We start from the raw sequence: 283,980 nt of genomic DNA, 5'->3' as shown, positions 1-283,980 counted from the left end.
GCCATTTTCATTGCTATTCTTTGTTAAATTTATGTGGGATATAAAACCTATGAATCTTGAATCTTGGAAAGTAAATCCCAGGTTATAAAAGTCAATTAGGTCGTAGAGTGGATAGGATTGTACAGTATAAACTCACCCGCCTGTGACTTGCTGATCCCAGTCCTGCCTAATGGACTGACGCAATGGCTTCCCCTTGTGGTAAATTGTGGTATTCTTTGGACTCAGACTTCTTTGTGAAATCGGATTTAATCAGAAAGAGGCAATGATGCTTTTCACCCAACATTCAATATATCGATCAGGGTGTAACGAGGATTTTAAGCTGAAAAAGATCAACATCGTAGCTTTAGTCTTTTATTCATCTTTTATAATTAAGCTCTCTGAGTCGTTTGAAGCCTTTTTTCCTTTATTCAGGCCCTGTTGATGAGGGGCAGAGAGATAACTCTGCATTGTGAATTCTGAAGTTTCATAATTAATGAGATGAGTGCACAGGTGGTCTGAATCGTCCTCATTGACAGCTTTAACCCTGTGGCCTTAGGTATGAATGCCGCCTGAAGTGGTTTTCATCACAGTACTTCAAAGGGTCGTCAGTGCTGCTCATCTTTCTCACACGTCTACGAGAGTCTCATCGTCCAGTGATTACAAGAGCAGCAGTGGGAGAAGTGCCTCTCTAGAAAGATGATGAGCCATTAAGTCTCAAATATTTCCACCCTTCAGGAGCAACATTAACCTCTGATCAGGATATCGCCTCTTTGCCTCTGCTATTATCAGCAAGATAACATCAAAGATTATTGACTGATTTGTATGGGATTCTAAAACATTATTGTTATTGCATAGAAAACCATTCAGTCTGCTCGTCCTGTGTTAAATACAAGCAAAGCAATGATGCACACACGCTGCTGATGCACCATTTCAGATTGTGTTTGTGAGTTTGTCCAGGTTGACTTCCTAAACGTTATGGTGTGAACACAAGTCCAATCCAAAATCCAAAAAAGGATGGTTTGTTAGTCCTTGAATCGGAATAAAGCAAATGAACTACAGGTCTGAATACAGCCTTTCTCTGCAAACTAACTGATACACAGGTAAAGAATATGAACATGGCCTTCCCATACTCTGCTGACTGACAACGATAGTTCCCGTAATTGAACACTTGATTGAATTGTCTGTTGACACCTCTTGGACTTACTTCAGTGCACATGAAACAGCGTCTATATGCAGCAACACAAAGAGCATGTGGGATTTGCATCGCTAATCTCAAGTGACAGGTGATTTACATGCTGTGACAAGACAATAGCAACTGCCTTCACCTTCTCACGGCCCAACAACTCTATTCTCAGCCTGGTGAAAGAGTCATTTGTGTACACTGGTGCCGTCTCTTCTGTTTCACTGTGAGCTGGACTAACAAAGAAAAGAACCGCAAATAGCTTGTCCATCAGCCAGTGGAGAACCTCCAGACATCCCGTAATTATTCTCAAGTTGTCACGAGGCTAATAATAAAGTGCCCAGTGCCCCGTGGGGAGCCAATTGAAAAGCTGCACTCGAGGGATGTGGAGAGAATCCCAGCATGCGGAGCCAGTCGGTGGTGTCAGTGACTCTATGTCGCTGCAGTGAGGTTTACATATGGGCCATTTGAAATAAGTCAAATGGAAACATTTTGGAAAAACCATCAAAAGTTGGTGGTAAAATGGAGGAGGAGGCGTTTGTGTCCAGATGATGTAATTCGTAAAAGTGTACTGGAAGCCGTGCGTGTCTTCAAATGTGTTATTTGTCTGAATGCTCTTAATAGGACATGATGTCATCGTAAATCTGCCTGGTGGACATCTTCTCTTATTATAACCCACAAGCATTAGTTTGTCAGTCCAGTCCCGTTTAGTCCAGTGCCGTTTAGTCCAGTCCAGTTTAATCCAGTCCGGGTTGTGACTTGATTAGAATTGAGGATGTAACTATAAGGAATTAGTCATGGCTAACTAAATTATGTAAAATCCACTCCATGTTTACTTTTGATCTTAATATTGTGGGATGTGAAAAGCCAGGCAATACTCTAAACATACGCCTTCAGTCAATGTTTTAGATTTGAACATTAAATCAGATGTCGATCGCAGCCTTTTCAAGATGATATCTTGTTGCATCTTATACCAGATCTTACTCAGAGGTAAGGCTTAGTTTCCATTTACACTCTACTTTACATCCATATTGCAAAAAAGTCATCGATAAAATGCAAATTGGCTTCTGTTCACATGCAAATGAGGCGGTGTGACACAGATTACATGATTAAAAAAAGCGTTTGGCATTTCAGCTGCTGCAATTTATACTAATGAATAAATGTGTCTCCTTTGTCCACACACAGCAACATGTACACAGACTCATCCAGTGGATCCACACACTAAACATAAGAATTCTTTCACAAAAACCGTAAATGCTGTAATATGGGAAAAGAGGGAAATCTGAAAAACTGTGTTGTTGTTCACTAAAATGTTTATTTCTCAGTAAAAACAGGAGCAGATCTGTTTTATGTAAAGATGTTCCTGATATTCTGTCCACCCCTGTGTGAGTGTGTGTGTGTGTGTAACTACCATCATCAGCATCATCAGAGTAGATGAAGATGAATTTGAGCTGAGGAGACTGCTGCTGTTTATAATGCAGGTGAGATGATGTGATTTTGTGATTTGATCTTGACATTTACTAAACTTTAATGTTTTATTTTGGTCGACTCGGAGTGGAAGAGCTGAGTAATTCTGTGTGAGGCTCCTGGGCTAATAAAATGAGCGGGATGACTAAGGAGTGTAATATTAACAACAGAGCCAGTAATGGAGGAGGCCGTCGCTTCACCCAGGGACGAGCACAGCCTTATTTCCATCATAAAGTCTCTCTAAAGCAGCTTGTACGTTTGTTTATACACACTTTCCTCAGCTCGACCATATAAAAGGTTTATTGTATAGAGTTAATGCCTCAATACGGACAAATTACTACAAACTAGAGGGTCACTCAGAGAATTCACACCTCCGCCAAGGCCCAATAGTGCTCAAATAGAGGCTTTGGTTTTCAATGAACACACACACACCAACACACAGACACCGACACAGACACAGACACTGACACACTGACAAACCGACACACACACACACGCACACACACACACACACACGCACACACACACACACACACACACAGACAGGTGAGAAACACAGGTGACAAAGGGACTGACATGTGCAGACATGGACGCAGTGGGAGGACATGAGATGTTTGAAGTTTGAACAGTAGGCTGGTGTCCGGTCAGCTGGTGTCTGGATGTGAAAGCCGCCGGCTAAACGCTGTGTCTGGATCACAGCTTGACGCCGGGTTGCATTTCTTTATCTGTGAGTGACATTTACGCCTTCAAACAGCAGGTGAAGATGAAATCAGAGGCGTTTAAGACGAGAGGAAAGGGACGATTACAGGACACATGTAAGTTTGTAAGAATGTGCATGGTCTGACAAACATCATGAGTCATTTTACAGCTTAAAGTGCCATAATGAGACAAACTGGAGACTTGGCATTGGAAAAGCAACACTGGCTCTCCAGATGTTCACCTTCACCTCCCTGACCTCCTGACCTCCTCCTCCTCCTCCGCTCTCGCCTCTTTCTGTAACAGAGAGAGGCGAGAGCGCCCCCCCCCCCCCCCCCCCCCCCCCCCCCCCCCCCCCCCACACACACACACACACATTCATATTGAACTGTAACGAAGATATCCTCCTCTTCAAAATGACTCCCTGATGTTGTTGTTGACTTGTTGGACGGTTATGCAGATTGGGAGAGAGACAGAACGAGTGAGAGCGAGAGAGAGAGAGAGAGAGCGAGAGAGAGAGAGAGAGAGAGAGAGAGAGAGAGAGAGAGAGAGAGAGAGAGAGAGAGAGAGAGAGAGAGAGAGAGACATCTGTTGGATTTGTCCTCTGCAGGTACGGCGCAGGGAAACCTAGCAACAGGCTCCTGCAGGCTCACATCAAGGCACACACAGATACACATTTATAAATGCGCACACACACACGCACGCACGCACGCACGCACGCACGCACGCACGCACACACGCACGCACACACACACACATACACACATGCAGGCATTCATCACTTGCACGTCTCGGCAGGGGAGACAGGACACACTGTGCTGTGCAAACCTCATCTTACTCTGCTCTGACCTGAACACATTCCACGACGAGCACGAGCACAAACAGGTGACAGTCACGTGTGTGTGTGTGCGCTTGTGTGGTGTAATAACTTTGTTCCGTTTGCTCAAAGAAAGTGAAAGCGTTTATGTCTCCATGTTGTCTCCTCACCTCTTGTTTCATCACACAACATCATCTCTTTGGCTTTACTCTGCGTTTACATTAATTCCATCATAAGCGTATGAATATGCAGGCTTATCTAACGTTCTATGAACACATAAAAGCACTACTAAATGAATTATTCACACACTGAGGAATGCAAAAGAATCACACAGCGGAAGGAGGAGTTATGATGCCTAGAAAGAACATTGTGTCAATACAACTGCAGAAAAGAACACTCAGAGGGTGCTGATGTTTTTGAACGACTTTGAAAGCTGACAGTTCTTACATGAAAGTGAAACATCACTTTGGGGGGGAGACGTCCTGGTTTGCACCGTCATGCCCGACTCATTCGTATTTGGTGTACGGTGTCGCATGTGAAGGGTTTGGACGCCATTCTGGACCGGACGTGCTGTTGCCGCCAGCGCTAGAAGGGCTGTAGGATTTAGTGAAACATTAATAAAAGTGAACAATAATCACACATAAGAGGTTCGGTTCCTCATTGTGAAGGAAATTGTTAGAATTGTTAAATATTGATTAGTTCCTGCATCTTCACCAAATGATTAAATTTGGCTAAAAGGCGTTGGATGTGATGTAATGAGAGCAAATTTAGGTGGAAAAGAACATTCCAGCTCAAAGAGGACAAAACACTTAATAACTCAATCTGAAGACGCTAGAAGGATTTCATTACAGATGAGTGTGTGTGTGTGTGTGTGTGTGGAGTGGACTTTTATCTGGCTTATTCAATTAGCTGCGGCCTAATTGGTATGAGTGTGTGCAGTGATACCCCCCCCACCAATCAGCTCGTCCTCTCTCTCCCCCGCCAGCTGATGAAATGTGGCGCGTTTCTATCATAAATGTAATTATGTTTATATTGAGCTGCCACTCTGCTGTCTGAGTATTGGGGATCACATTACGCCCTCAGCTCTGGAGGATCTGCTCTCCTTCAAGACAACCTAGATGTTAGATTCATTAGTTTAAAGAGGACGTTGACGTTGGGAGAAATCTGTCGTTCCCAAAGCTGACGGTGATTCTATTTAAAAGTTACGACAGAAAACAAACTTCAGACATCTGATCTGCTTGATAACTCCTATTGAATGTGAGTCTATGGCACGTTTCCAAACATGTCGTCTGCATTACATTAGTGATAGTGAGCTACATTTAACGACTTGCAGGGAAATGACGTCCCAACGAGGTCACTGGGTTTGTAAGTTGAAACTTGTGCCTCAAAAACACACACTTCTACCTTTGCTACAGTGTGCACACTGAGTGAAAACAACCCCCCTTCCCAGAACACCTTGCTCTGCTGCCTTAGAGCCTATCCCAAAAGCTGGCACAACACTCACAGGCCTTGTAATGTGAGTATGTGTGTGTTACTGTGTGTAGGCAGGTCACATGTTGACGTACTGGTGTGATTCTGTGTTTTCATGGAGTCAAACCCCCGCTGTTCTGTTTGTGTCACACTCTCAACTCTTTCCAATGAAACTGTGAAATGTTGCGTTTGCGGTCACAAGATGAGGATGAAGCTTCTCCATGAGGCGTTAACAACTCTGAGGAACACAGCCAACAAGAAACACAACACACATACAGATGTACTGGTTGATTAAGAATATTCCAATATTGAAACATGAATCAAAGCTATTTTATGGCCATTATTGTCTTTATTTCACATTCAGAGGGAAGATGAGTGGATTTGTGCCATTGCTGCTGCTGAAAAACAGATGATAGAATTTTGATTTAGTCCTTCTGACTCTGAAAGGGCTCAGTTTGAATACGTGGTGTTAAAGTGAGACATTAAACAATTAAAGGGATTAAAATAGTGGGCGTGGGCGAGCTCCTGCGGTACTAATCCTCTTCCAAACCTCCCGTTTGTCACCGAGACTGCAGGATGAAGCCGCGTATACAGTACGACAATGCCTCTGCTTCCTGGTGTGACAACATTACATCATTTCTACAGGGACACAGAGCTGATATTGGCTCCCTTCAGTCGCTACACAAACAATAATGTCACAGCTGATTAGTAGCTTCAGTCAACAAACCAATCTATTTAAAACTCATTCTTACAACTAATAACTAATGGAAGAAATACGTTTGTACATCCTGGATAAAGAGTTCAGTCTTTGTGTGGCTCACCGAGCTGCAGGGGGGCGTGTCTACGTGATCTACTGTGATGAAGAAACTGTGAATGTGCTGCGTTGCTAACAGGAGGAGACAGCAGCTCTGTCTCCACGTCACAACTCAACAGGTGCGAGACAAAATATGAGTGTTAGAATCATCACGGGACAGACAAACACACTCCCCACCTGACAAACAGCAAAGGAAGGACGCACATTTCAGACTATTGATTCCATAATCTCACTGTCAAAGATCAATATCTATACATTTCTGATATACGAATGACCTTATAAAGTTGATAAGACAACGTTTGCCCTCTATAAACCCCATTCATGTTTAGATAAACATACAGCGTGAGCTGCTTATGCTTTCTGCGGCGGTAAACAGGTTCTGTTTTGTGACTGCTTAGCTCGTCTTACGTCAGGCAAGAAACAAACAAGGAGCCTCGGAAATACACAGGAGCAGCGGTCAGCGCGGAAAGGTCAGCGCTCGTCTAGACGGCTCGCTGCTGCTCCAGTAAACCTGATATCTGCTGCTGGTTTATGGGATTTAAAGTCATCCGCTGCTGAAAAAGAAGGTTGATAATCTTACCAAAGTTTGGTAAGAAAATGGAGTGTATTGCTTTAAATCCTTCTCCACAGGGCTGAGGAGGTAATCTGTCCCTGTGTGCTATTAGTACCTGATTGTTGGAGAGGTAAATGGCCGCCCGTTGCCTTTTGCAGACACAAATGATTTCTCCTCCCTTTTATATTAAAAGTGTTAAGTCATTTTCTCTGCTCTAGATTTGCATGGAGGCTGTACAGAGTGAGGCAGAACAAAAGGCTCCAGCGACTCAAACAGCAACTTGAAAGGTTTATTGAAACTGCCAACCCCACTGAGGACAAATGGCCTTCAGGTGTTTTCTCTCACTACCTCTCTGCTCTTAATCCGAGGACACTCAGCAGACGATTTAAAATTTCAGCTGTATGCTTAATTTTCTGACCTGTGACGCATGACCTCAGCTACACACCCAGCCAGAACACACACAGACTCACGGCCCCTTTCTTCTTTTGTAGTTGTGTCTCTTGTGTGAGATCGTGTTTTGTCCTTCATGGTTTTCTTACTTGTGACTTCAGAGCCGTATTTCATAACCATTTTAATCAGCCTCCATTTTTGCAACACCAGTACCACCAAAGGGACAGATTGCGAAACCAAAGCATTATGTTTGGCTCTGAGTTCATCATTACCACACACACACTCTCGTCATTATTAGACAGAAGAGAACCCAGTGAGAGGTTTTGTGTTCTGTAGGATCTGAGGAGGAACCGTCTCAACGTTCTGCGCTGGTGCATTAATATGTCTAATCTGCCTGTATGCACCATAATCCAGGACATAAATACAGCCGTACATCTCATCTAAGCCATATCTGAGATGTGTCAACACGGATCAGTACGCGCCGCTTCGCTTAATAGGATTCTGCCCCAGTCGCGCATGTACACGGTCACTTCTTCACTTGCTCGCAATTAGCCCTTAACCTCCCTAATGTAATCATGTCCCGGGCCTCCCTGGCAGGTGGTAATCTGCTGAGCTGCTACATTAACAACTGCAACAGTCACGTACAAGCGGGAAAAAGGCCTTTTTGATTGTCTACCAACATTGATATCGGCGAGAAAGAAGGGCACACGGAGAGAGAGAGGTTAAACCGGACAGGGACGCAAAGAAGACAGGCATCCATCATCGTATTGGCAACATGCTGTTATCAAACATGTTTTTTTCCACTAATCTGTTGTTTGAAAAAGATTTAATCAGTCATTTACACTGAAGAAATGGAAGCGAAAGCCCTCAAACTATTGTTTTAACTTGTGCACGGGAAAAAATACCACTTTCTTATATACAGTAACTGAGCTCATTCTGACGGTGAGCATCGCGTATAATACCTCCCTTTTTCACCCCAGAGACCCAGCAGGACTGAAAACAAAACTGGTTATTTTGTCCTTTCGATCTTTATTGGTGCTGTTCCAGTTCTACAATTTCCCTTTTATTCTGTCTTTAGCTATGAAATGTAAACACAACTCCACTGGCGGCACAATGGAGCAGCGTCCAGAAGCCGTTTCATCTGTCAAACTAACTAGACTGAATTGATCAAAAGCCTTATTTCTTTAAAAAGAGCTTCGACACAGAATACAGCCTGAAAATCATTTGATGCTAAAAGAGAGAACTTTGACGTGGTGGAATAAACAGCAGAAGAAGAGTGAGGATAAGTCTAGACAGAGGAACGTGATGGCGCTCTGCTGGAGGGTTACAGAGGGACGCTGTCTGTCCACAGGTTAAAGACTTTGTACCAGCCGTGTTCTGGTTCAAAAGGGTATTCAAAGGTTGGGGACACAGCTGGGGGGCCGACGGGGCTCATCTCGGCGCCGAGACAACAACGCCACCGTCTGAGGTTCAAATCAGGAAATAAACACAAATGTAGCATTGGTGCTACCTGTTTGCGTTCGAGTGTGACAGGGGACTGGTTCCACGTCCACACAGCAGTAATAAAGACGCTCAGGAGTCCTTCATGATGCCAGAGCGTCTGCAGAGCACCAAGGCAGGGGGGCAGCAGACACAGAGCAACTCAAACAGTAGAATATTACACTTGCGCATGATTTCACTGGAAATTCCCTGAAACAAATGTGAAGCTGATTTGCCGAATACATTTCCAGACTTTCCCAGTACTTGTAAGTCAGATAAAAACCTTCACATAAAAACCATATAAAACACCATCAGATAAAAACCTTCTATCCTTGTTTTCTGCTTGGACTTGTAAGTCCCCCCTCTTGGAAGAGCTAACCACTTCACTTACATTACTAACATCAACACTCAGGCCCTGTTTCCGCCATAGCCTCTAGCTTGATTGAACATGATTACCATCACAAGACTTTTCAGTTCACCATTTTCCAGAACATTTTCATTTCACACCAACCCGAAGAAAAGACCTTTGTAGTTTGTAGCACCGTGAACTTTCCATATTCCAATTAAATTGTGGTTTGCCTGTAATCTGTCATCTAAATGAACACATTCCATCCTTAATGGACAATCATAAAGGCCTTAATATTAATATTTATGCCCATACATTAATGATTAATGATCCTAATGACTTCATTTAAGGTTTGTTTCTGCATTCTGTCCCCTAATTTTACAAGTTAAGCAGGATTTTGTGGCATTAGGTTAAGAGTTACATTTTCTGAGAATATCTATTTTTAATATAATACATTTCTGTAGATTATGGGATGATTAAGGCCTTTTAGAGGATTTGAAAGGACATTTATCTGCAAGTGGTAAGTGTTTTTCTGTGTATGGTGCGAGGAGGAATAGACCGAACCTGATTACTGATCAGAACACAAGCAGAGATAAGAGATATATTTCAACAAGAAAGAAAGAAAGAATGAAAGCAACAGAATACATTTAGAAAGCTTGGGAGGACTAAAGGGAATATGATTTGCCAGGATTCAGCAGCATGAACTTGGGAAGTAAACAAACAACCAAGCACTCTGGCTCTTATAACAGAAATAATGAGTGTGGTTCTGTAGAAATGAAGCCTGATCCATTAGCAGCAGAACAGGCGGTACCAACTGAATAACTGCTGCTCATTTCACCGCACAAGCCCAACTAATGACGGAACATAAACATATCAGATTTGCATAGAGCGGCACATCGGCACAGCTCTGACCTTTACACGCCGGCAGACACTTTTTGAATTAAATATGAAGACAGAGTCAGAGACAGAGTCATGTTCTCATTCATCCACTGGCTCCATTCATGCTGGACCACAGGGACCGGCTGGCAAACAACTTCACCTTCTGACAAAATACACGATTCTAGGATTCTGATCTGTCTAATGATTTCAATCAATAGCAGAGGTCCTGGTTGCCATAGAAACATCCCCTAAAGGCATGCCAGGGTGAAGTTACACATGATCAGCTGGTGACAGGGTGTCAGAGACGCGGCCACATTCCAGGCACGAGGACAATCGTTATTACGCAACAGTAATCCCTAAAGCGTGATCATCATAACAATAACAACGCCATCACCTTGTTATCGTCTCGGGTCACATGACGACAGGACCATTCGGGCACAAAAGAGAATTTTCTGTGCCCAGGAGCTTCAAATTCACACTTTCCTTTATCTCCAATAGCTATTCCATAGTGTCGTTTTATAGAATTTGCTCATTTTTTAGTGTAATTTATTAGGGAAACAGCTGCACAGAGACAATATTCTGTCCCCCTTGTCTTAAAATGTCTTAATATCTGTGTGTACGCTGGTGCTGCAGCAGAGGAGTGTAGCAGTGGTTTAAGGTAACTATTTTGCACATTAAAACCATTACAAAGGATTAAAATAGAGCCATAATTCAAAATAGGAAGATGGAAATCTGAGTTTACCGCCTTCATATCCACACAAAACTGTCAATGTCAAGTAGAACTCATATGATGAAAGACCTGCAGCTTGTTTTTTTATAAATCTGGGGTTTTAATCACTCCAAGCGCACATAAACAGCCACTGCTATGATCATCACCATCACCTAGTTTACTCACAAAGCCATTTAGAAAAATGATTTACTGCTTCACAGTCATGGAAAACTCACATAAAATAATATGTCACTGATGGTGGAGGGAAGAGGAAGACAAAGCCATACCAGTAAATGTCAGCGCTTCTTGCTTAAGCTGCCATTCTGCACCAATGTTCCAAAAATCTAATACAAAAGGTTCAGGTAATATGAAGACCTGAAATACACTAGAGTAAATGTGGCATTCAATCTTCCAGCTTTTCCCTTCAACACTTCAACATTCCCACCGGTAAACGGATGGAACCACACCAAGCACAGACATCCTCAAACATCTCGGGTGTACTTGTCCTCCTCTTAATCGATACCACCATTACTCTCAAAGTGATTACACGCTGGGCAGGAATGAGAGAATTAATTAATGAATTTGTGTTTTTGAAGCAGAGAGTTGGAACAACAGCCTCAGTTAATTTGGTTGATTTGCGGGGGGGGGGGGGGGGGGGGGGGGGGGGGGAGTTCATTTGATTGGGAGAAAAAAACACCCAATCAAGTCAGAAATGTGATGTTGTGACTTGGCTCCCGTATTCTGTAAATAAATGACAGCCCCAGTCAACCATCACCATATCTTCCATCCTGCCCCAATGCATCCTTTTGAATTACATCTGAATCCATAACAACCTTCTGCCGGTCTGAACCTTCATGTCTGACAGCTCCTCTTGTCTCTCTGCACGAGCAACAAAAGCCTGCAGACAATGGTCGCCAAATGACGACTGCAAATATGTCACATTGACGCATTTGTAGAGGGAACGATGAAGAAGACGCCCTGATCTCTGGTTCACCGTATAGCTGAACACAATTGTGTAGGTGAGTTGGTCTGGAGTTTGTTTCTGGCTGTTCTGCGTCTCCAGGACATGTTCAGGAGCTCGTTTCAGGACATTTGGAGACGATTCGTGCAGCTTTTGTGAGAACATTTTCCCACCTTACACTGTATAGAGGATGTGGCTTCGGGTTAGGCGTTTGTTTCTCTCTGCCTCCGTACTTGAATTCCTCTGTCGGCTTATTGAAACTTCTTCAGTAGACGTGCCTCCTTTCCACCACTGGTCACTGGCCTGAGCTACCCAGACTCAGCTACGCTCAGACTCAGCTATACTCAGACTCAGCTACTCTGTAAACGTGTGACTGCAAAACCCAAACAGTGAGCCCAAAGGTTAGAGTCTCCTCCTCTCTGCGTGCTCCTCGCTACTTGTGACCTTTACACATGACCCAAGTCTTTCAATTCTGTGCTAAAAAGACAAAAATGGTTCATTCCTCAGTTGCAGAGTGAAAATGTGAATGACTGAGACAGAAACCAGAGTGAAATCACGGCACGCCGCCACCAACTGGGACGTTCCTGTCAGTTCGCGTTGTGGTGAGGATTTGAGGGATTTCCTCTGTCGATGTGGGACAATCACACCGTGCAGATCCATCCGGCCATTTTCTGATGGAATGTTTTCCCCCCTGGTGTGCGGTCGGCCCCCACTCTGCCCCCCCGTCACTACCCATGGGCTTGTACTCACAATAACCTCGTTCACGCCTGTCGTTGCCTTTAGCTGTGGCATGCTGCTTATGTAACGGAACATACAATGTGCTGCGAGGAATCGATTTACCCTGTCGCTTCTCTCAGCTTCTTCTGTACTTCTTTCTTTTTGAGTTAGTGTTTGTGTGTGTGTTTGCCACCTCTCTGCGTTACCAGCAAGGGTCTGATAGAGTCCATTGGCTGCTGACTGGTGTGGCTACGGACCGGAACACACACCGGCCCCAGTTTGAGGGATATTGTGTATGAAAGGTGGCGCTAGGAGATGAAAGCGTCCTGAAGCAGCTGGAGAGTCTTGAGCCCGGAGACATTTAACCCCTGACACACACCAGCAAAATATTATGTAATCTTGTGAAATTCTCTAACATGGCAAATGGCTTCAGGTTTCTGTTGAAGGTTTGAATTACAGTTAGACTCGCAATCTATCGCCGATGTTACGATTATGCCTTAGTTTCTGCGTTGTGGTGTTCAGCCGCCCCTCAGGTCGTTTGAGGGAAATCAAATCAAATTCTTCGACAATAATCTTCCAAAAAGGTCATCAACTGTTTACAGGTCAACCATGGAGAAATGGCATCGTCCCCATCAGCCGTCCATTTCCCGCTATTCACGTCTTGCGTTGCGTGTGCCCGCTGCCGTGCACATGCAACACGGGCGTCAGGTCCCATCCTGCCTGGGGATGGGAGGGGGGGATCCATTAACCTTTACGCCAGGAGAAGAGAAGCACCCAGCTAGCCTGGAGGGAAGCGAATGCATCTGTATTTAAAGGTTAGGAGAGATGTGGAGTAATGAAGCACAGACATGTAGGTGTGTGCATGTAAGTGTGTGTGTGTGTGTGTGTGTGTGTGTGTGTGTGTGTGTGTGTGTGTGTGTGTGTGTGTGTGTGTATGTGAGGTGGTATCTCGCAGCATAAACACCAAGCAGATATGCAATGATTTAAGCAAATTCTTGCACATAACATCTCCATGTCGCCGAGTCATTAGGTCCAGGCCCAAACCCCGACAATACACACACACACACACACACACACACACACACACACACACACACACACACACACACACACACACACACACACACACACACGAAGCTTTAGGGAAACAGACAAAGCCCAGTGTGAGCTTGAGGCCAACACAGAGCAGCTCTGTCAGGTCACGGCCAGGGTCACATCAGGTCGGAGCGGAGAAGAGCGGTGCCTGGAAGGACGGACGGATGGACAGATGGATGGATGGATGGATGGATGGACGAGGGAGACAAACGCAGCAGCAGCAACAGTGGCTGAGACGGATGTCTGAGTAAACTTCATCGCTTCATCAAATTAAATCAGGGCCGCTGCGACAAAACGGTCAACCGATACAGGAGGAGGAAGACGCCGATCAGAACGTTCAATACTGTCCTCCTCCAGATGATGGAACGATGCTGTACGTGTGATTGAGTGAAGGAAATCAAGCTGTAAAGATCCATCTATAGGAAGAATGCGTAGGAATATGGTGATGAAGGTTATTCCTGGAAGCCAGAGAGTGAACTCAGTCACTTTGAATGGTTAATGAGGCCGATTACATGTCTAGATTCTCTATGAAGCTCTGCCAGAGGACACATTATAGCGGTTTAATGAGGTTTTTAATGGATAAGCCTGCAGACATACGTGGACCATAAAACGGCGAGACTGTGCGGTTTTATGGCGCGCTATGTATATATGTGTGTAGCTATGGTCGTCATTGTTTTGCTTCATGCCACACAGACTCGGACTGTTTGGAACACGGAAAAGCTTAGAAGCCACTTTAGCGAACGAGACAGGAGCTTTGAGTGACAGACGGGAAGAGCGCGGAACAGAGACGCTCTAGCTTATCAACCTGGCCGTGTTCTCACTGCGCTAAACATCCATTATCTCCACGTTAAATTTAACATCTGTGTGCCTTCGTGTCTTTCCTCCAACACAGCTCATCCTGGCAGGCAGCGTCACATATGGTACATCGTTTTCTTCCGAAGACTTAGAAGTAAAAAACAAATCTGATTCAGTACTTCAGTCTTTGATTTAGCAGCAACAACTGAGACATAAGTTCACACAAGAAAGTTTACTTCGGGTGTTTTGTGTTTTCATATAAAAGTTTGTGCAAATCTAACATTTATTGGTAAGTTATCGTAACGTCTCAGCCGCCTCGTCCAGAGTGAGGCCGAACCTGGAAGTCCCCTTAATCCCCCCTTTCATTTTTCTATTTCAGTTTCCATCAGATCTTAAAAGCAGCTCGGCCTTGGCTTCAGAGTTGAATTTCAATATTGAGTTATTTAAGTTTTGCGTTTGAATGCAGATGCCAGCTTCTCTTGACTTTATTGCTTTTAGCGCTTCAGCAACGTTCAAGAGGCCACTTAATGGAAATCTCAGGGCCTCCAGTCTGAGGCAGGAAATCTGCAGCCTGTGAAGCCTCTTCAGATGTGTTACTAATAGAAAATCTGGAGCGCTCCTCCTCCTCTCACCAGGAGGCCCCGGGGGCCCCGTAGGAGTCCACAGCAGAGAGACCAACTGCAGTTTGAATGTGACTCAAAAATGACATCACATCCTGCAAAGATTCACACTCAGAGCTCCATTTCCTGTCTATGTACCGAAAAGAGGAGAATGAAGGTTTGGGATTGTTTATCTCCACAGTGACGCTCCTATCAAGTGTGCACTTAGGGACTCGGGGGCCCAGGGCCCACCCAGGTGTCAGGCCCCGTTCTCACCTCCTCCTCACTGCAGATGCCGTTGGTATTCAGGATCAAATCTGTGATCTGGATGTGAACAAAATGGGCTTTTTCAGGCTTCCAGCTGTTGAGGGTTTTATATCTATTATATTTAAAGGGAATTGTAGTTTTATAGCTATTGGGGGCTCCGGTATCTATAAAATCAACCATCAGGGACGTGTTTCCTTCTAAGCACCTCAGTCACCTTTTCTTTCTCCATGTCTCAAAATAAAGGACCTTGACACCGGAACACCGTTGCTCCCCAAACCATTAACCCCCCCAGCGCCTGATCACCCGGCCTGATACGGAGCAGATGGACCTGGACCTGTTGGCTGTGATTGCAGAGTGTTGTTATCTCGGCTATTGTCCCAGCTGACGTGGCCATGAGGCTCGTCTCCCTGCCGGCGTTCCAGGCGTTCCTATCTGTGCGGCCTGATAGGATTGTCGTCCCGGTCTGAGCCGCAAGACCCCCGAAGTGAGACGGTGCGCCAGGTTTTTATTATTGCGTCCCTGCTGTCGGACTCGATCTACAGATGACACGTAAACATGAACCCAAGTATCTAAACCTTCAAACAAACCAAACAGGAAGTGAAACATCTTATTTGCCTCATTGACTGAGCTAAATACACAAACAAACGTTAAAGCAGCAGGACATTGAACACCTCTGGAGCGTGTTGTCTCAATCCCTCACAGCATCCCTCACAGCAGGTGCCACGATTTACACAACAGGTGTTACATAACTTCTCCCACTCTTATGTAACCGCCAACTAGCACCACAGCAAACTGCCACCTGGGGGATTGATCTCACAGCCTCCCTGTAATAACCTTGTATTATACGACAACGTGGACGGAGTGAGAACAACCTCCAGCTCGATATCGGTTCGGTTGAATTCTGTCAAACATTCTAATAAAGAGGATAAGGTGCAGGGACTTTGTAGGGGATTAGGTGTCCTCGCCTTGTCTCCTCTCATGAGATTCTCCTCCACCATTCACACACGTTTGTGCTTACAGAGTGAACGAGCCGCCATCACTCGATCTCCACGATGGATCTCTAAGGTTGAAATTCATCTTTAGCAATGTGACTCAAGACAAAAACATCATATTCACATTCACCTTTTAATCTGACTCATTTTGTCACTCACTGTCTGAAACACAAAGCAATGTTTAAACATTCATGCCCTGCTGATTAACAGTCCAGTGGTGAAACATAATAAAAATGTGCAAAGCAAAAACTGGGAGGTGCAGAAGATCGATTATTTTCAGGTAATTTACCATTTATCGAGGAGGCCATTTTGTTCTGAGCCTTAAACGTGAAAAGGTTGCGTCACTTGTAAATTCGCCTCTGAATTTCACAAATTTAGCATTTCCTGATTCCTGGCACCACACAAACACAGCGTTAGTTTAAACACTGTTACCATCTTGATTTCAGATTCTCCACCACATGATGCAGGAGTCGCTCGTACCAGCAGATGAGGCAAACATTTCATTATCGCCAACGCAAACGCTGCAGGACGTCCTGCTTAATTCCCCTAAAAAAATAAGCCTACAATTAATCACGCTGTTGTTTTGGCTGATGTGTGATAATGTTCCTGTTCGTACTTGACAGCCGTCAGCCGCTTCTACGGAGGATCGCAGACGCTTTGGCGGCTTCCTGACACACGGGTTGCTCTCTTACAACCTGCTGTTATATCCACAACGGCAGTGTTGGTGGTGTGTTTGGCTGTAAAATTGTATTTAATTATAGCTCTGTGAGAGAAAGCGGGGAGAGTCCAGGCCCTTGCCTGTCCAACACACAGGTAACCATGACAACAGCTCAATCAAGATAAACGCCACCGAACTGTGGAGCAATTTTATAAACATATCGGCACAAATACACACATATTTGTAGCATCAACAAGTATAATCACGTTACTAAGCTCTGTACATTATTCATATATGTTGCGTAATATTCAAATGAGGCTCTTGTGGTTCTTCTCAGTCAGGAGTAACAGTTAGAGAGCCGGGAAGTGACATGGGAACACTGCAGCATCAATTACAAGCATAACCAACGCCCCCGTCTGCTCCGTCCTGAGGGAGCCAGAGCGCCGGTTACCACTTATTGATCAGTGACTGTGAGGGAGAACAGATTAGGTGGCGAGAGCTCCTCAATCTGAGCTGTGATGCTTTTATTACTGTGGACGGGAAACAAAGGGAAGCGGATGTGTTTCAACGTAAAGTTAAGAGCTGATTTCAATGAAACACAAGGCTGATATGATGTCATCATTTGAGGGCAAACACACATATGGAAAGACATGGAAGTGTGGCTCACTTAACAATCCTCATGCTGCCATGACGACAACAGTGCAGACCTGAGGTGTGTCCAGGAGAAAGAGAGGCATGATGGAGGTCAAAGCAATGCAGCTGTAATTACAAACAGTTCAGCCATGAAGTGAAATCAATGCTGTAATTTGTAACGTTCTTCATCTGAATAAGTGTCAGACGAGAAAACAAATGAGTCTGTTGGATTTGATAAACGCCTTTGGATTAGAAATTCTTGTCACTTATATATGCTGTTAAAACCTCCATCAAGCGTTCTGATTAGTTTTCTGATACTATCTTAAGCAAAGTGGATGAAAGAGCAATGTAATCATACACACATCAAGAAACACTGCAAGAATACACAGAAGAGATGTTGACACCTAAAGAGATGTTGATCGATAAATTCTGAGCTTGGGACTGAACGTTCCCTCATCCAGGTTGAACAAATGAATCGAGCATCAAGTGCGTCAGACTATGAGACTCCAGTATGGATTATTGATCTTGATTTGACTTTCAGTTGAAGCTGATTAGAAACAAGGCCGTGCTTACTTAAAGATGTGTAAACTGAGTCATGCATGATCCAAAGTAACCCTAAAAAAGTTATAATATATAAACTGCTGAAATCTGCTTCCAGATTCTAGAGTGGATTCCAGAGTGGATGAATATGCAAACTTGATCCTGCCCAGGATCCCACCTGCGGCTCTGTGACATTCACACAAAACTTCCTGTATCTACACCTGCTGGAGGTCTTGAGGTGTGATTGGTGTGAGGCTGTGTTGTGATGTCACACTGAGTTGTCTTTCTCCAGGCATGTCCTCTAAGTTAAATGTTAAGGACGAATAGTTCTTCAGATGGACATTGGGATGTTTGGTCATCAGGCTCTACATCAGTTAAGGATTCATTTTATATTACACATTATAATATCGCCATTAGTGAATTCCTGCTATTTGTAATATCTGTCTTCTTTTATTATTTATTTTAGTTATTTTTCGATTAAACATTCTTAAATCACAGCTCACCTAAGCTGCCGCGGCTTCACTGTGATTACCTGAGCGCCCGGCCTGTCTGTGTATAACCTGAGTCGCGCGTTCAGGCGTCACTGGTGGTCCGAGTCCAGCGTTAATGTGAATTAATGGTGATTGTGGTGAGCAGCCTCTGGCTGAGATAATGACTTCACCTGAGGGGTCCTGAGTGGCAGCCAGGCAGAGGCAATTGTTCTGAACATCCCAGTGAGGAGCTCTCAGCGTGATCAGTCGCTGTTCAGCCGCGTGCGTGCAGGAGCACAGGAGCACAGGCGTGCAGTGTGAATGAGAATGGAGCTTTACTGTAATTCACGGCCCTGATGGAGATCTTGAAATATCAACACGCTCAAGACGCTGAGAGGAAACACTTACAGATTTATGTTAATATGAGTCTCAAGCTTTAATCACCTACAACTAGAGCCAACGCATGCAATTCAAAAATATAAATATACACAGCAAAAGAAAACACTGCTGATAAAGAGGGACTTCCGGTAGATACTGTCCTTACCCAGAGATATAAAAAATATTTGATTATGTACTTTTATTCCTATTTTATGCAGCTTTGTACTTCTACTTTAATTCCTCTGCACCTGACATTGGATGAAGATACAGACAAATTGTTGCTGTTGTCAGTTCAAGCTCCCGTTTCCAAATTTTTATATGCATGAATTGTCACTTTAAACGCCATCTGTGATTTTGCAGTAAACAGCATCAACGACTGTGGCTGGTAACCGTGATTACAATGTCGACAGAAAAACAAAACCTATTGTTCTGTCTTCAATGTTGCCAGATGAATTAGCTTGTGCTAATTTCTTGTTTAATTTCTGACTCGATTTAGGATTTGGAACGTGTCCGTGAGGTTTTCTGATCAAATGGAGTCGCTGAGGCAAATGATTCACTCCGAGCTCTGCGTCTCCCTTAACAATTCCACACGTCCTTCCCCTTATTTCACAGACACGCGTTCGCACAGAAGCAGAGTCAGATGGTTAATGAATAATCAAATAATTAAAAAAAGGAAAAAGGTTGTTTTTCTCTTCACTTTCAAACAGAAATGTGCTTCCATTTAATCACATTGGAGCACTTGGCGACACCAGACTAACAGAACGCGTGCAGTAGCTTGAAGTAAGCTGTGCGGCCCGGGTGCATGTGCCTGCGTTCTAGAGGGGATTCGAACACGTATCCATCTCTTCTGCAAACACACGTGGTGCTTGGACTGATGTGGTGGTTTGTGAGAGATGCCTGACCGCTGTGGAAGTGGGCGCAGACATGGCAGTTAACCTTTAAATGGCCTAATTAAACCACAGAGCCATTAGGTAACCTGTGATTAAATCAGACCTGCTCCACCAGAGGAGTGAAAGATCCTTTTTACTGCTAACCACACATTTTACACTTTACTGTTGAGTATGTAATGGATTATTAACATCTTTCTTTGCTTCTTGTTTGGAGGAAAACAACCCTCTGAGGTGCGTAAACAGAAGCAGATAATCCTCAACGTGTTGTCTTTGAAATCTGCCAAATGGCACCAAAACCCACACGGCCTCTATGGCTTCAAGTGTTCTCTGAATAATTAAGTCTAAATACAGAGGACACAAACTGCTTGCGTTCCTTGGCTGGGATTGGTCCACGTTTCAGTTTGAGTCAGGGGCAGCCAGCATCACGCGAAGCAACATGAGAGGCAACAGAGGACGGCACTATGATTTCCTGTCTTAGCTTTAGGTTTACAGTCTTAGATGAATATGAATGAAGATGTATTGAGTGAACATAAATCCACGCTTTCAATATGGTTACACTGCAATCTGACGTGTAAGAAAGATTTATAACCATGTCACATAAACATCTTCTTCTCCTCCTTCTCCTTCATTGTCCTCTCTCAGCTACTCACAGTGCTTTCCAATAAAGTTATGATCGAAAAACTGAATCGGAGGCAAGAGGGTCCAAGAAAACAAGAGAAGAAAGAGAAGCAACATGCTCCTATTAACCAGGTTCAATCAGTCTGTCATCTGTTGACACATGGGTGAACGCCGTGTTATCAAGTCCTCTGGCTTTTCACTGATGAGTTGTTTTCCTCACAGGTCGTGTTGTGCCGGTACATTCATATTTGTGATGATGCTCCCACTCTCTACAGAAATCATCAATTACGCTGGTAATTTCTGCCTCACTCAGGCAGTTTGCTTAAAAGTTGCTGCGTTATCGCTCATAAAAGTTAAAGATTAAATCATTTCTCATTCACGGCTACACTGACTGTCTGCCAGTGTGACAGAACAGGTTATGAAGCGGAGCACAACATATCTGCCCTTACATGAACTTCATGTGCTGCCATGACATCACAGCACGCAGGATGACGAGGACGTTTACAGTATTGTCACGATGCTCTAAAACTAAGTAACTGCCAGGAAAACTGCTGGTGTTGGAAGAACTACAAGTCAGTTTCCTCAGACATTTTGTAATGGGCCCATATTGCTCTAAGGAGGAGATGATGTGAAGTGATAATGAAACGATAAAAACCATCTGGATGCTGCAGGATCATCATCTTTGAGAAAATAATTGTTGCAACAAGCGGATTGGAGTGAAATCTTGCCTCACGTTTAACCAATCTCAACCATAACTCGCTGTGGTCTGCAAGGGACCGTTTGAAAGTCACACACATACTGTCATGTTGTTTCTAAGCGCTCAGTACATAACGAACCCACAACCCTTTATGTTTATGTCTCGTCCTACAACCAGCAGTGAGGAAACTCCTGCCAGTTTGATGGAATGTGGACTCAAATCACTGCCAGTGTCACTTTGAGACGGTCCCTTGGAGACAGCAGCACCAGTCTGATTTGGAAGCTGACACAGTAGATAGATAGTAGAGGTTTATCTGTGACATCACCATTGCTGCTCTGCCTTGGTGGAGGCATAAGCTCTCTCTCTTTTAATTACAAATCCCTACCAACTCCCTCAGCTTGTCAGCCATCACATCTCCCCTTAAAATGAGAACAAGCACCATTTCCCTTGTGACATATGCAACAATCCGTCCTTGTCAAAATGTTTTATTGTCATGGAAATGGCTGCTGATTGGATAACTGCAGACTCACTCCTCCAAATTGCTCAATTGGTGTGTTAAAGTTGCTGCTTCATTGTTTGCCGGTTCAACTAAAAATGTGGGAGTCTGACGAAAAAAGGCAACACAATGTAGGCAGTGATTACTTTTGTGTTTACGTGATAGCATTTACATAATCGTGCACTAACCTCTCATCCTCTCATCAGCCAGCAATTAGAAACCTATAACTGCTATTATATTCGCATTGTTAAGTGTTGTTGATGTTCCTCCAGTGTTCCCCCCCACACACACACACACACACACACACACACACACACACACGCCACAGTAGCTCTGAGGACAATCTCTCTCAAAACCTACAGGCAATACATGTGCAGTAGCATATGTGTGTATTCAAATCCTGCTAGTCAACAGATTTGATCCTGGGAATAAAAAGACACTCTGGTTTTCACTCCAGTGTTTGGCAGAGGGGAGTCTGTCATCTTTGGCGTGGAGCCTGGCGCTGGAACTGAAGTCACACACGGCTGGGAAATGTCACTGGAGGCTCGCGAGCAGATGAGCAACCTTTAATTATCCTTGTGAATCCAAATGAGGATTGTCCAACAGAGTGATTTCATTATGGACTGTGTCGCCGACACAGACGGGTCGTTGGCTGCATGGACGTGTGTTTCATATTGATTGCATCGTTCTGAATGGGCCAAACCCAATCCAGTTTGGCAGAGCGTACCCGTCTCCACCCTCGGTCGGGATTTGAAGGTCTGCCAAGCAGCTTTGGGCTTTGGCTCCACAACTGGAGGCAGCATCGGGCTTGAGTGGCTTTCCACTCAAAAGTTTGATACATTGCTTTTTAGTTGTTGTGCTGTGGGCTGAGCCAGATGGAGAAGCTCTCAGTTTAACAGGTGACCTCTGTTCCAACCCTCATCTGTCTAAGTGAGCTCCGGGTTGTGACCAGAAGCATGTGGCCAGAATGAGTTTCCTCTGTAGGATGTCAGGAGCTCAGACATGGGGAGGAGCTCGGGGAAGTATAGCTCCTGGAGTTGTTAAAGGCAGATCTATCTGGGAGGAAAACACCGGGCCGACCCAGAGCATGCAGATGATAGACTTCATCAGGCCTCCCAACACCTTGGGATCACTCCATGAGCAACAATTGACATGAAAGCACACAGCACATTCAGCTCATTCTTATGGTTACACGTGTCTTTATGTGTGCCTTTATTATTAGTAAGACTTAAAATCCTCTAATCAGAAACAAACTGCACTCAGACCATGACTACAGAACACGCTCCTTTCTAGCGTTCATTTCTAAATGCCTCACACGTTTAACTGTAAATTGCTGCACAAGGGGTATCAAACAGCATGTAACCATAGCAACCATGCGCCTGTTTAGTTCTGCCTGATGGACACCAGACACCATCAGCCTGAAGGGAGACTGAAAAATAACACGGTTGAGTTGGAAATTTCCTCGAAAATCATTTGTGTTCACTGTGAATTGAAACGAATGTGTAAGGTAATGTGTGTGGAGCAGGTTCACGGGAGGCGAAAGACAAGCTGCAACATTTTAAACATGGATAGGAAAATCAAAATACTCTCATGGAAATATTGGCGCTCCTTTCCTCTCACTCACAGATGCAAAAACCTGTAGGTTGTAGTAAATTGAGGTCTTGCACTTTGCTGGAGTTCATGCCGGCTGTACATTTGATGTATAGAACTCAATTTGGCAGATTTATGCAAAGAGATGGAAACATCAGTGGAGATTTGTGTGTATATCTGATTGAATTGTTAATATGAGAACATGTGAAGGGTTTCCATTCACATTGTGCTGGTTCTTTCTTCTTTCCTTTGGGAAGAGGCGGCATAACCGTGGCAACCACATCCTGAATCCCCCTCGGCTGGATACACCACCTTTTCTTTCAGTCTCTTATTCCTCCCCCTGGTCTTTGTCGCCGCAGATGCCAGCTACCCTTGGTTAGGTGCCCCCCGCTGGCATGGAGTGTAAGGTGAATAATAAAATAGGCTCTGGAGGAGGTTTGTGCTCAGGTGACAGAAGGAAAAATGTCTCTGCAGTAACAATGAAGAAGAATCCTTGTAGGTGTGTGTATACTTTAGGTGGTCCGCTGTGTTCACTTTCTATGCAGACACACGGTGACCTCAGTACTATAAGACTCTATCTGCCCCCAGACCCCTATAGAGCTACAGAGGTTTAAAGTTTTATGACTTCAATGTGAACACTGGCAACTTTTGGCCTCTTTAACAATATTAAACCCATAACTTAGGAAAAAGTGCAAAAGAAACACCCCATGAGAACATTAAGCAGCGTTCACTGACTGCTTCTTTAACATGCCACACAGAACCTTATAATACTCAACTTAAACAGAAATGTGTCCCGTTTAGATTTTAGGTCAAAAACTGATAAATCAAGAGATAATGCAAAACCCAAAGGAGACGATCCATTAGTAAATAGCAGGCGCATTTGCTGTATGAAGGTATGTTGGTGGATATACTTGTTTCTGTGGTGAAATTATGCAAAAATAACGGTAATTATTGAAGATAAAGATGGTTTAAAGCAGAAGAAATTCACATTTTTGATGCTAACATTGAATTAAATGATGAAAGTTCAGTTATAGAATCAAATCCTCAGCATGTTACCAGCCAAATCTTTGTTTCTATGGAGATTTGATGCACTTTGGTGTCATTGTTTTTGCATTTTGCAATGAGCACATTCACTCTTTTCTCTCAGATGTTGCTGCAGCACAAAACGGAGCCAAAACGAGGATGAATACCAGTTTCATTCATCATGTGGGGGTAAATATGCTCCCTGGGGTTTGGGCATATGGTTACAATTTTGCTGCAGGAAAACATGAAATGCTAATTGCACTCAATGGTTTTTTAGAAATATCTTATTTCTGAGATTTCCCACCCCCTAGTGGCCAACGTAATACATTAATGACACTTTAAATCCAGAGACACATTTCACACAATGTGGAAAAATGTTAACTAACTGCTTTGATAGTGACAATCATGATATATAAGGATAAATGTATTATTTTCACTATTTCACCAGAACAGGTAAAGACATATAAGCTGTAGATGATTTAGAGGTTTATATGCCTGTAGTTTGATTCAAAATCGATGTGTGTGTGTGTTAAGTCCACACAGTGAAGGTATCGATCCTGTCAGGCTTAATGATGTGTGAGTATTGACAACGAGTATTGTCTTTAACCACGTGACCTGATGAATTCGGTCGACTAATATCTGATAAATAAATCCACAGTCTGAAAAGAGAAAGGTAAGAATAACTAATGAGGGCAAATAAGATGAATTCCTCTGCGTAAACGCTCCTCTTCCTCGCTGGGGGTCATAGGCGCAGAGGGAGGTTGGGTTGGGCGCGTCTCCAGTCTCGCCGCGTTACTTGGCAAAGTATCGTTACTGCGCCCAGCCAGCAGCGCCCACTCCGTCCTCCACACCGCTATTGGCCGGGGCGGGGGCTGGGCTCCATCCTGCATCCCAGGGGCTGGGCTCCAGCATCCCGGGGGCTGGGCTCCGGCATCACGCCGCCTGTAAACGGAGAGCACGGAGACGCGCCCGGCCACTCTGCGTTCACTGCGCGCTGATATGGACCGGGACGCCGCAGCGCGCAACTCTGCCGTGTGCCGCGGACACGCTGCGCTCGGTGGCGCATAGACGGGCGCACAGATGGACAGCCGTCCCCCCGGATCCCCCGGCGTACAATGGCTTAACCGGAGAGACATGGGAGTGCGCACGGAGGACGGGCTCACCCTGTGCCAACGGGCTCTCCAGATAGTTACAGAACTTTGCCTGGCGGGGCACGCAGACCGGGAGAAATGCTCGGACATATTCCCGCTGGAGAGCAGCTTACCAGGTAAAGGACATGCAGGTAAATGGAACGAAGTCCTTATTCTCTCCGTGTTCGAGTCCACAGCGCCGCGGACACTCTGTTTGATCTGAACTTGAGCTCTGATTCGGTTACACTCCGTGTGTGTGCGTGTGCGTGTGCGTGTGTGTGTGTGTGTGTGTGTGTGTGTGTGTGTGTGTGTGTGTGTGTGTGTGTGTGTGTGTGTGTGTGTGTGTGTGTGTGTGTGTGTGTACCGAGCGCAGATGTGCGTAGATCCGTTCAAACGCATTTGTGCGTCTGTGCTGCAGCCTGAGGAGACATGCAGCAACAGGTGGACTCACTGAGCCAGAGGAGCAAACTGATGAGTGACCTCCTTCTCCTTCCACTTCTCACCTCAAAATCTCCTTAATTCAATGGAAGTTTCTTAGTTTTGTTGGTTCTGAAGCTGTTTTTAAGGACTGGTGTCTCAGTAAGATCAGACCTGAGCATCAGACCGCGTTTATCTCCTTCACTCCTCCGAGCATGTGAGTCTGTGGATGTTGTGGCGCCTGAAGAGAAGATGTGGCCACTTGAAACTGTATTTTCCTGCTTTATCAAACAGCTGCCCCCTCTTTCTTACAGCTTGCTTTTCTCCTTTTTCTCTTTCTCCCTTGCATGTTTGTCTGTCCTATTTGTTATTGTCTCTTCTGCTTGGTCTGCCTGTCCTCTCATCTGTGTCTCCATCCCTCCTTGTCCTCTGTGGTTTCCTCCTTGGTTACCTGTAGACATCTCTATTAGTCTCCTTGCTGTGGTCGTGGGTTTCTGTGGCCTCGCCCTGTTGGTAGTCTCTCTCTTTGTGTTTTGGAAGCTGTGCTGGCCCATCTGGAGGAGCAAGGCTCTGTCTGGCCATGCAGAAAACGGCCTCCGCGTGGGCTTCCCCGAGGCGCCACCTGCCAGCTCCCCACCCACGGCTGACCCTAATGCGGCGGATGTGGAGAAGAAGAAGCCGGCGCCTGAGGTGAAGGCGGCGGGGCGGAGCTCCGTCAAGCTCCTGGAGGCCGCCATGAAGATCAGCCAGACATCGCCGGATATCCCCGCCGAGGTGCAGACGGCCCTGAGGGAGAAGCTCAGCAAGCAGGCCAAGATCCAGAGGCAGATCACCGAGCCCACATCCTCCTCCAGGTACACTAGCGTGACTCCTCCCACTGGGGCAAAGTACTGCAGTGTATCTGTTTGTGTTTGGCTCTGCTTCTACTGCAGTGCATTCACCTGACACCTGTGGAATCTGAGGAAAACCTTTCACCATTTTTTACCTTCAGCGGACCTGAAAGCATGAAAATTGAATCAGACAAGAGATTTGAAGGTTATGTGTGACTTATTTTTATATTTTATATTTGGCTCATAACTCTAATATCACCAAATCAGGGGGAATTTCATTCAAAACTGCTTAAGAAATACTTCTAAAAACTTCCATTATATGGACCACAGTGTGTTGAGGCAGACAGGGACCCTCCATTACTATGAAGACTACTTACATAAGCATTAGAGTACTTCCTCATCTACTCTCTGTCCCTTTTACATACATTAATACCTACTACATATTTCTCTGTACTGTTTGTTTTCTCTGCTTCTTTTCATTTGTGACACATAATATGTACGGCTCACAGACTACAAATGCGGTGCTGACAGTTCGTGACAGTGTGTGTGTGTGTGTGTGTGTGTGTCCTGGAGGTGGCTTGGCACTTGCCATCAGGCATCAGGCCGGCGACCTTGAAACCCTCACACACGTTGATTCTTGTGAATTCTACACGTCGCCTCAAAGAAACGTCTCCTTCCGTGCCGTCTCTCCCGCTCCGGTTTTTGAAACCCGTAATCAGTCAACGGCGAGCTTTGCACCGAGGCCACATGTGAGTGATGCTGCCATGGCAACGCCAGGAAGCAACCCCAGTAATTAAACAATCAGCTGTGGCTTCTCTTTGTTTTCCAGGTCGGTGTTTAAAGGAGAATGTCCATAATTAGCATTGCTGTGGGGAGGGAGCTGTCAGTGGTGAAGGTTGCAGCTCTCGTCACACACGCCAGGCAGCTGTGCTTTATTTCTCAGTGGGAGCCGTTATTGACACTCGCCTTAGTATTTCATTAGGCTCATTAATTCAATTATATGGAGCAGCAGTCCTTCATGCTCTGCACCCCCACCAGTGGCTGAGAAAGGCCATGATTCGACTTCTGACACCCACATTCCTCCCATTCTTCCTCCCACTCCACGGACCCTGATTACTTTTCCGATCATTCAGAATGAAAGAGACGCAGACGCCTCATATAAAACCTGCCTGACCCTCGGACTTTCACACTAACAGCACTGCCTCAGTACCAGAGAGCTGCACAGGGATGACATTCCACCCAGCTTTGTCACAGTACAGCTGAAAACATAAACATTTATGTCCATTTGAGTGAATTGCTTCCTCTGTAAATCTCAAATTTAGCAAGAAACTCTTCTATTTGACCAGAAAAGACAAGCTTGGTATGGATCTCTACAGACGGCTTATTGTTACATACACCGACTGTTTTCGACGACGAATGTCTTTGATAAGGTCAGAAGCTTGCAACTCGACTTGCCAGATACACAAAGTAATCACTGATTCAAATAGAACCCACACTTATTAGGGTTTTATCTGGGGTGTTAGTGGTGGGTTTAGGGTAAATCCCTGTGAGATCAGTGACTATGTTGTTTGCTTAATGGAGGATTACAAGGCAAGGAAACATGGGGGCCAAATGGCAACCAAACGCAGATTTGTAATACTTGTAAATAGTGTCTGTTGTCAGTCTGACAGAAATCACAGAGTTCTTGGTAGTTTATAAAATATTTCACAGTTCTATTTAGAGAAGATTGGCTGTGATCGGATCTGAGGTATCTGCCATGTTGCTCAACAGTGGCGTTCGTTAACGCAGCTGTCAGGTCAGTGTGGTCGTCTGACACATGAGGAGGGCCTGTTGCTAGGTGACAACATTAAGTGGATCAAACGCAGCCAAGGTTTGCTCAAAAAAAGGTATTTCATCAATCCGATCACAAACATGAGCTGTCTGCCTCCAGAAGGAACCAACATGGATACACACCAGTCAATATACAAGAACCACCACATCTGCATTTAACCCATCTGAGCTATTAGGAGCAGGCGTAGTGCCTGGCTCAGGGGCAACGGCAGGAGTAATCAACCTAACTCGCTAACCTGCACCTTCACAGGTTTTTTCCTCTTTTTGCTCTTAGACATGATGTCTTTGTGTGTTTCCCCACTGCAAAAATTGACGTTTGCTAACTTCAACATGCCAATGCCCCTCAGCAAGGCACAAGGCTGTGGACCTGGAGTTGGTCCCTGTGCGTTGCACTTGTCACAATTACGAAGTTTTCTTCTTCTTCGTCGTCGGTGACATAGTGTGGATGCGCTTTTCCTGAATGTTCTCAAATCGTGGGGTGAAGATAGCGATCGTTCACAAGTTTCAACCTCTCAGAAATGCACCAACTTCAGCTCAATTCTCTGCAAAAGCTTAAATCTTAGTGCTAAAGATGTATTTCATTGTTCACAATCATGCTTACTGGAGCAGGAAGCTACCATCAGTCAAAGAAATGTGACATTTCCGGAGAACAGCACATTCTCACCGTATCTGCTTATATGTCAAACCATATTCCTCCTTTTTCTCACGGATGCTTCATGTTTCTTTTTAAACCCTAAAAAGGCAGAGCAGCATGACCCCGACACCTCAGACATTTACCGTGTCCCCTCTACCCTTTTCAAACAGGCACAATTCGTTCCGTCGCCACCTGCCGCGTCAGATGAATGTCACCAGCGTGGACTTCAGCATGGACACGGTGCCTCTCCGGCAGTCGTCCACTGTCAGCATTGGCAGAATCAAACCCGAACTCTACAAGCAGAAGTCTGTGGACTCGGAGGATGGGGCCAAAGAGCCGGTGGAGACGTGCGGGAAGCTGAGTTTCTCTCTGCGCTACAACTACGAGGAGCAGGCTCTGGTGGTGACCATCCTCAAGGCGTTGGAGCTGCCCGCCAAAGACTTCACCGGCACCTCTGACCCCTACGTAAAGATCTACCTGCTGCCGGAGAGGAAGAAGAAGTTCCAGACGCGGGTCCACCGCAAGAACCTGAACCCCACGTTCGAGGAGACCTTCTGCTTCCCCGTGGTGTACGACGAGATCTGCAACCGCAAGCTGCACTTCAGCGTCTACGACTTCGACCGCTTCACCAGCCACGACATGATCGGCGAGGTGGTGGTGGACAACCTCTTTGAGCTCTCCGACCTCTCCAGGGAGGCGGTGGTGTGGAAGGACATTCACGCCGCGACCATGGTGAGGACGTTTATCTTAAGGTTGTGGGAGACGTGGCGCCATCTTGTGGTCAATTATACTTACTACTTAGTTACGTTTTAGCCTCTTACTCTCGAATGACAAGACAAAGGTCCTGGATGTAACGCAGCATTTCCATTCAAACTGATTTCCCACCATTTTGAATCACCAGCCAAGCATTACTTTTACATATTTTGTTCGCTTTAATATTCCCAGACGAGATTAGAAGTATTCTCCAGAAATCACGGCCACCATCAGAGCAATCAACATGAGTGTCTTTAATCAATTGTATTTTGATGCAAATCAGGATCAAGACACTGATTCAAATCTATTTCATATTAATAATGTCACTAATTTAGCATTTTGTGAATCTCTGAGTGTTTTCCAGTTCTAATTTGTTTAATGAAATACTGCACAGAAATCCCATTAAGTCTAAATTAATCAATATACTTCCTCAAAAGTGGTTGGTAGAAGGTGTTTTGGGAAAGGCGCACACACACACACACACACACACACACACACACACACACACACACACACACATGCACTAAAAAGGATCTGTATTCTGAGGATGAGCAGCTAAAAAAAGCAACAGAGAGTAAAACTGGGCCACCATGACACCAACGCTTTGTTTTACATTCTCCAACACATCCAGAGATTAAACTCCACGTCTTCTCTTGTGCCAGAAAGCCTTTCACGCTCATCACAGTTTACTAAACAGCTCCGCTTTGCTCATGCATGTTTCAACGGGGGCGTTCCTCACCTGCTGTGTGCTGCAACAACAACAACAAGAGCAACACGCGTTTAGAAGATGAGCGTCTGTCACTCTTTGGTTCCAAATGGTGACAACAGACGTTAATGCTCCCCTGAGGATGAACCCAGACTTCCCTCTGGTGTCTGAATTCATTTTGTTTTCTGGTTTGTATCGAGCATTACAGCCTGGTGGCGTAGAGGCCAGAGTTCAGTCGAGGAGGACGACGTCTGAGCCCTCAAAGGTCAAGAACCTCCTGCTTTAATCGTTAGTAAAAGACATGCTGCTCTAGCTTGACCTTTTGGGGAGGTCAAGGAATCTAAGGGAATGGAACACAGCATGCATGTGGAGGTGTAATAAAGGTGTGAAAGAAGGTTAGATTACAGTGGAATATCCAGGAGCAGGCTGGCAACATCTGAAAGCAGTCGATTTGAAGCAGAGGTGTATGGCGCAAAAAGTGGATAAACACATCTTAACATGTGGTTGCGTCTCACTCGTTGTACAATTGAAAGGTCACAGGCGTCAGATAGGTCAAAGCTGCGTGTGTTTGAGCATTGAGCAAAGCGGCAGAGTGGAGGATCGGAGGTCGGGAGAGTGGCGCTCGTCGCGTGAGAGCGTGTCAGGCGGCATTTGGACCGGCGTTCTGCTGAGAATGTGAGCAATGTTGGGATGAACTCAGCAGATGAGCTCCAAGGGCAGAAAGGACTGAATCTACCATGTTTGTGCTGCCAAACTCAAACATCACATGAGTATAAAGTCTTTGCCTTGGTTAAAAAGGAAGGAGTCATCACATTCTGCACTTTCATCGTTGATTATGGAAGATGAATTCTGCATACATTTTAATTCCCTAACTGCTGCTGTTCTATGTTGAATTTTAACGAGAGCTTTTATCAAAATGCTGCTAAGTAAGAATGATGCAGAGAAGTGATCTTGTAACAACCTTAGCTGTGATCTTCCTCTTTCTTTCAAACACATTTTGAATTGCTGTGCTGGATTTTGTTGCCATCTGTTATCATCAAAGCGCCGGCCGGTGGATTAAACAACAACAGCGGTGACTAATCAATATCTGCCTGTACGGAACAACAAAAACATCGACCCACTGGGAGAGACAAATATGATGATGATTTAGCAAGTGATGAAGAGGTCTGATGAGGGTCCTGTCACACCAGGCTCTACGGCGCCACCTGTGTAGTCTGTGTAATCACCTATGTTCTTAATTGTTCTTTTCTGGTCCTCCAGGAGAGCGTGGACCTGGGGGAGATCATGTACTCGCTGTGCTACCTGCCCACCGCAGGCAGAATGACTCTGACCGTTATCAAATGCAGAAACCTCAAAGCCATGGACATAACAGGCTCGTCAGGTAAGCAGATGCCCGACACGACAGCTCACACTCGCACAGCAGGACGCCACTTATGTACACTGCTGAGAGCGTCACATACACAACCAGGAAAAGAACATGAACCTTTGCAACTATGATGTACAAAGACTTTCTGTTCTATGGAGTAAAACCTCTCGGACATTTTAACCCCAATTTCAGCGTTCGTTCATGTGACTCCTTCTTTTTAACGGCGACCATCTTGCGTCTCTCAGACCCCTATGTGAAGGTTTACCTCATATGCGACGGGCGGCGACTGAAGAAGCGGAAAACGACCACCAAGAAGTGCACGCTGAACCCCGTCTACAACGAGGCCATCATCTTTGACATCCCCCCGGAGAACGTGGAGCAGGTCAGCCTGTCCATCATGGTGATGGACTACGACCGGTGAGTGAAGCAGTTTGTCTTTCCAGTTTAAAAGTCTTTATTGTTTTTATTGTGCTCACTAAAATCCTTCATATTTTATTTGTAACACTCACATATAAGCTGAACATTCAACATGAGATTTATTAGACTGAGCTTAAAGAATCTAACTATTTTAGTGACTTGGTTGAACTTCATGTAGAAGCTTCATCACTACATGATATGTGTGTGTGTCTGTGTGTGTGTGCGCGTTACACTAACAGGGTCGGACACAATGAGGTGATCGGTGTGTGTCGCACGGGGCCAGAAGCTGAAGGACTTGGACGAGACCACTGGAACGAAATGTTGGCTTACCCGCGGAAACCCATCACACACTGGCATGCTCTGGGCGAGGTTTAAACACACACACACACACACACACACACACACACACACACACACACACACACACTCACTCATCTATTACCCACAATCCATTCAGAGCTTTCTGGAAGCTCCAGAATGTCACAATGAAAGAGGGGATTTTATGCACGTCGGTGCTGCATCCAATCTACTTAAAGGGCAACAACGTACCTGTGAAAAGACCATAATCAGCATCAGTCTGATCAAATGAAGACGTTTGTGATAGCTTCCCTGTCTGCAACGTAGAACCAAAAAAAATTGTAAAAACCCATCAAACCCATCAAATTGTGCGACTTTTGGGTATGAACTTCAGAAAACCCGGGCACATGTGAGCCTCCTGCAACAGGCAACCAACTTCCCAATATTTGAGGGTTTTCACCGATTTTCCAACTTCAAATTGAGCAAAACCAATCAAACACAACTATAAAATATGTACAGTAGAACAGAATTTGTAGCGAAACTAACTGTGTGTGTTGTGTATGTTTTGACTTGCAGGGGCCAGGACAAGCTGCTAGTTTTGAGAGTCAAGCTTCGTGTCCGTCGCCCAAACCTCCCCAGACGCCCTGAAGGGGGCGCCACATCCGCCGTCTACTTAGATTAACCTGTTAGGCGTATCAAAGGGAATTGTTTAATTTAACTGATGTTCCTCCAGCACTCTACAGCTCTATGCACAGCAGCTTCCATCAGTCAAATGGCTCTTTTCTTTTCTTTTTATTTGCCCACGGCTGCATCGACCTTTCCCACATTTCAAGCAACTTTTTCTGGCCTGTACAGGGCTCGGGGGCAACGCTGCTAAACGCCATGAAAACATTTGCTCGACAAAAAACAGTCAGTAACCCAGCAAGTGGAGATGCAGGGTTTGGCTGAGGTCAAAAAGGTCAGAGGTCAGTGGTCATGGGTCAGCCACTAACCCACCATCCACACATGTAGTCAAACCTTCAGCAACTGTAGCGACACATGTAGCAAACTCACGTATGTCAAGTCCATATGCGAAAATGTGCTGGAGATCTGAAACTGAGCTGAACCTCTCTGACCTTTGTAGGGGACATAGTGTGTACGTGCTGCAGTGCACACTGAGTGAACACGGGCCCTTTTAGCTATACTAACACATGAGTTGATCAACGGTGGCCTCATTTACATGCAACTATGCTCAGATTTGTAGGAAGATAAATAGCAGACAACAAAAAGTCTAACATACAGAATATTAAGCGAGAATAAATAGCTTGCCAAATATACGTAATGCCTCGAGTGTTAGTGTGTATGTAAATGTACTGACTCAGCTGTGACCCGAATACGTCTGTGTGTCCAACCAGGCGTATAAGAGCGTAAAGTCAGACTAAAGGAACTAAAAAAGTTATTAAACTGTAGACATTAGGCAAAATAACACAAAAACACAATATGTCCCCTTTAAAATCAATAATGTTGCAATTGTTCATGCTCAGTAGCTCAGCTTCACTCATGTTATTGAACATTAAGGACAAGAAGGAAATTAGTCTAATTTGTGTCTTATTACTGCCGATTAGATTTGTGGCTCATGTTGGAATTAAATGTGTAATAAGGCTGATTAACTGAGATTAACAGAGATTAAACGGCACTAAAAGGTAAATAATATCAACTGAGTCATTACAATATCATATGTGCCGATAACTTACATCCACACCAGCTTATCAATTAAAATATCATTAAAATTAATGATAATATATACAAATCCAAGAAAAAAGATAGTTAACTATATTGGATCCAAACAGAAAAACGTCTACTCACAAGTACCTTCAGGGAGTTAAAATATACTACACTTTTTCAGTTTTCATTAGCTGTCTCCAGTATTGAACATTTACATACATGAAGCCATATGAAGTTAAGTTGAATGCATCGCTGACTCAGCGTTTCTTTACATGTGAGTAATATGAACCTAACATAGCAAATAGACAAAGGCTATGAACTGTTAACTTACTTGCACATGCATATAATGATGCTTTCCCCAGAATATTGAATAGGTATTTTTATTGTAGCATGGCTGTCCCCACTTTGAAACACTCCAAGGGAAGAGGATATGAGGGAAACATATATAGTATATTATTAAAGTTTCTATCTTTGTGTTTACATTTGTACATATCGCCGTTAATGTTTGTATATAATCAGAGTGACATTTAAAAACGCTGTCGTAAATTATAGAAACATGGCGACGTCTTTCTATCGTTTGGTGATTAACTTGTACAGCTCAGACTTGTGATGGAGTGAGTTTATCTATTTGTTCTGTAATAGTTGTGAACAATTAAAAATCAACTCAAAGCTTCGAGTGATTCCACGTTCAAGAGTTTCCAGTTGTCATCGTTTGCATATTTATCTGTAATCGACGAGAAACAACGAGAAACAACTGCAACCGCTGTCCTGATGTGTACAGTTTGTGATAACTTTTGTAACAATTTACAGTACACATTTGGAATATAATTTATTGTATATGTTTCGTATGTATTTTAACAAAATAAAGAACAACAAGAGTTACGGGAATAAAGTCTGTTTTGTTTACTCTATCTGTCCAAAGTGCTTTTGCTTGTGACACGTTTATGTTCAGAGACGTTGCAGTCCAGATCCTGGTCCAGGACAAATAACTTCATTGATTTATTATTGATTATATACTGATGCCGCACAAGTAAAATCCATTAAAATGTAATTATGACTGTATTAGAGGGGGGAAGCTGGTTCAGACCTCATGCTGGAGTGGATTTGGTGGTTTTAGCAATGATCTGTGATCACTTTCAAGACTTTTACAGCCACGAATGTTGTCATACAGCCGTGTTTGGATGAGAAAGAAATGGGTAGAACCATTGTAATGTGGTAGAATCCTCCTATAAGTCATAATTTGTCACAGCGACTCCTGTCTAGGATCTGCGTGACATCACCTCAGCTGTGAAGGAGATTCAGGCAGCAGAGAAAAGTGTGTAGTGAGCTCAGGACTTATCAATCATTCCGCTTGCAATTCAGCGCTGACAGCTACGGTCGTGTCATCTGCGCCCTAAATCAAAACCCTGTCGTCCGCATGTCTGGGAGGCTGAAGGAATATGGAACATCACGCTCACTGTCTGACGGGCAAAGACGATTTCAGACAGGATGAAGCTGTGAAGCCAGTTTGCCATCTGCGCCAGGGGCTCCCAATACTTTATCATCTCGAGAGCTCAACATTAATATGCAGGCAGAATATGTGTGTATTATGCTGCTCCCTTCTTAATCCCTTGACTGATCTTAATTCTCACACAGGACAGATTGATGGAAATAGGACTACCTTTCTTCGCGAAAGCTTGTAATTTGTAATAAATTTATTTCTATTTTCTGTTCTGTATGAAATTAGTTATTTCCCTGGTAATTGGTTGTATAATAAGTGGGATAATGTTGTGTGTGTGTCTGATTATTGTGGAGTGAAGCCCTGATGCACCCTCACTCCCTTGCTCCCTCGCTCCCTCCCATCACTCGGCTAGTCAGGAGGGACCTTCCCAGCATCCCTCTCTCTTTACCTAACGATGGTGCACCAATGGCCTCGGCTGAGCGAGAGCGCCGTGTGATAATGGCTCTGCCAAGGTCCGTTGCGGCTGAGAACGGGCCTTTTAGAGGGTTAATTAAAGCTGTGACCTGCAGGGGCATCAAAGCCCATTTAACAGGTCAGACACTCAGACATTCGTCACTGTTTAACCTGGTTTAAACGTTAATTGTATGTAGTGTCTGTTTGTGCTGAGTGTCCAGGTGAACGTTTGTCTTTTTTACGCCGGGTTTTTAATGACGCAGGCTTGGTTTTCCAGGACAATCACAGCTGTTATGTGGTTCTTACGGGAGGTGTTGGTGTGTTCGGGTTCTATCAACTGACTCAATATTCCTCCAACCTAAGAAATGGTTTGAATAGAGGCTAGGCTCAGAAGTAGGACAAAAACACACGTGTGCTACAAAACAAAGTGATTCAGTCTAAAGGAGCAGAACATTAACATTAAACCCTGGCTGTGAGAGCTTTCTTCAGGCTCCATTAACTCGGCATTTGTCTGATTAAAGACACAAATCATGCAGGTTTTCATCATGTCAGCGTCAAACGGGCTGGAAGCAGGAAAGAACGAAGGCCTGCAGGTTCTTGGCTGAATGGTGGCTTCAGTAAGCCTGAATGTTCCCTTGCACTCTGAACGTTTTAAATCAGCGTTTCACCAATTGCCACTTCAATGCTTAGACCCCATCAGGCTCCATCAACATGCTACAAGATACAAAAACAATGGCAGAGGCTGACTCCGGACAGGCGTGCAGTGCATTCTGGTCACGTCGGACAAAACTCTGGCCCCTTAGTCCCGCTGTGAGAGCCTGATAATAGTGGGAGTGGAACATCTAAGTGAGCGACACAAAGTAAATCACCAGGCTGGACTGCTAATGCTCGAGTCTAGAAGTCAATGATCCGACACAAACGCATAGACGCACACCATCCATACGCCTCCTGTCACTTTAATTGGCGTTCTGTCGCACCGCGTTGTGAAAGCCCCCCCCCACCGTGCCTGATGCAACCTGTAAACATGTCCGCTTCAGCTGCGATGTTATAATTGCAGAAAAGCTCCGTCGTAATGGAGAATGTGACGGGGGAACACAAAGGAACCGCCCGGGGAGCGTTGCTTTCTAAAGAACAATGGTCGTAAAATGCCAACAGCAACACAAGGACCGATTTGTTGCTGCTCTTTCCCCCCAAGGCTGTGCGGCAATGTGCAAAGTGCTACTTCCACGAACCACAGCTGGAGAATACATGCTCCACTCTGCAATGCTGCCAGTCCGCGCTTTTTGGACCTAAGTTAAAGAGCTTGTTTGTGGAGTTACATCTGTTTGATGGTGAAACACAAACATGATTTTGCTCTCTGGTGCAGTGTGAGAGACACAACGTCCTATTGATCCACCGTATTAGAAACAAATAGAGCGAAGAGGGAGCTGCATTAGTTTCCTTGGTAATAAAAGCTGCCCGCTCTCTCTGAGTGCTCAGCCCATATTTAGAGCCCTGTTGTAGCTCCAGCTAGCAAGGGACTAATGGCTGCAGGCTGAGACGCATGTAATTAAAGCTTTGTCATTTCCTGAATGCTTATTTGTGCCTGGTGTTTAACGCCACGGCTCCATAAAGACCGAGGAGGAGATTGGACCGGTCCCAAGGCCCGCGTCAGCAAAGCACCTGCAGGACCGGCCAGTACCAGGGGAGTGATCTGCCCCAATATCAGCGCACACAACACAGTCAGCGTGGCTTTCAAAATAACACACTTTGATGTTCAGCACATTAACCTTTAACCTTTAACAGCTTCAGCGTCAGCGGAAAATGTAAAAAAACGTATACATTAAGTAGGGGGACTTCCAGGTGTGCCACTGGGCGAATAGAAGAAATAAGAAAGAAGCTTGTTATCCAGAAATGGCTGAGAAAAAAACGAGTGTTGGATGGAGCCTCGGCTCATTGATTGAGGAGGGTCAAAGGTCATCTCACTAATGTGTGGGAGCAGGGCTGCTTCTATTCTCAGAAAAATTACAGCTGAGAGGATGGACAGTTATGTAAGAGCGTTGGCCATTAGGTCTTATGGCTTCCCTCCATCAGAACCTTCACATGTACAGTGTCTGGCACTGCAGCCTTTAACCCTTTGCGATCCACAGTGAACTTTGATTATCTACACGTTCCTAGCAAAGTTATTGCAAATTCGATTTTTTTTGTGTTAAAAATGAGAAAGAAAGAATGTTTTTCTATCGTGATTGTCATTTGGGGCATTTTTTATTAGATTTTTTATTCTTGTTTCCCATCTATTATTTTGAAGTAAAAGTGAGCTCTAAAGGGTTAAGTTACAGATAACCATATTTATTGATCACAGATTTCACTCTGATCCAGTCTTATTGAGTTCTTCATTGTATCGTAGATCATCAACGTCCACTGCAGAAACAGTGAATTATTGTATCAAAGAGATGCTTCCACAGCCGCCACATCCCATTGAGCCGCGCTGAGGGTGATGGATGACATGATGCTGATGGGTCGTCAACACGCAGTGAATACAAACCCGACACGCCCCAAAACATCTGCTCGGTGTCAGGGCCAGCGAGGCAGCGACTCCGCCGCATCGATTCCACATCAGCAGGCGGCTGGTGTGTTGGCACGCCGGGCAACCAGCTGGGTGAGGGCGAGAGGCCACGTTTAGAAATCTGAAGCTGAAACCTCTTTAATCTGCCATTTAGGGATATTTGGCTGCTGCGATCATCAGCTTCTTATTTGTGCCAGTTGATCAGCCCATTATTGACTTCAAACTATCTGTAGACTATGACACACCAGCCACATTTCAATGTGCACAAATATAAATGGTAAATCTTGCATTTCTATGCTGCTTCACTGCTGTGCACACTGAGCACAAGCCTCTTCAGTCTCACTGCCCCAAACAAAGCGTGATCTTGTTCGGATCTCGGCTCCATGCTGGTTTCCTATCATCATCATCATATCAAATATCCTTATCTTCATCGCATAAATGTTTGAAAGTGTTTCAAGCAAACACAGCTAGCTTTAGTGTGTTGCTGGTTGGGGTGACAGGAGAAGGAAGCTTGTGAAGGTTCCTTTAGAAGGCGGCGACACTGACGGGAACATATTGATGCAAAAGGCTAAAAATAGCGTTTCCCCCCCACAGCTAAGTGCAGAGGAATCCTCTCTCATTACTCGCAAACACGCCACTGATTCATCTTGACAGAACAATCCAACTCATAAATAACCACCACGTGTCCATACGCCCTTACGTCTCTGAGCCCACGGTGCTTATTTGTTTGGCTATTTCACAGTGCAAAGTGATAATATTTGGAGTTGAAAACCTCACAGACTCTTCAGCTGTGTTACTGCAGTTTTATTTACATTTCCTATTATGGATTATTTGCACCTATGGAAGAAGGACAGAATGCTCTCAGAATGCTTAATTCACACTGACAGCATGACATCATTATGTAAGAGACTCCGCCTCCTGTCCACGCGATGCAAAATGTCAAAGTCTCACCATCTCCTTTCAAAACAAGGTTACTTAAGAATTCTTCAGTCACTATTAGTCCGGAAAGTCCTATTGCCTTAAAACAAACCAACTTGCTTTAAGAATCTTCCAGAAATCTGAAACAAGTGGGTTTTTTATTTGGCATTTAAGACTCAAAAATAGAAACATAAGCAGAGGAACATGGGCTGAGTGTGTGTGTGTGTGTGTGTGTGTGTGTGTGTTCTCCTTCTAAGGTCACACAGTGTTTGTTTGGACTGATGATGATGATTTATTTAATTTCTTTTTACATAAAATTGATATCAGAAAATGACACATCAGGCACATTGAATACATTGAACGTATTTCTCGCGAGCATTTCTCAGCAGTGTGACGTTCTTTGCCTCAGATCTTCTCTGACTCACGTTTATATAAAGCCTGACGCCTGAATCACACTGGGAACTGTAATTAAGAGCCTTCATGTGGGCGGCAACAGGTGTGAAAGAGGCTCTGCACCGCCGGTGGATGGGAAGCGCACTGATAACAGACGGGGGGAAGGGGGCAGAGGTTTGACTCTGCTGCTCTGCCGGGTAGATTCCCGTGGCGAACAGAGGTGGAGGAACAATCTGACCTGTGGCGGCAGGTGCAGAGCTCGACCCAAACAACAGGCCCACAGAACCACTTATGCCTTTGCATTTGCATTTTCATGACTCAGCGGCTCAAACTTGAGTCACACACGTAGGTTACGCTTTAAACGCTTTATATTTATAGCATCTCTCCACATTCTCCACTCGGCATGACTCACTGGACCTTCAGCAGAGGAAGAGGAAGAACACCCCTTTATTGATCCCAGGATTGAGAAATTACCTTTTTCAGGCACATGCATTTTACACACAATCCAATCCACACACATCTGAAATTGCTCCACCATATCCGGCAGGCAGCCGGCAGCCAGCGCCCGTGGAGCAGGTTGGGGTTGAGGTCAGCTTGACTTAATGGCATTTACTGCAAATATAGGAAGTCAAAAATCTCACGCAGCATCTGTCCTCCTCATGGTTAAACTTCTCCAGACGAGGAAGTTGCTCAGCATGTTTATCATGCAGAGCAGATGGAGTGAAAGCAGACAACAATCTGTCACAAGAAAGTAAGATTGGACACGATGTTCCTCCAGGTCAGACTGAGACGAAGGATTCATAACAACCTGATGTCTGTTCAATCTGATGACAAAGAAGAGAATAATGGTGCGTTCAGGTGCTCAGCAGGAGGCGGAGAATACTGATTGTAATGTTGTTATTGTGAAAATGTATTATTATCACGGATTTAAGATAAAACTCCTCCTCCGAATTCTTCTTTACTTTAAAGCTTTGTTCTGATTGGTCCTTGGTGACATCATCATGTAACACCGCAACAGCAGGCTAGCAAACATTGAAGACACTGAAACCTAAAGAGTTTGTTTTCACTCAGAGTGCACAGTGGAGGAGCATGGGCGTAGATATCTCATTCATGGTTTCTGCTACTTGCAGCGTTCTGCCATGACTCTGTCTTTGACATCAGTGACTAGCAGACAAATCAGGAAACGCCAATACCGACTTTCCTGCAACGAGTCACTGACGGGCCGCGCGGCGACATCAAATCTTTACACACCCGCGGGGACGAGGGGGGTTTGCTAACTCGGAGCATGCCATGGAGGTTGTGGAGATAAATGTTTTGTCTCTGAGGCTAAATCTACTTTATACCTCTGGCCGCTATCAAGTCCCTCCTCAATTTAGAGCAGCCTGGAGATGAGCCCGGTCGGCTGCGTCTCCAGGGCCGGCTAATTTATCCACAGGCTAAAAGCATCCAGAGAGCCGCCGTCTCCCTCAGATGGCTTCCCTCAGGCGCGCGCATGTAAGTGTGTGTACGTGTGTGAGTGTGTGCGTGTGATCACAACACAACAGCAGACTGAAATGATTTGTTCTAAGGAAAAGAACAAGGAAGCACCAGGAGAGACTGATGTGATTGCACGTTTTGCTTTCTGTTTAATTATAGTAATTTTTCATTATTTAATTAAGTCATTATTTAATCATCATCATCTTCATCATAAAAAATACATCACATTTTGATCTCTATCCCCGCCCTAAACATGATTCTATTGTCTAAAACCATTTTTTCATCATAAATTGCAACTGAAAGATAATAATAATCTCTAACTTCTCTTGGTTAAAAACAAATACAAATTTACATCACGATTATATTTATATTTGTTTATATTGAGGGCCGTTGGTTCAAAACGCTCATGTTGATTTGTTACATTTTCACATGGAATTATGGGAGAGCAAAGGATTTATCACTTGTTACGTTTGAGCAGGTTTGTAATTCCGTCACGGAGGTTCAGTCTGTTTACATGGTGGGTGAGTGTGTCGGCCTTGAACAATTAAAACTTTACATATAATAATGTCAGTAAAGATAAAAACGTTGGACACTATTTCACCTTCCATGAGACAAACAGCTCCATATTGTTGTTGATGTGAAGCTGCTGAGAGATTTGCTGTCTTTGTTTTTAATTAATTTGTCCGTCTGTATGACTGACTGACAAAAACTCTGACGTGTAATCAGCATCTCTCCACCTGCAACGCAAATATCATATGGAAATCCAATTAAATGATCATTTTCTAATTTAGAGTGCGGCCGAGAAGGAAGCACGGGAACAGGCCGCCATGCCGCGCTGCCATTATCCTGGAATCTCTGCTGGGTGCTAATGAGCAAGCAACGCCCCCCTGATGACCCTGCAGCTGCTGCCTGAGCACACACACACACACACACACACGCACACGCACACGCACACGCACGCACGCACACACACGCACGCACACACACACACACACACACACACACACACACACACACACACACACACACACCTTTTTGATATGATTAGATGCATTTACTTCCATGTGCATCATTAAATGTCTGCAGCCTGAATGTGATGTGGAGCAGTTTAGCAGGATGCCTCCACAGCAGGTCTGGGATCAGGTCGTCCCCTCGCTGAGGACATGAAATCAGCCCAAATGTCCTGATCGTGGGAATCTAGGGGCAATTTTCTTACAGTGCCGTCAATAGCTGAGATGACAGTGTGTGCAAATGTGTTGAAAGTAGAGGGTGCAGAGACCTGACAGCGGAGACGGCCTCTCCCGGTCTCTATGGTAACCTGTTGGCATACAGCGATGTCTGTGGGGCTTTAATGGCTCGTCTCTGCCGTGAGCAAACACCATCGACAGTCTGTACCTGAGTGACAAGCAGGACCTGCGGGGAGAGAAACGTCCCCCTGCTTCACTCTGACAGCGTGTCAACTCCACTGACTGACCCACTGAAACAAGCATCCATCCTGAGCTCTGCTGATCAGAACGGAAATGTATGCAGCAAATTAAAGTCTTTATCCACTCGTCTGCTGGAGATGTTGTGGGTGTAATAATGAGAGCTATATTGAGTGAAAGCTTTAAAGTACATATGTGCATCAAATTGTGGAATCCGTCCCGTAATTAAATGATATAACTTCAATAATTTAACATACGTTTCACACGTTCACCTTTTCCAGCCTCAATGTAAACTGCTGTTGTAGTGACACCCAGCGGAATATACCAGTACTGCATGTTCTGACCATTTGGCCTGAATCAGAGACATAAACTGCATGATGTTTAATGTTATTCATATGATGGAATATTCTGAATTCTTAAAAGGAGCAGAGGATCAGGTGAAACGCTGGACTACACGGATGATGTCACCGCAGTCATTTTATATCTTTATCATTCTCTATTCTAATCCATTCGTCACTTTATAACCACGTTTTGAATATTCAGTACTTGAGGGCAAGTCTAATGAAATAGAAATTAAATGTTTGCATTGAAATGAGAAATTCTACTTTATTACTTTGACGCTTTTCAGTGACAATCTGTGTGCAGATCTGTAAATAACAGGCGGATTGTGCTTTCTCATCTTGTTTACATGACATTTGGGATAAATGTATGTATTGGAACATTGTTTGTCAGATGGTGAATTAAATCTATAATCACGATCGTCTCAGAGCCACCAGATGGATCAGATTACAGATTGTTTAGAAAAGGGTTTAGAAAAATGTGATCTGTCGCTGTAACAGATATCAGACAGCCTCTGTGCAGGATTCTTTGACCCCTCGACCCACAGCTGAGCCTTTTTGTCCCCAAACAGAGGCTCCACGCTGACCAGGCTGAGTCTGACTGACCAAATTAGCTCATTCAAAGATCAGCTGCAGCACACCTGTTAGGCTCAGACACATCAGTGTCTTACATAATCACCCACATTCTGCTCCAGCTGACAATAAAGAGGCAAGTTCTGCTGGTTTATAGAGACAACTTCCAAACCAAACACACGCATGCCAATGCTTCTAGGTTGCCAAAGGGCAAAAGAGAAGGAGGAGGAGGAAGAATGGAGTTAGTGTGTAAGTTGGACAAAAGATCAAATAAGCACAAAGCAGAGGGTGGAAGAGTAAACGCATCACCAATCAGGTTTAATAAAGTCTGCAAACACAGGATGTGAACAGGATGAACAGAATCAAAGCAATTTGTCAAATTTCATCTGAAAATTACAAACACCATGACAGCAGCTGGTTTAAGATGTCACAGCCTGATTTACTTTAAAGTCTTTATGAGGAATAAAACATGATCACGATCCCAGGGCAAATCACACTCATCAAGTTTCTTTTGTCTTTCGTCCAGAACCTAAAACGCCTTTGTCAAGTTTTGACGTAAGAGAAAATAGACTTGGTGAATTTGCATCTGGCTGTGTGGTCAAAGTGGGAAATAGTCCAGGAGCTCGTTGTTTAACGGCGGTTGACCTTTGACCTCACTTCCAGGAGCCGGCCTTGCCTTTGGCCCCGCGTGAGCTCTTGGAGGCCTTGGAGCCCCTCTGGTGATCATTGACGCGGTTCCGCAGCACGTAGATGTCGTACTTCTGCCTCTTGAGCTTCTCCGCCAGCTCGAACTTCTCGGCGTGCAGCTGGTGGAGCCACTCCCACAGGTCATGAGCCTTCTCTGCCAGTTTCTCCTGGTTGAGGTGGTCGATGTTGAGGGGCTTGCGGCGCTCCATCAGCGCCTTCTTCTTCTCCTCACGAGCCGTCAGCTTCTTGCCCTTCTTCTGGTCCACCTTCTGCAGGTAGCCGCCAAACGACTTGTTGGTGAAGATCTTCTTCTTCTTGGCCTCCTCCTCGGCGCGCAGCTTGGCCGCCTCCTCCTCCCGCCTCGTCCGCTCCTCCACCAGCCGCGTCTGGCGCTCGCGCTCCTCCTCGGCGCGAACCCGCTGCTGCTCGGCACGGTCGGCACGTCGCCGCTCGATGCGAGTCCTCAGAGCGACAAGCTCCTCCTCCTCCTTCTGACGGCTGGAGAAGTGCACCTCGATCAGCGACTGCAGGTCATTGAAGTCCTTCTCCACCCTCTTGCGGTGGAGGTCATCAAAGTCCACTTTCTCTCCATCGGGGAGCTTCGGAGGACTGATGTTTGGCACGTATGTGGTCTTGTGCCGCGGTTTAGACTCTTCCTCGCCATGCCCGTTCTCCTCCTCTTTCTTTGGCTCATCCTTCTGCTCCTGCTCCTCCTCCTCTTCCACTTCTTCTTCTTCCTCCTCCTCCTCTTCCTCCTCCTGCTCGTACTCCTCCACTACTTCCTCGCTGTCTGACATGATGGACACTGTGTGTGGAGTCTTCCTCGCTCCTCAGACGAGTGAGGTCTCCGGCGTGCAGCTCGGGGCTTTTAAGTGTTCTGGATGACCATGTGACTCCTGCCTGCTGGGATTTGGAGACAGATGGAAAAGTCTATTTTCTCCTTGACCAAGACGCCCCCGCTCATCCCCACAGAGCCAGGCTCTCCACAGCCACCCTGCAGGCCCACGCCCTGCTCGCCATTCCTTTGTAAGGGCAAGATGAGCAACTATTTCAGATACACAACAGATGCACACACACACACTTGTGCTTTCCAGGCTCATAAAGCGATGAGCATTCCACACACACACACACACACCAGGCTGTTGTTCTCCATGGTGGAGGAAAAAGTTTAACAGCTGAGGCCACCATGGAAAAATACTGCAAATTCTCCTACAAGTATTGTTATTAGAACGTACACAAGAAGTTAATGATACCCAAAGCTCCTCTACATGAAGCTAGAAGTTTAGTTAGATACTTGTAAGTTGACCTCTGACCTTTGACCCTGAACCCTCTGTATGTTGTCATGGATCTCTATCTTATAGTCACTATGACCTTTGACCCCTAACCCTCTGTATGTTGCCATGGATCTCTATCCTGTAGTAAGTATGACCTCTGACCCTGAACCCTATGTATGTTGCCATGGATCTCTATCCTGTAGTAACTATGACCTTTGACCCCGAACCCTCTGTATCTTGCCATGGATCTCTATCCTGTAGTAACTATGACCTTTGACCCCGAACCCTCTGTATCTTGCCATGGATCTCTATCCTGAAGTAACTATGACCTTTGACCCTGAACCCTCTGTATGTTGCCCTGGATCTCTATCCTATAGTAGCTTCCAGTTGCCTTCTCTCATGAGTTCGCAGTCTGCACGACATCGTCCCATAGCGTAAAGTAGCTGAGCAGCTTGGATCCATACACTCCATCCAAAGGCCTCCAGAATGCTACAACTTGAAGTGCCACACTACACGTCACTGAATATATACTGAAGTACAGTTTATAGGTTTTCCATTCACAAACATAAAAGCAGCAGGGCTTTGTTTATGAGATCAAATCTGGCTGGACACTCGTTAATCCTTCGGGATATTTTAAAAGCTGGCGTGACGAAGCACAAAGCGATCTGCGCGGCTTAGGAGCGTCCATTATCTGAGCTAATTTCAATCTCTTAAGCGCGTCGTGAGCCCGCAAGGATCGCAAGCGACGGCCACAGCTGTTGCGCTCGACAAAATGAACAGTGGCGCAGAATGACGTGGATGACGAACAGGAAACAGTAGGAAACAGTAAACATGCTGTGATTGCGAGCGTGGCTGTAGGTTGCTGGTTTCTCCTGCTCGTGGCAGGACGGCTTAAACTGTCACTCAGGTGCTTAAATGTTGTTTTTAGTCGACAAACTGTAGACAAACTGTCAGAGAAAGACAGACATAAATATTTGATGGTGCCTGTGATGGCGCAGGACGAGCGGCCTCGCCTCCACTTTGGAATGTAATTAAAACATTCTTGCTCTTAGAGACTCTAGCTGTCAGCAGCGAGCGGATTAAATGTTGATTACTTGTGCTCCGTTTGCTCCTCAGCTCCGACGCCGACATTTTGAGCGCAGACGCAGAGACTCCCTCTGCCCCAAAGTCTTGAGTTATGGCAGCAGAAAAGGACAAAGGTGGTTTTAGAGGATGGGATAAGTGACGGAGGGAGACAGGTGCCGTGTTGCGTCTGACAATGACAATTAAACCTTTGAATTTGTCCAGCGCGCCTCCTTAGAACACAGACGCTAATGTCACTCTGCTTAACGTGACAATCTATACATCCGGGGGTCTTATTCCTATAACCTTCAGGGTAATTGTGACCGGAGATGATCTCAAAACAAGCCTGAGAATGTCTCTAAAGTGGACTGAGCTCCAGGACAGCAGGTGGCTCCTGTACTATCAGGCTCCCATTGGCCGCCAGTGGCAAGGGACAAATGTGTCCATCAGCAGAGGAAAGACCACAAATGAGCCAGCCTATAAATACCAAACCCCTCAGAGTCCACGCTGTGTGTGTGTGTGTGTGTGTGTGTGTGTGTGTGTGTGTGTGTGTTCTGAAACCACCCAGTCTTCAAATGTTTTGTCTTTTTCCTTGAAATATCTCGATTTTACTCTTTAAATCTCATCATATCTCATCATTTTTATTTTCTTTCATCGGTAGCCTTCAAAAACTTATATTCCAGGGAAAAACGTGGACGAAATCTTCCTTCTTTGACACAGAGCCCAAACAGTAGATTAAGGTGTAGCAGTGATCACTGAGAAAATTATCCAACATATCCATGTTATTATTGTCCTTTATATTGCTCCAAAGTCACCGAGGGAGTTCGATCCCGACTGTTAACGAGTTGACAGTCGGGAGGCAGTGGCTCAGTGGGTAGTGCTTCCGCTTGGGAACAGGAGGGTCGCTGGTTCGAGCCCCTGCCGAAGTGCCCCTGAGCAAGGCACCGAACCCTCAATTGCTCCCCCCTCTGCGAAGGGTGGTAATGTAATGTAAGTCGCTTTGGATAAAAGCGTCTGCCAAATGATCGTAATGTTGACGAACTAGAGCGTGTAAGAGCGCCTTTTGTGGTACAAAGTGGTACTGCAGGTTATGTTGAGAAATTGTGCTTCTTTCTACTGTGGAGGAACAGCGCCTTTGTGTGGTCAAACTAGTAAAGTACAGTGTACACACAAAATTGGTTACTTATTCGTTTGACTTGGGAGAAATATATTGTTTATTGTTCTGATTAGTACTTTGACTTATGATTCTATAGAAAATATGTGTTTATTTTATATTTAAGTAGCATTTGTATATGAGTAACAATGAGTAACAATGAGTAACCACTGTTACTCAGTGGTGGGACTCATTTCAAACAACAATGAAACCCACTACTGTGAGGAAATAGACAAGCTGGCAGACTGGTGCATGGACAACAACCTCACACTGAACATTTAAAAGACAAAAGAACTCATCATTGACTTCAGGAGACACCATGAGGACCACAGTCCTCTTGTCATCAGGGGAGAGGAGGTGGAGAGGGTTCACTGCTTCAAGTTCCTGGGGACTTACATTAGTGAAGACCTCAACTGGACTGTGAACACCTCCGGCCCTTGTCAAAAAGGCGCAGTAGCGACTCTATTTCCTCCGCACACTGAAGAAGAGCTGCTCAGGGCCTTCTGCCAATGCTGTATAGAAGGCGTCCTAACATACTGTCTGACAGCTTGGTATGCAAACTGCACTGAGGCAGATCGCCAAAAACTCAAAAGGACCGTTAAAACAGCAGGAAAAATAATTGGGCTTCCCCTGCCCTCTCTGGAGGACATTTTTAAGACTTGTTGTCTCCACAGGGCCAACACCATCCTGAAAGATGCATCCCACCCTTGTAACTCCCTGTTCTGTCCGTTACCCTCTGGAAGGCGATACAGATCACTACACACGCGCACCACCAGACTGAAGAATAGCTTCTTTGTAAGGGCCATACGTGAGCTAAGCCAAGTCAAACATTAGACAAGTTAGTACCCCAAAAGTCAATTGCAATATTGGGACATATTAGGACATATTAGGACATATTGGGCATCTTGAGCCATGGTCATCTTCAGCTATGATATCATGTGATGTCATATGGAGTGTCATGTGATGTGATGTCATGGTGTCATGATGTCATGTGGGATGTTGTGATGTCATATGATGTCATGATGTCATATGGTGATGTTGAGACATGTCATATGAGACATCTTGAGCTATTGGGACCACTTATGTTTTAATGTATGAATGGAATTGTGTGTTGTTTATTTATTGTTATTTAGTATTTATTTATAGTTGTTTATTTATAGTTTATTGCTGTTTATTTATCACTGTTAAAAGATTTAGGCACAGCACGAATGCATTTTGTTGTATTATCATGTACAATGACAATAAACGCTATTCTATTCTATTCTATTTGGAATGCAATCTTGACACCAATATATTTTATTAAGTGTTTAAGTATCCTTTCCTCGTAGTTATATTGCCTGACAGTACCGGCAAGCATTCTAATGTGCTCACAGGATTATACTAAATGTTTATCTCCCTTATTTAACCACATTTAGCTTTACTTGTCTCTCTCCTTACCTGTTGTTGAGTCACTTGCTGGTTCTCATGTTGGTTGGTTGTCATGTTTATGGTGAAAAATTAACACAGGACCTACAAAATTAAGGCATATCACTAATTTCATATCCTTTAGCAAGTATGGTACACAATGGTTATTGTAAAATCAATATATGTATTGGTTTTATTTGATTATGTATTTCAGCCTGCCCAGGGGCTTCAGATGAAACCAGTCCAAATGCTCACTGTCCCACAAATGTCCACAAATAGTTCAAAGCTGTACCTGGAAGTTATTTGAAACGAAAGCAAAGTCTTTGTTTGTATGGTAAATGTATTGTTTTGGCTTCTTTCATGTACCTGGTGCTGCTTTCAAGTCCTCTGTTCTGAGGTTAGAAGCCATTGTAGCCATGATAATAATAATTTAACATGACATGTATTTTTAGAGGAAAAAAACACCTGTGATTAATTAAGGTTACGCTCCATCCATGGCTCACGTACTGGACTGACGACACGCTTACACCACCTAGCGTTTGGGAGTAAAAATGCAGAGAAGGAACTGGTGGGGAAGGAAGGAAAACGGCTCTGACAAAGGTAGGCAGCATTTTCACCCCGAGTCAATGATAATTCCGACGGACAGTGAAGGCAGCAGACCCGTGAGGCGTTCACGTCCCCTCGCTTTTGTTCGTTGACTCCGCCCACCTTGCTATGAAAGTGCATGGTGGGGGAGTGTCCGCGGGCAGATCTACGACGGCAGCAGCGAGAATTGAAAGCTTCAGCAGTGTTTATGCTCGGAAACTGGTAAAATTAAATTGTTATTACTATTGTTTCTTAAACAAACTCACGTCTTTTGTGCGTTTCCTTTCGTTTCTTCTTTAACGCGCATCATTTTCTGTCATGTACTTGTGTGTAGTTCACTGGCGTATTACAACCTCCAGCTCAGAACATAGTACATCACATGTACAGAACGCAGTGTTCCAACTCCTGCAGCACCAGAACAAATACGGTACATGAGTTCGAACACACATCTATGAATACGCACGGATCATTCTCACGTGTGCGTTAACACCATTTTGATCTCATTATATATTTATGTTGATGTATTTTGCGCATTTAAAGCGTCTCGTGCTTTTTAACGGAATAAACGATATTGCACTAATATATTAACAGATTACAGACTACAACCATGACTACAATCATGACAGGATCTTATATTTGACATTATATTGACATTCAGTGAAGTTAGTAAGTTTTCTGGAGGTCATTTGTTTAAAGTTTGTTTGGTACATGTTCTCCATAATCTCCTAATTATGACTGAGTATCAATGACCCCGATAACGAATCTACAGAGGTCAAACCGTGCCGGTCAGAACTGAAGAGGAGGAATGTCTTCAAATCCACTTGCCTGAGAATCAGCTTTCCTTTTACTTTTCTGTTTTCAACTGATTAATAAGAGGTTGCATTCAAGGTGTTTAATCTTTAAACTGTGTGTGTGTGTGTGTGTGTGTGTGTAAATGTGTACTCACCACATGTACCCAGTATAACAGAAATATGTATTGTGTCTCCATGCAGATCCACTGCACACGTCAGCCATGTTTCGTGCCACCACCGCCTCCCTGTGTTCCTACTGTCACAGGATGAGGCTCCTTGTGCCGTCTGCTCCTGCGACCTCCACACTGGCATCACCCAACAGGAAGCTTGAAAACCAGCAGACGGTGGAATCACTCTATGAGCTGTCAGTGGACATCCGAAAGCTTCGCAAATTCAAAGGTTGGGTCCTGTCGGAGACGCCCTCCTACGTGTCTGAGACTGCCGATGTGCTGAGGGACATGGGTGCAGACACCACGGCCATCGCTAGTATCTTTGAGTCTCACCCTGAGGCAATCCTGTGTCAGCCTGAGGACATGGCTGCCCAGAGGGAGCTGTGGGAGTCTGTGTGCCCCAATAAGTGTGAGATGATGATCATCATTGAGAAGTTCCCAGCATCCTTCTTCTCGCTGACCAACCGCGACAACCAACACGCCAACATCAGGTACCTCCAGAGCCTGTGGATCAACAAGCGAATCATCAGCAAGCTGATGGCCTGCGCCCCGCAGAGCTTCTGCCGGCCCGTGGAGCGAAACCAGGAGGTCATCCACACGCTGAGGGAGACCTACCTGGATCTGGGTGGGAATGAGAGCAACCTCTGCATCTGGCTGCAGAAGCTCCTCCTCCAGAACCCGCACATCCTGCTGCAGCCCGCCGAGGCCTGGAGGGACAGCTTGGGCTTTCTGAGGGAGCAGGGTTTCACCACAGAGGAGCTCCTCAGCCTGGTCTCCAGCCTCAGGGCCTCCATCTCAGAGCTGAAGCCGCAGTACATGCGGCACGCTATAGCCTACATAGAAGACGCTCTCATGTGCTCCAAGGAAGAGCTCAAAGAAACCATCATCCAGTGTCCCGCCATTTTGTACTACACCTTACCAACACTGGTGGGACGTTTCCAGGGCTTGATGGATGTGGGCCTGAGCGTGGAGCAGGTGAAGGAATCCCCCAGCGTGCTGGAGCTGACCACGCAGATCGTGCTGTACCGCATCCACAAGCTGGCCTCCTATGGATACGACGTGCGCTGCGGGAGCCTGGACGTTATCGTGGGAACCAAAAAGGACTTTGAGTTGATGTATGGCCAGCTGCACCTCAGACAGCAGAGGCCGCTCTAAAACCCTGTCGCTCCGCTCCAAATATCAGAGGAGTGAGCATCCACATCCGTTTGTATGTATGAACATGTGGGATAGTTGATTTCACTGTAAAGTGGCTGGATGCGGACATTAGGTGGCGTTGTTTCTTACATGCCAAGGGAGCAATATGGGACTGGCATGTGAACATGTTAGTTGGACCTCTGCTTGTATTTCCTTCACAGGCAAATGTTCCTCACACTCCATTATATTATGCAATGTGTATATTGTCTTTGTATTTTCTGCAGAATACTGTTATCATCCACTTTTACATTTTACTTGAATTCTTGCCTTAATCGCAGCAGCAGCACATAAATCGGAGTATTTACAAATGAAGTGGTTGATTCTATGCAGAGCCGCCTTATGATCATGAAAGACACTTGACCATCTTCCAGGAATCATGATCAATCACTGAGCTCAAGAGCATAAAAGGAGGAAAGACATTTAGGCTTCCAGCTACTCAAAGGAATTCTGGGACTGAGACATCAGAAGCAGAGCCATCTAGTGTCCCATCGGCAGAGTTTAGTACAAACACTGAAGTTGTTTTTCTGATGTGAACAACGATTCCTGTAAAATATGCAACTGTTTTAAAACACGTTTGTAAATAAAGAGCTTGTGTTAACCTGTAAAGGAGAATAAATGCAACATGGATGTGACCTTAACAAGAAACTGGAGTGTGAATCTAACACACACATTCATGCGTTTAGTGTATCAATGTGACTGTTGGATTATGGGCTGACAGGGTTCTATGTTATATGTATTTACCTTATCATGGATAAATAAATATATACAGTATATATATACTTAAACATTTAAGTTTCAAAGTTTTAATATTTTTTTTAAAAGTGCTGTACGAAAATGTGAGTACACACAACTAAACAACATCAATCGACCTGATGTTGGCATCACCATGACAACGGCAGCCACATTTTGTTTTGCACTGTGGTTTGTGATTAAAGAACAGTCTGAAGGCATGTTTAAGCTTATTTTTAATTTTAGACAAGCACGTGAAGAGACAAGACGGACGCCAGTGACGCCGTTCATTTACTGGTGAGTACACGGGGGAGGGAGGGAGGGAGGGAGGGTGTTTGTGTGTGATATGAAGTCACCCTTTCCTCAAAAACCACCGACAGGGACGATAACGTATTAGTAACACAGCGACGTCGCCGCTAAGGTGGTGAAGGAACAAGGCGCCGTTTGAGATACAGGAAACGACCAAAACAACGGACAGAGTGAAGAGGGAGAGAGAGAGCGGGCGAGAAAACCTGGAGGGAGTCAAAGTGAGAAGCTTTCTCGTCATCTTCAATAGAGACAGTCAATAAAGGGTTTCATCGAAACGATTTCTTATATCAAAAATATATCAATGTCTATGGCTACACAAAGAGGAGACGCACATACAATATCAAATATGTACAAGTTGTATGTGAGCTGAAATTAGCGAATTCTTTATATACACACAAGGACTTCTGTCGAAGGCCTCTTCAGGCGCCGCCAGTGTCGGCGCTTGTCGGGCCCCCCGGGGTCCACATGGAGATTTACAGTCTGACTGGAGAAAAGTCTGAAAGTGCTGGACGGATGCTCTGTGCGTCCGCCGCCAGAGAAAATGAAAAGTCTCAGCGTCCACGTAGTGCGTGTGTGGGCTGTGCAGCTTTAAGCCTTAAAGATGCTCCATCTTCCATCTGTAGCAGGGAAGAACACACACACACATTGTTTTCCATTTTATAGAGCACATGTGAGACTTGACTTTCCATTTGAGCCTTGAGTGTCCGCCTCACCTTTCTAATGGCTGCTCTGTCTCTGGAGCTTGGACCCAGTGCTGTTCCCAGAGTCCTCGCTAGGACGCTTGGAGCTGGTCTGTGTGATGGAGTAGTGTCCAGGCCCTGAGCACGCACACAGACACACACACACACACAGGGTTTAGATCTTGAAAGTGAAATCACCTTAAGCATGAAGGATCAGTGGATATCAATGGATTTCAGGCGAATCTTGATTAAGTCGTCGCTGATGTCGTGATTTCTCCAGTACTGGTCAGCATCGGGGTTACAGACATTTCAGGCCTGATTCTAGTTCTAATGTATATAAAATGTATGGAACTGTGGACGCAATGACAACAGAGCGACAGTGAGGCTCTGGAACTCCATCAGCACTCACCTTTCTGTGCTGCTGGGCCATGAATCTGCTGAGTGTAACACACCATACCACCGCTGCCGCCTGTGTAACCTGGAAAGGCATCCAAGGGTTAGCAGAGAAGTTTTAGTGATGAAGTCAAAGTGAGAGAGTTAAAGAGAGTAAAGAGAGGTATAGTGAAGCGTCTGAGGCTCCTCACCTGTCTGCTGCTGTGTGATAATGCTGCTTTGCTGATCAGCATGAGGATAAACCATGACGCTGCTCTGCCACTCGCCCTGGGAGTGCACCGGCATCTGATAGCCTGTAGGGGAACAAACAAGCACACACACCCTTATAAGTTCATTTACTTGTACACACATTTACTTATACACACACAGAAATTGAGATGTAGAAGAAGGTCGTTAGCTGAACCTACCAGATGAAGTTGTGGCGTTGTGCAAAGCCTCTGCAGGGAATCCCATCATGCCTGACGATGCCTCGCCGTTGGCGTTGGAGTTGGATGGAACTGTGGCCAAAAGGCCTGAGGACAGAGACGAGAGAAGGATACATTTAACATCAAGATTCCATTGATTACTTTTAGGGTGTGGTTCTAACTCAAATCAAATCACTCAAATCACTGCAGAGCTAATGTTTGCTTGTTCTTCTCTTGTCAGATATCTGATTCTGGATTATTTACATTTTTTTAGTAGACTCAAATATTTTTTTCTATCAAGCAGAAAATATGGGTGTAAAGGAAAAATGTGAGTGTGAGGAGAGCAGGAGTGAGCTGATGCAGTGTGGTCCTCACCCAGGCCCCTGTAGCAGGAGAGCTGCTGGTAGATCTGCTTCATGCGCTCGATGTTAAGCCTGCTGGACTCAGCGTGGTTCACCATGGGTTTGGGGTAATGGACGCCGATGACACACTTGGCCGCCTTCTGCACGGCGGCTGGAGCATTCCAGGGATCATAAATATATTTAGCTGGGAATCCCCTCAGAATGGGCAGGTAGCGCCTGAGTCGAGACACAAGGGGAGCAAAGTCAGTGAGCTCAGAATGACCTCAGGTTGGACCCCATTCTGGCATTCAGGCTTTCGGTCATTCTGACCTAAAGCATGAGCGGAGGTCAACGTACCGTATGTAATCGCCGTTGGGGTCGGTGCGTCGTCCGAAACCCACGGGGCAATAGCAGTGGAAGAACTGCTGGAAGAAGGAGCTGCAGGAGAGCCACATCCAGCTACCAGCGTTCACACTCCAGTCAGCGTCCAGCAGCAGCTCTTCAAACACCTTCACACACACAACGAGATAGAACGTTCACAGGCCTGCACACCACCGGCTCCACTGGAAACAAGACAACCAGTCAAACCTCTCCCTACCTTCATGCCCTCCTCCCAGCTGATCCACAAGTCTCCTCGGGTCAAGAAGCAGGCCACGGCGTGCCTGGCCAGGTGGTGGATCCAGCCCTCCTGCCTTAGTTGGGTCATGATAGCGTCGATCCAGGGGAAGCCCGTGCGGCCCTCCGCCCACTTGGCCAGCGCCTCAGGGTTGCGGTCCCAGGGGATCTGGACGCAAATGGGGTTGCTCTCCATCTTGTCGAAGCACGGGTTGTTGGTGGCTGCCGTGTAGAAGAACTCGCGCCACAGCAGCTGGCCGTAAAGCGAGAGAGGAGGGGAGCTGTTCTTCTTCACCTGGTGGGTGGTCAGAGGAAGAGGTCGATGAGCTCATTTTACAAATAAAAAAAAAAGGGGCGATGTGGGAAGGTGTTATCACCACAAAGGGGCTTCAGACTTACCTTCTTGTAGAGGTCAGTGAGCTTGAAGTAGAAGAGACGGCAGGAGAGGCAGCCAAAGCGGAGGTACGGGCTGAGGCCGGTGGGGCTCGCCAGCAGGGAGTTAGCGTTCATCCGAGGACGCTCGAAGTTGGCGACCCACGCCTGAGGGCGAGACAGAGACCAAGAGGTTAGTGTGGGGCGTTACAATGTGACAGGGATTGAAATAATGAATGAATATAATAAAATAATATAGTAATAATAATGCTGGCAGTAAATGCAAAACATTTAAAGACATAGACTTTACAAAAAAACATAGAATACAAACTATCTTATCCAAAAAAGTGGCCAAAAACTCTAAAATGAATTCTTTAAATGCTTCGATGAGGAGGGTGAGGCTGACCTTTCTCTCCAGGTGCCTCTCCAGGCGGGTCAGAGCCTCTGTTTCTCCTCCCGGCCACACAGCCGTGGACAAACCTTCAGTGTCAAACCCTGGAGGACAGAAAATACAAAATTAGGAATGGCTGACAAATGAATCCACATCTTCTCCTCCCCTTAGTTTTTGCTCGCCCGTCTCCGGCCTCACTCACCCAGTTCCTCCAACGATGGGACACCAAACTTGTCGTCGTGGTCGTCTGAGAGCGGCGTGGTGCAGCTCCCCATGACCTCGGCCGTGATGGACTCGGCCGGCACCTCCACGGCGTCCATGCGACTGATGAGGGTCTGGAACCGCTTGTAGGTGAGGGGAGACTGACCCCCATTTAACTCGATAATCCTTCAGGGGGGAGGGGCAATGAAGAAACATGTCAATTAACAATCGTGTCAGTTGACTAGTCGCTTCCGCACGAAACGGGTCAAGGAGCAAGGACGTACTTTTCCAGGTCGTAGAGTGTGTGGGAGATGCGCACCGCCACCTCTACGCCAGACTCAGACGCCAGCTTCTTGATGGCTGCATCTCGCTCCTTCCCGAACGGCTCAGAATCATACTCATAAGACAGACGAGTTATCTTCCACTCCTGAGAACCACAACAGACAGAAACTAGGTGAAGTTCAAATTTAAGCCAAAGTATCAATAATAAAGATTTATAAACCGAGATTGGTTCGGCGTTGGAACTTGGGTCGACGTGTCACCTTGAAGAGTCGGGGAAAGACATCGGTGGGTTGACCTCGGATCACAAACAGACGGGAGTTGATCTTGCGGAGACTGGCGTCCAAATCCTCAAGACTCTGCAGTAAGAACCTGAGGGACGACGGAGAAAGAGAGTGTCAACAACTTGATTTACAGATAGATAAGTACATAATTAGCTGGATATACACATACATAGGACTATAAAAGGGTCCTATTAGCATAATTGTGAATTTTTTTATCCTTGGTTTGGGGAATGTGGAGGCTTGGCCAGCGTCATCTCATTAGCCATCACAAGCGTCACACACTGTGGTTAATCATTGCTGTGTGTGTGTGTGTGTGTGTGTGTGTGTGTGTGTGTGTGTGTGTGTGTGTATGTGTGTGTGTTTGAGGTCAGTGAAGAATAGAACAGATTCCAGGTCTTCAGTTTACACTTTGTTGCTCGCTGTGTGACATTGTCTGTCCCCAGAATAAGATGTTCTAGTTCCAGCTGTAAATGTGGGCCAGTGTGCCGAGAACACACACACACACACACACATTAATGCACACACCCACAGACAGAGAGGCAGGCAGCGGAATTAATACGGCACTTCCCTTGCCGTTGCTATCGATACCAAAGTTTGCGGCTGGAAATATCCTGAATCATTCACTTTTCCACACGACAAACGGCTCCATTAGGGAATCATGATGTCACACTCACTCGACTGTGCCTCTCTGTCTCTCACACACACGCACCTACGAACATGAAGACATTACCTTCATCACTTCATTCCTTTTTGCTCAGTATAGGGTTAATAGTTAAGTTAATACGTTGAGCTCAGATTAGCTGCTACCACCCCCTCCCACCGACATACTGCATACATTACAAACAACTCCTCTACAGAGAGAACAAGACCAAAGAACTAAATGATAACCAGAATGAATCAGAGCAAAGCCAGCAGGGTGTGTGTGCCTGCACGCACGCTCTGCGTCACTGCAGGCTGGGGTTACATAAGTGTGGAAACACAACATGGATGCTCTGTAAAGGGGAACGCCTTTCACCAACTGCATCGCACTGGCGGGAGAGCAAAAGCTTACAGCGGTGTGAAGAGGAAGAGGAGATGGTTTGCATCTTTACCATTGGAACTCAGTCTTCTTCACAGTTGTTCCAGAAATCTGCAAACACTTGTCTGTGTTCCAAATGGGACGCCTCCGGCCAGACAAAACCATCCATCCTAAATTGACCTGGAATCTTTGTTTACAACTGGAACACGATGACGTCTCACAGCCAGCCAACCGGATGAGAGGAGGGGGGCCTTTTGTGATGGGGTTCAATATGGCCTGATATGTATTCCAGCAAGGGAGCGCAGAAGTAGAACAAGGCCTAAACATGACAAACCGTAGCAGGGGAATATGTTCTTCTTAAAGCAGGCTGATGTAAATCCCAATATATGTCACAATTTCCCCCAAACTACTCAGTGTGAACAAGATGCTGTGTGTTTGATCAGACCTGGTCAGATCTTTGACAAGGCTTACACATGATAGCTGATTGAATATGTGAAGGAGACAAAGTCTGATAGGTCCCTAGTTAATATCTGTCACTTGAGCCGACTGTCACCAGGCTCAAACAGCCTCTTCTCGCGCACGCACTTACTGATGGCCTGGAATTTGGTAAATGGGAACGGGCTGCACTTCAAGTACAGTTATAGGCCCACATGTCCTCACCGCTGAAATATGAGAATACAGGTCCAACTCCCACGTGTCAGCCGAGGACACAAGAAACCACAACATGTTTAGCATCCGCGTACTGTTTGGAGACTTTGATAGAACACAACCTTACAAATGAGCTATGCTCCATTTTGGGTGGAGCTGGAGACCAAAACATTCTGCGATTTCACTTGTAAGGAATGTCTGAATGTCTGAGTACGTAGATGAAGGCCCTGTGTAGCTCGCGGGTCTCAAATCCCTTTGGAGGGAATGAACAACAGGCGTTTACTCTGGCAGAACAGCACCGCAAACCACACTGAGGGTCTGTAATCTAAACTTGAATGACACACTGATCCAAGTACAGAGTTAGGAGAAGAGCTGCTGTAGGCGGGACATATGATAAGTCATTATTTACAAACACGCCTAAATACTAGAACATAGCCTGCAAGCAGAACGGACAGAGGCTCATATTTATTCTGTTGATAGCTCTTTTATCAACAGGTAACTCCATTAAGAGTAAATGCTGAAAATGTGTGACTATAGTGGGACCTGTGATCAAAATGATGTCTTTGTAGTGGTGTGATACCAATACTGCTAATTTAAGCTGTTTCAATGTCACAATTACTTGCCAACTTTTGATGATTACAGCTAATTAAATAACTTTTTCTGTCCTTCTTCCATGTTTTGCAGAACGCTTTCGGGAATCCACTATGTTTTTAATGATGATGCACACAACAGTAACTTGCACTTATTTCCTCCAGAAACGACTTAAGCTATTTTTACATGGTTTATTTCATATTATTAACTCCTTCACCAAACTATCTTCAGTTCGAACGTGTCTTCCGCACAGCAATGCATTGTAAAATTATAGGTATGTATACAATGCATGCAGCTTCTATAGCATGTATGTTCTGCTCTTTCTATGATCATGTCAATGACAGCCCTGCTGCATTGTGTAGCATCGGGCTGCACACATGCTTTCCGTGCATAGTGTCTGTGCTGCTGTCATGTTTGTGTCGCTCACCTCCACCTGTTGATCCCAACGTTGGAAGATCCAGCAAACCAGGGGTCGAGGATGTAGACGCAGCGGACGGTATCCGCTCCAAGCAGAGATTCCTTGAGTGACGGGTTGTCGTGGAGCCGCAAGCCCTTCCTGAACCAGTGTATCGTATTAACGACCATTACTCAACTGGACGACTTCTTTAAAATCCTTTTTTTTATTCTTCCGCAGTCTCTGTGTTCACTCCGCGTTACGTTCACAATCCACCGATGGTGCTTCAAAAACGGGGGTAACAGAGTATCTGGGTGATCTGATGTACGGAGAGGCGGTGAACTTTAACCCTGCTCTAACAGCATCTTTTCCATAATGTAGAATGATGTACACACTAACGACGGATGAACCATTTGGGCACGAGACAGCGCGGCCTCTACGGCAGTGCAGAGTAAACCGGCGGGCTCTAAGACTCGGATCTCTGGAGAGCGCAACCTGACTTGTTGTATAAGTTGTTTTTCTGAATGGCTAAAAAAATGCGTCTTTAATAGCGTTAGCTAAAAAACGTTACCTTCACTGCATTTATCAAAACAATGATATCAAAACAATCCGCCCGCCTGTACTTCAAAGAAATCGCTGTTGCTAACGACCACCGGTCACTGTGGCACGCAATACCGGCTGCTCACTTTCGCGAACACGGGGAAAGCTGGTTAAATGTAAATACGTTTTTTCGCTAAAATATCAAAATCCGTCGTCCAAATGCCGCTTGGGAGAATACTTAGCTGTTAATAAATCGTTAACACTCCGTCAATGATCAGTGTCTCCGTTGTGGAACAGACTTGTAGAGGTTGTCTCGAATATGTCCCGGTGGCCACGTAAAGCTGCACGAGCGACTCGCCGCACCTACAACTCTGACTCCGCCCACTGCAGGACGCACGCAATTCCGACGCTTCCTATTGGTTCGGAGTGCTGCGTGTGTCACAGCGTGGTCACGTTTCTGCAGCGTGCTTCCAAGAACAAGAGCGAGTTCACAGACGATCCAGGTTGCGTAGTTGCGGTGTTGTGTTTGGTTCTACACCGCACATGTTTGGCTGCATGTCAGGATCAGATGTAGACACAACATTTAGCGCCATGAAGAAAATGAATTCACTTATTTTATTTTAGTCGTTTAATCGTTTCTGTTTTGCCCCAGTAATCTGTACTTTACTTGTACTGTGTCTATAAACAAATCGTATCTCTCCATAACGACCAATGCCAACCCTGTGGTAGCTTAATGGAACAGAATCATCTGGCTGTGCCTTTGCAACCATTGGTTACCACGAAAGAACCCGGATAAGCACATGTAGGCAGGCATGAGCAGATGGTGTGCGCGCTTATGCGTGCGTGCGCGTGTGTATCCGTGCGCGCGTGCTTTGTGATTTGACGATTAATTTGTCTGTGTACTGTGTAATGAAATTATTGTGCAAATCGCTGTTGTTGCATGTTGTAAACGCACGTACAAGAGCACGTGTTATTATTTTTTAACATCATTATGATTCGTAGTAATAGTAGTACTGTAGTAGTAGTAGTACATTTACCACATAAACTTTATTTAGTGCGTAATTTACAATGATTATATATTTATTATTGATCGCGCGATGGATAAAGTATATTTATCTATGTGATGGTAATAGCACAACATCTATACAATGATATACTATATACTAAATACAGTGTATTGCATCGACCGGTCGATCGCGAAGGCAATGTGGGTCGATCGCATGGCATTCCAAAAAAAAGTATTTATTTATTTTTTTAATTTTTAATTTATTTATTTTTTTAGCCGACACCGGCAAGTACGCCGTTGCACACTCGGCCGAGTCGGCACCCTCATCTAATGGTCTATGAGAATAAACTAGAGGAGTGCACAAGACAGTGTTGTTATAGATCAGAACTCAAATGCCCCACCCACCCCTGCTCTCATTTCTACAAGCTGCACTTCCGGGCCCTGTGTCTCCTGATGGTTTCATTCGTTTCACGTGTCCCAGATTAGTTTCCCCGCCTGTAAACTGCTTGAACTTTCATGTGGCCTGCATGAGTCTTTAATCCTTGCACTATTTTAGTTAGGAGTAACAGACTCACATTTGTAATTGATACAATGAGCTTTGAAGTGAAACTGAAGGTTGAATATGAACACACTTTTCATTAAAAGACAGTGGCTCATTTCTGGGCTCAAAGTGTTTTCCTCTTGCTGCCTTTTATGATTTTTGATTAACAGCCGTTAATGTACATCGAAGCATAGGATGAATATGCAGTTGAGGTGACGTTCTTTGGCCACACGGTGGCAGTATAATACCGTGTAACCACAATAGGATGGCCAATCTACTTATTTTTGTGTTTAATCAAACAATTCGATTGTTGCATTTCCACAAAAATGACATAATCTAGGTTTGTGCTCTTTAGGTCATTCTGTTATGGGAGACATCAGCACAATTTCAAAGAGATGTTAGTTGTAACTGTATTAATGTAGTCAAGCAAAATGCAGAATTTAACACAAGTAATAGAATAAGAAATGGCGCAGTAAACAAATGCAGTTTAAAGCAACAAACAACATTCTTCATGTGTGTATTATGACGCAACGGCAAAACCACGAACAGCTGACTGAACAGAGCACTGAATAAGAAATGTGACTGTACAGAATGACGAAGGAGGCACAGTCATATGACCCACTCAGTCTGCTGGCTAAATACTAACAATCTATCATCTTGGCCGGGAAATCATGATCATTTTGCTGTTACTAGGCAACCAAGGCTTAACAAGTGAGGACAAGCTTTGGAAGACCAGGGAGCACGTAGGGAAGCAGCTGACGGCTGCATGCCCACCTTCAGCACACTCACCTGAGTTAGTCAGCAAGATCTGCTGCATTGCATCAAGCCTGAGGCACAGACCGGAGAGGAAGCACAACCACGGTCACATCTGAATACCTGAATAGACCTAAACATTATGGTGTCATCGACGATCAAATCCGCCCCTGAATTGCTGATTGATATCAACACTTTAAATCTAAAATGTACCATACACCAGTCTGGTCATAGTTTATCTTTTTAGAGGCATTTTGCATTCTACATTCACCCCTTGACACTCATTCTGCAAGAGAAGGCATCACACTCCCCATCACCGTGACTTCAGTGCAGTTTGTGGTAAGTTTGGAATGCCGCAGTGTCACGCACAGTGAATATGAGGGGCCTCTGGCGTGGCAGGCAGTGCAGACAGATGGTCGCTCCAAACGCAGACGCACAAGGAGAAAACCCCCAGCAGAAGGATGAATCATCACTCCGCCAAATGTTCCTCTCAGCAGCAGCAGAGGCTCCTCCTCAGGATTCAGCTCGCTGTTTGTTTTTAAAGGCACCACGAACATGTTGTATTTGGGTGATAAAACATGCAGTGTTGCTGTGCCGCAGCTCGGGCCCGGACCGAGAGGCTGAACGATCACTGGATTTGGGAACGGTTGCATTTGTGATGCGAAAACCCTCCAGGCTCCACGATTCAGACAGTGAAATATTTATAGGGATGTGGCATAAAAGCTCCTGGTGTTCATGGCAAAAATCTACCTTAGCGCCTCAAACCCACTGTCTCTTCATCACAACTCGACATGTCAGGTTTCAGATGTAAGAAATGAGGCCGGCTGCCTAAAATAGTATTTCATTCCTCTGACATTCTTGAAAACTAATTCTGCGGTGTGACTTTCTTACTTTGAAGAAATGTCTTTAATGTCAAATCTAATTAAAGAGAGAATGTGAAGACTGTATCAACCTGAACTCTCTTAATAAGAGAAGATGATTTGGGGGGGAAATGACAATCACAACGTCACCTTTAATTAAAAGCCCTGAAGATGAAGAGTGAAGTAGATGTGGTATATTTTTCACCTAAATCAGACTCAATTTCATGCTTAGCTGGCCCTCCTTGTCTTCATATTTGGTTTATAATCATATATTCACTGATGCACCTGTAAATATAAAGGCTATGCCATGGGACTTCTATAGTATCTATATAACTAAAATCATTTTACCTTCAATGTTGCGCCAATGTCTTTGTGTATAAACATCCCCACCATGTTCGGTCTCAGTGGGAACCAAACCGCTAATCCGAGCAGCACCAGAGCTGCTCTTTTATAATAATTATTTAGCTCGCAGCAAAGGAAGCGCTGAAGTAAACACACAAAATACTACAATAATCCCAGGGTGCAGTAAAACAAACCAGCTCATGGCATTAAAGAGTGAAGAAAGTATCAAAAGTAAAGGTCCTCACAGGGTGTGTGTGTGTGTGTGTGTGTGTGTGTGTGTGTGTGTGTGTGTGTGTGTGTGTGTGTGTGTGTGTGCGTGTGTGTGTGTGTGTGTGTGTTCCTGTCAGTCTATTTACAGCTATCTGGTTCATAATAATGCATCAATACTGGAAACCTTCCAAATTGACCGTGCAAGGTTTCTCACCATACAACGTTAACAACCTCCAATCTCCCTTTTTAGTAGCTTGAGAAATCAGCTGGTGTAAGTGGTAAACAAGCACTTTCTCTGCTTTGCAGTGATGCCTCCACTAGGTCAGGTGAAGGTCGAGTACTTGCACAAGAGGAAATACTGAGCACTTTTCCTGTGTCAAGCTGTTTAAAGGTGTCGCCTTAAGTGCGTTTGTTGGGCAGGCTCAGGTGCAGACGTCACCTGGCAACAGTGATGTTTATGGGCTGTTTTGAAATGTGTAATTCAAAGCGCTGCAGTCGCTTAAGTCATCATTTTAAAAATGCAGCGGCATGACTGAAAAAGTACACAATTTCCCTTCAGGTACAAAATCATAATGACTTGGGTTAAGTATATGTGCTTTTGAGTTGCAGTTCTGCAATGGAGTTAAGCAGCAGGTAGTCTTTACTCAAAGATACAGAGGGTGTGTGTCAGTCAAAACTGGCGGAGACGCTGATTGGCTCGTTGCAGCCAGGAGCTCGTTGGCCCCGCCCCTCTGCCGGAGTCACGCTGCGCTTGTTGCAGCACGAGCCGCTGGAGCTGTTTGCGCGCTCGGCTTTACGCGCGTCAAGTCGTGGAGCGGAGCTAAGACACCCGGAGGAGACACCCAGAGGAGACACCCAGGAAGGATACCCAGACAGGACACCCTAAGGAGACATCCGGAGGACAGCAGAGTGAGGAAACTCTCGCGTTCATGTTTTGAGTTGAATGGACACCGTGAAGTCCGCGAGCAGAGGCTGAGAAACGTACGGAACCAGTTTGTGGCTTTGACCAGAGGACCCAGCATACCGAACAGTATGCGGTGCAGTTATGGCAGGCAACGGTAAGACAGTCGTGAGGACGCTGGAGGATTTAACGCTTGATTCTGGTTATGGTGGAGCCGCGGACTCGGTCAGGTCGTCCAGCGTGTCGTTGTGCTGCTCTGACACGCATCAGTCCAACACGCATGGGGGCAACTGCTGGCATCTGACGGAATCCATGCACAGCAGACAGAACAGCCTGGACACGGTCAACACCGTCCTGGCGGAGGACGCGGAGATCCTGGACTGCTCGGGTCAGTGCGCCAAGCTGCCCGAGCTGGAGGACGTGCCATGGAGCCTGGGCGAGGTGGAGGGCGCACTGAGGAAAGACCAGGAGCTGATGGTGGGCAACCCGCCGCCCGAGGTGCTGGCCCGGCTGTCGGCTCTCATCAGCCGCGCGTTGGTGCGGGTGGCCAGGGAGGCGCAGCGGCTCAGCCTGCGCTACGCCAAGTGCACCAAGTACGAGATCCAGAGCGCCGTCAAGGTGGTGCTGTCGTGGACCATCTCGGTCAACTGCATCACGGAGGCTCTCAGCGCGCTGTCGCTCTACAACATGAGCACCGGGGACAAGTTCAGCCGGGGCAAGTCGGTGCGCTGCGGACTGGTGTTCTGCGTGGGGAAGTTCTTCAGGTGGATGGCGGATAGTCGGGTGGCCTTGCGGATCCACGAGCACGCTGCCATCTACCTCACCGCCTGCATGGAGAGCCTGTTCAGGGAGGTGTTCGGCCGCGTCCTGCGCAGCGCGCTGGTGGAGAGGGACAACGGGATCCCCAAGTTTACCCTCGAGTCTCTGGAGCAGGCGATCAACAACGACTCGGAGGTGTGGGGTCTGCTGCAGCCCTACCAGCACCTCATATGTGGCAAGAATTCAAGTGGTAAGAAAAGCGAACCCAAACACGGTCATATGATCATTTGACACCTTGGAGGTCCCTGCTGGAGGTGGGCTCATGTGTGTTTTGTGTCACTGTGCATCGATTGCAAACCCAAATATAAGTCAGGTGGCCACATTCACTCTGGAATCTCTGCTGAAAGAGGTAAATGAGGCTGTTTTATTTCCAGTGTCTATCCCTCTACAGGCTGTATGAGGCAGAATGGGGTTAATGAGGGTTAACCATGGTTATCAAGGGTTAATTCAATGAACGTGTCTACCTTAATCCTAATATTTCATCACACAGATGCTCCTTGTAGGATACAAAGTGATATTCCCCCGTAAACTGCTCGGCGTTTTCCTTGCCCAGGGGACAGTGATATGATGGGATAATCATGTTGGGGAAGAACCTCTGCTTATCTACCTGCTGTAATTACACACCCTGACAAAAGAGCCTGACAGTTTCTTGAATATTTATCACCCTTTTACTGAGACCTCAAGGTCCTCCTCAGTAACAAGAACTGTCTATCTTGGTTATCAAAGCTCCCCAGAGCAATACCAGCCCAAATAGATATTTATGGCTGAGGAAGATCAAACAAGTCCCAACTTCTCCTTCTTTGAAGCTATTGTGTGCTCAGATTTACAGGGCAGGCAAGAATGTTAACTCCCTGTTTTTGATTCATTAGGTCATACAATCCAACACACACTCTTGTGTTTCATTTAAGCGAACTGTAAGTGAAGCGTGTGGGTGATGTGTGTGTGTGTGTGCAGTGATCGTGCAGGAGAATCAGGAGTCTCTGTGTGTGTGGTGTTGTATGTTGGCTTTGTTGTTGCTGCATCGCTCCAGAAGGTGTTTGATGTCAGTGTGGGCTGGACCCTCATCCAAAGCACTCAATGAGTTGGCTGAAGGTGTAAAGCAGGAGGGAGTTGAAATGCTTCTCATATGAGCCAGAGCCAAACAGGGCTGACTAACAATCACACCGCAGCCCCTGCGTGATTGCTTTTTCTTTCTGCACTCGTGAGACAAAGAACTGACTGGAGCTGAGTTGGCTCGGTCTGATGCGGAGTGGAGGAATTTTGCAGACACAAACTCACCTATAGCTTTGACGTTTCTCAGAGAAGATTGCAGCAGCAGCATTCTGGATGTTCCCTGTGTGTGTTCCATACTGGATCTGGGGGTGATACCAAAATTAAATTGAAACAAAAGTATCAAAATAAATGATATATTGTAATGTAGCTAATATAACACATGCCCTTTTCCCAATATAATCTAAATCTAAGTTTCCCATGTACACGTTAAACCAAAACAGACCAAAATATGAGGAAAAAGTAAAGAAAAATAACCAAACGGTCTAATAACAAACTAGATTCTCTCCCCACCCTACTTTTTCTGAAACCTTCTACTTGGACAAAGTTTATCTATTGATGTGACAGTGCATCACAACCACACAGCTTTCCCTGCACAGTTCAGCAGCAGCGGGTGCAGAGGCACTCCGGAGTGTGCGCCCCTCCCTCTCCACTCCCACCCTCGGAACGTGTTGTCGTATTCCTGATGGTGCAGGGTGACTTACATGGCCATGAGGGGGAAACATGAGGATGCAAAAAATGTGTGTTTGCTGCAACCCATGCTGCGTTTGTGATTGAACCCAGACTACACTCAAAGAGGAAACGCACAAGTGTGTTTCAGATGCACAATTAGGCCCAGAAATCTTACCTGAGAGACATAATCCAGACAGAATCACAATGGCTGAATCCACGTTGCTATGCACTCCCACAGATAATGAGTAACGAGCAAGCGTAGCTGGAATCTTTTGTTCACTTCTGTCATTTTTACTGATGCATGCTGCTTAAAAAACATGGCCAGGACTTAATATAGGTCTTTATCAGAGCCTTTAATGGAAAAAATTTTGCTGCCGAGAAATAACAGAAGAGCAGAGGAGAAGACTAGACAAGCTTTGTCTTCTGTCTTTGCCTGCTAAGTCAGGACATTACTGGACAATCGTCAGTGTGAGCGTTTCAGATGAAAAACCTGACCTGAGCTCCTCCTCGCCTGCCCGTAAAGACCCGGCAGAGCTTTGTTTTGTGTCTGAATCCCACTGGACTCTTTGTTGTTTCTTATTGCGGCTGTCATCTGCAGTGACCTTCCCTGAGGATCTGATCGGGCCTCAGCGGGACAGATGACACAACATAATGGAATTGCACAACCTGCTATAGTCAGTTTATTAAATTAGCAGTGGGGTTTCTCCTCCTCCCTCCCTCCCTCCCTCCTCCTCTCTGCCATGTTTTATTGGGAGGCCGGCTGGTTTAGTGTTTGTATATTTACTTCCCTCTGTGGTTTAATAAGCTGGACTCATAACAGCACGATTCTGGCAGACCCTTTGTAGTCCGTTCTGTCGTTATTTTCCTCCCGTCCTCGCCGTCCTCAGGCTGGACGCGCAGACAAGTTGACAGCTTGCGTTGCCCTGGCGGAGAGATGAAAGCAAAGTGAGCCGGTGGTGATGTATTTTTATGTCGTGGCAATTTCATAACATTGCGGGGGGAAAAGCAGCAGCGATTCAGACTGTGGGGATTGTAAAATTTTGCAAAGTTGCTCTCAAGGCCCAGATGTCTTTTATGAGCTGCATCCATTTGTAGTCGATGTTAATGGCTTGGGATAATACGGAGTTTTATTTTCATATGCCACTCATTGATTTCCGACTGGTAGGCAGTGGCGGAGGATACACTCAAATATACCACCACTGAACAAGTACAAGAACGTGACCCCCCCTGTGAGTTCATGCTGCGGAAGTGAACCTGAATAAGTATTAGAGGGAATATGTAGGCAGTAAAAGAATTTATGGCTGTATGTAATTCGGGATTATAATCTTGGAAATCAATAAGGTGGATAATTGACAGCCACATTTTAGCTCATATAGTGATAGAAAAAGTACTCAAATCCCATATGTAAGATAAAAACATTAGTACCACAACAGAAATTCCATTGAAGTAAACTGAAACGAGCAGATGCAGGAGTCAAGAAAAGTCTCAAGTCTTTTATATTTGCAGATAAATTTAGACAGTCAAACAAGTGTAATTTGAGGTACAGGCATTAACAGTTAAAATACCCAAAGATTAGAATTTTGACTGTGTGAAAAACTCAAAGAGCTTTTCTGGAGTTTGAGATAGTTGGGAAAAGTAGTCAGCAGCTCCCTGTCAGATGAATGTAGTGGAGTAAAATGTAGAATATTTCAGTCCTAAGTGAAGTACAAGTAGCTACCACCAAATTTGGAAATACTCAAATAAAGTGCAAGTCTGTCAAAAACGTAATTGTCTGGAGCTACTTTCCACCTCTGCTGGTCGTGAGTCCAAAAATACCCGAGCTTCTGCCTTGGGGCCTCTGAGCCTGGAACGCTGCGGTTTATTACACTGTGTCACTGCGGCGTGGATCCCATTTCCACTTTCAGTGGCGGGAGTGATAGAAAAGCGCCGGTTTAAGGGGGAGATAACGAGAAGAGGCGGAGGGCGAGAAACCGGTGGTAGAGGGGGTGGCAGCGAGGCTTAGTGCCGGTCCCTCAGAGATATAATTACCATGCAGCTCTCATTAATTAACACTCATGCTTATCTGCTAGTCATTAAGATTAGGAATTAGCGACTGGAAACATCAGGGAGCTGCAGAGAACAAAGATCTAATTCCTCTCATTCAGTTAGACTCCCTGCTGTGCAGGGATCCGACGGCTCTGCGTAGCATAGACCGCGTTCACCTGCACCATTACGTCACGACACCCTGGGCAGATCGCTGTGTGTCCTCTGTGGTTGCTATGGCATTTAGGTTGGGTTGGGTTTGGGTTGTTAGGGCATTAGGGTGTTAGGGTTTGTGTGTGTGTGTGTGTGTGTTTGTGGGGCATGTTGTGATCAAACTGAAGGAAATGAACCAAGGAGGGAAATGAACCAAAACAGCTGAACAGCCATATTCATTCATCATTCAGCATTCTGTGTGTGTGTGTGTGTGTGTGTGTGTGTGTGTGTGTGTGTGTGTGTGTGTGTGTGTGTGTGTGTGTGTGTGTGTGTGTACCTTCAGCCCTGTCACTGGTCCTTTACACTTCCATCTCTGTTGTCTTCACACACCATGCTGAAAGCAAACACAGAAGACAAGCTGATGCTGTAATCGCCTCCATCTGTTGACCTTTGACCTGTGCTATGTGCCAGCGTGATGTCGCTACAACAGGTGGCTGATGGGTAACGGAGTTGACGAGCCTTGTCCCACACCTCAGCCAGTGCGAACGCAATCAATGGGGACGGCGTAGCAATGTCGAGATGACCTAGTTGTCCTTAGCAGCGATAACACACACACACACACACACACACACATAATCAACAGGCACTGGTTGATGAGACTGGCTTTGTGTGACAACAGTTAAAAAATGTCAATATACAGCAAAAATCACAAAATCAAATCATCCAACATTTCAGAAGATGTAAACAGACAATGCTTGGGTTTTTTTGCTTGATGACTTCATCTTCAGCTCTAAGACATGTAACACCAAGCTGAAGTTTCATAATCACACAGACTGAGATGGTTTGTGGTGTAAATCACATGTTCTGTTGTCAGGAGGATGTTGTTTTCACAGCACATGATGATGATGATGATGATGCTGTGGTTGGATTTCCAACAATGCTACTGCATCAAACCTGAAACCCAGACAAGCTTTGAAGGCTTCACTTGTGATTGCTCCTTTATGTCTGTAGCACAATGGTGTCATCATTTAACACAATTGTACACATTTCTGTCTAGAGCATGTACAGACAAGTAGCAACAGTGGCCCAGTAATGTAAAGTAGTTGAAGCGGTAGTGATGTTTATTCAATGATATTTCACTCCTCTGGATGTACCGAGTGACAATTGAGTCGGCATTGACTTGACACGCCTACGTCCCAGGTTAGACACACAAATAGCTTTTAGCTGCAGTAGGACGTTGTTACGGTAACCTCACCCCCTTATAACTATACTAGTAATCCTGCTGACAAACCAAACATTGTGACAGGCGTCTGCGCCTGTCGGGAGCTTTCAGTTTCAGGATTACTGCGGTGCGGCTGCTATGAGTAAAGCTCCTGACCGGTTTGGAGGCTGAGGCGTCGCTGCATGACTTAGGCTGTTTGACGTTGTGACATGTTTGAATCGTTTCCAGTAACTCGGATGTCATTTTGGGCAGAATGAGGATGTTGGTCTAAATAAACTCACATCACACACGGATCACATCCCCTGGTACTCACAGATTGAGTCATATAGTGTGTGTTCTTTCTGGGGCTTTTTATTATTGCTTTGAAACCAGTATGGCTTCAAGTGTAAAGTCACCAGCCACCAAAAACCTGCACAAAGGAATTTTAGCTTGTGAAAACCTTGACCAAACTTTTTCCAAATTTGACAAAATACTAATAAGTCTTAACTGTGAAATGAACACATTTATTCCTCTATATTCCGATATCCTGTCAAACCCGGCTGATGTCAAACTGCTCTAGATCTTTCATAAACATCGAGATTTTTGCGTAAATATGAAGCCTTTCCTCATCTAGTCAAGGATTGTGGTGGTCGCAGTGATGAGTGATAAGGAGATTTGGCTGCAGTAAACATTTACATCTGCTGAGTGATTGCCCCTCTTGAGTTTAATGCGGGATGAAACCAATTGTTGTGTGGGCTGCAGGAGAAATGATGTGCACTCGTATCTCCGAGCGGCGGCGTGTTTGTTTTTAACTGACTTGAGGAGGTTTTCTGCAGGGGGCTGATGACCTCTATTGTTCTCCTATGAGCTGAAATGTTTTTCTTAAAGCAGCGGGCATCAATCAGACCCCCCACCCCCTCCCACAGCCCAGCACCCCCCTGCCTCTGCTCCTGCTTAACACACCTGCTGGAGACTGATGGAGTCCAGCTTGTGTGTGTGTGTGTGTGTGGAATACATGCATTAGACGCTCTGTGCATTAATGTCTCAAACATCTGTTGCGAGAAGACAAGACGGCTTTGATCGCTCGTTTGTCCCTTGATATTGACAGGCTTGACAGAAATGACACGGCTTTCACATGTTAAGACTAAATCAAGAGCTGAATCATGGAGTATGGAGAACCTGACTTGAATTTGTGTGATTTGTGTTTGACTTAAAGTGTAGCTGCTGATATAAAGGCAAACAGCTTTAAATGATTCATTCTTTCACATTTGGATGCCCTCACACTGAGTGACACATCTTCTCCTCCGTCTGTCTCGTCTCCTCCCTCCATCCTCTCCTCCTCACCTCCTCCTACATCCCTTTCATCTTGCTGAGCAGACGCATCTTCTTCTTCTTTGCAGCCAGTGGGACTTGTTTCCCGTAAACCTGTCTGAGAACTTCCTGCGCAAACAGGAAGTGTTTCATGTGTGGCTTTCGCGCCTCTCCTTTGTCTTCCACTGGCGGTGCCTCAGAATGTCCCCGGCTTGTTTGTGCCTTTGAGTCAGCGGTGAACTGGCGGCGGGTCGTTTGTTTGATCAAAGTGAAGGGTTATATCTGCCTTCTCCCAGCAGCCCTGGCGCACTTTAATCCAGAATAAAACATGATTACTGAGCCTGCACTACTCCTGGTTTCATGTTGGAGCAAGTGTGATTAAAGTCTTGGTCAGAATTGGCACAGAAGCTTTTTCATATTGCTTTTTCTCACATTGGAAGTGACCCAGAGAAGTACAGCACTTTCTATTCCATTGGTCCCGAAATGCTATTTTTTAGGACTATTGTTTCCCAGAGACAGAAAACCAATTGAACCAAAGGGTTTGTTTACTTGAGTTTGGCTGTAATTGAAGTGTGAAGTTAGATGCAGTGCATTAGCTTTAATCTCTTAACCCTGAAAGAAAATATACTATAGGACTAAAATTTTAACCTGTCGAAATAACTCTGGTTCAACTGAGCTCGTTCTGGCACTCAGCGTCGGATATAATACTTTGCTTTTATACACAGACGCCTCAGCTTGGTCCCCACACAAAGTTACCTATAGGTACTTTTGTGCTTTTGTGTCATTTTTTGAGCAAATCTAACCTTTACTGGTTGAGTTCTAGTCGTTTCTAGACAGCATGGTCCAGAGTAGAGCAGACCTCCAGCTGTGTTTACCATTCTTCTTCTCTGCTCCTGCAAGCTGTGATGGGTTGTTTCGTTCTAGGGGTCGATCAGCTCCATTTATCTCCGTCTCCATTTTGTAGCGTTGTCGTCATATGGCTTTAATCACAACTCAGAAACTGTTTTATGGATTACTCCTCGTGAAATCTCTGCCCTGTTCTGTTGAGTGTGTTCCAAACAAACAAACATGCTCATCCATTAACCTTCAGCCGGTTCCAGGCAGCTCCTTATTATGTTTTATTGTGCCGACACGCTCTGCAAGTCTTTATAAAGTGAACTGTGACAGGAGAGGAAGGATGGCGGGAGGGGGACGAACACAGTGAGGCGCATGACAGTAAAGTGGACACGGCTAAACACAGCTTCCCCTGCACAGTGTGTGTGTGTGTGTGTGTGTGTGTTGGTCTGGTTTTCCCACAGAAAGGCGCGAGTTTGTTGCGTTTCATCTAGCAACTGCAGGCCGTTACAGCGGTGGAGTGCAGGAAATTGGACGATTTGCTGCCAAGGTGATACCCACTAGGCCAGTAATCGGGATTCTTTGCATTGTGGGTAATGGAGTCAAGGGTAAACAATGACCCGCAGTTCTACTGACATGCTGCTCTTTCCCTACCCCCCCTATGTTTGCCTCCGTTGACAGCTGGCTGACATACAGAGCGACCACCTATGCATTTTGATACTTTTTTTATAGCTGGCGGGGTTGTTTGCACTTTGCGTGAAGACATTTCTGTTCCTTGAAAAGAAGATAAGGTCAGAGCTGAAGTAGCTGTTTTGTTAAGTGCCTGCAGGTAGGCAGGAACATCGCCTCCCACTGACACCAAGCATTTCATCACCTTCACCAGGCAAACCTCAAGCCGAACACGACAAATACTTCTCAGCACAATCACCACCTCTTCCTCATCCACTCATCGGGTCCCCTTGGCAACTGTTTCTGTTGAAGCTGTCGGCGGGCTCAGGACCTCTCAATCTCGTCTTCACACTGTGTAATTAGACTTTTGATGCTTCCAGCCCTCTATCTCTTTGCTTCTCTGCCACTTATTGCAAGAACCTTCAGAGTTTGGTATGAAATGCTTCAGTTTTAATTGTGTTTTGGTTTCTTGAGACAATTTTTCAATCAGTTGAAGACAACAGGCAGGCTGGCAGCTGCTCCATCTGTAATGAAAAGGTCACTGTGTTTGGTGGAAGAAAATATGTGTATATACTGTATATACAGCAAGCGGGAAGTGAAAGTGAGCCAGTATGTGAAATAGTAATTTAAGCTATATTTAATCAATCAATCAGATCCCCTTGTGCTTCCTCAGTGATCCCGAGACGTTCCCAGACCAGATGGGACATAAGGTATAACCCCCCCAGTATATTCTGGGTCAGCTCCATGGTCTCCTCCCTACTGTGTGAGCCCCAGAATACCTTCAAAGGGAGGCGTTCAGGAGGCATCTTCATCTGATGTAATTTCAGTCAAAGAGCAGTGGTTCTCCTGGTCACAACCCGGAGGTCATGAACTAAAACTAGTCGGAATTCTGTGACTTCCGCATCGTGTTTGGTGGCAGGAAGGCAGCTGGCATCCTCTCCTGACTGAGGAAATGAGAGCTCTGAGGCTGAGTGGATGACATGTTAATTGACACGTTGCTAAGTTTGGCGGTTGTGTGGGTGCCTCATCCCCTGGTGGCTCAGATGTTCCCTGAATATAGAGGCTGCTGCTGAACACGACTGCATTGGATGAGCCTGCGCCTCCTTTGACATGTACCTGCACGGCATTCGCTACGCTGGGCCAATTATATCTGCATGTTATTTATAAGTGTGAATGTGCTCTAACATTTTATTCCTTAAACCTCTAGTATCATTTTGGCAGTGTTTTTGTGTGCCTGTGTCTGTGTATGTGTGTGTGTGTGTAAGTCTTAATAAAAAATGGATCAAGCTTTGTCATCAATTTTGTTTGGGAGCGAGAGAGAGAGAGAGAGAGAGGGAGAGAGAGAGAGAGAGAGAGAGAGCTGTCACTCCCCCCATTTCCAGTTCCTGTGTTTACATCTCTTCTCTCCTGTCAGATTAACTCTGATATTGCGTCGTCACGAACTGTGATCGTCCTCTGTGTCGTGTTTGTTTTAATTGCCACTCCTCTGGTTTTACTGGATTTGTGCTGTGACCCCGACAAACAAGCGCAAGGACGCAGAGGTGCAGCAGACGAATTGCATCATAGCCCCCGATTACCACATCCTGACTCATCCTGTCGGTAACTTTACTGCACACGTGCAGATCAACACACCTGCGGTCACACAGACAAGTTTGTGTTATTGTACTATGGAACCCTTACATTGTAGTTTAATCATGCGTCACACACACACACACACACACACACACACACACACACACACACACACACACACACACACACACACACACACACACACACACACACACACACACACACACACACACACACTTGTATGGCCAAAGTTCATGATATGATGGCTTTGGTCCATTGCCACAATACGCTGTCCCCCTTTCTTTATGGTTATGACGTCACATAGCAACACAAGTCGACGATGTGATTCAATTCAAATCATTTAAAGCCGCAGAGTCACAATGCAAATGTCAGCAGTTACACACTAAACATGTGTTTACCAGATGTGTAAATGGTCAATACCATGCTATGGAACAGATCAACGCGCTCAAATGTGTCCTCAGAGAGAGCAGACGTCACAGAGAGCAGCCAAGGTGTTCATGCACATCCAATGCTGCCAAGTTTGCTCACCACAGAACTCCTTTACCTATGCTAATGCACACCTACTCAGGCTGCTTGATACCAGGCAGATCATCCTCACTGCAGCAGACGGCAAACTACCCACAATCCTCTGTAACATCCCAGAGGCGGCCTGGCCTGCGAAAATCACACAGGCCAATACATAACCGGCTATAGCTACCAGAGGATACATTATATGCATTGACACACAGAACAAGATTTTACTTCAGTTTGTGTGGGCGTGTGATTGTATGTGTGTGTGCGTGTGTGCGTCCAAGGGTCCATGGAACATTGTGGTAGATTTTGAGGTGGTTTCGGATGAAGCTAATCTCATAGACAACCATTCCGACTTCTGGTGCTGTTTTAACACCAGGTGACCAGTAGATGGTAGCAGAGGCTAAAGACGGTACAGACAGCTTGTAAAACAGAACAATTGCTACCATTAGGATCCTGGTCTGGTGGTCAGAAAGTCATCTTCAGATAAGAGCTCTATGTATCCAGGCACAGCTACAAATATGCAACTAGCCCCGTCATCTATCGATGGAGCTGATTCAGTAAGTTACAGAGCTACAGAGCTCCATCCAGCATCTCCTAAACTAAAGACAAAGACATTAATTGAGTTACTTTGAGGAGGTTTTCAAGGTTGAGGGGTCAAATGTTCTCTTTGTTTCTTAGCTCTTCAACAAGTGACGTCCATCCTGTTTCCTGCCTCCACCTGTCTGCTGGAGGCTGAGAGCTGTGAAATTGCCCAAGAAACATCAATCACGTCTTCATTCCCCAGCTCCCCTCATCCCCCCTCTCCCAACCCACTGTCTTTCCCAGCCCTCGGTCAGCTCATTTACAGGGAGGTTACAGCGTACTGGTGCTTTCTCCAATAGCATAAATACCGGGAAAAGAGAGCGAGGCTGTGATGAAGCGCTGCTCTATACGCTCTCTTATAGGGCTCATCCACGTTTCAGTGCAACATCCCTCATACATTTATGTGTTTAGAATCCTCATACCAGAGCTGAGCCGGCGTGACGGAGGAGGGAGAGATGGATGGGATGGAGCCTGCCAGGTTATTCCGCCGCCCCGTTTGTGTTCCTCCCACCACTCGTGGAATAGATTGAGACGCTGTTATCGGCCTCTCTGAGATTACTCACTCAGGACTCTGCGGCGATAAGGACGCGGGGTGACCGGCGTTTACGGGCGGCTGTCAGAGGAGGTGGTCCCGGCCAGTAAACTGATGCGTCAGAGTAAATTGAATGCAGAGACACTTTGCTGTGTAATGAGAACATGGGAAATGACGGCACCCCTAGCTGAGAAATAAACGTGCCGGAGTTCCTCCTGTGTCATTTCACATTTGAGCCACTTCCTGTGTGTCTGCTCTAGAGACTAGAGCTCATGCCTCCACCAAGGCCTCTCATAGCCCTCTGACATGTTAACAGTCATTACACTGAAACCACCTGCATCATATCAGCATCAAAAGTGTGATCTATGCTGCGTTCAGGTGCTGTGGGAAACTTTTGGCAACAACCTGGCACTTTTCTGTTCAAGCAGTATTCTGATCCTCTGCACCTCCTTGTTTATACGTCCGTGTTCTGGACATTTCTTCTTATGAGCGCCTGAACGGCACATCAAGACCCCCCCAAGATATGATTATATAATGTATAAATTAGTGTGAGTAGTGCTGTAAAATGTTGAAATGATGAAAGCGATAATGCAGCTGCTTAATGTGTCAGTAAAACTGAACAAACAAACCTGAAACTTAATGAAAAGACAGGGTCAACGCATTGCTGCTTGCAGCTATAATAAGACTTTGTTTGTGTACTTTTGTCGTCAGAGAGTGTGTGTGTTTGTGTGTGTGTGTGTATGTGTGTGCAAGTGGGACACGACATCTTTAGCATGACAATAAGACTATTGGAGCAGATGTACTCGTCGTGCAGTTTCTCCCTCCATTGTCACCTGGTCCCTGGTGTCGGCCGCTCTTTGTGCTTGTCATTGTGCGTATTCATCTCTGCCGCACAGATACTGCTCCGTCAGACATACTGCTCCATCAGACATACTGCTCCATCAGACATCCTGCTCCGTCAGACATACTGCGCCCCGCATCATTTATCATTGCCACACACCCACGTAAACACAATCGTACGGGTGCGCTTGCAGGAAAAGGGTGCACCATGGGAAATAAACAAGGTCCCCTCAGCGGTGAAAATGACAAAAGAGTTTCTGTCCCACAAACACACACACACACACACACACACACACACACACACACACACACACACACACACACACACACATTCGTGCTGCTTTGATCTCCTTTATTGTGATGAGCGAGCGCTGAGTCCAGATGTTTCGCCACTTTGCTCTCTCTGCTTTGACCCGGAAACATATTTTACGTGGAGTTATGACTTTGGTTTGAGGCGGTAGATGATTGTAATTAATGCATAGTGTTGTGTGGGTGTGTATGTGTGCTTTGACATCTTGGTTGTTATCTCTGCATCATCACAACAAAAACAACCACAATCAACAGAATTTGAGGACATGGGCTCAGCCGCTACCAATCTACCAAATGTACCAAAATCAACTTACAGTTTTGCAAGAATTATGTCATATATAATGTATACAGATGACCAAAGGTTTGTGTGTGAGTGTTCATCCACGTCTGAAAACATGCAGGTCCAGTGATTCAGACATGTAAAATGGCATCTTTGTTGTGAGTTTGTGCCCATCAGGTGCATGCTGGGATAATCTCCAGTTCCCCTCTGATGAAAGCGCAGAAGAGTTCAGACAAAACACCAATTTTGTCATCTGCAATTCCCACAAATACACTGGGGACCCAAACTAGATGGAAATGCGGCCCGTTAGCACCTCTTCACATCTCTATTCACTTTATTAAGCCTCTTGCTGGATATGTGGAGTGTTGTGTGTAATAACAATGCCCGGCAGTCCCAAAAACAAATACATAAATTGACAGAACTCCTCAAAATCGGCGCCTCTCTGCTCAGCGACCTAATTTGTCGGCGTGCCCGTGAGTCGGCGTTGTGCAGAGCGGTAATTGGGACTAGGCTGTGAGCGAAGAGGCCATTCAGAGGTCGAGTTAAGCTGCGTGTGTGACAGTTTGTTGTCTTTCAGTGCATCAAAAGTATAATTCTGTGGATCTTGTAAAACTTAATAAACTTGGGAGTAGAGAGAGACGAGTGAGACGGAGAGTTAGGAGTTTTTGAGGATTATGCTGAGAGAGTCTGGCAACAAACGACATCTTTGGCTGACTTTGTTTAGATGCTGTGAAGTATTAAAAGATGAAATATGATTTGACAGCGAGTTTCAGTATCTTAGTGGATATGAGATATTAGCATCAGGAGAAGAACAATAACCTGATTCTCCTTTTCACCAAATTGAATTTATAAACCACAGGAGCTTTATTCCTCTTAAAGTAGTGCAAAATACCAACCGCTCTACATTATCCAGCGCATTAAATTACAAAAGTGAGAGATTCCATTATGAATCTACCCTTAATCTTTCATCGTTAGAAAGTACAGAGCAACAATCAATAGTAGCGTACAATTCTCTGATATTTGATCCAAATCCGTAAGTGAATGAGTTGTTGCCGTGACAGTGATTGTAATCCATACCATGATATGATACAGTATATGGTTCAAATCCTACTACATGATTCTATGATACAAATATGATATGAATAATTGCTATACTTCACCAATATGACACCAGCACGATTTAATACAATATACTTTAAGTTATATAGATGGAGCAGTTAATAAAGGGGAGTGAGTGAGATCTATCCGGTATAACAGAGATCAATAAGAGGTAATGGCTCTTACAGTAACTCAAACCCTCAGATGAACAGAGCGAGAGAGTGAGTGAGCTGTCTGTTTCAGGGTCCATGCTGCGGCATCTACAGATATAGAGCAGTATGGACATCACCAGGGAACGTCTCCCCAAATGTCTCTTTGTAAGCTTCAGGGTGGATAACGTGAACATCCCCAAACGTCCGTCTGTCAGGCGCAGACCACAGCGCTGGGCCGGGCCAAATGACTGTGTGGGTCTCAAATGTCACCTGGTCGTCCCCGTTTGCTGAGTACTAAATAGAAAGACGTCCCCACGGAGCATCCAGCAAATGTCATTTTGTAGCTTTCCCGTTATATTATTTTGCACCTGCTCCAGACAGGAAGCATTTGTGTGTCTGTGTGACCCCTGAACGCCGACCATGAGACTAATGAAGAGCTGATGGGTCAAATTTTAAGATCTATTATATATGGAGGGTCCACACCAGATAATAAACACAATCATCAATCAGCACCACACACACAAACGCACACATAATACACAGACATGTTTTTCAGTGTCACAGCTGCAGATGTAATATGAATATGACATTAACTTAATTTAGCCGCAGAGGAGCTGAACTGCATGAAAGCAAAACAATCAGCATGTTCTGATCCTTTTCTGTGTGCCTGCATGCACATGGAGGCATTGGAAACAATAACAGAGCTGAGGAGCACCGAGTTTTGCTGTCACACACCCACTCACACTCCCTCATCGAGAGAGAGAGAGAGAGAGAGAGAGAGAGAGAGAGAGAGAGAGAGAGAGAGAGCTCTGATAAGAATGATGAAAATAATTGTGCCCACATGGTTCTGACTCATTCTCCTGCTCCTCCAAATTGTATTTGCAGACGGTAATTTAATGCGCCGGTGCACGTTGGGCCGCAGAGGCTCAGATGACCGTGCTCACTTGTCTGTGCTGTGTTAGAGAGGCTTGTCACAGATGATGGGGGCCGTGACTTCAAGGTCCTCTACACACACAGGAGGACACGCTCCCGATGATGAGGTTCTCCGTGGGTCTTCCCGACCTCAGGATGTGGCGCTGGCGGCGGCCGGCAGGAGGGGGAGGGGGGCGAAGGAGGGGCCAGACGAGTCCAGCCAGCGCGTTGTGTTGACTGGGCTTTAAAGTAGGCCAGCGTGTGCCTGCAAGCGACTCTGCAGAAAGAGACGCTGTGGCTGCTGCTGCTGTGTGTGGAGGCGTTTCTGGAGCAGCCTCCAGGGAGCTGGAGCTGTCAAGACTCAAGGAAGCTCTAAATACAGCAGAGAGGAAACTCGCTCCAGCGGCTCCCGTTTGTCTTGCAGGAGGTCGTATGTTTACTCCACATCTTCATGTGTCATAGGTGGTTATAAAAACGTCTGCTGGTCAGTGTAACTGATAATAATTGGTTATCAGTTAATCACTGCCATGCCTACTAAGAATTAAAGGATCAGAAGCTCATTAATCATAAGTCTACTCTTAATAGTTCCACAAATTTATAGAAAAAGATAACTTTTGCTGTTGGACTCCTGAGATTGGTCGGACGTGTTCTCCATCAGGTCCTCTCTGCTTTCACATAAATAAGGGATTTTCTCTCGCACTCGCAGTTGGACTTTGCCTCCACACTTATTTAACTGTCAAACCCCACGATCGCCACGTAACAGTTTCTGTGATGAAACGGCAATAGCTGTTAAATAGTCAGGGAATCCCAAGCTGCCAGAGCATAAAACTCATTTAATGAACGTCTCATCTCGGCTCTTGAGAGACTCCCGTGTTCCCTCAGCCTGCGGGGACTCACAAAGACTAACGGCATAATCATGTTCACACACACACACACACACACACACACGCACAGCACGCGTGGTGATCCGTGCGGCGTGGGAGAGAGAGAGAGGGAGGAGAACGCTGATGGCTGACAAGCTCAGGAAGGAAAGGGGCGAGTGTAATAAAGGAACAGGGGAAGGCGAAGGAATACAGGAAGACAGAGGAGAGGTGAGAAAGAGGAGGAGGAGGATGAAGATGAGGATGAGGAGGGGGCGGTGAAGGCCCGAGCAGCAGGGGCTCGTTCCCACCGAGCAGGCCGGGATAATCAGAGCAGGGAAATGAGCCGAGTCCCACGCAGTCCTCGCCAGCCGCCCGGAGCGACCAATGACAAGCCTGATGGATGACGGCGCACGGCAAGCGCGCTCCTCCGTGAGCGAGGGAGGAAGACCGAGGAGTGGGAGGAATGTGACGAGGCAGAGGAGGGAGCTGCAGGTGGCTAGAGAGGAAGCCCGGCACCTGGAGATGACAGGAATATTCAGGATTTTAAATATACAGTGTAGAAGAGGGAATTATGTGTTTGTAAACGAGCACCGGGAACAGCTGTGTCCTGCCTCCCAGGTAAACAAGCCGCAAGAGACAAAATAAAATAAATACAAATAAACATCTAACTTAATTAGATAACCAGGGCCGAGTCTGAGAGGTGGGAGCTTTCCATGGAGGGCCACCTGAGTCCCAACTGAAACCCAGATGACATCTCCCAGATGACATCTCCTCGACATCTCCTCCATTTGGAGAGTTTCCCCTGTACAACCTGAGCCTGAGCCTAAGCCTGAGCCTGAGCCTGAGCCTGAGCCTGAGCCTGAGCCTGAGCCTGAGTCTGAGCCTGAAAAAAACAGTCAAATATTATGAGATTGAAGTCAGAATGTCTCCAGAGCAGACGAATAACTGTAGAAACCCATTTGTGGCCTATGTTCATCACATGACGGCTCAACGTGTGTGTGTTTGTGTGTGTGGGTGTGTGGGTGTGCGATGACGTTACATGCAGCTCACGTCGGGGTGTGAAAGCGTGTTAACTCATTAGAGAGCGGCATGCTGGCTGCAGATGGTCGGGACCTGCCGACTGCGTGAACATTTCACACTCCGCTCGTTGATGTCAGAGATGAAGGTGTCAGAGCTGATGAGAAGTGACGGACGAGCGTACCGGCATCCAATTTGAATCAAGATGTAGATGAATAAAGCCATGAAGTGTTTCAGCTGGAGCAGAGAGGTACATCAGCCCCTCCCCCCTGTCAAGAATAAAGAAAGGTGATGCTCTGGGGGAGTGTGTGTTCTCTGTTCTCCCTGTGTTCTACTGCGAAAGCTTTATTTGTAAATCGCAAAGAAACAAGAATGCTTGCGTGGCAATTTTGTGTTCCAGTGTGAGAGCTTTGCAAATAAACGAGCAAATCGACCAACTGCATATAGAATAATATACTGTATGTGGCGCTATTTGTTTATTTTGGTCTCATTCTCGATTGATCACTTCAAAGAGCAGCAAATCATGTAGGAACACATTTAAACAGCTTTGAGTGTTACAGCTATAACTTATACTCCTGCAAAAATGGGCCGACATGGGTGGGGACGCCGTGCGATGCGTGCAGATGACTTCCTTTACCTGACCCCAAAGGTGCCTGATGTGATCCAGCTGGTGTTTGGCATTCTGTTTGCAGAACCCTCTGCCTCCAGCTCGCTCTAACCTCTGATGCAGAGGATGTGTGGCTGCAGGTATGACGTCCTTTTGTTTATGTGTGTGTGTGTGTGGGTGTGTGTGTGTGTGTGTGTGTGTGTGTGTGTGTGACCTTTCATGTAGTTTTTGTTCCCTTTTCCAAAAACAAAACGTTTCTTTCACTTTGACTTTTCCCAGGTCTCATGGTGACACAGAGTCATTAGCTTTAGTGGCTGCTGGCGTGTCACGGCGCTGACATAAATCAGAGCCTAACGAGCCGCTCTGTATGCTGCAGGTGTCGTCTGTGAGGCTCTGGGCACGCCGGTGCAACAGTAAGAGACTTTCTGACAGGTAAAAAAAAGGTCATTTATTAGGTCATTCTGCAGAGCGGCGGGGGCTCGTCCCTCAAGCATGTGATTAGACCCCTCATTTTAGATTCAGAGCAACCACACAGGCCCACTTACAGAGCTTCACAAGCAGGCACCGCGGCGTCTGTTGAAGGGCCTCCACCCGCCGTGAGAAGTACAAGCAAAGTGTGTAAGGCTGAGTGAGCTCGGGTCTGAAACATAAATGATTGCTAATAACAGGAAACAAATAGAAATCTGATGATAAAGGGGGCTTCCTCTCACCAAGACTGTCCACTGAGTGGCGACGTAGCAAATGGGAGGGATGGGAAGGAAGAGGTTGCCCAAAGCTTTCCATAGCGCAGATGCATCAAGTTATGCTTACGTGTTCGTGTGGTTAAAGTACGTTTGGGCTCATGAGCGATACCCTATCATGTTCTATGGGTGTAAGCACGACTGAGTTGGTGTTCTTCCCATTGTTCCTTTGCTGTGAGACACATTTGGACTCTTTCCAGTTTCCTTGACGACTCCTCCTTAGTATTGGTGCTGGAGAGAAAGATGAGGGAACACACGAAGAGGAAAAACACCCCAAAGACCGCAGCACGAAAGAGGAAATATGTGTCATATTTACAATGCAGCATCATAAATTCTGCTTGAGGACGACCTGGGGAGTGTAAACTGGGTTTGAAGCCAAAGATATATCAAAGTAGGAATTTATCATAGAGTCTTATTTTCAGCACAACGGATGGAGGTAATTTTTCAGGATTCTGCTGCTGTGACCTTCACGCCTCTCACGCTTATGAAACATGTTGAAATCATGTCAACACCAGGGCAGATTGTTTCCCTTGTTTCAATCAACTCAGGCTTTTACCACTTCATAATTGGTAATAGGATTTCATGTAGTTTCATTGGCTGAACGGCTGATAGACACTTTATAAACTAAGTGCTTTTCTTTACATGACCATGAAGATCTTTAACTTTAAGGACTGTAACAAATACGCAATAGGAGGATATTTCCACAACCTTGCTCACCATCCCTGGAGAAACTTGTCTCGGGGAGGGAATGAGATAATGAGAGTCCTGCACGCTGCTTCCTTCCCTCAGATGCGTGAAACAGAAACAATGTGCCGCTCCATCCTTCATCCTCCATCCTCCCAGGAGTCCCCGGGGCACTTCCATGGGGCTTGACGTCGGCATGTAGGAACGCTGTCGGGCTGGTGTGCGGCGATAGGCGCTGCGATGCTGCTTGGACTCTCAAGAGATAAGAAGAGGTGAAAGAAAGCAGGGAGGAAGCGGGTGAGCGGCGGAGTCTAGCGCGCTGCAGGGGTCAGCGCCTCCATTATCTGCCCCCTCTGAGGCCCTCCATTGTTACACAGAGCCCATCCTATCTCCAGGCGCTGGATCTCTGACACAAATGAATGATCGGTCCCCTTATCGGCACGTGGGCTCGCTTCCTCCCCGGAGATGCCGTGCTGCATGGGAACAGGCCTTGTGTCTGCTGCGGCAGAGTATGAACGTGTGTGTCGGTGTGTGAATGGAATTGCACGAAGGAGCTTTCAGTGGCTCGACGAGAAGGATGAGCCATGGGTGGATATTTGTGGAGGTAATGGTAATGACCTTGGTGCCCTGAGGGTCCCTCAGTGTGGCTCTCCTGCTGGCCCCTTATTGACTAGCTGCCATTGAGTCCTGCAGCCTTAAACGACCAACATCTGTCACATATCTCATCGCCGAGTTCCTATTGTACGGCACTAAGCTGCAAGTGAGTCATCTACAGTCACTAAAGTCACATTAGGTGTATTGTCTTGCTGCGCAGGAGCTCAGTTCCCCTCATAAATATCTCTCCTAGTTTAACTTCAATGGGAGTAACTGTGTTTACTTCGATTGCTGCACTTGGCGCGTCGTCTGACATCACTAACACGGAGAGAGAAGAAGGATGTAAGAGCGCTTTAACCTCAACCTCCACTTAACCCTTTAAGGTCGCCATGGACTAGATTATCCTACAAAGCAGCGCAGAACGTCAACGGCAAAGTGACTCACGTTTGAAGAAGTTCATTAAAATAGCAGATGAGTTGCTGGGTTGCTCAGATGATTTATAAATGTAAACGACAGCATCTGCGTGGCGCTGCTGACGCCTTGTTTGTCTCTGAGAGGACGACTGATGATAAGCGAGTATGTTAATAAGTCTGTGAATTAACATTTTAGAGTCATTTGCTGTCTTACTTACTAAAATTTCCACATCTTACTTCATTAGAAAAACATCTGTACATAGTAGTAAGTACCTGCATATTCTACATATACATATACTACATTATTAAAATTGGTACTACATGGTATCGGTGTGTAGTATAGATTTTAGGACACAAATGCAAAAAAAATGAAAATGAAAGGACGATGTTGCGAAAATTGGACAAACTGTACGATTAAACCTTTGATTTGTACAAAAATGGATACCTGAGCTCAAAACAGACATCATTTTGTGGTTGTTTTTTTTGTTGTTGCCCGACCAAATCCAGCAGTCACACAACCCCACATTCATACAACATATATTTTATTATTTTTATTTTATCAAATAAAATGAAAAAAGTATTTGGTGTTCAGGTTTTCAGTCATTGGTCTGGCATAGCCTGTAGATCTGTGAAGTAAGAGAGAAATGGTTGCCATCTCTGATAGAACTTATCAGAACTTTCCCCTCATAGTGTACTTGATTTTCTCGAGTTTAAGAAAAAACATCCTACCCTCAGCCATTGTGAATTAGAGGAAGGAGTGAGGGATTTCCAATGCAGAAGCAGGCGGTGTCTAGCAAGCAGAGAGGTGAACATAACAATTTCCTTTTGCACTGTGTTAAATATGCGTGAGTGAAATCGGGTGCAGGAGAAGGTTGAACTTGTGTTCCCAATATGGTAGACCGTGTGTTGAAGTAAGCAGACCAGTAATTGTGCAGCCTGGGGCAGAGAAAAACATGTGGCTTAGGTCACAGAGAGGGTTCAAACATCTATTACATTATTTTTGTGTTTGAAAAATTTCACACAGTTAGAATTTACTGTACAAGATACAAGGATAAGGATTTCTTTTTACTATATTTTGCATGTTTGTCTTTCACAACATAACTGTGACTGAAATGCACTAGACTGAACTTGAGATTGAATATTACTTTGTGTTTGACCCTGAGTAAGAGAGGAACAAGTGTCAGCAGCTCCAGTGGAGCCCAGAGTGTCGACCTCCAGGCCTGTGGGTCAATCACAGTCTGCCCGCCCATAAATGAGGTGGGATCAATGCCACGGAGTGTTCGTACTGCTAAGATTGTGATCTGGTCCTCACATAATTGCTTGTAGTGATTCTGGCAGAGTCACGCAGCCTCCTCGCGGGGCCTCAGGGAGACAAATATGCTGTCTGTGATATTGAGAACCCTTCAGCGAGGAGCACGCTATCCTCCATCAAACAGTGTCGATGGAGGAAAAACATGTTTTTTTTCGCCTCCATCCATAAAAAAACGAGGAAGGCACTTAGAAGATGAAAGCAGAATACTGAGAGGAGGAGGTACAAATTAGGAAGAGGCACGGGGGGGGGGGGGGGGGCATCTGAGGCTCGACTGACAAATGGAGCGACGCAAGGGAGTCGCAGCACCTCGTCCAATGAGCCTGCAGAGGTGTGGAATGGATTCTGCCATAATGAAACTATTACCTTCACAAAGGACCTGCAGTGGTGAAGAGGCAAAGCAATTATGTTGACAAGGAAAAGGTCAATTTGGCCTCATATCACTGACGAAGACGCCTAACGATAACACCTGCTCAGGCACAACGCGGCCACACTTGCTGCTTGGTGACGACAATCAAGGCTGGTAGAAGTGGTTAACCCATGTAAACCAATGTAGAGATGAAACAAGGATTGATTAGCGTTTCCATTTTCTCCATTGGACCGTTGGGTGATGTTTGTTGGGCTTTCCATTGAGCCTATTACACCAAAGCGCTGATGCCTCTCGGTGTGTTCGGGCTTCGTCAAGACAAAATAACGCTGGAGAACTGCAGCACGTCTGAAATGAGGCAAGGCGCTATCAAAACGCTGCAGCAACATGGAGTAATGATACGTTTTCCTCCGTTTCCATCCGTCCGTACATTTTTCCACCTGGTTCCATCTGGAGTTTGGCTATTCAGGCCTTGAAGTGAAGAAATCCAATCTATACTCCAACAATCCTGTTTGGATGTGTTGGTCCTGACTGGATGCTTGAAGAACCTTTCAGCGTGAAGGAGCAGCGCTCCTGTTCAATTCTACTATTCCCCTCTTTTCTCTTTCTAAATGAGCTCTATTGGCTCCGTGGCCTCGTTTGGCAATCAGGAGAAGAGCAATCGATTAAATGAAAGTTTAATGAATTTGGAACAAGGTAACTTGTTTTTAAGAAGGTTTAAAGAGCTGTTACGTCGAACTTTAACTCATCAGCTGCCACAGACGGTAGAACTCATTGTCTGCTGAGCCTTGCCTTCAACTGCTACCTCCAGGTTCTAGGAGCAACTTGGAATGAGTCTGTAGCCAATACGGAAAAATCACGTCGCCTACATATGGACCAACAGGCTTTGATCTGAAATCTACAGGAAGGGTATAAACCTCAACATCTCCGTGCTTCAAATCAGGAAGTCATTGGTCAACCGTGACACAAGCGTGCTGCTGTGGCGCGTGTTGACTCACACATCACCATCAGGCCCCGTGGACCATTTCCTCACTAACCGCCTCTGGTTCCACGTGTGAGCTGCTGCTGTCAGATTCGGTTCCATCACGTTTTGCCCTCACACTATAGAAACTGTAAATCTCACACAGTAGCATGTTAGCAGCAGGTGATTCTTTGTGAATACTGTCCGGAAACAATTGACAGGATCAAACCACACACACACACACACACACACTGACCCCTGGGGGCCTTTACTGCAGTGGTGTATTGTTTATTTACTTTATGTTTGTATGGCGTCCTGTTGGAAATCAATGGCAACCGCTGTGGAAAAATCTATCTAATGGCAATGATTGGCTATAGTCCCCTCATCTACAATGCAGCGAAATGCTCTGAAAGGGAAACACTGCCAGAACTTGCACGGTTGACTGTAATCGCGTTGCCATGGGGACCCAACCAGCGATAAGATTCAGAACAATTATGGGAGCATTACCCTCATTACGGTCTGGGGGGAGCAGTCACTCTGTTGGCTTTGTGAGGTTATGAAACTGCCACTTACTTCATATAAACAGGGGTTTTGCTACATAGGCTCATAGATCCCCTGATATGATAGATAGTCGGTGTCACATCAAACTGTGAACTCATTTTCATCCAAATTTTCACTTTTCTGCGTAAGACCCATATCCTGGCGTCCTGAGAGCGATGCGCAGCAGCAATCTTGACCCGGGCGACTCGCTGAAATGGCACCGAAATGCTTTTACGACTCCCAAGAAGATGAAAGTGTGCTAGTAACCTTGTTTTCCTGTCTCTTTTTCTTACCATTCTCAGCAAATTCCCCTCAGATTTACGGCTCTATTACAGCCCCCCCTTCATTCCAGCCTGGGCCGGGTCCTTCCAGCCCTTGGAGGCAATTACGGCTCACAGGTGACATCAGAGAAGTATCACGGCCGCGGTGGAGACTTCCGAGCGTCAGCATCATGGCCGAGCTGGCCGAGTTTTTCTCTCTCCCTCTGCAGTCATATCCATCTCAGGACAGCGAGGGAGAGTTATTACTTTTTAAGGGGGAGGCAAACAACTTTCCAATTAGCAATTACAGATCGGAATGAAAAAAATCGAAAGTCTGACTAATAATTCTCAGCGTGGAGGCAAATAAATGATTTCAGGCTGTTCTTTTGTCTTGGAAGTAGATTACAACACATTTTAATAAAAAAAACGTGGGTTTCTTGCAAAACACTTTGATAAGTACGAGCTTTGTTTTGTTCCGTAGGACTAAATGTGAGTGTTTATCTGTCTTTTGTATCGTATCATACCCAGGAACATCAGGAGTCTAGTACAGGTCTGATCCTGGCCAGCAAATTGGGGATTTAACTAACTAACTCTTTCCTCTCACAGCCCACACACACATACAGACACACACACACACACACACACACACACACACACACACACACACACACACACACACACACACACACACACACACACACACACACACACACAATATTACAGCATAAAACTAAGGCTGAGCATAAGAACTTTGTCTGGGCTCATGTCCAAACTGGGTATTACTCAAAATTGATCTAGCCCCTCCCTCGACCTCATGCAGGCATAGAAACAACCCTGTAGATTTGGCGATTAATGTTGCAGAATGGACATAGCCGACTTGTAACACACACACACACACACACACACACACACACACACACACACATGTACATGCGGAGCAGATAGAGCTCCATCTTACACACCAGCTCAGCGCTCACCATCAAATGAATCGCAGCCTTTGATGAATTACTGGTAATTATCATGATAGCGAGGCCCAGCCTCGAACACTTATTTCTCAACGCTGTTTCTGAAAATGAATTGTTTTGTTCATAAATCAGAGTTAGCTGGTGTGCAGGTGAAGGTCTCATTAAGTTGGAGTGAATCTGGAGGTGCAGCAGCTCAAACGCAGGAGGAATCTAATTGCTGGAGTTAAACTTTAATGAGATGAAGAGATGTACAAATCACATTTTCATTGGCTGGTGAGGGATCAGGTGTCGTCAGTGGGTGATTATGGTGGGATAAACCTGGACGGGGCGACCGGCACACTCAGGCCCTTATTATAAAGCTATTTACCAAATAATGTCATACGTTATAATCGTTTAAAATGAATTTATAGCAAATTATAAGATTCTACTCAGAAAAATAGTCCTATCGCTGGGAGTCTGGAGCAGGAAGGGGTGTTGGCAACTCAGCGTAGTGATACGAAGTCGCTAGGCTTTGTGAAACAGCGACAAACACTGTGGCTATATGGCTATACAAGCAAGAGTTACTGTAGTTTCCAGATAGTCCATCACTTTTAATTTGCTGTGAGTTAACTTTAAAGAATGTTAACGGGGCAGTTTAGGTGAGAGATGATGAGGGAGGCAGCAGAGTGACGCGCCTGTCCTGGTTGTACCTGATGGCCGCATCAGCTGGTGGGTCGCAGTGCTCTGATAGGAGCACCCAGCTGAAGGGCCGGTGTCTCCTGTGATTGACAGCTTGTCAGCAGGTGTCACTGATTGTCACAAATAAAACACCAGATCTTTGACTTGAAATCAGCAACTCACAGCTAAAACCACAGGAGTGAGTGTGGACGTGTCGCTGCAGGTGGAGGAGGTGAAGAATGAACCAGTAAGCCCAGTCTGAAGGCTTATCATGGTGCTTTATACTCCTCCAGGGCAGGATTGTGCTCTGGTTAGTTCCCACGGCTGCAGTAATCATCTCCTCTGTTCTCTGGAGAGCAGTAGTATCAGGTAGATGTACAAGTACATGGATAACCTCTTCTAGCTGCCGGCTATGCTTCCATGCTGCTCATACTACAGAATACCATATATATCTTTGTGGAAGAAGCCAGTTTCTCACACTTCACTAATTCAATATAATCTTAGAAATGTTTGTATTTCTATGTTTGCCAGCATACTATTTACGTGCCACGTGTTTGTGCCATTTCTTTATTTCTTATTATAACATGTATCCTGTCAGGCTACATCATCTAAACTGGTCTGAATTGTATCGTGTTGTGTTGTTGGTTTCTTAAAATGCCTCATGTTGTTGATAATGTGTGTGAGGGAGATACACACCCCTGATGTAAAAGTGCACTTGGTATTTTGAGAGATGGGTGATGTCAACGTCTCATTATTACAATTTTGTAACAGGAGTTTCCCAAACTTCTCTGAGTTTGACAGACGGATCAGCGTGTGGGAGAAATTCTGTGCTGAGATTGCAAAGGATGCCGTGAAGTTATTTGGTTGCCGAGGACAACAGGCTACAAACTTACTATCACAGCACAGCACAGTTTGTAAATCCAAAACACAACGGTCACAAACGCAATAAGATAAAACCAGCCAATGTGCTTTTTTATTTCAAGTCCTGTCTTTGATATTGTAACGCCGCCTGTGTGATCTGGGGCCTTCAGACAGACGCGGTTTGTCGTTTTCCGAGCGTTCCCAGGCTCATTCCCCTCACGATCACATTTGCCAGCCAAATCCAATTCCTGCCGCCCTGAGATTCGTGCTCAGATACGCAGCTGCATTGTTATGCGGCAAGACGGCACTGACAAACAAAACAGCACAAGGACGGTGTGTCTGGAAGACGGTGGAAGGCACCCACGGGGATGTCTCCTTGGCCGGTTTTGTCCTATTAAGATGGCTGGCTGAGCGCGCAGACCTCCGTTGGGAAGAGGAGGTGGAGCTTGTGGGCGTCTCAGGTCATGATGAGCCACTTCAGTGTCCTAGGGAGGGTTTGTGTGGAGATCAGCCGGGGTCAATGCCAGCATATTGTGTGCACTTCCTCATGTGCAGTCAGCTGGCAGTGACGTACGCTTTTTGCTAAATGACTTTCCATTTTTGGTGGGACTTGAGAGGGAACAAAGGGAGGATGGAAGGATGCTTTTGAGGATAAGTGGTGAAGAATTGGTCAGCAGTGTGTTTGAAGGCCTGAGCTGCTTTGGCCACACACACGTTTGTTGCATTTCCCTCTTTTTATCTGGCAAAGGATCTGGGAATTGGAGGGCACCAGGGATTCGACCCTCCTTATCGCTTTCTGGCCATTTGTTGCCTCTTTATGCTCTTAATCTTCTCTGGCCTTTGAAGACTTGCTTTTTGTTCTTATCGGCGACATTGTTATTTTCTCCCCCCTCAGTTTTCGTTTCCTTCCCCTGCTCAGTCGCTGTGTGCTGTTAATTGAATTTCACTCCCATGCAACCGATCCATGCGTGACTGGGAATGGGATGAAGGAATATCAATACAGCCCGTCAATCAGCGCTTTGACTTCAAAGGCAGCGATCTGTGATTTACAATAGCGTTGTTCGCAGTTTGAAGCTACAGACTGAACTGACCTTAAAAAACTGACTTGTCATACATTTCATTCTGTCTAAGTGTGAGACACTTTGGGAAAAATATCACAGAAAGGTTTTCTCTCGCTTGAGGTGGATTTTATGACAAGTTGATGAGGGTTTGGGTAAATGATTGAAACTGCTGCCTTGAACATAAAGCATTAAACATGTAGGTTGGTATGAATTCCCTTCACCATGGATACAGTAAAGGTCCGTCTCTGTTGCATGGCTGTGCTGAAGCTAAAGGCTCATGTCGATAAACTGATAATAGAACATCTGGATGAAATAATGGCCGACGTGCTACTGATCAGTGTTTCCCCTGGAGGCTTTAGTTTCTGTGGACGGCGTCATCGACCCCGTGAGCGTCGGTGCTCATGCTGTTCAGGATCGATGCCCCATGTGAGTGATGGTGACATTACTACCTCTGGGCCTGTGGCAGACCGAGCACGTGTCCACTGCAGAGCTGACGGTGCTCATGGTCGCTCACACACAGGTCAGAGCTGGAGCCTATAGAGGAGGGGCTGTTATGATCGTTGAGATGGTGTTACAGAGAGATGGAAGGATGGATCTGTAGTGGAAAGCTGGAATGAACCATGTCTAAATAAGCAAACCATCTCAGCGTAAAGCCCTTAACCTCCTAAAGCCTTTTAAGACATTGTTAATAATGTGTGTAATGACTTAAGTTGCAGCTTTGCAGGAAATCTTAATTATTAAATCAAACAAGGTTCAGACCTTAAATCCATCTTAAATCTTGTGTCCATTTAACCTCTTTGCAAATTTAATGTCTCTGTATATTTGTTAGTACAGTGATGTCTTTTGATAGATATAATATAGAAGAGAGGACCCCCAAATGGGAAACTGGGCTAAAGAAATCAGCCAATTAAAGGTTATTTTTTTCCTCAGATGTATTTATTAATTTTTTGCACATTAATAAAACAAACCCTAGAGAGTCGGGGATCAGGCATGTTATTATTATGCCAAGAATTGTGTAGTGTGTGTGGGTTGGAACGGTGTGTGAAATGCATTTTGTAACATATCTTTTTTCAAATATTCTTATGTGTATTTCTAGTAGTTGTGATAGTGAGAAAGTCAAAGTTGTGATATTTCTTTACAGGTTTGGCCTTGATAGAATGAATTTAGCATTGTATCAATCTTTGCCTGAGGGCCCTTTGCACCAACTCCAGCATATTCTCTTCTCGTATGAAAACATTCTGGAGTGTAGCAGGATGGAAAAAAAATCTTCAAACTTGGAAAAGGAAAAAAAAAGTTATTAAAAAAAACTAAAGCCAGAGCTTCTTGTCTTTGAAGCTTCAGCCTGAGTTCCTGTGTGGAGTCTCTCTGCGCTGCTGTCAAACTGCAAACTCACAGTCAGACACAGCGAAGTGAGACCAGTTCAAAGGGGAGGCGCTCTGCTTGAAGCTCATTGGGCCTCAGCTGGACGTGGGCTGGACGTGGCCTCGTCTCCGGTGAGCTCCAGCTAACAAGCTCGGGTTGCTCTGCCAGTTTGGCCTCAGGTCCGATTAGCCTGCGGTTCTCCCGGTGGCACCAGATAGTTTGAGTTCCTAAAACAAAGTGCACCTGTCAACAAATAATAAATCAAATACTAATACAACATCTACCAGAAACTGTTGATGGTTAAAATCACAATCACAATATGCTTGATCACGTCTCCAATAGAATGAAGAGAAAAAAAGGAATGATCCAGTGAGAATCCTGTGTTTTCCCTGTGTTTATTTTTACATCACCATGGACACTGGATTCAAACTGAAAGCTGTTGTCCTTGTCGCTGTTTCAGACAGCTCAAGGCTAAAGATGAGAGGTTGTCTGAAGGTGTTTATACAGCCAGGAAAACACTCAGATATAAATCAGCTCATACATATAGAAAATTCAGAGCTTTGATGTCATCAGTCTCAAAAAATATACATCCAAGTATACTTTCTTAGGCAGCCACAGAGGCTGATGATGAAGGTCATGTTTGGTTATGTGGGGCTGGGTTAGATTGAGAAGTATTTCAGTCTTAAACCAATAGATTAAACGACCGAATTGTCCCCACGTTTCACTGTTCGCACTGAATTATAGATCAAATCCTGTGTGGTCTTGCACAGATCAGGTCAACTCCTCCAACCAGGAGACTATTTTTACTTCTGTTCCATCGATCCTGGAGAGAATATTTCTTGGTTAAACTTCTCCTTCAGTTTCCTCTCACCTCCCACATGTCTTTATTCGTATCCGCCTGAGCGTTAAACCTCCCATTCTTGCGATTTGAGAACATCACCTTTTAATTTCAATACGATTTGTCACGGAAAGCGGCTTGAAATCATCAAAGAAGATGGTGATATCCTCAACACTGCCCTTCCTCTTCCGCTTCCTCTTCACTTCAGTTACAATTATGCGGAAGAGCGGCCGGGATTTCAACCCTCATTGCCTCCATTGAGATAAGCGAGATGAGACCTGCAGCTCCACTTGGGTGCAGCTCAGCTCCCAGACCCCGTCCTCGTCTGTGGACACGGGGACCTTGCTGACCGATCTTCCTACAAACCAATCCTTTGAGATCCTCCTAATTTATTAAGGCGCTGGCTCAGTGTTTCCATCTGTATTCCAGCCTCCTCCCCAGCTTGTCTCCTCGGGTACTTTCTGTACCCGCTGGGAGGAAGTATATGTCATCTTATTCCCTCCCTGAGATAATTGGACGCAGGAACACAGCGGGAGGGATTCTTCTACGCTCTTCACTCTAACAGCCTGACATGCAGGTTAACGGCGGCTCACGTTGGTGCTCCTGCACCGGGGAATTCTGACACGTCTGTCTAACATGTCTCGGCTCCTCCACCTTCCCGGGCGATGTTCTCTCTTTCACCTTTTCAGTCAAATTACATATTAAAACCCAGAGCTGATGAATAATACAGAGCTGAGGTGATAAACTCGTCTCTGAGACGCCATGAACCGCTGTGCCAACCAAGCTGTTCAATTGTGTTTGAGACGCTTTTTCTTATTCGCAGTTGTCGATCAGTTCCCAATTTTCAAATTTTCCCTCCTGTTGTGCTTTTGTGTGTGAGATATGTTGCCATGATGTTATTGCGGCACCTCTTGCAATAATTGGGTAACTGTCCATTTGGAACATGAGCGAGTTGTAAGTTGCCTCATATTGCTGTGAAAGCAGAAGAAGAATGCTTGTTGGACGTCCGTATGATCTGACACATGCTGCTGATTGTTGTCAAATCCCGTTCGTATCCACTTTTCTAAGAACCTCCAATAAGGAGGTCACGTTGTATTTTAGTGTGTGACAGATGTTTATGAAATTTTGTGTAGAAATTAGGTCCTGGGCCAGAGAACATTATGGTAGAATTTGGTCAAAGTCTTCTATTCTATCTCTTAATCTACTAACATTACTTTAAGTCCCTAGACAACCTTCTAATCTTCAGGCCCAATTAAATGCCCTCAATTCAGAACAAACCGAACCACCTCTGGATGGTTAATGAACCTTGGGGCATGTTCTTCCTCTCCTCCCCCTCATCATCATCATCGTCATCAGACCGTTCCAATGACAGACAGCCGGGCTTTCTTTCATATGAGTGGGTGGTGAGTTACATAAGGTGAAGAAGTGATGAAGACGGAGGGAGGATTCTGTGCTGTAGCCCTGAAGCCTCGCGTGTCTGGGGGCGACATTTAATGCATTTCGCCCACCAGTCCAACTTGCTCGGGGATTTGTATTTAAAAGTGTCAAGGTCATTCCCCAGAGTCAGTGTCGGTCCACTCATGTCAAATGTCCCCTTCCTGGCGTTGGCGTCGTCATCTGCCTCATTTAGGATAATGGCGCCGCCTGTGAATGTACCGACACGAGTGAACGGAACACAATGAAAAGTAATCTGCAGGAGCCGAGAGGAGGCTAAATGAATTGTCAAGTTTTGCCTTTTTCTGTGGCGTGCGATGACATCGTCAATTTGGCAGATAGTCGAGCTAACGGTGTGTGCCGAATACGGAATCTCATTGGATTCTCCTTCACACACTCCTGGCTCGAGAAATCATTAGAGCCGGAATTAGAAAAGTGGAATAATTCATAGCTTTGCTCTGCGTTTCTTTGTTCAGATGGTGAGCAGTAATAGTTTCCTCAGGGGGCCATCAGACCCTCAGCTCATCAGAGCAGTGACTGACTTCTGGGCCGTTTGCCCTCCAACTCAGTTCATATGTGTTGAATTAAAGAGATACACATATAGTAACTGAATATATTTTCTTACTCTTGAGTACAACTTCAAGGTACTTTCCACATCTGCTCCGCTACAATTCATTGGCCAGCACAGGTCTGACACTGCTGGCTTTTCAGGGCTTTTTTGGTACCGTTTTTCCATTCAGTGTGCGCTGCAGTGTATTAAAGGTTGGCAAACAGTTTTGAAATAGATCCTAAATAAAGCTTGTTACACCAATTAGGTTATACAGTTAAACAGGATATAGTCATCACTGATTCTGCTTATTGATCTGTAATGTGGATTGTGATGCACGTAATCCTGACTAACTCTCCCTCTCTCTCTCTCTTTCTTTCCATGTTCGCTGACTGGCCGCCCCCGCTATCCACTGCAGGTAAGTGTCTTTGTGTTGTCAGGACGTGGGTCTTCGCGCTCCGCTCACAATGTAATAGCTCAGGCTGCTCGCCAACCATGAAAACAATTTACCACAGTCTAACAAGTTGTGAAATTGGAATCTGTACATTGTCCAAGTGTATTAGAGCCAGTGGATGTGCTGGCTTCATTTCACTGCTCCCGAGTTGGCAGCACAAAAGCAAACATGTTGTTTAGCTGTAGTGTTGTGTTGGAGATAAGGGGAGGAGGAGATTAAATCCTCCTCACTTCTTAATGATTCACTATGTGGAAGCTCATTACAAGGCTGCTGCTGCTGCCGGCTGATTATTCTCTTATTATGTTTGGTTCTTTAGAGCGTTTAGAAACTATGATGTCTTATTAACTGTAAATGTTGCTGCTATTAGGTGTTGTGCTTAACTCTCCTGAGACTGACATCTTCCAGATATTGTGATTGTTTATTTTTTACCAGGATTTAAAAAAAATATTTTTTGGAATACTTTTGTTTCTTGTTTAAAAAATAAGTAAGAGTTTAGTTTTTCCAGATTTTCAGACATTTTTAGAGATTTTTATTTATAGTTTAATGCTACACTACTTTTAGTTTCTTTCTTAAATGTAATATTATCAAAGCAAACCTCTGGGGCGATTAAGATGAGGCTGCAGAGGGTTAACAGACTTCTATCTCCATGAAATGTGCCTGCGGTTTATGAACAGTTTCAATATTTTATTTATTTTCAACTCCGAACAGAACACAGTCTGCTCTGGGCAAAAACACAGAACACCTGTGCGCCTTAAATCACAGAGGTTTAACTGTGCTGCAATCAGTGCAGCACACCGGGAGAAAATAACAGATGTTACCAAGTTATGAAGAGGTTCCCTTTGCCGCAGAATAGCTTCAACCTTATTGTGTTTCGTGTTCTATAGATGCTTTTTCATGACGGTTAAGGTGGTTGTTGAACTTGATCACAGAGCTGGAGGTAATAACTGGGTTGCTGTTGATATGAACGACTAATCTCTTCCATTATGGCCCCATAATTCAGGCCCTGCACCCAGTTGGACCAATCAGTAATCCTCCTAGACTCTAGTCCACTGTTCTCCTTGCAGAAAGCTGAACCTTATATATACTGTATATAATGTTGTTTGTCACCGTGGTTGGACTTCCTTTCGGCTGTTTTGGCTCGTATTCGTTACACAGTGAATCTCTTTTTTGGCTGCGTTGTTGCTGTAACGTGTCTTTGGGCCGCGATTTGAAGCTTTGATCCTGCAGCTCCTCTGAGCTCCGGTCAGTGTTCCAAATTGTTGCTCGCCAAGCGCCAGAAGCGGGTAAAAATTAGCCGTGGTGGAAGAAATAAAAGAGGGTCAGCAGCCAGACTGGTGGTCATTTATTTTTAGAAATGGAGTCTACATCAAGGATTGAATTGAGAGTATGTAGAAATGAGAATATGATGCTTATTGTCCCGCCAAATGGCTGCGACAGGAGTTGGAAACAAATCAAATCAGATTCAGTATTAAACATGTTTTCGTTCACTTGGGATTAATTTTTGTACTTTCTTTAGAAGATGAGCTTCATGTTGTCAACACACAAATTGGTGCAGGAATGTGATGCAATTGTTCATCTATGAATGGAGCTAACGAGGGAAGAACAAGAAGTAACTGAGGAGGATTACAACATCACACTCTTTGAACTTCACATTTCACCAAAGAAAGCCTTTACACAACTTAAAAGTAATTGCAAAACAGCAAGAAGTTAAAATGATGCTTCCAAATCTTTGTGTTTCATCACTTTCAATTGACAAAATCTGAATTTATAGTGCTGTTGTTGTTATTCACCTTCAGTAAAGTCTAGCAAGGACTCTCGATCGCCCCCCTGCAGGCAAGACTGAGTAATGGCCACATCCCAGCACCAGCAATGAATCTGGTTTGACAACAGTAGTGGAGTGAAATAATAATAGTAAAAGTGATTTTGTAATTAAGTATACATTTATAGTACAGATTGACTGTATACATAATTAAATACTGGATTTCATCACTTACACTACGGCCTAATGTTGGTAATCTTGATAAGTAAGATTAGAGCCATGAAGATATTTTTCATTTCCTGTATATCCGCATTATGTTATGGTGTAAGGAAGCGAGCTTGTGACGGCTGCTGTGAGACGTGTGTGTGTGACGGCTGATAAGATGTGGTGCCAGATGTGAGATATGGACAGATGAGAATCCTCTTTGTGTAGGATCTTTACCTCAGTTTGGCTCCAGAAGTCACAGAGCGCTGTGGTGTTTTTGTCATGATGCTGTTCCTGTTCCGCTTACCTGACGCGACCAGATGGGCCAAAAAATAAATGTTGGCCCTTGACTCCGGCCGCTGGGCGCCATCGGCTGTGTGAGGAACGCCAGCATCTGCCGGCCGAAATGAAGGTGATAAATGTGATGATGAATGTGGCAGAGTTATTCATCAAAGCAAGAGGCTCTTTGTCACACTCTGATGAGCAATCTGCCTCAGCCAACACAAAGCTGCAGATATGAGCTGGAAACACAAAGTCACACGCACACGCACACGCACACGCACACACACACACACGCACACACACACACACACACACACACACACACTCCAGCCAGGCACATACCTGTGTGAACACAGAGCTATACGTGGTGGATATGCTGTCATGGAGACGCATTTGTTGTTCTTTCATGAGACTTTGGCTCAGATATTTTTCATTAAATCGTAGACAATACACAGAGAATATAGTGCTTATCATCAGTAAGTCTGTGTGTGTGTGTGTGTGATATAGTTTGCTGATTTCTGTTCTTGTTTTTCAGCAAAGATGGAAATTGTAGCGTTATTTTAAAGATATAAAAATTCATCACAAATTTATCCTTAAAGCTTGAAACACCACCTTGCTGTGTGTTACCTTCTCTGAGGAGGTCTGGTTCATCACCGGCAGCTTGTTTGCTCTTTGTCTCCCTCTTCACTTCCTTGTATTCATCTAACCGACTAGCTGCTCTGTAATTCGTTTATCCTAAAAAGCTGGAGGAATTTTTTGGTAAAGACAGAAAATAATGAGCTTTTCTCTTTTGTGTTTCTGCTCAATATTTGCCTTAAATTACATTCAAATGGCAATAATGAAAGTGAAAGAACTGCAAAGCTAAATATGAACCTGACAAGAATCCTTAAAAGAAACATCAATAAACCTTCAGGTCCTCCCTGTCCTGACGCCTGCTTGGCCTCGGGACAGATAGAAGCAGATAGAAGCAGCTGAAGAGAAGATTCATTCAGATCAGACACACACACACTGGCTTGTTTGAGTGACTAAGAAGGGACGTGGGGAGTGTGTTGTCCCTGTACGTAGGCATGGGGTGGGGACAGAGACAGTTTATTGTCCCCATGCAGCTCTCCTCATGCGACCCTGAAGATAAAACTGCGATGGCATTCCAAAGCCTTTTGACCTCGACGGATTGGAATAATGGCTGAAATGCTGCAGCTCCTCTTCGCCAAATTACAGTGCGGTGTTCCGGTGAAAGTGATTCATTGTCCGCCCTGCAGGAAGAGAAGGAAGTGAATGTTTTTGTGAGATGTGATACGGCGGAGGCACGTTAATCTCTTGTTTGATATTTTCATTGACTCTGAAACCTTTCCAGGTGATCAAATATAAACAGGAGATTTAGTTAATAGAACAGGCGGCCGCTCTGGCTCCCTCGCCTCCTCACTGGATGCTCCATCTTGGCTGTTAGTATTCATTTGGTGGCTGCCCTCTGACTTCTGCATTTGTCATTTAAATGGATATTATTAGCAAATGGAGTGTGTCTGCATCAGGTCAGTTAGTATGAGGCAGTTTGGAGTCAAAGCAATCAAACTGATCCTCAGTTCCTCCTAGGCTGAGTCTGATTTAACTGGATGGGTGTTGGCTGCTGCTGCTCTTAAAGAGCTGCGGGGATAAACCCACGCCAGAGCAGCAAAACGCTGGAAATGAGACACGAAGGCTCCGGACCTTTAGTTCACATTTATACTAATATGTTTTAGACGTGCAGATCCAAAATCACCTCTACTTTTTGGTTTGAGGAACATTCCAGAAAAATTTCCTGAAGGTGGCAGGAATTTTACCCTGACATGGTGAAGTTCACAGTGGTTTTCCCTAGAATGTTTGATTATGGTTGGATCAAAATCAGATCGTTTTATGGTTCTTGAAGAATGTCACATATTTTTCAAGAAATCACGATTTCTGTTCATGTTCTGAGGTTCTGTTAAGCTTTTATATATAGAATCAAGACTGGAACCCATTCAGGAATGTTTTGTTCTTGGAACCAACAACGTATTCTGGATATGTCCCGCAATGTTCTTTAATCTCATAAATGTAGAACCCTTGGGGAACGTTCCATTAGCTGATTACACAGATCCTCCAGTGCAGCAGGGACCAGAATGCTCTGCAGGCATAAACAAACTTACATAACACGTCAGAGAGGAACAGAACGAAGCAGAATATTTAAAAAGCCTCCCAGTCTCTGAAACATAAACTTTATCAAATAACTGAGGGCTTTCACCATGGAGACGCCTCATCTGATGAGCTTACGATGTCCGCGGTGGTGTTTTTGCACGATGGATTTTGCAGAGGAACGCGGCGTCTGGATGTTGTTTGATGGTCGACTTCTGAGGGTCAGCGGTCAAAGTCATGAAACAGACTGAGAGATGAAACCCAGTGGAGCATGTAGGAAAAAACTGTTTGCTGAATATATTTGGTTTAACACACACACACGCGCACACACACACACACACACACACACACAAACACACACACACACACACACACACACACACACACACACACACTCACACAGATAGATAGAGAAGGTATTTGTTAAATTCACAATTCAATAAGGCCACAATAGGTCATTAACTTCCTTGGTAAGAAGTCGTATAATAATTGTCAGTGGATGTAGTGAAAGAGGTATTCATCTTTGCAAATACCCCTCCTGCAAGTTGTACTTCACTAAAAGTAATTAAGCACTGGTGGTAAAATGATGTAGAGTTTGCAGAGTAAAGTACTCAAAGTGAAGAAGACAGATTCAGTATAGGAAAGTAAAAGGAGGAAGTTAGATAGGGAAGGATGGAGAAATAAGGAAGGCAGAAGAATGGAAAGATGAAAAGAATGGAGGAAAATACATAATGTGGAGTACATGGACCTGAGTGCAGTACAGCAGTAAATGTACTTTACTGGTGTTGTTGTGTATTCAGATCTGGTTCATTGTGTCAGTCACAAATTTCAGTGTCCAGACAGATGCCCAGGACTCAGCTGAGCTCAGAAAGAGGCCGGCACTTTCCCAGCATGCCCCGGTGGCCTCGTCATGGCCCTGAGCAGGGCCGACCTGTCGTCTTCCCTCACATCAGCGGCGTGCGGACACGGCGGGACACGGTGCCACACTGCGCGTCTCAGCGGGAAAGAGGATGAGGGCTGTGTGTGTGTGTGTGTGTGTGTGTGTGTGTGTGTGTGTGTGTGTGTGTGTGTGTGTGTGTGTGTGTGTGTGTGTGTGTGTGTGTGTGAACAACGTCAAACAGAAACCACTTGCAGCCTATAGAACATCGAAATAGAAAATATCCTAACATAAATTGACTGATTTATTGATTCTGAACATTTTGGATGGCAGTCAAAAGTCAAAATCAAGCCAAAAGCCAAAAATAATCTAGAAAGATTGTAGCAAAGTGTCAATTTGCTTCAAAAAGTGAGTCGATCGCATGAACAACAATTAACAACAGATGAGGCAGAAGCTCAGTGGGTAGAGCTTCCGCTTGGGAGCCGGAGGGTCGCCGGTTCGAGTCCCTGCCGAGGTGCCCCCGAGCAAGGCACCGAACCTTCAATTGCTCCCCCTTCTGCGAAGTGTGGTAAATGTAATGTAAGTTGCTTTGGATAGAAGCGTCTGCCAAATGAACGTAATGTAATGAGGCAAGAAAGGTCACAAGTTTCACCTTCCAAAGTTAATTATTTTAGTTTTTCTGGATTAGTGTGTTGGTTGATCATCTTTCCGCCTCTTCCCAGTCAGCGCCTCTCAGCGTTCCCTGTTTCCGGTGCCTTATTTCTGTTTAGGTTCCTATAAATTCCTTGACTTGCTTTTGCAGACAGATTACAATCTGGCTGCTCTGTCAGGTTTTGTCTCATGAGTGGCTGCAGAGGGATTATTCCTTTAGTGCTTCACTTCAAACAGGCTGAGTTCTCTCTGAAGGCTGCTGGAAGATGCCTTCACTGACACGCAACATAAATCAAGATGGAAACTGATCCCTCCACATAGATTAAGATTTTCAACATTAACAGTTATTTGTGGCCTGAGAAGACCCCCCTTCCCCTCCCCTTCCCCTCCCCCTCCCCCTCCCCCTCCCCCTCCCCCTCCCTCACCCCCGGCCGCTGACACAAGCCCCCCCTGCTTCAGGAAGAAGAAATTCTTCAGACAAGTCATCCAACGGCGGCCTGAGATCGATGAGAGTGAACCGCTGCTGCAAGAATCTGTCGCAGTCCCCCCTCGCCTCGACTTCATGGCGGATCATCTGAGACAGATACCTTCTCAGAGAGAGCATGAGAGAGAGGGAGAGAGAGAGAGAGAGGGAGAGGGTAATGAAAGAAAAAATGGACAGACAATCAAGTGTGAGGAGAGGGCGAGAGCCTCATTTCCTCTCCTCCGAGCCAGACGTGGCCCATATGTTCCCTCCTCAGGGCGAGTCAGGCGTAGCTCTGTATACATTAGCCTGGCAGTAAATTAGGAGGCCGCCGCGCGTCCAGATGAGGAATTAATCAGGCATCTCTGCCTGCTCGGCGACGGCAAGTCGGGATTGACTTGCCCTGAAGGGGATCAATCGAATCAGCTGTGGCTCAGCAGGTGGCACATTGCAGAGATCAGGGAGTCCTTGTAGCTCCACTGGTCAGGGATGAAAGGACAAGTCGGAGATTTACACAAGTTAATGATTTTCAAGACCCAAACCAGGTGACTTTTTTGCAAGATGGAGATATTTGACTTTCACTCAGCAGGTCTCTATTCCCATAGGATGGGCCCTTATGCCTTATACCTTCTAGGAAATAGTAGAGGGATCCATAAGTGTCTGTTCAAAGGGATACGGAGCTGCTGAGTGAGCAGCAAGGAGCTCCAAAAAAATCATTAAACTGAGTAAAATTGCTTACGTGTGATGGAGCAGTGTAGGAGTGACTGGAGCGATTGCTGGAGAAAGTTGAGGGAGTTGGGTTTTGCAGGCTGATTGTGATGATGTTACCTCATATTGATCATCTTCAGGAGGAGGGGTGGGGCTGTTTTGCAGATGACAGTGATCAATGGTGTTTTCTGAAGGTAATCACAGCGCTGCTTCATCCTCCATCCGGCCCTGCTTGACCTTATCGACGACTAAACAGCAGAGAGAGCAGGTTTTATCCAATAGGTCTCTTGGCCCAACGCGTCCCAGGTAGTGTTTCAAACCCAAAGCATCATGGGTAACAGAGCCCAGGAGATGGACCCACTGTGGATTCAGTGTTTCCAGCTCGACCATATGTCCAATCAGGGCATCGGACCCAATGGTGGCAATTTCCAGGGACAGACTGCAGGGGAAAATAGCAACACTCTGTACTAAATGTGGCTGAGGCTTGTTCCCACTGAATGTGACTGTGGCTCTACCCTCAACTAAATATTGACACTGAAATTAATCACCGCTTTGCAAATTAGGCGAGTATGAATGCAAATATTCTCCCTCACTTTGCCTTCCAGCGGGTAATTAACCCGTGTGCGACCCTGCCGGCTCACTGCAGTGTCCTGATAATCAACAAGGGGAAAAACTCTCAGCAGGTGCCACCGTGACGAGGAGCGATTATTGATCTATGGGGAGGGGGGGCATCCAGCAGAGTGGATGCAGCCTGTAGGCAAACACGCATCGATCACGCATCGATCACGCAGCGCTGCACTAACACGACGCACCAAACATCCCTCCTCCTTTGCATTTAACAGTGATTGTTTACAGGCTGTATTTGCTCACGGCCTGTTTTAAGTTGATTGTATCAACCTAAAACTGATGTGTTGTTATGTTTCACCGTGGCAGCCTGTAATTTGAGTGGGTCTGAAATGATTTGATAAGCGGTGTTATTAGCCGGCAGAGTAAAGACAGAGGACGGCTCTTTGATAACATTTCGGAGATCATTCTCAATATATGCATAAATATATATGAAACCAAAGCTTGAACCAGAACAAGAGCATCGTTTTAATTCGTTTAACTCGTTTTAATCAGGCGATACATTATTCCTGGAGTTATTCCTGAAACTTATCCTTTGTTTTAATGAGTATCAGTATCAAAATAATTAAGATTCCAGTGAGGGTGCAGCCCTGCCAGAGGTCTGCACTGACTGAATGATTTTTGGTTAGTTTGGGTCTTGGCGGGGTGGAGTTTTAACATCCTGTATTGCTTTTTTACAGCCGATCGATCAGCTAAAAGAGTTTCTGATGTATCTCCTGAGCAGCGGGAGAAGGGGAAGCGTGATCCTGGTAATCCTCAGTGGGCTCCTGTCAGGCAGAGTTATGGGCCGGGGGCACCCATGGGCCCTGCTCTCCTCCGGCGGCGTCTTTATGAGCCTGTCTCTCCCCTGTCTGCATCCCTTAACCTCACAGCAGCTATTAACCGCCAGGATTTTGGCTCCAGAACTGCATGACAACAATGCTGTGGCAGCGTGCCGCTGTTGTTTCGGAGGAATGACGCACGGTTGGCCAAGGAGATACGGTCACTTTGCCGTCTGATTATGGCTTTTGTTGTGTAATGACAAACACACTCAGACTGTGCACTTTGTCCCAACATTGCTGATGTTATAGTGCGTTTTAGCCTCCAACTAAACACAGACGCCTCCTTTCCTGCTCCGCTTCAATCCAGTGATGGTGCCTAGAAAAACATCAATTTGATGTTATTTGTGTTTTCTTTTCATGCAGGATGAAGGATAGCATCGTTCTGAGTTAACAGCATCTGTTGCGTTATTTCCCTCTCGGTCAAAATGTTACTTTCTTCCATGAGTCACAATAAACAGAACCCACACTCGCAAATGTCAAAACAATTTCCACCCACGTGTAATTAAATATTTGGCTGAACTCTGAGTGTGTGTGGTCAGTGTGTCTTTATGGCACATCGGCATGATGGAAGCTCTCATAATCATAATGGGACTTTTACACCACGGTGTGTTTCAGGAGGCAGAGCTTGGTAATTAGCAGAGTTCTGATACAGACACGCTGCAGTTTCCTCTTTTTTGCTTCAGCTGTTTGGGGTCTGAAGTGCTTTTTTTCCAAGTTTACCATTACTTTAATTAGGCTTTGATTTGACACCTAAGAGGCTACACATGAAAACGTTACATTATTATTAATTATATTATTATATTTTCTACAGATTAGTATATCTATCAAGTTGTTTTAATTGTTTAAGAATTGCATGCAAATAAATAAATAGTACAATAAAAAATTCATCAAATAAAATAAAATAAAGTGTCAGTATATTGATCAGTTTTTAAGGGTCAAGCTACTCAAATGTAGATTTTTTTTAGACTTTTTCTCTCATTTATACACAAACATATCTTGAAATATTGGGATTTCAGTTCAGTGTAAATAAATGAGACAGCTGGTAAGTAAATGAGCCAGTCAGAGAAACAGAAGCAGGTCACACTGGTGTATTCTCGGTGTGTGTGCAAGTGTGCTGTGTGTGCATGTGTGTGTGTGTGTGTGTGTGTGTGTGTGTGTCTGTTTGTGTGGCTGCTGGGTAATCTAGAAACCTGCTGTCATCGGGACATGAACCGATGTGTTCTTCATTTAACACATTCTGGAGTTAAAACCCAGAAATCAGCAGGAAGTGGCAGCTGCGGCGCTTCCTGTGGGGCCGTCATCTCGTTATTCTGCTGCCTGCCTAATTATTCACATCTAATAACCACCTGCACAGTCTTAATTTTGGACTTGACATTTCATTAGCTTATATCAGACAATGAAATTTGGTTTGTAGGATTCAGGATATTAAGTTTGCAGAGATTAGCTCACTCCTAAAAAATGATGAACATTGCACGTGGTGAACCGTGTCGTACTTCCAGACGCTGCTCGGTGTGTTCCTGCCTCCCTCCTCTTATAACCCATGACGATGATGGTTGTCGGTCCTTAGACAAACTGGAGGAGGACAAACAGGAATACTGAGGCGTCTTTCATTTCTTTCTGATCCAGGCGTTGGCGTCATTGTAGGAATTTATGACAATAAAGTCCAAGCTTTAAACAAACACACACATGGCCACTTTGGTTCATTTTACTGACGCGATGGTGTGACATGACACACACGCTGTTATCTGCCAATGTGCCATGTGTTAACTGTGTGAATGAGGTATCATTGAATCCTCTCTCTCTCTCTCTCGCTCGCTCTCTCTCTCTCTCTCTCTCTCTCTCTCTCTCTCTCTCTCCAGCTGAACAAACACGATAATGGATCAATCTGGTCTTCCTGTGCTGCACGAGACCTTTGCGTTACAGTGTAGCTGATCTGTGTGTGTGTGTGTGTGTGCGTGTGTGTGTGTGTATATGTGTCTGTGTGTGCGTGTGTGTGTTCCCAGTCATCCATCCACTTCTTTAAGAGCCTGAGAGCAGAAAGAAAATGGAAGCTCGTCTCTGATTAAAGTAAATCTCCCTCTGAGTTGTGACCCAGCCCAACAGTGGCAGAGCTCCAAATCTGCTGATGAGGACGCCCTTCTAACCCCCCTCTCCCCCTCTCTCTCTTTCGCTCTCTCTCCCCCTCTTTCTCTACATCCCTCTCTCTCTCTCTCCCCTCTCTCCCTCTCTCTCTACCTCTCTCTCCCTCTCTTCTCCCCCCATGGAGGTTTTTGGTCTATAAACATTTTCCCCGTCAAGCGTCGGCCTCTAATTCACCCTTGCAGCACACTCAGCATTTCACATCTGAGTGTTTTTTTCTGTAAAAACAAAGGCAGCCACCCAGCGCTCACATGTATGGGAAAGAGACGGGAGGAGGGCAAACGGCGTGTGACTTTGCTTAGATGAGGGAAATATTTCAATTAATTAGGTAACAAATTAATACATGATTGAAGATGGACTTTGACCTGTAATGTAATAACACGCATCACTTCCTGCCCATGAATCCACCTGGACTCACTCAGATCTGCACGCTGCTTTGGGAGGAAACGAGATTTTTCCCTATTTTGCGGCAAAAACAGGATTAAAGTTTGAAAGATGGGATGACCTGTCAGCTCTGAGTGCCGTCTGATCCGTAACTGAAGAGGGTATTTAGAGAACTGAATCCCGATCTGTCACTTTAGGTTAACTGGGAAAATGTAAACACAGATAATCACAAAAGCAACACAGTCAGAGTTTATTAGAATAGAACTAGATTAGAAACAGATGGCGCTGTTGAGCAGCTTGTGATCTCATAACTGACATCTGAACGCAGTGAGCGGGGTTTGGATGTAGTTGATGTGTTCGCTGACATTCCTGCGTCAGTGCTGATGGCTGTTGGGATCGGCTCTTATGTGTTTGGTCGTGACTCTTCCTGGGAGACGGAGCCGGGCAGCCATCAGGCACCAGACTTATCTGGCCAGTTTAACGCTCGCTGATGGAGCGAAACAAAGCTCGGCACACTGAGCTCTGGCCTCGGGTTTGTGTGCAGACCCCTCACGGGCTCCTTTCACACTCACACACGACGGCTTTGATCTATGTCGTCTGCGTCACGCTTCGCTCGTGTGTCTACCACCATCCCCAGAGGGGATCTCAATAAACAAGCGCTCCTGATCTGCGAGGAACCAATTATGGGCTTGAATGTCAGCGTAAACCCATTAAACTGTAGTCCTGGTCTGAAAGTGGCGCTGTAACTCTTCTGTAAGTCGATTCTATTGTATTTTGTTGTTCTTCCTACAATTTCAGTTTGGGCTATTTCTTACCGTTTGGGGGATGTGGCTCATTCTGAACATAGTTATTGAGTTTTAACTGGAGGACAACTCTGTCTAACTGATGAAGATGAGTTGCGATACTTGTGATTGGCGTCTTCCTGCGTCATCTTAATGTGTTCACCATATGGACCTGCATATGGGCCGTCCTGTCTATCAGCGCTGAAGTCGCATTAAAAAAGCACCTGGGAACAGAATTCTGTCAAAAATTCTTGAAATCTTGATTGAATATTTATTTTCTAAAGCCGACAGAGGACAAAGTTTATTTCTTCATCGCTTCCTGACAGGCGTGATGATGATGAACATGCCACATCAGCTGGCGAACACTTAACGACACCATTCCTCAACGTCTTCTTCTGTTAAGTTTTATCGCCACGTTTCCGTCTCGCTGATGGGGAAGAGAAGGGTGCTGGCGTCGTGTGTGTGTGTGTGTGTGTGTGTGTGTGTGTGTGTGTGTGTGGGATCCTCATTCTTCACCTTACACGAGAACAGAATGAGGTCATCGTTTTTCCTCTTCTACTCCTCTCTCCCTCGACTCCTCTGATGGAGGAGGGAGGCGACTTAATTACTCGCCGGACGTTTTAATCAACCACGTGCTAATCTGGATTGATTTGGACCCTTTCACTCTATTCGGTCCTCAGAGGTGTAACTGTTTTTCCTCTGCTCGTCTTTCGGCTTTACTCACTTAACTTTGCAAATCAGGACTTTAGATTGAACACGACAGGGCTGCTTTGTGTTCTTGTAGTTTCTCCATAGCACAAAGCTTTTTTTAAGATTTGAGAGAAGAAGAAGAGATGTCTGAACATTTCATCATTGTGAGAGGAGAAATGTGGCCTTTCAACTGACGAGAGAGGAATGAAAAGGTTTTTCAGATGAGCTTCTTCATATTTCTATTTTTTGGGGAAGAAAACAGCATTGTACAGTTTGTTCCATTTATGAGATTTGTTCTTCTTCCAATTTATGAAATCTGATTCGAGGTTGTTCACGATCGCTGTGTCTCACTCCAATGATAACACTTATTATGTGCACGAGTAAATCCATTTAGATTTCAGTTAGATTAGGATGTTGTAGACCAATCAAGTTAGAAATGTGTTGATGACAGAACTGAAGATAAACTTACGCAGATAAAGATCAATCAAACAATCACTACATGTTTAGAGATGAGCTGCGATAAACTCTCCGATACGCGACGCAAAGAGCCTGCGGGAAGTACAATAGGTTATTTTAAATATAGAGCAACAAAGGCAGACATGCAGCACCGCGGGGGTCTTCATTCATGCAGGCTGAGGCTGCTGTAACGCAGCATGTCAGATAATTGGATTAGCGGAGCATTAACGGAATTAAAGCGAATTCTGTGGAAAATTGATCGGGATGAAGTCGGATACGGTGTTCTTCCTTTCATCTGTGCCCTCAGATCCACTGCGCCCCTGCAGGATGGGATCTGTATCTGAATATCATGTTTCCTCTGAGCTGATAACTAGAGTGTGGATGGATTATTCTGAGACGCACAGTTGGATTTGACTGGTGGGAATGACGAGGGAACGCTTTGACATCCAGTCTCTGAATACACACACACACTTGTTTTTAGCCCAGACAACATGACCCGGGTTATTTGAGTGATTTGTGCTATTCCAGCAGTTCTGCGGCTCGAGTGTCGGCGTTATGTAAAAGCCTCCACCCATCCGGGGTATGCGGGGTCAGATCAGTAATAGCCTGAGAGCGGACCACATCCTCAGAAAAACCACAGCCAAGACGGACAAACTTTCATATTTATGCTCCTGCGCCAGGAAAACTAACAGCCTTACGGCTCTTGTTTACATTCTCTCCCTTCTCCATATGTGTCCGCCTTCATTTCAAACAGTTCTGGACGGCTCCTGACTGCAGCTGCGTGTTAGACAGAAGGTGACGGTGATGCATTAACGTTAAAATGTGCGTAAGCGTCCATACAGAGAACATATCCTGCGCTCAGAGATCGAACGTACAGTACCTCTGCTCATTCGTGTCTACATGTATCTGCATCCCTCATTTGACTCTCATGAACCTTTTTGTGAATAATGAGTCCAGAAGCTTTTTTCTCACTGAATCTCCAGTCTCAACGAGAAAACCCTCTTTAAAAGCCCGAGCAGGCCTGTGCATCATCAGAGTCCACACAAAGAAGGTTTATTCTCTCTCCACTTTATTATTTATAAGTTATTTTTATCTATCTAATGTAGCTCCTGTTTCACCTTTTGAGCAGCGAATGTGTTTGATTAAATTAGTCGCCGACTCAACCTTCTTCAAGGAAATTACCCTTTTATTCAGGATGTGGCAGGTACAGTCGCTCCCCTCATGTGAAAAATAATCTTGCCTTTGTTCCTTTGAGCAACACTCGGACTGTTCATCTTGTGATTACCGTCGGCTGCCTCGGGCTCTGGCGCTAGACATTAGCATTTCTGCTTCTATCAGTGGCGTTAGCTTGACAGAGCTCACTTTCGCTCGGCTTTGGCTCGCCGTGATGTGACCCACTTTCGATTTCTTGCATCTCCCACTGTGTTTTGGAGACATTTTGGAGATAAGCGGGCGTGACAGCGAGGCCGTCATTGCTCAACCAACCAAAGCTCAGCAGCTAATTGGATGTGAAACTCCTTGGTGAGTACGCGGAGTTGATGGGTGGGGAAGTGATGAGGTCCAACCCTCTCTGCCTGTCAAGCCCTCTGATAGATGTTGTGTTTGATCTTAGGATATCAAAATGTGACACCAAAGTGCCAGTTGAGTCACTTGCAAACTTTCATACCAAGGAATCATGTGAAATACTCAATATTCCCTTTGGGAATCCTTCTCCCTCTCCAAAACCCACTTCCTCCGTGTATTTATGGACCTGCTGTGTACGTTTGCTGCTGACCTGATGAGGGCAGCCAGGCGTTTGGCGGCGACGGGCCCGCCCTTCGTCCTCTGTGGCTAGAAATGAGTTTCGCCGCCTCTGTGAGTGATGGATGCCTAGCTCCTCCAGATGACCCCACTCCTCAGACGGGCGCTGTTACATATGCTAGACTCTCCAGGCGAAACTTCAAGAAAGAGAGAGAAGTGTGTGAGTGGGTGTGTGTGGGTGTGCATCTTTAACTGCACTTCAGTTGGGGAGTGAGTTGCTGTCTGATGGAAATCAGTATCAAGTAAATCAAGTATCTCGGGGTCTTGATCACAACCGTGTCACGGTGCGTGCATGTGTGTGTGTGTGTGTGTGTGCTGTAATAGACTGTCATGATGAAGAGCGATGGATGGATGGATGGACTAAATGTGTGATGTGTCTGAAGGATGAAGGCTGAAGTTGAGCCGCATCGTGCTGGAGTTTCAGGACCCATTTCTATGTTGTTATTTAACACTGAAAACATTCTCATAACTCTGTGTAGAAGTGTGTCTTTATTGCTCCCAAGTGCCAATTTCAACCATCGAATAAGCAATCAAACTAAATGACATTTTAAAGTTAACAACACAGATTACCTGCCATTGTTGTTTATAAAAGCACCTGCGGGTACGAGCGTTCTTCTGTATGCTGATTAGAAACAAAGGGAAAGCTTATCTGTGACCATCTACTGCTACAGTTCATATGTTTGAGGTGATGTAAGGCAGTTATGGTGTTTGTGGAGAGGGCAGCTGTGGGCCGAATAACATTAGAGTCAATACTGCAATGGATCTGGATCATAGTTTTAAAGTTATAACATTTTTTAAACATTATTTTTGGGTCATAGACAACCATTCAGACTGCTTCTCCTGTGTAAACAGCAGGTTACCAGTAGATGACAGCAGAGAGGTACGGTCAGCATTCACACCACAGACCATATACACACACATGCACATTTTGGGTAAAATGCAACAACGATAGGGAAAACCGTTGAGAAGAAGCTGATGGAGTGAACTGCTGTTCTCCATGAGTGTGGAATCCCCTCCATCGGGCAAAACCAGAAGACTTTTTCAAGACGTTCCAGTGCTGATGGAGGGTCTTACATTGCCCTCTAGTGGAAATTACGATTCAGTCCTGGAGGCTGATTCCTCTGCATGTGTCTGCGTGGTAGAACATCACAGATTTTGTTGTTTTGGTCATTGTTGTCCAAAGATTTTGTCACAGCCGGTTGAGTCAAAGTGAACAATTAGCGCTTCATTTTCAGCTTCAAGCCTGATTGTATCTTCACTTTAATTGGCAGCAGTAATTCCCCCGGTGGGCAGCCAGCATCTTCCTCCTCCTCCTCTGTCTGCTTCTCCTCCTCCTCTTCCTCCTCCTCCTTCTCCTCCTTCTCCTCCTCCTTTTCCTCCTCCTCCTCCTCCTCCTCCTCCTTCTCCACCTCCTCTCCAGCTCTTCAGAGGAGTCCATAGATGTCTTCCAGTGCTGCACTGATGTTTCTCCGTGTCTTCTCCGCCTTGAAGCTCAGTTCATTAGTTTCACAGAGATCCTCCGGCTCTTCTCTGTTTAATTGAATAGGAAGTCATCAGAAGAGGCTGGTTTATTACTATTAACCATCACGCGCTAATTTTAAGATGAAATTCATGTTTTGTGGGCTGGAAAGTGCCTTGTGTTTAGCATAAAGTAGTTAAAAGTGTTTAAAGTATAATGGCTCTATTTAACATTTTGAGTTTTTACTTTATTTGTGGCTGTTTATTCGCAGTTTCACTGCTTTTTTCTCCCGTGCGCACATCTGCTTTCGCCCGTGCCTATAAAACAGCAGCAGTCGTCCTCCCTCGCTGTGATTTATGGCTCTCGCCCCAATTGAGGAGCAGGTTGTTTTACACGGACCTCACAACCTCAGAAGTATTCGCCGGGATATGGAGCCAAAAAACATAAAAGCTCCAAGATGTCCTGGAAGCGATCCATGTAATCATCTGTTTGAGATCTGACGCTTCCTCCATTTGATCCTGCAGAGTCATCCAGCAGAGGTCCCTAAAACATCTGACTGCCGGCTGCAAATGACAACAGACTGCACTTATTATGATTATTTGCCTTTGAAGTGGCGCTTTGAAAATGAAATGCTTTGGGAAGTTTGGACCACGGTGCAGGGGTTTAAGGAATAAAAGCTTTCAGGATTGTGCCTTTGAGACTAAACGCTCTGTTGTGGAGCTGCAGAGGATGATGATGATGATTGTGCTCCATGGGTGTTAAGTTCCTCCTTCAGTGAGTTTTGAAGAATATTTCTATGCTGCGTCTTTTTAAGGATATTCTGAGGTTTTATAAACAATCTGATCTTCGCCGCAGGAACAGCGACTCCTACTGGTCAGTCACTTGCACACAGACTGGCAGAATCCCCGGGTGATAGTTAACTGTTTATATACTCATATAAATATTATAAGAGGAGACAAGAAGTGATTGGTTAAAATTTTGCAGCATAAATAAAGTTTGAGTGTTTATTTTGAAACGAGTCAGAGTTTAGTTGAGATGTTTAGACTTTGAAGAGTTCTACTGGGAGAAGTTTAAGCTGCAGTCAGTCAGCTTCTGCTTGTCAATAAGAGGTCAGAGGGTTGAGAACACGCAGCTTCTGCACACAGAGTAAAGATCGATAGTCGGTTGAGATTGTTGGCACCTCAGATAACCTGGGACAATGCAGCGAGAAAGTTGCTGGGTGGTCATGAAGGTTGTGATGATGAAGAGGATGAAGAGAGGAAGAGAATATATCTGGATTTATTTTCTCCTCTGGATTTGCAGGGTGAATAGGAAGCTAAACGGTAACAAAGGGGAAGTTGGTGCATGAGGGATGCGCCGCTCGTCCTCGTTTGTCTCTGCAGCTTCACTGTCACACGCCGGCCGTGGAAACGATCTCGACGGGAGGCCCGATGTCTGAAGTCGCCACATGAAAGGCAGAGTATTGTTTAGTCTGGTGGTGATAAACGCGCAAGTTCACTGCTGCCCCGCCTGCTGCCTGGCAGGCACAGAACTCTCAAAGCTCCTCTGGGCTCGTTTATTACGGCCACACTCATGGAATTATGGCGTTTGCCGAAACAGCTCATCAATTTCCATGCCAAGAGAATTCCTTTTATCTCAGGCCCACCAGGAGTAACAAGAATGGAAGGTGGTTAAGTGCTGCAGAGGCGACTGCCAAGGGGAGACTTGAGTCCCAAACAATATATGTCAACATATCCTTTAGTGTTTTACATGGAAAGTACCTTGATGGGATCCATGAGATGAGAACCCCCTTGTTGCTATATGACCTCATGCAGACTGTAAATACATGGATGCTGCTTGTTGTTGTAGCTGTTCTGCAGTATGTAGTCCAAGTCATGATATTACTCCTTTTAGCAATAGTGCTGGTTTATTGATCCCTTTGTCCTTAACCAGCTGTCCATAGTTACCATCTTCATACTACTTCACAGTTATCGTGGAGGATCCAGAAGACACACGGTGCCGTTTATTGTGTTGTAAAAAGCAGCGTAACGTTTCCTCCCGATCTCTCGACTTGAGTAGCTGGAGGGTCATTAGACGCGTAATAACCGTGGAGGAGACGGCTTTCGCTCACTCGGCCGCTCGCTCTGTACCTGCTCACGCTAACAACAATGAATATTAATAGTGCTCATTACTTTCATACGTAGTGATTGAGTGACTCCATTAGATCCAAACCCTGACAGATTGAAGCCAGAATGAAACTTCATGAGAACAAAGTTTTGTGTTTACGAGAATTTGAACAAAGATCGAGACGAAATTGTTTACGTTCATGTAAATGGCCCTAATTTCTTACAAACTCCCACATTAGACCCACATGGAGTCTTTGGTTTCAGAGGAACGTCAGCGTCAATCTGTTCAGTTTCTCCAAAGATTTGCAGAAGTTCAAATGGAGTTTTCAGCCTACAGGAGCTCTTTAGAGAGGCAAAGTGTTAGTGAGACTCATTTTACATACACGCACTCTGCCTCCCTGTAGCATCATTATTAATTGGCCACTGTTTATTTTCGTGCTTCGTCAGTTCAGTCGCTCCTGACGCTCCAAACGCAGGAAACAGTTCCGGGGTTTTAATTCAAAGCAGCAAGACGTTTTTGACAGCTTGTTTACCCCCACGGTGCTCTGTCCTCCAAACCAATTGGGCTTTCAGTATCTGCTCCTGATCGAAACGATGAAGAAAACTAGTGTCACACACACACACACGCCTATTAGGACTCAAATGCAGCAGAGTGAAAACTAAAACCCGCTGAGATGCCGGATCAGTTAATGTGACCGAAATAACATGAAATCCTGCACTTTTCACACAATTCTGTGGAAAAAAATCAAAGCTGGACACAGGTCCGTCCCCCGGTGGTCGCTCTCCGCCTGTCACCATGGGAGGCGGATTGGTGGCCGTGACAACCCACAATGCTTTGCTGTACTGTCTGCAGAGCCAGGTAACCAGGCAACAGCCATGCCAGTTGACGGGGGTGTAGCTGTGCGGGGGAGGGGGGGTGGGGTAATTTCAGAGTTTTTGAGCTCTTAATATGGTCGTCCTCAGAGCCTCAGAGTCAGGGAGGAATTCCCTCTCGCTCTTCCTCTGTCAGTGATCCACACGTTCCCGAGGAGGTGCTGTGTTTCTCGACTCTCCCCAAACTCTCCCACCTCCACTCCCACGGCTTGCGGCTGCTCGCCATATGGTGCGGGACGTGGCTAAATAGGAGCCTGCTGGTGTGTGTGTGTGTGTGTGTGTGTGTGTGTGTGTGTGTGTGTGTGTGTGCGCGTGCGTGTGTGTGTGTGTGTGTGTGAAGAAGTGGGTCACTAAGATGGCTGGCTGGTGATGAGGGAACTGACGACGGAGCGTGATCTCGCCTCACCTCCTCTTGGTTTCTCCACATCCCCTGTAGGAGTTCGCCCACATTTTGAAGACGATGTGGCTCACAGATGAGTTAGATTCATGAGGCTGGAGCACGAAACACAGAGCAGAGAGACGATAGTGAGAAACAAGTGAGGATGTACCGTAATGTGAAGAATGTAAAGAATGTGATGCTCTGATAGGATTTTTGATATACATTTGTTTATCTCCTCACTCGTGGAATTTGTAACGGTTCGTCTCATCTCCTTGCCGATGAGATGGAGGCGTAACTCATAATGTAGACTGCAGGTCACAGGCGACAAATGTTTCGCATTGAGTCACGTCGCCCCCACCCCTCTACACGGTGGAAGTCTGAGTGAACAGTGAAATCTGAAGCGCTGTACTTGCCCTCCCATACGTCCTCGCATCAACGCCGCCCGGAGCCTCGCGGTGAATGTTTCACCTCCTCACCAAAGGCAGTTTGCTTACTGGAGGATCTCTAAATGGATCTGCATAGTGACCCTGGGGGAGGTCTGGGTGGGAGGGGGGCTGCGTCACGTGTGGGGGCGGGCTGACGTGTATCTCCTTCCAGCTGTCGGCGTGTTCTCGGCTTGTGTTTCCTCCCTCATGTGTGTGTTTGTGTCTCTGAAGGCGTGAAAGAGTTCCTGGAATTGTCTGCATGTTTAATTCATGCAGCAGCTCGTGTATAAACCACACAGACTGACTCTCCCTCTTTTCCTCTCTCCCCGCCTCATGACACTGCAGTGATGCCCCCCTCCAGCTTGTTAGCATTTACGTTCAGCCCTGACTGTCAACCACTACTGTCTCTGATGAGGGGAAATGACAACGGCTCAGACGTGTTTACTGTATCTATTTACACAGCCTGTACAGCTGAAGGACAGCGAGGGCCTGCTGGAGCCCCTCGACCCTGACGTGAACTCGCCGCCACATCAACGTTGCCCCGGCGTCGTGCATAATGGGCCTCATAGAGCTGCACGTGGGATGAGGATGGCAGGCAAAACATTTACAAACGTAATCTGAGTAAATATTGATCATGGTTGGACATTTTCAGATGAGAAACAGACACAGAACAGCACGTAGATATGGAATGTTTTTGACATTGTTGTTCTTGTGAAATGTTGTGTTGAGACCAAACAGCCTCGATTCAGACACGCAGGTGAAGACTAATGATGTCACGCCGACTCTTGATTGTTTCCTCTCTGTCAATTTGGAGATTCTACGCTCGGCAGCCGACGCACCTGCTCGCCACTCTGTCACAATCGGCCCATTCTGCACTGTAATCGCCTCATTGTGCCGCGATGCCGCCCAGTGAATCTGAGCTGGACGCCAGCACACACACACACACACACACACACAAACACCAACAGTGATCTGTCACATTTTGGTCTTTTTTTTATACCTGCCGCCTCCATTAAAAGGTGACAGCAGAGGTCAAAGGTGACACATCTGCTTATCTCCGGGCTGACGTCCTGCCCCGTCACCCATAATCCCTGTGGGGCACACGGCGGTGACAAGTGAGTGACAGACAGAGAAGGTGCCCCCGACACAACGCCTTCTGCAGCTCTGACCCGAGTTCTCAGACCGCTCGTCACCATCGGGTTGACAATGGACTGTCTTCAAGGGACCGTCTGAAAAGTGCTGTCACAGTGGGAACTGAGAGTTTGACAAAGAGTCCTTCAGCATCCTGAAGGTTTTATCACTTGGTATTTTACCAAGGATGAGGACACAAATTGCTCCTGGCTCCGTCGTATGACTCCTTACAGCTCCTGCAGTTTGGGTTCCACTGAGGTTCTGGTGAGGATTTAATCAAGCGTGGGAACATTCTGCCAAATACGACATGAATCAGTGTGTCCATCATGCAAATAAGAGTGTGTGATGATTGGATTTCGGAATGAAGAGCATCATTAACTCCAGAACATGCCACATTTTCATTACTGCTTTCCGACGTTCATTTTAATGACGGAATTTGAATTTGTTTTGGTGGCGATTTTAACAGCTGCCAGAGAGAGAGAGAGAGAGAGAGAGAGAGAGAGAGAGAGAGAGAGAGAGAGAGAGAGAGAAGAAGAAGACAGAGGGGAGGTGGAATTATAAAAAAACTGAGAACAATGAAGAAATATGCAATAAATGTTAGCAGAAGTGAGTTTTCTTGTCAGATTGGGGCCTTGGGAAAGTTCAGGTGACCTCTGGTGACTTCACTCTTCCTCCTTTGTGTTCACGAGAAGCTGCCAACACTGAGCTCCTCATCACTTCTTCTTCTTCTTCTTCTTCTACTCTGCCACACATCCAGGATTTATCTCCTTTCAAACAGACCACAAGCCGCGCGTCGGCACTGCAAAGTCACGCAAGGGCGGCAGAGGATGGAGGGAGGGAGGAGGAGGAGAAGGAGAGAGTTGGGGCCTGTTTCAGCTGCTGTTTCAGCTACATCTTCAGATTACCACCGACACTCACCTGAAATCCTGCTGATGCAGAATGCAGGAGAAACAAACCTGCTGCAGCAACTGGAGCCCCCTGCTGAGCAGAAAAACAGAGAAGAAGAAGAAGCAGAAATGTGGCGTGAGGAAGTGGAGAAGTTTCAGGAAGTGGAAACGATGAAACCGCAACTTGAGTCCCAGAAGAGACATCAGCCAGAACAGTGTAATGGTGTGTGTGTGTGTGTGTGTGTGTGTGTGCGTGTGTGCGTGCGTGTGTGTGTGCGTGTGTGCGTGTGTGAGTGCGCGTGCGTGTGCGTGTGTGTGTGGCCTGCGGTTTCCTGGGTTGCCCGGCTGTAAACCCACAGATGGGGTGTATCTCTGCTGCACTTTGTGTTTACACAGGCACAGGAAATAACTGAAATAGCGCACGAAGGAGAATGCAGGACTCCTGAAGCAATCGACCCTGAGGTTGAGACGGGACCTGCTGCAGGACTCTTCATCATGGGGAAGGGGGGCTCAGTGTCTCCTCTTCCTCTGTTGGAGCCAGTGTCACCCAGACAGTAACTGCACTTAATGAAGCCGTCTCATATTATTGGTGTACTCACTGTGTTTTTGAAGGGGGTTCAGATATCAGCTGTTGTGTGTTTGATGATGTCGCTCTTTGAGTCTGGAGCCTGAAACCTTCTGCTGCGTTCGCTCGTATGGTATTTGCTCGTAACATCAGATGCCGCTGCCTCAGTTCTGCTCTGGCAGAAGAACACCAGAGGGGCTTGTGGGTAAACACATCGGCACACTGGGGAAATGGCACATTCCTCGCCTGTGTCTGCGCCGGTGTGTCGGCAGCTCATCGGACGCCACGTGCGGACATATGGCGACCATCTGGGCCTGTCAGGACGCCGCGATGGGGCGATGTTCACGAGGCGGTATAGGTCGAGGTAACCTGCTCAGCGCCTAGTGAGGACGAGAAGACAGGCAGTGGAGGGTGAAGACAGTCTTATTGATCAGTCTTTGGATGTGGTTCATATGAATAGTCATCATAGCATCGTACGATTTTTCCCCTAAATGTTCGATTGATTGAAGTGACGGATTTCATTCAGACATTCATGGACTCGCTCTGTCTGCAGAAACAATTGGATTTTTGAGGACAAATGTTTCCGCGAAGTTCTCAGGTTGTGTATCTGTGTAACAATAACAGCTCTTATCCCCACAGAGCAGAGGTCACTTTGTCGTCTTCATCTGTTTCCTTCTGTCCAGGCCCTTAAACGTCCTTCACAGATGGAGGTGAAGTGTCCCTTCCTGTCTCGCCCTTTTCCTGTCTTCTCCTCTCAGCCGCGCCTCCTCATCTCAATCATCCTTGTTCTCGTTCTTTATCGTTTCTCTTGCCTTCCTTCCTTCATTTCAGTCCATCTCCATTGTTCTTTCATCTTCTTTTCATCCCCCCTCCCTCTTTGTTACACGCTCTCTTCTTCGTGTCGCTCGGCTTTGTGTAATTGCTGGCGTCCGTCCCACGGCCTCGGCCCGTCACAGCTGCGTAACCTCAGACACTTCACAACAGAGCCTGACGGGCCACCGCCTGTGGCTCAGTGACCTGTGAACACGCTGCCCCGCCACGTCGGACACGTGACCTCGCCGCAGAGACCCCGCTGCCACATTTCACCTTCAGATTCAGGGCTGCCGGCCCAAATCTGAACGAGCTTGTGAGTCCACGTCACAAGCTGCATCACAGCTTTTGTTACCATCCAGTTTGTTACTGTCTCTGTCTTGAGTTTTGGCTTTTCAATCTTGACTTAGTCCTGACCTGTCACTTGCCTATTGACTTGAAACTTGTCTATTGACATGCCGGTCTTGATTTGACTCGGATTTATCAGAGCATCGGCCATATCTGTCTTGATTTAGGACTTGCGGGTGACATTTTCGTATTGACTTGGACGTGGGACTTGTGACATACTGTTCTTAACTTGGGACCTGATGTAGGACTTCCCTGTCCTAAAATGGGACCTGATGTTTGACTTGCACGTCTTAACTTGGGACTTGTGTTGTGACTTGTGACCTGTAAAACATAGACTTTTGGTCCATCACAGTTTTGCTGCTGCTTTCATCATTCAGTTATCAGACTGATCTTTTCTTTTCATATGAAGCAGAATTAATTTAACACATTTTGTTTCCCATTTGAACTCTGTTATTTGACAACTTGAAATGAGAAGCAAGTGTGCCGATGTTTCATCATCTTTGTATCGGCGTGTGAAAGCTGCCGTTCTTCTCTCTGTTCTGCGTCACAGCGAGTCAGCAGCAGATGAGCACAGATACACACAATTCTTGCCTTTCATTACAAACAAAAACAAACTAACTAACTCTCCTGACACGTCCTGATGGAAGTTCAGTGTTTGAGCGTGCGTTTCGCTCAAAGGTCGCAGTCCACATGGGTTTGCTGCGTCGAGTATCTGCCAGTTTGGATTCTCTGAGTCATTCTGGTTACAAATGTTGAGTTTGTTCCTTTCACCAACAATTGTCGCTGTTTGTCGGAATTGCGTGCTGACGTGGGCACCTCTGGGCCCTCTTGTGCACCTCTGGGCCCTCTTGTGCACCTCTGGGCCCTATTGTGCACCTCTGGGCCCTCTTGTGCACCTCTGGGCCCTCTTGTGCACCTCTGGGCCCTATTGTGCACCTCTGGGCCCTATTGTGCACCTCTGGGCCCTCTTGTGCACCTCTGGGCCCTATTGTGCACCTCTGGGCCCTATTGTGCACCTCTGGGCCCTATTGTGCACATTGCTGCCCTCTGGTGAACTATGCTTCTGTTTTCCCTCGTTAAAAAACATAAAAACATTTTTGATTAGATGTTTTGTTGTACGGGTTTACTATCTTAGGGTCAGACTCTATGGTTTGGTCTCTGTTGGGCAGTGACCTCAGTGACCTCAGTGACCTCACTGACCTCACTGACCTCTGCTCCATGCTTCCACTCTCACTCCAGTGGCATTTTGGAACAATTATTCAAATCTGTGCAGCCACATTTCTGTTTGAGTTAACACCGGCCTGATGCAGTGAATGAGAGCATCCTGCCGAATAGTGAGTGGATCAGCAGCATCCTAATGTGAGGCCGGAGTTCTTCCCGCGGGGCCAAAGATCCAAATGTCAAGGCCGGCCGCCGCCAAATTAGAAACGTGTTCCGTTTGAGCAGCCGTGGCATGGAGGAAGTGAGCGGCGGCCATCCAGTTTGGAGCTCCTGTGGTCCGTGCAGAGCGTGCTCAGTGTGACATCGTCCAAATGAGGCGATAAACCAGGCTGGGGGCTGAATGCAGGACCGAGCAGGGAAGCCCAAGAGGAAGGTGTGTTTGTGTGTGTGTGTGTGTGTGTGTGTGTGTGTGTGTGTGTGTGTGTGTGTGTGTGTGTGTGTGTGTGCTTGTTGCTTTGTAATCGACCACTAAATCAATTTACAGTAGATGCCATAAAGTGTTCAGCTGTAATTTATTATGACCTTTACTTTGGTTTATATCACAGGCTGCAAAAGCTGAAGGTTCATTCATCCTCATCTGCATAACGTATAAGTTGCAGAACCCTCGTTTTATAGTCTGATGGTAGAATTACACAAACGTTATAACCTGGTGACATCAACATGCACCTCTGATCCCTGGGGAGCCTCCTGAAAATGTTTCCGTGTCCATATTTCATGCCGCCGTTTAATGTGCTGGGATGATGGAGGTGCAGTGATGCTAAAGAGGGTCAGAGGTCAGACAATGACTCAAACACACACATTTACATGCTGATATTACTCATGGATGCATACGTAAACACCCATTAAAGTGGGCGTCCATGTTGAACATCATTTACACTTATAATGCATCCATTAGGACAAACACACACATCCTGAGCCGTCCCTAATGTACTCTCTGCCTGTTTTCACTCAGTGGGCGAAGCAAGTCTCAAAAAAGAGCAGCTGAGTAACTTGTGACGCTCGTTGTCTCGACTTCTCATTAGGATTCTGCTGCAGTATAGCAGCTGATCCCGTCTCTGAATCATCCTGTGTAATGTAAAGAATAATCCCTTCAAAATGCAGCGATATCGATCCAAATGGTCTTTGCAGTGAGAGTGGAATCACCGGCTGTGTTCTTCCTCTGCTGGAGAGTCCTGCCCACCCGGGGGCTCTTTCCACTTAAGGTGTATCTCCCTGCGTGGTTTCAAGTCCATGACGCATAAAGAGAAGCCAACAGACTGACGTAGGTAAAGCTTCATTAAAGGGGCTCATATCTCTCTTCTTAAACATTGTGTCTCACCGTGCTGCACCACAAACAAGCAATCCACGGCAACGCACGCACAGAGATCCTCTGCAGTCCGGTCCTGGGACTTTGTTGTTTTTTGTTATGATGCAATGTTGGAGGGCAGAGACCAGCACCTTCAGCTTCATCCGGGCTGTGGTCGGCCGCAGCAGAGACGTCTAGGCGTGATATGAGATGATCCTCGTACGCAGCCAGGCCCTGCGGTCGCTCAACACAAACTCTCGCTCTCAGTTTCTTGTAAGGTCAAACCAAAAGAAGCGAGATCCTGAACCAAGTCGAGCTCCAGGGTCTGAACGCTGCCAAGAGCTGTTGCACCGACAATAAGTGTTTGCTCATCGCTCCGGGTGATTATTGTATCAAAATGGAATAAAAATTAAATGAATTCATACTTTGGGTTTGAAAGTTTGAAATCATAGTCACATTTCCAGAGGTCACGTGTGAGCTTTCAAGGTCAAGGCCTTTACAATGTGACAGCTCTTCTTCTTTGTGTCACATTTTAAGCAGGACACAGTCAGACGGGCGAGTCGGATGTGTCTGTCTCAGGAGGCCACCTGCTGTGATTGAACCTTGAACGTTATCTGGCCGCTGGAAGCAAAAGCGGCAGAGATCTATTTGAGTTCATGCAAACGGTGTAGATTAGTGTGTAGGGACTTCTAACTATGTATGAATTGAGAATGTTTAAGATGCTGCATCAAGTACGGAGCACATTCTGGCAATATTCTGATCATTTGTAGCTTGAATGTGGTGTGAAAAGTCTCACTGTGCTGTCAAGTGAAGCTAATTTCATATACAGTTTGGGAACTTTCACAGGAAGTCTTATTCAGGAAAAGTTGCAGTGCTTGAGACAGTCGACCAAGGGCACACACGCACACACACACACACACACACACACACACACACACGCACACATTAAGGGCAAGACTGCAGCACTGCTTCTCAGGATATGCAAATATGATGGAGGAGAGAGATAGAGAGAGAGGGAGAGAGAGAGAGAGAGAGAGGGAGAGAGAGAGAGAGTGCATACGTGCAGAGGGGTCGGGGGAAGGTAAGGGGAAGTTTTCAGACAAACAGCTTCTCAGCATGCGTACGCTGCAAAATCACACCACACACACGCAGGCGTTGGCATGCGGTTGCATTACAGTACTGCTACATTTGCTTTGTGTGATTCATGTATGTGGACGACTCGCAGGTGTCACACCGGAGGAGGAGAACCAAGTGTGGTCACTGTTCACGTATACCTTTCCTTTAAAGCATCTTAACCATATTTGCCATTTCCATCCAACACATTCTAAATGACGTCTAGTTCACATAATCGTACTTGGAATGAATTGGGTTCGCTGAGCTACGTTTCAGGTTTTACAAACGTGTCTCCAAGCTGAAGCAGCTGAAGCTCAGATGTAGAAACGTTCCCTTGTGACGCCTGGATGTCATTTGGTTGAGCCGAGTGAATCTAGTGAATCTTTAGAAGCTTCTCTGTTACACCGCCGACGGCTGATTTTGACTTTTTAACTCAAAGACTTGCATTTGGCTTTGATCTTTCGGTGAGTTGTGTGTTAGAGCAGCTGCAGGTCCTCCCTGTCGCCCTGTTTCAGGCGCAGGAGGCAATGATGAACATATTTATATAACTAAATGTATAAGTTTGGTTAGAGGCTTTAACACACACTCCATAGCTCCATAGCTCCATTCTACAAACCACTCTGTCCTCTGTAGAAAAGACGAAAGCAGAGACTACATTAAAGAATAATGATGTCTAATTACGTCCATACATTAGTGCCCTGAATGCGTCACGAGGCCATATAGAATCCATCCATAGTAAGATCTGCCTTTGCTGTTTCTGCTGGGGGTTGACATTTACGCTCAGCCAATGGGGCACCTCTTCAAATCAGGGCTACCATTTCATTGCTAATGCGGTTCAGGCCCCAAGTACGTTTATCCATTAATGATGAGGTCATAAATGTCCGTGTGGTATAGATGGAGCAATTTCCCAACTAAATCATCACCTGTGATTAGATGTTTGCTGGACATCCTCTGATCATGCGTGCGTACAAGGCTCAGGGGATCCAAACTGGCTGGTAGCTTGCTCTCTTGTGTTTCCTCTGCTCTCTTACAGTGACAAAAAAGAGAAAAACTCTAATCACAAGGCTGTTAGGCAGAACTCGACTGTTGCCATGGCAACTACCTGTTAATATTCCGGGTGGGTTTTTCTCACCGACGCGGGGAGAGCGCCACTTTCTCGCCACAAAAAGAAATCGATTGGACATTCCTGCAGAGAAATTAGGGGTGGAGTCACATGGCCGTGCAGGAAAGCTGCCCGTGCCCGCACGTGCCCCAGCCGCTGACGCACGGCTGGAGAGTGACCCCAGCGAGATGGAGACTCAGAGTGATCCGAGCGTGCGCTATAAATCAAAATGTCATCCTGTCACCATGGCTGTGTGATATGGGGGTTGATATGAGCTCCAGGTTTGGGCAGCGATTTTCCTCTAAGTGATTTTCTTTCAGAGATTTGTTCTGAGAGATTCTGCTCAAAGGTCGGGCATTAAGGAGTTGAACCTTCTCTTCTGGTGAGCGGCAATGGAGAGAGGAGAGAGACCATTAGCTGTCAAATAAAGTAGGAGCATTGATCACGGACATTACATTACGATCATTTGGCAGACGCTTTTATCCAAAGCGACTTACATTACATTACCATCCTTCGCAGAGGGGGGAGCAATTGAGGGTTCGGTGCCTTGCTCAGGGGCACCTCGTCAGGGGCTTGAACCGGCAACCCTCCGGTTCCTGAGCGGAGGGTTGCCGGAAGCACTACCCACTGAGCCACTGCCTCCAGACAGACGGACCCCATTATGTTTGGATCTCAGACGGAGCAGACAGGCCCGTCGCTCTGCTGCAGAGAGCTGATGGACACACGGCCTCGCTGCTGCAGGACGACACATCCAGCTGCATCATGGAGCCCCACATCTGTCTTCAGATTTTATCAGCTGTTTATTTATTTTATATCAGTTTGCAGTGATTATTTCTGGATGTTGCATGCATCAAACAATGTAGTAGAGTGCTGGGCTGTTTAGTCTTGCAGATGGTTTTCTTCTGCCCTCACTCTGTTGAGGCACAGCTGAGTCTCATTGATCCTCTGAGAGTTCGTTCAAGCCTCGAACCTGCTGACTCCATGGCTTCACGTCGGGGTCGCAGGGGTCTTGTGGAAGGCGGTCCCAGTCAAAACCTGTGACCAGTGTGCATCTCTACCGACACTCACATGATCCCATGTGACCCAACGAGTCACGTGACCTGAGGCATGAACTTCACACCTGAAACATCCAACAACCTGGATAACAGAGAAGTTTTTGCTTTCTTGCCAAACATAAAAATAAAGGAAGGCTTCTGAGGAGACGCGGGACTTTTCTTCTTCTGTCTCGTTAAATATACTTCATAAAGGTAACATTTTTTAAACTTATGGAACGGAGACAGAAGATGTTTGTTTGGATTAATCGGTTTTATGGTTCTCTCGGGAAATTTTTGTTGAAGAAAAAACAACTGCAATTCAAAATGTCAAGGTGGTGCCATTAAAAACACAGCAGAGAAAAACACATTGTTCTGCCAGTGTGCAGCACTTTTTCAGTTGAAATCAGGACTTCATATTCCTCTCTCTCTCTCTCTTCCTGGCTCATCCCCCTGAAGTAGAAAGCACAGCTGAGATGTATTTTAAGTGCTGGCAGGCTGTTAAAGTGTGATGAAAAGCCCCAAATTGAAGAATTTGCCAGTGGTGATTTGGTTATTCTCATGCAATGGCTGCAGCTGAAGGAGCGTGTGGAGCCTCTGCAGGTTGAGAAAGCTCCAGCCTCTAAGCAGCTACGCTTTTATTTAGCCACGACTCAGGGGAGATTGATGATGTCATCTCGCCCTGACCCCGTCTACCTGACAGCCGATCGGTGTATTTGGGATTAGAGCGCTGTTTGAAGATGCGGTCGTCATGACACAGGATGTCGGGTAAACGGCGTGTGTGATGTGCGACGTGCTCTAATCAGACATTCCAGTCTTCCATTCGACGCATTACTGCAGGTTTGTCATCTTGTCTCCAAGGGGCCAGGCTGCCTTCTTTCTCACCTCTGATGTTTATTACACAAACATCACCGAGGATCAAGTATCCCTGCTTTTTTTTTTCTCTATCCGGAGACGCCAAGTGTTAGCGAGAGATAACATGTTAAAGGGAGTGGGAGGTGTGGGGAGATAAAGGGAGAGAGGGAGGGAGAGAGAGAGAGAGAGACATAGAGACATAGAGACAGAGAGACAGAGAGACAGAGAGAGATAGAGAGGGATAGAGGGAGAGGGAGAGGGAGAGAGAGAGCGAGCGAGCTGCTGACTTGATTTTTTTCTGCGTCTTGATGTGACGGGATGAATAATTCAGCTGGAGCTCAGGAGGACCTCTGGATCACATTAGAAGAGCAGTGGCAGCGACGCCCGTGTTGGTGTGAGATAGGAGAGGCCGGGGCCAAGAGGAGATGGGAGGCGGCGATTAGCGTGGAACGCTGGGAATTATTCAAATACATTTCCCCCCCAGAACTGCACGAGTGGAAAAGCTCCAGCAGAGGAAGTGGAGAGAAGCCAATCTGGTTTGGGTGATTAGATGAAGAAGTTCATGAGTTGGAGAATAACAGCTTGGTGCCATCAGGCGTCTCTGAGCTGCTTCACACTTTAAACTCGGCACAATGCTTTTTTTATTTTTAACTGTTCCGGCCCGGCTGTGTGGTTGCCGCGGCGATGCCAGACTGTAATCCTCTCTACCCCGTGACCTTTTGCTAATGGAAATGTGCATTCACCCTCAGTTTAGTCAAATCAACTCATTCAATTGTTTGTATTCGTGTTTGTGGGACCAATTTAATTTCCCTTTCACACAGATGTATGTACTTATACTATAGTTTAGTCTATTTTATCAATATCTATCTAATGTAATATGCATTACACTGACATTTGATGGAAAGTGAGGCCACAGGCGAAGAAAGAAATGAATTAAATTGATATTAGGTTTTGGTATCAGCAAACCTTTCTACTGTTGTCTATCTTGAGTGCATAGAGCCGCACCTCACCACACCCAGTCAGAGGCAGGACATGATGGTCCCTAAATGCATCATTCATCCACACGTCTTCATTTACCAGCTGTCGGGTGGGCGTCTTGCTGTATTTGAACACATGTGCGTTTCCTCCTCAGTAGTGCTTCCTGTTTGTTAGTCGGCTAACACGTGGAGGGAGTGTTTGTGATTTAGTTTATCAAACTGGGCGAGTGCGATGGTGGCGTCAGCGTGGGAGCACACAGGCTTCACAGGGGGCCAGACATTAAAGAAGCATGCAGCTATAGGAGAGTTTGGCATCGCCGCTGGTGCTGTGTTCACAGGCTCACAGATAAAGTCGCAACTCTGTTTGTGTTTGGTGAGTCAGATTTAAAAGCAGAGGAAAGTGTTTGTCCTGGTTTGCTCCTCCAATTCAGATTCAGACTTCATAGTAAGAAGCAATCTATTAACACAGGTTTACATATTCTCGGCAGGTAGTTTTGCTTCTATGTGCTGATTCATGTGGGTGGTGAGGCAGAGGCATGAAGGTGAAAGAAGCTGAATTGATGTTCCACATCACAGCAGGTAAAATCCCCAATCCAGATTAACAACTTCTACATTTCTTCAGTTAGAATTAAGATGTAAACAAACTCATTCATGCAACAATGGAATCACTGAGGAGAATCAGCCAGCAAAGCATCGTTCTCTACCTTAGAAATGCAACAATACTGCACAGCCTTTGACCATCTGTGACACGCCTGACAGCAGCAGCTCCATCAGTGCTGGTCAGTGGTCAAAGAGCAGCACAACAGGCTGTTATATAAATTATTGGAGATTCTAAATAAAGCCGGCCTGCAGGAAAAGGCTGTGGGAAGATGAGGGAGCAGGACCCTGACTGGGGAACTGTGGAATTTTTGGGTTGGATGTTGTGGGAAGAGCAGGATGGAAGGAATCTGGAGAAGCCTGACCTCCCTGCACTCCCTGCACTCCCTGCTCTCCCTGCACTCCCTGTACTCCCCACTCTCCCTACTCTCCCGTCACGATCCTGCTGCATTGTGTCTTTTGTCTCGGGTGCCAGCTTTACACGCAGTCGGACTGACCAACTGGCTTGTAATTACTGTTTGTTGAGAGAGTGTGTATCCCTAGGTGCTGTGTCGTTGGGATTAGCACTCGGCAGGGTGTTGCTTTCCATTCCACCGCAGCAAAACTCAATATCCAATCTGTCACAAGCCATATTCTGTGGCCAAACAAAGGCTGGAGACGGGAACAACACCCAATTGGATTAACCCTCTCTAGGAAACACAGTCTAGTGTGACCCGTCTGCAGGAATACACAGCACCGACCTGTGAACAAGAGAACTGGGGCTAGGCATGTCCGATAACAATTATATGCTGCGGATAAAGATATGTCAACTGCTGTTTGACCCCTCACAGGCCTTGATTCAGGCCTTCATTCTGTCCTTGACCTTGTCATTGACCTTGTATGTGTCCTTGACCTTGACCTTGACCTCTCTCTCTCTCTCTCTCCCCAGGTGTGCTGAGCCTGCCGGAGAGTTTGAACCTGCAGCGCTCAGGGAGGGGCGGTGAGGGGCCCGGCTACACACAGGCAGAGCTTCGTACGCTAGAGCAGTCACTGCTGGCGACGCGGGTCGGCAGCATCGCAGAGCTGAGTGAGTGACAACATCCCAACAGTATACAATCAGCGGTGGATTAACTAGATTCAAAACCATTACTCAAAAAATGCATTTTTAACCAAATTGTTCCTTTAAAAAAAGGGGTTTGATTTAACAACAACAACAACAAAATCAAACAGTGATGGAAACAAATCACTAGTTGCAGCCCAGCATCAAACATTAGCAGCTCAGATAGATAATGTCTGCACTCAAACGCTCTTATTATCTGAGTTTGACTTTGCATAAACCATTACAGTTGATAAACACGTGACAGTAATTGTTATGCGTGTGTGTGGACCAAACTGCTGCTGGATTCATCTCCACCACTATTTGCCAAATGGTCCCATTACACTGTAGCAACACACACTCCCTTTCCCCCCCGGGCTGTCACGCTGCTCTGAGGCCAACCTACCGCTGTTTTGCTGTCCCTGTGCCCCCCCTCACCAACACACACACACACACACACGCACTCCATCCATCTCCCTCTCTGCCTCAGCCAGGAACATTTCTATTACAGCTGTTCTAACACCTGTTTACACGTCCTGCCTGCAGGGCTTTAGATCCAAGGTCGAGCCTCCGAGGCTTCTCACCTTAACCTGAGCAGGAGATCGCCACCTATAACTCTGTCACCCCCGTCACACACACACACACACACACACACAAACACACACACACACACACACACTGTCCTTGTCCTGTACACATTTGCCTATTACGTCATCTTGTCCCCTCCAGATCTTCCGGCTGTGTTTTTCTGCACATGTCTCTGCGTATTTAGATGGAGGAATTTGTTTGTATGCGGCGCAACAACATTACCAAGCAGCAATCTGTCATCAGCATTATCAATTAATTAACATTTCCTCATTATAAATCTGGAACACTCACAGATTGTTCAGTACCTTTTGATTTATTGCGCAAAAACAAACTAAAACTGCAGTAAACAACAGGTATTTGCAAAACATTCACTTTAAACTTCTCAGCTTAAAAAGTTACATTTCCGAACACATTTATTCACAAAGTTGAAGTCATTTCCAGACACAACATACAGTTGGGGTGAGGACATGTTTCCCTGGGAGCTGCACCCCCGGGCTTTGTGGTGCTTTCAGACCCTCTGGGGGGGTTTACGCCTGGGGACGCCTGAATTCCGTGGGTTAAGGAGGAGAGTAGTGGGCGGGGGGGTGATTTGCCTTCGGCGGAGGCGGCGTGGGGTTGTCAGCTGCTTGTGATGAGGAGAGTGAGGGCAGGGGGGGAAACAGGCAGCTCCAACTGGCGTCAGGCAAGGCAGATATGACCAGCAGGAGAAAAACTCTGTGTATGTGTATATGGTGTGTATGATAAAATAATGCTGCATAGTGATTTGGGCTCATTAGCGTATATGTCGGCTCTGACAGCGTTGGTGGAGCATTCTACACGCACTTCTTTTAAGCTCTAAAAATATACATCGGTAACGCATACATTTACTCTGCATCAAAGGATAAAAGCAAATATATGAGTTCTTCTCATCTAACTGCTGAGGAACTTTAGGCATTTCAAATCTCCTCCTTCACTTCCTCCTCCTCCTCCTCCTCCTCCTTTATTTCCGTTTCATCAATGGCGTTCCGCTCAGTGGATCAGATGCAGCGGCTGACGTCTGATGGTCGAGCTTCCCGGGGCCTCAGGGGGCGGTGAGCCAGAGGTGGACATGTGGCCTGTCAGAACGCGCTCTCCTCGTGAGCAGACTGTGTTTATGAAGCGCATGCCGCACAAGTCACCCAGTAACATGAGTGTGAGTCATCTTAACAAGTGTGTGATGCGGTTGCGACTTCTAGCATGTTCCACCATCTGCCTTTATGAGCGGAGCCAGATTCACACGCCATGTCTCGCTTCATTACTTGCAGGTTGCGCGCCTGCGGTCATGCGTGATATTTACCTGTGCACCTGTTAATCATTTCTTTAGTTTAGTCTAAATTTCAGAAGATTTAGAGTTTACAAATGTTTGATTAAAAACTTTATGAAGAGATAACAACAATATTTACTCTAAATGATAAAAGGTTGTTAATTCAAGTCTCAAAATCAATGTTTGAGGCTCTTATTTTGAAATTGAGGAGGAGAGAGAGAGAGCTCAGTCTGGCTCCGCCTCCTACTGTGCTTTGTGTATTATTATAAATCTTTTAATTTGTTTGTATTGTGACCTTTGTTGTCTCTTTTGCAGCTGGTTCAGCGGCTCATTCTGTGACACAGCACACAATACACTCTACTCAATGTCGGCTGGATCATTAAATCCAGCTTTTAGATTAATTCCTCTCATGAATTTGAACCTTTTGCAGAATCCCAGGTGACGCTGGGTTAGAACAATCGCCCACATGGGGTCGACCCCCGTGTGGGTGCTGTTGTGCGTGTGGGTGTGAAGCCGGTGGAGAGATTCAGTCCCTGTCGCTCTATCCACAGCTCCTAGTGTCCTCCTGGCTCCCGTAGGTGATAGAGGGAGACATCCCAGACAGAGGGGGCCAACCGTCATTGGTGAAGCTCTTGTGGTCTCTAGCAGACCCCCTGCTCTGTTTACAGCTCTGCCTCAATGTTCCTGTGGGCTCTGAAGCTCTATTTTTGGGCGAGGGCCACTTCATATGCTTCATTACAGAGCTTAACCTCCACCAGGGGGCGACGGCTTTCATGCCATGCCATAACTACACCATATGACATAACTGCCATAACTACAACCCCCCCTTCATATCACACTCAGCTGCTTACAGTGTTACAGTGTTACAGGGGGGGACCGTCTGGCTTATGGTATCCATTTCTGAGCGGTTGGCGCATCTATTTCTCTTTCTTGGGGCTTTGGTTCCCTTTAAACATCTGACCTGGGCTGCTGTGACTCATTCAGAAATGGTTCAGCGTCACCTGACTGACAGACTGAGAGTAAACACACAGTAAAGAACCTGTCAGTCATCTCACTGCAGCAGTGACTCTAATTCACGTTAATTAATGTTCATTATCATCAGTAATGCGGTAATGGCAGGTTAATGTTACAGCATTCGTCATGATCACAGCTGGGAACTGAAGGTTGATTGATGCAGAGCACGACGCTCAGGACAGAGCGACACTTAGGGCAGAGCGATACGACCCGAAGCCTGTTTGGCATCTGAAAGCAATCTCCAACGAACAGCTCCATAACTGAATACCAAACAAGAGGAACGCAAACAGAGTCTCAGGGCGCCGATCATGAGGGCAATTTCACACTTGGCTTATTCGATAATTCATGGATCATAAATGTGTGTGATGGAGCAGCATTCATCACTGTATGCATAATCACATTCGCTTAAGGTGGAGAAGCAGCTCCAATGTTTCTGAGGTCAGACGGAGGAAGAGCAGACTGCAGTCCTGGAGGCTGGAGGGGGGATTTGGTCAGAGACAGAGACGATTACATTACATTACATTACGATCATTTGGCAGACGCTTTTATCCAAAGCGACTTCCATTACATGATATTACCACCCTTCGCAGAGGGGGGAGCAATTGAGGGTTCGGTGCCTTGCTCAGGGGCACCTCGGCAGGGACTCGTACCGGCAACCCTCCGGTTCTTAAGCGGAAGCTCTACCCACTCGACTACTGCCTCCCATTCATACAATAGTACATAAACTAGCATTTAAAGAGAACACAATGTCAATATATAAGCCTTTAACACGTGTCCGCCTGTCCGTCTATCTGTCTGTCTGTAAACAGGCGATCTTCCTCTGAGGAATAGGAGGGAACATTTCTTACACACTCACACTCTTCACAATCTCACATTTCCCAAATTCAACAGGATTACATTAATATCCTCGTTTCTTTAAAGCTCTGGCTCAGACCTGCGATCCCATCATCTCTGCTCCATTATCCCATCATCTCTGCTCCATTATCCCACCGCTCAGACACGCAGGATCAGGAGGAGGAGGTGTAACATTTCATCTCAGGAACGTCCAAAGCTCTCATCTCTCAATATATTAGAGTTAAAATACTTTCCCCCCTCTTCACCGTGCGTCACCTCTCAGCCTCACTCCTACTCTCCCTGCAGCTCAGGACCTATGATGGAGGCTCCGGAAACTAAGATGAATGAGTCGGTCGTGCTGATGTTCTCTCACTTGTAAGCTGATCAAATCTGGGTGCACTCCTGCGGTCGATGATGTCACCCTCATGTCCTTTTTCACGCTGTCTCCAATGAACACGTCTCTGTTGATGTGCCGGTAAAGGTTCCTCCTGTCACTCTCGTCTTTCTTCACTTCGCCTTTGTCATTCCCCTCAAGGTCCATGACGGCATGCGTGGCCTCGCGTCTTCGTGTTGGGACAAAAAAACCTTGACTGGATTCGGCTGAGGGCGGCGCGGCACATTCAGTCAGTGGAACGGGGTGCTGCCATGTTCCTTATCTGTCTTCAAACACCTTTAGGGGAACGGCGAGGGCATGCTGACACAAACATGCCTCTCCACGATCCTCCACACACACACAGGCCGCCTCTTCATCATGCACAAAGACACACACTGGAGAATCTGGTAGGCTGTAGCTGCACGCTGCAGTGATTACACAAGGCTGGACGTGTTGTTATCTGCTCCCTGAACGCTCACAGCCTGCAGAGCCACCGTAGCAATACAGAGACACTGGAGGAGGAAAACACCTGCAGAGGTTTCCAGCAGGACAATGTGAGGCCGCGCGGGCAGGCAGAAGCCCGGTGGAGACGCTCTCAAACTGCATCTCAGACTGCATTCATGATTTGTCTGATGGAACGTTTGACAGCTGAAGGAGGATTTTTAAAGAAAGGAGCCACATCTTTGAAAAGGAGCAGATGTGTTTTTTCTACTGGATTGTTTTTCTCTCACCACTGATCGAAAAAAACACTTCAACTCTGAAAGTTGAGGACTTGTAAAAGGGGAGAAAATGGAGGGAAAATACAAACAAGTTTTAATTATGAGCCACAGCGTCAGACGTGCGAGGTCGATTAATGCAGCCGACGCGTCACCGCCAAGTCCAAGGGATTCTAATTAGAGTGTGTGGAGCGTACCAAGGCAGTGAAAGTGTGTATGTGTGCGTGAGTGTGTGCCTGTGTGTTTGTGGGTTTGTGTGCACGTTGAAGTGCACAGCGTCTCCAGAGAGGTGCAGCGCCCACAGGCAGATGCTTTTCATTAATAATTATAATCCATTAGCCCGATATGTGAAAACTAACTTAGTCTCTTCAGTACTACTCATGTACTCATGTATAATCTTGAGGTACTAGAGTATCTCTGGGTATTCATTAGAAATGCATCAACCATAAATAAACCAGCAACAAATTAGCACAAGGACGCAGATACTGTACATATTTTTACTTTTACTCTTCTTACTTGACTACATTAGGCTAATAGTGACAGTAATATTCTCATCCTAACACAGGATGTTGACTTGTATCCTTCCTGGTGTTACTTCAAGGATTTCAGCACTTTGGTCACTGTTTCTGAACACTCACTTGGATGGATCTCTTGCTGCAGTGCGGGTCTGCTCAAAGATGACACACACACACTCACTCACTCACACACTCTCATTAATTGAGTGTTGTGGAGGAAGCCCAGGAGGCAGAATGTGAGTTTTGGGGGTAATAAGGCGATGAAGTGAACAGGCTGCTCTCAGTTCTCACCTCACTGTTTTCCATTGCAGCTGTTTGCAGACAAACACCGGCAGCTGCTGATGACAATTGAGCTCCTAATGGCTCTTTGATTGAACTGTGTTATTCTCTGACTTGAATACAGACAGATTATCGTTCACACTCACACCTCCATCGTCTGTGGTGAAGGTGTTATATGAGCCAAGTGAAGGTGGCAGATTTCATCCATCCTAACATTCTTCCATCCTTCCTTTCCCGTCGCCTCCTTATCATTTACACTTCTCTTTTGGAACCTTGAGTGTGAATCACTTCTACTCTCGCTTTCTGCTTTGTGCGCTGAGTGAAAACAGGCAGCTTCAGTTACCATTCAAAATGCTTTCAGGCCTGAAGCACTCGTCTGAGTTTAAAGCGTTGGAGTGACATCGTGGACTTTAATGTAACTCTGTCTGAGCTTTTTTCCTTTGACTGCAGCGTGTCTCGCTTGTTCTTTTGTTCTTTCCTGTCTGATGATGCTTCTCTTTGTCTTCCTCTCCACCCGTCCATCCTCCCTTTCCCCCTATCCTCCCATCATCCTCTCCAAACGCTGGAACATGGCGTGACGCAATAGGCCTAAATGATGCATTAAATCTCACACCACTTCAGTCCGTCGTCCTCCAATTTTGACGAGGCTTGGGTGGAGACAAGCCCCCCTCCCCCCCCCCCCCCACCCACAAGCCCAACCTCCTCGCTCCTTCACCTTTGACACTGGATAATGAAAACCATGCAGAACAGAAGAGACATTACAAAATCCATTAGACAGCTTAAAGTGTTGCATTCATTTAGAAAAGCCCCCCACCCACTCGTGACTCACAGGAAGGAGGATGACAATGGAAGAGCCGAGACTTTGCGCATAATCTGCTGCTCAGTTTCTACACTCGAAATAGGTGGAAAAATCTGAGACACAATGAAGCCATGGTTGAGAAATCTGCTCAGATACAGAGGAGGTTCCTCTCCGTAGCTGCTAATGAACACAGACCATCATCAGTCAGCAGGAAGATGGTTAATACAAGACTCACACAGACACACACACACACACACACACACACACACACACACACACACACACACTCACTCACTCGGGGCCTCTCAGCAGTGGTTTTTGTATGTTTACAGCTCCTTGCGTCATGGGCCCTTCATACCTCATTGTCAATCTAAATAAGGGAGGACAGGATGAGAGACGCAGGCCGACCTGTCAGAGATGACCCACAAAACCACACATGCAGCCATGTGTGTGTGTCTGTGTGTGTGTGTGTGTGTGTGTGTGTGTGTGTGTGTGTGTGTGTGTGTGTAGAGTGGAGAGGCTGATGCTGCATTTCAATTTCAAACGGATTAATCAACATGAACGTGGCTTCATGATGCAATTTGTTCTTAATGATCCATTAAATGTTTGTAAGACACCCGCCGTGTCTCTGTAGCGCCTCCTACTGATAGAATCTGACAAACACCATTCATCACAAGGGAAGTCAGTTCATTTGTGTGTGTGTGTGTGTGTGTGTGTGTGTGTGTGTGTGTGTGTGTGTGTGTGTGTGTGTGTGTGTGTGTGTGTGGTGCTTCTTGGTTCCTGTTTCTCATTGACCTTCCCTCACTGTCTCACTTGTGTGTCCTGTATCGACTGTGTGTACCAGTGATTAATCTGTCGTTTAGCAGCAGTGCTAAAGTGTCTCTGCCGCTCCTCTGTTGATGTCTCATAATTGACTCTGATTAATTGTTGCCACAGAATTGCTAATGTGCCCCGTGGCAAAGCTCCGAGTCGGGTCGTATCACTGAGCGATGATTAAATGTCATCAGCTGGGCCCCCAGGGACCTGCGGTGCCGCCGCCTGTCAGAGGACAGCAGAGCCACATTCCGTCTCAGCCCTCCATCAGGGATCGCGACAGTTGTGTTTTCTCCATCATTATCTTCATTGACTTGTGACTTGACTTCTTGGTCTGCCTGCTTGGATCAGAGTGTGTCCTCCTCACACCCGCTGTGCTAGGTGCTCAGGGAATGTCCATAAAAGGCAAATCGATGCGTCTCCATCAGGCAGTAATCAGCAAAGAAGAGGGAGCGACAATTAGATTCGAAATTTGTATTGATCGTCTCATCTGTGTCCAGACTGTGCACCACGGGGGACAGAGTGCTCAGAGCAGCTGCTGTAATCTCACCTGCTCCTCCCTTTGTGCCTGTAGATCCCTCCTTATAACTCATCCCACCATAGATCATCCTCATCCTGCTTCCAGCCTCCATTTTCCGTCTGTCCTCTTTCGTGGTTCGGTTCATACATTCATGCACAGTGTCCTGGGTTATTATTATAATTTAATTCTTGCCACATTCAAGACACCAAATCCCACCTGTCAGCATTCTTCTTCTAACCCTTTTAGCAGACCCTGTGTTTATGCAATATTTGCATCAGATAAACAAAGTCCACATTTCTCTCATATTTGCTGAACAGATCCCACGGATTTTCTCTCCCCTGATACAATTTCAGTTTGATTGAGCGAGTTTAGAGATAAAACGCTGCTGTGCATCTCATCCATCTAATTATCCTCCATGAGTTTGCTGTGGTGATGGATGAGCACTGGCTCTCCACGCTGGCACGCAGACCAGACTCTGGAATTTACATCAGAAATGCTATCAAAATACTCATTAACTTCTACTGGCATCCTCAGGATTTAATGTTGATTCATATTAAACACTGCATATCCATCCATCCATCATCCATACATCATCCATCCACTTCTGGGCCTCAGAAGCAGCAGGTGAAGCATAGTAGACCAGTTCTGCTCTCTAGCCCCTGTCTCCGTCTCCTCCTTGGCCAGATGAGAGACCAGATGTTCTCCGGGCCGCTCCTATTGTCTCGACCCAGTTTGACGTGTCCAGGTAGACGTCCTGGAGACGTCCTGAATAGCCCAAGATGTCCTCCATGAACACAAAGGTGTAGCAGTAGCAGTACTAAGCAGACGCTTAGTACGAAAGCAGCCAACATGTATCTCACCACCTGCCCAGCTGGAGCTCTGCTGCATACCAATACTCATATTGGTATTCATGTGCAGGCCACACAGACACATTTGCACATTTAATTATCCTACATAGAACATTATCAGAATGATAATTAGTATGAAAAGACCTTTGAGGTTTGTCCTCGTGCTGCAGGAGGAACATGTCACAGCTAAATTAGTTTCAATGAAAGTAAACACAGAGTAGTAGAGAAATATCAGATCCAAGTGGCTCCCCTGTTGTTTCTCATAGAGAGCATCATGGTGTCGTATCGTTGCTCGATTGTTCTTGTGTCTGAGAGCACCTGCTCAGGCAGTGAGGAGCACTTCATACCCCGTGCTGTTGGTTAGAGAAGCGATCACAGATGCGGTGCCTTAATGGAGCCACAACGGGCAGAGTACGGAGTATTACATTTAGCTCAAAGTGCTCCAGTGACTGAGGCGATGAAGAGGAAGGTATAGTGCAGGTGAAACTAGTCCTCCGTATCTGTCCTCCACACTCCCTTGTTACGAGAATAACCACATGAAGAAACATTTGACCTTCAGCTAATGCACATATTGTCTTACTTATGTAGCTGTAATGTATTCGCTGAGATGAGCCATAAGGCAAAGACGAGGGAATTACTGAATTGGTAACAGCTGCGTCGACAGAATTTAAAGCGGTGACATTTTATTACAGCGGCGAGGGTTATGCTCGCTGCTGTCTCACCGTTTTTTCTTGGGGAATAGGGGAACGAGGCTCGGCACCGTAATGAGTCCTTCCAGAAGGAAAGGGACCGAGTGGCGAGGAAGGGAAGGAGCTAAGTCGTCCCCCAGCGATTCATTCAGGCGAGATGAGACGGCGAGACCACGGGAGGGTTGCTTAGGTAATGACAGCAAAGGAGACGAGCGCCAGTGTTGTGCTGCTGACAGAACCAAAGTCACAGGAAGGATTAATAGAGGGAGGAGAGGGTTGATTATCGGCTCCTCACACAGGCCAGAGAGGAAGAGGAGGAGGAGGCGTGAACCTTTAAGCTTTTACTTGCAACCTCATGCCCATAGACACCTTGACCCCGTGACCTATAGCATTATAAGCCTCTGTAAGCCTCCGGACACTTTTTCAGACACAGAGTTTGAAGGCTTTGCTGACCTTTTCACATTGACTCTTTGAAATATAAAACCCATAAAATTGAAAAACACAATAATAACAACAGCAACACACAAAGCATCACTCACTAAGTTTGTGTGCTTCCATCACATTCATCTGGAGCCAAACCACCACATGTCACCGCAAACCTGGCACCCGGGCGTTTATGGCTCCTTTTCACTTTATTATTAGTTTTTCCTTATTCAATATCTGCCCGTCCAGCTCCCCAGAGTTGGAGTGCAAACTGCGCTGCCAGCTGCGTGTTCTGTTAACGTCTGACCGGCGGTGAACTCTGTCAGCGGCCTTCAGTCTGACATATGGGGAACCCGGGGCGTCCACCGGCCGTGTCGTCCAGTGGAAGGAACCGGCCCTGAAACCGGCCAACTTCTCCTCCGCCTGCAGATCTGAGGCCCAAACAGTGGCAGGGGAGCGGGGCGGTGCTGTGCTGCGACGCGTTCACTGGCACTACGGCTCTATTCATGTTTGTGTGATTATGCATGCGTGTGTCAGGCTCAGCGTGCGTGTTCTCCTGCTTCCGGAGGCGCCGGCGTCGCCAGTAAACAGAGTAAATAATGAGATCTATCGGGGTTTTATGTTTTCTGAGCAGTCGCCCTGTTCTCCCTCTTAGAGCTGGGCCATTATTCTTAAATGCATCACTAATGACCTAATCCATAAAGTCTTGTGAAGGTGCCAAAACTCCAGATTAAAGACTTACGACTTCACAAGTGGGAGGCCGAGCTCATGTTCCTCCTTTAGCCGCACAAAGAATGAGAATCGTGGAAAGATTCCTGCGACTTTCATTTGTCCCTGTTTTCCTGCTGCACCTTCGGAAAAATAAAAGCTCGGTATGCAATTACTCTCTTAAGTGAAGTACCAACAGATGCCTGATGTGCTTCATATCTGGTCTTGGTGCAGCCACGAGCTTTGAGTGGGCAGAGTGAGTACGCTTGTGTGTGTGTGTGTGTGTGTGTGTGTGTGTGTGTGTGTGTGTGTGTGTGTGTGGAGGAAGAAGTGGTGCAGAGAATGGATTTGTGAGAGTAAAAGCGTAGGAATGAAGACTCTCCTCTCCGTACTACACTATGTTATTATTTAAGTCTATAAAATCTGTTGAGTGGAGAGGAAACTTGTGTTCTCACGATAACGAGCGGATTATGTCGTCCTGCTTGTATACGTGACAGGACGAGGGTCTCTTTACTACACGCTGCTTCGCTTTGATCCTTTGTTGCACTTTGGGTTTTGATGAATCAATTACACAATGTTCTCTTCATTGTGCCTCTGGGGGAAAGTTGCGATTGATTTCTCCCTCCAGTTCGATGATTATTTCTAAGTAAATAAACTGGACAAGCTTGACAAATGTACAACTGAGGTGTAACTGCAGAAACACAGAGTCCAGTGTGTTAAGTCTGATGTGTTTCCTATCGATAAAGGCCTAATTATCTCGTTCTGCTAACTTCTGCCCTGCAGGTGATCTGGTGTCCCGGGCAATGCATCACCTCCAGCCGCTGCACATCAAGAGCGGCACCAACGGGACCCCGGTGCACCAGAAGAGCAGCGGGCCGGTGCACTGGGAGCCCGAGGCGCTCTACACGCTCTGCTACTTCATGCACTGCCCGCAGATGGAGTGGGAGAACCCCAACGTGGAGCCGTCCAAAGTCACCTTACAGACAGAGAGGTGAGTCATCAAAAGGCAAAACATCTGCGCCCGGAGGAATGTGGCCAAACCGTTTCCTGTCTGTCTGTCTGTCTGTCTGTCTGTCTGTCTGTCTGTCTGTCTGTCTGTCTGTCTGTCTGTCACCTCTGTGCCGCTCTGCTCTTTGTCAGCTTGGCTGATTTGGTAACTCTGTGTTTGGCCCGGAGCCATCAGGGTGTAATAAATCAAACCAGAGAAATATTTTGGACTCTGAGAAATGTCCAAATCCAATCTCCTCAGTCGTCTATCACCTGCTGCTCTGGCACGCTTCACACTCCACACTCGCTCCCTCTGACAGCTCGTGGATTCCCAACGCGTCTGTCTTCATACTGCGTCCACTCACGTCCTCTCAATCACGCAGACGCACTGGATGATTTGATCCGTCCGAAGGTGAGTGCAGACATTCCCTAACTTCCTGGCGAGCCGCTGGGTGAGGTTGCTGCTGGGCGGGCCGGCCTGCGCTGACGCCTCCCGAGGTGTCCAGCAGATTGATGGGAACCAGGGGGGCTTTGGGTTGGACAGATGGAAAGAAGGACAGACGGATGGACAGATTCAAACATCTCTCCTCCGCCGTGGAGAGATAAAACTCCACCCTGGCGGCCCGAGGGAGAGAGAGGAACGTCAGGTGGAGTGACATGTCAGCAGGCTCTGCGTCCCCGGAGAGGAAATGTTCTATTTAGCATTCTGCTGAAAGGATGAAGAAGAGAGCACAGAGCAGCTGAATAATACAGAGCGACAGGAGAGAGAGAGAGAGAGAGAGAGAGAGAGAGAGAGAGAGAGAGAGAGAGAGAGAGAGAAAGAGAGAGAGAGAGAGAGAGAGAGAGAGAGAAAGAGAGAGAGAGAGAGAGAGAGTGAGAGAGCGGCAAGAACACCAGCACAGTTGCTTCAGATAAGCAAAATGACACAACAAGTGAGGAAATTAGTATTCAGAGCTGGCAAAGTAAATAAGAAGCTTGAGTATTTCACATATTTTGGGAAACTTTCTGCCGTAACTCGAACATGTTTCAGGTAAAATCATGTTGAGGTATGCAGGTAAAAGTTCCATTCCTCTCTCCCTCATTCTGCACTTCTTCCCTATATCCTTCCCTCTTTATTAATCTCTTCTCTCTCTCCTCCATTCCCTCTTCACGTCCTCCTCCCTCCTTATTTTATGACCTTTATCAGCTCATCTGAACAGTCCAACAGTGTAAATAACTTCTACTCTCTTCACAGTACCTTCACTCATACTCATACTTGTTAACTTTTACTTGGTTTCTTGTCCAAACTTTGAACTCTGTATGAAGGTGTTTACTCCTGCATGGTATTTTCACTCTGGCAGCTCTGTGGGGCAGCCTGCCGCTCTGTTTCGACAGGATAACGTTACCGGCTGTGTTTTCATTCCGGGCCTCCCCCTCCTTTCTTTCTCATGGCTGGAATGGTAAATAGGTCTTTGGAGCAGCTGACATCAGTTACAAATCAGTTCTGAAGAAAAGGCGGGGAGGTGGTCCGAGCCGTCGCATCAGTCAGCCGACCGTAGAGCAGCCGGGGGGGTGGCGGGGGGCTGAAGACGTGGGCAGAGTCCTCAAACAGTGTTTCCACGACAAAATGCTTTGTTTGCTGTTGTGCTAACGGAGCATTTACGCACATGCAGCACCCAGCGGCTCCACATTAACATAAACGTGATCTTAGAAGACCCCGACCCCACCCCCATCCTCTTCTTCGTGCTGCTGCCAGAGGGACATAAGAGACAGAAGCCTTTACTGATGGATTTCTAATATGACAATTACATGAAATTATCGCATGTAATTCAATGATTTCAAATGTTGTAATGCACTTCTGTGCTAGTTTATGGTTAAAGGAAATCAATCTGTTTACGTTCTGATTGAGTGAGTCACAAGTCTTCATTCCATACTTTTTTTCACCTTCCCTGCAGAGTGCCGTACATCTGCAGTACATTTGTTGAGTGTTTGAGTTCATAAAAGGGGCAAAGTGAAGACGACAAAGTCAAATCACTTCGAATATCTCCTCTAATGAGAACCTTCTGGAGGCAGCGTCTCCGCCTGTGTCCCATCCGTCCCCGCACAGCTTTGAGGGACGGGCCAGGCCGGGTGCTGAGCTCATATCATCATGTCCCAAGGTTCCCCGCTCTGCCATTAGCCTGCTAATATACAGCAAAGGATCATTTATATCAGCCGGGGGAGGAAATCATTATAGATGAGTAGGATTTTCTGAAGGCGCAGCACCGCCTTGCCGACTTAATCATTTTCATCTACAAACTTAATCCAGGAGAACATCTCTGTCATTCTGCTCTGACCTTATGACCATGGGTGCCACTTACAGTCGGTTGTGGGCCCAATAAAATGTCAATATTAGATTATTTTCACATTTAGAACAGCAAGATAGAAATGTAGCAGCTGGTGTGAAAAGCAGAAGCCGGAGTTCGTTCTCAGTCCCCTAGTGGCCCAAGAAAGAAATCCATGAATGCAGCTTAAAACGCCTGTGTTAAGTCCATTTCTCACACACAGAAGACTCAGTGACAATCGTGTCAGCTCCTGCCTGGATTCTGCAGCAAGGCTTTAAATCAGCTCCCCCTCTCGGGCTCAAACAGCAGAGTGATGTGGTCTTACATTGGGACATTATAGACTGAACAGGATTCTGAATAGGATTGGAGGAGGTATTGCATTTTTATTCTGCCCAGGATTCCTTCCCGGCCACAGAATGAGTTTTTCATCATGGTGGAGTGAAGCGGCTGTGAATAAATGGATACCTGAGTGGATTTACGACGCACAACAACATCCTGCGGAGATATTTCACCAAACACTTCAACTTTATTCCCAACTTTTTACAGAATAAAACAGCCACATTTTCCCTTAAATACCTGAATTAGAGTGTTAGTGGGCTAATGGATCTGAGTCATGCAGGGGCTTTCTGTTCTATTCTCTTCTGTCCTCTGAGGGGTGAATAAGCTGTCGCACGGCTCAGCCCAGTGGGAAATCACAAGACAGGTTTCAGTGTGGCTGAGGCTGAAAGAGTCCCTCTGTGTCTTCTCTGCATCAATACATAACAATTTTCATTGTTGTTTCATTGTTATGTTGTGTTACATAATCCGCCTGTAAGGAATGACTCTTTAAAATCAGCCCCTTTAAATTACTTCAGATACTTGAGCCCTAAGATTAATACAATAATGTCCTCAGTGTGGATAGAGAGAGAGAGAGGGGGGAAGTAAGGAAGGGGGAGAGAGATTAGGTTACAGGATGTGGAATAAACGATGGAATACAAACACTTCGATCAGAGGCGACCCATTACTGAATTAGATCAAAGAAGCTAATAACAGTTTTTAAGTAGCATCTCTCTCCCTCCGTCTCTCTCTCTCTCTCTCTCTCTCTCTCTACCTCACTCTACCTCTGTCTCTCCCTCCCTCTCTCTGTCCCTCTCTCTCTCTCTCTCTCTCTCTCTCTCCCCCTCTCTCTGTCTCTCTCTCTCTCTCTCCCTCTCTCTCTCCCTCTCTCTCTTCTAGGCCATCTGAAGCATCAATTATGAATATGGATTTGATGGAACACTCAGTTATCGCTGAGGGCATCTTTAATTAGAAAGTTTGTGGCAACATCAATACTGGGCTCCAGTTTTTATGAAAAGATTTATTTGAAAGGGCAAACGCAGTAAAGCATGTTGAGATTATGTGATGAAATCATTACAACGTAGAAAGAAAAAAAAGATATTGTATTGTAAAAATTGTAATACAATATCTGTTGCACAATCTGAAAGTATTACTTAAATGTATGTTTTTGTCATATTGCCTCATTCTTTTTTGCAACAACACATCTCTTATAATATATCTCTTACTATGTCTACATTTCTTGTTATCCTGTTTAATTGGAACAATTTACAAGAGTCCACAAATCTGTGTTTCCCCTGCAGGCCGTTCCTGGTACTGCCCCCGCTGATGGAGTGGATCCGGGTGGCGGTCGCCCACACTGAGCACCGGCGGAGCTTCTCGGTGGACAGCGACGATGTGAGACAGGCGGCCAGGCTCCTCCTCCCCGGCGTGGACTGTGAACCGCGCCAACTCAAGTACGACTATGACGTCTCTTTGTCCCTTTCTGACGTACGGGCAGTAACTCGGCGCACTTCAGCGTTTTTTGTGGATGTCAGTTTGTTAAGAAAATCTTCATACACGTAAAAGAAGCTCTGAGAGGCCAGAGGGCAGATGTGCACAAACAGGAACATCCATTGTGTCACCAAGGTCCTGCTGTGACCTCCAGGACACGTAAACATGTTCAGAGGCTTTACAGGAAACGAGAAGGACTCAGTATGAGTCAGCCTACCATCAGTAAATGAATAAAAAATCTACTGTGGGAGATGAGAAAAGCAACAAATAAGCAATGACAATTTGACATACTGTCTGCAAACCTCAGCGTCAGGGTTTTGCAATCAAATGCAGCAGGTTTTACATAAACACGCCAAAAGTTCCCTTGAGGTGTTTGGAGATTCCATGATTTGTGTAAATTCAGCCTTTCCTCACAAAGCTAGAGTCCAACGTCAAGCCAGAAAAGTGGATTAAATGGATTAAAATGAGCCATTAAGTTGTTTCGAGGTAAGCTCACTAGGTATCTTTAAATTAAATCGTCTTTAAACATTCAATCTATAGCTCTCCACTTTCCGCTAGATCCACGTTTTCTTACCTGTTGAGGATTTTGAAAAGAGCATAGGAGATAGGTTACTGTGTTGCTGGTGACCTTTAAGCAGTAAATAAGTAGCTTAGAGGCTGAAATGGAAAGATCAAGCAGTATGTGTGTATCCCTCTGTGCTGTGGATGATCTCTGAGATCAGCTCCCGTCTCTTTCCTGTCTCCAGGGCGGAGGATTGCTTCTGTGCCACCAGGAAGCAGGACGCGGCGTCCACCGAGGCCAAGTTCCTGCAGGACCTGGGCTTCAGGATGCTGAACTGCGGCCGGACGGACCTGGTGAAGCAGGCGGTGAACCTGCTGGGGCCCGACGGCATCAACAGCATGAGCGAACAGGTCAGACGCCGCCACGTTTACACAACCTGGCATTTACGTCACAAGCGTCCCACACCACACTTATTAATTGGCAACTGATCCCACTTCACACACATGCTGCTCCCTGTGAGTCATGCGCTCTATTTATAGGCCCTGATTGTTATTGCTGCAACACCTTTGCTGGAGCCAGAACCTCCGGGTCAGTATGCATCCAAGTGTTCATGTCACGTGGGATTGTTGGAGCTCTGACACCAAGTTGCACATTCTGAGTGTTCAGCGTTGTTGGCAGGTGGATTCATAACAGATTTAGTCACAATTATAATTAGAGTGATGGGGAGAGAGAACAGAGGACAAGTTGTTATTGATTGGCGCCTCCCGTTTGCGTTGTCTCCGTGTTTGGTTGAGCGGTGTTGCTAAGATACTGCTGTTACTCGTGAGGCCAATCTTCCGCTGTGAAGGGGTAAGGACAGTGACTACCCCACTTTCTGGTCCCCTCCAATTGCTCAGTGCTTCAGTGCCACCCAGTGGACCATCTTAGTTATGCCCCCCTAACTGAGAGAACCTGGAATTCCCCTTTAAGTTTGCAATGTTATTGATCCAAATTGTGGTTGTAAATGGTTCTGCATGCGGCCAAGTATTGTTATTGTTCTGTTCTTCCTCTTCAAAGTACACAGCCAACACGCCCAATGAATGCTGGAGCCGCATGGCCGCCATCTGCCGTTAGTGTGGCGTGTTACGGCGCTCTTGGCTTCAGCACCAATGTAAATAAGAATGGTGTTGTCATACTGGGTTTTATCTCCTTATTAAAGCAGCAAAATGCTTTGCGACGGAACAGGCAGGAGTAATAAAGTAAAAGCTGTGGCGTTTCATTACGGCTGAGAGTCACTTGAATGCGTCGTCTATTCTCCTTTGACTGCTGATTAAGTCAATCGGCGTCCAGGAAATATTTAAGAGCGAATGGCAGCGAAGGGGAATCAGTCATCAGCGTAAAGTGCTTCTGGCGCCATAAAAGGTCCTTGTTGTCGTCCGTAACAGCTCAGATTGGACAAGTCTGCATGACTATGGAAACATGTCCATGTGCGAGTCTACAATTTAGTCTCATGTTCCTGTTCCTATCTCTCTCTCCTAAAGTTGCGATGCCTAACCCCGCAGCCTGCAGTATAATGTGTGTGGGCGTTCATGCGTGCGTACGGTGGCGTTTTGCGGCTTCACGCATCCAGCTGCTGCTCTCTGGGGAAAAATGCGTCTATTTTCAGCAACAATAATTACGTCTGAAAAATGTGAATCCGTGCGTAATTAGCCAGCGCTTGTTTGATTGACCAGTGTATTTACGGCAGAGATCTCCTTGCACGGTTGCGTCGGCATGGGAACGGCACTTCAGAGGGTCTTCGTGATGATGAATTGAACATGATTTAAAGAAAGTACCCAGGCCGCAGCTTTGTTCCACTCCAATCAGATCCCAGCGTGTTTTCAGTAAGCAATGTTCCCAGCACACATCAATCTGGGACAAATGACCAATAGCTCTTTTAATACAGCCGGACGATAACTAAATCGAAGCTGTTTACGTCTTCTGTTGGAGTTTTACATCAGGATCACAATCGATACACTTATTATCTATTAACACGACCTCTGAAACAAGTCACCACCCAGTCACAGTCTTAAACAACTGATTCCTAACCCTCCCCCTCCCCCCCCTTCTCTTCCAGGGAATGACCCCACTCATGTACGCCTGCGTCCGTGGTGACGAGGCCATGGTCCAGATGCTGCTCGACGCCGGAGCTGACATCAACAGCGAGGTCAGTGCTTTGGGTTTGCTTTGGAGGAGACCCTGCCACCGGACACGTCTGTCGAATGTATCCACGTCACGTCAAAGTCGCTGCTCTTGTCCCAGATGTTTATTTGCATTCACTGGTGTTTGTCTGTGATAAGAAAAAACCCTCATTGTGTTTCTCTCTCCCTCTCTGTCCTCTCGCTCTCTGCATGCCTTCTGTTGTGCTGCTGCTTCTTAACAATAAGTGTGACTGTGTGTGTGTGTGTGTGTGTGTGTGTGTGTGTGTGTGTGTGTGTAGACTACATGTGTAGCATGAAGTTATGTTTGTGTTGAAAGTGTGAGGACATTAGCAGTGACAGTAGAAAAGTGTCTTGGGCTGTTCATTACAAAGGTGACCCCATTGTTAAGTGTTGTGTTTCCACAGTGTGTTTGTGTGTCTGTGTGTGTGTGTGTGTGTGTGTGTGTGTGTTAACTCAAAAGCAAAGCACTGCCGGTACACCTCAACCAGCAGTTTAATTAATCAGATTTATAAATGTTAAAGTTATATAAGAAAATTCTAGGCAGTTTTCTTCAAGGGGACATATTGTGCTTGTCATTAAATAGACAGCAACTCAAACAACATGTTCTCCCTCAGCGTGCACGTTGATGTCGCTGTAAAGAGATAGTAGAGGTGGATTGGTTTGTTTTTGCTCATTAAAATTAATAATAGAAAGAAAATGAAATGAAAAGAGTGTTTGTGTAACGCGACCCTGTTAATGTTTCACTGCAGCCATTTACGTCTCAGTCAAGCTGCATTAACTCAACTCTGTCAACAAACACAAAACACAAATACTCCCACTGTTTAATCATCAGTGCTTAAATGAAAGAGAGACTTGTTATTGGACTTTTAGTTTGATCCGCTCTGCAAATCATGAAGCTGCATCGGGCTGTTTGTTCTCCTCAGCTTTGGTTTACAATAGTACTGTGTCCTCTTCTGGTTTCATTCTGTAGATCAATGAAATCATGTAAAGCCAAGTAGCAGGTAGCAGGTAGCAGGTAGCAGGTCACCAGGTCACTTGTTCAGGTCACTAGGTCACGTGTCCAGGGCAGAGACCGGGCTTGAGTCCAACCTCTCAGGAGGAAGAGCTCTGCCATCTTGCCCTCCTTTTGCTTCCACTTCTCCTGCACCTTGCTTTTCCGCCCTACCCCCATCTTGCCCCCCTCCTGTGAATGTTAATGGATGTATCTATACATATACGTAAATATATATATATATATTTCTCTCCCTCCACTTCACCTATGACTTCCCAGGTGCCAAGCACAGTACACAAGCACCCCTCAGTTTATCCTGAAACGCGCCAGGGGACGCCTCTCACTTTCGCCGTGTTGCACGGACACGTCCCTGTCGTGCAGGTAGTGACCTTTATGACCTGTAACCTTTCACCTGTGGCCCTCGCCCAGATAAGGATAATGATGATGATGATGATTATGATGATGATGATGATTATGATGATGATTCTATTTGTCCTCCTTGATCCTGTATGCCCTGTGCTTATCTCAGCCACGTGCAGAGGTTTTGGCTTTGCTGTATCCAGTCCAGGCTCTCCCAGATTACTATTAGTATTTATTAGTATTTGGCCTGAAGACGTGCACATCAGTCGCTCGTCTCCTTAAGTGCCATGGATTTCTGATTCTGAAGCAAAAATTGGGGGGGGGGGGGGGGGGGGGAAATATGTAGATCAGTTTCATCAAAAATGCCATTCAGATTAGGTTCAGCATGTGACACAATGTTCGGTGTCATGTGTTTGACTCTCGTATGGAGGTTTGCGATAAGTGGGGCTTTCTTTGTGTCTGCTGTGGTCTTGTTTCCATGGCAGACTGCAGGTGAGGTTGCATCACCACTTGCAAACAAGCAAACTTTCACTTTTTTTCCTGAGCTTCATTTTATTTTCTGGACACAACAGCACAATCCCAGAGGACACGCATACTCAATTATTTCTGAGGTCGGCAATTAAAATTTTTCGATTTTTGTTTGAGAATCAGAAACTCCGCGAACATTACTGTTCTGTTAATTTTAAAAGTATAAACAGTTTATTGTCAGTGACCAGAGACACTGATGAACGTTGTTTTCATGTCATATTAACATGCAAAACAAGTAGCATTTCTATCCTCAGCACAGGAGCTTTTCTCTGAGCTCAGCATGCTACATTAAGCCCCTTCAGATGGACCCCCCGCACCTAATGAGCAAGTGTGTAGGAGTGTGTGTAGTGGCCAGAGATGGGCCTGCCTCTACATAGAGCGGTCAGGGCTATGATAGTGAGTGCGGTTTGCCAGAGTGGAGAGCCCGGTTTGTTTGTCCTGCTAGTAACACACACTCTCCCTCGCCTGTTTCCTTCATTTCTGACCCCCTCCATCCACGTTCCGACACAGTTGCTGCTGGATCACAGAGCCAACGTGGAGGGCGCCCTGCAGGATGGGGCGGAGAACTACACCGAGACCCCGCTGCAGCTGGCCGCTGCCGCAGGTAACCAGGCAGGCGCACGCGTTTGCAATCTGCACGTTCATGCTTTGAGACATAACTCAAACTTTATGCAAGTCTACAGTGCTGCTCTGCCACGCTGACACATCTCCCTGTGTTGCCATGGTAATGGATGGCTAGAACAGTGCAGTTGTGGGGAAAGATTATAATAAAAATCCAATTATTAACTCGTAAATTATGAATCCTGGAATAAATGTCTTTTTTTTTGTAGTCTCCTGATTGTTTATTATGACATTAACACTGCCGGAACATAAAACCTTTAATAAGCACTGTTCGTATCCATGGCGACACTATCCTGATTTACATGTAGGTGTAGGTTTATGCTGTGTATAAATAGGTATAGGGGCTTAGACAGCTGGCGACAGGAAGTACCCAGTTGTGGAGTTTGCTGAGATGAAACAGAGGTTTTGTCGCTCTTGGATTTCTTCCCCTTTTAACCAGAGCGTGTTCCTCAGGACACGTTGCGACACATTTTGTGGCGCGTGCAGCCGAGGCCAACGCACATTAATTGGGAAGTGTTAGCGCGTGTGTGATAGTACTGAGGCTCTGGTTTCTGTTATTCTAACCGGCAGCACTATTCAGCAGGGATTAGTTAGGACTTCTTTTGTTCTCAGGCGACTGCTTCACTGCTTTACTCATCCAGTTTAATTTAATCTACTATGTGAATTTCAGAAATTCACAAGATGAATGCTTTTTTCTGTTGCCCACAGCTCACATAAAGCAGTAAAGAGCTTTTCTGCACCTCAAGCACTTCACATTTTCAGCAAACCACAACCAGCTGAAGCATCAGTTTGTAGGTGTTTGCTTAGATTAAAGTGTTATCATGTTTTATTGATGGGCTGCTGCTCCTCTCAGGGAACTTTGAGCTGGTGAGTTTGCTGCTGGAAAGGGGGGCGGACCCCATGATCGGGACCATGTGTCGAAACGGCATCTCCTCCGCACCCCTGGGGGACATGAACTCGTACAGCCTGGCAGCAGCACATGGCCACAGGTAACACAGACCTACACACACATAAACACACACACAGCTCCATTACAGCACTATCGATCCGTTTACACACACTGCCCGCGTCCATCTGCCTCCCACAAAACTCCAGCAGAACACCAGTGTCAGATATCTGGGTTTCCCTGCTGGGCAGAAGGCTACAACTCATCCTCCAGTTTCAGCAGCATTTCCCTGTATCTGAGCGAGATGGAGCCCATTAACACGACGGCGAGCTGTCAGGGCCGGGGGGAGTGGAGGGGCGGTGACACCATGCAGCATTATGAACACCGTCAATTAGGCCGCGCTCACACCGCAGTGACGCATGAGCCCCAAATCAAAAGAGCTGCCTTGCACGACCACGCGTTTCATGCTAAAAAATCCTCTTTGGTGATCCTATATCCTGTCATTTTCTTTTCATAGCTTAGCCTGGAGTATGTCTCCTGAATGCCACTTGTCACAATGTCATTGCCCTAGGTTACATTAACATTTCAAACTGAACTCTGAAGGCCCCAGCAGCTGATGCGATCATGCACGTCAAAGCTGCCATATTGATGTACACGTCACCATTTGAAACCCTTCTTTTCAAAGATGCATTGATGTGTTGATGTCGTGTAGGGCGAAGGGCAACGCGTCAAGCTCTCTCTGCCTTCAATGCCTGATCCCAGCTTGAGAATTCTGTGCGAGGATGTTACAGTGTTGCTGTTTTTGGCTCTTTATTGACTCTTTCTACAGGTTTCAGATGAGTCTTAGATGCCAGTGACCTTCTTGTTTTTTGACGTGACAGTACAGAACTGTTCTTGACAGCCATCAGGGCCGTGAAGCTGCTTAAAGTGAAGTTAAATGAAAAGTTCTGACCTCAGGCGTTGCTTCATACCTTATCACCTCCCTTCCCTTACTGCAGCTTCCTTCACATTGTTACCATTGTCCTGCCCTCATCAACAACTGACAACGTCTTATCGCCTTTCTTCGCCTAGATCTCTGCCCGAGTCATTATCTTCTCCCTCTTCCCGTCCAGGAATGTGTTCCGGAGGCTCCTGTCACAGTCGGAGAAGGACAAAGGCGACGTGCTGTCCCTGGAGGAGATCCTGGCCGAGGGCTCGGAAGCCGTAGAGAAGCGATCGGCTCCGCAGGCCAATGGCGGAGGGACCCTGCGAACAGGAAAGGCCAAACTGAGGGCCCTGAGAGAGGCCATGTACCATAGCGCAGAGCATGGCCATGTGGACATCACCATAGACATCCGCAGCTTAGGTCAGAGTTACTAATACATGCTTCACTGGCACACATGCCCCAGTCTCTGGTGCGTCCTGCTGTCCTGGAGATGTGCTCATGCTGTGCCTGTCCTGTCCTGTCCTATCCTGTCCTGTCCTGTCCTGTCCTGTCCTCTCCATACACAATCACCAATCAGCTCTAGTCATCCATGCGTGCAGCAATTTCACAAGTAGGACTTTTTATATCTGAGGGGCGATAAGAGCTCGGGTCAAAGGTGTGAACATGACAGCGACACCGCGGTCCAGCAGCCAATCATCAGCCTCCATTCTGATATGGTACAGTCCACTGAGCACAACCCAGTGACAGCGAAGTGTCCCACTGTCTGCTGGCCAGTCTGTTAGTGAGCTCTAAGAGTCCTCAAACACATCTGACGCTTTATCTTTAGCCTGTTCAATGCAAATCAGCGGACCAAACCCAGAAACGCCTTGATGCATTTCATCCACCAAATGACAAAGAGATGTTAGTATTTTATCCACAGAAATGTTCTGACAGGACAGCAGTTTGTCTCGTAGACTGAAATGACAACACAATCTGCTCCCTTTCACAACATGATGTCATCCACCAAAGTACCGCCATGTCCTGCCACATGTTCCCAAATAAATTGTTCCTTTTCATTTTTCAGACACAATCAGAAAGTTCTCTGTTCAAATGGCTCTCAGCCGTCCTGAATGAAATGCTAAATTTAAAAAAAGACTAATAACAGTGCGACCGGTTTGGCGTCTGTCTGCACCTCCCTTTGGCAGACAGCAGGGGGCCAAAGAGTGAGAAGGCCAAATGGGAGAGAAAGGGGGAGACTGTGTTTGTGAAATTGTAGAAACCACACACACGCTGCACCATATGCACCCAATACAGACCCAAGCTGGTCAGAGCTGTATTAGAACCTACAACCTCCTCCCTCTGCCCTGGAAGTTAATGATTGGATTCTATGGAAATGAATCCACTCCATGGTTTGCTGTTAAAATCACAGATCCGCTTTTCCTAAAATGTGGATCTGTATTGAAATCAGGTTGAAAATATGACTTTTAAAGCTCAATAACAGACAGGGATGTGACCTCATGTCATACTGTAGGTGTTTGCAAATAATCGTTCATGACTTCTTTCCATCTTTAGAGGCAATATTAAACATTACTATCGATTTCTTGCTGTCAGTGCCACATTTTCTTTCTCTCTCTCTTCAAACTGTAATTGCCTTGAGAAGAACCTCTGGCTTTGCACTAATCCATCACTCCAGCTCTCCATTGCCCCTCGCCTCACTCAGCACCACCCAGTGATGGAAACATGGTCTGTTCTGTCGCGTCTACACGTCTCTGACAGTGAACCCTGCTGTGCTCTGCTGTGCTCTGCTCCACTCTCTCCCTCTCTCTGTATTCACTGTGCTCGTGCTGGTGTTCCCAGGCGTTCCTTGGACGCTGCATACCTGGCTCGAGTCGCTGCGCACCTGCTTCATGCAGCACCGCCGGCCGCTGATCCAGGGCCTCCTCAAAGACTTCACCTGCATCCAGGAGGAGGAGTACACGGAGGAGCTCATCACGCACGGCCTGCCGCTTATGTTCCAGATCCTCCGATCCAGCAAGGTAATTGAGGCTCTTTTTGTGCTTGTTAAAGGAATAGCCCTGCTTTGCTGGGAAAGCAAAACGTGACATTAACGGTCATATTTAGCTGGAGATGTTTCATACGAGATAGATAGATATTATTATATATTTGCATTGCGTTTGTCTGTGCTGACATGTGTGGCTGTGTGTTCTGCAGAACGAGGTGATCAGCCAGCAGCTGTCAGTGATTTTCACGCAGTGCTACGGACCGTTCCCCATCCCCAAACTGACTGAGCTCAAGAGGAAACAGACCTCGCGCTTAGGTGAGATTTAAATAGCCACTTTGCCCTGCTGCTCTGCATTTAATGAAGCAGAGTGACGCAGGAGTGACAGTCTGACGGGTATCACGTCTTCATCATCGCAATGCCCTGGATTATCTGTCAAGCTGTGATCCATGGCGGCATCTGTTCACTAGCTCCTGTAGGTGGCGCTGTATTGTTTGTGTGATCTCTTATTTAACACTGATGTACTAAACAGAGCAAAGTCATAATTTCATGAAATTATCTTGTTTTGAATGATATGTTTTCATTTGAATTAGTTTTTTCAAGGCTGAGTCGTCCCCTCAGACTTCATGTCTCGTATCTGTCCCATAGTTTCACTTAATGTGGCTAATGATGCGATTTTGGAGCTAAACGCTGCTTTGAAGCCAGCACAGAGACTCCCACTCGTTTTGAACTTTCACATCATTTCAGAGGCTGCGTGTAATTAGAATACAGACACACAATGCTGCAGCGCCACCTAGTGCCCACTCAGCTCAGGGGTTAGAAGGCGATGATGAATGGCTTGTTATTGTGTGTGTTAAGTGAAGTAATGCTTTAAAACTCCTCGGACCTTTGACAGCTCATTAACGTATCAGGCCTCTGAAGACTGAATATCACATTAAAGTGGCCGTCTTTTAGAATCGTAACGAAATGGCAATTGTTGCATTTTGATCATGCCGGGCTGATAGCTGAGTGATGGATGGGCCCGGGGAAAGCAACGACCGCATTAGCTTAATCTGCAGCAGCTCTGAGTAATGACACAACACTTTGGCTGTTTTGGCTGGAATCTCGATGTCATCTTGTTGCAGATCCACACTTCCTCAACAACAAAGAGATGTCTGATGTGACCTTCCTGGTGGAGGGGAAACCGTTTTATGCACATAAAGTTCTGCTGTTTACTGCATCAGCCAGGTATTATGTGCAGAAATGCAGGAATGGAGGATTCTGTACTTCATGTACTTTTACTTGCTGTATCATGATACCCTCCCCTCATGGAGTGTCTTCTGTCTTTGTCATCCAGGTTCAAGTTACTGCTCCAAAACCGACCAGCAGCGGAGAACACCTGCATTGAGATCAGTCATGTCAAGTATAATATATTCCATGTAAGAGGAACTTCATTAAGTCACACATAATGCACCAGAATCATCACAACATGGCTACTCGAAAGGACTTTTTAACACAATGGCCAATTGATGCTTATTTGTCATTTTCCATTCATTCAAGGGTTAAATTTATAAGTTTTGAGCCTTATATAAACTGAGGTGAGCACTGGCTGACATATTCTTGTGGATGCAGAAAGATTCCTGAGGTGTTTTGGAACAAGGAATGCATTAGTTTGAGCAGAGCGACTGGATATGACAACATCCAGAGGTACACAAGTGCTTCAAATGACGATGACATTATCAGTTGTAGAGGAATTGTTTTGGGTGACAACCAGGAAAAGGGTTTTGTTGGCAAAGTTGTGTCAAGTTGGAGTTGGACGAGTGTGCATGAGTTCCATTGGGCTCAAAACTTATCAATCAGCCCCATTCGTACTTCCTGTTTCTGAAGATCCTGACAGATGTGCTCCTGTGTGTTGCAGTTGGTGATGCAGTATCTGTACTACGGAGGCACCGAGGCGCTGCACATACGGAATACTGAGGTGATGGAGGTAAGACTTGTCCTCTGCATGGATGTTGTAGCGTCCTGTTCTGTGCTCTGATTGGCTGTCGTCGTGTCCCCCCACAGCTCCTGTCCGCAGCCAAATTCTTCCAGCTCGAGGCCCTTCAGAGACACTGTGAGATCATTTGCTCCAAGAACATCACCACGGAAACCTGCGTGGACCTCTACAAACACGCCAAGGTGGGAATATAGACACGCTACATGTACAGTTACTGTAATATTTCTGTTTTATAAGTTTTCAATTTATCATGTGAGAGTTGATATTTTCCCATGGCATGTTATTTTATTTTTTACTCACATTAAAAGCTTACATTTACCTCACATTACTTTGAGTACACGGTGGTCCTGAGTAATGTGAAATTCCATGGTTTGTGTTTCCTGTCTCTCAGTTCCTCGGTGCCACGGAGCTCACCGCCTTCATCGAGGGCTACTTCCTGAAGAACATGGTGCTGCTGATCGAGCTGGAGACCTTCAAGCAACTCCTGTATGAGCCTGCCCCCGCCGAGAGCCCCGCGTCCAGCCCCGCCAGCTGCTCCGACATCCTCCACGACCTGGAGAAGACGCTGGCCACGCGCATCCACTCCATCCACCTCTCCACCTCCAAGGGCTCCGTGGTGTGACGCCGCCCACCCACCTGGCGGCCCTCTGACATGCCTGCAGCATCCATGTAACGTCACTCCAACATCCAGAATCCTACCACACTGTCCTGGCCTCGCTGTCGCAGAGGAGCCATGGGATGTAACGCCAGGGATTCCCTTTAATCCTGCCTGTCATGGCCACCAGGGGGCGCTGACGTCACAGAATTGCGCAAAACGAACATTGCTGCCTTGTGCGAGGCTCCTGATCATGTCACACGTCACAGTAACTCCAGCTGTAAAGACCCAACAGTAACGCTTACGATCAATTGTATCTCTTGTAGGATACGTGCATGACATACATATGTTACGCCTTTTTGCTTCAAAAGGTAGCTTAGAATTCCAAAACTGTCAATATAGCCCGTCTTTAAAGTCAATAAAACACCAATACGAGTGACTAGTAGCAACACCAACATGGACCTGAACTTACATCTCACCCTGTCGTTTCTGTGTTGGACACTGTACGTTTCACTGTGTCGAGGCCAAACTGATCACGGGAACTTCCACCACGACCGACACTGCAGCGCCTGCCAGTCAGACGTTACACTCCAGGTTACCGACGTCAGACCGCCGATCGACTCACACCAGAGCTGGTGACTTTTTGCATGAGCTGAGCTGCCCCTCAGATTGCTTTTTATGCAGAACTTGATTCACGGACGACTTCTTTCACAGGGGGGGGAGTGGAGGGAAACGCTGCTTAATTTCTATCGACTCCACACCAGGCCGAGCAGGGGTTCGAGTGGGTTTTGATGGCGGTGTAAATACATCCTGTAGGTCATCGTGCTGGTGGTTCTTTTTTGTAAACTAATGTACAGTATTCTCCTACACTCGCTTGGCTGATGATGCCGATCTCGTTGAATGTGCCCCCACCCCCCATTTATGCAAAGCTGCATGTTGACTCTGTTTGTATGAACCCTCTGTTGGGCTTTCTGTGTGCTTTCTGTGTACACTGGTAGCACTGAGTAGGATTAGTGTTCAGCAACGCGTCTTTCTCCTACATTCCACATCAACAGGGTCGATGGTTCCACTGGAAAGTCACTTTTGTTTTTACCTCCTATTGAGTGTCATCTTACTCACATAAGTGTTAATCCAAGGACCAAATACAGCCACAGACAATATGATTCATCTTGCAGATTCTAGGTGTTGATTTAGATTTTATGTGCCAAAAACACACTCAGCTGGTTTTCATGCACATTAAACTTGTTTATTACAAAGCAGTCAAGCATAAAGTATTCATGGAGGTAATTATTACCATTCCGTGTTTTGCCGAATGTACTCGTGATGTTTAATTGGGGTATGAGAGAGAGCGTCTGTGGGTTTAATCCAAAGATGATGTTAAGATGGCAGAGTGAAGCGATTTACAATCACCTAATCTATGTTTGACTCAATAATGATGGTGTGTGGAGAAATCGATTTATTACCTTAATTAGAGCATCATTCGGGCGACGACGAATCTGACTATAATTGGAAGTTCGAACAATCGGGCAAACTTCTATTGCAGTGCACACTGAGTGAAAACAGTCCTCCAGACAGGCTAGTCTGTTCTGATTGGTCGATTGCATCAGGCCTCAGCTTTCAAGGCAGTTCTGGACCCACTTACTTTAGTATAGTAGCTATTTGTAAGTTGCTACCACATAACTTTAACTGTAACATGTGTACTCTTGAGTATTCCTGGGCTTTGTTCACTTCAAGGTTTTGAAATCTGTAGGACAAGGTTTTGTCCTACAGATTTCTCGACTGCCCATCTGGTTGTTGGATCACAGGTTAGAGATAAATGTGTTCTGGACCAATCTGGACGCATTTCTGTAGACGTGAACAAGCTTAGCAAGTTTCACAAAGTTCAACGCTAACTCCCCATAAAGGCGAATATGTCTTATTTAAGAACAGAGACTAAACTTAAGTCAGTTAGAGCAGATCTAAGCACTTATTTACTGAATGTAACAATGCAACCAAACATGAATGATTCTTTAATGTGACGTTACAGTGGCTCACAGTGTAATGCCTCCTCAGTCATATGGGACATTGATCAGATTCAAAGTTGTAGCACATTAAACAGTCACTTAGGGCCAAAATCCCAGAGTCAGATAAAAGTTCATAAATTCTGTAAAGTTACAGAAAGTGAAATAAATTATCCTACAACTTTATTTTCTTACCTACACGCATAGCGCTATATATTTAATTTTTACATTCCACAGCTATTTTGTTTTACAAAAGTCAGAAAAAAGATTATATAAATATATTAAATATAAGACGCTCTGAAGTTTCAAGCAAAGCAATATTTCTAAAGGATTGTATTACTCTGAATAGTACAACAAATACCACGCCGGAGGATACTAAGGTATAAATGTGAATGAGAAGACGCAGAATAGAATTACAGAGTGACTGAATATGATATTTCTGTTTATCTTCTATATCAAAGACATCCCATGGTATGTTTCTCCTCCTGCCCATCTGTTTCAGTTATTCAGAACTTTATGATGTTATGCTGAATCACTCAACATTCCCACATTTCAGTGGAAGCAACTTGCTCTTTATTGAAACAAACATGACCAGCTAGATTCATGATGATGTCATGCACAGTTTGTGCTCGTGTAACTATGACCTTGTGTCCAATCCAAAGCATCGCTACAGTAACAGCAAGCTCACGTTTGGTCTCAGCAGCTGATTATGACTTGAATTATTATTATTACATTTATTTATTCATCTTCATGTCATGTCAGGCTGGACTTGAGCTTGTTACCGTAGTGACACTTTGGGTTCCACAGTGGGTCAAGCGTGTAGAGTAAATGTGGGTCAGTATGGCTCTTCTTCTTGTTTAATGTTGTCAGGAATGTGCTCTGTACACCAGCGATGTCCAACATGAACTTGCCCTTTATTTGTTTGTTTGCCTGCTTGTTTGTTCCTGGTAATAAACAATAATTTCTCCTTATAGATGCAGTGAAAACATGCATGGGATATTTACTAGATTTGGGGGAACTTTTGTTATTTTTTTGTTTTATGAGAACATGTATATTGTACAAATGATAAATATATATGAAATATAAATTATACATGGTGTTAATAGCAGGGATGTGGTTGAGTTTAACAACAAAAGGGAATGTTACACTCGTGCTACAGTTGTGTCGTTCCATGACATGCTTTTGTGTACAGCTAATAAATGACCACAGTTTAACCTGTATGGAGATGATTTGTGCTTGACGCCGTCTCAGACTGTGCTCATGTCCACTGGACACCATCACAACTCAAGCCCCCAACCCTCATAGAGCACAAGGACACTGCAGCATCCATGGGATAAAAATGTGACAAATCTGGCCACAGCCCAGCACAGAGATGTTTTATTGATCCCTTTACCCCCGATGAGCAAATGATTCAAGGTACTAAAAGTCTTGACAGCTCCCTCACAAAGCCAGCACACCGTCTGCAGCCAGACGGATGGAGAAATACAAGGTCATAAAAGAGCGGGGGAAGGATTTGGCCTGGATTCAGGCTGGGGGATCCCTTCTCTCCTCCACAGGAATGCTCTGTAATCCCTCTCCGTTGCTGTACATTGGCTCACCGGGGGAGCAGCTTCCAGCCCACTGTGCAGGTGCTCTCAGCCGCATGGAAGTCAACATCACAGCAAGAATCCATGTCACAAGCAGCTGCAGCGTGACACAAGAGGAGAGTGAGCTGAAGGACAATTAACTATTGATGCTACTGCTTTAGGAACTGTTGCTGGTGTTTGCTCAGGTGGTTGCTTTGGTGTTTGGGTTGGATGCTACTGCAGTTGCTATGGTGTTCTTACGTTACTAGGTTGTACTTTGTGGAAGTACAGCCTCATGAATCATTCTGATTACATTTGGCTTTGATAATAGGAAATCCATAGTATATAACTAAAGCCCTCATTCCTCTAGGATTCCTCTGTGATAAAAAAACAAACAAACCTTTTTTGGAAGATTTAAACAAATGGAATCTGATCTTTTAAATTGAGCTCTGTTGATGCATCACATCTTGTGGTATCAAGTTGTCCTTGTGCTGTATCTTTTAACCTCTCGTATGTGAGCTGCACCAGAGATTCCAGTAATCCTTCAAACTGGCAGAGCACACAGCCGCAGCGCTGAAAGTGAACATGCACATGGCAGATCCAAGTGTCTGTAAAACCCAACACATTCTGCTCAGGCCAGCAGGGTTCAAGTACTGTGAGCAGGCTGCTGGTAGCAGAATCCCCTCAGTGGAGGAGGAACCGTGATCTGTTGTCCATCTTTGTTACTTCACACTGTCACATGCCTACTGAGTACAATCAGCTAGAAACCACATGTGCAATAATTTCTGTGGTTGCCTCCCTTCAGCTGTTTTCCTCAGCCAAACCACAGCTCCCTGGAGGTACAGGTTCAGCCTTCTGGAGCTCTGGCTGCAACATGAGGAAGACTCAATGAAGTCACCCGTGGATGACACGACAAACCCTGAGAGACACAAACTATACTTACAACAGAAGAGAGTGAAAAGAGACAAAACATTACCGAAACGGAGAAAAACAAGTCATTGCTTCCTGCTGGTTGCATTTGCGTACATCACCTTTTTGTCACGTTGCACAGTTTTGTGGGTTTTATTGTGTACGCAACATTATGCAACGGGACAAAGGCCAAATACATACAGGAGGAACTCAGAGAACAGCAATTACTGAGCAACACAGAGAATCACAAATACAAAGGCAACAACAAAGAAGGACCATTTGAATACAAGTTAGCAGCATGAGTCAGTGTGTCAGTGTCAATGGAACAGAGAGCGAGAGAGAGAGAGAGAGAGAGAGAGAGAGAGAGAGAGAGAGAGAGAGAGAGAGAGAGACTCAGGCTGTGAATACTGTACATCATACACCATCTAGTGGGCAAAATGTGAAATTGAGGGAGCTGTCCTGTCCAAATGTCCAATATCAGATTTACATTCAATCCACCCAAGTAAACAACATATTATATTCACCACTATAAAAGAAATGAATCTTTATCTACCATGTTTATGTCTGAAGAAATTAATTTACAGAGTAAGTACATTTGAGTCCACAATTTGGACTCTAGACTAGAGCATTGAAAATATTATTGTAGATAATAGATATGCATAAGGTATAGCCTCTACAGCAATATAGATAAATGTTGCAACTTTTACATTATGATGTTTAATTATATAATATCACTTTGTCATTTCACTGCATTGCTGGTATATTGTTTATTTGTATTGTTATTTAATGTTAAATGGCCTCTAGGGGCAGTAATTACCAAAATGATTTAATGTAAAGGTGAAATGTTTGAGGCGAAGAAGAACATGTTCTTTTGCAGACAGTTTGAAGTTGTTTCATTGTGCACTTGTGGTCTGTTATTGTGCCTTGTTGGTGTAATATGACTTGACACGTTTCACTTCACACTTCACGCAGCCACACACTGAAACTACAGAAACTGCTTGTTACAGACTACATCCGGTTCCATGAACGTCTCACGCCGCCTGCGCACTCGCATCTGCATATCGAGCCGCCCTTCCTCCTCTCTGCCAGCTTGCACCGCAGGGTCGGGCGGACGAGCAGTCACAACGACCCCGAGTACATTTCTCTGGCACATTTTAGACTTCTGGAAGCACAATGGAGATTCCAACCCGCGCACCAAACGGTAAGGCAGCGAGATTTAAGACAACACCTCCAACACGGCGAGTTATCAAGTTTCCTTTAGGATTGTGTGCGCCCGTTTTCCAACATGGCGTACCCCGCTCTGAGATGGCGGTGGCTTCGTGGACGGCGCGAAAGAGCTCGTGTACCACCGTAAAGTAAACATGGCTTGCTTTCCTGACATTTTATGAACGTAAAAACTTAAAATGTACTCGTCTTGTTTGAAACGATGCAGTTGGGCTGTTTACTATAGTTCCCCAGGTTTAGCGACTCAGGTTTAGCGAGCCGTTGAAGCTAACGAAGTTCACATCGCTGCACTCATGTGACACAAATACACGGCAGCGCACAGCTAAAAGTGAACCAAACGTTCAGAAAGAGACACGAACAACAACGCACACATTAAGTTAAACAACAAACGGAGACGTACAACTACACAAAAGTACTGCGCCGCCTTATAAAGACCCACAACCATATGTATGGCACTGGGCTGTGAAACTCATAATTACGACACTTGGTCTATTACGTGAAGGTAACATAGGCTGTCTGGAGCTGCTGGTGCTGAAACGTTTTAATCTGTAAAACAAATAAGAATAATAATGAGATTCACATATCATTTATTTATATGCTACCGTATAAATGTGGTTTAGTTTTAAATGTAACACAGTGCGTTATGTTTCTTATAAATACACAGTAACATACTCACATTTCATTGCTGTCAAAGTATGAAAAGCACGTGTGTGTGTGTGTGTGTGACTGATAATAATAACAACAATAATAACAATTCATATATTACTGAATGGCTTTGTTCATTTTTTTATACAACAACAACCATAATACCAAAATGGAATGCAGCCGTTATGTATTAGTTCATTAGTTTCATCAGCATTCACAGGGACCAAAATTATTATTATTATTATTATTATTATTCTCTTTTGACATGTTCTTGCTTTACTTCTCTTTCCATATTTTCTGAAATCATTGATACTATTGTATAATGCTCAGGTAAAGGCCCTGAATAAGCTACTCTGGGCAAATAAAAGATGAATATTATCCAGTGTTGCTGTTGTAGTGTTGCAGTTGACGCATGTTTCCCTGTGTTCTCCAGAGGCTCCACTCATGCTGGCGTCTCTGCGCCTCTTCATCCCTCCTGTGCGGCTGGTGTCAGCGGCCATGTGGCAGGTGGTGCAGCGTGGCGAAGTGCAGGACTACGGCGGGGTAGAGCAGTTCATCAGCACCGTCACGGAGATCGTCCCTGAACTCCTGAACGCCGACCAGAAGGCTCAGCTCCTGTTGGGACTTCGAGCTCGTGTAAGACCGGACAGCCGACTGCATCATCGTCTCGGCCTGTGAAACGGACCAGAGAACCTCATTTACATTTGCTACAGACAACGTTTGAACCTGGTGTATCTATGTGTGTGTGTGTTACAGGTGGTTCTTGAGTTGTGCCGGGCTGAGCAGATCGCGGACATGGACGTTATTGAGCTGCACTTGGAGAGGATCAAGGACTTGGTGTCTACCTGGGCAGCACAGGTTTGTTTCTTTACATTCTGACATTGGATTGATGTTGACCTGAAAACAGGAAATTGATCATTTCTCTCTGATTGAGCTGAAATTTGATGTTTTTTTTCTCAGCCCTGTTTTGCAGACATCGATTTTCCCGAGTCGAACTTTGTGGATCAGGTGGAGCTGCTGCTGAAGGAGCCAGAGGAGAGGAAGAAGTTTTTCCAGGTTTGTGCGTCGTGGATGAATGAATTCTCTTGGTGTTTTGAAACATCCACCTTCATCATCACTACTCCAGCAGTTGCAAGCGTGGTACATAATTCAAACGTGGATGATTTGTTTCAGGATGTTTTTCCAACCGATTTCGGGCCCGACTATGACGGCGCCCTGCAGGTGCTAATGCTGGACTTCCTGTCCCGGCTGGAGAGGCTGCTTCCTGTGCCGGACATTCAGCAGGTACTGTGACGGGGAAGCATCATGAGGTCATCGTCACCTGTCCAGGTCTGGAGAGTTTCTGACCCGATAATTCAATCTGTCTCATTTTCTCTCTTGACCCTAGATCGTGTCCATGCTGGTGGCCGTCCCTTCGGCCCTGGATGAGTGTGTGCAGTCTGTCCCTGACCTCCAGCAGCTGAGGACCGTCCTCACGTATCACTCCACGCTCGGACATCTGGATCTAACCGGTGAGGCCCCCAGAGTTTGAGCCCTCGCTGTGTCTCAGTTGATTTAGCTGCAGATCCTGATGGTAACGGCTTCATGTGTTGCCCCACAGATGAATCTCAGGCTCTCCCCTCTTCCTTTGGGAACTGCATCCTCTCTTCCTTGTCACTACCTCAGTTGGAGAAAGTGGTAATTGACGCCGACCAAATCCAGTTGGACCCTCCGTCAGAGCAGCTGCCCGGCTGCGTGACCGTGCAGGTGGAGGGAGAAACGGTGGCTCTGCTGGACTACATACAGATTGAAGAGCCGGCGGGTTTGTCTGAAGAGCAGGACTCTGTTAGTTTTGACGGCACGGATGAAAACAATTTGGGTGATAAAGAGGATGAGGTCGACATAGGGGATCAGGGAGCAAACGACACCCTCAAACCAGCAGCCTTTCAGCCGCTGAAGCAAAGCAAGAGGCTCCAGCTAAAGAGGAATGCTTTAAAAGACACTGACACCTCGTCGTCAGACTCCAAGAGAACCAGGAAGAAATACCCCAACAACAAGACGTGTCCCATCTGCAGTAAGACCTTCCTGCGGGCCACGGCCATGAGGCGGCACCAGGAAATCCATTCGGAAAATCGCGACCTGAAGTACAAATGTCCAGTCTGCGATAAAAGATTCAGGGATCTGTACGACATGAACCGCCACCAGATGCGTGTCCACGAGCGAGAGGAGAGCGACAAGACGGAGGAGCTGGAAGACCCGAGCACCTCGGACATGATGGAAAACAAAAACTGCTCTCTCTGCGGGAAGTTCTTCGCTCGCAGAGTCGACATGGAGCGGCACGTGAAGTCGCACTCGGAGGATCGCCCGTACCAGTGCCCCTACTGCGACAAGAAGTTTAAGAATCCCTACGTGCTGAAGAGACACCAGGCTGAGATCTGCAAGAGCAAAGACCTGAAAAGACGCGTCTCGTCCAGTAGCAGGTCAGAGACGCCGCAGATGAACTCGCAGGCGCCTGCAGACGGCTCGGCGCCGGTCAAGATCTGTCCCATATGCAACAAGACTCTGCCGTGCACCGCCGACATCACCAAGCACCTGCGATCCCACACAGAGGAGCGACCCTTCATCTGCGTCACCTGTGAGAAGGGCTTCAAGTACAAGGACACGCTGAAGAAGCACCAGATCATCCACGGGCACGAGGGGATCCGAGAGGAGGAGAGCAAGACGGTGGAGCAGATCCTGGCCGACGCCGACGCGCAAAACAGCTGCGACGGCCTCGATAAGAACGAGGATCATTTAGACGCGGCGGAAGCAGAAACGGCGTTCGTCGCTCAGCCGAGGGCCGCCAGGAAAGTCGCCAAGGCGTGCCCGGTCTGCTCGCGGGTGTTCGACAGCGTGAAGACGATGAAGAGGCACATGCAGTGTCACACGGAGGATCGGCCGTACCACTGCATCCACTGCAAGAAGCGCTTCAAACACATGCACGGCCTGAAGAGACACCAGATCTACGCCATCTGCCACAAGATGGTGCGCTTCTCCTGGAAGAAGGAGCCCAAAGCGTCGGCCGGCCACGACGGCGTAGGCGGCGACGGCCAGTCGGGCGGCGCCATGAGAGTGCCCGTGTGGTGCTCCAACTGCGGCAAGCAGTTTGAGTACCCGTCTGCCCTAAAGGAGCACCAGGAGAACAGCTGCAAAGTGGAGGTGAAGGACATCATGACCTGCAACGACTGCGGCAAGGAGTTCAAGAGCATGACCATGCTGAAGGTGCACCAGAGGATCCACGACCCGCTCTACTGCAAAGAGTGTGGGCAGATCCTGGCCAACGAGCCGGCCTTCGAGCGGCACAAGCTGATGCACCGGCCCATGCAGTGCTCCATGTGCGACAAGACCTTCACTCTGCTGCGGCGGCTGAGGGAACATTACGAGAAGCAGCACAGCTTCACCGGGCCGTACCCCTGCCTGCGCTGCGACAAGACCTTCTTCCAGCTCTCCTACCTCGCCATCCACGAGAGAATCCACAACGGCGAGTTCCCGTACGCCTGCAACAAGTGCCCGGAGAAGTTCAGGTCCTCCAACTGCCTGACGGTGCACCTGAGGAAGCACACGGGGGAGAAGCCCTTCCTGTGCTGGCAGTGCGGGAAGCGTTACCGCTCTGCGTCTGAGCTGACGGTGCACATGGGGACGCACTCGGAGGAGAAGCCCTGGGCCTGCACGCAGTGCAACATGGCGTACCGCACCAAGCTGCAGCTCACCAACCACGTGGAGCAGGTCCACATCGGCGTGCGGTATCCCTGCAGCAACTGCGGGAAGCAGTTCATGAAGGAGACCTCACTCAAGAGGCATCAGCTCATCCACACGGGCGAGAGGCCGCACCAGTGCACCGTCTGCGGCAAGACCTTCCTCACCGCCAACGAGCTCAGGCTCCACAACCGCTACCACACCGGGGAGCGGCCGTACAAGTGCGAGTTCTGCGGGAAGGGCTTCATCCAGTCAGGATACCTGAAGTCGCACATGCGCATCCACACGGGCGAGAAGCCGTTCAAATGCGACATATGTGACAAAGGCTTCAGGCTGTCCTATCACATGAAGAAGCACCGGCGGACGCACACAGGGAAGCCAAAGAGCCACGTGTGTGAGGAGTGCGGCCTGGGCTTCACCCACAAGAAGTCTCTGACTGAGCACTCGCTCACGCACGAGGTCAAGCTGGACGAGTTCACGCACGAGGTCAACATCCGGCTGGCGTAGGAGCAGATGGTTCTCTGTGGAACGTCTGCCTGAACCAATGAGATCACAGAAAAAGAGACATGAATTATTTTGAGTGACTTTTGATGTTTTCTGCATTACAGAGTTACTGGAATGTGATCTAAGAGGAAATGTTCTGTATATATGGAAAAGTTATTTTGCTTACGTGGCTTTTGAATTAAATCGGCCCTGAATGTGAGGATGTGTGTGTTCCTTTGATGTGTGAGGTAAATGAATGTATGTCAGTTAATTGTTCTTAATCAACACAGACTACTAACATCAGTCACTTTGCCTTGAGTTAGAATATTTGAAGATGAAGGTGATGTACTTCCTGTATTGTCCCAGTTGGCCTCATGTTGTCTCTGCAGTTGCCTCAGTCCTCCAGTAGATGTCAGTGTAGTAGCGATGAAGACGCAGCAGCTGTGTCACATGCAGGCAGAAGCTGTGAGCATTTGCCCCCTGCTGTCCTGGATTGTGTTGGAGCCTTTCTTGCCTCTGTGAGCTTTCCAAAACATAAATAATAGAGTGTGTCCCGCGTGGTGAGTAAGCACATCTCGCTTATCTCAAACATGAAACGCCAGAGGGGAAAGAATAACATCTCCGCGCCGCCATATGCATCCAACATTAACTTTCCCCCAACAGTTGTTTAGACGGCCTCATTGACTGTCTGGTCAATATTTACTTTCTGCTCTTCCTCAAATCCGAAACGGCGAGCCACGTCACATTCCATGTCACCTGACTGTTTACTCAGACTGAGTAACCGCTGGAGCCGCGGCGCAGCAGCGAGGGCGAGAGCCGCGTCTCAGTCCAATTCCGGGGGGGGGAAAAATCGTTCCCATCATCTCTGAGAGGAATCAAAGGGTTCGGGGCTGAGTCAGAGCCTCTCCAGAGTGTTGGGAGCAGATCACTTTTTAAACCCAAAGCATATTGATTTATATGGGGCTGTAATTGCTTCAGTGTGTCCTGGATTATTCCCCCCGTAATTGAGGCCTGGCAGAGGCCTCTTTCCTAGACATAGGCTGCCCCCGTGCCAGGCGGTGGGCAGAGGAGCAGCGCCGCGCCCACTCACTCTCTGTCTCTCTCTCCCCCGCGAGCCAGAGACCTAGGCCCCCCCCCCCCCCCCCCCCCCCCCCACACACACACACACACACACACACACACACACACACACACACACACACACACAAATGCACCCCCCACCCCACAGCTAGGTGAGCAGCTCAAACGGGAAGCACCTCAGCGGGACGGCGTCCAGCTGTAATTACAGTGCGAGTGGAACTGGATGGAGGTCGGACGGGCGGCCCGCTGTGATATCACCCACACACAGAGAAAGTCACGAATCTCCATTTCTTGACGTCTGGCTTGCGTCTGGGGTTTTCTCTCCAGCATTAGTTATGTTTACTGAAACCTCATATTAAGGCTGTAATTACCGCACATGCTATTGTTCAACTATTTGTTTAGCGTGTTTTGGTTCCTGACTCAGTGGAACATTGCTGAAACTTTGGAGGAGGCGGAACGCTCGCAGGCTCACGAGCTACGCTGGCTGTCGCACATGCAAAATCAAGCAAATGCTGCTGCCAAGGTGCTTTGAGTCACATTTAGTCAGTATAGGACATGTAAGGGAATGTTTACAATCAATAATATCAAACCAATCCAATCAAACAATACCTCCATCAAATCAATATGTCAAATTCAGATGCAGATGTTCCATGTTGACCTGAGAATGAGAACACATCTATATGCAAACATGACTTATCTTTATTCATTCATGAGCAATGAATAGTAACAGATATTGAAACGTAGCTACAGGATGTGTCAGAGCAGCATGTTATTTGTATGCATGATCAATGAAGCAGAGCAGCTTTATATTACAAACTATAATCCCCACTTCATCCTGATCCATACATTGAGCTCAGTAGCGCCTCCTATTGATGCCATCATTTAGTGAAACCTTTGACCCCGTCACAATGCCACAAGGCCTCACAGACCCCAACGCTTCCTGATTATCCATTATATTGTTTCGACGCGGTGCTATTTGTGGTTAACCCCGTGTTAGTCTGTCTCCCTGCATACGTTGCCATAGTTACAAAGTGATATGTACTGGCATCGTGTAGATGAAAGTGTAGCAGAGTAAATAACAACCAGCACGTGTAACTGGGCGTCCACGGGGAGTTCAGTCTCTGTTTCCTGCACCACAGCGCTCCACTGTCCCAGAGACGATATGAAAAAGTTTGATCATCAACAGGCACCGTGGAATTTCCTTTGCTTTTGGCCAAAACACTGCGACCCCCGACGTGTTGCCAAGGAGACGGCGTATCAAAACAAGCGGGCCCTCCCCTCACTTCGCTCCATGACGCACCTTTATTCCTTCCATATGGAGGCCGTGGCACAGCCCAGCGTCTGATAGCAACGCTGCACCAAACGCACCAGGAGCCCCTTTTACCACCAAACTAAGGAACGCCAAAGCAGGCCACAACGAACAATCCCTCGCTATTTGCTGCCCTGCCTCCATTGTTTTGGTTTTAGTCAGTGGATAAAGAATGAAGTGTGACGGGCAAATCGCTGGACTGGAAAAACCCTCAAACTAATCAAGGGAACAGAGAAGGATCGCTCTGCTAATCAACTGTGTGTATGTACGCACTCCTGTGTGTGTGTGTGTGTGTGTGTGTGTGTGTGTCCTCAAATGAACCTTTGTGTGTGCCCAGACACATCCCGAGCCTCACACATTCCCTCCCATCTTGGGTACCAGCCCTGTAGTCCACACAGTCCCTTGCTCCTGGACTGGTGCAGGTCTGTGGTCTTCCTCTAGACCTCCCTACGTCCTCACCTCCCTGCATCCTCGCTCCTCTTTCTCTCTCCTCTCTCCTTCATCGCTCATCTGCAGGCTGCACCGCCGTCTGCAATCGCGCGTTGCTTCCGCTCTTGACAGTTGCATGGCAGGATGGACCGCGACGGGTACGATGTCCACACTGTAAGAAATGTCCTGTGTCATGCTGGGATCGAATCCCTCCAAACGTTTCTGTCACAAGAGCTGTCAAGTCTAATACAGCCTCCTCTCAATGTGAATAAAGTTAGTATAGTTGTTGTTTAGATGAGTGTGTTTTCGTGGTTGACACAACACAAAAAAGATGGCGATGGTTGGGGTTTTTTCAGGGTTGGGGATTTGCTAGCAAAGTTATTTTTCAGTAGCTACACAGAAGCTCAGCTGTTTTCAAAACCATGTAGCTTCTCCTGTAACTTACTCCTGTTTTTTCATTCTTCTTATTTTACTAACACCTTGAAGAAGCTTTCATGTAGTTAACTACATTATTAGGAGAGAAGCTTGTAGCTTTAATGTTTCCCAACACATGCCTTGACTTTCAAAGCCTCTGGTGCTAATCTGAGCCAGACACTTTTTGCAGTGAACACTCTCTCCTTCCTACAACCAGGAGGGAGTGAAAACAAGCCATGCACTGGTCAATGAGTTCACTGAGGCGGACGTCTTAGACAAGACTGCGGGGGATGGGTGGGGGGGGGTTGCAAGTTCAAAAGTCTTGCAACTGAAGAGAAAAGAGTCCAAGAGGAGGAGGAGAAGGAAGGAGAGAGAGAGAGAAACCTGGCACCCAGACAGTTGGGTGCACCGGGCACAGAGAGACGGTGAGCAGGAGAAGGTCAGCCCCCCTCAGCCTGCTACTGCATCAGCAGATGTGCCGCAGAGGCTCACACTCCCATCATCGATGCTGCCAGAGCGCGGTAAAGCATCAGACTGGGTATTTATCATCCAGGGCCAGAGAGAAGAGCCACTGACACACGCGCGGCAAGTGTCCCTGATCTGATGCCAACAAGGTCACGCCCTGCTCTGAAAGCAGCTTTGTCCCTCTAATCACGGCAGCAGCAGCAGCAGCAGCGGCAGAAGCAGCAGCAGCAGCAGGGTCGCATCCCGCAGCAGCATCCCGGCAGTGACGCAATCCTCCTGCGAGATGCAAATAATGACACAGCTCACCTCTGCGGGTCGGATAAGTCAGATGATCCCAAACGGAGGTCACGGCCTCTTGGTGTGGGGCAGTGACCTTTTGAGGGTGCAGTGACTCTGCAGCTTGAGTCCCGCTCTCTGTGTTCTGACCCACTTTAAGTCATCTTGGCGTCTTCAGCCTGGGTTCTGACCTTGCTTGCGATGCACTGACACCACACGGGTGTGCCCATGTCCTGCTTTATGATTGGGTCTGCACCGATCTCCTGTCTGTCTCTCTCTCTCTCTCTCTCTCTCTCTCTCTCTCTCTCTCTCTCCCACCTTAAGCCGTTAGCTGTCTGTCACTGCTGCACTTGACATGATGCAGCAGTGCTGAGCATCTGTCTCAGTCCGGGTCAGCACCAAAGTGTCAGCAAATATGGCCCAATAAAAGCTGATTTGTGTTACCATACCAGGCTTTAAACACACAAATAATAAGATTTCATCACTTCCTGTTAAGAACAAACTCTTTAATTAGTCGATCACCAGAACCACATTTTAGAGGGAAACTTGAGTGATGGTGGTGACTTGATTCTTTCTTATTCTTTCTCTTTATTCTGTGTCAGATCCGGTGTAGTTTGGGTCAAATCTCTCCATTTGCCACACCTTTGATGCTCTATTCTTCTTCTCCTCCACATGCAGGCTCTCCACCGTGTGTCAGTGTCTGAGGTGTGACTGGATGGTTAAAGTGTTTAAATGCTTCAGTTTCCCCTCAAACCCTACCAGGCTCCAGAATCAGCAGTCACATCAAAATCTGCCTTTAATATAACTCCCCCCCCTCCCCTCTCACACACACAGGAGCGTCAAACACACAGTGTGGATTTGAACTACTAACCAAGTCTTTGGAGAGATCAAAATTCAACCCGGTTCTAAGAAAGAAAAAAAAAAGAAGGAGAAATGACGTTATTTGACTATGTGCCCAAAATCCTTAATGAATAACTTAGGAGGAGTAGGAGGCAAATGCTGCCCCAGCTGTTTCCTGTTGAAAATGTCTGTGTAATGTAGATAAATGTGAGGGATTTTCTCTCTAAATCCGTCTCCTGTTCGCTAAATCTCACTTCTCCAAAACGAGCCTGCGCAATGGAACAAAGTGGGAATATTGAGATGTGACATTGGCCGCATCTCACCGTCTTTCTCCCCGTTTTTTAATGACTTCAAACAAGTTGCTTTTCGCCGCGCTTTGTATAGCGGAGAGCCGCTGGGATGTCAGGCTGTCACTCCTCTCACCGGCGCTCCTGTCATGTCTTCAAGGTAAACTTACCTCGTTTGCTTTACGCACTTTACATTATCACATTGCTGCCGCCGCTCCAGTTGCACCGCGCATCCTTACACACACACACACACACACACACACAGCTGCGCTTTGCCGACTTTGCATCCACAAACGCGCACTTTTCTCCAAACACGTTCACGTTTTATTGACTTGTTGTGCTGCATGACTTGATGGTTATTTGATGATGATGTTGTTATTGTTGTTAGCAGCGCAGCGTGTTGTCTCCTTCTGCTTTATTGGACTTTTTGTTGGGACTCTCACCGCGCACCGTCCCTCTCCCTGGCTGGATGAATGGGTTTCCGTGTGCGCTCTTTTGCAGCACAAACCCCCCTGAACTCCGCGCAGCTCTGCAACTTTATAAGTCATTACACCCGAGCCGAGCCGAGCGCGCTAAATATCGAACCTGATCCCGGAGTTGAGGAGATGGGGAACTCGCAGAGGTGCTCATGGGCGCCGGCAGCGTGCGGTTAGGGGGCCGTGATGTAGATGGATAATGTCCTGTGTTTATTCTCTTTATTATGTGTATTTGGCGCGGTTCCTCCGCGGGGTTTGGCGGCGGAGCAGTTTTCCATCTCAGAGCTCCTGCGCCGCTCGCATCTTTCATTCTCCCTTTGACTCTGATTCTCCTTGGCTGTAGTTGAAATGTTCTCTGCGTAATAATGCACGGTGCAGCGGTTCTTGGCACCGCGCAGGTGGATGTTGGAGCCTCGTCCGCTCCGGTTATTAGTGATAGATTTGAATGGAGTGATTTGATGTGTTATTCCGGGACGTGTTTAACTTATGGGCGCGCATGCATGGGGCCGTGCAGCGGGATCATTAGCTGGGAAGCTTTTACGCACTCGCGGTCTCCTTTTACGCACGGACGCTCCGGAGCACCGGAGCTTGTTTGAAGCCTCCCGTTTGGCACCGAGCGAAAGTTTGGTTCTGAGACATTTTCCTACACGTTTCCAGACCCTGTAACGGCGCACGGAAGCTCAGGGAAAACACGCTTGAGTCTCATTTGGGTAAAGTTTGATAATACGCAGGTGCTTTAGAGAAAGGCAAGGAAAGGACTAGGAATGAGATCTGAAGTGTGTATTTGTACGGTGAAGTGACATGTTTCTGATGATGCTCTCTCTCTCTCTCTCTCTCTCTCTCTCTCTCTCTCTCTCTCTCACCCCCCACCCCCACCCCCACTGCGCAGTGTGCGATGTGCTGTCTTTCCTGTAGCCACACCCTCTCACTACTGCTGTGCGTCCTCAGCCTGACTCCGACGGCAGCAGGGGCGGGCCCGGAGACGCTGTGCGGGGCGGAGCTGGTCGACACGCTGCAGTTTGTGTGTGGAGAAAGAGGCTTTTATTTCAGTAAGTGCACCTTTTTATTTATTTATAAAGGTTGCCTGTATTTGTCCCAGAGCTCTAATGTGCACCTCCAGCGAGCTCATAAATAAAAAAGCAGCCGGTTTCACATCTTGTCTCGACTTCCCCTGCATTAATGTTTAGCCCCCTCACCCCCCTCCGCTCTCCTTCATTCATTCCGGTTCCACTGTTGCACTTTAAGTTTGGTTTATTTGTAAAGTCCGATATCACATCACAGGGAATTACAGGCCTCAAGAAAGAGGGAGAACAAGGGGGAGAGCAAGATTCCTTCTCCTCCAACAGACAGAAGAGCGAGACAGAGGGAGGGAGAGACATAGATAGCAAGAGAGAGAGAGATGGAGGGACAGGGAGCGAGAGACAGGCAGACAGAGAATCTAATAAATACATTTGTAGATAAATTGGACCCGTTTCTCTCTGGGAGCAGAGTTAACGTTGGTCTCTTAATGCTAGACGCTCACAGAATAACACGGTCTGATATGCAAATTCTGCATGCAACCCAAATGGGATGTGGACGGGTGATAATGTAAACGTCTGGTTCATGGCACATCGCAGTTTCACACATGGGGACGGGGCCCTTAAGTGGAATTTGGATGGAGGTCTGTGAGGAGAGGAGGGCTCCAAAAGTAAATGTTTTTTCCAGCAGAAGAAGGGGAAAGCCACCCAAAGAAAACCCTCCACCAACAATCCAGGATTTAAACCTCCTATTTTCCATTAAGGGTACAAGCCAGTCCAGAACAGCACAGGATATATGGAGAGCAGAGGTTGGGTTCAATGCTCCTTCAGATGCCAAATAGGAGCAATGAACACAACTGTACATCCAATACCATCCAATATAGGTTTCCTACAAGATGGTCTTATGTCACCACAAGTCACTTCTGCAACTCTGATTCTCACTTTGATTCCCATGAAAGTGCGACTGAACAATCCGCTATTAACGGTTTGGTTCAGTCCCACAGTTGCAGAACTTTTTCCACATGTGGTAGACTTTGGCAGCTGCCACTTAAAAAATGGAGATATGAGGTTTCTGTGGGACATCAGCAGCATCTATAGTGCGTTTGCAGCTGTGCTCCTTTCCAGCCAGTGAATGCTCCACAACCAAACCTGAGTCTGGATCTATATTCAGAAGCTCTTGGACACGCGGTGCCTGGAAAAGGTTTGGTGTGGTTGTTACAGAGAGTCACGTTCTGTTGTCTCCAGGGACTTAGGATCACCTTTCTATGTCCTCAGTTGTTGGTCTCTAAGAGTTCTGAGAAGACCAAAAGATGATCTTCGCTGGAGCTTCATCTCTGCTTCAATGTCCAATGTCCTACCCCTGCAACAATCGTCTCTTTACAAAGGCTTATGGGCAAAAGCTTAAGGTCCAGATCCAATGTCACCTCATAAGGTATACAAGATGATGAGGATGATGGCGGTGTTGTCACAACTGAGGTTGAACTTGCTCCATGAATGACCATCTTCATCATGCAGGTGCCCTCTTGGCAGCTGGGGGTTTTACTTGTCCAGTTGCTGCTGGTTGTACCTTCATGCTGGGAAGCTTTCACATCTGTCACGTCCTCATTGTCTGACATGTCTTCCCCTCAGTGTGTCACGTCTGTCCATCCTCCACAGACTTTCTGTGCATTTGTGGGACCTGAATTTCCAGCAGAAGTCCTACCATGTGATATATGGTACCATGATGAAAGTCTCAGTCCATATCATCGTCTACTTGGAGTAGCTACAGGCTCATAGACGGTGGAACATAATGTGCAAGCCAGCAGTCACACAATCCAAGATCACATGTTAGTGGATCTTTATTTTACTTCTAGACTTGATTTATCTGAATCCATAGGCTGCTGCTCTGGAGAGTTTGTTACTGTGGCCCTCCAACAGCAAGGAGCCATTCTTCAGCCTCAACACAACCACTTGTTTGGCGTCCTCTCCATTTTGATAGCAGTTGATTGCTGGCTTTCTTCTGGGTCCTTTCTAATGTTTCATGACCCAGTTTGAGATTCTGTGACTGGTGTTTTTTAAAGTGGATGAAATGGTCAGCACGTGTGAAAGACGCATGAGGGCCTGAAGGAACCAGATGATGATGTAAGAGAGCGATGAAGAAGCATCTGCTACTGACAGTGGAGCTTTATGAAGATGTGTGAATGTTCCTGACAGGCCGTCAAAGCAGCGCTGAAGCACAAAAGCTTGAGTGGAGGCCGACGTCATGAATCCTGGTGCAGGCACAGACCATCTGTGAGGCAGGGAGCGTATACATGTTCCTGGCTTTACCTCACACAGAGAGCTCACAAAGGTGCACAGCATCCATCTATCAATGCTTCATTCTGCTGTGTTGAGAAAGAGGCGTGTTCTATGAGCACGCCGCCCCACTTTTTCTCTGAGGACGATGAGGTTTGAGCAGCAGGGTGCTGTGCCTCGGAAAATATGCCTCTCCTTCCGTTTCCAGGTTTCTCCGTACTCTCCCTCTCACTCTCTCTCTCTTCCTGTCATTCCTTTCTCCCTCTCTTCTCCCTCGTTCACGAAGACCACATGCACCAGTGGCTGTTTGCATAAAATATCTGGAGAATCCATTTGGGTTCTGGTGGTCATATAGGACCCCGGTAGTGTGAGAGCCGAGCCAAAGGGGGCCAGCACCGTCCCTGAACTCTTCCCCTCCGGTCTGGCCGTGTTGCACTTGGCAATGGCCTGATCGATAATGTGTCCTACGAGTCGCCGTGCTGAACAGACAGTGGGCTCTCCGCGGTCAGAGTGTTCTGCCAATCCACCTTACGCATGTCACCGCTTAAGTAGCTCAGCTTGTGTTTCACGACTACAGATTTCCAACCCTGACAGAAATGTTAAAGTGGAAATTCTTTTTTTGGGGGGGTAATGAAACAAACTGTGGTCTGAGAAAAAGAAAAAAAAATCCACAACCAGTCAGTCAGTTTTTCCAATTATTAGCCTGACCTAGAAATCCTGCGTCGTCTCTGCGAGCAGGCAGCAGCAGCAGCAGCAGCAGCACGGAGCCATCTGACAGTCAGCGAGCACGAGCTGCCACAGGAGCGTGTTTGTTCCAGCTAAAGTGCAAAGTGTTCCTGCACCTCCTCACACTGTCAGCTTCCACTCAATCCATCGCACTTATTCTTCATCTTCAGTCACCTTCATCCCTGACGGGTGACGCACGAAATCTGCGGACAGTCCAGATGTGTGGAATCACGGCAAACTAATGGAACAACGTCATGAAGGCTGCCATGTGCCACTGAGTCAGGTTTAATTCACTTCATTCATGCATTTACAAAGGATTTATTTGGTCTGCTGCTCCTATAAAAACACATATTATTTCATCATTCTGAACTATCTGAAAAATTCCTGTAGGAGTGAGAACTTCTTTCATTCTTAAATATTTATCGTTGCACTCAGCAAAAAATGATAGACAAATAATTTATTGAAGCGTATTTTATTTAGTTGTATGAATGTTTCCAGTCATTCAGACTCTGGCGGCCCTCTGCGCTCCATAGAGGAACCAAAAACAGAATTTCATGCAAAAAGTGAATTCTCAAGTGATTATGGCCTTGGCAACGCTTCAAATGAAGGTGAATTCCTGAGTGAGGGCAGTCGGGGGATAACAAGAGACGCAGTAATGTGGTCTGAGGTGATTCTTTGGCTCGTACTGTCCTGGCCAAAAAAAGGAAATTGCTTTTAGCAGCCAGTGAGGAGACTTTGTTTCTTTGTCCCTGTCAATTTTACTCAAAGCCACAGGAGCTGCAGAGAGAGTGAGGGAGGAAGTGTAAACAGCACATTGCACGCATGCATGCACGCACACACACACACACGTGCGCGACCGCACACACATAGCCAGCTCTCGTCCCTCAGCAGCAGGGGATTATGTGGATTACATAGTGATCAGGACACCGCCCCCGCCCCCCTCCTTGGTTTTACACTGGACCTGAACACACAGCGGAAGGTGCTGAGCTCCAAAGAAAGACCTCCTGTGTCTTCTCCATCACTGTGAAAAGGTGTCGCTTTCCCCATCGGAGACCCGGAGGAAAATCTGTGACCCTCCCCGTGAATCACAGCTCGGCAGAACAAAGAGGCGTTTCATGAAAAGGACAGGCAGGCGTCCTCAGATTCGGCTCAGACCTGGGGGATTTCGAGGACACTCTTGGACAAACAGTGCTTTACCTCTGAAACAATCTTCATCAATTCCCCGCTCGAGGCCAATCGCGCCACGTGCAACCTCTGCAAAGTGGAGACAGGAGGTATCGGGTGGCGTCGCTCCTGTGTTTGCCAAGTGCATCTCCAGATTTACTGGATATGTATATGCCGATATGCCGGACCTGCTCTGGCACATTCACCTAAATTGCTCTTCCATTTCTCATTAGGATCGTGTCAGAAGACGACTGCAAAAGCCCGAGTTGCAAATGTGCGTAACAGTGCGCTGTGCCATAAACTCTTTGTGGTACCAGTGATAAAGAGGTAGTTTCCAGTACTTTAGCAGCTTTCACAGTCCCTGCCCGGCCTTAAACTGCCTGACACTTTGCAGGAAGAGCGGCGCAACGGCTCCAAGAATCCACTGGTTTTTATTGACCATGACCAAGCTGTGAAACTCCGATGCTTTCTGTGCCACTCTGGAATGGGGGAATCCAGCCATCTCTCTCCAGTGCCGCTCCTCAGAGGAATGAGCGCTATGTGGGGCCCAGCCGGACAGCTTTCCACTGGCCGCCGTCATGGCATCGGATCAAACGCATCTTAAAAGCAAGAATCTGACGGACCGGACTTGTGTTGCATATTGGACGGTCAGCAATGACGCATGATCAGCGGTGACTGACGTCTCGCGTAAACGATTTACTGGCGAGAAGCTCTTGTCCGTTTGGCCGATAAGGAGGCAGATTCCTTAAATGTGTTGTAATGTAGAATATTTAACAAAAGGTTTACAATGCTTTTATGATTGGTTCAGGCCTGATTTGTTGTGATTGGCTGTCATGGTGGATTCAGTCCACATGTTTAATGTTCAAGACACTCAGATAAACAAAGTGGATGAGTTGCATGTTGACATCAGCATGTTACAGAAGCAATGAATAAGTGAAGAACAAAGCCTTCAGGCCGGTTCAGCATCTGTTTGTCTGAATTGATGCATTTTTGTTTGCGTCAACTACAAGATTTGACATTTTGGCAATATTTAACACAATCTGCCCACAAAATAACACCAACTCCACATCCACATAATATTATTCTATACAAACCTGCATTACACTCAACTATAATATGTTATATGTTATATTAACTTAATGTTTCCGGTCAAACGGTTAGATTATCTCTCTACCACAAAACTCAAACCTGATAAATCACGCAGGAAATAACGCAACACGCCAAACGCTGCTCCATTATGCATGATGCCTGCAGAAACAGCATGGGGCCATGAGGCGGGAAGCGCTGGCAAAAGGGTCATTAACTCTTTTGTTTACACAAGAATCACAGAAAACAATTCTTTGTTTCTGAGGGATTATAACAGTTATCCTTGGAATGAGAGATTTGAAAGCCCTCAAAGCTTTTCGGCCTGATTATCACATGCGTGTTTTTCCCAACCTGCCCTGGCTGATTATCCGACATGTCATAGCTGGTGCCAGCTGATTTTCCCTCTCCCTTCCAGCTGTTTAGGCAGCAGGGTTGCAAGCTATTTTCAGAATAATAGCGGATGTTAATTTGTAAGGCTTTATTGGGAGGGACTGGAAAACACGGCAGATCACTCGGCTCGGCATTTTGGCATTGAACCATCGTTATATAACCACAAGCCAGAGCTCAACATCACATCTCGTCTCCTGAATATCTTCACATTAGGTGATGATATAACAGCTGGAGCAGTGAAACAGCACCGATTTGAGACGTGTAGAGTATCTGTGTAAAATTGATGTAATGTCGAGTAATATACATACAGGATCAGCTGAGGAGGGAGGGATGGGAGGAATAAAGAAGGGAAGTAACACACAAAGAAGGAAAAGTAACAAAGAAGGAAAAGTAACAATGAAGGAACATTAACCAGACAGATGATACACTGTATGTGACACAAGCTTATGTTGAATGGTCTGATAGCTGTAGTGAAGTAAAAGTACTTAGGTAAAAGTACCAATACTAAATTGCATTGGATTTCATTTCTGGATTAAATGTACTCAATTACTTTGCTCCAGTGCATGTAAATAGGAAAATATATCTCCCTAAATACCTGAAATACTCATATGAACTTCAGACAAAGTTGAGATTTTGCCATTGAGGCATATGAAATAAAATGAGCCTCCTCTGTCCCCTACATAAAGCAGGCCGGTGCAGTGGCGTCTCGCCTCTTCCAGCCTCCTGTGCACACTCTCACGCCTCCATTATCTCTCATCCTGCTGGGTGTCTGGGGGTCCGGGCAGAAGATGCTTCTGTTTCTGAATGAAAGCTTCTCTCTGTCCAAAACAACAGTGTCAGGACGCAGCAGACGGAGAGCAGAAGTTAATGCACTTTGTCAGCACTGGCAGGCTGCTGAGCCAAGGGCTATTAACTCTGAGAGGGAAAGGCATTTCCTCCTTGTAAATGCCGTATTAAATTATTATTATTTCATTTGGTAACAGGGAAAAGCCCATCAGGCATATGTTGCCCAAGGTGAGAGGGAAATTGTAAATAGAGAGCCACAGTTTGTCTAAAGGCCACCAAATGTGGGAGGGACTTTAGGAGCTGGAGTTGAACGTACACGTAAGTGCTGTTGGGCGAAACATGCACAACCTCCCAAAGCTCAACAACTCACAACAATCTGATTGGCTGGTGTTTGCACATGTATAACAAGGAGCTACGGAAGCCAAAAAAGAATTGGTATATATATTAGACGTAATTCATTCGAAACGTAGAGTCAAAACTAGTAAATAGACTTTTACCCATGAAGCTTTCGATCCCCTTCTTTAAACCAGCTAAATGTTCTCTAGTGACGTTTTCTGGTTATTTAGTTAATAATCACTGGAATGGTTTGGTTAGAAGACACCAAGTCACCCATGAGATACAGCACTTTGAAGGATAAGCCACGCCCACTCTGCCAAGTGTCACAAAACAGACAAGACATGTTAAAAAAAGGGGTTTAAACAACTGTACATGTAACATTTGCGGACAATTCACTCAAAATTGGAAGAGATACAAAAAAAGACAAACGAAAACAAACAGCTCACAGCTTTTATAATAAACCTGCCTAATGTCAGACAGAAGGATGGACAGACAAGCCAACATGGGCAAAAACTCGACGTCCTTGGTGATATTATTGTCTAAAACAAAAAGCTTGAAGATGTAGTGCAGACGGTGGTTGATAAGATTGTTTACACAGTGTAAGAAATGATAAGATTAGAACCCAATCTCACTTGGTTTTTGTAGCGTCATCTCTTTGCATCTCTTTACTGTTATTTCCTGGCATGGACTGTGCATCGAGCCTCCGTCCTCTGCCTCCAGATGAAGCCTTGAGGGTTCTCAGGCTACTGCCAAATGAAAATGTGAATGAACGGTGGGGCGCAGCCAGCAGGGGCGTGTCCTCACATCCTGCCTGGCCTCTCTGCAGGTTGATCCGGCCCAGAGGGTTTGTGGTTTGGCCTCGCTGGACCAGCCTCTGCGTAAAAGACACCTGAGCCAAAACGGTCGAACGTGATATTCTCAACTTTTCGGTGACTGTGACCTCCGCTTTACAGGGGAGCTGCTGCCAGAAATGGTCCACGCTGCGCAATGTGATACACTGTAAATTTTACGCAGGAGAAATCCATGTCATTAAAGCTGTTCAGTGTTTCAGAGAAATCAGAGCCATGACCCGGCCATTACCACTGCATTATTACAGACGAGCTTACTGGCTGCCAGCCACAGATTGTTTGATTAATTCTGCACAGAGATATAAAGCCTTGGAGAAAGCAAAAGAAGAAACCCCTTTCATGCAGTTTGCGTGCACCCAGTCCTGGCTTGTGTGTTTGTTGATTTTTGATCAATGATTACATTGAGAAATACTGAGGGAATTGGTGACCTGCAGACCTCAGCGAGTCATCAATAGTCATGATGAAACCCAACATGGCATTGTTTCTGACACGCCACTCCAGAACCCAGACCACGCCAATAGTAAGCTCCACTCAAGTGGAGTTCTTATGTGAGCGTCAAATCTTAACTCCTCCCTGGCTGGTTTTATTACTCAAGTTTGGGGGAAAGTTTTAAGGATGTTTGTGAAATGTTAACCTTGGGGCATGAATCATACAAATACCAATGAAGAAGGGTGATGATTTTGTTGCAAAGGTTCTGCCAGAAAGCTGCACACAAAAGGAATTACCTTTGGCAGATCAGCATCAACTCCATTGGGCACCAAGGTAACCATCACAGAGATCTAGGTTCACTTCCCCATGATTAGCATCTCCGGTCCATAGGAAGTGTGTCCGTAAGAGTGCTCGGTTCTTCCTATGGACACAATTGGCCACGTCCCCAGGTCCAATGACTCCTACTCTTGGTCGGGACACCTGCATGGAGGAAGGAAGGCTCTGACGGGGAAAAGTGACACTCTAATCCATTAGACCCCTTTGGGAATGTCTGACCCCTGCAGGTGAAAATAGGCGGGTGACGGACAGGTAAAAATCCCCCAAAAGCCCTCAGAATCCCCTTTCCGGGCTATTATGCTGTGTCTTTGCAGAAAGTTCTCTTCACGCTTCATAACTCTCACCACTGTTCTACAGGTAAACCGACAGGCTATGGGCCGAACGCACGGCGGTCACGCGGCATTGTGGACGAGTGCTGCTTCCAAAGCTGCGAGCTGCGGCGCCTGGAGATGTACTGTGCACCTGCCAAGACTAGCAAGGCTGCTCGCTCTGTGCGTGCACAGCGCCACACAGACATGCCGAGGGCACCCAAGGTTAGTACCGCAGGGCACAAAGTGGACAGGAGCACAGAGCGTAGGACAGCACAGCAGCCAGACAAGACAAAAAAAAAGAAGGTGAGCACGGCATCAAACAGAAACACTTAGAATCTTCAGGGAAATGTGGCAGAGAAAACAGGATGGTGTATTATGTATTACGTAGGCCTTGGGGCGAGCATGCATACTTAATACCCCAGAATTTAAGGGCTCAGTAGGTTCAATAGCAGGTTTGATGAATAATTCTTCTCTGTGTACCAACTTGAATGAGTTCATCCAACCTAAGTGGATTTATCTTTCCTCCCACAGAGACCTTTATCTGGACATAGTCACTCATCATTCAAGGTATGTGAGTCCACAGGGACAATGCTCTATAATCCTCTAGAGTCTGTAATGGAAACCAGCAGTATGTTCTGTAATCCAATGGGATTTTATCAAATTTGCCAATGTCTCATGTGGGGTATGGCTACTTGATAATTGTATAATACTTGTTATTGGATTCTTCTGCTCGATTCGGGTTTATTCTGGAGATTCTGACATATTAGTGCTCTCCACATGCTACAGGAACACAACACGGTTACATTTTCTCATCACATGTGCTTATTTACATTTTACGGTGAGGCTAAAGCCCAGGTTTCGCTGCCGGGTTGCCAACCTGCAGGACAGCGCGACCCTTTTAAGATTCCACTGTGTGCTTTTTAGCCTTCTCTCGAAAAAAGAAAACCATTAGCAGGAGAAGGAACTAAGTGGTTTTTGTGGTAAACCCTCTGGCACTCCTGTTCCCCGGGCAGAAGCTCCACTCTCCTACTGTACGTTACGTGCAGAAATTCTGGCATGTCACGATCGCAGCTTGATGCATGTGAGGTCCAGAAATGTAACACAGGGTGTCAGGGCATTCACATCACTCATCTGTTGGTTCATTTGTGGATTGTGGCACTTTACAAAAGGCGGCGCTGGTGTATGAATCCCCTCCTTGTTTCACTCTTACGGGGAATAATGCCTGTGCCACCAGGTTTTCTTTCCACCATCTCATGAAATCATTCAAGCCACAGTACAGCTGCGTTGTTTTAGGCCTGGGCACAGATTTCAGACCCAAAGCTGTCTCCTAATATCTCTGCTGTACGTCTAAAATGTCCTTCTCTCTCGTTTCAGGAGGTGCACCAGAAAAACTCCAGTCGAGGGAACACGGGGGGGAGGAATTACAGAATGTAGAGACGGAGCAAATGGACAAACGCCCAGAGACTTGGGAAGAACGAAGGGAGTGGCCTTACCTGGCGCCCCTGTGGAATGGTTCAATGTAAAACAAAACAAAGACGAAGCTAGCGAAAGGTCCGATTAGCTCTTGGAAACAATAGAAACCCAAGACCTGAGCGCTGTGTGAGGGTTTGTTGAGGGATCTTCTGATTATTTTGTACACTGCACCATTCCATATCGGAAGGAATTCTTTGTTGACGCGATGTAACAGACTAGTTTAGCTGCTGAGACACGTACAAAAGCGTATTGTACCTCCATGTGTGAGCTACAAAGGTGGGCTTCAGCCATTCAGAGGGAGCGGCAGGCTCTAACCGATGGTCGTGTCCCCTGAAGTTTGATGGCGGTTATGGCCATGTTCAGCCATCCATTCCTATGGCGAGAGAGAACATACTTTGTGAGGGTCACAGTTTAAATCTGATTCGATATTTTGTTGGCCAAAGAGAAACATACAATTGTGTTAATGGATATAAAATAGCAAGAACTGTGGTTCATCGTCAGAGCTTAAATGCATGCAGTGTTGTAGTCAAGTTGTTTCACTTCAAAACTTTGGTTCTCAGTGACTGAAAGTGGAGTCCTGAGAAGGCCTGAGTCCAACCCAAATCTTCCCTAAGCCTCAGGAAGTGTTGAGGTCCTGAGGTCCGTGTCTGCAGTCCAAACCCCTGCCATAGCCACAGTACCAAGCACCATTACAAGGGATTTTAGCAAAGGTGGGAAGTCCAGTGCTCCAAATATTATGTTAGGTCTGTAAACAGAAGGAACAAATTAACCAGAAGCAAAATTGAACAAAGTTGTCTGGCAGTTCTGCGGTGCTTGTTTGGCAGGTCAGAAGTGGGTCATTTGGTGGATTCAAAGTGCATTTGGCACAAGCCGGTGGAATAAGTTGAAGCGGCTGCAATGGGGTAAAAGGTTTGTTGTCAGTATCCTGCATGTCACCATTGTGGCCAAAAGAGCGTTCGAGGTCATACAAGCTTAGTCACCACAACTCAGCGAGCACTCTGAAACTCATCGGAATCAACCGGATCACAAGCACGGCGCCTCAATAAAATCCTTTTCTTGTCATCTTAAAAGTTTCAGCATTCTTTCAATAATCCATGGAACCTGAACGCAAAAGCAGGCAACAGAGGGGCTCTAATTATGGCCACACAGGCAGGGGGTTAATGATTGATCTGTCTTGGCTTGTCATATTTTGTTAGCATAGGGTGGCCGAGAACGATCGCCAGAGACCGATCGCACGACAACGATCAGTTCTGAGAAGTCCGTGCATTGGGGATTGTTTATACAAACCCTACGTGTGGCTGAAAATGGTGTACAAATGTCACAAAAAAACATCCCCAGACGTCTCATCTCTGCCTCCTCTGCCTGCGTATAATCAAACAGTACTCCCATTTATGTTAACCTATGCATTACTATCATTCATTGTACACAAAGGTTTCATATAGCAAAACTGTATTAAAATCCTATCCACTGTATAATGGTGCTATTTTGTAGTTGACTTGCAAGAGAGATGGCAGAAGCCGAGAGATGGCAGGGCTTACGCTGGAGGTCTTCCCCTTTGCACAGCCAAGTGGCCACCGTTTAAATCGTGTTTTTATTTTGTGAGCTGTTTCAATAAGGTAGTAGTGTAGGCGAGTAAATGTATCTGTGTGAAATCTGTGAATGCATGGAAGATGAGGAAGAAAAAAGGAGAAAATATGTTGTGATCCCAAGAAGGCAAAATGCTATTTTTTCTACTGTTTTTAAATTATTTTCTCAATATAGATCCCTATGCCAAATAACTTAAGGAAAGAACTGTGAACTGTGATCTTCCAATTGTGTTGACTGTTAAAAGTCGGGGCTGTGAGGTGTGTGTACATGTGCACGCATCTCACAGGAAGCCAAACATGAGAGAATACGCCAGGAATTGGACTCATTCTGACGATTAAATCATATGTTGACCAGTTCATTTAAAGGGGACATATTACACAGCTTCCCGTTTTTTCGTTTTCAGTTATTTAGAAACCTTGCTTTTTTGTGCAAAAAAACTCCACATTGATCCACTTTGACTCTCCCTTACCTGTGCACACTGAGTGAAAATAGGGTACAGCTTGCCATTGTCTTCCTCACAGCCATTGGCCAAGCCCACATATTTCCAAACATCACTTATGATGGAGTTAGAATCTTCCCAGATTGGCCCAGCTTACTTTGAGTAACAAACAAGATGAAATAACTTCCAATAATCCAACTTTTCAGACTTTTAAATGTATTATTTCAAGTGTGCCACATTGTGTCCTCATTGGGAGGATAGTGAGTAAGGCAGCATGGGTAAATGTACTGATTGATGGGCGTGTCTAACCTGGTGTTCAGGTGGAGAAACTCACGTGTTGCTTAGCAAAGGACTTAATAATAAACAAAGCTTTTAAGGCAGTTAAGGACTTATGGCTTTATTTTAGAATGGATTCATTTCTACCGGAATAAACTTTAAATTTGACAATATTTACCACATACTCCCCACTATATACGCGAGACAGTAATAAACAGCTAAATATGTCCCCTTTAAAAGTGCATTTTATCTATGAGGATCCAAAGTTGTTGAATTGAATACAAATAATGTTATATGCTTTAATTTCTCCATTCAAATGAGTTGAGCTGGAGACTGAGATGTAAACTAAAGTAAACCTGGTCCTGCCTGAACCTAATGTTTGATAATCTGTGCATATACCAAAGACTTCTGAGGAAAACAAAGCCTCACTCAGCTTCACTATATTATCGATGTTAACCAATCTGCCGTCATCACAGCTGCATTAAACCCGTCAGACTCTATAATAAAGCTTGAGTCATAGATAGCGAGGTGTTCCAGGCAAACCTTCCTCAGTACAGCCGACTCTTCTGGACGATGAAGAATGCAACCAACTCTAAATCATCTCTGTTCATCACCTGTCTCAAATATTCTTAAATGAAGCTTACAATGTGGGAACTGGCGACGCTTTCATGGCTCCATGAAATGTTTGTTATTTCCATAAGCTCACTGTCCAAGAAACTGTTTGATTAAAGCGCTGTTATTTATGGTGCTCGATTGCCTTCTGTAGAGAATACTGACAAACTGTTCACCATTCCTGCTGAATAAACCACTTGTCAACGTCACAGAAAAGGCTGGAGAGTTCTTTCACACCACAATACACACACACACACACACACACACACACACACACTCAAGAATGTGTGGGAAACATCATCCAGACATCATTCTCCATATTACGCAATATTGCTGATCAAATCTCCACAGCTTCACTGCAAAAATACCACCTATGAAAATATTAAGACAGTAATTTTCATAGAGTAGAAGAAGCTCCACAGCACAGACACACTTGAATGGAATGCAGCCTTTATTGATTGGTTATTGATTTCATCTGTGTGTGTGTGCGGCACAGACAGCTCAGTGTCTGCTATGACGAAGGCCTGTGGGTGAGCAAACACAACTGGGAGCCTACTAAAATGTGTTTAAAACTAGAGAGAAAATGTCTTAAAACAGAAATAAACACAGCGTGAGTCGAACAAAGCTCATGTTATGAATTACACCTGCGCTATAATAAGGCAAACTTACAAAATGACTTTAAAACTGATGTGAAATGGCTTCAAACTGAGCTGCAAATATCTGACAAAGCATAAAGAAAAAAAAGGCCAACAAATAAAAACAACCTTCTAGATCATCATTCTTATTGTTGCTAAGGAGTGAAACTGACTTGAGAAAAGAGACTTTGATTCATGTAAAAAGTAGATGAAACTTGAGGATTTGTCTTTTAATTCAAGACATGAAGTCTTGTCTGCAGGCATAGCTTGTGAGAACCTTTCCAACTACCAAACAATGTTGTTTATGGAGCGATTATGGAGAAGAGCTTTGTCGAAATGTAATTTTCTTAATTCTGGCTTCGAGGATTAAACTCACGCTCATTTCTTGAAGAGTCCAGAACCAGGTTGATTTGTATCAGAAAAAAGTACTTTGGCTGTCCCTGTGGATTATTAGACTTTTAGGACTTACACACAAGCCGGCCTGATTGGAAACGTTCAGACCGGTCTGACTCTTAAAACAAAGCAAATCTTTCTTGTTTTCTCTCGGGATATTAACGTGTCAGCCATCCAATCCACTTTGAGGACTTTGCTTGGACGACTCTATCTGAAAAACAGACTTACTTAGACTAATTAAGATGAATTATCTGGAGAGGAGCCAGTAATGCAATGCATATGGTGCTGAACAGGAAGGCTGAGCTGCCTTATTCCAAGGATCTATAGACTTCAGAGAGTTTCACTTTGATTCAGACACACTTTGCTTTGGTCTGTCTAGTCTTTTGTTTAGTGTTTTGGCCTCACGCATGCATAACTCAACCTCTGTGTGGCGGGATGAGAGCGAACACTGTGTGTGCAGGACGACAACGCGATACTTCCTAAAAGGTGGCGAGGCCTGCCAGAGCAAACAGAGCGGGGCGTGGTGCTCTCTCTCTCTCTCTCTCTCTCTCTCTCTCTTTCTCTCTCTCTCTCTCTCTCTCTCTCTCTCTCTCTCTCTCTCTCTTGCACTCTCTCCTTCTCTCTGCTTGTGCAGCTCACATCGGCGGCAGACATCCAGTACGACGTTCAAACCCAATGCACTGATAAATTGGCCCCCGTGATCAGCTTTGTCACGGTACTGTGTAGCGGGGGGAGGGGGTTGGCAAGGTCCCTGGGCCGGTCCTCGTGGATGTTATTTCATCCTTCTCGATGACTAATACAGAATCAATTATCTCCCCCTAATGGGCCAATTGCTGTGTGCAAGCTTGCAAGATTTGGAGTTCAAATAAATCAGAGAGAGAAATAGAGCAGTGGCAGGCCACCAAAGCAGAAGAAATAAGCCAATTATCAACGTGAGCGTAGATGAATGTCCAGGTGCCACTATGAGGAAATGCAAAGCTCAGGATTACTTCAGAAATGTGCTGAAGTGAGATTAGACTGCAGGAAAACCAGTCCAACGTGAAGATGTTTGAATAACCACAAGAACCAGGACGGTTCTGGAAGGAACACGATCCGTTCTCATTGATCTCGGGATTCGGTGCATCTAAGGACACAGAATTGTTGGACCGATCCCTGAAATTCAATCCGTCCATGCTGTTCCACCCCACATCTTGTCTTGTGAATGACCTCGTGGTCTATTTTACTACACTCACCAAGTTCACCACTTATTCTCCTGGTTGATTTACAGGAACAGCGGTTGCGAGGCTTCACCAGCCTTCATCCATTCACTGTTTTTAAGGACACACACGATTTGAGTTTCCTGCGTGGAAACTGGAGGACGGATTGTACTTTTGTGTTGTCAACTCAGCACAGTTGTCTCTGTTCCTGTTCTCATATCATGAGAGGCAAACTGAGAGACGTCAAGCAGAGGGGAAAGTAATCTCAACACTTAGAGAGAAGTACAGCATATGTACTTTACCATGACCCTCTTAGCCTTCATACAGACTCTGTGACAGTCAGACAGCTCTCTTGCTGAGGAAGCGTTGGTTTTGAATCAATGAGACGTCCAAAATCTGTGATTCATTCAACTCCATCAGGCCTTTTCCGTGTTTGACACAAAGTCGTGAGAAAATGAACCGATCCCATCAGGCATTGCTGTTTTGCGAGTGCTTGCGTTTCTGCAAGGCTGCACAGGCAGCAGAGATTATTGATCCTTCAGTCATGGCCTCGTCTTCTGGTTTGTCCATCCATCAGTCAGTCAGTCAGTCAGTCAGTCAGTCCACTGCCAAAGAGAATGTTTGAGTTTAAGTTGTGATTTGTTAATTCACTGTTATAAATTTGTGGCTTTTGTCTCTGGACTAACTTGTTAGCCTCGTTCTTTGTGTGTGTGTGTATCTAACCAGGTTTGTTGGTGGGTAAATGCAGATGTGATGCATGTTGATGGGCCAATCAAACACAAGCCTTTCTGAGCAGTTTAGTTTGTCTTACTGGACGCACGTCAAACTTTTTGCATGAGAGAATATAACAAAAAGCCTCACATGGTCCTTTTAAAAATAACTTTGAATGCAGGATTTTTGCCTGTAAGAGCATTTTGCAGATGTGGTCAATGAGATGACCTTTACACCTTTAATTCTATTCTGGTATGTCACATAAAGGTGCATTTTGTGCATTGGCAATGTGAGCAGTTAGATTAAAGCTTGTGAAAAAAAGTGTCCGTTGGAGGAGATTCTCCCTCTTTCTCAGTTTCAGTCGACAGTGGAAATTCACTGAGGCTTGATTATAGCAGGAGAGAGTGTTGGCTCAGCTGTGCGCTTTAAGAACCCATGATGTCAGAGCCTTATTTTCCTTGGAGAGCTCCTCATCAGCTGCATTGTTCCAGGAAACCATGGTCTGTTCTCTGGGCAGCAAAAAAACCTGCCCGCCCCAAATGTGGTCCCCCCTCTGCACCCGCATCTCTGCCGAACGCAGCACGGCCGCGCTTTGGCACCAGCCCAGACCCCGGCCTGCACATCACGTTATCCAGCACGCGCACACACACACACACGGAGCATTAGTGCATCACATTTCCCTGGAACTGGAACTTCCTCTGTGCTGCGACAGAGCCTGCGTCTGTTTCGCTCTTTGTTTTTTTTCCTGCACGCAAGAAGGCGAGCGTCGGTGATGAAAGGAAACGTGTTAACACAAGGCGAGGAAACAACTTGACGGCCCTTTGAGGACCATAACACCATGTCGCCGCTGCTGCTACTGATGTCATATAAGACACACGTCTGATGCAACTGTGCAGCTGATGGAGTTGTCGAAGAAAATGTCCATGCAGCTTCTTCTGTTATGGAAAATGTCAAACATGGACATTTCCAAATACAATCTGGAGAGAATTATGACTTCTAACAGACGAGACGACTGCAAATCAGCGATTCAGAAGTTGCCTGAACCTTCCTCGCCGTCCTGGGGTTGACGTGCTAAACATACTGTGTGCATAAGGCCAAAGAAGATTTAGGAAATGATGTTTTGTGGACACCCACCAAATCACATCTGGTCTTTATAAGATTATTTAACTCTTGGCGTTTATGCTAATGTTCTTTGTTAGAGAATTATAGTAATGATTTCCTAGAAATTCTGAGCGGGAGGAAAATCTGAAGTTTGACCAGATAAAGACCTTCACCACAGCTCCGAGGTCAGAGCAGCTGACGGATCAGCAGGAATCATATTGATTTGGATCCATGCATATCAGTGCATGAACTCTGTAAAATAATACCACACCACTCCATCACTGTACTGTTGCTGTACTTCAATCTCAGGAGTAAAAGAGTTACATTATGAAGAGTATGTGTAATTTAACATGTATTTGCATTATTTTTCAGCACATTTACTCTTGTTTAGGACAGCAAGAAATCCTTCAAGTTGACTGAAAGCAGAACACATATCCAATGTTATTTTGAATTTATTCCAAAAACCTCATTTGTTCCACATTTGTATTTTCCTTTTACTTCATAACTGCATCATATTTAACATAAAAGGGGCCATATTCTGCTGTCTGGTGTGATATTGAGGTAGATGCCTGTGTCAATGCGTCCCATAGCTCCTGAACTTACCTACCTTTGTTTTCACTCTGTGGGCAAGGTGGTGCAGCGGCAAAGGCTAGTGTACGTGAGTCAGCATTTGTTTGAGAGAGAGAGAGAGAGATACATGTATATACTGGAGAGAGAGAGAGAGAGAGAGAGAGAGAGAGAGAGAGAGATAGAGAGAGAGAGAGAGAACAATAACAGAGAACAGAGCTCACAAGTTCAGTTGTGCTTCTGCTGGAACAGCCGGGCCTCTGTGGACGAGTTCAGTCCTTCAGTAGAAGTTCTCACCCTCCAACAATAATACTTACAAAATAAAGGCCGGTCGCTCCAAGTAAAATCACTTCAGCTGGGTTCAATAACTTTTATTCATGTCCCGGTTCTCCATCTCCGCTCCACAGCTTCTGTGATGTTTATAAGGTGAAGCCTTCTCAGAGCCTGCGAGAGGCTAAAGTCAACACCAGGCTCCTTTGGTTATCATCAGCTGATCATCACCGCAGGTTAGGCAGAGCTGCGCTGTATCGAATTCTCCTTTTTCAATTGCTCATCATCATTATCTACAGAACCATGGCGTCATTATTATCATCAACTGGAAAACAACAATTCAACAAAGTCTGGAGATATGTTTTAAGATGATTCAGTCGTATTGTTCCTATCCAAGGAAAATAATTTTATCAGGCACCATCTGCACTTGATTATTGGAGGTTTTCTCAAAATCAGGGGTCCTGGTTCTTCCTGGTGCGAGAGTCGGCCTGTTTTTCAGTTAGATGGGGCTGGACAGAAGAAGAAGTCTGAAGAGTTCGGTGGAAGTTGGATACGAATGTCGATCATCTATATGTATATGATGAGAGAAAAAGATGGGAGCCAGCCTGATCTGAAGAGTCACTCGCTTTGTGTTCATTTCTGCAATTTTGTATACAAACACACAATTAGTTCATCACTTATGATCTGATAGGAGGGGAAGATTTCAAAAAGATGCTGTAATGCTGCTGTGCACACTGGATGAAAACGTTGAGTTTGAAGTTCTGTCTTGTTAAGGTTGCCCTTCTTTTCTGATTGCCACCTACAGTATAAGCATGAAGCCATTAAGTCAAATCATTGTAGATATCAGAAGTCTCATTTTACTGCAAGTGCATTTTCACTTAATACTACAAGATATCACAAGAAATCATCCTTTTTTTCTCTCCCTCTGTGCAGTGTGGTGAGTGTTTGTGCTCTCTCCCAATGTAAATAACCTTTGTGGACGGTCCCTGAGTGTGTTTGGTTGTCATGACGCAGCCGTGTGATGCCATTCAGAGGAAATTACACTGCCAGAATTCAATGGGTGTCTTTGTGGGCCTCTGTCCCGTCTCCTGCTGCGTCCATTTCATCCTGGGACGAGCTTTTTTAATAACTCCTGCCCTTTGACCCGCTGACCGCCCCGCTCTCTGATACAGAGGGAATTACAGCCCATGTTTCCCCTCTTATCCATTTGTTTATGTATGAATGAATGTATGCAACCTGTGTCAAGGAGTCGTTTCCTGACGGCCATGAAAAGGAGCGAGTCGCTGCTTTACAAAGCCGCCGTGGCCTGGGACCTCGCCTATGACCTCCTGCTTGTCGCCATCATGAGTCATGATTAAATTCAATGGGCCTTTAATTCAAGAATAATGTTGTCTTCCTCCCATTCGCCGGTATATAAGCAGGCTGAGAGCGCGGTCACAACATCGTCCTCGGCGTTGCAGATCAGCAGTCATCGTCTCTCTCAGTAGGCTGTGACCTTCTCCACCATCATGATCTCAGTCTGCTCCGTCTTAATCAGTCTTGTGCTGTTCTCCGAGCTGAGTGGCCACTCGGTCGCCGTGGCCGTAGGCGACAGCATCACGGATCCTGATGGCCTGGGTGCTCTACTGGGCGACGCAGCGGCGGGCGAGCCGGCTGCAGGTGTCCCTCTCTACAAAGGAAGCAACGGCAGGGATGAAGAGGGCAGCCCCAGGATCCTCATCCTCTCTGTAAGTGCACACCTGTTCATTTATTTTGTATTCATTTATTCTGATAATGATGATTTTTAATGATGAGTAGTATTTTTGTCAATAAAATGGATAAATATAATTGATAACAATTTGACATAAATAGAATAGAATAATTAGAGTTGGGAGAAATATGCTCTTAATCATTCTGCATCAGAAAACATTGAAGCAGAAAAAGACTTGAATGATTGCCTTAAATAGGCCACAAATAACTGTGTGAAAGTGTATGAAAGAGGTTTGATCCCAAAAACTGTCCCAAACGCACCTTTAAAACCGCCTTAATCGTCCTATAGTGACCCTTTCTATCTTCCTAATTTCTAATTCCTTCTAATTTGGAACTTTGTGCCCCTATTTCTGCTAATTTGCAGGTTTCAATAAGGCTTGAATAAACCTTCCATGAGGTCATTACATTCAGACTGAGCAGTAGAAGAAGCCGCTTATTCCTGCACATTCCCCTACAATCTTAAGTTTAAGGGTTTTTTAAGGCATGACATGAAGGTGTTTGCGTCCGTAAGTGAGACACGAAGGAAGTCTGTGTGAGATGACCAGATTGGTTGAGTTTCCTTCATTCAGCTAACTATGTTCTGCCAGTGAGAGTCACGCCTCATAACTATTCATTGTGTGAGATTTCTTTATGTGAACACACTCTGCAAACCATATTTCAACAAGAAAGAGCACATGATCTTCATCCCGCCTTTGAACAGTTGACCCCTTTCAACTGGCCACCGTCCTCGGCTCGACTGTAAAGTCAGTATATCAAAAGGTTTTACTGCGGTGTCGGAAAACCTGGAAACGCCATCAGACGAAAAGGTCAAACGATCACAAGCGTATAAGATTTATTGGATTCACAGTGGGAGGAATGATGATATATCTCCATTCCCGAACGTTTGGCCCAGACGTGTGAAGATTTGATCTGGCCGCCGCGTCTCCGGGGCGTCGTGTTATCTCTGCGGTAATGGGGAACAGGCAGCCGCCATGAGGGGGAACAAGGCCATGGAAGAAAGCAGCAGGGCCACCGTGCTGCAGCGAGGAAAAGGCGAGGTGAAGCTGGGAAACTTAGGGCCAGTCTGACACGTGGGGCTTCACGCAGCTTTGAGACGGAGATCCATGTGCTCTCTGGAGCGAGCAAGGAGATAATCTGGAAAAGCTGCTGCAGATCTGCCCCAGCTTCCCCCAGCTGTGCATGTGTGTGTGCATGTGTGTGTGTTGCCCAATATGCACTGCAAAAACACAGCAAATACTTTTAACAATATAAGCACAGGAAATAAATTCTAGTTTGAAGAACATGATTGGGTCTAGTTCAATCTAACTAAATCATCCCGTTATTCTGTCATGACTGCAAACATTAATCCACACCTGAGAAATGTGTACTCAAATGTGTACTCAAAACTGGATCATGTGGTCGTCAAGCGATGAATTGAAGAAATGAAAAATCGCATCATGTTCTTGATTCTACTGCAGCAATCTGCCGCTTTCTGCCCTGTTTCATTTATTCTGGGCCCAGGCTGTTGTAATCTCAATGTTCTGGCAGATTCTCTTGTTTCTCAACAGTCTGACTGGTTAGATTTAAAGGCATCAGTAGATGTTTGGATCAAAACCACTTACTGTTTGTGCCCTTGTGTGACACTGCTAATGCTTTGCTGCAGGACACCCGGCTGAGGGGACACAACAGTTGGGCACTTGACCCTGCATTACCCCGCAGGCTTCCTGTGCTCACAGGCCGCAGCTTGAGCCGCGCTCCTGCCGAGTACAGTTCGAAAGTGGATCGCAGAGACACAGACCTGGACAGTGAGTATCACGTCTGATACCTTTTGAAGTCTGTACGAGCTAACTTCCATGTATGTCTGTGTTGATCACACTCTTCTGCGTGTCCCTGTGTGCAGTGCTGCGGTGTATGATAGGACGAGTGTATCGGCCCTGCTGGGAAGTGTGAAGGCCTCTGTGCTGCAGACCTCCTGGTGTGAGCTGGACAAGATCTCATGTGACACAAATGTGTAAAACATAAATCTTTATTAAAAAGAAAAAGCCAGAAAAATATGTATCCATGTACATATGTGTCTTTCATCGTGAAACTGTGACAGTGATTTAATGCAGCAACATTAGCTGAGCTCATCTGATTTGCCAGAGTTCTGCTTAAAGAAAACAAATCAATGAGTCCCTGTAATGGAGTGCAGATCAGCAGTCAGACTCTGAAGAAGCTGGTGAGTTTCCCCTGTCCTGTGATCAGCTTCCTCTTGCTCGGGGCCTTGCTGACCTTCCTGCCCGCATTCTCGGCTGACACGGGTGCAGGCGCCTTCTTCTGTGGCGGCTGGTTCTCCAACTCGTGCTGGTCAGAAGAATCCACCTGCTTCCTTTTGCCTCCTTTGCCCTGAATCCTCTGTTTGTCAGCTTCTCTTCTGCGGTTTGTGTTTCGGCTCTTTGGCCCCAGAGCCGCCCCCTGCCGTTGTGCGCTGCTCTCCTTAATTGGCCGTTCGGCTGCGGGCTCTGCTGGAAAGATTGGAACAGAGCGAACGCAAAAGTGTGACAACTGTGTAGAAAAATAAAGGGAGGAAAGGGAGGAAAGGGAAAAAGTTGTGACGAAGATTGCTGACGTTAGCGCCGACTTTCAGCAGCCTGTGTGTTTATTCTGTGAAGTTGAAACTGAACATTTCTCAAGTGACCCGATGGAGCAGAGCCTGAATTCACACAGAACGAAAAACAGAAGGGGAAATTGACTAAAACATGTGTGTGTGTGCAGGAGTGTGTGTGTGTGTCTCAGTTTTTATTACAGATGTGGGGTTGAGTAGGTTTTATAGAACAGGGATTGGTTTAATAGTTGGAAGTGCCAGTCCCAAAACTGGGATTGGGAAGGGTTCAAGCCGGAGCTGAGAAAGTGTGCCCTGGCCTGCATTCAGCGCCAGGGCGTCAGAGGAAACACAGAGGGGGGTAGAGAACACGCTTACCCGTGACCTGAGAGGCGCCATCCGTCTGCAGGTCCTCGTCCTCCTCTCGGGGGGCCCCGCACTTGGGGGCTGGGTGCACGCAGGTGGGGACCTGGCTGGTGCTCGGGAAGTCCAGCAGGCGGACGAGGGGCGGCTCCTCGTCTTTGTACGTGCAGGCAAACTGGGACCGGATGGCGCGGCCTCTGACATCTCTCTGAATCTAGGATAGAGCAACAAAATGGCATAGCTAAGTTCTAGGAGACTGACCTGGAGAACATGACCAGGGTGGAGAGAAATGGATTAATAAAACAAGTAAATCTCTCTTGCTTCCTACTACTCCTCCATAGTTATGCTAATCACAAAAACATACAAACAGCTGCCCTCAGCCATCATCATCATCACAATGTAAGACTGTAGACTAGCACCTCATTAAAAGTAAGCTATTGCAGAGGGAATTCTGAGGACGGCCTTGGCCCTGAGGCAGACAGATCCACAGCTTCCATCTCAGCGTTTGATCTACGCCTGCTTGGGATTATTAAAATCCAAGGATTTCACTCTTCAGGCCAGTGGGCCGCAGCGTGGTGGAAGAATGTGAGGGGAAGAATACGATGTGCAAAGCTGAGTGGCTCAGAGAAGCACAAAGGGATCAAAGACTTTGTGCTTTTCTTCTTCAGGAAGAACAGCAGCAGCCCCGTGGCCGAGGAACGCTTCACAAAAAGAGCGAAAAATGCTGCTCGCTAATAACGCCGATCTCCCAGAAACAATGGGAGGGGGCGAGGAAGAATGGACAGAGCCAAATTGCGACCGACAAAGGACTTCACTTTCAATCTGAGCAGGTGGGAGCCTGGAGCTGTGGAGGAGGCTGTCCTCAGATGACCCCGGCACCCTGCCTGACCCCACGCTGGAGACACCTGAGCAGCAAGGGCCACATCATTCCCCCAAAGAGCCGGTGCAAGCAGTTTCTCTGTCTCACACACACACACACACTCAGGGGGGAGGGAGAGGGGGGGGGCGGAAGAGAGTGAGTCGGGTGAAAAAGATAAGAGGAGCAGATGCATGATTACAACTGCTGAAAGACTGAATCTCTCTGGAAGTGGAATCACAAAATCCCTGCAATAAAACCCAAAACCAACTTCATAACCTTCATGTTCGGTCAGAAGGTTTATGATCAAAATGTGAGGTAGATTCTGAGCACACAAACACACGCACGCACATGCACACAAACACACTTTTACGAAGCTGGATAATCTGTGACATTGGGAATACGAAACACTAAATCGATCCCAAATGCTAAACCTGTCTGTCTGTCTGTCTGTGTGTGTGTGTGTTTCAGTTGACATCAGCGCATGATGAAACTGCTGGAGAAGTGTGTGATAAAGTCATTCGCCAGACAACAGGAAACAATAACCTTTCAAGTTTCCCTTGCTAGTCGAGTTACGCGACTGATATGGCGTCTTCAAAGTGAAATTGATGCAGAGAGCTTCCGCCCGCCGAGTTCAGGAAGCGGTGAGCTGCCCAGGGACCATTACAGCGCACTCAAACAGGAAGCCAGCCAGATTGTGGGGAGCTAAGATGACATCTGCTCGCGCAATCAAATAAAGGAGCCATTTCACCAAATGTGTTTGGCATACATGTTTCAGAAGGGGTTCACACGCTCAGTCTCATGTTAAAGATCCAGCTCACTTAAACACAAACCGCCGCCGTGTCGCTGTGTGTTTTGGGTGAGTCAGCAGTTGTGCGTGTAGTCATGCGTAGATCAAATTGCAGCGGGCAGCGGCTGGATCTGTGCCCTTAGAACCTGCTGGGATCCAGAGCTAGGGTCCAGAGCTGCATGCGACCGAGCCGTCGTCCTCCATCACCCCGACACAGGTCACAGCCGGGAAGCCAGGAACAGATATTGACCTCGGATATTCCTTACACTGCATACAAATCGAGACCCCCCCCACCCCCTCCCCATCGAGCTTGGTTGATGGTTTGAATCCCCGGCAGATTAGTCGCTTTAGACGGCAGATTTGCACGGCGCTCTCAGGCCGACACTTGGAGCTGAAACGCAGCTGTGCAAATGGGAACGTGGAAGTCAGCTGAGATGTGAGCATCAGCTAAGCAAATAAATAATATAATACCAGGGAGGAATCGCAGGATGTAAAGACATTATTCTCAGTGTTTGGACATCTGATTCGATTTGAAGGAGCTGATGGTTTGCAAGGGTAGGGAGGGGGCGGGCGTTACCTTGGGTTTGAGCAGGTCTTCCCGGCTCTGGACGCGGCTCCTCAGGGGTTCTGGAGAGCATCCAGTAGACGCCTCGGGGGACCTGATGTGGGAACCACAAAGGGAGGGAAAGACGAGAGGTTCATGAATTATAAAAGATCAAACCAACCAGTTCTCCCAAACATGGTTCTCTTCTTAAGGCGGCCTTACGCCGGACCGTACCGGGGTCAGACTCCTCCATCGCCACCCACAGGATGTGACCAAGGTTCTGTCTTTGCCCCCCTGAACACAGCTGGTGGTTTCTACTTTTTTCTCTCTCTATTATTTTCATTTCAGATGTCTTTTCCAGTGAGGTGTGAGAATGTTCCACAATAAGGTTTTCAGTGGAGAATTGTATTGTCCCCTGTTGGTCTTTATGCCGTTTCTGATGCTTTTCCATACTGACATGATCCTTGTTGGCATGAAAAGATCTCATTTAATTTAATTTAGCCTCGTTAACAATTCACACACAAACTAACTGGTGCTCCGTTATTATTACTTCCTTCTCATATTTACATACGACTCCAGTATCTCTGGACGTCCCGCTGCTGTCTGCACCACGCGCTTGCTTAAGGGCAACTGAGACTATTCTTAACATATATAGTTTTGAGTGCGTTATATTTTCCCCCTTTTTTTTTTTATTCGTCTTCTTTCCATAAAAGGTTTCCATGCTTCGCAGATCAGCAAGAAGCCAGTTGGACCAGAGCATATACTTACTTTTATCACAAGTGCATCTGGTCTGCAGTTTGGCCTGTTGGTCAGGGAATCATAAAGGATAATTGAGGTACAATTGGCTGTTAAAGCCACAGTGGTAAATGTTAAGCTGTTGTTTTTTCAAGAAGGTCACCTAGTCCTTATGAATCCAAGAGGGGAAGGGAAGGGAATTTTCCACAATCTAGCAACCCAAATGTTGTCCTGACCTACTGTACAAGAGGGAGGGTCACTTCAGATATCAATCTTGTGGCAGTAGTTATGTCAAGATCAACAAGATATAACTTAAATCCCATTATTAAGCCATAGACAATAGAGGTGGGCGATACCGGGAATTTCGGTATCGATCCGATACCAAGTAAATACAGGGCCAGTATCGCCGATACCGATACTTTTTTACAAAAATAAAATAAAAAATCTCCCCCCACTACACATCTTTTCTAGATCTTCTTTTCTTTGTTTCTTTCTTCAAATAGAATTGTTCTTCAGAAAAACAATACAAAAAATAAGGAATTTTCTTCCTTTCAGTGCACTTCTCTTCTGTTCTTTCTTATACAAACAGAGTGTAAAAAAATATCACTTAAAGCAAATTAAAACAAAATCTGAGGTAGAGGGCTGACAAACCACAATACAACAAAATGCTGCTCTGGTGTCGCCCACCTCTACTGTGTGTGTGTGTGTCGAGGGGAGCGAGCTGAGTGGGCAGGCCAGGCTGAGCCTACCTGCATGCTGCTTGCGCCGCTGAGCCAAGTGACGGGGCAACATCAAAAGACGAGAGGGGAGGGGGAGCAAAGCGTAATGCTCCGCTCCCTGCTGTGACACAGCGCTACTCTTACAGACAGACACACTTTGATGAATCCGCAGCAGTCAGTGCGTGCGGGAGAGAAAAAAAAGCTTGAGTATCGATCTTTTTACACGAGTATCGTTCGATACCAATACCAGCGTTGGTATCGATATTATCGATATTAGGACCGATCCGCCCGCCTCTAATAGACAACCATTCAGGCTGCTGTCCTGTGTTAACACCACGTTACCACTATATGGGACAGAGACTAAGAATGGTATAGAAGCCTTCAAACCCAAACTCTCGCTATCTCTGGATCTGATGGTGAGAGAGGAGCTCTATGTATCCAGGTATAGCTAAGTGCCTAGCAGGACTACAAAGTTTTGCATAGAAATGTTTGGCCTTGGCAGAGGTTTATTGTTTTGTGCTTTGACTGTGCCAACCTGAATAGTGCAAGAACGCAGGTCCCCTCGTCTCCGCTGAGGACGGGCTGGTCCTCAGACAACAGATCTGCCTTGTTCCGACAAGGAGGAGCCAGGGCTTCCTCGTCCAGCAGAGCCATCAGCACCTTCACAGTCTCCCGACCTCCGTATGCAGTGGCGTGATTGATTGCGTAAGCCTTTGGCTGGAGAGAACCACAGTCAGTGCAGGACTAACAAAGCTGACTGACAGAAGAAGGCTTGAATGTGTCAATGTTGAGACTTCATGTTAATGTTGAGCAAATACAATCGTGTAACAGTGTTGTTTGTTGGACAGCAGAGGTTGTGCAGTACCCTGGCAGGACTTATGCCTGTCCCGTCTCCATCCGCCGTCTGTCTCTGGGCCTGGTGTAACTGGCAGATTCTCTCCCTCAGGTCCTTGGCTGTGTCTTCGGCGGCGGCGTACACCATGTCTCCACTGCTGCGTCCCTTCACCAGCACCGCCCTCACAGCAGCCACCAGCCTGGCTCCACACGCGCTGAGGGTTAGAGACGGACAGTCACATGAGCATCACGGGGGCCGTATCCTAAAAACCTGCATTTGTTTTGAGCAGGAATGGAATCTTTCTTCTGGGAGAATGCACAGGTTTCATCTGGATGGAATTATTAGTTTAAGAGTTCAGCCAAAATTTGCCAACATGAATAACTCTCCTACTACTGGGAACCAGAACTGCAGCGTCACTTTCAATTAATTAGACACTCATTTTACGGGCTTAGAGTAATTGTTTCGGTGCAAACTTCCATTGAGCTTTATTTCATTTTAATGCAGCATTGCCAATGTTAATAGTTATGAAGTGAAAATGTGCTCCAAATCCCTGTTAAGTCACCCTGGGCAGTGTCACTGCGCTCAGTGTATCGTCAGCAGAGAAACTCCAGGATTTCCATCCACGCTCGCATTTTGTCTGCACCGAAAGTCCAAAATATCACATCTGTAAATTGCTAATAGTGCGGTGCACCGAAGCACTTCGTGTTAAAGAGATCAGAAAACGTAAACACAGTACAGCGGAGAGGCGGCGGTCCAACCCTGACCCAGCTCTGCTGTGAGCGAGCAGGGCTCAGTAACCGAATCATTTGGGAAAACAGATGTTAGCCGAGCACGGGGCCCTGAACTCCGCACAGAAGGTGTTTGTATGAGGAAATACAGTACTCCACTGAGACTGCAGAGGCACACACTGCTGAAAGACACATGTTGGCCGGGTTCACGCGGTGTCTCATCACAAAGCAGAGCACTCAGATCAGACTGCATGAACCGAGAAGCCTCAGAGGAGCAATAAGAATCACATCCACTACACAATCATTACAATGTGTTGTTATGTCTCGACTAAGTGAAGCTATAGTTGCTACCGGCCGATACAAAGGGTGCTCAGGCCTCACATGATTTAATATCTTAATCATTTCTGATAACCACTTTGTTGCGATGCCAAAACGCTCAGCCTGTAACGGTCTGGAGGAAGATCTGCAGAGGTTTGAAGATCAGCCATGAAGGTAATTGTACCAGGAAAGATGCAAGTTATCATTTAACATTTAGAAAGATAGGCTTTGATGAAGCAGAGATGAACATGCTTTAGCAATCCAAATCTTATCACGTCAAACAGGGAATGACACGAGAGGCCTTTTCAAAGACCCAATCTGCTCTCTGCACTGGGACAGGTGGGAGTTCAGCTGACAGGTGGGAGTTCAGATCAGAGCTGAATTCATCTGTAAATACACCTAAACATTGCTTCGCTCCCTTCAGCTGTGAGACGCGTTTGACTCCTGAAGGTAAAACCTGAGTTACACTGACCAAACCCCGGAGGAAAGAGGATTCCACTTCAACCTGAATTGCAGGAAGAAGAATTTAAATCCAATAACGTCGGTGCCAGATACCAAAATGTGATCTTTGTGTTTACGCTCGTTTCTTGGAAACTTACTCCCTGGTCAGCTTGTGTAGATTACTCTGGAAATGTAATGTGTTTATAGAAGCGCTTCATTCATTTCACAGTATAATCATTTGACTAATAATAGAAAGAATCGAAATAAATACTACGTTTTTTGTTTGGAATGATCAAATACCAATTACTCATTCATACTGGATTAAACAGTGCAGCTAATGACCTTGTTTAAGTATAAATTTCTCAAGTCAGAAAAAACAAAGCATTGAGTTTGATGGTCTCAACAACAAAATGAACAGACCTTGATGTAACCTTTGACCTTTGCATGTGTTATGGTGATGTCTACAATGTCTTGTATATACAAATACAGTAAATGAGGTAAGTATAAAAACATGCATACTGCAGAAATTCACTCTGACGGAACTTTGCAATGCACACAACTAATGAGGCGTTAACCATTCAGCCCTCAGCCGAGTAGAGGCCTGGATGGAGTCACGTTGTGTACCTTGGGTCGGGAATCTCTCCCAGAATTTCCTCCAGGTTGTCCAGAAACTGGACAAAGTCAGACAGGCCTTTGAGATGTTTCCTCAGTGGGTCAGACTCGGCTGGAGCGTAGCCCTTTCCCCCGAGCTGGATGGCCCGCACGAAAGACGTCACAGCCTGCAACAGGGGAGAGCGCCAAAGAATGTCAGAGTCTGAACACGTCATTGCTGGAGTATTGTATGTGTGTGTGTGTGTCTTTCTGTTTCTTACCAGGAAGAGAGAAGTGTTTTTGATGCACGCTGCACGCTTCACGTCTGTGAATGCTGCTCGTCCCAGTGTGCGACTGGGGACGTCCAGGGTGAGTGCCAAGGCCAAGTCGTTCTTTGAGTTCACAAGCAAATCCAGGTAGGAGCAGTAAACCCTCCTGACTGCCATTTTCACCTAACGACAAGAAACCGCACTGTATTTCTTTAACTTACACATGGCTCACATTACAGGTCAGAGAAGAGCTTTAAAAAAAGAGTGAATTATTAAACTTTTGAATGGAGGCCACTGCAGGCTGTGTTTATCAAAAAGCAGCAAGGACAGTAGTTTTATTGCCTGAGTTAGATCACCGCAAACAGCAGCTGACAGCCTCGACTTCTCCTGAACTCCAGAAAGTTACATCACTCGGGCCGGTGGTGGTGTAGCAGTAAGCCACTACAAAAAAAACTCATAAATCTGCAAATGACAGAACGATTTGAGGGAGCGCGGCCGATCCAGAAGGTCTTGTGCAGGCACACACACACACTGCACTGCATTTTAAGCATGTGCCTGGTAATTGAATTCACATTGCACCATTAAATCTATGTGATGTAGAGGTCCCGTCAGTAAAAAGCAGCGTGGATTCCAGATACAAAATAACTGCACTGGGTAGTGAGGGGGATGAAAAGTTGACAGTGACCTGAGCCAAAATAACATTTTACATGCTTATCAAAAACTTCATGAGGGAAAGAGATGGAAAAGTCAAGAAAAGGGTTTCTTTAAAAGGTCACAGCTAACAGGACTACCAGGCCTACCTGTGAGCTGCAGGGCCTGTGCTTACTGGATGGTGTTGACGGTACTGAGGAATCGGGCAGCTCTGAGACCTCCACGTCACCTGACAGAAACTCAAACAGCTGGGTCTTGGCAAAAGAAGAAAAACATAGATGGAGAGATAAATCGATTGGCCTCATCTCTAACACAGTAGCCTATCTAATCTCTCACAATCGACGTCATCAGTCTGATTTCTACCAGCTCCCACTTACCGGGCTCACAGGCTCCTCTGGGTCCGAGTCCCCCCTCAGCTGCTTGTACGCAGACAGGATATCAACCAGGTCCACCGTGTTGGAGCGCTTCAGGAAGGATTCATACGCTTCCAGGATGAGATCATAGTTCTCCAGGCATCCAAAGTTGTGGGGTGGCAGGTGAAGTTTGTTTAATAGTAAGTGTTTCCAGGCCATCAGGACATCACTCAGAGCCACTTTGAACTCGCCGCTTTGCTGTCACAGGAAGAGGGAAAACAGCGAAGGCAGTGGCCATAATTACACACAGCCTGGAACCAATCACGGTTTTAAAACTTCTTCCATGATCCAAAAATGGGCCATGAGCGGTCTCACCCGGAAATCTGTGGTAATGTCATTAGTTACGAGCACTATGACAGGATGTGGAATGGGCTCATACAGTACTCAGACCACAGAGGGTTTGTTTGTTACCTGCTTACTAACTTCTGCCATGGCCAACTGCAGGACCATCAGCATGCCATCAGCTCCATGAATGGTGGTCCTCTCCGACTGTGACACCCTGCGACATTCTCTCCTGAAGGTTTTTACCATGGTTTTGAGGCCATCTTCTAAAGTCCCCATAGTTTTCTATAGAAGATTACAGACCAAAAAATATGGGTAGACGAAATCATAGTAGAAACGCATGTTTATGTGACAAATTACAGTCATATAAAATAATACAAAGGCAGTCACGTCATTTAAGGAAATGGGCATTAGGGTTCATTTACGTGACTTTATAACAAAAATACCCAGATAAGTCAGCTTTTATGTCACTTCCGACAACATTCAAGATTATAAGACACTGTTTGCTTAGTCACTGGCTACAAAAACTCTCAAATAATAATCACTAAACTGCGCAAACCTTTGTGGTGTTGGAGAAATGTCCCAAATCAAACGACGGCGACAATAACAGCAGCTGCTTTGAATTTTTTAAATCCCGGTGACGTTCCCTGGCCTGACCAATCAGCATCTAGATCACTACAACGGGACGCTGTTCCTTAAATAAAGTATTCGTCTCCCTCTTTTAACTCTACAACTTTGTGTCACCGTTCCCATAAGTGTTTTTACATTACGAAAATGTTATTATTAAAAAATAACGTCGTGTTCAGCGTTGAACTTGGATTTATTTTTGTTTACGTCTCACGAATCTCCCCATTGGCATTCACACCAAATGGTATGCTCCATGTCGTACCCGGAAGAAGATGGATAACTTCTCAAAAGCGCGGACCTTTTGATTCAGCCGATTTACGGTAAATAACGTGGTTAAATACTTTTGTCATTGTGTTATTTTGAGGTAAATCGGACTTAAGTGTGTGACTGTTCTGTATTATTTCCACCTGAGGGTCGTTATTAATAAAGAAAGACAACATTATGTTTCATTTCTTGCTAGTAGCTGGCTAACTAGCTGCACGCGCATTAGCACTTTGCCGGCTGACGTTTGTTGTATTGACAGCATGGCTTCTTAATCGTTATATTGATAACGGTATTAATATTAACGTAGCTCTCGGAGTGACTTACTGATACCGGTACGTTATTATGGACCGCAGTGATTCTACTGAGATCACCGCACCTGATGTCCATTTCAGAGACGAGCAGTTAATAGTCTCCCTTACCCGTACATACAGATATTTATACCATGAAGTGATTCAGTTTACAAATCAATGTGATCCATTCGGAGCGTATGTCTTTTTAAAAAGGAACCTCACTTATGTAATGCGGGTATACATGACAGCATCCCTCTAGACAAGAGTTGGATAATGTTAGATCTGTTTTTTTGTAATGTGTGTATTGGTAAAACATGATTTGTGTATGATTTAAATATGTCTGTTTACAGATAAGGAATGATAACCTTTGGTCTGACATTACCTCTATTCGTGCCGTATACTCACATATCAGTCACAATTTACAATGCAATTTTATATTCTTATTTTGTAGGAACGTCTTATCATGTATAAATCAGAATCTGAGGAAACAAACACCTGTACACAAATTTCCACAACTTTCATCTTTATGTATAGAATTACACATTTTGATAGTGACTTTAATAGCTCTGGCTTCTATTTTGACATTGTGTTGTGGTAACTGTCCCTCCAGCAGCCGCTCTCTCTCTGATGCAGGTTAGTGCTCTGATCTGACACCCACCTGAACACGCAGCATGCAGGAGGACTGTGTTCGCACTCGCAGCGCGAGCTACACCGTGGCGTGTGAGGACTATGTTCACGTGGTGGAGTTCAGTCCCTTCAGCTCTGGCACCTCCGCCTCTCTCCTGGCCTATGGCGGGAACCAGTACGTGGTGGTTGGCACCTGCCTCTTCCAGGTCAGAGCTGCAGCTTCACACACTCCAGTCTGCCTTTTTAAACTTGTTTTGAGTTTGTGCTACTTGTGAACAAAGAAACATGTGAGGGTACCTGCCTGTTCTGAGAAGAGTCTTGTTCCCACAGGAGGAGGATGTGGAGGTGGAGGGGGTAGAATTCAACGTTCTTCGGGCGTTCCATCATGAGTTGCGTGTTGACGCTCTGGCCTGGAGCCCTGAGTCCAGGCTGGACAGAATCCCCACCATCAGGTACCGTGTCTTTGTTTAAGCCTGCACCATTTCGCTGCATGTCACCATTTTTGTGGATGTCCCGATGTTCAACTATTTCAGTGAAATTGGATTTTACATCCGAGTCTGGATGAACATTTCCATACAAACCTGCCTCTATGATTTAGTCCTTTAATGCAGAATGCACCACATTTCTTTCCTTCCTCTTTGTGGTTTTTGTTTGGGTTTGAGCCCCTGTTGTTGTGGTTGTAATGGCTGACCATCAGCCAGCCAAAATGCCTGTTACGCAAGACATCCTCAGGCATAATTCACTCCCACGTTGGTAAGATTACGTGTCTGTCTTCAAACACAACAGGATCATTTGTCAGCAATGCAGCAGCCAGGATGTGTGAGACTCATCACACGGCCTGTCAGTGTCGCGCTGCAGCTGCCAGGACATTAGCCGAGTTGTTTCAGGTGGCCTTGGACTGGAGGGAAGTCGCCCAACTGCAGATTGTTAGAAAGCAAGACTCTCATCCTAATTGGAGCGCAGGATGGGAAGGTCGGCGGGCCCTCCGGAGGTGTTTATGCTTGCTGTAATTGAAAAGGAAAGGCAGCGATAATTCCTGGGCTGCTGCGGTTTACTCCACAGTCCCCTCGAGGCGGCCGCGTGACGTACGCAGTGTTATTGCACTGATGACTGCCCACTCGGGTTCCATCCCTCCCATTGCTCTGTATGCAGCCGTGTCTTCCAGGAAAAGTGCAGCTTTCTCACGGGTTTGCCCGGGACGAGAGAGAGCGAAAAAGAGGGAGAGAGGCACGGGGGCGGGCAGAGGGGGCTCGGAGCTTGGACGCTGCCACCCTTCACCACGCCAGCCCTGTCAGCAGCTGCTCCAACAGGCCACTGGCTCACGTCGGCTCAGAGACGTTACTGAGCAGTTTGTCATTTAAAGAGAGAGTCGTCAATTTAGTCCAAAAGATCCTATTCTGATCACATTTTGAACCTTGATTATTTTCCACTAGTTTGTTGGTGTGAAGGGGAAAAGGTTCTGTAGCAGCAAAGTAAAATGTAGAATATTTAGGTTGCCTGCAACATGGAGGCGGCTCACCGAGCTGCGCTGATCGCTCATCGAGCTCTTTATTAACCACTTTCAATGGATCCATGCTTAACAATGTGGCATATTTACGTAAAGTAAGTCAAGTAGTCACACTTGGTATCGGCATCCAGGGTTCAGCATCAATCACGGCGCCTCAGAATAACAAGGCTGAAGCTCACTCGTGTTCCCCTTTAACAGCAGGGTTTAGATTATTGGCGATCCATCAAGAAAATGGCTTTGACATTAGAGTTTTCACAAAAGGCAAACAGAGCCAAATGTGTTCCATGCTTTAGCCCAAAGTAGTAGGATGCTAATTTGTCGGGTTAGAAGGCCTCTGCTAATATAATCTAATCTCCTACAGCCGCAACACCCTGCAGCAGGTTAAGGGTGTTTGTAGTGACATCCTGCCAGATCCTGCGCCTGCGACTGAGCATGTGTGAGCCGCTGTCTGTTTTTCCTGCTGATGCGTGTGTGTTTTTCTTGTCATAAGTGACTTAGTGTAATTGTGTGAATAATTGCAGGCGCTGGTGTATATGCGGGCTGATTAGAGGGGAAAGTCGCAGGTCTCCAGCCGAGGCGTGCGTGAAGATGGCGTGAGGAGTCTTGTTTTCCTCCGTGTTTATCTTAGCTTGCAATTAGAATCTCTCTGGCAGCGCTTCTACTGAATGCTGTCCAAGCCTCTACCACACACGCTGACACACACTCGCACAGAGGTGTCAGCCCAGGCCTGTGTGTGTGTAGAAAGAGAGATGTCATCTGTCTTTGGGTCCATGCAGCCCGATTTTGTTTTGATGTTCTTTCTCTGTTTATTTTCATCTACTCTTCCTCTCTCTCTCTCTCCCTCCTCTCCAGATTTTGCACTGCTGCAGCCGACAGAAAACTGCGCCTGCTGACGTCCGATCTCCAGGACAGACATGAAGTCAAGGTAGTGCAACATCTGGACCACATTGGGCAGGATTGCTCTTGTCAGTTGGCATCAAACTCTTGACATTTGGTACTTAGCGATTCAGGAAATGGAGCCGCACTCAAGTGTGCAGTAAAGAAGCCTAACTAAATAATGTATTTATCACGTGTTTGCTGTCATTGTTTACACATTGTTTTTGCATGATGTTGCCTAGGTGATGGAGGGCCACACCAGCTACGTTAACCAGTTGGTGTTCGAGCCCACAGAAGGAAAACAAATTGCTTCCGTCAGCGATGACCACACTTGCAGGTCCAAACCATTTTTTCCCGTGTGTGTGTGTGTGTGTGTGTGTGTTCCCAGCTCCTGATTTTGAGTTCTGTTCTCTGTTAATGGTGCAGAAAGTCCTGACTGTGTTTCCATAGTGAAACATGATGCTAAGCACAACATGCTACGGTGTGACTGTGCGTAGGCACAGAGCTGCTTTGGAGCTTTTCTCGCTAATTGGTTAAATATGGAAATCCAATTAGCTGCAGAGAGATTTTCCTCTCTCGGGGGGACCATAACAAGGTCCCCAAACTTTCCCTTTCGCTTAATGGCAGAGGAGGGAAACAGTGTGTCAGTAGCCAGGGTCACCTCAGGGACACAAAGCTGCTTTTCTACTGTTTTTATCATGAATTTAGCATTTAATTCGACTGAGCTGATTTGTGGAGAAGCTACATGCAGCACCAGTGCATGTGTGGTGATCTTTCTCTAGTCTGTGTTTACCCCAAACCCTTCAACTGGGTTTACTTTTCAATTATTTTGCCAGTGTCCTCCGATTGGTTATAGTCCTGACCAGCTTAACCTCCCCAGGCAGAGAAATGAGGCTGCTTCACTCTGCATCCACTCTCACCGTGCCTCTGCCGAGCAGCCAGAGTAAACAGCAGTGCGCTCCATCTGCTGAAAGATTTAGATTCTGTCATGTTGAGAAAATATGGGATGCAGGAGGAAGACAGAGGCGGAACAGGGATAGATCAAGTTAACGGGAGAGGACCTTCCAATCAGCCCACACAAAGTGAGCCTAGGCGTGAGGGCAGCACAGCGAGTCTGTTGGCACTCTATGCATGGACGTGTAGGCTCATGACCTCTACATCGCTTTGTTCCATTTGGCAGACGAGCTTGTAATGTGCTGTAGCTCTTAGGTCAGCTCTGTCCCCCCAGCTGCAGGAGCCCAGCGATGTCTGACATGCATCTACCTGGAGGAGCAGACACCTCTCTCCTCTCTCCGTCCTCAGGGGAGTTCACGTTTGGCTCTTGTCATCCGATCAGTGCTGGCAGAGAGGAGGATACGTAGGGGCGTCTGTGGGGAAATGTGCCACCTAGAGGCTGCAGGGGTGAAGTGCAGGTCTCTGAGGGGATTTGGGGTTGACTGAGTTCACCAATGAACCCGGATCACACACACCTGCTGCTGCAGCATTATGCATCTCATCCTGTCCCTCTGATAATCTCCTAAAATTGCATGTCAATCTACTGTGTTTTTCGTGCTACTTAATATTGTGTAAAAGACGAGAACATACAGCGGCTGTGCATCTAACAGATCTGTGACGCAAACCAAGCATGGAACAAGACAAATGGATTCAGTCATTGTTTCAACATTTCTGTGTAGTTGATCTGTTATTTCAAATAAAGGCAACATTATTGCTTCAACAATCAAATCCGGAGCTGATCCTGTTCAGTTTAGATGTCGTGGTAATGGCGTCGTTGATGGGACGCTGTAATGGGATAATATTGTTTGACTCCTCCAGAGATGCACCTGGATTATTGACTCGACTCTGGATTATTTACTCTGCTCTGTGTGACGTTCCTGCGGCACTCAGCAACGTTCCCCATTGCCCTCACAGTCAGGGAACATAGACGCACCGCAATGCTCCGACCCCTGCTTGCTCACTGGGGCAATACGGTGCAGGGCTTCAGATGTCCTTTTCACCCCTGTTGTACATGGAAGCGGAGTATTATTGCTCGAAGTAGTGTTACGCAATTATATGGTGTTCTATCAGAGGCGGCCGCTGGTGTTTTCGTGTCTTTCACCTCATTCAGCAGAGGTTATGTTGTTTCAGGGAGACCGTGCTCTCCATATGAAGGGCAGAGCGGTTGACCACAGTTTGGCCGGCGGTGGTGTAGCGTGCAATCAAGATCTGCTTGGCTCATGGTCTGAAAGAAGAAGAAGGAGAAGAGGGTTCAGTCGCTGTTTTCCTGGTGTGGTCTGGGGTTTCTCCCCCCACCCCCCCTTCTCAGCCTCGCTCGTGCTCGGCCGGCCGAGGCTCTGCATCGACCTGCACACAGGAAGGGGGAAGAAGGCCACAGATTTGATGGGCCTCTGTCCTCCTGCAGGGAAGGCGAGGCAGGAAAAGTTGAGTGTGTAGCGAGGTCTTCATCTGAGACGGGGCATGTCCTCTTTTGCACCGCACCACTGAGGACATCAATCTCTCCAGCAACCCGCCTGATATTCAGCTTGTCTTTGGAGGCCCTCTTTTTGTGGGGCTTTATTAGATGATGTCTTCTGCATGACCTCATCAGTCAGCACCTTCCCATGCTTCACAAGCATTTGTTTAGTTTTCCCAGAAACACTTGCCGAGCCCGCCCAGCCCCATGCCCCCGGCCCTACCTTTTGCTGCTGGTTCAGGGATGGTTGGGATTGCTCAGATGTGGTTAACCACCGATCTGGATCCTGGGATCTGCAGCCCAAATGATTCATAATATCCGTACGTGTGCTTGCGTGGTGTTCCTTAGCTGCTTTTGGTTTCATAGGTTGCATTAAAATCATATTCCCTCAATTTCACAAAATTGCATCATTTTCAGATCATTTTTTTCCGCGCTGTACTCGGTTGCTGACATGTTGTTTTTGTACGTTGGAGCATTCTGGATATATTTGGCATTCGCTTAAGAGGTCTGAAGGCCTCTGAATAGCTTGATGGAGCACAACAAAGTCCACTTGGATGCAGAAAAGAGTTGAGTGTTGTGGCGAGTGTTGCGTCTTTGCACACAAAACAATGTTGTTGAATTACCTCAAAATTGTTAAATCTTGTAAATTTGCCTCAGTATTGATGTAAACTATAGATTAGGTGATTATTTTAACGGAGCTGTCTGGTACGTGGCGCTTGCTGTGATTACGGATTGTGTTCTCTGTCATGTTGTTTGCAAGACCCCCCATGTTTCATCTGCCACTCAGCAAGCGTATATTGTGCCGCCCGCTCTGCACTGTGCATCAAATGAATGGCAGCGGGCCGCCCAAAGCGAAACATTGGCTGTAATGCGAGTGGAGCGTAACGCCGACTCAGGCGGAGGGTGATGTTTCCCCTCTGCCCCTGCTATCATAGCTCAGTGTAATGCGAGTCTGGCCTTTTCCCTGTAATGAGTCCAGCATAAGTCTGTCTGTCCTCACGGCTCGGGGCCCAGATCCCAGGAACCCTTTTCCCTGGAAAAAACTTTTTGAGAGTTGGTACATCACTTGCACACAAGTCACAGAAACGAGATCGATTAGGAGCAAACATGCACTTGGAGGAGATGGCGACGTCCATCATTGCCTCAACTTGTGCCATAAACCCTGTTAGCAATGCGTCTTGTTTTCAGCCACAAATTCAGGGAAATTTGGACTGGAATTCTGAGAATGACGACGAATCGGAAACAACATGGAAGTGTATTTAAATTCATGTGTATTCGCATTCGTACTGCTCAGTGTTGCCCACGAGGTCTCAGCAGACCCGCACCAGGCCAAGGCTTTCTAGGAAGACGAGGAAAAACGCCCTTGAACGTCCAGGAGCCTTAGATCTGAAAGACGCATCTGCATCAAATGTCACGTATGTGCTGTTCAGTTAGACAGGACTCAAGCTTGGAGAGTTCGTATTGATCATTGTAGGGTATTGAAACGTATAGCTGATTAAACTCGGCATAGGAGTGGACATATGTAGCAAAACTGTGTGTGTGTGTACTCTAAAAGTAGATATTTGTTAGCATTATTCTCATCCTGTGTTGGTCTTTACTCAACCACGCAGGGTTTGGGACTTGGAGGGAAATGAAACCACAACTCTCAGGCTTCGCTCTCCTGGCATCAGTGTGTGCTGGCACCCAGAAGAAGTATTTAAGGTGAGAGCACCACTGAAACACACACACACACACACACACACACACACACACACACACACACACACACACACACACACACACACACACACACTCACACACTCACACACTCACACTCTCACACTCACACTCACACTCTCTCTCACACTCACTCTGACTCTGATGTCCAGACTCCACTATGGGCAGGATCAGTGTGTAGCCTTGACCCAACTAATTCTGAGGACCAACTTGTTCCCTGTCCAGTTAATGGTAGCAGAGAAGAGGGGGACGATCCGGTTCTATGACCTTGTTACCCAGCAAGCCATTCTGTCGCTGGACTGCGGTCAGTCACCGCTCATGACAGCGGACTGGTGCCTCAGCAACACCATCAAAGTGGGTGCTGTGGTAGGAAACGACTGGCTCATCTGGGACATAACTCGCTCCAGGTGACTCAATGCGCTCAACGTGATAATTTGAAACGTCAACTCGTATCTAAATGTGTTTTTGTACCTGCAGTTACCCACAAGAAAAACGCCCGGCGCACATCGACAAAGCACGATTATTCAAGTAAGAGAAGAGGCTTTCCTTACTGAGTGATATGCCACAATGTCAGTGACCTAGTTAGTGGGTTAGTCACAGCTGTTTCTCCCCTTAGGTGGTCTCGAGCCAATGAGAACCTCTTTGCCACAACTGGATGTCCAGGAAAGATAAGCAGTCAGCTGCTCATTCACCATCTGGGCCACCCACAGGTCAGTCAGCATCCTCATCAATCTCCTTATCGTTTCGTCATCAATGGTTCCCTACCTCACTGGGTTTCTTCCGTTTGTCCTTCAAGCCGGTGACGATCGGGTCGGCCACGGTCGGTTCGGGCCTCAGCTGGCACCGGACGCTGCCGCTCTGCGTGATCGGCGGCGACAGGAAGCTTTGTTTTTGGATGACTGAAATGTAGTCACCACAACACAGCAGGTCCTCCATTTCTACTCCAGCTCACATTTAATAAAGTATTTTTGTGAATATTTGCCGAGTTTGCATGGAATTTGATGGAAATTGATCGCAGGTATGAGCTTTGTTCTTTTTTATTTCTCTCTCCTTCAGGTAGGCATGTTAAGGCCGGTTGGTCTTATTTTTGTTGTGCAATGCCCATTTGTCAAGTTATTTCATTTGCCTGTTATGTCCTGCCAAGAGAGCTGTACTTCAAAGGTCTCAGGGCAGCAGAGCCAACACTCCACTTCTCCTGGCAACCTGAACATTGCACCTCAGGTATCTTCTTCTTTGCTTGTTTCTTATCTTCTCAGTATCCATGACGGACGGCGAGTTACATGAAGAATATATCTTTGTATGTTCTGTTCCACCTGTCGTGGTGCACAAGTAGCTGCTCAGTGAGGTCAGGATAAGAAAGACTAGGAGGTCTGGCCTTCGTCCAGCTATCGAATTAAGCTGGCAAGGGGGGGTTGTATAGAGTGTAATTATAGCAAAAGCTTTGGGAAATGTGGCCGTGCGGGAACATTTCAGGTCAGATCCAAGCTCATGGCGAGCAGACGAGCGTTCCAACAGACAGACAGAGTGAGGATGCGGCGAGAGGAGTTGAGAGAAGTGCTTTCCTTACCGGCTAGCTGAATCATTTGTCAGCCAGTTCCACAGACACAAACACGGCAGACGAGGAACAGTTGGGCCTAAACCTTTGGTGCCCCCCGCGCGCCCCCCTTGCTGTAAAACAAGGCCTCATTGTGCTGTCACTGGAATGCCACGTGTGAGAAAGCGCCATCTCCATTTCAAGTTACACTCATTTAATTAACTTGATCATGAATCATTCCAGCTGACAGCCGATCACCTGTTTCCACAGACGCGGCGCTGAACATATACGCATTCATACCTCGGACGCTAACAGACGCTTATTGTGCCTCCGTATTAATGCATACGTCTGATCAAACACTAGCTTGCATTGTACGCCGATGCCTTCTCACAGCAGAGCGGGGAGAGCAGAGACCGTGGAGACTCCCAGTCTTTCAAACCAGTTCTTCAACCTTGTATGTTTCTTGGACGCGACACGTTAACCACCATCCACAATCATAACATGCTACTGCTCTCCTGGTCCACGCTTGTGTTTGAACAAGTCTAATGTGGTCTCCCCACTCAACGTTTGCTGCTCTATAGGAACAAGTGGTACTGGAATGGTGGAACAGAGCGGCGAGGCCTCCTTTTCATCTGTCCACGCTCCTTCAAAGATTATGAAAAGCTCTTTTTTAGAGGGCAACACAACGGCTAACTGAGACAACACTTTCTCTGAAACGTGACTCATGAATCTCAGCGGCTCAGGAATCCCAGTGACTCGAGTGAGCCATCTGATGGTGGCTGAGGGGAACAGCAGCAGGGTTTCACCCCACGTTATCTGTGAGGATGTTGGCAGCATTGCCGCAACACATGATCCATCTTGAAGAGTTTCTGTTTTCAGACTCTTGTTTTTGCCTGTTCTCTTCCTGGAAGCTTGTCCTCAGATGTCGTGACCGTGGTGCCCTTCACTTTACCTTTGATGTAGCCTGAATGAAGCTATTGTGCCTCGCTTCGCAGTTTGATCTCTTGCGGTAATGTGCGCAGTAATAAACTGTGAAATGGATGAAAGAGAGATCAGACCGTCTTAGAGTCCTCACCGGTTTGCCCTAATCTCCCCCTCTGATGATCCTGCCGCAGCCTTCCAAACTTAAGCCAGGGCTCGGCAAATAAGAATAACAAGGAGCATGATATGAGGGGAAACAAAGGGAGAGATTAAAGCGCTTTGAGGCTGGGTTTTGATTTAATCACACGGCTGGCTTGTGGTGCTGCGCCTTCCCAGAATGAAGTGATTATGTCGATGCAGATGAGCAGAAATTCGGTCAGAAAGTGGTCTTAATTTATCAGTTGCATAGTTGGTGTGTACGTCACACTCCTCGCAGCAGCTGTATGTTGAATTACTCGAGCCATGATGAGCATGGTTGACATTTGGGTTTCTGTTGAACCCTGTGACCTTGGCCTCCAGCTGGAAGGAGATCTCCAAACCAAGGTCAGGATGTCCTTGACATCAGTGAGGGAAGCGCTTATGGTTGGATCGAGCACATTTGGGATTTGCGGCGAGCGCACAAGGCAAAAGAATCTTGCTGGATTCTCAGCCAGTCATCTTGTTGCCGGGGCAACCTGCTTTTGTTTAGGGCTCAACAGATTTGGATCCTGGCAGAGGTTTTGTGGGGATTTGTGGATTTCAGAGAACTGGACGTAGAATCAGATAGAGAAATTATTAAGTGTTTGACTTCTTGTTGGATAGTGTGTGTGTGTGTGTGTGCTCTAGTTTAGCAGTAGATCACCCCCACCCCCAGCCCTCTGGCTTTACCCTTCCACCATCCACCTTCATTTCTCTCTTTACACAGTTTTTTGCAGTCTGCAAACACAGAGGATTGGATTTCCCTGGGAGGCCCGAGCAGGCTTGATTTGCTGTAGAATGGAATTATGGGAAGGGGAAGCTTCCCACACGAGGTGGCCGACGGGTGCCAGCCATCGTGTCGATCGTGATGCCTTATGATTCCTGCAGATGGAGGCGATTTGTCTTTTGGAGGGAGAGCTTTGGCGCACAGCTCTGACATGCATTGTCGCCTGTGTGGAGATCAAGTGTTGGACGTCTCTCAAATACACGAAAGCCAAAATCTGGAGTCGCACAGACGAAGAGAAACAAAGGGAGAAGAGCGTCTGTCAGCAGCGCGGCCCTACGGACCGTGCTGTGGTCTGCTGTGAGGTCTCGGTGACCTGGCTGCACTGATTCCTGGGCCTCTCTGCTGGCTCTGGCCTTGACCAGCGGAGGGAATATGATACTTAAATCATTTATAATTAGCTCCTTCCCTTTGCTTAATAACACATGAAGATAAATGGGTTCCAAGAATTTTCCAAATGGAAATAGTCGGTTTGGAATTAAAAAGCAAGGAAATGGCCTGTAAGCCCTGTATTGTAGTGGTCCACAGTCTGTCTCCCTCTGAAGCCTCCTGGTGGCAAACACGCCAGAACACGTCATGAAAATAAACCTTTATTTCTCTTTACGTCATCTTCTCATTATACATTATACACAAAATGTTCTTGTGGTCCTTGAACTTGAATCTACGGTGTACATTTCTGTTTTTCATCACAGTGTCTCATATTTACGGTGTTTACACAGTCCAGATCTCCAAATGCCTCCCTGACGTCTATGATCTCAGTAGAGCGTCTGTTCAGCCCAGCTTCTCCAAGGCGCTCTGGAGGGTCTTCAGGTCATCTCTCATTTTTCCTAGAGCATTATGGATCTTGTCGTGCTCATCCAGAACCTCCACACTGCAGGTAAAGGGATCATAGTGCACTGCAAAGGGACGCTTGATGGTTGCAGAGTACTTCCTGTAAAGGTGAATGAATGCATATTACTTGGATTCAGCCTCATAAACATACACATTACACACATGTGGCAGGTGATGCTGTGCGTTTTGTGTTTCCTGTACCTCAGCTTAATCTTGGCGTCCTCAAAGCTATCTGACACAAAGTAAACGGGCTGGTAGGTTTGGTCCTGGTAAGGCTGGATGGCCGTCTCCTCCGGGTTAAACGGCTTGTACTCTGGCTCGTTGGACAGGGCGTACTAGAGGGATGAGTCAGATTCTTCAATACGGCGCCCAAATGTGTATGAAAGATACAACAGTGGTGCAAAGAAGGAGCACTTACAACCAGCTCGCCATAGGATGACAGCAGACCAGCTCCATAAGCTTTCACTGCTCCGTTCTGCTTGCAGAGGCCAAACTCCACAGTAAACCAGTATAACTACAAGAGAGATACAAACACATGATTAGGGCCCTTAACACATTATCTTCCAACTGGAGGTGAATTTGTATTGAAGGTAAAAAAAAATCTTCAGTCTAAATGTGAACAAATGCAGGATGGTTGCTACTATGTTTGATGATCAGTCTTGTAAATTTTGCGATGGTGTTTTACACAAGAAGCCATTTTAACTAAATTCACACATATACAAGTTGTCTTAATGAAATCTACATTTCAACCACCAGGGAACACAAATCCAACAAGACACACACATAAGAAAGAGAACATCGTTTCACATTATGCGCCATTTTTTGTTTTCACCACTAGGTGGCAGTGAAAGTCCATTAAATGCACGAATTGGTGCAGAACGTTTGTATCTCGGGATTTGAGGTGAAAATAACAAGTTTTCTCTTCTTTTTGATGATATAACATTTAAGGCTATGACAAAAATGTATTTGTACTTAAGGTAACTGAATGTTGACTGAGTACATCTCATTTAAAAGTACAAGTAAAACCTACCGTTGACAATTTCTCAATGTCTTCATCTGAAGCTCCAAGCGAGGCGAGTCCGATCTCCTACAAGAATTCAGAGTAGTCATTGTTAAAGTCAACAAAACTATGATGCACTCAAATCAAAGCACAAAGGTCTAGTGCAGCATAATCACCTGGGAAAACTGAGCAAATTCCTTATTTGCCAGCATAGGAATATGGCCAAGGAGTTCATGGCAACAGTCTCTGTCAGAGCAGATTAAGCAGAATGTGATTAAACGGTAAACAGGTAAACAGAGATAGAGCTGTAATGCTAAAGTGACTCACGGCTCGGGGGAGTGCATGGGCGCAGAGGCATGGCGGATGTACTGCGTGCACTGAAACACCCTGTAGGCCAGACTGGCCAGGAAGTCTCTGGCTGACAGCAGGCCTGCGGCCGGACGCAGCTGGAAGCCCGTTTTTTCTGAAAGATCCATAGGATGTGATCAAACGTGCTGCGATTATAATTACAATCCGATTCTGCTGCAGCCTTTCCGTCTCTCACCTTTTAGGAAATCTGAGACGTCTCTGAGCTGAGGAATCCTGTCCTCCCCGTAGCCGCACTCTTTCTCCAGCTGCTGCAGGCCATCCAGGAACTGTCGGCAGGCCAGGCTGGGGTAGATGCTCCTCAGCGTCAGGTAAACCTCCCTCCTGTTTCAATGCAAACACAGTCAGCGGTGATGCTTTGTGTCAGTCTCATAGCTGTGTGTGTTTGTGTGCTTGCAATTTGCTCTCACCATGTGGACACTTCCTCTGCTGTGTACTCCACTCTGGGTAATGGGTCTCCCCTGTGACACAACGCAATACATTCAGGTGATACTCCACAAACTGGGGCACATATGGAAACATACAGTAGCACCTAAAAGAAATACAAAATGGCATCATGGATCCATAAGGGTCCATTCAAAGGCCTTCAGACCTGGTAAGTGAATGCTAAATATCTATCAGTGACCTCATTCAGATATAATTACATTTCGAACAATCGCTGCACTTCTGAAAGAGTGTGTGACTGCTTCTCTGTTTGCTTTGACTCACTGTTTGTATGTGAAGGCCAGCTCAGAAATGAAAGCTCGTCTCTTTCTGTAATCTGGATCGCTGAATCCCTGCAAAAGAATGAATGTTAATAATAGAATAGAATAAAATTTGGTAAACCTGTGGGTGTGTAGACGTAGAGACGCAGGCTCTCACCGGATGGTCCTGGTCCATGTCCGGTTCAAATTTGGTTATTAACAGATTGCATCTGTCCAGGTCTTTTATCTGTCTGGGGAACCACGGAACTGTGATGTTTGGCAGGAAGAAAACATAATTAGCGGCTTTGTAATTGGCCCGGTTGCATATCATTACCATATTGTGACGCTGCCCAAAAAAAAACACCGAATGAATGAGTGAATCAGGTGTGATGATGTCACTGCTGATGGACTAAAAGGTGTTAGAGTAAAACAATCTAAGTGCCTTTTTCGTCTGGGACAGAGCGAACGTCGTCTGCCACTCGTTTCATCGAGTTGATGAAGACATCCAGGTCAGAGCTGTGGACTTCACACTTCATGAAGAACTCCAGGTCGGTTGTGCTGTTCTTTGACTTCTTCCCCGGCCGGCTCTCAATGTGGATGAGTTTGGCCTCAAACGTCTGACAGGACAAGAGGAGACAAACAAAAAAAATGTTCAACCCGATGAAAATAAATGTGACCTAATACACTACCTGCATCATCTGACCTCATAACAATTAGTAAGTAAGTTAGTTAGTTGTTAGTTATTGTAAAGCCCCTTAAATCACTATGTGCACCCCTGCCAATAAGGTGGCACTGCACTCAAGCCTCTGTTTGTCATTTTTGTCAACACAAGTCAATAGAAATCATCATCAAAAATCAATTTGCCGTTAATCTGGCAAATGTCACACTCACACAGGAGCAACATCCTCTGTGTGTGTGTCTAATAATGTCATATTAATCAGATATATTAAATTCAACTGATGGTTGCATAAGCAGATAAGATCGTGTGTTAAAGTGAGATGAGGCGCAACATGAGGTTTGATGATCCACAGCCTGGTTTTGTCATTTTACAATTAGACAATTTTATCAATAGAACAGATCAGATAGAATGACTCATGATCGGTCTCACAATATCATCTACTTGCGTCAAATAATTAACAACATATTGATTTAAACGAAGCAGATTGCAACGTTTCGGTACTATTTGATGCGTAAAAGTGACCAACTTGGCAACCAAAGAGGTAAATCCGCCCCATTTCCATAAAGAAAATTCATCGGCTTCAAATCATAGAAATAACCAGAGATTCATTGGGTACTGGTTTCCAATTATCGTCTAAAAATCATGTTGATCAACTGTATTAATAAAGGAGTCCGTGCGTAATGGTGACCACCTTTGCGCGTCTATATTCCTTTCCCTCTCGGTTTACCTCAAATATCTTCCCGGTCTTGAAGAACCCCTCGGTCTTCTCGTTGCTGAGGGCGAACAGCAGGTTCAGCGTGACTCTGCCGTCCTTCTCCTCGAACACGAAGCCGTCTCCGTACCGGGAGGGCCCCGGGGAGCTCGGCGAGCCGCTGCTGATGCGCTCCCGTCGCGCATCCTCGATCAGACTCTGCTTCCTTCCGCCGAACGCAACATTTGCCACGACCGCCTCCGTCTTCATCAGTCCGGTTCTGTATATGGTTCTGGATCAGGTTGTGGATGAGTGTCAGAGAGGATCAGCACCTTATTGTGCCATATGTCCCGTCCGGACACCTTTAAATACCCGCTCATCCTGGCTCAAGCATGGACATGAGTTCCGCTTTTCATGGTTGTCCTGCGTCACGCTGTTACATATTTATGGGATAAAAATAGCGCCGTTTGCTTTGGAACAAATAACACTTAACATGGAGTTGCGTGGTCACTACAGAATGAATCAAAATGTTGTCGATCGATAGTGCAGTCGATCAAAAGAGGTCATTGATTGAGACACTTTGGAGTGTTTCAGTAATTATTGAACCATCACTGAAAGGTTTGAACGATGTAATAATAACAAATTTAACAAACGATATAACAGCATACGAATAAACAGATTTAATTTGTCTCATTAAAACGTCATGCATATAGAAAAACGTTTAATTTATCAAAGCAGCTTAGAAATAAAAGCAGGTGTGATTCCCTGAATGTAAGGGAAAAAAACAGATTAACCAATTTATTGTCTTTATTTTGGTAACTGTTCAATGTCATTAACCTCAGATTAAATTGAAGGGATGTTTGTTGCAAAATAGGCCGACTCTTATTTTGAAAGGAAAGAGAACGCTTGATAGTTTTGACAGAAAAAAGTAACATTTGAGCAAATACTGCTCATTGATGTGTAAAAGTGAAGCACCTAAAATAAAATATACAGTGAACTTTACCTACTAATCCGATAACAGCATCGTTACTCCACTCTTCTTCATTTTTTAATACAAAGGAAAAGCTAATTTATAAGCATGCACAATATAATTGCAGCGTCCCATTGAAACCAATGAGGGTTATATCAAAGTAATGAGAGATTCTGAGGAGCGTTGGTTTTCATCACTCCAGCTTCCTCAGGGCATCGCACAAAATCCCCATTTCACCTGCAACACAATCACAGCAAACACAAAAGCATCAAAAGAAATCATAATACAAACTATTTAAAATCAGGAGTGGCTAAACGTATAGGTCAGGTGATCACGTGACTCACTGTTGATGTTGTCAGCCAGGTTTCGGACCTGCTGGGTGGTATCCAGCACTTCGATGCTCTGGGTGTAGGCGTTGTAGCGCACAGTGAAAGGCCTCGGGATGGTGGCCGCAAACTTCCTGCAAGCAGACCAGACATACGTACGTACTCATTGTGTAAAACATTTTCTAATTGGCAGTACAACAAAGGAAAAGTACTTGTTCTACTTGTATGTAGAGTGTTAATGGATTACAATACTGAAAAAGTGTTTACTACCTCAGCTTTGTACTTGAATACATTGTACTTCCTTCCTTCCTAAAGCTGTATTTGTACCTGACTCTCTCTTTGGCATCCTCAAAGCTCTCAGCCACAAAGTAAATGGGCTGGAACTCTGTGATGGGGTATTTCTGCAGGCTGGTCTTGTCAGGGTCAAAGGGCAGGAGCTTGGGCTTGTCCGTCAGGGAGTACTGCAACATACACACACACACACACACACACACACACACACACACACACACACACTGTCTATAACCCTGCTCTTCCATCTTGCAGATTTCAGTTTGTCAATGACTTTCAATCCTGTGAACGGGAAGTGCGGCGCGGTTCCCGGCTCGCACCTGTCAGAGTGCACATCCTTTTCACGGCACTCTAGACATTTTCCCTCCCCCGACTAGACCACTTACCCAGCATCCTGCCGGGCCAGACTCGCCCAGTGACACATTAAACCCCAGCCTGAGTGGACCACTAACCCACTGCCTGCTCGGCTCTTGTTCCAGAAGGTTAATATGTCATAACATGAAGTGGGTGCTCAGTGGGCGGCGGGCCAGGTCAGCTGTTATGAGTCCACAACAAAACACCCATGATTCAGATTAATTGATGATTTGTGCGGCCGCAGTAAAGTTCTAAGTGAGACTTTTGGTCAGGGAAGCTCGATCTGGATGTTAAATATGGCGTCGAATAAAATGCTCGCCTTACCTGCAGCTCTCCAAACGACGAGAGCAAACCAGCACCGTAAGCTTTGATGTCCGAGCCCTGCTTACAGAGGCCAAACTCCACGGTGAACCAGTACACCTGGAAAAGAAGGGAACAGCAAACCAAATAAGTCCAAATCTAATTTGAACTACCAAAGCTAACGAGACAAATCTGCACATAAAATGTCATCAAATTCAAGATTTGACGAAGTTCACCACTCCTGTCCAGTTCATTTAGTGTGGCAGTACTCACCGTGGCTAGTTTCTCGATGTACTCATCCGGGGCGCCCAGGGATGCCAGCCCGATTTCCTGCAGAGAGTATAGAATCAAAACATTGCACCCAGGAACCACACGTTATGGTCCTGTCTGGATCAATCTATCGCCGTATTTTGGCCTTATAAAGACAAATTACCTGGGAGAACTTGGCGAAACTGGAGTCGGCAAACAGAGGGGCGTGTCCCAGCAGCTCGTGGCAGACGTCCCTGTGAAAGAAACACAACACACTCATCATACACATGCTCTTTAGGTATTGTTTCACCCCGTCTCGCCTTCTTCTTCTCCCATGTGGAACACTCACGGCTCGGGCGTGTACATGGGCCTGGAGCCGTGGCGGATGTACTGTGTGGAATGGAAGACACGGAAGGCGAGCCCGGCCAGGAAATCCCGGGACGAGAGGAGGCCGGCCACCGGACGCAGCCGGAAGCCTGTGCACGCTGCAGAGATAGTGGAGGACAGACACAGCAGGTGAGTAATGGGGTAATGGGGTCAAAAGGTAACATGGCAACCTTGGCTTTGCACACTTACACTGCAGGAAGCGGGAGATGTCATCCAGCTGAGGGATGTTGTCCTGCCTGTAGCCGCAGTACTTCTCCAGCAGGGGGAAGACGCGGTTGTGCTCGCGGCAGGCGTGTGTCGGGTACAACGTCTTCAGCTCATTGAACACAATGCCCCATGTGCCCTTCTCCTCCTCCGTGTACTCCACGCTTGGAATAGCTTGGCCACTGGAACAGAGACAGAGCAGCATTAGCTGTGTGCTTTTATTTTAACTTTCCCCATAGCAAAGGAGACATTTAGATGCTTATCTCACATATGGAGATGCATGGGAAGGACAGCAAAGAACGCCGGGGAACAGGACTGCAGACCCTCGGCATCGCTTTGTTATACGTGTGTATGGCAGCGTTATGCAGCTATGTAAATGTGTGTGACCTCGTTGGGCCTTTGACTGGGTTCCGCGCTCTGTGTCATGCCTGTGAATAATGCTTCTCCATTATCCTTTAAACCCAACGCTGTCATCTGCTGCTGTTTGGCAAGCATTGTTCTACGCAAACGGACGCAGCAGAAACCAGAAAACGAACAGAATCAACATTTGAAAGAGTCTTTACTGTCTGTAGTTGTAGGCGATGTCGGCAAACTCCTTCCTGCGTTTTCTGTAGACTGGATCTGTGAAGCCCTGGACACACACACACACGCACACACAAACACACACACAGACGCACACACAAATGAAAGGATGAATGTTAGATCTTCAGCTTGAACACTCGCATCTAAATCAAAGAGTGGAAATCCTCTGCTGGAGCTAACCCCCCCATGGCCTTTGACAGCATTATGCACTCCGTCTGTAATAAGAGCATGCAGATACATATTCAAATGAAGCCTTTGTAGAGTGTTTTTCAGCTTATCACGAATACATTTCGCTTTAATGGTGGAGGCAAAAGGGAGCAATTATCTATAATTATAGGGGCTCAATTAAAGCAATGACATCAATTTGTGTGTCTAGATAGTTTCCATTAGAATAGACGGCAGCGTGGGGGCCTGTCATCTCCTCGCCGCCCTCTTTCATAAAACACACACACACACACACACACACACACACACACACACACACATACACACATACGCAGGGACAGGATGTTACATGCACACAGTGACAGATGAGTCAGAGCGTACCGGGTGATCGGAGTCCAGCTCGGAGCCGTAACTCAGGATCTGGTTTGCAAATCGGTCCAGGTCCTGGATGTCGTTGGGAAACCAAGGGACTGAAGAATGAAGACGAAACAGAGGGAGGGATTCGAGAACAAAGTCTTATGAATAAACAAATACAAAGTGTTAGGACAGATGCTAGCAAAATCATTTCTGTGTGGCCCTTTATCCCATTTATGTACTTAAATTTGAAGTACTAGTACTCTATTCATGCTGGTACTTTTATTATTAATCTGTTTCTACCTTTCACCACAGGGCTACGTCTTCATTGTACTGAAGTATTGGAGTCCTTCTCTCTCTGGTGCTACTGTATGCTGGACTGATGTAAATGACACAAATTGATACCGATGAGGACGATGGTGGTGATGAAGCGTCGCTGGTTGGATTCTTTGGAGTTTGACACTCAGCAGAGCAGCGAGCGAGGGTCAGCCAGTTGTTCATGTGGATTTATGACGGTCAAAAACAGTGGGGCCCAATCATTAATCTACATTTGTGCAGTGTGGTCCAGCCCCGGGGGCCTGGGCGGACAATGGATCCCCGCCAGGCTCCTCTGTAAACAGGCCGTCTGCAAAACAGGCCGCAAATATCCACTCCACTCCACCCACCATTTGACCCTGACCACCAGGCTACAGCGATAACGCTGGGGTCAAAGACGATCCATGGTGGGCCTGTCTGTCTATGTTGCTGTGACCATGGCCTGGTCCCCAGGCCTGTGTTAGTCTGGAGCCAGGACACAGAGCTGCTCTGTTCACCCCCACACGCCTGTTGCTCCTCAGTAACTAAACTAATGTCATTCTGGAAACAACTAATAAAGGCTCTGGACGAGGCCAAGGGGCCATCAGTCTCCTGGGCCACACTAATTATCCATTACTGAGTCTGACGAGGTCATTCATAACGTGCCACCCAGCACCCAACGCTGCTAAATTCGGAATTTTACATTTATTGGTCTGCATTTTTTTATGCTATTTTATGTTTTTTTATTATAAATCTAATGTTTCTTATGATTCTTATCTTTTCAGTCTGACGTCCTGTTATTATCCTCAAATTTCACACATAAACGCACAAACACACACACACACACACACACCAGTGTCCTTCAGTTTGTTGCGTGAGAGCTCATGTACGTGACCGCTGATCTCTGTCCGCAGGCCGTCGATGACCTCGTCCAGAGCCTTAGAGCAGGACGAGTCCACGCTGATGAAGAACTCGAACTCTTCCTTGTTGATCCGAGATGGACGGGACTCGATGTGCGTCAGGTTGATGCCTTTCTCCTGCAGGTCACAGGTCAAAACAAGAGGGAACAGAAAGGACCAAGAGGTGAGGCCTGAAGATTTCTGTAAATTTCTTGCACATTTTTCACTTTTTTAAGTATTCTTATTGAAAAGAGATATTGTATGACTGATAATGAGGATTTATTTAAACATAGATAAACAAAGAAAATAGTGTATTATATACTATATATATGTAGATATATAAGTAGTATATTACGACAATAATAATTATAATAAGATTTTTTTTTGTAGAAGAAATCAATGTTTATTGAGCTATTAAGTGCTCAGTTTATGAGGTTCACTCCTAAATGCCAAACATAAACAATTTCTTAGTTTTTAAAAACCTGCCACAGTACCATAATGATACCACTAGATGGCAGTGTATAGTAACGGAATTTATGGCTAATAGTTTAGTGCAAAATAGTCAGAGTAATCATTCTGGAGCATGAACACAAATCCACTGGGACACTTCCAGCTATTTTTTGGACGCGATTCAAGATTTTTCACATTCACGTATCTTTTTAAAGGGGTAATTACCATCAGAAATGTGTTTTTATTTATGCAGGTTTTGGGGAGGGAGAGGGAGTGATGGTGTTCTCTCTCTGCCATAGGCCAAGTGAGGAGGAGGGCGTGAGCTGCAGGGCCTCGCCTCCTCTGCCCCATCTGGATCATATTTTACCTATCAGCTCTGTGAGGGCCATGTGGACCAGGACCCCCTGAGCAAAGGAGCAAATGGCTTCAAAGGTGCGCCGATGTATGTTCACTGTCAGCACATTCTCTGTATGGGAGAATATTGCTGATATTTGCTATTTCAAAAACTCATCTACCACTGATGCTTTGTCCAAAACAGTATTTGTTTTGCATCTCTTCCTATAATTTGTGGCCATTTGGTCATGATTGTTTGCCAAAGTTGAGTGGGCCTGACTCATTCTACAAAAAGTACTGTATCCCTGAATGAACAACTGTAGCCGAACTTGGTAGACGTATGCACTCACTACTTATCCAAAACATCAAAACAGCCATCAACCTGATAGTGGCGCTGTAAAACACCAGTCCAGACCACGGTCTGGTCAAAAACCTGTTAAATCATGAGGGAGATGATGCCCTTTACTATTTGTTCATCACTGCAGAGAAGTTAGGAGAGAAGTTACATCAGTGGGCTAATCTTGGCCATCAGCTTCAGAGTCAAAGTTCATTGTGTCAGAGCACAAAGGTGAAATTCCTCTGCATGACTTATTGGCTAGGTCCAGCTTACCCTCACACACTCTTGACCTGACATAATTTTTGGCAGTTTTGCGTACCCCTCCGAGCCGTCCCTATGCTCTAAGATGCAGGAGTGGAGGCCAAGCAGCGACGGGCTCACACATGACGCCGGTGCTGCCACATCACATGTTCAGGATAGACACAGAGGCAGAGTCAGAGGGGGATTTGATAAAATCCAGATAAAATGTTAGCTGGTTAACATGCATTATCTCCTCAAAGAGGTGTTGGAGAGCTTTTGTCCTTTCTGTTTGTCATTATCTTGGAGGGGGTTGTTTTGATGGCTCATGCCTGTAAAGAGAAGAGGAGGAAGAGGAGGAGGAGGAGGAGGGAGGTGCAGGGGTGGAGCAGGGGGTGGATCAGCAAAGAGGAAGCTCATAGGTCCGGAGGAGATCCCAATGTTTTTGGCACATATACTACTTGGTATCAGTTTCGACCCACATCTCCACCCACACAGTCACGTGTTGCTTCTTTAATCGAGACATCTTAGCTCCCAGACTGTTGGGATGTTTTCAGGGCGCAAATCACCAAATGTTCTCACATAGACATTGTGGTAATTTAGTCAAATGATTTAGAGACCATAAATAGTAAAGGATCTTTGATCTTGTATGGTTATTTTTGTATTTTTTAAATGTATGTGTTATGGTCATTTATGCTGCATTCAAGGTCACTCCTGACAGGGTGGTGTGGATGATCCTCATTTATTTTTCAAAGTCACATTCTAATAATTAGTATAAGTTGAATTCTAAAACCTGAAAATGACACAAAAAACACATTTAATAAAAAAAACATTTATCAATAATCCTTTGACTTTAAAATGTAACCTTCCCTTCCTGTTGTGATTATACACATTTGTATTGATGCGTTAAAGTACAACTAAAAAAAACTTAAAACTTAAACAGGAAATTGTTTCCCTGTACTTAAGACCAGCATTTTAGTTAACATAGTGCAGCTTTCATCTTGTTAATCTGAAGGTTAACGTTAATCTTGTTCTGTTTTTTTTACACAACTTTGAACCTTCTTTCTGGCATGTTCAGGTGAATCGATGAAGGTGCTCTCTGGGCTTTGACCCTCATACGTGCGGACGTGACCAATACTGCACTTTTCTACCCGTAAAGTCCAGGTGAACAAGCGGATCAATAAGCCGCCAGAGCTTGTTTGCTCACGCAGGCATCCAAGATAAGTTTTGTTTTGATTCTCTCTGAGGCCATGGCCTCTGTGATGCAGTGTAATAATTGACACATTTGCTGGATTTGTTGTTGTTGTTAATATAACATATACCATTTAACTCCTAAAAGACCCCTCATGTCTTGTTATATCAAGATTTGATTTTATTATTATTATTATTATTTTATATCCCCACATTCATAGCTTGTTTAAGATGCTTTATTTCTGTTATACTTTATGTTTAATCAATGAAAGAGACGGACGGAGGAGGATGAAGACATTTCTGAGGCCTGAGTCATTTGGGGGGTATAAGTTTCATTTAGAACAATGTATATTCCTATAAGGTGTTTGGTGTAAATCCATTCTAAACAACATCAGTAAAGCTTAGAGGGAAGTCCCCTTGGGCCTTTTTAACTGCATGTGGTGAATGAGGGGCCAGAAAAGAAACGGCCCTACCACCCGATTAACATTCCTCCATCCGCTGCTCTATTTCCCTGCAACAAGGTTCAGCATGCACTAACTCCACCATACTTTACTTAACATTTCCCACCATTACATTACTTTGACTCACATAAAGGAGTATGTTATCGGTTCTCAAAATGTGGTACATGCACCTCCAGTGGTACCTGTTGAAGCCTGAAGTAGCTGGCTTACTCGTGGTACTTAGATGTATGGATTCACTCAGAGATGGTACCTAAGCTTTGGCATACTTTATCTTTGTACTTTTTCTGAGGGTGCATGTGTCTGTATTTGTTTTACCTCAAAGAGCCTGAGCGCTTTGGCTAGAGCTCCCACCTCCTCCTTCAAGGAGAAGAGGCAGGAGATCACCTCCGACTTGTTGCTGGTCTCCTCTTCCAGGTACATGGAGCCTCTCCTCCTCTGCAGCAAAAGTGAGAGAGCAATGAAACAATGACGTCATTTACTGATTAGCAGCCTGATGTGAACTTGAACATGTCATTTGATAATCTTTCACTAAATGATCTCTACTGCCTTATTTCAAAGTACTGAGAGAGAACTCTACCTGATTAGTTCCAGTTCACCGCTACATTTCAGATGGCTATGAGTACATTTGCTACCTTTACTTATTGTAGTTACAAGTTACAATCCAGAATAAGACTAATGGCTTTAAATTCAATGTGGTTTCAGGTAAAATCCTTACCTGACCTAATTTTACTCAAGTAGACGACTAGTTTTGAGATCCAACCAATATAAGCAGAAAATGAGATATAGAGCACAAAAGAGTCACATTATTTCATTCAACAAATGTGATTTTCAGTATTGATGCTTTATAATGTCCCAGTTAAACAAGCATGTTTGCTTTGGACACTTTTTGCTTTTCATATATTTAGTCAAACAGAATTTGTAAGCAGGTAAACTCTTGGTTTTCCAGCTGTCCTCAGACTTTACATCACATATTACGACATTCTGGATCTGGTTTGACTTTGGTTCTTTGCATAAGCTTGAAATGCGTGAAATGGAGCTTCCAGCCTTGACATGGTGCACTGTGTTTGCTTTGATACCTGTGACACCTTCAACCTTTCCGCTCTAATGTTTCCCGTGTGTTCTAACACAGGCGTCTGACTCTAGACCAGTTTAACAAATTAGCATAACTGGAAGAAGACAACACATCAAGTGTCGTTTTCGCATCAAATCGATTTTGACATAACTGCAGGAGAAGACAAACATCAATCTAAATTTGTCACTTCAGCATTTTCTATCAATTTAAAACAACATTTCTAGATTATTTACAGGATTTGACCCATATTTCCCAGTTGCGGTCCACATTGTCCACCCTTGAATAAAATCAGCTGCAGTTGCAGATCTTTACAATCCTCTGCTTTGTCCTCTGCTGTGAGGGGAATATTCCAGCTTTGACAGTAAACACACTAAGCACAGATGTGGCACAAAAAGCAGATTGCTCACTTATTTAGTATTATCATGACAACAAAGCACATAGATGCATTCACTCCTGGAAATAAGTGATTGATAACACAGATCATGCAGAGCTGAGGTGTGTGTGTGTTACCCTGGTGCCAGTCTCTTCTGTGCTTGAGTCTGGACCGTGGTCTCCATTCACCCGCTTGTATGCTGCGTCCATCCTGGGCTCTTCAGGTGCTTCTGTGTCTCCTGACGCTCACTTTGTCTGAGCTTTTATTCCAAACAAACTCCTGATCCCTAAAGCTCCCTCACTTCAGGTCACGTGACCCCCCACCCACCCCGCCCCCCCACCCTGCATGGATATATCACGGGACGCTTATTGTGAAACAGGACTGTGATGGCACATCTGGTTCCATTTGGTCCACAGCTGGGCTGAAGTTTGCTGCTGATTTTGCAGATTTTTACCTTGAACCTTATTTGTGTTTTATTTACTGTTCTCACCTCCTCTTCCTCCTCTTTCTCCTTCTCCTCCTGGCTCACAGCTCCGACATCATGCAGACATAACAATAATTAATTCAATATATTATTCTAAACACTTACTATCATTATGATTTCCTTATATTATACATTTTAACATTATTTGTTGTGATTGTTGTTTTATATTTGCATGGATCAAGCAAATAAATCTAAGCAAAGTTTAGACAAATTAAGGAAGTTTATTATCAATGACACGCCCATCATGTCCCTGTACATGCTCACAGTGTGTTTATTGTTATGGAGAAAGCTTCCACTATTACATGATGTCATACTGTATTAGTACTATATAAGTGTACAGTGTGTGAGGATGGCACAACCATTCTGGATTTGCAGGCTGATAACACATAAGCATTCAGCAGTTACTTCACTGTTACATTGTAAAACAACTCCATCAGTTTTGCCTGTTATGTACATTTTTCATCATTTAGCTCAAGAGAAACCATTTTATTTTATGGTTGTTTCTATTTTATGATCTGGTCTGTTCTGTGCTGGTTGTGGATTTGGTTGTGCTGTGAGCGTCAGGGGTTGTGTGAGGACGTGCTGTCGGCCTGGATTGGTTACCATGGGTTTGGCTTGAGTTCAGCTCACAGATCAATCAGTCATAATGCGGCTTCACGGAGATACAATTTGAATGGATGAAGTTGTCTATGAAACAACACAATGTGGAATGATGCGATGCTAGAGACAGTTTTAAAACACAAAGTCAAACATTTAGGTTCATCAAAGCTCATTAAACTTTTTGAAGCTCACACTAAATTAATTGTAGAGCAGTTGTTGCATCAATCCCACTTGTCTCACCTGGTAGATGCGTGCAGTCGCCACTTGAGGGCAGTGTAGGTTTAGGGTTGTGGGGGTTTCTATAGAAACGCCCCCCGCATCCATTTACCTTGAGTTAAATATATCATTTAAAGCAGCGCAATAATTAACTGCACGTTCAAACCAACACGTATGTATTTGTGTAAGTGGGAGCTCCAAACCCAAAGTTCAACTGATCTTCATCATCAATATCCACATTGATCTACTGAACACAATATGATTATTAGTTTTCGCTTTGTGTATGTGTATGATTTGACAGTAGTAGAAGTAGTGAATTTTCCCTATTTTAGCAATTTTACACCCAATGTGATCGCTATGGAAATACCCTCGAAGGCTGGATTGATAAATTCTGAGCCTAACATGCTAGAAGATTTATTGCCTCAGTTGTCACAGCGCCACCGTGGGGCCAACAGATGCAAAAATGAATGTGTTCTTGCATGGATTGTATCCAACTTGCCCACCAGGTTCATAAGAATCCGCGTCACATCTTGAGTAAACCTGCTGCTAAATATTACACCCTATGTGCCAGGCTCAGAACTTATCAATCGATCCATGTAGACATACAGGATAAGAGCACCTTCCTCGTCTCTTTGTTTCACTTCTGAGACTTTGCATTCAAGTGCATTTTAGTTGCGTATTTTTCATGATTAAACGTGGGCACAGCAGAGCTCAATCTTAGATCTGAAGCTTTGGCGCCCATCACGGTGGTTAATGCCGAGCGTCACATTCAATGCAGAGGCAACTAAACTCATAATGGGCCACTGTGTGTGTCGGCCACTTGTCTCGGTCAGTGGTCAGCAATTTTGCAGATGAGCCCGTGTGCGTGATGTCACACAAAACTCCCAAGGTTCCTCACGCATATTGTACAGTGGATGGAGAGCTCCCCACTGCGTCATTTACACACATTCATGTGATGGAGACAATTGCTCATTTATCACCACAAGGGCTTCAGCGTGCGCCCACAATGGCTCCTTCCACAGAGTCTCAGCCTCATTCACACACTGAAGATCCATTCTCACACCAGTAATTAGCCAGATGCGAGAGCTTTGGGACGGACGGCGAGGCCAGACTCCCTTATGCAATGTATCTACCGCCCTGAAAGTTCCAAATCGTGTGACGGTGGAAACGCAGCACAGGAACCACGTGAGCTGGGTTTGGCCTGCAGCCTGAGCGTGGAACATTGCGGGGGCGCTTAGAGATGATAATCTGTTATAGAGTCGTGAAGTTCCTAATTGTGCTTTCATGAATGTTGATTAATGGAGTTAGTTGATGGACATCCTGTGAATGTCGTCCACATGTGCACCGTCCACAGGGGTGCCCAAGAATCCACTCAGGCCTTCCACCGTCATTGTGGGGCTCTTTTGGGAGGGAGCACGATTGGAGGAGGAGGAGGAGGAAGAAGAAAGGAGTGGGAGCAAAAGAAAAGAGAATGAAACTTTCAGGCTTTCAGCAGTGCTGTTGTAAGGGGAGTGAAAGAGAGCGGGGGCCGTGCAGCCCGCCACATGGGCCGTTCTCACTCGGGATAATGGAGGCCTTTCTGTGGTACTTAACCCCCTCATCGCACGCTGGGAACGGGCAGCCGTCCGCCCGCCGCTCACAACAGAGAACGCTCAGACACGCTCGCCTGCTCTATAATTGAATTTTTACACCCAGTAAAGTCAGCGCCGTCCCTGGCCGCGTCTACGCTGCACGTGGCCCTGACAGGGACGCTCCCAGGATCACTGTGGCATCCAGGACAGGAAGGGATGCAGCTCCTTCCTTTTGAATGAAAAACTTGGAATAGTCACAGATCTCTGAAATCATGTTGTCCGAGTCTGGGAAAGTTACAAATGAGCTCTGAAGTTTCACTTGTAGGTCTCTGAAGTTTAGTTTAATGTCGTGGAATTCCACCTCAGAATCTTCAGCCTGTCCTTGATCTTCTTCTTTGTGATACAGTAACTGTAGATGCATTTTTATTTTTTAATCTTTTTAAAATCTCCTTTGACTCAAACCTAAAAACAAAAACCTAAAACTGAAGAGATTTGGGCTCATGTGGCTGTGAGCCAACAGGAGCAACATGTGGTGGACTTCAGACTCGGAGGTCCCTAACCAGAGGGGGGAGGGGTGATCTGAGGGGGGGGGGGGGGGGGGGGTATATTGATGAGGTAAAGAGAGAGTGATCCCAACTCTCCCTCCACTCTATTAAAGGCCCCTGGGAGCCACCGGCAGGCTGATGATCTCGTTGGCAGGGGGACGCGGGTCACCGAGCCCCCTTCCCCGCCCCGTCTCTCTGCCCCGCCCTGTTGACCAAACACAAAAGGTGTTTCCTTCCCCAGAAGCTGTGGTCACTTTCACCTGTCACTCAGGCCTCCAGGTGAGCGCTGGACTGTGGCTGACGGCTCCTCTGCTCCACTGAGGGCCCACAAAAGTCCTAAGTCTTAAGGCCTCAGGCTACCACTGATCGCCCACAGGGGTCCCACTGTAAGGTTCCGTTCAAATCCCTCACAGATTTACTCATATAACTGACATATCTGAAGGCAGGGAAGCAAGAGTCACCTTGCTCACTGTGAATGCTGCCTTATATTTGCAAGGTATTGCTATTTTAGATAGATATAGATTTAGATATTTTAACCTTAAATTATTTTGTGCCAATATTGGAACATTATTAATGAACTACAAGACATGATTTAATTCTCTCAGTAACTTTATACACATATATTCAACGCCTGAATGGCCCCAGTACCAGGTTATTGATCCAACAAATGTTAGATTGTTTTAACATAAATAAATAAATTCTCACTTTATGCAAAACGATAAAAACCTGAATTTTAACTGGACTTCCAGGTTCTTTAGATAGAGGCGATGACCCTAGCGGTCTGCTATGTCGCTCTGGATTAATGTGACAGGCTGATGAAAGCTGGCGCCCCCTTGTGGAGGAAACGCCTTTGAGCCTTAAAGCAGATATTGGATATTATAGATATATTATAGTTATTGATATTCATTATGGAACACCTGCGGCACACATATTTACCTTTATTGTAGTTTGTTGTACACATATCTGCTTCATATTCACATATAAATAAATAGTGTCACACATCTTCTCTTTTTCACCTCACATCCAGCTGAGACTCAAACATGTCCGAGCGGCGCTGACTGGTGGATTCATCAGGTGTGTTGTTCCTGTGCTGAGATCTGTGTTTACTCAGCCGCCGGGAACAGACGCACTTAATGAGAACCCTATGATTGACTGAATCACACCACACCTGAGCCGCCTGCGTCACTGTTCACACACAGAGGCGACGCAGCAGCTAATCCAAACCTTATGTCCTGCAAACGCAATAAAGTGGATAGAAGAAGAACCCAAAGTCGGGTCGCTTCTCTGGTCCAGGTCACATGCTGGTTAAGTTAGCAAGTCCTCCTCCAGCAGAGGACGACAATCTCTTGCTAACTCCTCTCCTTTCCGTCTCCCCAGGCAACCTCCTCCCTGTCCCCAGCGACGGCCCCTCCCATCAAAGCCATAACCTCTCCTAATCCCCCCCAACCCCCTGTTGCCCTGGAAACGGCTCAGACGAGCAGGTGACGCATTGACAGGGAGCAGATGGTTCCCTGTGGAGGTAAGCACGGCCGAACAATGCTTCCATATTCATCATACAGTCTCTCCAAACTCTTTCTCTGGTCACTCGCTACTTCAACTGCATACGCGCACGTAACTTCAAAGTTTACACACACACACACACGCACGCGCACCCCTCCTCTCCCGGTGAATAATGCGTGCACAAACACACCAGGGCCTGATATTTGTTCACTGTCGGTTTTTGTGAATTGCTGATGGAAACTGCCAACATTGTGATGGTTCTGTCACAACATGCGTGTGTGTGTGTGTGTGTGTGTGTGTGTGTGTGTGTGTGTGTGTGTGTGTGTGTGTGTGTGTGTGTGTGTGTGTGTGTGTGTGTGTGTGTGTGTGTGTGTGTGTGTGTGTGTGTGTAATGTTGTGACGGGTTATTGGGAGGCTCCCTGCATTCAGACGAGGCGTACAGTGCGTCAGGCCTCAGGACGGAGACAGAGGAAGAGTAAAGACAAACAGCGGGGTGTATTCCTCTCCTGCAGGTGTTTCTTCGGGGGCCTTTCGCCGCAGTAACTCACTCCTCTAAAGAAGCTCCTCCTCGCAGCCCCCCTGTTTCCCCTGGAGATAAAATACAGACACCCTCTCTCTCTCTTTCAGCTAACTTCTGAATAATCTAGCAACAATACGCAGCTCTGAGGCCGTGTGCAACGATTCGCCCGCAGGCCTGACTGTTTTTTTTGGTGGGGGGGGTTGAGGAGGTGGCAGTAAGCGGGGGGAGGGGTGGTCTGGTATTATGGAGATCAGCTAATGCATGTAAAACACTGCGTCCAATTTTTTTTTCTGGGAGGAGGAGTTGTAAAGAAAGCGTGCGGCACAAAAGCTCCGGAGCGCAGCGCTTAACCCAGCACACCTGGAGCACACAGGAGGGGGGGCTCTCTCTTTCGCTCTCTCTCTCCTACTCTTTCTCTCTCTCTCTTTCTCTCTCTCTCTCTCTCTCTCCCCCCCTCCGCCTCCTCCTCCTCACCCATCATCAGCAGCTCCTACCACCTCACAGTCTGTAAGGAGCGTGGTTGGGTGGGAGGAGGAGGGGGGAGCGGGGGTCCTGCATTCACGGCCTGACGGTGATAAAGACGCACAGTGAGGAGCCATTCAAGAGCCGCGCGCCCATAATGGAGTCACTAATAGGTGCCCATTCAGCGGGGAAAGTGTTTTCTGGAGGAGGGAAAAAAGTTTTTTTGGGGATGGGTGGGGGGGAACAATCACTCTGTCTGCCGCTTGTGTATGTCAAATTTATTCCCCCCCCCCCCCCCCCCCCCCACAGCCAACGCTCTCTGCTATCTGCTTCCTTTCTTCCCTTTTTTATAAGGAGAGTCACCGGTGAATGGAGCCGTGCAGAGTTTAGACTCGTTCTTTCATCCTCACTGAGAAGAACTTGAATGAGTCTGAGTGAGTCCAACCAACACATACACAACATACACAACACCTCCCTCTCTCTCTCTTTCTCTCTCTATCTGTTAGTCTTATACATGTGTGTCCATCTTCTGCTTCTACTAAACACATTTACAGCTGTAAAACCCTGTTCACATCTGTTCATGTGACGCTGAGGCAGAAGCTCTGAAACTTTACAGTCAAAGTAAAAACATGGAAGTCAGGTAACGTGGTGAAAGCCGTAACACCAAACAGTAACACTTAGGTTTTAGTTGAGCTCTTAAAGCTGAGTGTACCAGGGTCACCACAGGTCAAAGGTGAGTGATGCACCTAACAATGAAAAACTACAGTGCAAATCCCCTAAACACATATAAACTATACTTGTCACTTTCTTACACATTACATTGATTGATAAGTACTGAGCCTCTCCACAGTACAGTTGCGCTCGATGTGTGTTTGCTGTTCTTCATAGTGAAACATCCTGATGAAGAGGAGCTGTTGGTCCTGTTATGCTATGTGTGTGTGCTCTACCGCTAACACCACTGTTCCATCTGACATACACACCATCATACTTCAAATCAAGTCTCACACAGATGTGAGTAAATATTGCTTGTACAGTAATAATTTCAATACTCTTGATTACTCTTCAACACCTCAAGCCTGAACGCTGCCGTCGCTGCTAGCAACCATATTTGTGGTTGGTTCCCCCCTGGGTGTTGGAGGCTTCAGGGGGAAACAGACTTTGTGGGTGAGCTGACTAATCTGGAAATGCTGGAACCATATTGAAAAGAGGGAAATACTGGGCCGCTTTGTGCTGCGTGTCAAAGGGCTTCAGCTGACAGATTGATGAGATGAGGAAATAACGGAGCGAGCCTGGGGGGGGCAGCAAGAGGAGGGGGGGGTCCTGGCGTGGCTTGGCAACCAGGGGGTTTTGGCGTCGGCCCGCAGAGCAGCAGGACTCCCCGCGGGCCTGCAGGGGCAGAGCAGCGCAGGTCAGCGCTCTTTGATTCTGGGTCCTGGTGGGTGACAAAGGGGGGGGCACCACCCCCCCTCCAGGACAGCATGAAAGCCCTTGTAATGGTATTTTCATGTGTGTGTTGAGAGGCTTTGTCAGCTTTTGTGTGTTGATGTATGTGTTTATTTGTGTGTGTGACTTGCAATTAAGTATTTTTTATCAAGTAGAAAGTTGATTTGATTTGCCGCTTGCTTTCCTTGGTGTTTTTTTTATCTAAAAAGAAACAAATTATGAAAATGTATTAGAAAAAATAAAGATTAAGCAGTTTTAATGGTTATTTATTAATTTATTTAAAATCTTGCAGCTTACAGTTTTGCCCCTTTTCTGAGTCGGGGAGATGTATTTGTGATGTATAATAGTTACATAAAAAAAATCCTCAAATTCGAATGAAATCCGACCTTTTGTGTATGTTTGGTTAAAGCCAAACACAGAGGCTTTGTTGTGCTCTTCAGTACAGTTAACGGCCGTGTGTTCTTATCTGTCTTGCTTTGAGAAAAGAGGCACTTTCCTTTCTTATCTGCAGCACAAACACACCAACCTTACTTCCCCTCACACAATGCATTTTCTCTCTGCGCCTTAGCAACTGGCATTGAGGCGTCTGGATTACCCAAAGTGCACTGCAGGGCCCCCATAGGGTGGAACAGAAGGAGCAGCTTTAGGCAGGCGGAGGTCTTGATCTCAGAAGCTTCCCAGGAGCGTTTCGTATCGCGTCGTGTTGTTGTAGCTCAAAGGTTTTCAGAGCAAAACTGGGACGTGCTTCTGTGTGTGTGTGTGTGTGTGTGTGTGTGTGTGTGTGTGTGTGTGTGTGTGTGTGTGTGTGTGTGTGTGTGTGTGTGTGTGTGTGTGTGTGTGTGCGTGTGCGTGTGCGTGCGTGTGCGTGTGTGTGCGTGTGTGTGCGTGTGCGTGCGTGTGTGGGCGACTGCTTGTGACTCCGCTGTAAGTGTTTGGTCTGGTCGCTATGGTAATCACTGCCCACTCCTCTGTTGTCCAAGAGGGGTTGTTAATATTACACCAAGCACGTATTTACTGGGATTTTCCTTCGTGACAAATCTGAAGACGAAGAGCCTCAAACCCAAGACACACTCTAGATAATAAGCTTTGATTAGAGATACAGATAGAGGGCTGCTCAGTGCACACACATACACACACACACACACACACACACACACACACACACACACACACACACACACACACACACACACTAATGAGCTCTGATGTGAGGAATTGATAGGCTCCTTTGTTTCCACACTGCTTGCCACTATATGCTCTGTAATGTCATTAGGAGCAGGAGATTTGAGCGGCCCTATAGCAGCCCAGAACCTGATCCACCCATCATTCTGTGTCTGGATCTGGGCTGAAAAGCTTCTGTCTGGTCCAGCTGGTCCTGATGTCTGCTCTGGCCTCTGTTAGTGTGTGTGTGTATGTGTGTGTGTGTGTGTGTGCGGTTCATAATTGAAAGCTTTTGCTTCACTGTCTCCCTTGTTTGTGGGTTTGGGTGAACAGGGTTGATGTTCATTACTTGTGTCCTGTACCTTCTTGACCCAGGCTGAACCAGTTTAGCAAGTTGGTAATTATTAACAGCTGTAAGCCATTTAACTACACTGCATTTCTCAGCCTCCCACAGAGAAGTTTTGTTCTCTCCCTTCTACCCTCAGTCGCTCACGCTGTTATCCAAGACATTCTCCTGAGGCAAATGATTGTATATCCTATCAGTTTGAGGACTTTGAAGGTGAACCCGTGAGATTCCAGCGTGTTGGACATGTGGGTCCCAGAGCTTCGATGGGGAAACAAACCCTGCAGAAATCACACCGCTGCCTCCAAGCATCCTCGGCTCAAGCTCCCGGTCACCACTTGCACCTGGCCGCCCCGTGACTCCCGCTGGCTGCAGCGCGCCGACACGGTGAGTCTAAACATGCCCACCCAGCTTTTCCTAATCCACAGCACGACGGCCTGCTGCCGCCACCGCCCACGACTCCGCCATCCCCAATGAAAGACACGTCAAACGCTGCTCAATGAGCCCCATGTGGAGGACACGAGAGAGAGGATCCATACGAGCCGGAGCATCTGTCCACCTCTGACACTAATGAATGTTAAGTAGGTTAGCCGCTGGTGTGCCACTGTCCCACAGGTCATTGTGGCGGCTGGTGGCAGAGGAGCTGTGCTTTTGTTGATGGTGCGCCAACCCAAAGCTGTACACAATCCCTCTGCAATAGTCGCCATATTGATCCCCCTTTGGCAGCAGATTAAAGCATAAAAGGAGCTCTGTCCTGCCAGCAGGGGTCCCCACTGTCTCCCAGAGCTCATTTCGGGGTCACGGATCCCTTGCAGCCCCCTGACCCAGAGCCCAACGTGAGCAAACAACCAAACACCGGAGCGAGGCCGGGCAGGAGCCTGCCAGGGACAGACCCCCATCAAACAGGATTGGTGGGATGCTCACCATTCACGGCTCATTATTGCTGACCCCGGGCTTTCAGGCGCTGTGTCCGGCCGCTCTCCCATTCTGTGGCGCCTCTAACCTGGCCCGAGCCATGCTGAGGTGGTCGCCCTCTGCCCTTTTGTTTGCCTTTAATAGCTCGGCCTGTTTTGTCCGATTGTTTCTGAGCTGCATCTCCTCATCCGTTGTTTTGTGCATCACTGTCGAGTCTCCTGCTGTGAGCTTTCAAACTTTTATCTTCGGCTTTAGAATCGCCATCACGTCTTTGTCTCCATCAGCATGTTTACATGCACGTTAAAACTGTGATTAAACTGTGATTCAGGCCTTTTTAAACATTGCGTATACACCTTCATGTGACTGACATTGGCACAAATCAAAGTTTGTTTATTTAGAGTTAACAACGTAAATGGATTTATTCCGGCATGTAAATGATCATGTTAAGGCAGAGAGCAGGTGGAACATATTGCTCACGTGCATGTATGTGCATGCACGGCCTAATCACAGTGAGGACAAATACTCAGTATTGAGTGTAAGTAAATGCACTGTGTGTTTTGTCGCCTTACATAAGATGTGTGTGCCTTGGCTCTTCCAGTCCGTGCTGACCTCACCAGGAGGCAGATCTCTTCCCCGGGCTGCTAGCTCACGTAATTAAACGTTGATTAAATGCCCATTAATGTGCCCCGAGTCGCAGACGGGGTGTAATCAGGTGAAACGGAATTAATAAAACATCCAGCCTGGTGCTCGGGAGCAAAGGAAGGGCTCCCCTGAGAAAGACTGACAGATGGCAGCAGGAATCACCAGAGAGAGGAGCAGGCCGAGCACAGAGCACAGAGCACAGAGTACAGAGCGCAGAGCACAGAGCAGCCACAGCTCTGGTGATTAGCTCCAAATTGGTAATTTGATTTTGACCCTTCCACCCACTCATTATTGATAAAATTGACCATATTTGACCATATTTCCCCCCTGCTGGCACGCGCCCGTGGTACATCTGAACTTCCTGTCGAGTCCTTCCAGCCCACGCCGCGCCAAGCTCGCTAACATCCCCGATGACAGGAAGCACCTCAGGGTGGAGCCGCATGGAACCGGGAGATACGTGCACAGTGGAAACCCCATCTGCCAGGAATCTCCTTAATCTCATCAGATGGATTGAAGGAGGAGGAAAAAAAGAAGAGGAATCACTTTAGACAAACCCTCTGTGTGTGTGTGTGTGTGTGTGTGTGTGTGTGTGTGTGTGATGATGATGGGTCAAATGATGTCATCAGAGGCAGAGCGAGGGCTATGATTCTGCTCAGTCGCCATTGATTAACTTAACTTTCTCTACATTACAAGTTTCAAGTTTATTTGTCATATTTATATTTATATGTCATGTTTATTTCACACATTACATCGTTTGTGTGTTGGTTTGTCAGCATGATTACGCAAAACGTTACAATCCCATTGTCATGATACTTGGTGGCCAGTTTGAATAAGATGAAGAGAAGGAGACGTTCAATCAATGTTCAATCAGGGACACGATTTTCACACAAATCAGATGGTTGCGTGATAACTTAAGTTTCTCATGAATATCTTTGCGTACCGTTTCCACTCTGTAGATCCTTTCTCCATTTTGTGTTTAGCCTTAAACATTTGGATCTCACAAACCATAGCAGCTCCACCTGGATGATCGGGGGGTCTGGGCTGTAACCTGTTAATTGCCTTTGATTGAGCTGTAATTGCAGGGCCCCTCTAGTTTATATTGTTTTGCCATTTGTCCTCCTAGTTTTTCCTTTTAGATTTTAGCCACTCCACCATGCACGGCCCTGAAAATGCACTTGATTTCACATCCAGTATGTAATTACTTACAACAAGGTCATCAGGCCACAAGCACCCACGATTCAGGGGGAAATAAGCTGTTGGCCCCCCTGGGTTAATTGTTCTGGCTGCAATTAAGGCTCCTTTTAAGGCTGGCGAGTATTTATGAGGTACTGTATTTTATCCCAAGCAGACGCAGTATTTAATAATATTGTCTGGTCTAATATGTGTAATCACATGTAATGGTCTTTTGTTGAATCCAGCAGATTCTTAAAGAGCAGAGTCTGAAATGAAGACAATGCAGAGGATGAAATGCTGCCCTCTAGCTTTGCAAAGCGGCACTGAATCAGTCAGTCCAATGTGAAAATGACACATAAGTACATTTATTTGTGCTGCAGTGAGAGTCAGCCAGTAGAGAGGAAGAGCTGACAGTCAGAGGTCACCCCCTCCTCACACACTTCTACACACACGTCGGGATCTATTGTCTCTCGCCCCCTTTCACCTACTCTTCTCTGGGGTTACAGCCCATTAATGAGAGGTGTGTCCCGGGCGGACCTGCCGCTGCTCCTCCCTGGAGTGGATCACCTCCTGAGCTCCTGGGAGCTGCCAGGAGCTGCAAAGAGAGATGGATGAGCCGCTGTGCTGACTGCTGGGCGCCGGCCGGGGACGCGTGTGTGTCTCTGCGGTGATTGATGAGTAAACACGGCGCCCCCTGGCCCGTGGGTCACACTGATGCACCCACAGAGCCGAGAGGCCACGCACTGTCAGTGAAAGCCTACAGGTTAACAGATGAAGCGGGAGAGCAAACGCCATGACGCTGCAGCCGTTCTAACCTGTGGAAGTGTGTGACAGCGGCTCAGTGATGGAGACACAGGGGTCATTAATGCTCTGGCAGGGCTCAGTTGTCTCTGGAGGGCCCTCTTGCTGTGTGGCTTTATATTTGTCTGGCAGGATCCAATCATTGTCCTTAGACGAGCCCCACAGAGCAGCAGACAGAGTGACACAGAGCAGTTCATCTACATATGGAAAACTCTATCGTCTTTAGATGGAGCTGAGTCTTCTGTCAGCACAATAAGCTTTAAGTCTGTGCGTGTGTGCGTGTGTATGTGTGCGCGTGTGTGTGTGCTCTAGTCTGTCTTCCTGGCACTCCAAAGATGATTAATATTGGATGTTTGTTGTCAAGTAACTATAGGACTTTACAATGAATAAAACAGAGAAATGCAATCAATATTTTGTTGCATTTAGATTTTTACTTTTTTTTTATTTTATTGTTTTATTTTGACTGATTTTAATTTGTTTTCAGTCAAATGTTTCTCTGAAGCACTTTGAATCACAGCTATTGTAGGAATAAATGCTACAAATGAGATGAGATTAATTGGCTGATTGATCGACTCTTCTTTTGCTTAAAACTAAACATCTGAAGCAGCTTTTAGTTTCTATGTGACACATTTGTATTTGTCTTTGAACTGCTTGAACTCGTTCTGTTTTTCTTCCTCAGAGCTTTTTTTTTTATAGCGTTCCTCTTCTTCCTCCTCTTCTTCTTCTTCTCCTCATTTCTGCAGGGAGGCGTGTACGTGTCGTTTGTCAGTCCCGCCGTGCTGTGGGATCGAGGCCTCTGCAGCCACACTGTGAGTGCAGCAACACAACACCAACATCACAACAATCAGGCTTTTGTTTGCATTAATAAACACGTCTGGAGGCCACTTGTTGTTTGCTCAGGGAGGAAATCCCCTAAAACAATAACGCCAAAAACTAACCTTCGCTCTAAGAAGTCGCACACAAACGCACACACACGCACACACAAGCGCACACGCTTCCCTTCATGCGAGTCCCCACCTCTCTCCTTTGCTGAAAAGCGTCTGAGAGTGCATGTGGCACAATTAACAGAGGGGTTACCATGGGAACGAGCAGAGTTGTGTGGGCCAGCTTCCTGTCTTTGGCTTCTGGTTAAACAAACAAGTAAAGTTGGCGGACAAAGACGCTCGCCGGTCCTTACGGCCTCATTTACATCCTCAACTGCCTGCAGCACTCCCGCATTCACCCAAGTTCATCAAGCCCCTACTCCCCCCGCCCCCCAGCCTCTTCACGTCTCCTCTCCTGATATGTCGAATAAATGGCCGAGCATTGTGATGGTAAAACCTCCAGAGCGTCTATACTGTCGCCCGGGACACAAGCTGCAATGGGCCAGAGCGGCTCAGAATGCACGGGGACAGAAAACCCGCTACAGGTGCCCAAACAAGCCGCCAGCCACCGTTTAAATCTTAGTACACGTGGCTGTTTGCACGCAGAGGTCAGCGCCGCTTTTACGACCTCGGCCTTCAGCTCATTTACACCTAAACTACGTCACTGACACGTTTTCCTTTGTAAGTTGGAGCTGAGTGGAGATATTTGGACCTTTGAAAGGATCCGTAGTAGCAGAGTCACATTTGAATCTGTTGGCCGCTTCACAAAACGCTTCGTTATGACATCAAAGGCCTGAAATGATAACCAGACCCCCACCAGGATCCACAGGTGCACATGGGGAAAAAGACTTTCTATATGTGAGTCTTGATAAGTCTGGTTCCTGATTCTTCTGCAGTCCAGTTTTGCTTCTTAATGATCTATGGATTAAAACGATTAAATAAAAGGATTCTTCACTTTGTCCTGGATAAGTTAGTGATAAAGCAGGAACTTGTTATTGTGAGAGCCGTACTGTACTGGAGCCGTGTTTTCCCCCTCGTGTTGTGTTGCGGGATGTGGTGGGGGCTTGGGGGTTGTGGGGGGGGGGGGGGGGGGGGGGGGCAGACTTGGCAGACCCTCTGGGGCCGCGGGGGCCCTGCAAAGTGGGGTCATTGTCCAGCCATCGAAAAAGCAGAAAGTTGCTCTGAATGCTAAGCTTGCATCTGAGCCTGGCTTCTGACACGAGCTGATAATCAGATTTACTCCCCTGAATCCGCCGGACTCCACAATGCACCCCACTGTCCCCCCCCCCCCCCCCCCCCCCCTCCTCGCCAGCATCCCGACCCTCCGTCCGCCCCCCCTCCTCCCCCGCAGCAAAGCTAATTACACCCTGCAGAAACACAAATCTCCATGATTTAAAAAGTGGCTCTTTTTCAGGGGTTTAACCTTGTTAGGGCCTAAGCCTGCTTTCTTGCTTTCTTGCTTTCTTGTGCTGCGGCTCTGTGAGGAATTCTCTGTCTCTGCAGAGGCTGGGACATAGACACACTTCTGTCTCTGCCCGTGGCCGTCCGCCTGTCAGAGGGTGCACTCAGAGACAGTGTAATTAAGTGTGTGTGCATGTGTGCGCCTGTGAATGCATCTGTGTGTCTGTGTGTGTGTGTACATGTGTGTTTAGAGGTGAGGGAGGGTGAGGGAGCACACGCCGGTCTGTCCTCTGCCGGCCATCTGGGACTCTGACTAACTAATAGACTTCCTACATTCATCTAGCAGCACTGTGCGCACGTCTCAATCAGAGCGCCGCTGACCACAAACAGGCCCGTAATGACATTAGGCGGCTCTGGCTGTGTGAGGACAGCGTGTGGGTTGCCTGACGCCAGGAGGTCAGCCTGTTTCCTGGGGGCCTGCAGGGGCCCGAGGGAGGCCGCACCAGCCAGCCTGGAGGGTGTTTACCACAAGTGAAATTACTGTAATACCAACTGACAGTACTGATGTCACTGTGCCACCCAGCTCTGCACCCAACTCTACATATCACTATCTAACTAAACTCAGAACTTCATGCAGAGGAGCTTTTAGAGGCTTTAAGGACGGTGGTTTCATGGATCCATAAGGCTCCATTCTACAGATGACAGGTCTACTTAAGACCTGATAAGCAGAGTTTACCTAGTTTAAAGTAGAAGTAGACAAGTATTAGAGACAACAATTTTACTTTCAGGGTGACCATCTGGAAAGGGAGGAAGAAGAGGATTTGAGTTTTACTCGAGCAGCGTTCTTGGGGATCAAGGAACCCAATAAACAATGAAGGAAGCACAAAAGGAGGGAAAGAAAGAGAGGTGATAGTGACATCATGCCTGGACCTGCACTGCAGAAGGTCCTGAGTCTGATGACACCAGCACAGTCTCGCCTCCCAAAGCTCCTCTCAAGCTCCTGACGGGCCTGAGTGACGGGGAACCGGGAGGCCGAAAGGGGAGGAGGAGGGGCAGCGAGGAGGAAGGCACGCTGCCGCCTCTTGTTCTACTGTTTCTACCTTGCTTGTCCCTCTTTACATCACAAGAATGCAAATCTGTAAAGCCCTCAGATCTGAGAGCAGGGAATCAGGGGAGATGGTGCTAGGATTTAAAAGCTGATCCTCCCTGTGTGAGTCACAGACAGTCCGCCCACCGTCCTCTCTCTCTCTCTCTCTCTCTCTCTCTCTTGCTCGCTCTCTCTCTCTCTCTCTCTCTCGCTCTCTCTCTCTCTCTCTCTCTCTCTCGCTCTCGCTCTCGCTCTCGCTCTCTCTCTCTCTGTTCTGCTTTATCACAGCATGGATACACACACAGATGTGCAATCCGTGTATGCGTGTGTGTGTGTGTTTGCTCTTATTGTGTGTTAAAAGCAGAGGAGCTGAACTTTGTTTCAACGTCTCTAATGCTGCTTCAATCCAAGACAAATAGAAGCCCGGTGTGTGTGTGTGTGTGTGTGTGTGTGTGTGTGTGTGTGTGTGTGTGTGTGTGTGTGTGTGTGTGTGTGTGTGTGTGTGTGTGTGTGTGTGTGTGTGTGTGTGTGTGTGTGTGTGTGTGTGTGTGTATATCTCACAGGGCCATTTATTACAACTGTTTGTTCACCAAAGGCCACGGAGGCGCACGCTGGCTGCCTTTCTCTGGTTGGCGTGCTGCAGCCGTGTTTCCACTATTTACCGTCCTGCCTGCTTTTTTGTGCGGCTGGCTGGTGAGCACACAGAGCGGCGCAGAGTTTATCAGATCATGTTCTACTGCTCTGTCAGGCAGGAGAGAAGGGTTTAACCTCCAGGCAAAGCTGAATGTACCTGCTGTGCTGTGTGTGGACACAAGGGGGCACTAGTGTCACCGTGCATGACTGAGCTCCGAGAACTTAAAGCCCTCTCAGGGTTTATGTATACTCCAAAGTTATCAAGTATACTTGTGTGGTTTGATTTTGATTTGAATATTCTTAAATGTATTTTTAAACTATATTCAGTCGAATTTTAATTGTACATCTATTTATGTTTATGTTTCATGATCTTATAAAATAAAATGAAATAAGAACTGCAAATAAAATACACATAAACACACATATAACTATAAAGTATGTATATACAATGAAATATAACAAACTATTATTATTGTTGTTGTTAAATTACATTTTATCACTGGATTTCTTTTCTATTTCATTTTGCTTCTTTTTAAATTCCTGATTTGATCTTAAATGCATTATGGTCTGCATGGTGCTTTTATTCTTTGTTTTATTCATGATGTCTTCTTATTTTAACCACTGTTGTATCGCCATGTTTTGTGTGGATAATGACTCCAAACTCATCTTGTATTGTTTTCTTCATGTCCTTATCTTCTGGTAGGTTCGTGCTGCTCGCCCTCATGGCCTGGCGCTCTGTCCTCGCTTCCTGTCCCACATGAAAGTGCGTCCAGCAGACCTCAGACCGGCTCGTTTGCTGAGCACCGAGTCCAGACCGCAGCCTCCGTCTCTGAGGAAAACACACCAAATCCGAGCCCTCCCTGCCCCGAGGAGCCAATCGCTTGCGGGTGAGGCTTATCAACACCACACCTGGTGCTTTCACACCATCACAGACCTAAGGAGGAGGGAGGAAGAGGAGGGGGCACCAACCCGTTTGACTCCACAGCTCTGCTCATTATGATTTTTCTCTCTCCCTCCCCTCCTCCTCCTCCAGCAAGGGCACCAAGCTCTTCGTTAGCTTCTAATCTCCCTCTGTGGTTGCGTCTGGTTAAGTGCAAATCTCAGCCGTCATGTCTTGTGTGGAGGAAGTGCCCACAGCGCCGCCCTCCTGGTGGCCCTCTGCTGAGGCTGAAAGGCTACACTCTGGCCTCCTTTCAGAGCCTCTGATGTGAAGGCATTTTTCTTCCCAGAGCGCACCTCTGCTGCTCAGCGTGGCACTGCTTTCAGCGTGGATAGGGCACCGAGCAGTGTGTGTGTGTGTGTGTATGTGTGTGTGTGTGTGTGTGTGTGTGTGTGTGTGTGTGTGTGTGTGTGTGTGTGTGTGTGTGTGTGTGTGTGTGTGTGTGTGTATAACAAGGAGGGGGGCATTTCTCCACACCAAGGTCTAATACTAATTATTCTACCATATGCTGTTCAGCTTCCTCACAATCATTATTAACCTCCCTGCCTGAAGAATCAAGCTGCGCTGGATGAAGAGCGGTGTGTGTGTAGCTTTGCGTTCTGACACATGTCATTCATATGCACCCCCGCATCGGTACACATACACTTGTGTGTGTGTGTGTGTGTAACAGATGGGAATGGCCGGCTTTTGTGAGAGGCGCTGTGCAGCAATGTGCTCTCCAGTGTGTTCTCTTTATCCCCGGTGCTGACTCCTCTCTGTGGCAGACCCCCAGGAAACAAGAGCACATTGTCTGACAGCCCACCCTCCTCACACACACACACACACACACACACACACACACACACACACACACTCACAGTGTGCCAGGCACACTGGTCAAAAAAGGGAGGAGGGCAAGAAAAGAAGGGGTGTGCTTAGGCGTAGGGGAAGAATGGAGACGGGAAATGGGAGGTTGTGTTAGTTGGAGTTGATGTTTGTGGAGGAAGAAAGGGAACGTCAAGAGGAGGAGAGGAGATAATAGTTTGGTATGAGACCTGACAGAGTTAGAAGTTAGAATGGTGCCACTGGCAGACCTGAGGAAACTTCTCAGTGAGTCCAAAAAGTGTTTATAGAAGATCTGATATCCAACCACCTCCAGCGCGTGTGAAGCATTGTATGTTTTTCCTCCGCTGACTCCCGGGCATCCTTTGTGAACCAGTGCCTGAGTTGGGAAACAGGCAGCTGGTCCAGCCGGGCGGCTTCTCTCTCTCTCTCTCTCTCTCTCTCTCCTTCCTTTGTCAGGCGCCTGACCCGCTCAGCAGGGTGACGAGTGTTTGCTCTGGCGTCTCAGGGGGGAAACTGGGAAACGAACGTGTCACCAGCAGGTTTTTGCAGATGATGATGATGAATGTCTCACAAGCATGACTCACGGCCCCACGTCAGCATTCGGAGGGCTTTGTTATCCCAGGACGATACTCAAATGTACCCAGATCCAGTCCTGGTTTTCGATTGAGCATATCACACTTCACTTTGCTTTAAGGCGACAGGAGAACAATTTGTTTAGAGCCTCAGGTAGAGGAGTGTTTAGAGGCTCCTTGATGTCTTCTGATCCATACAGGTCCATTCAAAGACCTACAGACCAGATAAGTGAACAAAACACCAAATATCTTCTGAATGCTGCAGCTTACAGAAACCAACTTCAGTGACCTAATTCAGACATAAACTTCATGAATTGCTTGATTGCTTTGATGGTGTTTCTGGTCCCCATCAAGGCAGGAGAGTTGGTGTGCAGGACAGAGGCCTGGGCGGAGGTCGGCACACTGCTGATGCTGTCCAGGAAAATCCACCGCCGTCCACCATCAACCCAACACTTCTGCCCGAAGACGTCCCTCACGATGACTCTGGAGGACAGAGATGCGACCCAAAGACGCCTCCATGTCTCCCTCACCTCAGTCCAGAGGGGAAGGAGGACGTTCAGGAGAGGGAAAGACGACCACAACTAGCTTTGGAGCCTGGCAGTTCCGCAGGGACAGATAGGAAGCAGCGTCTGAGGCCTGATGGACCAGAACCCTCAGCATCCCCAACATGTCCAGTGTCTTCAGTCTCTCCAATGTCTCCAATGTCTCCAAGGTCCCCGGTGTCCAGGCTTTCTGATGGCTCCTTGTCAGACTTCAGCCGCCCCCCCTCCAGCCTGTTCAGCCGGAGCACTGACTTGGCCAGCGGCAGGAGCAGCGTCCTGTCTGGTAAAGGAGGTTTTAAAACCACAAGTAGCTTTGTAGCTTTACAAAGCTTCAAATCATCACAAAGTGTTTTCCATGAATGCAATATTTTTCTATATGGTTTCTGGAATTCACTGATAAAGAAACAATTAGCTTTAATGCAATCAGTTACTTTTCCTTTGTAGCTTGAAAAGTAGCTTCCACAACTCCGCTGAGAGCTGATGACAGCTGATGACTCGCTGTGTGATCTCACTGTGTTCTTATCTCTCCTGCAGCAGGTACCGGAGATTTGGAGTCTGTCGCTCGTCCCTCTGAGCCGCCTCTTCCCTCAGTGTCTCGCCCTCTGGCGGGAATCGACCCCCACCCACCCCCAGACGACGTGGCTGCTCCACCTCTCCAGCCACTTCCTGTCCGGACCAAACCCCTCTCGCGCAGTCCAGACTCAGGCGTCCGTCCTCATGGAGCCTCCAGACAGCCTCAGTGCGATGGCAGACATACAGCATCATCACGTGATGTCCAGCGTGACGCCTCCACAGGTTGTGCTTCAGCCCCGTCCTCAGAGGTAGATCACGGCCTGGCTCCAGCATCCTCCCCTTCTGCCACCTGGTCGTCCTGCCCCAGCCCGCAGAGGACAGTCAGGTCAGAAGAGGGGCCGTCTCCTTCCTCTACAACGGGGCGGCTGAAGTGGGTGTCTGAGCGCTGGCCCGTTCTGCCTCCCATCTCCCCCGTCCGAGGTGAGGAAGGAGCTGAGTCAGAACAGAACATGGAACCTCCACTCGCTCACAAAGAGCCCTGGAGAAAAGCCTGCTTCCATAGTGGGGGGGTGGGGGGGGGGGGTCACAATGCTTTCTGCCTCCCCATCCACGCATTGTGAAAGCGTTGCTGTCCACTTGTTTTGTCGCCTCCTTCTCCTCCTCCTCCACAATAAATAACGCAGAGAGCATTTATTTATCCTCTAAATCAGCAGATGAAAGGACGGCTTTGATGAAAAGCTGGTACAGCTTGATTCCCCGTTCAAAGGCGTGAGGCCCCTACAATAGGAGCCGGGGTCCCTACCTCGTGTGCCCCTCGGCTCCCCTTCGTCACCCGCTATTCTCCGCACTCGGAGAGGAGACGTGCAGCCGACGGTCATAAATCCACACTGACCGCCGCTCGCTGACGGCGGAACATTGAGTGCAGCGCCGTCACAATAGAATACCTCGCCGGCTTTTCTGCGGCCACTAATTTACCGTTCAGAATAGAGATAAAGGACGGGGGCCACTGACATCTGACTCCTTCAGGGACTTTAGGAAAGAAAGCAAACAATGTGGAAATTGTGTAGGGATTTTCTCTTTTCTACTGTTCTCTGTTTGGTACAGGACAGTGGGGGGTGGGGGGGTGCTGGCAGTGTGGGACCACGCTGTTCTCTTTACAGCAGAGTGTCACTGGCTCATTTATGTTGCCACAGATGGAGGCGACTCAGCCTCAAACAGGCGCATTTCCTGGCCTGTGAGGTGCTGCAGGCGAGTCTTTGGGCCTTATATACGGGCCGCACAGGCTGATGGGCGTCGCCTCCCCTCTGTGACCCCCCCCCAGTGTGGTTTTCTCATATCACCCATGCCAGACCTACAACAATCCAAAGGCTCGACCCTGAGCTGACCTGTTTTCAGCAACCATCTCCAGAGTGTAACTGTCCGGGACAATGGCTCGGGTCACCGGCTATTGTGGTCTCAGCCCGGCCCGGCCCCTCCACAGAGGACGCCTTGTGCGCTTCTGACTGGGCCGTATAAAACCCCCCACCCCCCCATCCGCCACCCCTGCGGCACCCTTAACCTCCCCGAAAAAACTGAGGCTGACTCCTTCAGCCCTTGTCCTTGCTGAGACTGACAGCTAAGTTGACAGCAGCAATATGCTTTGAAGTGTCGAGTCAAGTCCCTCCATTGTGTGTGTCAGGAGAGCACAGAGACGCTGAAGTGCACAATGGCGCAATGTGTGTGTGTGTGTACATTCATACATGGACATGTGTGCAGGCATGCAGGAGCAGAGTTTGCAGAGGCTGCGTATATATTATTCTTTTGTCTGTGCAAGCTGCTCTGCATTTCTAATGTGAGAAAAGCCGATCGTCTTTCAGGCCCGCGACAAAACACGGCGCCCAGAGAAACAGTGTCAGCCGCTAATCCTCTGATTCCTCAGCCCGCCACACACACACACTCACACACATACACGCGCGCAACGGTGTTTTGTGATGGTTTGAGTGCAGATAAGTAATTAGCGCTTATCCTGACAGTTTTCCTGCTCGTCTCTCTGAGCCGTGTGGTAATGAGGGCTTTAGGGCCGAGCCGCTCGTCTGCTGTTTACTGAAGGTGAGACACTTTGGCCCTGGGGCCCCGACTGTAACGCCGTACCTCACCTGGTGGGCTTCACTCATGGAGGTCCTTGTTTTGCGTGTGTGTGTGTGTGTGTGTGTGTGTGTGTGTGTGTGTGTGTGTGTGTGTGTGTGTACGGGAAGTCTTAAACTGAGTGCATGGAAGCCCAGATGAGATTGATGGTGTGATCTTGTCTCAGTGAGTTAGCTTAGCTTCTGGCTTCTTCCTCATTCATTGTTTGGTACTCCTCATCACAACCAATGAAACCACAAGTACAAATGATGATGGTGATGATGTAATGTTATGGTTGGACACAGAATCATGAGCTTTTTCATATTTGTTCTCACCTCTTTAAGCTGAGACGCTCCTTCACTGAATATCCTCCTTTCCTCCTCATATAACAGCATTACAGTTATATCCAATCATCATCATTATCATCATCCTCTCATATTGCCTCCCTCTGCTGTTGCAGGACGATGTCGCTCCACAGCTTCGCATTACTCTGAGCTGAGCTGCAGTCAGTCGTACATGTTCGATGAGCTGGAGGCCATCGCCCCTCCGTCCTCCTCCCGCCTGTCCCTGGACCTCCCGCTCAGCTCAGTAGGGTGCCCCACACCTGACTCAGGTACACACTAATACACACTCACACCCTGAAGATTGTGTTCTGTTCAATGTGTCTCTGTTAGTTGTTGTTGTAGCTGTCAGTTACGTCTCAATCAGACATCTGTTTTCTTATGTGAGGACTGAGCTCGTCTGAGGGCATGTGGGCAAACAAAGGCCGAGTAAATGCAATGTCTGTGTATGTGTGTATGGCTGAGATACCGTGCGTGTGTGTGTGTGTGTGTGTGTCCTGGAGGTGGTTCACTGAGCTGTGGAGAGAGACATTAGCCAGTGAAGACTTCCTCCATCTCACTTAGCCCTTTAATCCCTGACAAGGTGTTTAACCTGCTTTCTTGACCCGAACCTCTGTCTGACCCCGGTGACCTTTAGCCCTGAGGATGTGGGGGGATCAGGACGGCCGCAGCCACAGCGTGATAAAATCAACTCAGACCAAATGTGAGCTAATGTGCTGTGTGTGTGTGTGTGTGTGTGTGTGTGTGTGTACAAGTTTGATTTTGCTCCAAACTGCGTCAGCTCCTGGTCTCTCTGTGACTCCCATTGGGTGGCACCCGCACCTTGATCAGAAGCTTAGTCATCTCTTATCTGCCATCATGTTTGCTGAGTGTCTTTGGGTCTCTCTTGGTAGTTGCTGACCTAATACCCGGGCTAACTGAAAGTGTTTGCGGCTATATTATGTTCCAGCCTCAGTTATCCCAGGGACTTCCTCTCAACGACTCCTTAAGTCAGCAACAGTTCCTTCCTCCCACCTGAGGGATAACTTTACCAAACGCAAACACACCGACACACTACACAAGTGGGACTTACCAAGTGAAATGTGGCAGCACGTCTGTGTGTACGTCTGTGTGCGGATCAGACGGGACGCTCACATTTTAGTGGAGCGAAATCTGAAAACTTCAGATTTTTGTCATGTCAAGGAGGCCTGGGTCACTGTGATGTCTCCAAAGTCTTTTAGGGGATGCTAGGGCAGAGGGTTGTGTGTGTGTGTGTGTGTGTGTGTGTGTGTGTGTCTGTGTGTGTGTCTGTGTGTCTGTGTGTGTGTGTGTGTGTGTGTGTGTGTGTGTGTGTGTGTGTGTGTGTGTGTGTGTGTGTGTGTGTGTGTGTGTGTGCGCGCGTGTGCGTGTGCGTGTGTGCGTGTGCGTGTGTGTGCGCGCGCGCGTGCGTGCGTGCGTGTGTGTGTGTGTGCGTGTTTGTCTGCAATGGAGCGTGTTGTGTGAAATCCCCTCTGAGAGGAACAGCATCTCCACACCCAGCCAGCGTGGGCCTGGGATTTGCATGGGCACGGAGCCCACACCATCACTGATCTGCTTTTAATTGGGTGTGACGGTGAGAACTTTGGAGCCTGGGGGGGTTTGGGTTTCTGTGGAGGTAATATTATTTAATAACCCAGTTCAGCAAGTTATTCCATCCAATCCAGAGGAGTCACACAGTCACTTTAGGTCAAATGTGTCTGCTGCATATCTGTCCATTTATTTATGGGATGGATTTTACTATCGATTTTTTACACATACATTTTAATTTTAATTTTAATTTTTTTTAAATGCAATTTATTTAAAAGATTGTATTGCCACTCAATGATGCAGTGTAATATGGATTTTTAGTGCTTTATTTTCCATTTTATGTATTTTTGCCGTATCTCATAAATCTCTAACCCTGACACATCTTTTGTCATATTTTCTCATTAGCTCATATTGTCCTACACCACCACCTGACGGCTCTGACGTGGTTTTGCTTTATTTGCCTTTGTTTTTCTCATCAGCATGTGTGTGTGTGTGTGTGTGTGTGTGTGTGTGTGTGCATGTGTGTGTGCGTGTGTGTGTGTTTGTGGTAATAATTGGACTCATCTCTCGCACGTTTCACTTGTTTGCAAACACATAATAAGTCTGAATATGAGCCAAAATAACTTGTTGGTCTGGTTCCCCTCAGCAGCTGCACTGTTAATCTGTGCACTTCTCCATATGATTCACCTGTGCTCACACAAACACACACCTCTTATAGTATTTACTCTCTGGCAGCGCCGCAGGACATGTTCATGATCTTCTTTGTTATCTCCTGTGCAGTTCTGTCTCCGGGCTTGGCGACACTGACGGTGGGTTGCGACTCTGGCAAGCTTGGCTCGCTGTCTCGAGTCCGGCTGCTCCTCCTGGACCGACCGGAACCCGAGACCCTGCTGAGTCCCCATGAGCTGTCCCCGGTCCAGGACTGGTCCACGTTTAGGATGCAGTACAACCAAGGACTGAACTCAGGCACTACAAAAACCCCGCACATACACACAATCCACACACACTGGAATCAAAACAAACAGATCCATCACAAGTGCAAGAGGATTTGATCTCAATCCAAGCGAACGCAGAATACACACACACCTCATGCCTGGATTAATTATGTATAATCCAGTAAAAACATCCAGACCAGTACGCCAAGCCAAAAGAGGAAGTGCACGCCTGTAACAAAGTTCACACGCACACAGAAAGAGTGGACTCAAACTGGTATTACATTAAAGAATCCAGACAAAATAACACTGATCTCAAAGTGCAGCAACGCTGGAAGACATTCTTCACTTCGTACTTCGAAAGTACTAAAGCCACGATGGGAAAATACTCGATTTGTATGAGAATAGAAGGAACAATCCCTGCCACAGTGTTACATTACTTTATGCAAGATCAATAATACATCACACATACTCAAGTAAAGCAGATATACCTCCAAATTGTGCTAGGTTACTGCAGCACTTCTCCATATAATTGTGAAGACATTTGCCTGGCTGAACACCAGCGCAGACGATTAGAGTATGGAATTATCTTTGTGTTCGTTGTAATTCACCGTGATTGACAAGCTTGTGGTCGTGTGGAACCTGCAGCATCAAATCACTCATAACGGTTAAGAATGAGATCGTGATAAGCAGAAACCGCCACTTTAATAACAGGGAGCAGTCAGACAGGTGTGTCCAAGTGTGTGTGTGTGTGTGAAGACAACATGCAGGGGGGAGGAGGAGACGCACACAGCTGTAGCCCCGCTTGGCCTTGAGTCATGCCTTTATGGCAATGAGCGGCTTCCCTTTAATGAGCTGTGCTAGCGCCTCTCGTCTGCTCGCAGGCACGCCGCCGCTCCTTCAGGGCGTGGCGGAGGGAAGCTTTACAGGGACATCAGCACACGGCGTATTAATAAAGATCAAACCGCTGGGGTGGATCATTAACCGGGGAAAGTCCGAGGCAGATAGCCAGAGATGCTTAGAAGTGAGCTGAGGGCGCATATAAACGGATAACAGGAGAAGAAGAAGAGCGCGAGGAGCAGGCGTGAAAATCCTGGAAATGTGGAGATTGTTTTAGCTCCATATTAACACAGGGGCCTGCGACATAGTGTTGATGCACGTCGCCATAGTAACGTACATCTCGGGGTCACCTGTAGGCCACGCGTGTTCATAAAGTGGCGTGTGTTGTGCAGACCTGTTGAGGGACAATCGCTGGATAAAGGGCAAAGAATACATAAACATTCCGACAAAATCTGTGTGTCTGTAGGTGTGTGTGTGTGTGTGTGTGTGTGTGTGTGTGTGTGTGTGTGTGTGTGTGTGTGTGTGTGTGTGTGTGTGTGTGTGTGTGTGTTCTTTTACTGGAAGCTTGTCTTTCCGCTGGCCGTGTCCTCCAGAACAATGTTTGCACCTGGCACGCTTCTGCTAGACAGGTGCTCCTCCAGGGTTTTGTTGCTGCATTGCTCCCGTTATTTGCTCAGAGATTAAGTGCCATAATTGGAACTATTACACCACATTACTCATATCTGTGCACACACACGCAAACACACAAAAGACACCAGTGTGCACAACTGCAAACACAACGGCTTGCTTCCTCTATCTTTAGGTTGATGCTCCATATGTGTGTGTGTGTGTGTGTGTGTGTGTGTGTGTGTGTGTGTGTGTGTGTGTGTGTGTGTTTGTGTGTGTGTGTGTCAGGTTCTTTGAGGCCCCTCACAGCTGGCAGCATGTCTGAAAGGTGCGACTCTGCAGGGAAAGTCCAAGAGAACAAACCGGTGAGTGTGGCGGCACTCTTATGAAACAACTTTTCACTCCTCCCTCCCTCAGATTGTCCTCACACACACACACACACACACACACACACAGACCACCAGAATGGCCTATCAGACAATAACTCCACGCCCGGCACACTCTGCCTCCCCTTGCAGATGATGACCCCCACATTCCAAACTTGAACCCCCGTGCGTTTACAACTGTCACTCTAGTAAGACGAGCCAAGTTGTATTTGGTAATTGCGACACAATATGACAGAGGGCACGCGGCCTGCAGCAGGTGTGTGGTTAATCAGTCACGGCCTGCCGGGTGGAGGGATGGGGGGGGGCTGAGAGCACAAGGCGAGCTGGCCCAGCTAAGCGCTTGACATGGGTTGGGGGATTCTTTTAGGGGAGGTGGAGGGGGGCAGGGGTCAGGGGGTAAACAGGAGTTGTGCATGCTGGGATGGAATGGATGCAGGTGAGAGAGAGACAGACAGGGAGAGAGAGAAGACCACAGTGCTGAGCTGGACTGTTCATATGGGCTCTTTGCATGATCCAAACTAACCATGATTTGATTTGACTTTATAAAATGGTGCGTGGCCCTTTGATCGGATTCAACTGTTCAACTGACACGTCTCCCGTCTTCTGTCTCCTGGCAGGACCCCTCTGAGGACAACTCCGGGTCGCCGCGTTCATGGATCATCGACCCGAGTCCGTCACACGTCATGTTCAGGTCCCTGCGTTCACCCTGCAGGTCCCGTCACAGCACAGCAGGAAGTATTCAAATCCTTCACTTATGAGTACAGAAACACCACAATATGAAAATAGTGAGGTCATGCCTTCAGTCACCATTAAGAATGAAAAAAAAATTTTATAGAATAATTCTCATTAACATAGTTAAAAAAATCAAACAAACAATGACATATTCTGAAATCTTGTCTGTATGATGCATTAAGTTTGCAGAATTGGAAATAATGAAAATCAATCGGCATGTTGAAGATGCTGAAGTACAATACTGTAACAACTGCAGTAAAATCCCAGGTGGAGTAAATATACTTGGTTACTCTCCACCTCTGTAACCTTTTCATTTGTGTGTGCGTGTGTGTGTGTGTGTGTCTCTCCGTTTCCCCTTGAGAGCCCATAACAGCCATATTTAATCAATACGAGAGGCCGTGTGCTCCATTAGCGCGTGACGCCGCTCGCTCCCTGTCAGCTCACTGTATTAGCTGCCATTGTCTCTTCTCTGTCAGCGCCGTGTTTGCCGTGTTCTCCTGCCTCCGGTACACTTAAGCCCGCTAATCCTCGCTCGGGCCAGCTGGCCGCCAGCATCACCTTCACCTGTGTGGCCGGCTGGTGTACATTCATGAGTGACGGCCGGGTTTGGGGGGGAGCTTACAGTACGGGAGAGAGTCTGGACAGGAGGAGAAAGGTCAGGAGCGCGTCCCTCCTCCTGTTCAGGCCCGTCGTCTACTGTTCCTCCTCCCACCTTCATGCGATCACATCTGTCTGTCTACCGCCGGTGTTTGTCTCCTTCCCGCTCCAGGACTCACCTGTCCAGTATCAGTCATTGTGCTCTGAGGCTAATGGGCCGTGGTGTGTTGTACCTTGGGGGGGGCAGGGGGGAGCGTAGTTAACAGGAGCATCCATCATATCAGATTGATAAGTGATGTCTGCCAGCCGGGTGGCAGCGGGCACGCAGGCCGAGGACTCGTCCGTCTGTCCCTCCATATGTGTGACATCAGAGCACATCAGCAGGTCGCTCAGTGCGTCCGTACGATCCAGGGAAGGAGAGTGGAGCAAACAAGGCGCCGGGCCCAGTTCTGATGCATGGAGTAGGTGCTGCACGAGTGACAGGCACTTTCACACAGAACTACTCCAGTTATGAGCTGGTGAAGGGTCTACAATATAAATCCGTTGTCGCAGGTTACAAAGGGCGGAATTCATTTAAAGACTTTTATAGACGAGGCTGTTTAACTGTGAGAGGAGACAAAACGCACAGAGGGAAAAAAAGATGTCACCCAGAGAGTCGTGGTGATTGGCTTATGTGCACTTTGACCTCTTAGAGGCCAAAGGCACGGTCAGCCTCTGGGGGGGTTGGGGAAGGGGTCATCGGCAGGGTGTGGAGAGGTCAGGCCAGGGGTCAGACAGTGTCTAAGAGATGCCCAGTGTGTGGCATGTCTTTGTGTGGAAAGGTGAGATTTGGTTTCACTCGAGGTGTGAGAAGTTCAACCACTCAATAGGACTCAAAGTAATGGATAGATGGAATGGAAGATGACCCCTCATGACTCACAGCCTTTACTGCAGTTATGTCACTGCATCACAAGTACACTCGTGAATTTACATTTTTACTTACTAGTAAAAATGTAAATGTAGAAGAACTAAAAATGTAATTTATTGTTGTTTTAATGTGATAATGAAAATTCTTTGATTAAGTGAATGGATTTCCTAATGGAAGTGAGGACGAAGGTATAGATGGAAGCTAAGGAAAGAAGGAAAATTACTTTAGAAAATGTAGTTAATGAAAGTATTTGGCTTCATTCAGATGTGCTGAGGTTTTTCTGAGGCTCTTTCCACATGGATAAACTTTCAATCAGTAGAAACGGGAAATGGGAAACTGCTGCAATCTGATCTGATCTCTAACCTCCAGCAGGCCCCTGTGAGCCTGTCCGCCTCATCAGGGATTCATAGGTGGCATAATTTCTGCTCCTAATTGTTTGGCCGGTCACTCTGTGTCCCCCCACTTGGCGTTTAGCATTCAGCTGTTACTGAAGATGTTACTGTCCAAATGAATGTCGCGATCCAAGGGGGCCACAAAGAGCACTAATCTGAAGTGACCCCCCCCAATTCCACCCCTGGCGGATTGTTCCGGAAGGCAAGGAAGCTACAGGACAGATTAGGCCGATTGGAAGACGGGCGATAGCGGAGCGGAGATTAGCCGTGTAGCCAGCAAGCGTGGTTTCCCCCCCGAGGGACCACACACTGACAGTGTAGCCATGTCACTATTGTCTCTGAAATCCCCCCTCCCCCCTCCAAACCTGGGCTCAGTCCCTTTGATTGGCACTTGTCAGGGCTGATAGAGAGGCTGACGTGTAGGGAGAAGTGCCAATAAAGGCAAATCCCCTTCCCATGAATAATAATTTGCCGAGGATTTCCCTCGTTGTCCTGCCCCCCCACCCATTCTGCTCATTCTTCTCGCAGATAGACGAGTGGAGCCTCTGGGTGGCATCGCTGAAAGGCCTCAGCACGGCAATTGTCTGGCTGATGCTCATCCCTTTTTCAAACACGCTAAGAAAGAGATACAAGTCCGACCTGCTTGCCTTCGCCTGGTGAGCTGGATGTCGGGTCGTTGTTGGGGCCAGGCTGTGTGTGTGTGTGTGTGTGTGTGTGTATTTATTGTCTTTGGTGGCCTTTTCGAGATCAGCGAGGGGATTTGACTCGCCCGCTCGCAGCCAAATCCAGCTATCTGCAGCGTTCAGATGCTGTGGTTGGTATGGCAACTGGCTGTGTTTGTTTTAGATGGGCTCTTGTTTCCAGCCGGGGCTGACCAGTAATCACGGCTGTGCATTCATGGATTAGGTTAGGACAGGAGCTTTTCAAAAGGACGAAACCAAATCCTGAATAATTTCAGACACGGTTTTGCCAAACTAGACGCAATTTACAATGAGCTCAAATCCTTTAAGTAAAAGTACTAATAATGGAGAATGCTCCTTTCCTAGTAAAAGTTAAAATTCTACCCAAGTGTTAACATACATATATATGTTTATATATTAAAGTATCTGTATTTTGAGTAACATAATACAGATAAGATACAGATTGTATTAAGTCATGTAAACATCTCAGTACGCAGTCGGCAGTAGAACCTTAGTACTAGTATCAAAGTTAGTCTTACTGTGATGACCAAAGGCAACATATGCAGTCAGAATCCCATCAGCTTCTTCCATGTTTATGCCCCATTTTTAGCAATATAGAAGAGCCTCAATTATCTTCTTCTGCAAAGTGATTAGTAACTACATTTGTCATATAATGGAGTAAAATGTATTTAGTATTTAGTAGAAACACAGTACTTGAGTAAAAGTATGTAGTTGCTGTCCTCCTCTGGGTTTTAGCCTTATGTACAACCATTTATGTTACACATGAAAGAGCCCGTGGTGATGATGAATTCTGTGCTCTGGAGATGAATACGCAGCTCTCCCGTCTGTCCGGCAGGAGTGATTTAGTGGCGCCGGGAACCCATAGCGGGACACGGGGCCCAACGGAGGCGTGTGATTGTGTGCAGCGTGGTGGAAGACGACACATCAAAGCAGACACGGCTCCATCAATCTGGGCCCGTGACCTCTCTGCTCGCTTACTCGCTCGCTCGCTCGCTCGCTGGCAGGATGGATGGATGAATCCGTCCCGACACGTTTTGGGTTCTGCTCCCCATCAATCCAGCAGTGGAGCTTTTCTGGTCCGAATGAATAAAACCACCATGAATCCCATCTGAATAAGTGGGAGTAGTAACACTCATGTTTGCTAAAGCAGCAGGAAGAAAGGAGTCCACAGCTCCAATAGAAACTGTAGCAGAAGACAATCCAAGACTTCCTTAAGCTGGAGTTTGCGTTGATGGAGCTCTTTGTCTCTGCGCTGCTACGCCAAGCAGAGCATTATGTGGACTTTGTGTGCACAGATAATGGAGCTCTTAATTGGCTGTTTAAGTTTCAGGGCGAGCGTCTGCTTTTTAAGAAGCCTCTGAAAGGACTGGAGGGAGATGAGACCAGAATGAGCTCTGCTAAAGAAACAGGAAGAGGGGGGGGCATGTGTGTTAATGTGAAATATGTGTAATAAATAACGCAACTTTGGGTGTTTATGTCCCTGCTCTGCTCCAGCCTCCAGCACAGATGAAGGGGGCCCCAGTGTGGAGGACTCAGGCAGGAGGAGGAGGAGGAGGAGGAGGAGGAGACCCTCCAGCTTGGAGCGCAGCGCTGAAGATGAGGAATGGAGAAGGGAGGAGAGGAAGACTAAGGCGATGAAGGTGCTCATCAAGCTGCAGGAGGACAAGCCGCGGCAGCCTGTTACGGGCCGCAGACGCTCCAACTTTGAGGACTGTGAGTTATATAAACACGTGACTTTAGAGGTGGAGTCCTTTGAGTTCATCCATGCAGATATTTTACTCCCTTTTTTGTCTCAGCACAAACAAACTATCAGTGTTTGTGCTCATAAACATTGATTTAAGGTGGACCTAATTAGATGTATTAGATGGTATTTTAACACTTTGTTACACCGTATAACCGGGCAGCAGAGATGAAATATGGACCTATAAGGGCTGCTGGGATGGAATGTTGCGGTTCGATCGACCAGTCAGAGCTCTAAAATGAGGAAGTTTGAGTAGATTTAGTTCCTAATCAGTCGTTAGGTTGAGACCATAGGATTGTAAAGACTCAAATGAGATGAAGGCTGAACAGCTCCTATTCTCACAGTAGAATAGACAGGAAACACACAAACCCTCCTCCACACTGACCACAACGCCTCTCCACTCTAACATTTCCCCTTAATTACGCCACTTGATTTTTTTTCACAACTGGCTTTGTTTTTGCACACAAGAGGTAAACCAGGAGTTCTCCAGTTTGCCTCGAGTGCCTAATTTCTGGCATGCGAGCCATTGTGAGCACGGTGGGGCCGGCGGGTCCCACAAAGAGTGCCCACGCCTAACGTCAAGGCTAAGGGGCCGGCCCTCCGCGGGGGTCGCAGTTGTCCTGTGAGGGTCGGCACCGTGAATGTGGCTGATTGGACACCAGAGTTCAGTCCATAATCATGCGGGATGAAGAACCTGCAGCAGCTGCCTGCCTCCTCCCCCTCGTTGTGCTGCAGGTTGTTACTGATGGACAGCATTTAGTTTTGATCCTACAGTATAAGCACATGTCAGGTATTAGATGAGAATTAGGATTTTTAAGCGTTCTCTTAGCAACAAGTAGATCTAAATACATGCTACAAAATATACACGCTCAGACAGAAAACCTCAATGAGTGCCTGTTGTCCCCTTGTTCTCTTCATGGATGTAGTCAACAGAGGGTCCGGCATGGTGTGTGCGTGTATGTTTAAGGGTGTGGTGTGTTTACAATGTGTGTGTCCTTGCACAACCTGTCATTGTTTGTCTGCTCCTGAATGTTTGCCAGGGTCTGTCTTTTCTTTTGTTTTGTGTTGTGCTTGTGTGTGTGTGTGTGTGTGTGTGTGTGTGTGTGTGTGTGTGTGTGTGTGTGTGTGTGTGTGTGTGTGTGTGTGTGTGTGTGTGTGTGTGTGTGTGTGTGTTCTGTACCACTCACTCAGACACTTGTAACAGTGGCCCCTCATTAGGCTGTGAAAGGGCCCAACTGGTCATAATTGTCCCCGTTTTGTCTGGTGCTGACCACTTGCCAAACCATTCCCAAAATAGAACCTCCTCCTCCTCCCCCTCCTCCTCCTCCTCCTCCTCCTCCTCCTCCTCCCCCACCCATGCACCCCTACGTACTTCGCTTTTCCTGTATGTCCATTAAACTCTGTGACCCTCCGCTCGTCCCTTTGATGTGTCGGCGTGCGTGGCCACGTGGCAGCGAGCCGCCCGGGCGCAGACAGTATATGTACATAAGCACAAAGAGCAGATGCAGTCGTCTCATCTCATCACTGCGTCAACAACGTCCTCTTTGTTGGCGCTCAATAGCGTTGAGAATGTAAACGATTTGGCAAACAGCGTCATTTTATTGCCTTTCATGCACAAAACCGATGAAGCTGAAATGATGGAATATCCATGAACGTGTCGCCTTCGTCACGCGCCTAGCGAAGCTTCAACCAGGTCATATGGAGGAAGCTTGTTTCTTCTTCGCCATTTTCAGCCCCAAATGCTCATTCATCACTATTTCAAATGAAATCCTGTAAATGTTGTCAGGTTGGGGTCGACAATGTAAGTCGTCAGTCTGCACCCATGTTCCTCACATCACCGGCGTTAAAGTGATGCGGAGCGGCCGGCCTGCTCTGCATGAGCGACTCTCTGATCTGATGGATGTAAACACTGATATGGAACACCTGGCGGCCTTGGGGCTTGACTCACCTTGGCTCCACCCCTAACCTCCACCACACACACGCACACCGACACCCTGAATTACTGTCTTATAGCGGCGAGTGAGCGAGCGAGTGGGTGAAGAGGGAGGCTCGTGTTTGCTCCGTTGTTTTCAACTCGATGAATAAGCGAACACAATAAAAGGATAAACAAGAGGGCGCGGTCACTTGAAAGAGAGAGAGAGAGAGGCAGGGGCGAGAGTGTGAGGTTTCTCCCCCGTGAATGGAGGATGTTCCCGGTACAGTGGCTTTATGTAACCCGTGTTTGCTCAGCCTTTGGTCTGGAATCCCTGTGTGTGTTTACCGTGCGTCCAGAGTGACTGGGCAAACAAACAGGCAGGCCTATTGATGAGCGGTGGCGTGGAATATAAGAGAGAGGGAGGGAGGGAGGGCAAAGTGAATCTGTCAAAGAGTCTATTATACGGTGTCCAAACAGAGAGGCCCTCCACAATGGCCTTATTAATGGCACAATGTCAAGGAGAGGCCGGGCGATAATGGCTGATGATTTGGCTTTGTGCGTTTTATCTCTGGAGATTTGCTGCCGCGATGCAGCAGACGATGCGGCGTATCGCTGTGGGATCTGTGTTCTCGCCCGCGGTAGCTGATTGGGTGCAGGCGTGTGTGTGTGCGCGTAGGTTGTGGTTTGTGGTGATGTTGGATGGCGTGCAGCCAGACAGAGGAGTGTGGCCGCTACGTGTGTCTTTGTTTGTCACCCCCACCCACCCCCCCAGAGCCCGCGAGGGGGGAGGAGTCCAGCGTCCGTACAGCAACAACAACAGCGCCTGCAGGAGAATGCTGCCAAATACTCACACCATGCTGTAGTACCCAGAAAATACACAACTCATACTTTGACTCAGTGCTTGTACTCATCACACTGGATATTACAGCAGGCAGGCCTTTGCTTTTGCTCTCATCTATACTAATAACTAAGGTAACTAAGTACATTTAGGTTTGTACTTCAAGTATATTGAAACTACAAGTAGGACTTTACTCTTACATACAAAGAGAGCTTTTAGGTCACAATGTTTCTAGAATACAGCTGTAATGTACACATCATTCAAAGCAAACGGCACTATGGTTTTAATATTCACATCTCAAAGTACTACAACTTTATGTTCTTATATTTCCATTATTTTCTTCTTCTTAAAAATGTTTGGAATATTTTTGGAATATTTGGACTTTTACTGGAAATATTACAACTTTATTCGTCTATTCTGTACTGAACCTAAAAAGTTGAATTTTGTCACAACCAAACACGTTCAAACCAGATCTGTTTGATCAGTGTCCAATTAATACCCATTTATTCTTTTATTGAGAGACTGAGCCATGATTGGACGACGATTATCTCTCTTTGACTTCACTAAACTCCAGTTTGTGTTCTGGGCCCTTTTCTTGGATATAAACAACCAATACAGGACGAAACTCACCTCCTTTTTGTGAGATTTGACATTTCAACATATCACTTTCTCCTGCACCTCCTGCTGGCCTGCTGGCCTGCTGGCCTGCTGGCCTGCTGGCCTGCTGTGTGTGTGTGTGTGTGTGTGTGTGTGTGTGTGTGTGTGTGTGTGTGTGTGTGTGTGTGTGTGTGTGTGTGTGTGTGTGTGTGTGTTGAAGCACCTGCTGCTCTGTAGTATTTCAGGGGATTTTCTATCAGATAAGATCCCGATCTTCACCTTTGATGTGTCTTTCTCAGCCCTTGTGAAATCCTTTATAGGTCTGCAGCCTCTCGCCTCCTTATCGCTCACCGTGTTCACCATCGTGTTTTACAGCCTTTGTCTCACTGCAGATTTACAGGATCATCAGATTTGCTGTATTTAAGACAGTAAACCTGTTGCTCATCACTGATGCTCACTACATTTCTGTTAACTCTGTTTATCTGAGTGTGTGTGTGTGTGAATGCTCTAAATATGCGCTGTTAATTGCATATTTGGAGGCGTGTATGTGGGGCATATTACACTCTGACATTTTCCTGCTCCTAAAAAGGGGGTCACCTCCTCTCTGCTGCTGAATGTGACCTTTGTTAAAGGAATTATGGGACACTTCATATGTATGATGATGAGCGGGAACAAAAGTCTGGGATTAAGAGGGAAAGAGAACAACAAACAAGCAGACGTGCTGCAAACACAATGGACGCTTATGTGTGTGTTCTGTAATGCATCCCAGCTCTGAGGGGGGGGGAATACTCTCTTGTCTACTTCTAAATGTTTACACTCCATTTTACTCAGTGTTTAGATTTCCAGATTTCTGCGGCAGCACCAAAGGCATAAACGTTGCTTGTCAGAGGAGCAGTCATCAGTGTTTTTCATCTGTCAGCTGCAGACATTGAAAGTGACGTCCAAGTGTGTGTTAAATGAGTTGTGACCCCGGGCTGTTTGCCGGTGCGCGAGCAGTGACTCTGAGGAGAAAGGGAACAAAACAGAAAAACAAACGGCGGTGAAAGAGTGAACCTCCCTGCTCATCATCATCATGGCCCCATTCTTCCTCTCTCAATTGCTACTGAATCGCCTCGGTCTCATTACAGATTACGGCCTCAGCAGAGTGACTCTCCCCTTTCTCTCGCCTTTCTCCACACAGTCCCTCTCTTGATTAACATTTTCTGCTAGGCTTCACACCAAAGGCGCAACCTGTGCGCCTTAAAGGCCGGGCGAAAAAAAAGCCATCAGGCGCTGGAGTGGAATCAGATAAGGCTATCAGGCGGGAGGCTTTACTGGCCGGCTTTGTGCTGCGCCTGCACCCGCCTTCGCTTCCTCCCTCAATCTCTCACTCCACTGCACCTTTTGTCCACGCCGTTCCCTGACGGAGCGCTCCCCTTAGTCCCGACACCCCCAGATCTCCCCCAGTGGTGTATGTGTGTGTGTGTGTGTGTAAGTGAGGGAGAGAGAGAGAGAAACAGCAGCAATGCAGATTCTAAGGTTACAAGCAAAGCTGTGGTCAGGGATGTTCACTCACTTCTAGCTAGATATTTCCACAAAATTCCGAAATTTTTCATTAGTTTTTTTGTCATTTTGGAGCATTTTTGAGACATTTTGTGTTCCATTACCAGGACACAGTGGACCTGTAGTCTGTAGTTTGGATCCAAAAAAGTCCAAGGAACATGTTACAAAGCCTGTAAAAGCTTCTCTGGTTGAACTTACTACTTTAGTTAGATACTAATATTATCTGCTGCTGACTCAAAAAGTGTTTTGACCTTTGACCCTGAAACATCTGTATTCTTATGGATCTATAGTAACATCTGGGTGTTTTCTCAGCGACATCGGATTAAAATGTTAGGAGATGGGAAGTTTGCAGATTTGATTTGATTGACTTTTTGATTTTGATTTTTTCCTTGTATTTCCTTGTATTCAGTGTGTTTTCCCAGCCTGCTTTGCTCCAGATGGCGAGTCCTCCCCGGACTCAGCCTCAATCTTGATCTCACAGAGCCGAGGTGGATCCTTTCACCCCGTCACACAAGCTGTCATTTCACTTGAGCAAATTGATCGGTGAGCTGATCCTGTCGGCGTGTGAACGTGTGTGTGGGCGTGTGTGTGTCTTTTGAAGCGAGAGGCTAAGCCCCGGCCGGTCCCAGGCGGCGGCGGTGGCGGCAGCGGCGGCGGCTGGACATGTGACTCCGTCTCCCGGCCTGCAGCCCCTCTTCTCTTGCTGCGGATATTTGCAAACAGATGCGCAGAGTCGCGCCGTCCTGCAGGTTTTTGATCAATCAAGCTTTAACAAGTCAAGTTGACGAGATGCGAATGTAGTGCTTTGCATGTGAAAGGCGGAGGCGGCGGAGGGCCTGGTTTGATTAGGCCTAAGCTGATAAATGGCAGATTCAAACAAGCCCCCTGCTACTGCGGAGGAGTCCCAGAGGTCCAGGGGTTTAAGTCCAGACTGATATCAACTCTGCTGCTCCTCTTTCTTCTCCCAGCCCATGAATAGATCCATTATGCCTCCACGCATTCTCATCTCCTGAATTGGAGTGGCAGCAGCTTAAAAGCCTCTATTTTCTGTTAGTCGCTCCCAAACTGGCCTCCTGAAATATTCATGCCCGGCCCTCTGGTGTAATTATTGTTTTTACGTTGTGACTCTTTTCACCTCAATGATTGCAATCAGGTCGCAAAATGAGCTGATGCTGCTGCTGCTGCTTTAAAATGCATCGTGTCACTGAGCTGAAGCATCTTCACACAACGCAACCTAAACCAAGTCGATTCCTGGGAGCACGAAATGGTGTAATTGACTATTTAACTCTTCTCTTCTCTTCTCTTCTCTTCTCTTCTCTTCTCTTCTCTTCTCTTCTCTTCTCTTCTCTTTTCAGTCGACTTTTTGGCCAAGTATTGTATCTTCAGCCAGGAGAAGTTGGCCGAGTACAAAAAAGCTTTTGAAGAGGTGAGGTTTATATTCAGCTTCACTCTCTTAAAAACATTCTCAATAAAGGGCTCTGGCTGTTGATGATGATGATGAAGATGATGATGATGGAGATGATGATGACAATGATCCATGCAGGAGGACAGGGTTGGCGATGGATTTCTCTCCTGCCTTCAGGTTCTTCTCGCTCTCAAAAACATTGTTCCTCCAGAGCTTCTGTCTGAAGAGGAAGAGATCTACGTCTACAGGGTAAACACACACACACACACACACACAGGAGTTCATGTGAAATACACACACACGTCCACACAGCTGGTTGTGTGATGTCTCCTCAGATCCTGGAGATGGTGGACTTCAGGGTGACAGATGGCCTGGCAGACCTGAGGCTCTTTGCCGTGATCGCCGGCCTGGCGCAGAAAGTAGCCGGCATGGAGTGAGTAACCCGGGTCGCCCGCACTGGGCTGTGACCCTGCGCCAACCTCCCATAAATTAGAATAAGAGTGTGTGTGTATGTGTGTGGCTGACACTCATCCCGTTTGCCTGCGTGTGTGTGTGATTTGAGAGGTCAAAGTTTGTTTTTGATCTTTTGTGTGTGTGTGTGTGTGTGTGTGTGTGTGTGTGTGTGTGTGTGTGTGTGTGTGTGTGTGTGTGTGTGTGTGTGTGTGTGTGTGTGTGTGTGTGTGTGTGTGTGTGTGTGTGTTGCTTTGATAGTCTTTGAGAGTGTGTCAGAAATACAGTTTAGCTAAAGAGGCAGATGGACGTGGAGGCTTTGGTCCCTGGTGACATGTTTGATGTTTCAAAGTCTTAATCTGGAAACTGCAGGTGATTCTCATGATTTTATCTCTTCCTCAATCTGGTGAGTAACAGACATGAAGTGTTGAGTTTGTCGGCGTGTATGAAGTCCTCACTACAAACTCAGAGTCATGGACGCCGGAGGCAGACCGTGACTGTGACTCTGGCGTGTTTCTACACGATTGTCCATATGCTGCAGATTCCCACACATGGCGCCCCCCCCCCTCCTTTTATGACTTCCTAGAGGCAGGAGTGTGTGGAGCCAGGCCTTCTCCGGAGGTCCCACGGGGTCAAGGCCCGCTGCCAGAGCCCCGCGACCCGCCACTGAGAGCTCCCTCTCAACAGGGCCCGGGCCAGGGGTCACGGGGTCACGGGTCCTGTGATTTACGGCCGGGCCTTTGTCTGCTGTATCAGCCCGAGTGCCATCGCTCGCCCGGAGAGAGAGAGAGCGGCGCGTCTGCTCTGTGCAGAGGCAATTATAGTAATGATAATGAATGTCCAAGTTAGAGCGGCTCTGCAGCTCTCACAGAGCGCTCTCTTTGCAACTTAAAGGACACAGAGCAGATCTGCGCTCACCCTCGCCCCCCCGAAACAATCAAATCCTTCTGTCGTCTCATCGCAAGTGAACTGATCTGATCCTCTTACCTGTTTCACTTAATCCTGTTGTCCCTCTAATCCCGCCAACACAATCGGCCCTTTGAAGTGTGTGTACTTCTTTACCTAATGTCACTGTTTATATGCACAAATACTTCATCCAACAAGAACCAACACTACAATAGAACACCGGTCCATTACAAGTCAAAGTCTTACATTCACAGGCAAACTCCAAACATAGAAAGTACAAATGAACTGATGAAAAGGCTGTAAACACACAGTATCTAAAATGACCTGTGTGTGTGTGTGTGTGTGTGTGTGTGTGTGTGTGTGTGTGTGTGTCGGTGTGTGTGTGTGTGTGTGTGTGTGTGTGTGTGTGTGTGTGTGTGTCGGTGTGTGTGTGTGTGTGTGTGTGTGTGTGTGTGTGTGTGTGTGTGTGTGTGTGTGTGTGTGTGTGTGTGTGTGTGTGTGTGTGTGTGTGTGTGTTCCAGTCCAAGTCCCAGTAATGCCCGCTCAAAAACAACTCTCAATTTTGTCTGTGAATCAAATAAAACTAGGTCAGAATATGTTTGCATCCCCACCCACCCACCCACCCACCCACCCACACACACACACACACACACACACAGTGTACTGCCTCCCCGGGGAGGAGACCGCCAAAACTCTGAGCATTACATAAGTGAGAAGTCTGCTGTGTTGGGCCCCAGCAGGGGGCCAGAGGAGGGCCCACAAAGGAAAATGGGTTAGTCTGCTATTATCCCCCCCACAGTCCATCAGCCGCCCTCCACTCCCTCGCTCACGCTCGCCATTATCACGCCAGTGTCCTTAGCGCACCAGCATTTGGACTCTTTTACTGCAAACCAAGTGCAATTAATGATCATTAGCTGGCCTGTCTGCCTTCATCCCCATCAAGCTCCGGCCTGTGCCGCGGACGGCAGACGAGGGCCAATCACGCCGCCGCGAGCACTCAGGCGTGGATTGCACTCGATGGCCCGGCGCTCGGCCATTCTTTGCTCCAACAGGCCATTCAGCGCCGCGTGAGGAGGGGTCTCATTAACACCGGGCCCTCGTTAGAGAGGGGACGGCCGTCGCTGTGCCACACGCTGGAGAGGTTTGTCCCCGACACAATCGCCTGTGTCTCCCTCTAATCAGCACGGGGGACCTAGATTTAGTCAGCGGCTGAGCAGTGGTGTTGCACCAGTGTGGCCCTGCTGGTTTATACTCCCCTCCCTCTCTCTGCTGAACCTCCACACGAACCCCCGCTCACCCTCGTCCAGCTCCCCACCCCCACACACACACACACACGAACACACACCATCCCACACCAGAGCAGTTTTATCCGTTACTGTGGCGGGATGTCCCCGTGTGCCCGCGCATTGTTTGGCGGCGAGGCCACTGTGAGCAACCACAATGGGCTCACAACACTTTACCATCACGCAGCTCAACATCGCACGGGACAGACCCGCCAAAAAGTGAGCCACCAGCCTCACGTGACCTGGGCGGCCCACATCACAAATCATATTTATTCTATATGTTAACAGCTTTGATTAGTCACATGTGAGCCTTGATCGTTACACACAGGGTGTAACTCTCTCTCTCTCTTTTGTTACAGTGACTTTATGCGATCGCTAATCAACACTATGGACTTTCGTTCTCTGGAAGTGAGGCTGCTCAAAGCAAAGGTAACATCTAGCAAAACTCAAGCAAAGAGCAAAACGCTGAGATTTCACCTTCAAAGTTATACTTAGAGAGCTTTGGACTCCACCTTTAGTCAATGTAAAAGTACTGACTTGACTACAAAGAAACTTCCAAAAAGCCAGCGCACACTGACAATGTTAAATTCCATGGTTGAGTGAAGTGCTGGGCCTTGGTGGAGGTACAGTTTGCCCGTGTGGTCGTCCTCGGGTCACGTTCACAAACACTCCGTCCTTCTCTCTTTCAAGCCTCCGCCGGTGTAATTACAATGAAATAAATACTGGTAAACACTTTGAAGGCTGTGCTTTGTAGACCCGCTTCTTCTTCTCTTTCTAACGAGAGGCACTCGGCCTTCATGCATAGAAATGAAGAAATAAGCCAGGGAAAAAGAGAGAGAGAGAGAGAGAGGGCCGCTTTTCCCTTTTCATAGATTAGCGCGGCCCTTAATCTCATTAAAGTGCCCAGCAGTGAACACGCCGTCCACCCCGCCCAGCCCTGTAATCAGCCTCAGACACATGGCTCATCTCAGATGGACCAGCACCGGCCCACCAGCTGTGTCGCTACCAGACCCGCGGGCCGGCCCTCATTCATGCGAGCGGGGCGGCGGGCGGCTGAAAGGCAGCAGGACGGAACATGAAAGCCTGCAGCCGGGGGTGTGGAAACTGAGCCCTGGGCCAGGTAGGGGAGGCTTTGTAATTATAGAGCTGTTAGGGATAGGGTTGTTAACTGGAGAGGTGCTGGGGGGGGGGCAATGGGCTAATTGCCAGAAGGATTATTGCCCCCCTCCTTCCCTCCCTCCCCTCCTCCTCCTCCTCCTCCTCCTCCTCCTCCTGTCTCCCCCGACAATTATTACGTAGAATGCATTAACAGTGCAAACAGGTGCACTCAAACAAGACGAGAAGCAGACTGAGGTAATCTGAAGCTGCTGAGGTGCGCACACACATACACACACACACACACACACACAGAGCAACATACGTACTTGCATGCGCCCACACAGAGACACACACACACAAGCATGTACATTTCCCTTGTTATAGTTTTTTTCATGTATGTGTCGTCCGTACCTGTGACTGCTGCAGCAACTGTTCCTGTTCCTGCTGGAGGAGCAGCCGGGGCCGGGGGACTCCAAGGCCCGAAAGGGGGACTCCGGGCCATCGCCGGGCGTCATCAGCGGCGAGCAGCTGCTTCTGGAGCTGAGGGCCGGGGGAATCCGTCTGGAGCAGGAGGCGGCAGTGGCGCAGCAGCTCCGGCACATTCCCTCACTGGACCTGCTGGACTTCCTGGCCTACCTGCCCCTCTTTATGCTCATACACAAGTCTGTCATCAGCAACCCCCTTAATGACTCAGGCAGCTTCTGACCACACTAATGGCCCCTGATCAGCCTCTCTGCAGCATGAGTTGTAGCCATGGATCAGCTGTTTCAGTATGTCTCATAGTTCTGTGTGTTGCTGTCTGTGGTCCTGAAACACTCTGACTACTTATAGATCTTATGCTGCGTTTGAGTGTGACAGAAACTGGGGGGAAATTCCTAATTTACATTTTGGAAATTGCAATCAAATGGTAGCTGAAGTGGTATTTACGAGCCATAAACTTGGCGTGGGCCAAGCTACAGGAGTTTACCAGTTGTGACGTACAAACGGGACTTTTTCACCTTTTAGGCCTTTGAGGAAAGGGCGTCCAGACCTGGAGCTTTTTGTGTTGATGGTTCATGTTGGTGTGGTGTTTGTGAACAGCATCTACAGCCAAATACTGTATGTCAGCGGCCTTAATCAGATATGGGTTGTTTACACTGCTATAAAAAATCAGGTGTGTGTTACATGGAGGCTTTGGTTAAATCTGCACTGAGAAACAGAAAAGAAAAAAAAAGGTATTTTCAAAATGGACCTGACGCGCCCTTTCTGTGTGTGTGTGTGTGTGTGTGTGTGTGTGTGTGGGGGGGGGGGGGGGGGGGGGGGGAGCTGATGCAACTGTTTTGCAGCAACCCAATAATCCATGGACTGTGTCCTCCTCCATCCACTTTAATCAACGCTGACGAATGATATTCAATGAGATATTCAACTAATATACTCTGTGCCATTGTTTTGCGTCGCTTTGCCAATTAGACACGGCCGATCGACAGGCTGCAGCTAGAGGAGCCTAATGGGCTCTGACAGGCAGAGAGTCAGGACTGTCAGGACAGAACTGAGCCTGCATGCTGCTGATGCTGCTGATGCACACACGGACCCGAAGGCTGCAGGAATCTCACTTTAAATGTTGCTCAGGTGCATCTGGAGTTTAGTTGAACCGTGGTGTTTACAATTATCACAGCCCAGTGAGGAACAATTAAACCAGTGAATCTCAAACTGTGGGTTGTGTACCACTAGGGGTACTTTGGGCGCCCCTTCTTATTACATCACATTACCTTTCTGGAGTTGCACTATATTTATTTTTGAGGGCCCCTCCGGCACCCTAAGGGCCCTCTGGTGGCCCGTGAGCCCTCCATAGAGAAACCCTGCTGCAGCATTTCTCTCTTTCTGATGTCAGTTGTTGTCGGTTTCTGTGCTAAAGTCTGAGTTTGCGCTCCTCCGTGCTCCTGTTCCGTTCCCCTGCAGGTGGTGGCGCTGGTGTGTGCCGGCTGGCTCGCTGGTATGCATGGAGGCATGGAGGCATGGAGGCACACGCCGTCACCCAATTCAGCCCCGCGTCTCCACTCCAGCGCCGCACAAACACAAACCCCCCTCCAGTCACTCATGAAAGCAGACACGCGTCCGGCTGCAGCCTCCTCCCTACCTGTCAAACTCGGTTTTGCACCAAACACAAAGCTCCACCTCTGAATCTCTGTGCCAGTCAATGAGCTGCATGACCTGCACTCCACCCGCCCGTTTCAACGAGAGCAGACGAAACTTAAACTTATTCTTACTCCACCTGGAGAGCGTCCAAACTTCATCAGGAGGCAGAAACGTGGTGTTTTCCGCTCATATGTCTCATCCGTTTGTAATAGATATGCGTACAAAATACTAGACGCTAATTTAAGGCTGCATCAGATAAACAACTCAGAATATGAGCCCATAAAGTTGTTTTTATTTCGTTTTAACCCACAGGCATCGTTTCATCGGTCTGTGTGTTTTTGTGATTTTGGTAAAACATTTGTGAAATGTGTTTTCTGGTCTTGAGGGTTTAGTTTTGTACTTTTCGTTTTTATTGGGTTAAATGTTGAAAAAAAAAAGAGAGTTCAAAGCTCTGGCTCCCCAAACTGAAGTCAGGGGAAAGATGGACTTGTGCAGCCCCACGACCTGTAAAGTTTTAGTTGTCGAGACTTTCCAACGCTGACTAAACACAGGACAGAGCGGCACGATGACAGAGCTGCAACTGGAGGCGTTAATGAGCTGCTCTGGGCTGAACTCAGGGGGACGAGGGAAGAAATACATCGCGCGTAAAATGCGCCAAATTGTGCGTATAACTGTTGAATACACTAACTAAAAGTGTATTCCTTTGAAACCATGAGATATCATCTCCCTCTCTCCTCCCCGCTTCTCCTGGTCCCCCACATTTCAAAGTGCAGAAAAACAAGACATGGAGAGTAAATCCTTAGGAAACCGTTTTTATTCTTTGACTAGAGTGTAGAAAATATGGTTATAAGACTTCATTTTCAGCATCTGTGCATGTGAGGACGTATAGAGCTGCGGCAGTGTCAAGACACAATGCATCGCCGTTCGGCTGTTTGGACAATAGCTGCATAAGTTTTGATCATTGTGAAGGACATATAATGCAATAACATGGTTCTGCTATTAAATAAGACACATTGGTGCTATAGAATCAAACGCCGGAGTGTCAAACTCCATGAAAACCTCATGAACAGACAGAGGAATAGACTACACGTCTACATAGGCAGGAGGTATACAAGCAACTTGGCAATATATAGACAAAATATATACAAAAGGATGTGTACAAAACATCTATAAATCTCTTACATACAAAAATATCTTAATAAATTTCCCAAAAAAAAGGCGTTTGATATAGAATTTGATAGAATAAATCCACGACTTGGAAGCATTTTCTGGATTAAACGTCTGAGAGGTTTATCGGAGTGTTGGTGTTCTTTGATTGGGTTTAGCATAGTTGAAGAGCAACGCGTTAAATAATGTTTTAATGTGAAGAGAAATCACTTTAGGGTTGTTTGTTTATCGTGGACAAATGCAGGGAAGCGTGGGGTCTCCACGCTGTCCGGAGAGTCTTCTTCTTAAATCCTTTGGCGCTGATCTCTGGTCGGGCTTTCCCAAGTTTCCCGGAGGTTCCGGTCGCGTCTGTGCGGGAGGACGCCGGGCCAGGACGCGTGTGCAGTGCATCTAGTTCTCAAGGACACCCGGTCTCCTCCGGGACCATCCCAAGCGCACCAGAACGGTAAATTGAGTTGATCCATATTTCTGTGAAAAGAAGAAGAAACGCAGAGGTGAGTGATTGTTTGACTTGTTTATGTTGCATTAGTGCCTGTAGAGTTCAGATGCAGATGTTCAGCTGCTGTTTCTTACCTCATATAGATGCTCAGAACCAGTTGGTGAAGTCCAGCAGCTCCTGCTCCTCTGGACTGAGCGGGTCGTAGGATCCTTCATCTGAGGAGTAGCTGGACACTGGAGACCCCGCCATGGAGTTCATGTCCGCCGAGTATCCCTGCGACATGGCGGGCGACAGGACCCCGGACTGGAACGCTGCGCTCACCGCGTCGTGCTCGTCCAGGAGCTGCTGCAGCGCGCGGATGTACTCCACGGCCGAGCGCAGCGTCTCCACCTTGCTCATCTTCTTGTTGGCGGCGCCGTTGGGGACGTGCTCTCGCAGGGTGGCGAAGCCGTTGTTGACCAGCTTGACCCGGTTACGCTCCCTCTCGTTCCTCCGCGCCACGGCGTGCGGCTGCTGCGGGGGCAGAGAGTAGCCGAAGCCAGCAAAGTTCAGTCTCCGTTTGCACCTTAGCAGCTCCGGCGAGGAGGAGCGCTGCCTCTTGGGTTGCTTGGACACCGACTTGTCGCTGCTCTGGCTGCTGCTGGACGGGCTCAGCTGGATGCTCTGTGCCGCGGCGGCAAAGAAGCAGGCGGGCGGCATGAGCTGCTGCTGGCTGAGGTTAAGCTCCATCTTCGCGCTGAAGTCCATCCTCGGTAACGACGCAGACGTACGGAGGATCTCAGAGTGTGGCGGCGGTGCGTCCCGCTCGTGCCGTTCACGTGTTGACGCGCTTCAGTCTCGTGTGACGTGGGTAGTCCACTGGGCTGCGGCCTCGCGCGCTCCTCAAGCTACACTGAGCTCTGGTGGAAAGATGCGACTGCTTTTCAAGCCGCGTGGGTGCGGGGCAGGCCACGCCCCCGCGCGTGGGCTCACCTTGGGCTTCGGCCCCGGTGCCGGTGCGTTGCGCGCGCCGGACGCGTGCCGCTTGAAGCACTAAACAAACACACTGCTGAGTGAGTTTGTGTCAGCGAGGAGACGTGACCGGGCAGAGCACAGACATGAGCCCGGGAGGGTCCGGCTCCGTGCACACACACACAGACAGGGGCGCGTTTAGAGAGGGAAACAGGAGTTTATATGGGGCATTTTAAGGTGTTTTTAAAGTTTTAAAGAGTATTTCAATCGGAAAGATAAGACATAAACTCACCTCTTTTGGTAACTTTTACGCAGACAAATAGTCAGACCGACCTCATAAAGCTTGATATGTGATTCTTGCTCCCTCTCCACAAAACACATTCTGAATTTAAATCGAAACGCGAAATTCGCTCAAAACTTTTCCTGAGCATGAAAGGAAATAAGTGAGTACAACAGGTGACACCAGAGCAGCAGAGCAGTGAAAGCGTTCCAGCCTTTATTAGGAGCACAGGCGGTAATGTGGTCGCTGCACCACTGTAGATGAAGAATAAACGCATATAAGGATGAGACTAGTCCATAGTTTGTGACCTGTAGATCACATTCCGGCTGTAACAGCTTATTGAGGCTGAAAACTGTAAGAGCCACGCACTGCTTCGGCATGATGGTGGTGTTTGTGCTATGTTGTCCCTCAGTCCGTCCTGTGGTGCTGATAGACAGTTCACTCCCCCCGCATGATGCCTCAGACTCAGTCTATTACTAACGAACGCACCTGAATGCGTCTCCATTGTGCCTCCGTGGCCCAAATGTTCCACTTTGATTCGAGCAGATCATCGCAGGCAGGACGGAGGGATGAAATGTGCGCAGGGGCCCCGGGACGCGTCAGGAGGAGGAGGAGGCTTTGTGTATGATTGGATACACCCGATACGGTTACAGTGGCGGGGACGCGCTGGAGTCCCCCGATTATCGTCACTTGGAGAAGTGTGGAGGGAGGGGGAGGGAGACGTGTTCAGGAAGAAATACACTTAGCGATGAATTTGTCTCCCTCTCCCGCTCCCTCTCTCTCTCTATCACCCCCCCCTTCTCTCTCTCTCTCTCTCTCTCTCTCTCTCTCTCTCTCTCTCTCTCTCTCTCTCTCTCTCACTGTCCGTCGGCGTGGACGCGCAGGGCCCCCCTGTCGCTCTTTCTCTGTGCGCGCATCTTGAGGACGGATTGTAATTAATTGTGCAATTTTTCTGTGTTGGCTGTGGCATTCAAACTCTAGCCCCAGCCCCCACCAATACTTTCTTTTATCCCTCCCCCCTCCCTCTCTCCGCTCCCACTCCATTTTCCCTCTCATCTCTCTCTCTCTCTCTCCCTCTCCCTCTCCCTCTCCCTCTCTCTCTCTCTCTCTCTCCCTCTCTCTCTCTCTCCCTCTCCCTCTCTCCCTCTCTCTCTCTCTCTATATCTCTCTCTCTCTCTCTCTCCCTCTCTCTCCCTCTCCCTCTCCCTCTCCCTCTCCCTCTCCCTCTCTCTCTCTCTCTCTCTCTCTCTCTCTCTCTCCCTCTCTCTCTCTCTCTCCCTCTCTCTCTCTCTCTCTCTCTCTCTCTCTCCCTCTCTCTCTCTCTCTCTCTCTCTCTCTCTCTCTCTCTCTCTCTCTCTCTCTCTCTTTCTCTCTCTCTCCCTCCCTCCCTCCCTCCCTCTCTCCCTTCACCCTCTTTTGGCCCAGTAAGAGAGTTTAGAAAAGGAGCGTGGGGTCTATTCAGCCTCCCCCTGCACCCCATCGCCATCGCCGGGCTTTCTGAAACCTATCCATGCCCTGTCAGTGTGCTTCCAGAGTCCAATTAGCGCTTTGTAAAGACTTCTTCTCTCCGCTGCGGTCTTCCAGCGGCAGGGAGGGCGCTCACTTTACTTCACTCTACTCGAGGGGCTTTCCAGTCATAGCTGAGTGTAATAATTAATATGACATCTGGGCGTCCGAGTTCCTATTTAACCACTTTCTGTCTTTCTCTCTTTTCATTCTCTCAGGAGTTCCCTGCATGGGAAAACAAAACCCCAGAGGCACTCATTATAATATTTTTTCTGCGATGTAAGGGATTGCATTTCAATTTATTTGCTATTAAAAGGCTTTTATTAAACTTTCAGCAGCTGCATTAAGTTTTACAAATATTCACGGAACAGACAGGTTTCCTTTGTTATGTAAAGCTGCTACAAATGTCATTGTCAACACTGTTGTCAATGTCAACACCAACATACGTCTGTGGGAGAAAAAAACATATGAAAGAAACATCAGAGGGGAAATAGAAATAAAAGAAGCTTTGCTATAACAAAGCTGCGGGGAATCGGTGAAAATTACACTTTCAACAATAGACCGGTACATTTGCATCACCATCATCGCCAATTCATCATCATCATCAGTTACTCGGTTACTGGGATCTGTACCGGGATTACTTTATAATAAATTAAACTGAACAGCTCTTTTCTAACTGACTGTGCTGCAGCCTGTTCGTCAGTTTGCCTGCGCGGTGATCCTGCTCTGAAGTGATGGTGTGTCGCCCTCTAGCGGCACCCGTGTCTACAGAGGCCCAGTCTTTAGATCTTTTTTAACGTTGTTATTGTCATTTTCCTTCACAATATTTATAACTCCAATAGTGCATAAAAAAAGACACTCAGGGCTACTACATACTAAATATCCATCACCCAAACCGTCTGGCATGTATACAGTAACAAACACAAGTGGCCCGTCACCTTCATTTCGAACTTGGTAATTTTATAATGTAATAATGAAGAATTTGCTACCATTTACTACTGTCAACGGAAAAAGAACCCGAACCATTTATACCAACAGCAAACGTTCAAATCAAATCACTTATTGCATGATTATCAGATCTTTCTTTAGTACAGTACCGCAAAGTTTATGTTTGCTAAACGTTCCTAGTCAAAACATGGTAGGGGATCGTTTCTGAATTGAATCTATAAAAATTGTTTGTACAGTATTTGTCAAAAATATAATGAATGATAACGATATTGGACGATATGACATTATCTCCCGTGGGCTTCCGTATTTTTTGGGTCACGTGGTTTTATTTACCAGGAAGTTGAGTTTTCACGTCGACTCCACCTGCGCCCCGCTTTCATGTAAACACAATAAAGAACATATCCTTCTTTTATTTCACCCTGGAGACATTTGAAACGCTGCGAGAGGAAGAGGAAGAAGAAGAAGAAGCTTCTCAGGGGAGCTAATGCTACCTTAACTAGCAGCACCGTGAGGCCATGAGGTCCTTAAACTACGTGCAGCGCGTCAGCTTGGACTTCACAGGGACGTTGTTCCCACACGCGATCTGCCTCGGAGATGCAGACAACGACTCGGTAATGTAACGTTCACGAACTCATCCACAACTAGTCTTCATCGATCATCACATATCCTACGCACAGCAATGACTCGGTAGGGAGGTCCTTGAACGCCTCATAGTAGTAAATAACATCTAATACATTCTTGTTTTGTTTGACTGTGGCTGAACGAGCTGGTTGAGGACCTTGAACGTCTCATAGTAGTAAACAACATAATTTATCTTCGCGTTGTGTTTGACTGTAGCTGAACGAGCTGGTTGTAGGAGACACCAGTGGAAAGCTGCTCATTTATAAGAATGATGACCCCAAACCGTGGACCACCAGAAGCTGCGCGGGGATGGTGAGTTCAGGAGCTGCCACTCACACAGGTTCACTCACAGGCTCTTCCTCACTCATCTGTAATTCATTCTTTCTGTCATTCCAGCTCACCTGTGTCGCCGTTGGAGACGTTTGCAACAAAGGAAAGGTGAGCTGACAGAAGGCTGGAAGAGAGGTCGTGACGGGGAGATGTTTGTGACGTAGCTCGCGGTTGTGTGACGGGTTTGTCCTCCTGTTTGTCAGAACTTTGTGGTGGCTATGGGAGCTGAGGGTTGGTTCCACCTCTTTGACCTGACGGGTGCCAGCAAAGCAGATTCATCCAGTCAGCACGAAGGGCTGAGCTTTGAGGATCAGAGGCCCTGCTTCACCCAGCACATCCCTGCCAACACCAAAGTCATCCTCATCAGTGATATTGGTAACTCCTACATCTACTCATCTCTGTGTTGACACTGGTGTGTAGTGCTGCTGAGTCTGACTGGAGGGTGTGCGTCTGTGCAGATGGAGACGGGCGCTGTGAGCTGGTGGTGGGCTACACGGACCGCGTGGTGCGAGCTTTTCGTTGGGAGGAGCCCTCCGATGCCTCTGATCTGGGCTCTGGTCAGCTTGTGCTGCTGAAGAAATGGCTGCTGGAGGGGCAGGTACCAACACTTCCTGTTAACACCAGGGGGAATACATTCGACTCCACTGGAGCTCCATTATCTGCTGCTGTTCTGACACTTCATATATCTCTACACTTTGGAGATGATTGATCACTTGATTAGTTATAAAATGAGTATAAGTATTCAAGTAATCAATGGTGTGTGTGCTGCAGGTGGACAGTCTGTCGGTGAATCCAGGACCCGAAGGTTTACCGGAGCTGATGGTGTCGCAGCCAGGTTGCGGCTACGCAATCCTGCTGTGCTCCTGGACGCAGCAGGACTCGGGGGACGAGGCCCCCGCCACGCCAGGGAGGTACATGCCCTGCTAGACACACACACACACACACATGGAGACACAACAAACAAGCACAGATTGATGACTGTGATTGGTGTGCACAGTGAAGGGCCCTCCACAGATGTAATTCTTCACCTGACCACTGGGCGGATACACAACAAGAACGTTTCCACTCATCTCATTGGCAGCATCAGCAAAGGTACCAAACAATGTAGAACAATGCTTCCAAATAGACCGATAAGGCTGTTGAATTGTATTGGTTTATTTTATTTTATTTTATTTTATTTTATTTTATTTTATTTTATTTTATTTTATCTTATTTTAATGTTTTAAATTTTTTGTGTTGATTTAAATATACTACAAATGCAGGATTTTCCTGTTAATGTTCTGCTCTGACTTCACCACTAGAGTTCGCTGTTTACCTGAAATCGTATTCTCCTCTTTAAATGAGTGACAAAGTGAAACCCCGTCTAACTCAAAGGTGTATTCCTCCCCTTATGTGTTGTTTCCTTTTTCTTCAGGCTCAAAGGAGGAATCCTCCACATGTGGACTGTTTGCTCTCTGTACTCTAGATGGTGAGTGAGATGCGTTGTCCTGTGTGTGTGTGTGTGTGTGTGTGTGTGTGTCTGTGTGTGTCTGTGTGTGTCCATTGCTGGGGGGTATCGTTAATATTTAAAAAGAGGAGAAGAAGAGAGATTACTGCTGACAACCAGCCTGACTCTCGTCTCAAATACCACTGAGGACAAATGACTATAATATAAGAGTGTCAATCTGTGGCCCTGGGCTGCTTTGATGCCATTATGATTATTTAAGGGCCAGCTCAGTGTATCAGAATATAAAGAATCTCATTTATATGTCACAAGGAGGATTCACTTTGTATCCAAAATAATCGATGATCCTGTATTGTCACGCTTCAGGTTGCAAACTGATCTGGCCTCTTCTTTATTACACTGCAGAGAATTGAAATAACAAAAATAATCACTTTCTTTGTTGTATTTTTGGATTTGAAACATTTTCAATCACAAAACTGTGGATCATTTATCTGGAAAACTACAATGCGTCTACGTTGTTGCTTTGTGATTTAATCTTATCTGTAAACATCATATTGGTCCTTTTAATCGATTTTTGAAACCTTGCTTATTATGTTTTTTACCGTGAAAGGAGTCACGCCTGTTTACACTGACGAGACTCTTTGTGCTTCTGCCTCGGCTGGTTGAAGGCACCTTGAAGCTGATGGACAGCTCAGAGCAGCTGCTGTGGTCGGTGCAGGTAGACCATCAGCTCTTCGCCCTGCAGAAACTGGACGTCACTGTAAGTTTGGGCCTCCGTCGAAAGAGGAACCTTCAGCTTTGGTGTGAGGCTTGTAGCGAGTGTGTATTTGTGTGTGTGTGTGTGTGTGTGTGCAGGGTGATGGCAGAGAGGAGGTGGTAGCGTGCGCCTGGGACGGTCAAACCTACATCATCGATCACAACCGGACGGTGGTGCGCTTCCAGTTTGATGAGAATGTCAACGCCTTCTGTGCGGGTGAGGAACCTCTGACCCCAAGTCCCAATTATAGAAACCCCACTTATTAACCCCACTTTGCATAATTGCAGCGACGTTTCAGAGGTTATAGAAGTATTACCTCCAGACATGTAGACACTGTTTGAGCCACTAGGGGGCAACATTGAGCTTACAGGTGAATCCATCCATTACTCCATCCCCATTTTCTCTGAGGGATGAAATGATGAGTGAAGTAACACAGCCAGACCTTTAATGTGCTTTGAGTGCCTGACATGTTTGGGTGTGACTTGTTTGTCTGGTCCAGGTCAGTACACATGTAAGGACGGTAAGAACAGCCCCTGCCTGGTGTACGTCAGCTTCAGCCACAAGATCTACATCTACTTTAAGGTGCAGCTGGAGCGCATGGAGTCCACAAACCTGCTGCGGGTCCTGGACCAGAGACCCGAGTTCAGAGGTCACCTCAGGCTGCTGGGAGTGGGTGAGCAATGTTCACAATCTGATAACACAAAGTCATTCATTTGCTTGGTGTTGATGGAGGTTTGCCCTTTAGTTTCATTACCAGTTGATCCTTCATGTAATCTACTAACTATCTAATTAATTATTGTCCCTCTGACTTCATTATGGCAGGCAGCATCACGTACAATACATCTTTTAGTGATAAATCAGAGAAATTGACAATGAAGATTGTTCAGAACGTCTTGATTTACGTAAGACTGACAACTAGACTGAAAACATGTATTTCT

At 46.5% G+C, this 283,980-nt stretch overlaps 16 protein-coding genes across 28 annotated transcripts in view; 10 read left to right on the top strand and 6 right to left on the bottom strand.

The window, feature by feature from the left end:
- Window positions 1-25,278: 25,278 nt before the first annotated feature.
- Window positions 25,279-33,226, top strand: syt10 (synaptotagmin X). 2 transcript variants are annotated; one of them, XM_076159830.1, is made up of 7 exons: window positions 25,279-25,465; window positions 26,203-26,599; window positions 29,210-29,771; window positions 31,759-31,879; window positions 32,110-32,281; window positions 32,521-32,650; window positions 33,155-33,226. In XM_076159830.1, the coding sequence occupies exons 1-7, from the start codon at window positions 25,279-25,281 to the stop codon at window positions 33,224-33,226; spliced, it is 1,641 nt and encodes a 546-aa protein (XP_076015945.1). The 2 variants fall into 2 exon arrangements, with proteins under 2 accessions (XP_076015945.1, XP_076015944.1); XM_076159829.1 differs by having other exon boundaries at window positions 25,279-25,480.
- Window positions 33,227-44,496: 11,270 nt separating this feature from the next.
- tnnt2c (troponin T2c, cardiac) lies at window positions 44,497-45,327 on the bottom strand. Its single transcript, XM_076159813.1, has one exon. The coding sequence runs from the start codon at window positions 45,325-45,327 to the stop codon at window positions 44,497-44,499; it is 831 nt and encodes a 276-aa protein (XP_076015928.1).
- A 4,825-nt stretch (window positions 45,328-50,152) lies between these two features.
- On the top strand, window positions 50,153-53,479 carry LOC143008146 (transcription termination factor 2, mitochondrial-like). Its single transcript, XM_076159761.1, has 2 exons — window positions 50,153-50,230; window positions 51,001-53,479. The coding sequence occupies exon 2, from the start codon at window positions 51,021-51,023 to the stop codon at window positions 52,122-52,124; it is 1,104 nt and encodes a 367-aa protein (XP_076015876.1). The 5' UTR covers window positions 50,153-50,230; window positions 51,001-51,020; the 3' UTR covers window positions 52,125-53,479.
- On the bottom strand, window positions 53,112-60,726 carry cry1a (cryptochrome circadian regulator 1a). Its single transcript, XM_076159760.1, has 14 exons — window positions 59,846-60,726; window positions 57,141-57,249; window positions 56,883-57,025; window positions 56,600-56,784; window positions 56,413-56,501; window positions 56,034-56,174; window positions 55,618-55,929; window positions 55,377-55,528; window positions 55,054-55,256; window positions 54,682-54,786; window positions 54,466-54,567; window positions 54,291-54,359; window positions 53,915-54,019; window positions 53,112-53,818 (listed from the first exon to the last, which is right to left on the bottom strand). Exons 1-13 carry the CDS (start codon window positions 60,001-60,003, stop codon window positions 53,919-53,921), a joined length of 1,869 nt encoding a protein of 622 aa, XP_076015875.1. The 5' UTR covers window positions 60,004-60,726; the 3' UTR covers window positions 53,112-53,818; window positions 53,915-53,918.
- A 4,103-nt stretch (window positions 60,727-64,829) lies between these two features.
- btbd11a (BTB (POZ) domain containing 11a) lies at window positions 64,830-160,311 on the top strand. The gene is made up of 18 exons (XM_076159728.1): window positions 64,830-65,974; window positions 129,918-130,055; window positions 141,249-141,456; window positions 145,372-145,524; window positions 146,308-146,473; window positions 148,159-148,248; window positions 149,514-149,615; window positions 150,633-150,726; window positions 151,597-151,732; window positions 152,742-152,974; window positions 154,391-154,569; window positions 154,745-154,850; window positions 155,657-155,759; window positions 155,869-155,950; window positions 156,430-156,498; window positions 156,576-156,689; window positions 156,899-158,836; window positions 158,873-160,311. The coding sequence occupies exons 1-17, from the start codon at window positions 65,110-65,112 to the stop codon at window positions 157,127-157,129; spliced, it is 3,069 nt and encodes a 1,022-aa protein (XP_076015843.1). The 5' UTR covers window positions 64,830-65,109; the 3' UTR covers window positions 157,130-158,836; window positions 158,873-160,311.
- A 2,339-nt stretch (window positions 160,312-162,650) lies between these two features.
- LOC143008236 (uncharacterized) lies at window positions 162,651-167,862 on the top strand. Its single transcript, XM_076159902.1, has 7 exons — window positions 162,651-162,777; window positions 163,879-164,081; window positions 164,202-164,303; window positions 164,406-164,501; window positions 164,619-164,729; window positions 164,833-164,956; window positions 165,046-167,862. Exons 1-7 carry the CDS (start codon window positions 162,750-162,752, stop codon window positions 167,664-167,666), a joined length of 3,285 nt encoding a protein of 1,094 aa, XP_076016017.1. The 5' UTR covers window positions 162,651-162,749; the 3' UTR covers window positions 167,667-167,862.
- A 4,740-nt stretch (window positions 167,863-172,602) lies between these two features.
- On the top strand, window positions 172,603-187,101 carry igf1 (insulin-like growth factor 1). Of its 2 annotated transcripts, none has more exons than XM_076159903.1 (5): window positions 172,603-172,902; window positions 174,108-174,267; window positions 182,967-183,223; window positions 183,452-183,487; window positions 184,295-187,101. In XM_076159903.1, the coding sequence occupies exons 1-5, from the start codon at window positions 172,855-172,857 to the stop codon at window positions 184,352-184,354; spliced, it is 561 nt and encodes a 186-aa protein (XP_076016018.1). In that variant the 5' UTR covers window positions 172,603-172,854; the 3' UTR covers window positions 184,355-187,101. The 2 variants fall into 2 exon arrangements, with proteins under 2 accessions (XP_076016018.1, XP_076016019.1); XM_076159904.1 differs by having other exon boundaries at window positions 172,605-172,902; window positions 182,967-183,142.
- Window positions 187,102-193,688: 6,587 nt separating this feature from the next.
- pmch (pro-melanin-concentrating hormone) lies at window positions 193,689-195,858 on the top strand. Its single transcript, XM_076159886.1, has 3 exons — window positions 193,689-193,907; window positions 195,572-195,713; window positions 195,809-195,858. Exons 1-3 carry the CDS (start codon window positions 193,689-193,691, stop codon window positions 195,856-195,858), a joined length of 411 nt encoding a protein of 136 aa, XP_076016001.1.
- Window positions 195,859-195,918: 60 nt separating this feature from the next.
- Window positions 195,919-205,652, bottom strand: parpbp (PARP1 binding protein). Of its 3 annotated transcripts, none has more exons than XM_076159690.1 (11): window positions 205,584-205,652; window positions 205,154-205,309; window positions 204,707-204,940; window positions 204,479-204,583; window positions 203,691-203,861; window positions 203,443-203,597; window positions 201,362-201,545; window positions 201,032-201,213; window positions 199,076-199,157; window positions 196,868-197,066; window positions 195,919-196,412 (listed from the first exon to the last, which is right to left on the bottom strand). In XM_076159690.1, exons 2-11 carry the CDS (start codon window positions 205,301-205,303, stop codon window positions 196,108-196,110), a joined length of 1,767 nt encoding a protein of 588 aa, XP_076015805.1. In that variant the 5' UTR covers window positions 205,304-205,309; window positions 205,584-205,652; the 3' UTR covers window positions 195,919-196,107. The 3 variants fall into 3 exon arrangements, with proteins under 3 accessions (XP_076015805.1, XP_076015806.1, XP_076015807.1); XM_076159691.1 differs by having other exon boundaries at window positions 195,919-196,409; XM_076159692.1 differs by having other exon boundaries at window positions 205,154-205,256; window positions 205,584-205,638.
- A 248-nt stretch (window positions 205,653-205,900) lies between these two features.
- nup37 (nucleoporin 37) lies at window positions 205,901-214,357 on the top strand. 3 transcript variants are annotated; one of them, XM_076159687.1, is made up of 10 exons: window positions 205,901-205,971; window positions 206,816-207,038; window positions 207,163-207,284; window positions 209,192-209,264; window positions 209,458-209,552; window positions 213,275-213,365; window positions 213,606-213,787; window positions 213,858-213,908; window positions 213,997-214,090; window positions 214,177-214,357. In XM_076159687.1, the coding sequence occupies exons 2-10, from the start codon at window positions 206,877-206,879 to the stop codon at window positions 214,288-214,290; spliced, it is 984 nt and encodes a 327-aa protein (XP_076015802.1). In that variant the 5' UTR covers window positions 205,901-205,971; window positions 206,816-206,876; the 3' UTR covers window positions 214,291-214,357. The 3 variants fall into 3 exon arrangements, with proteins under 3 accessions (XP_076015802.1, XP_076015803.1, XP_076015804.1); XM_076159688.1 differs by having other exon boundaries at window positions 205,909-205,971; window positions 206,819-207,038; XM_076159689.1 differs by having other exon boundaries at window positions 205,911-205,971; window positions 206,839-207,038.
- Window positions 214,358-217,219: 2,862 nt separating this feature from the next.
- On the bottom strand, window positions 217,220-221,651 carry th2 (tyrosine hydroxylase 2). Its single transcript, XM_076159727.1, has 12 exons — window positions 221,083-221,651; window positions 220,119-220,293; window positions 219,855-219,943; window positions 219,702-219,769; window positions 219,404-219,454; window positions 219,172-219,317; window positions 218,955-219,090; window positions 218,804-218,873; window positions 218,658-218,714; window positions 218,046-218,141; window positions 217,829-217,962; window positions 217,220-217,727 (listed from the first exon to the last, which is right to left on the bottom strand). The coding sequence occupies exons 1-12, from the start codon at window positions 221,314-221,316 to the stop codon at window positions 217,568-217,570; spliced, it is 1,416 nt and encodes a 471-aa protein (XP_076015842.1). The 5' UTR covers window positions 221,317-221,651; the 3' UTR covers window positions 217,220-217,567.
- Window positions 221,652-221,807: 156 nt separating this feature from the next.
- pah (phenylalanine hydroxylase) lies at window positions 221,808-231,143 on the bottom strand. 2 transcript variants are annotated; one of them, XM_076159724.1, is made up of 13 exons: window positions 231,013-231,143; window positions 229,746-229,865; window positions 226,376-226,559; window positions 225,256-225,344; window positions 224,691-224,758; window positions 224,113-224,309; window positions 223,886-224,021; window positions 223,721-223,790; window positions 223,561-223,617; window positions 223,312-223,407; window positions 222,670-222,803; window positions 222,361-222,476; window positions 221,808-222,256 (listed from the first exon to the last, which is right to left on the bottom strand). In XM_076159724.1, exons 1-13 carry the CDS (start codon window positions 231,082-231,084, stop codon window positions 222,210-222,212), a joined length of 1,386 nt encoding a protein of 461 aa, XP_076015839.1. In that variant the 5' UTR covers window positions 231,085-231,143; the 3' UTR covers window positions 221,808-222,209. The 2 variants fall into 2 exon arrangements, with proteins under 2 accessions (XP_076015839.1, XP_076015840.1); XM_076159725.1 differs by having other exon boundaries at window positions 221,808-222,253.
- An 8,823-nt stretch (window positions 231,144-239,966) lies between these two features.
- On the top strand, window positions 239,967-256,581 carry LOC143008132 (uncharacterized). The gene is made up of 8 exons (XM_076159740.1): window positions 239,967-240,107; window positions 243,995-244,060; window positions 247,939-248,122; window positions 249,927-250,397; window positions 250,649-251,107; window positions 253,191-253,343; window positions 255,397-255,582; window positions 256,433-256,581. Exons 1-8 carry the CDS (start codon window positions 239,967-239,969, stop codon window positions 256,579-256,581), a joined length of 1,809 nt encoding a protein of 602 aa, XP_076015855.1.
- A 629-nt stretch (window positions 256,582-257,210) lies between these two features.
- Window positions 257,211-273,728, top strand: LOC143008176 (uncharacterized). Its single transcript, XM_076159806.1, has 8 exons — window positions 257,211-257,359; window positions 257,998-258,115; window positions 262,204-262,422; window positions 268,698-268,768; window positions 268,886-268,996; window positions 269,083-269,180; window positions 271,746-271,815; window positions 272,911-273,728. Exons 1-8 carry the CDS (start codon window positions 257,312-257,314, stop codon window positions 273,187-273,189), a joined length of 1,014 nt encoding a protein of 337 aa, XP_076015921.1. The 5' UTR covers window positions 257,211-257,311; the 3' UTR covers window positions 273,190-273,728.
- A 1,744-nt stretch (window positions 273,729-275,472) lies between these two features.
- Window positions 275,473-277,076, bottom strand: ascl1a (achaete-scute family bHLH transcription factor 1a). The gene is made up of 2 exons (XM_076159804.1): window positions 276,340-277,076; window positions 275,473-276,234 (listed from the first exon to the last, which is right to left on the bottom strand). Exon 1 carries the CDS (start codon window positions 276,950-276,952, stop codon window positions 276,353-276,355), a length of 600 nt encoding a protein of 199 aa, XP_076015919.1. The 5' UTR covers window positions 276,953-277,076; the 3' UTR covers window positions 275,473-276,234; window positions 276,340-276,352.
- A 3,139-nt stretch (window positions 277,077-280,215) lies between these two features.
- Window positions 280,216-283,980, top strand: part of itfg2 (integrin alpha FG-GAP repeat containing 2) — a 5,240-nt gene continuing 1,475 nt past the window's right edge. For 3 of the 6 annotated variants that reach the window (XM_076159890.1, XM_076159891.1, XM_076159892.1), the window contains exons 1-11: window positions 280,216-280,501; window positions 280,728-280,823; window positions 280,908-280,949; window positions 281,045-281,216; window positions 281,300-281,439; window positions 281,613-281,752; window positions 281,839-281,933; window positions 282,256-282,309; window positions 282,954-283,045; window positions 283,141-283,258; window positions 283,625-283,715. In XM_076159890.1, coding sequence (XP_076016005.1) covers window positions 280,406-280,501; window positions 280,728-280,823; window positions 280,908-280,949; window positions 281,045-281,216; window positions 281,300-281,439; window positions 281,613-281,752; window positions 281,839-281,933; window positions 282,256-282,309; window positions 282,954-283,045; window positions 283,141-283,258; window positions 283,625-283,715 — 1,136 coding nt within the window. In that variant the 5' untranslated portion in view covers window positions 280,216-280,405. Of the gene's footprint in view, window positions 280,502-280,727; window positions 280,824-280,907; window positions 280,950-281,044; window positions 281,217-281,299; window positions 281,440-281,612; window positions 281,753-281,838; window positions 281,934-282,255; window positions 282,310-282,953; window positions 283,046-283,140; window positions 283,259-283,541; window positions 283,716-283,980 lie in introns of all 6 variants that reach the window. The other 3 variants (XM_076159889.1, XM_076159887.1, XM_076159888.1) reach the window with 1 other exon arrangement.

This window comes from Genypterus blacodes, unplaced genomic scaffold, assembly GCF_046128005.1.
Source record: "Genypterus blacodes isolate CSIRO-AG114 ecotype Tasmania unplaced genomic scaffold, CSIRO-AGI_Gbla_v1 ptg000099l_1, whole genome shotgun sequence".
Classification (NCBI taxonomy): Eukaryota; Metazoa; Chordata; class Actinopteri; order Ophidiiformes; family Ophidiidae; genus Genypterus; species Genypterus blacodes.
The sequence above is the reverse complement of the archived record's forward strand: the minus strand, read 5'-3'. Positions and strand labels throughout refer to the sequence as shown.

Bases quoted from the DNA above. Each gene is read 5' to 3' on its own strand.
- pah (XM_076159724.1), bottom strand. From the start codon at position 231,084: ATGGACGCAGCATACAAGCGGGTGAATGGAGACCACGGTCCAGACTCA. The intron at 222,804-223,311 runs GTAAGGCGAGCA...TGTATGTTGCAG, and splicing joins CGTCGTTTGGAGAGCTGCAG to TACTCCCTGACGGACAAGCC. The intron at 222,257-222,360 runs GTGAGTCACGTG...GTGATTGTGTTG, and splicing joins CCTGGCTGACAACATCAACA to CAGGTGAAATGGGGATTTTG.
- LOC143008146 (XM_076159761.1), top strand. From the start codon at position 51,021: ATGTTTCGTGCCACCACCGCCTCCCTGTGTTCCTACTGTCACAGGATG.
- btbd11a (XM_076159728.1), top strand. From the start codon at position 65,110: ATGGCAGGCAACGGTAAGACAGTCGTGAGGACGCTGGAGGATTTAACG. The intron at 146,474-148,158 runs GTCAGACGCCGC...CTTCTCTTCCAG, and splicing joins TCAACAGCATGAGCGAACAG to GGAATGACCCCACTCATGTA. The intron at 155,951-156,429 runs GTAAGAGGAACT...TGTGTGTTGCAG, and splicing joins TCAAGTATAATATATTCCAT to TTGGTGATGCAGTATCTGTA.
- LOC143008132 (XM_076159740.1), top strand. From the start codon at position 239,967: ATGTGGGTCCCAGAGCTTCGATGGGGAAACAAACCCTGCAGAAATCAC. The intron at 240,108-243,994 runs GTGAGTCTAAAC...TCATTTCTGCAG, and splicing joins GGCTGCAGCGCGCCGACACG to GGAGGCGTGTACGTGTCGTT. The intron at 255,583-256,432 runs GCACTACAAAAA...GTCTGCTCGCAG, and splicing joins CAACCAAGGACTGAACTCAG to GCACGCCGCCGCTCCTTCAG.
- tnnt2c (XM_076159813.1), bottom strand. From the start codon at position 45,327: ATGTCAGACAGCGAGGAAGTAGTGGAGGAGTACGAGCAGGAGGAGGAA.
- LOC143008176 (XM_076159806.1), top strand. From the start codon at position 257,312: ATGTCTGAAAGGTGCGACTCTGCAGGGAAAGTCCAAGAGAACAAACCG. The intron at 262,423-268,697 runs GTGAGTTATATA...TTCTCTTTTCAG, and splicing joins ACGCTCCAACTTTGAGGACT to TCGACTTTTTGGCCAAGTAT. The intron at 269,181-271,745 runs GTGAGTAACCCG...CTTTTGTTACAG, and splicing joins CAGAAAGTAGCCGGCATGGA to TGACTTTATGCGATCGCTAA.
- cry1a (XM_076159760.1), bottom strand. From the start codon at position 60,003: ATGGTCGTTAATACGATACACTGGTTCAGGAAGGGCTTGCGGCTCCAC. The intron at 56,502-56,599 runs GTGAGTGAGGCC...TCTGTCCTCCAG, and splicing joins CCCATCGTTGGAGGAACTGG to GGTTTGACACTGAAGGTTTG. The intron at 54,568-54,681 runs GTAGGTTCAGCT...GTTCCCCTACAG, and splicing joins CAACGCCACAACTTCATCTG to GCTATCAGATGCCGGTGCAC.
- parpbp (XM_076159690.1), bottom strand. From the start codon at position 205,303: ATGGGGACTTTAGAAGATGGCCTCAAAACCATGGTAAAAACCTTCAGG. The intron at 204,584-204,706 runs GTAAGTGGGAGC...TCTTTTGCCAAG, and splicing joins CAGAGGAGCCTGTGAGCCCG to ACCCAGCTGTTTGAGTTTCT. The intron at 201,214-201,361 runs GTACTGCACAAC...GGTTCTCTCCAG, and splicing joins CAGGCATAAGTCCTGCCAGG to CCAAAGGCTTACGCAATCAA.
- pmch (XM_076159886.1), top strand. From the start codon at position 193,689: ATGATCTCAGTCTGCTCCGTCTTAATCAGTCTTGTGCTGTTCTCCGAG. The intron at 193,908-195,571 runs GTAAGTGCACAC...GCTTTGCTGCAG, and splicing joins CCAGGATCCTCATCCTCTCT to GACACCCGGCTGAGGGGACA. The intron at 195,714-195,808 runs GTGAGTATCACG...CCCTGTGTGCAG, and splicing joins CAGAGACACAGACCTGGACA to TGCTGCGGTGTATGATAGGA.
- LOC143008236 (XM_076159902.1), top strand. From the start codon at position 162,750: ATGGAGATTCCAACCCGCGCACCAAACG. The intron at 164,082-164,201 runs GTAAGACCGGAC...TGTGTGTTACAG, and splicing joins TGTTGGGACTTCGAGCTCGT to GTGGTTCTTGAGTTGTGCCG. The intron at 164,304-164,405 runs GTTTGTTTCTTT...TTTTTTTCTCAG, and splicing joins TGTCTACCTGGGCAGCACAG to CCCTGTTTTGCAGACATCGA.
- igf1 (XM_076159903.1), top strand. From the start codon at position 172,855: ATGTCAGGCTGTCACTCCTCTCACCGGCGCTCCTGTCATGTCTTCAAG. The intron at 172,903-174,107 runs GTAAACTTACCT...CCCACTGCGCAG, and splicing joins GCTCCTGTCATGTCTTCAAG to TGTGCGATGTGCTGTCTTTC. The intron at 174,268-182,966 runs GTAAGTGCACCT...ACTGTTCTACAG, and splicing joins AGAAAGAGGCTTTTATTTCA to GTAAACCGACAGGCTATGGG.
- ascl1a (XM_076159804.1), bottom strand. From the start codon at position 276,952: ATGGACTTCAGCGCGAAGATGGAGCTTAACCTCAGCCAGCAGCAGCTC.
- th2 (XM_076159727.1), bottom strand. From the start codon at position 221,316: ATGAAGACGGAGGCGGTCGTGGCAAATGTTGCGTTCGGCGGAAGGAAG. The intron at 219,770-219,854 runs GTGAGAGCCTGC...ATTCTTTTGCAG, and splicing joins ACATGGACCAGGACCATCCG to GGATTCAGCGATCCAGATTA. The intron at 218,715-218,803 runs GTGATTATGCTG...GAATTCTTGTAG, and splicing joins AATTTGCTCAGTTTTCCCAG to GAGATCGGACTCGCCTCGCT.
- syt10 (XM_076159829.1), top strand. From the start codon at position 25,279: ATGGACAGCCGTCCCCCCGGATCCCCCGGCGTACAATGGCTTAACCGG. The intron at 25,481-26,202 runs GTAAATGGAACG...GGTTACCTGTAG, and splicing joins ACCAGGTAAAGGACATGCAG to ACATCTCTATTAGTCTCCTT. The intron at 29,772-31,758 runs GTGAGGACGTTT...CTGGTCCTCCAG, and splicing joins ACATTCACGCCGCGACCATG to GAGAGCGTGGACCTGGGGGA.
- nup37 (XM_076159687.1), top strand. From the start codon at position 206,877: ATGCAGGAGGACTGTGTTCGCACTCGCAGCGCGAGCTACACCGTGGCG. The intron at 207,039-207,162 runs GTCAGAGCTGCA...TTGTTCCCACAG, and splicing joins TTGGCACCTGCCTCTTCCAG to GAGGAGGATGTGGAGGTGGA. The intron at 213,909-213,996 runs GTAAGAGAAGAG...TTCTCCCCTTAG, and splicing joins GACAAAGCACGATTATTCAA to GTGGTCTCGAGCCAATGAGA.